The 243,793-nt window shown below is 40.9% G+C and overlaps 4 protein-coding genes and 2 long non-coding RNA genes across 9 annotated transcripts in view; 3 read left to right on the top strand and 3 right to left on the bottom strand.

The window, feature by feature from the left end:
* LOC117271253 (uncharacterized) overlaps positions 1–3,236 on the bottom strand; it is a 10,596-nt gene extending 7,360 nt beyond the window's left edge. The window contains exons 1-2 of the long non-coding RNA XR_013493096.1: positions 3,111–3,236; positions 2,729–2,976 (exon numbers count right to left, since the gene is read on the bottom strand). This is a non-coding gene — a long non-coding RNA (uncharacterized LOC117271253). The remainder of the gene's footprint in view (positions 1–2,728; positions 2,977–3,110) is intronic.
* A 27,963-nt stretch (positions 3,237–31,199) lies between these two features.
* On the top strand, positions 31,200–34,886 carry LOC117270315 (thrombomodulin-like). Its single transcript, XM_033647839.2, has one exon. The coding sequence runs from the start codon at positions 31,406–31,408 to the stop codon at positions 32,855–32,857; it is 1,452 nt and encodes a 483-aa protein (XP_033503730.1). The 5' UTR covers positions 31,200–31,405; the 3' UTR covers positions 32,858–34,886.
* Positions 34,887–37,506: 2,620 nt separating this feature from the next.
* thbd (thrombomodulin) lies at positions 37,507–39,769 on the top strand. The gene has a single exon (XM_033648073.2). It carries the CDS (start codon positions 37,773–37,775, stop codon positions 39,429–39,431), a length of 1,659 nt encoding a protein of 552 aa, XP_033503964.1. The 5' UTR covers positions 37,507–37,772; the 3' UTR covers positions 39,432–39,769.
* Positions 39,770–48,917: 9,148 nt separating this feature from the next.
* Positions 48,918–67,469, top strand: tlr5b (toll-like receptor 5b). Its single transcript, XM_033647947.2, has 5 exons — positions 48,918–49,231; positions 60,453–60,512; positions 61,225–63,484; positions 63,781–63,869; positions 65,560–67,469. Exons 2-5 carry the CDS (start codon positions 60,465–60,467, stop codon positions 65,803–65,805), a joined length of 2,643 nt encoding a protein of 880 aa, XP_033503838.2. The 5' UTR covers positions 48,918–49,231; positions 60,453–60,464; the 3' UTR covers positions 65,806–67,469.
* Positions 67,470–80,369: 12,900 nt separating this feature from the next.
* LOC144466504 (uncharacterized) lies at positions 80,370–81,851 on the bottom strand. The gene is made up of 2 exons (XR_013493097.1): positions 81,001–81,851; positions 80,370–80,910 (listed from the first exon to the last, which is right to left on the bottom strand). It is a non-coding gene; the product is annotated as an uncharacterized LOC144466504 (long non-coding RNA).
* A 7,190-nt stretch (positions 81,852–89,041) lies between these two features.
* Positions 89,042–243,313, bottom strand: disp1 (dispatched homolog 1 (Drosophila)). Of its 4 annotated transcripts, XM_078174106.1 has the most exons (13): positions 243,147–243,313; positions 235,045–235,110; positions 194,826–194,902; positions 192,515–192,577; positions 133,907–134,609; positions 106,443–106,472; positions 104,654–104,777; positions 101,835–101,962; positions 99,104–99,198; positions 96,067–96,164; positions 94,338–95,927; positions 91,906–92,169; positions 89,042–91,482 (listed from the first exon to the last, which is right to left on the bottom strand). In XM_078174106.1, the coding sequence occupies exons 5-13, from the start codon at positions 134,566–134,568 to the stop codon at positions 89,665–89,667; spliced, it is 4,809 nt and encodes a 1,602-aa protein (XP_078030232.1). In that variant the 5' UTR covers positions 134,569–134,609; positions 192,515–192,577; positions 194,826–194,902; positions 235,045–235,110; positions 243,147–243,313; the 3' UTR covers positions 89,042–89,664. The 4 variants fall into 4 exon arrangements, with proteins under 4 accessions (XP_078030232.1, XP_033504358.1, XP_078030233.1 ...); XM_033648467.2 differs by lacking the exon at positions 192,515–192,577; XM_078174107.1 differs by lacking the exons at positions 192,515–192,577; positions 194,826–194,902.
* Positions 243,314–243,793: the final 480 nt, after the last annotated feature.

Genomic DNA, 243,793 nt, shown 5'->3' on the forward strand with positions numbered 1-243,793 from the left:
CAGAGAGTATAGTCACCTTCACATTTCCCTGTTACAACCCATCTACATCCATTTTTTTGTAAAATATTTAGCACTTATTATATGGAACAATCAGTTCACAGGTCAGTCCCTGTCAATTTTTAGATAATCCAAGGACTGGCAATTAGGTTATGTTTAGTCCTAGCTAATTTTCTTGTGATTTACATAATTTGTTCTGTTAATTATTTGGGGTCATATTACTTTTCTTATCGGTATATGACTAAACATATTCAAAGGGTGGTCTGTGATAAGTCTTCAAGGCTTTTGACGTCCCTTTCATATTCTGTAATTATTTATATTGTTTTTGGTTAATGTTCTCTTATGAGCTATTAAAGAAAACAATCAATATCTCAAATCATCGAACTAACCAGGCCTATATTTGGGACAGCCATCTATATGGGACAGGCCTTTATTCCTTTTACACAAAACTGTTGCTCAGCAAAGATGGAAAATATGATCAGATTGTTTATTTGAACCAGTATGAATAATATTTGTATAAAAATTAGTCTTCGAATAACATCAGTTTCAACTCATTCATTTGATTTAGCCCAGGCATACCGACACACAACTGTATCCTCTTAAAACAATACTCACAATATGGATCTAAGAGTACAATCTAAACATATCTAAACAGCGCAAACTAATGTTTGCTTAAGTGGGTAGTCAACAACCTGGTTTTATACACTGCCTGGCCAAAAAAAAAGTCGCCACCTGGATTTAACTAAGCAAATAGGTACGAGCCTCCTATTGGATAATTACTGCATGGGCGATTATCTTTCAGCTGGCAACAAGTTATTTAACCCCAACTGGTGCAATGAGTTGCTTCTCATTTCCTAAACAACCATGTCGAAAGACACATCCCGTGGTCGTGGAAAAGTTGTTAGTCTGTTTGAGAAGGGTCAAATCATTGGCATGCATCAAGCAGAGAAAACATCTAAGGAGATTGCAGAAACTACTAAAATTGGGTTAAGAACTGTCATACGCATTATTAAAAACTGGAAAGATAGTGGGGACCCATCGTCTTCGAGGAAGAAATGTGGCCGGAAAAAAATCCTCAATGATCGTGATCGGCGATCACTTAAACGTTTGGTGAGATCAAATCGAAGAAAAACAACAGTAGAACTCAGGGCTATGTTTAATAGTGAAAGTAAGAGCATTTCCACACACACAATGCAAAGGGAACTCAAGGGATTGGGACTGAACAGCTGTATAGCCTTAAGAAAACCACTAATCAGTGAGGCTAACCGGAAAAAAAGGCTTCAATTTGCTAGGGAGCATAAAGATTGGACTCTGGAGCAATGGAAGAAGGTCATGTGGTCTGATGAGTCCAGATTTACCCTGTTCCAGAGTGATGGGCGCATCAGGGTAAGAAGAGAGGCAGATGAAGTGATGCACCCATCATGCCTAGTGCCTACTGTACAAGCCTGTGGGGGAAATGTTATGATCTGGGGTTGCTGCAGTTGGTCAGGTCTAGGTTCAGCAACAGTATGTGCTCAAAGAATGAGGTCAGCTGACTACCTGAATATACTGAATGACCAGGTTATTCCATCAATGGATTTTTTCTTCCCTGATGGCACGGGCATATTCCAAGATGACAATGCCAGGATTCATTGGGCTCAAATTGTGAAAGACAGGTTCAGGGAGCATGAGACATCATTTTCACACATGGAGTGGCCACCACAGAGTCCAGATCTTAACCCCATTGAGAATCTTTGGGATGTGCTGGAGAAGGCTTTGCGCAGCGGTCAGACTCTACTGTCATCAGTGCAAGATCTTGGTGAAAAATTAATGCAACACTGGATGGAAATAAATCTTGTGACATTGCAGAAGCTTATCGAAACAATGCCACAGCGAATGCGTGCCGTAATCAAAGCTAAAGGCGGTCCAACGAAATATTAGAGTGTATGACCTTTTTTTTGGTGGTGACTTTTTTTTTGGCCAGGCAGTGTACATCCAAAGAACTTCTATAAAAATGAACTGCTTGGCAACAAGACTAGGCATCCCATTGAGACAGGAATTTATTTGTCCGAATGTGTAGCCATACTGAGCTAGTAAAAGGGACTGGGCATTTAAGTGAAGTTTTACGGTTTATTATAATGGCACATTTGCTAGAATTCTCTTGAGTCGTTTGTTAGAAAGTTGTATCACATAATTTTACGGGACAGCAGAAAATGCTGAAAAAGCACAACATTTATATTATATCCCTTTTCAAAGTTATTACGGTGAACGTAGCAAACAGTTGCCTACATACAACTGGGACAAGCTGGGCCTGAAAAAATTAAGCCAATATAAAAGTCCCCAAAACTGCAGTTTTTGAACAGCCACTTGAGGCTGGTTCCAGAAGCACTCAATCCCCATCGACCTCCATGTTGAAGCTGCTACAAGGAACTTTTAACTGGATATGCAAAAGTCTCTCATTTCTGCTGATGTCTGTGCATGGCCTACAACAGCAAATGAGACCATCGGTGAAGATAAGCTATTTCTATATAGTGTATATCCATACCTTTAGGTAACAGTCTCTGGTCCGCCCCAGGTCGCTTCCAGGACAAAATGATTTACGGCACTCAGACGGCACACGTCATCTTACCTAGCTGCTTACATTTATAGTGACTCTTATAAATAGTCGCTATTCCTCCTCGACCCGACGTCCGCGGGGAGTTAAAATAGCAGCAATCATCGGGTAAAAGTTCTGTGATAGCACTGGACTCACCAACAGTCAGCCACGTCTCAGTCACACGGAGAAAATCCAATCCTCGGGAAGTCAGGAAATCCTTCAGGATAAACGTTTTGTTCGCTAGCGATCTAGCATTTACCAGCCCAATCCTGGCAGGAGCCAGCGGGTCCACGGCGTTAGCTGTCCGGGGAGCCACACAGAGAGGCCGCAGGTTGTGCAGATTCACCCTGCACCAGCAGGGACGAGGAGAGCAGGGGCCGTGGGGCTGGAACACCTCATCCGGGCTGACGACAGGTACCAGCCAGGCGTCGACAGGGTCCAGCGAGTGCCGAGAAATAAAGAGAAACAAACATTAGTTCGCTCCACACTCAGTCTAAGAAGCCGTGGAAGTGCTCACCAAACAGGCCTTCAGCCTTACCAGCCGACCGCTGCGTTTACCCCGGCGGCGGTGGCACTTACGCCGGAGAGGTGGAGCTGGGGCGCGGCAGAGGTGAGCTGGGATCCCCGATAGGAGCGGGGGCAAAGGTTTCCCGTCTTGTTGTTTCATTCATCCCCTAAACAGAGCCAGGTAAGCATCTTTACGACAATAGGCGCTAGAGCTCATGGGAAATGTAGGCTTCATTCTGGCAAAACACTACCACTTTTGTCCACAGGGTCGCCAAAATCAACTCAAAATGAAAGTTCCTGGCTTTAAAATGTCCAATTTTACAGTGGAAATAAACATGTTTACAACCTGGTCAAAAAAATGGTATGACTTTGTTCTGGGGAGAGAGCTCACCTCTGCTGCTGCCCCCCCCCACGCACCTATGTGGAAAGCCTAAGGTGGAGAGAGCACACATCTCCCCCGTTCCATGCATCTACAGTCAGGTCCATAATTATTTGGACAATGATACAGTTGTCATCATTTTGGCTCTGTACACCACCACAATGGGTTTTAAATGAAACAATGAATACCTGCTTAAAGTGCAGACTCTCAGCTTTCATTTAAGGCTTTTTCAAAAATGTAGTATGAACCGTGTAGGAATGACAACCATTTCTTCACACAGTCCCCCGACTTTAAGGGCTCATAAGTATTTGGACAAACTAACATAATCATCAATTAAACAGTCAGTTTTAATACTTGGTTGCAAATCCTTTACAGTCAATGACTGCCTGAAGTGTTGGACACATAGGCATCATCAGATGCTGGGCTTCTTCCCTGGTGATGCTCTGCCAGCCCTTTACTGCAGCCGTCTGCACTTCCTGCTTGTGTTTTGGGTGTTTTGCCCTCAGTTTTGGCTTCAGCAAGAGAAACGCATGCTCAATTGGATTCAGGTCAGATGATATGACTTGGCCATTGCAGAACATTCCACTTCTTTGCCTTAAAAATGTCTTTGGTTGCTTTTGCAGTATACTACAGGTCAATGTCCATCTGCACTGTGAAGCATCGTCCAATGAGTTTTGAAGCATTTGGTTGAATCTGAGCAGATAATGTAGCCCCAAACACTTCAGAATTCATCCTGCATTCTAAAATTGGTTCAGTATTGAGGGAGGTGGATGCAGCTGGGAGCCGCGAAACAAACTAAAACGGTAATGGGGGCAAATGCATCCCGTATAAGTTTGCGCATTAAAAGTGCTTTTTTTGCCACTGACCAGTTCAGATCGCCAGTGCTATGAGTGCTATGAGTGGAGTCAGTTGTCAGTCAGTGTTGGAGCAGAGAGGGGGAGGGCTGCCCCGCTGGGTACTGTAAGTGAGTATGTGTGTATGAAGTGTGTGTTTTGTCGCCACTGACCGGTTCAGATCGCCAGTGCTATCTCTGTAAATACAACCCCTGGCAAAAATTATGGAATCACCAGTCTTGGAGGATGTTCATTCAGTTGTTTAATTTTGTAGAAAAAAAGCAGATCACAGACATGACACAAAACTAAAGTCATTTCAAATGGCAACTTTCTGGCTTTAAGAAACACTAAAAGAAATCAAGAAAAAAAATTGTGGTAGTCAGTAACAGTTACTTTCTTAGACCAAGCAGAGGGAAAAAATTATGGAATCACTCAGTTCCGAGGAAAAAAATTATGGAATCATGAAAAACAAACAAACAAAAGAACACTTCAACACTCCACTAGTACTTTGTTGCACCAGCTCTGGCTTTTATAACAGCTTGCAGTCTCTGAGGCATGGACTTAATGAGTGACAAACAGTACTTTTCATCAATCTGGCTCCAACTTTCTCTGATTGCTGTTGCCAGATCAGCTTTGCAGGTTGGAGCCTTGTCATGGACCATTTTCTTCAACTTCCACCACAGATTTTCAATTGGATTGAGATCCGGACTATTTGCAGGCCATGACATTGACCTTATGTGTCTTTCTTCAAGAAATGTTTTCACAGTTTTTGCTCTATGGCAAGATGCATTATCATCTTGAAAAATGATTTCATCATCCCCAAACATCATTTCAATTGATGGGCTAAGAAAAGTGTCCAAAATGTCAACGTAAACTTGTGCATTTATTGAAGATGTAATGACAGCCATCTCCCCAGTGCCTTTACCTGACATGCAGCCCCATATCATCAATGACTGTGGAAATTTGCATGTTTTCTTCAGGCAGTCATCTTCATAAATCTCATTGGAACGGCACCAAACAAAAGTTCCAGCATCATCACCTTGCCCAATGCAGATTCGCGATTCATCACTGAATATGACTTTCATCCAGTCATCCGCAGTCCACGATTGCTTTTCCTTAGCCCATTGTAACCTTGTTTTTTTCTGTTTAGGTGTTAATGATGGCTTTCGTTTAGCTTTTCTGTATGTAAATCCCATTTTCTTTAGCTGATTTCTTATAGTTCGGTCACAGACGTTGACTCCAGTTTCCTCCCATTTGTTCCTCATTTGTTTTGCTGTGCATTTTCTGTTTTCAAGACATATTGCTTTAAGTTTTCTGTCTTGACCCTTTGATGTCTTCCTTGGTCTACCAGTATGCTTGCCTTTAACAACCTTCCCATGTTGTTTGTACTTGGTCCAGATTTTAGACACAGCTGACTGTGAACAACCAACATCTTTTGCAACATTGCGTGATGATTTACCCTCTTTAAGGAGTTTGATAATCCTCTCCTTTGTTTCAATTGACATCTCTCGTGTTGGAGCCATGATTCATGTCAATCCACTTGGTGCAACAGCTCTCCAAGGTGTGATCACTCCTTTTTAACTGCAGACTAACGAGCAGATCTAATCTGATGCAGGTGTTAGTTTTGGGAAAGAAAATTTACAGGGTGATTCCATAATTTTTTCCTCAGAATTAAGTGATTCCATATTTTTTTCCCTCTGCTTGGTCTAAGAAAGTAAATGTTACTGACTACCACAATTTTTTTTCTTGATTTCTTTTAGTGTTTCTTAAAGCCAGAAAGTTGCCATTTGAAATGACTTTAGTTTTGTGTCATGTCTGTGATCTGTTTTTTTTCTACAAAATTAAACAACTGAATGAACATCCTCCAAGACTGGTGATTCCATAATTTTTGCCAGGGGTTGTAGCATACTAACTTAGCCTTTCCCTTACCTCTGGGCTGTGTGATGTCACGAGCTTTGCTCCACTGTGTCTCTAGCTCTCTCTACTCATGGGACAGCCGTTTTCTTGAGGAAGAGGTGTTTCGGGATTGGATGTCTTCTCTTCTTCGGCTGGCAGTAGTCATCTTGGGAGAAGTGAGCACTGCAGACCTGATGGTCTGCAAGGCGCAGTGTCTGGACAGGAGTGTTAGCATCCATTTGTAGCACAACTAGCCACAACTTCAGCATCTCGCCGTCCGACAAAGGCAGCCTATGAAAGCTGTACGGGGTGTTGCGCGACATCCTGTTCTTGCGTTCGGGAAAAAGGCCCGTTTATTTGAGCACTCCAAAAACTCCAGCACACTCCAGGGGGTAGCACGTAAAAGACTCCATCCCAAACTCTGACTCTTCTAGCATAACACACACACTTCATACACACATACTCACTTACAGTACTCAGCGGGGCAGCCCTTCCCCTCTCTGCTCCAACACTGACTGACAGCTGACTCCACCCATTCACACTCACCACTGCCCCAGGGCCGCTACAATATGCTATCTACAGAGATAGCACTGGCAATCTGAACCGGTCAGTGGCAAAAAAAAGCACTTTTATATGGGACTCATTTGCCCCTGTTACCGTTTTAGCTCATTTCGCGCCTCATATGCACACATACACATGGGGAAATAGGGCCCAGGTTGAAAAATACCGAAGTTATCCTTTAAGTTTACATCATAAAATTTGTCATATTGTAGCAAGGCAGTAACCTATAAAAGGAACATTTAATTGAAGCCGTTTTTCAACCACACTCATGCCATAGTACCACAGCAAAACACACCTCAAAGATTTTCAGATGTGTTTGTGTACTGTACAAACGGTGGAAAATGAGCTAAATCGCTTATGGAAATAAGGAACTCCGGACAGCACTCTGTCAGAAGACTCCACTCGCAAATATTCGCATGATATGAGCTCAAAATGTGACGATGCTGGTGTGTATTTCCAAAGCGCTGTCAATCACAAAGGGGTTCAGCCTTTCAGACAATTCCTCCAATCATCATGCATACACCGAGCGTCCTCTCCTGTCTACCCTCCATTAGGTCCCAGGGAAGCTCAGCCTCCCTGGAAGTGACAATTTTGTCACATTTATCCAATGACCGTCTCGCTTTGCTGCATAAAAAAAACCTGCTCAGTGCTGTCTCATAGGAATGCTTGGAGGCTTCTCGTCCACTGTGCTGACACGAGAATGTAGTACAGGGAGGTCGTGTTTGAAAACTGGTGATAAACAGCTGACGTTTGAACATCATAGTCATGATGTTAAACGCATCCTAGCACATGTTTAATGCAATGTAATGTTTTATTTTAATGAAAATTCAATAGTGCATATTTGACCATTTCTTCTATGAAATTTTAGGGGAAGTTCAGCCTCCCCTGACACTCCACTCTCTCACAGGTTAAGTCATATCGCAGCTGTGCCTGGATAGTGTGACGTGTGTGGTTGTGCTGCTGCCGTGGTCCTGCCAGATGCCTCCTGCTGCTGCTGTTATCATTAGTGATACTTCTACTGTTATTATACACATATGATTATTGTCACATACATATACTATCATATATTCATATATACCTACAACATGTTGTACCACAATAGCCGTAATTATTATTGTAATATTATTACTTAGATTAATGTTGTTGTAAGCTATTATCATTACTGTCTGTCCTGCATCTCTCTCTGTCTCTCTTTATGTATCATTCTTTCATACAGATTACTGTTAATTTATCATGTTGATCTGTTCTGTACGACATCTATTGCACGTCTGTCCGTCCTGGAAGAGGGATCCCTCCTCAGTTGCTCTTCCTCTTCCTACAGTGTTTTTCCCCCGTTAAAGGGTTTTTTTGGGGGAGTTTTTCCTTATCTGCTGTGAGGGTCCAAAGGACAGAGGGAAGTCGTATGCTGTAAAGCCCTGTGAGGCAAATTGTTATTTGTGATATTGGGCTTTATAAATAAAGTTGATTGATTGATTGATTGATTGATAATTAAGGGTGTGGCTGCTTTGAGTGACATGCTGTCTGCTGATAATGTCTGCTTCTAAGTCGGATCCACCCCTCCCTCCTCCACAGCTCCACCCTCTCGCCCAAATATGATCACTTCTGGCTCCAAAAATGATGGCGAAAGCCAAGATGCCAAACTTGAGGCTTCAAAACTGGTCTCCACAAACCAATGGGTGATGTCATATTAGCAACATCCATTATGTTTACAGTCCATGCATACACATCCAGCAGCCGGAGCAACATTAGCATTCATTTGGAGTCTTTGTTTTGATTTTCACCAACACCTGAGCAAAATGCCTGTCTATTTAGCCACTAAATGTTCCACTGTGTTTAACAGGTAGTCACTAACTTTGTCCATCTGTAGTCATCATATGTTTTTGGGTATTTTTTGCCACTGGAAATTAATCTGTGAGTCAGAAAACCAAGACAATAAGCTGAAATGTGATAAAATGCTTCACAGAGCTTAAAGGTCAGTTCAAAATTCTCTTAGTTTGTCACCATGATTGACCCTGTTCACAATACACAAAGTTATTTGATTCATTGTTGATAGGAATCCCCCCGCCCCCCCAAAGAAAAACTCAACTTAGGACTCTCGTCTTGGCTCGCCATCACGCCATGACCTTGACGCACGCGCACTAGTGTCATCTATACTCTGAGTACGTCCTGGCTGTAGATGACACTGGATATAACGTTACTGGGACTAAAAATCTACAGAAGCGCTACCGCTTAATGTAACGTTACAGCACTGTGGTGAGCCCAGCAGGTCCACAGTAACTTCAGAGATGGTGAGAGATGTGTTTCATTAAGATGCCCTGGTAAGAATTGTTCATATACCTCTATCTGACTTGACTATCTTTTATTGTTTAGGGCTAAAATGTTTGAGTGAAAGGGAACTTAAGTTTGTCAAGGAATACTGCATGCTGCATGCCGTTTTAAAACCTGGCCAAAAATAATGGAGTCACGCACAGTTTGGTAACGGTAACTGAGTTACTGAATTTATAAACTAACGCCTTAGAACATCAGTTACTGCCAAAACTAACTGTGTTACTGTAATGCATTACTAATAACGCATTACTGCCCAACACTGGCTGTACCTCAGATATAGCTTCATCTTAAGCACTGGTGTGCATCTGTCATCACAAATGAATGGTCATCATTTACACTGTGTGTAACTTGTCTCTGTATGTTGCACAGAACATGTTCGACAGTGTCTTCAATCACCTACTTACTTTGCTCCCTTTTGACAAGAAACACAATAGCAGGAAATGAAATGACATGTGCCAATAAATCTACACCGAGTCTGAACGCACCCACTGTTTTTAAAGCCATAATTTCCTGATGATGATGAATGATTTCCTGTTGGAAGGAGGTGATGGTGGGACTGGTTTAGGAGCATTGAAGATTTTACATTCCTCCATTTGGTTCATCCTCTGCTTCTCTCCAAAAGAACAAAAACTGACAATAATCTGGCTTCATGTCAGATGAGGCCTATTCAGTTCAGTAGATTCCAGTGACTGACTGTGGCATAAAGAGAGAGCGGCTGCAACACTCCACGCACCGGAGGACAGCAGAGCTCTGCACCGTGTGCAGTGTTGTGTATGGTAACACTAAAATCTAAAATCTAATCAAATCAATTATTTATTTTTCACATGGAATTATACAAAGTACAACTCCAGTTAAATGTTGTCTCATCATCTCCTTTAACTTGTGCACTGTAATATAGTCCCTTTTTCTGTCTTCTTACATTGTTGACTGCTGCTTTATAACTGTCCATGTTTCTGAATGGTTCTGGTAATCCATTGTTTCTGGTTGTGGAATAATCTAACTGTCCACACATCCTGACCCCAGCAAGATGGCCATATGGTTGCTCCTCCCAAACACCAGCAGTGCTGCTCTGCCGCCGCCTCTCAATTCAATCAATCAATCAATTTTATTTATAAAGCCCAATATCACAAATCACAATTTGCCTCAGAGGGCTTTACAGCATATGCCTCTCAGCGGATAAGGAAAAACTCCCCAAAAACCTCTTTAACGGGGAAAAAAAATGGTAGAAAGAGCAACTGAGGAGGGATCCCTGTTCCAGGACGGACAGACGTGCAGTAGATGTCATACAGAACAGATCAACATGATAAATTAACACATCCGTATGACAAAATGATAATAAAGAGAGACAGAGACAGAGTTTTATTACATTTTCAAAATGTGGGTTCCATGCACTTCAAGTGTAAGGAAAAATCCGGCTGGCTGTTATCCTCCAATACCCAGAACAAGTTTTGTGGTTTAAAAAACTACACTGGACTTCTTGTCGGCATGAGGGTAAGTAAGTACTGTCTGTATTTTCATTCTAAAGTGTCCATTTCCTTTAAGAACTAAACTGGATAAAAACTCTGAGAATTCAGATAAAAATTCAGAGTACGGGCCAGGAGCACGGTACACTATAACAAATAAAAGTGGTTGTGAGGTTTTCCAGATCAGATGTAAAAGACTAAAAACAAGTCTTTCAAAGGATTTATAATCTAGTTTAGGTTTAGGGCTGATTAACAGACTTGAGTTAAAAATGGCTGCAACTCCCCCTCCTCGGCCACTGCTTTGAGGAATGTGGGTATTATTATGACTGGGAGGAGTGGACTCATTTAGACTGACATATTCATCGTGACACAGCCAGGTTTCAGTGAGGCTGAGTAAATCAATATGATTATCTGATATTAAGTTGTTTACTAACACTGCTTTAGATGATAGAGACCTAATATTTAATAGTCCACATTTAATTCTCCTGTTTTGTCTTTCTGTCAAAGAAGAGGTTTTAATTTTTTATTAGGTTGTTATGCACAACTCCTCTTTGTTTAACTTTAGATTTACATTATGTAGGTGGTCCGGGGATAGACACCGTTTGTATAACTCTATGAGTGGGTAACCGCACTAGAAGCTCAGAGAAGCGTGTAAGACTGCGACTCTGGCTCCTGGTCTCAACTCTGGGTTGTCAGGGTTTTGAATTACTAATAAACTTGGCTAGGTTTCTAGATATGAGAGCAGCTCCATCCAAAGTGGGATGAATGCCATCTATCCTAATCAGACCAGGTTTTCCCCAGAAAGTTTGCCAATTACCTATTAAGCCCACATCATTTGCTGGACACCACCTGGACAGCCAGCGATTGAATGATGACATGCGGCTAAACATCTCATCAGTGGTCAGATTTGGAAGGGGTCCAGAGAAAACTACAGAGTCCAACATAGTTTAGCATAGTCACACACCAAGGCAACATTAATTTTAGTGACCTCCGATTGGCGTAACCGGGTGTCATTACCGCCGACGTGAATAACAATCTTACTGAATCTACGTTTAGTCTTAGACAGCAGTTTTAAATTAGACTCAGTGTTGCTCACTCTGGCCCACACATTCACATTTCTCAAAATAGAGCTGCCAGTGACCAGAGTTTTGTCCTTAGCAGGTGTGTCGCTGAGTGGGGAAAAATGGTTGGAGACATGAACAGGCTGGTGGTGAATCATGGGCTTCGGTTTAGTGCTACGCTTCTCCCAGACAATTACCCAACCTCCCAGCTGCACGGGGGTTACCGGAGGACTAGCAGAGGCTAGGCTATGTGGTTCCATGCTGGCTACAGAGGGCTGGCTAACTACCGCAGCTACAGAGTGATTTTCCATGGTGCAGAGCCACGCTTCCAATTCACTAAGCCTCGCCTCCAACGCAGCAAATAAACTACACTTGTTACATTTACCACTGTTGCTAAAGGAGGCAGAGGAATGACTAAACATCTGGCACACCGAGCAAGAGAGAGCAGGAGAGGGAGAAGCCATCGCTAACTGTTAAGCTAATGTAGCTAACAAGGCTAATAACGTGCAAACAACAGCTAAGATTAGCAAGAAAGCCATTAATAAGAGGAGAGCTATAAGTGCATAAACAGAACTAGTGTGGGTTAAGACGTGAAGTAGATGTTAAGCAACGAAAGTGAGGAAAAACAGAAAACTTTCAGAACAGAAAAAGTTCGCTAGAGCAGCGCAGAGACGCTATCACAGAAACACTGGAAATGACACAACACGCTTACCGCAGTATGTCAGCACGCCATCCATCCATCCAGCCTGAACAACATATTGCAGTGATCCACAGCAGAAACAGGACAGCACCTCACATTCCCACCAACACACCAATTTCGATGAATCAAATAATATTAGTTACTGATATCCTGTTGAAAACTAATGCAGCTGAGAGGTTGTACAGTTTATTTTCCAATGCCTGTACAGTGACAAGCAGGATGCCAGTTTAGCTCTTGCCCATTTTACTCCATCTTGCATCGATGTTTAATGATGTTTATACTTGAAAACCTTGGCCTGGCTAGCTAACAGCTAGCTAGCCAGAAGTCAGCAGATGGAGAGTTTACAGACTGGTGGGTTGATTTTCACATCTGGATAAGTGACTCGCATCCACACGCCACCACCATCCAAGCCCACCACAAATAGAGCCAGCAACACTTGCAAAATAGACATAGGAGCCTATGTCATATGTAGTTTTTCCAAGCTCAAAGTTTAGCCCCACAGATTAAAATGAACTAGTTTACATCCATAGATAGCAATTTGAATCTTGAACTAAGTTCACAATCCCAAAATAGAATATACTTCCCATTTTTTCCTTGATGTGCTGTTTTAAATTTGTTGCCAATGTGGCTGACGTTCAGAATTGTTCTTCAGTGTGTACTACTTGTATATAATGTGAGATTTTTTTCCCACTGGAATTGGTACTGATTGTTGATAAAACTCATTCATGTATTTATATGAACTGGCTTCAGCACTGTTGGTAGATGCCTTGTCTGAATTGCACTGGCCATGCTGGTATCAAATAATATTTCCCTCCTGTTAAAATTCATGGCGCAATGTATTCACATTTTAGTATCAGCCACTGCAGTTCTCCTCAATGTATTTTTATAGAATGGTTTGTATGATATCATACAAAAACTGTATGTGCAACAGTTTGTATGATATCCTCAAAAATGAGTGCCCTTCAAATGACGTTACGTCCTTAAGGTACAGTTACGTGATTAGCATAAAGGTACGGGAATTAGGTTTAGGCAATTAATGAAATAGGTAAATTGAGGGCCACTGTGGCTCAGCAGGTAAGCAGGTCATCTATAATCATAAGATCGGTGATTCGATCCCTGGCTCCTCCAGTTCGCATGTCGCAGTATAACTGAGCAAGATACTCAACCCCAAATTTCTCCTGAAGGCTGTTCCATTGGTTTGTGAGTGTGTGTGAATGGTTACTGAGTAGCGGGTGGCACCATGTATGGTAGCCTCGGCCACTTATGTGTGAATGTGTGTGTGAATGTGACATGTAGTATAAAAGCACTTTGAGTAGTATGAAGACTAGAAAAGCACTATACAAGTGCAGTGCATTTACCATTTACTAACTGAAGATTTACTGAATTTACTGTGATGATAATAATAATAATAATAATAATAATAATAATAACTTTAGCCCCTTTCAAGAAACCCAAGGTCACTTTACAATACATAGTAATGAAACAATAACACCCGCAGAACAGTACAATACAACACAAGCAGTACAGAAAAGCAACAAAACTATAACAAACATCAGTAGAAAGCAGAGAAACTGTGTGATGGTACACTGAGCATGAGATGGATAATGTCAAGGAAAAGAAACATGACGAGGACATACCGTAAATGGCTCAATGTTCACTTCAAGTTCACATGGTTCCGAACACGCGACTCCAGGGGAAAGCCCGGGGGGAGAATCACCAACCTCCCCAACCTGCATTCTTACAAGACCAGTCAGGACCACTTCCTTGTTCACTCCTCTCAGTGCATTGGTGACATGATTGCAGCCTTTCAAATACGTGGGATATGTAGGAATTTGAGTGCATTACTTTTTGTAGGAAATCATGCAAACAGTTTGTGAGAGCACCCTGTTCTCCTACATGCTTGGCACATGGAAGAAGTTTCAGTATAAGTTGGAAACATTGCAGGTTAGGTAATAGGTGAAAGTTGCAACTGAAACAGGATTTTTTTTTCCTCCTTCGTTCCCCCACAAAAAATCCTGTACACACAAACATTGCTTTGAAAAAATCTCCATCCAAATGAAAATGCAAAAAACAGCTGAAGCCCTGTCAACAGCATGCCAAACCAACAGGCAGCGATATCACCATAACCCAAAGCCACGTAAAGAAGAAGACATTGGCCAATCAGAAGCTTAAAAAAAAAGCTGCAACCAGAAGGCTACCTGGGGCTGTGACCTGCGTAGCGCATACTAATGCCTCTGTTCTTCAATATAGTGGAAGAGTAATTGTACATTAATGTTTAAACATGTAAAAGGTTCTGTTAGCAAAGTTAGAACCAGCACTTTATTTGTTACATCTGCCATGGCAAGAAATGTTGCCTTGTTTTTGATGATTAGCAAAGGAGAAAATGGTACACACTCTGACATCTCAAGCCAGAAACTCAATTTGCCCTGTCAACACTGTAAAGGAAGTTTCTGAAAATGAAATGTTCTTCTCACAAGTTGGTGGAGACCAACATGAGCTAAAAGAGAGTAAACACTGAACACTCAAAAGAGATGCTATGGTTGCTCTCTGTCTACTTGATGTGCAGAGATCTATCTGCCAATAGCTTTGCTAAATCTACTTTAAAAGATGACAATCTATCAATCACAAGTAATCAAGTGATACAGCTTTAAGTTAAGGTGTTTAAAGTGAATAGGCTGATGTTAGGGAAATATTGCAGATGACAGAAAGTCAATAAAAATCAGAACTGAAATTGCTTACTCACAGTCACACTGACAAACATATTTTGGGGTCGCAATCACACAACTGATTATGAATCAAGTGGGTTACAAAATCTTCAACTTCATTATACTGGAAAAGCCAAATCAGATATTTTTATGCAATAATTTCCTGTGTTCAGCTCAAAATGTCTTTCATAACCTCCGGCAGAGCTTCTGTTCCAGGGACAATGCAGTCTATCCATATTAGTCACACAACAACCAACAACTTTATCCTGACTGATGTGCTTTGTTTTATCATTTTGAATGTTACTAAAATTTTCTTGCCAAACTGGAATAAAGTTTGGTTTTATCAATTCTGTCCTTGTTTTGTCTTTTGTTTCACTGTGGTTCATGTTCCAAACAGAGTCAGGCAGGAATGAAAACAAAGATGACAGAGTTGGAATATAATTTGCTTGTTTAACCTGAAGGCTTGTGATATCACACTGGAGTCCCAAGGGGGCACTTCCTGCCATTGAGGCAGTGGATCTACCTCCTACCGCCCCCCCCCCGTGCCCCAACACAGGACATGATTTACACAGCCAGTATTTATCTGTGTGTCTCAGATGGTGAAATACAATATCCTCACAGAAAGTTCCTCACAGGTCAACGAGGGTCTTGGAGGGAAAGCAAGACACATCCCTGCCAGAATCACAGAACCATGATGAGCTAAGATAGGATGGTTTGAAGAACAGCCATTCTGAACATATTACTTTATGAACGTCACAGTGCTTCACCATGTAGTGGGTGTTGTAAAGATGACATCAGTTGCTTAGAAGGGAGAACATTTTGTGATTTCAAGGTTTAAGTGATGTACAGAGGAACATCTTCAAGCTATTTTTCCTAATGCAGCCCTCCCAAATAGGTATGTTTTATAGTTTATTGCGAAGTATTTGCATGCATTACATTTCTGAATTACCAGTATGGGTAAGTTGTATGTTCTATTACACAACAGTACTTATCATAAACCACTGACTGTGACAGCAGCAGACAGAAGAAATCAGTTTTCCTCCATTTTAATGAAAGAATTTCCTGTGAGGTCAACAGTGATGTAAAAGATATTTATCTTATAATGATACTATCTTTTAAACTAACACTCAGACTATCCAAAACCTAAACTTAAAATGTGGTTGCTTAAAGGAGCATAAACACATGTCTGTGTTTTATGCTGTTTTAACTGTCCTCTGTATCTGTCCTGTGTTTTAAATGTCTGGGTGTTATGTTAGATGCCCTCTCCTGCTACTGCAGAACAAATCTACCTATGGGTACCAATAAAGTCACCTTGACCCTGACCTTGTTTGAACTCAGTGTTATTCAAAACACACTGTGTAAAACTGTGCATCAATCTGGTGGTAATGCCTTGGCGCTCCAGTAGAGGGGATTGCGCTCTCCTTCCTCACTGAAAACAGACAGGTAAGGGTGACAGCAGGGTGTTGGTGTCTTTATCCCTCTCTCTTACTATTCCCCTTATTAAAGATAATTACCATCCACAAAGAACTAATTATAACGTTGATCATTTGTAATATCTCATTGTTGTTCACTCTGAGAAAAAGGTCTGTCTTTTGTTTGTGTAAACTGTTTGAATGATTCTGGCTAACTCTGTTGGTATCTAAGCTAGCTGCTGGAGATCTTATGGTCCCACTATCGAGTCCGACTGTTTACCCTGTCCGTGTTGTAATTTAAGCTTGGCGCTGTTACATTCATATGTGCATATAGGCAGTGTTGGGCAAGCTACTTGGAAAATGTAATGAGCTGAGCTACCAATTACTCAGCGTCAAAATAAAGTTTAACTACACTGAAGCTATCCCCAAAGAAATGTAGCATGCTAAGCTACGAGAAAATGGCAAAAGTAGCTTGCAACTTGTTACTTTTTTTTTTTTTTTTTTTTTTTGCTTTATGTCAAATCAGCGTTTTCTCAGTGATCACAAAAACTGTCAGTCAAACAAATAGGAAAGTAGGCAAAAAATGTTCAGTTGAACTGTTTATTATAAAAAAATCAGACTTAAATTAAAACATTCTTCTTTTTATTTTGAAGACTTTGTGACATTTGAACATGTCCTCCAATAACATGACATCATCAGTCGGCCTTTTGCTCTCTCTCTTTCTCTCTCTCCTCTTCCGACTTAATGCATTTCTCTGTCTTGGCCCCTTTCAGTAGGCTATCTGGCTCTGTCAGTAATTCAAAAACAGAATTCCAAAATATATATTTTCAGTCAATAATACCATAGTAGATAAAAGGCAGTAATATAAACAACTAAAAATAACAGACCTAAATGAAAACTTTTCTGAACATGTCCTGCAAAAAAACACAACATCAATATGTCCCTCTCTTTCTCCTCTCTTCCCTATTAATACTGTGCTCTGTCTCTCAGCCCTTTTCTTGGCCCTCGTGTCCATTTCTCTACTGACCACTGCATACCCACTAAATATTTACAGTCTATGGGCAAGACACATGAGATAGTGTAGTTTAGCCAATCAGAGGCAGAGCAGGGCGGTTTATGCCAGGAAAAGCCCACAGCGAAAGCAACAAGCAGAATAAACTGAAGGATTAAGATAAGACAAGATACACATTTACTGATCCCACAATTGAGAAGTTAGTATGTGATGTTATGAGGAAGTGCTTCCCTCGTCTACATGCCTCGGTGTGCCGCTGGAGTCAGTCACATTACTTATTCTCAGTTTTATTATCCTTTACTTTATCCACACCTCCGCAGAAAAAAAGTAAGCTGCACTTCAGAGCTTTTCCTAAGAAAAAGAGCTTGTAATGTTTGTGGATGCTCCCATGCTACTCGGTCAATTAATCAACTTCACCACGGAATAGTTATTTGACTGTGACAGTGATGCTACTGCCCAACACTGCATATAGGCGTTCATTTTATCACTGTCTGAGGTCTGCTAATGTGTTGAGTGTTATGTCTTAACTGTTAAGATGACTTACAATAAACATATGACTCAGACTATGACGTCAAGTTAACTTTTTATTCTGCAACTGCGGAACAGGCTCATCGTGAATAGCAACAGTAACCACCAACAAAAGTCCCAGCAGGTTACCCACAACCCCTTTCGGGTTCCTTCTATGGAGACCATGTAAGATCAAAATACATAACACTGAGTGAGTCAAAAAGTTAAATATATTTCATGAGTAACACTTAATGTTATTGTGAATGTAGTCATTTAGAAAATAGTACAAATAGATCATTGAAACAATTTAAAGAAATTTAAAAAGATTATTTAGTCCTGATAACTGGTCTTGAAATTGAGTGCATTGATATTGTACGTTGAAATGTATGGATTTTGTTTGCATTGTTTAAAATGTAACCCAATACAGACAACTGAAGACGAGAGAAGGGCTGGGCGATAAAGATAATTATCTCGATATCTTGATATAATTTTCCTCGATAGAGATAAAATAAATGTTTAATAAATCCTCCATTAAATTAAAGCACCCATATGCTCGTAGAGGGGGGCAGTAATGAATGTAAATGCCAGTTGCCACTGGCCACTAACCAGAGGAAGAAGAAGTGCAGTAGTTGATGAAGAGGACATGACCGACCACTAATATGCACGGTACCATTAAAATGTTACAACATACAACAAGCTCATATAGTTATTGTCAGTATGTTTTAACACAGATAATAGTGCAGTGAGACCCAACAATTGAATTCCCCACATAACATTAGCTACAGTAGCTGTATGTGTTGACTCATCTGAAGCTATTGGTAAGTTTGCAAGTTAATATGACAACTAACCAGCTGTTTTATTACAATGATATGATATAACATGACAAAAGTAATGATAATAAAACTTTGATACATGTCCTCATTCATAATCATGATTTCTGCCTCCTAATGTTGGGTTTTCATCTGCAGTAAATGACCCCATGCAAAGTATTCTCATAGAACAGCTCGTATGATATCCTACGAATTTGAGCCCCACAAATGATGTTACGTCCTTATTGTACAGTTACATAATTGTAGAAAAGTTATGGAGGTTAGGTTTAGGCAATAAAAGTTACTGAGGTTAGGTTGAAGACAACAAACATGGTGAGGACATGCCCTAAAATGATTCAAAGTTCACTAAAGTTCACACGGATCACGTCAACATGGAAGACTTGACTCCAGGGGAAAGTCCCAGGTAAAAGTCCTTTTTGTGATGCATCCACCACTCCAACCTGCCTCCTTACAAGCTCTGGGGACTGATTACTTGTTTACTGCTGTCATCGCATTGGTCACATGATTGCAAGGACAAATTAAACGGGGAGCCACTCATAAATAAACAGCTCCACGGGGCTACGAGAGGTCCAAAATTCTCACCAAACATAATAATGTAAAATCCTGTCAATTAAATGTTTTCACCTATAACCTAACCTGTAGGCTAACAAACCCACAGCATAAGAAGGAGAGGAGAGGAGGAGGGTTAATCCAAGTAAAGACAAAAACAATATCAATTCCACACACTGATTTTGCAGTTTAAAATGAACTAGTAAAATCACATTTCTTTTAATTTGTTGGGTTAACTTTTTTCTGCATGTTCTTAAAAGCTTGACTATTATTAATAATCATCAGTTCATTCATGAGGTTGATTTACTTAGTGCTCCCCCTAATTATATGACACCACATTTGCAAACACTATTTTAAAGAGTTTTCCTGCAGTCACATACTTTTGAGTGCACTACTGCCAACTAAAATCACAGACTGTACAAAAATAATGAACTTTGCCACCGTGACATCACCCATTGGTCTGTACACTCCTGTTTTATAGCCTGGAGCCAGGAGTGACCATAAATCGACATCAGGGTGGAGCTAACCCTAACATTAGCTGCTAGCTTGGTTAGCATTGTGCTTATACAATCTAGGGTTAAATGTAATAATGATAATGTTTATGCTAATTTTTGTTAAATCAGGCTTAAAACCATTTAAAACAAAATGTGGCCTACTTACCAGAGAAAGTGGACATTGGATTCCTTACAGTGTCTTTTAGTACAACCAAACACTGAACAAGACTTTTGTAAATAACCAAAATGTTATAATTAACTTTCATAACTGAAAATACACTAAAATAGCAAAACCTAAGGCTAGACCTATACTCTGAATCTTGGTTAACACCATGGTTACAATATCTAACCAATGTTGTTGCTGTGGTAGTGACGACCCACCCACCTTACTAAAAGCAACCACAATCATGCATATCTTTAAACCTTAATGAAATGTAAACAGGTGAGTTATAAAGTATAAAAACTAACCCTCTGTACAGTTTTCATGAATGGGGGATTAGCTATAGAAACCAAAATCTTTTATTGTACCAGGCTGTAAGCATGTTTATTTTTGCTGTAAAGTTGGAAAATTTAACATGTGGGTCAGCGGGGATTGACTCACTCTTGAAGCCAGCCTCTAGTGGACGATAAAAGAACTGCAGTTTTTGGCCCTGGAGGTCACCACTTGATTAAGATCTGATGTTGTTAATGGGAAGTCCTACAACTATCTTAATAATTTCTTATTAGCAGGATTAAGTGGTTTAAATCTATTTAAAATAAAATCCAATCATTATCTTTGTCATACATAATGTGTATATATATATATATATATATATATATATATATATATACAGTACAGGCCAAAAGTTTGGACACACCTTCTCATTCAATGCGTTTTCTTTATTTTCATGACTATTTACATTGTAGATTCTTACCGAAGGCATCAAAACTATGAATGAACACATGTGGAGTTATGTACTTAACAAAAAAAGGTGAAATAACTGAAAACATGTTTTATATTCTAGTTTCTTCAAAATAGCCACCCTTTGCTCTGATTACTGCTTTGCACACTCTTGGCATTCTCTCCATGAGCTTCAAGAGGTAGTCACCTGAAATGGTTTTCCAACAGTCTTGAAGGAGTTCCCAGAGGTGTTTAGCACTTGTTGGCCCCTTTGCCTTCACTCTGCGGTCCAGCTCACCCCAAACCATCTCGATTGGATTCAGGTCCGGTGACTGTGGAGGCCAGGTCATCTGCCGCAGCACTCCATCACTCTCCTTCTTGGTCAAATAGCCCTTACACAGCCTGGAGGTGTGTTTGGGGTCATTGTCCTGTTGAAAAATAAATGATCGTCCAACTAAACGCAAACCGGATGGGATGGCATGTCGCTGCAGGATGCTGTGGTAGCCATGCTGGTTCAGTGTGCCTTCAATTTTGAATAAATCCCCAACAGTGTCACCAGCAAAACACCCCCACACCATCACACCTCCTCCTCCATGCTTCACAGTGGGAACCAGGCATGTGGAATCCATCCGTTCACCTTTTCTGCATCTCACAAAGACACGGCGGTTGGAACCAAAGATCTCAAATTTGGACTCATCAGACCAAAGCACAGATTTCCACTGGTCTAATGTCCATTCCTCGTGTTTCTTGGCCCAAACAAATCTCTTCTGCTTGTTGCCTCTCCTTAGCAGTGGTTTCCTAGCAGCTATTTGACCATGAAGGCCTGATTCGCGCAGTCTCCTCTTAACAGTTGTTCTAGAGATGGGTCTGCTGCTAGAACTCTGTGTGGCATTCATCTGGTCTCTGATCTGAGCTGCTGTTAACTTGTGATTTCTGAGGCTGGTGACTCGGATGAACTTATCCTCAGAAGCAGAGGTGACTCTTGGTCTTCCTTTCCTGGGTCGGTCCTCATGTGTGCCAGTTTCGTTGTAGCGCTTGATGGTTTTTGCGACTCCACTTGGGGACACATTTAAAGTTTTTGCAATTTTCCGGACTGACTGACCTTCATTTCTTAAAGTAATGATGGCCACTCGTTTTTCTTTAGTTAGCTGATTGGTTCTTGCCATAATATGAATTTTAACAGTTGTCCAATAGGGCTGTCGGCTGTGTATTAACCTGACTTCTGCACAACACAACTGATGGTCCCAAACACATTGATAAAGCAAGAAATTCCACTAATTAACCCTGATAAGGCACACCTGTGAAGTGGAAACCATTTCAGGTGACTACCTCTTGAAGCTCATGGAGAGAATGCCAAGAGTGTGCAAAGCAGTAATCAGAGCAAAGGGTGGCTATTTAGAAGAAACTAGAATATAAAACATGTTTTCAGTTATTTCACCTTTTTTTGTTAAGTACATAACTCCACATGTGTTCATTCATAGTTTTGATGCCTTCAGTGAGAATCTACAATGTAAATAGTCATGAAAATAAAGAAAACGCATTGAATGAGAAGGTGTGTCCAAACTTTTGGCCTGTACTGTATATATATATACATATGACCTTCAAAAATCACTGACCACTTCCTGAGTTTAGTAAACCAGAAATATGGCATGCAGCTGATAGAGAGTGCTGCTGTGCCTGATACCACTTGAAAATGTCACAGAGCTATTAACAGATCAGAGACATGATCTGCTGTGTGACAACATGAAGATGTTGCCTTGGTGTACAGGTTTTTTATAGAGTGAAAATGTGGCATACAGCTTTGTTGATATAGACACACAACCTGAAACTAACATTTACACAATGATTATAACCTCAAATAAGCTATGACAGAAGCAAAAGCCTGCCTGATGTAGAAATTATTTTTGGACAGTTAATGGAAAGTTGTCAAGTTTTAATGGCAAGTTGTACTTACTTACAAGTCTCAGAATATCCTTTCATTGCGTGTGTGTATGTGTGTGTGTGTGTGTGTGTGTGTTTACATGAAGACTAACCACTCCTTGGAGGGTGTTTGTGGCATAGGGAAGGTCATCTGGGTGGGCATGTGCTTCATGTCTGTCCACTGGTGCTACCCATGCCGTAACAACAACACTTAGTCAATTCCTCAGGGTGTGGGTGGCACAGGGGGAATGTAAAACTGTGTCAAGTGCCACCCTTGTGTCCATTTGTGTGTGTGAGTTTAACCACATGCGCACACATATGTTCTTTCTGCATCTGTTTGTACAGATAGGAATATGTGTATGTGCAGTGTGTGTGTGTGTGTGTGTGTGTGTGTGTGTGTGTGTGTGTGGTTGTGTGTGAGGCCACGGGTAAATTAACCTCAGCTCTCCTTCCTTTTATCCTCATGCAGGACATGGAAACCCTCCCTTTTCCTCTTTGGCTGGTAACAGCTCTCTCACTCTCTCTGTAGTCCTTGGCCATACCTTAACATTGTTGGCGCCTGCCATAAGCTGACAATGAAACTTTGCTTTCGGTTAAAGGTTAGGTTAGTTTCTCTTTAGTCTTTGGTCTTTAGTGGAGCGATGTTAACACTAAAAGTGGGCGCAATGCTTCATTGTGGAAAGACTTCAAGATCAGTGATGCTGAAACCCCACTCTTGTAGGTAATGACAACAACATTTCATCGGTTTACGGAACATCAGTGTCCCGCACAAATCCACCACTGACATCTCTTCATCAGGCTTCCCATTGGTCGTGTTGGATTTAAAGGAGCTATATGTAAGAAATCTAAAGCAAATAGTCGTAAAATCCTCCTAATATGTCACAGAGACTAAGGAATTATGTTCATATAACATACTGATCTTACCGACAACAACAGTACAGCCAGAATATTCGCATTTAAAAAACATTTTTACAGTCCGCAAATCATGTTTATGTTTTGAATTTGTGTTTTGGCCTGTTGCGCCACCCACCGCCGTCTACCAGTCACGCAGTCAGTAGAGTCTCAGCATCAGTTTCTGTGCATTCACACCAAAAGCGTCATGAGCGTCATAAGCGGCCGGCAGCCGCTCATTTTCAATTTACGCTTGCTACGAAGGGCGTCAGGGGCGTCGGCTGCAGCGAGCAGCGCGATGCCAGCGACCAGAGCGTCAAGTAGAAGTTGAGAGAAGCTGAACTTTATGCAAACAAGCAGCGTCGCTGCCGAAGCAGCAGCCAATTGCAGACCGGGATTCGGGTACGGAGGTCTAGCTTCTCCCAGAGCTGTACGAGCCGGTGAAATTCACCGTGGAGTTGCCGGGTTTGCAGGATTCTGTGGACCCAGACGGCCCGACGGCTCCGGGCCCTGTGTTTAGCATTAGCAGTACATAGCATTAGCAGCTGGCTCCTCCTCAGCTGTATCCCAGCAGCAGCGTTAGCAGTGTCCCAGTACATAGCATTAGCAGCCGGCTCCTCCTCAGCTGTATCCCAGCAGCAGCGTTAGCAGCAGAGAAGCCAGACTTGCTCAAACGGTCCACTGGAAAACCGAAGATCAAGGACGCGGCAATGCGGCCCTGCCATGACAGCTGCCCGTGGGCAAATAAATCAGTCTCCAGCGTGCCGCTGTCCAGCAACCTCGAATCTGTAGGGGAGGGGGGGTGGACACAACTCACTGCAGTTTTTTAGTTTGAGTGCAGTAACCGTTTTGGCCGCATTCTTACATACAGCGCCTTTAAGGTGTTACCTTTGCAGCAGGTTGTGTGATGTCTGCCCACAGTAGTCTCCCCTTTTATGTTTGACTGGGACCCACACTCCCCAAAAAGAATAGGGATGATCTCTGATCTCTGATGGTTCTAGCCTAAATGGCGCCCTGGACACCTGGTTAGGTTTAGGCATGAGGAATGAGATTGGTTAGGGTTAGTGTAAGAATGTCAGGGTAAGTCAAGTGGAGGCAGAGTAAGGCAGGGTAGGGCGGGTCTTGCCTTCGCCATCCTAGGAAAAAAAAAAACATGCTTCCTTTACCATTATATTAGGGGGGCGCCCCACCCCCCCCAACGGCACCCCCCAGCCCCCCTTGAAGGTCAAGTTAATTTTATTTAATTGTATTTTCTATATAGCACCAGATCACAACAGAAGTCATTTAAGGTTACCAAATACCACCACTTGAATAGGTCATAGCACAACACAGCAGCATGTCAAGTGGGCCGAACCCAAGCAAAATTCTGCCGCCCCCCCACACATTGTGACAAAGTGCTGCCCTGGGCAAACGCCCGTTCGGCCCATATCAGGATCCGCTACTGTCTGGCTGCCCCCATTTCCAAAGCTGCCTCATTCAAGATAACCCAAAATCAGACCCCTCATAGCCTAGGTGCACAGCTGCAATGTTAAAGTTAGTGCTGATGTTCATATGGTAATGTTCAATTCAATTCAGTTTTATTCAGACCAATATCACAAATCACAATTTACCTCAGAGGGCTTTACAGCATACCACATCTCTCTGTCCTGTGGACCCTCACGGCGCTTAAGGAAAAACTCCCCCAAACAACACTTTAACTGGAAAAAGAATGTGAAATGTGTTTTGATTAAAACAAATTACATTCCTCAAGTGCATATGACGCTCTCTTCCCCACCTCTCTGGACACCTCTCTGAATTCAGCTTACCATTTTCATATAGCGTTTCATGTCCTTCCCCAGTGCCAAGTGCACACACACACCTGCCACCCCCACCCCATCTCCAGTAAAGGAGGAAGTGGGTGAGAAGCTCTCGCTAATGTAAGCCATCTTAGAGAATAGAATAGAATAGAATAGAATAGAATAGAATAGAATAGAATAGAAAGTACTTTATTTATCCCAGAAGGAAATTCAGCGGTTCAGCATAAAAACCAAAAAACAACAACCACCCTTCCCCTCATCAACAAAATGTAGACATAAAATAAAATAAGTTAAAATAAGAAATTAAAATTAAAAATCTAATTAAAATTATATTAAAATAGGATTGCCCTTTCCACAGTCCTGGATTCAGGAGGTGTTAAACAGTCTTATTGCCGTGGGTACAAAAGATTCCCTGAAATGCTCTGTTCTGCAACGCAGTGAGAAGAGCCGACTGCTGCAGCTGCTCCTCTGTGGAGAGGGTGTCTGCTATTGTCCATTATAGCTCTCAGTTTGTTCAGTGTGCCAACATTGTATTTGATGTGCTCAGAAAACAAAGATCACCCAATATAGCAGCTCTAATTAAGATATAAAAAGAATACACGTCTATTTCTCCATCCCCAATCTCCAGAAGAGACAAGAGGGACTTAACACAGTGGCATGCTCTCAGCTGCTGCATTTTTTGCTGGTCAGCAATGCACTCATAGACCTCACCACTGGTATGGGACTCTCCCTGTTGGTCTTCCATGGGCAGCCTCCTGTGGAGGATCTAACGGTGGAGAGGGTAAGAGTGCGATATCACAGCTTCTTAGCTGCCACCCTGCAGCTGGTCAAAGCACGTGTCTGTATCTTCCTAAATGATCTCCATACAGGAGATGAGAGAAGATAAACGCACTGTGTCCACTTAAGAACACTGCACTCAGATCGATGTTGTCAGAAGACACACATCACCCTACATAGCAGCTCTGATTAACATATACAAAGAATATACGTCTATTTTACCCTCACTGATTTCCATGGAATATGAGAGGGATTGAATACAGTGACATACTGTCAGCTGATGCATCTTTTTTGGTCAGCCGGTGATGCTGGCACCTGGTGGGTGGTGATACACACACTAAATGCACAGCCCCCATCAGGCACACTGAACAGCTGTTTGTGTGCTCCAGGGATGGTGTAGCCGGTAAGGCCCTATCCAAGAAACACCTGGCAAGACGGCTTTGTTTGTACACAGCTCATGGGCAGGCGGAGAGAGGCCCTCCCACTGCGGTCCGCATACACTCTGCACACAGCATATTACTGTTGGTGGCCCTGTTGAGGTATAAGTATCAAGGACATATTTACGGCAGCATTGTGGTCTATGCCCTGTCTGTTCATATGGTTCTTTTGCTTGGGCATGTTAGGGTCCTTTTCAGGGTCCGTGCTTGCTGGATACAACACAGGACTGATGAAAATTGTTGGGTGTGTGTCAGGTGTGTTGCACCTGACTGCACTCTGAGCACACATGTCCCCATGCTGATGACTGGTTTTGTGGGCCAGGCAGAACTCTCTGTCGAATATGCATTTACTATGACAGAGCGTCACAGAGAAACTGACATTTTATTTCGCAAGAAGTATCAAAACTCAAAGGTTCAACAGGTTCAATACATTTACATGTATCAACTCAAAGGAATAAAAATTAAAAATAATCCATCCATCCATCATTCTTCTACACTGTGGTGGCAGGTTATAAAGAAGTAGGCAGGCTGCAGCAAGAAACCTTTGGCAGGTCGGGATCTCTGTGGCTGGGTCAATGTTTTGTCATTACAGGGCATTTATTCATCCTGCTCTCCTCAGTTTACCCATAGAGTCTAGTAGAGGGTGGAGCCTGTGTGAGAAAGAACAAAGGTTATGATATTCTAACCCTAGTTCTATTAGCACAGATAGAGCCCTTTACTTTTTTAGGGGCCCTGTTGCTCTGACGCCACTTGCTGAGGAGGGTTTAGGATAGCTGACAGCAGTGTGTGCTGCCTTATACTGTGGGGTCTGCATATATTCAGACAGACACATCCTGACTGGTTATGTTTGTGCAAATTACAGAGGGCAAATGAATGTTCATGATTGGAGGAGAGTTTTCCCCATAGAGTCCAATAGTCAGTGGAGGCCTTGGCATAGGCAGTACAGGCGAATGATAGGGGCACCATCATGCAAAGGGGGGGACCACAAATGGGGAAGAAAAAAAGATCAAAATGTTTATCTTATACTATTTTTTACTAATACCGTTACAGCTATTATTTTGAAATATTAAGGCCACAACAACATAACTACATATTAAAGCCTACTGAATACTAGAGGCCTATTTTTCTGGGTTCCTGCCGCCCCCGGCCTCCCTCCCCAGCTTGTTACACTTTACCTGCTCTCTGAGGGAGATGGGCGAGTTATCCAACATCACATGAACCCTGATACACATGCATCATTATCATGTCTAAATGACAAAAGCCCTTTGGTACCACTACACTACTGAGAGGAATGGATGTGGAGAGAAGGAACATGAAAGAAAGGAGGAGAGAGCTACTTATCGTTTCCTCTAAACAGCCAGTGGCCACAGCTCATAGAGGTTGCATTGATTTACAATGTGAAGCGTTCAAGCTCTATTCAGAAAAAATGAGAATTGGCCAAAGGTAAATTGTAACATTCTCATGATGTGTTCAGTGTAATCTTGTCAAATGTAGCCTAGCTTTTGGTGGGAAACTTGAATAAGGCCTAGGCCTAGGCCCCCAAATGAGCAAGTGTCGCCACTGCCAATAGTGGGCTATGCCAGTGCTACTAGAACTAGGGTTACACTATGGTAACCTTTATTATTGGTCAACAGCACAAATTTGCAGGTCAAAGTATAGTTAATTTAATAAAGCCCAGAGGTTTTGTACACAAACTGCTGGTCTATTAATTATTATGCTATTATGACTTAGTTCTAGAAAGGATGTAGAGGTGAGGCCCAGTATATTTTTTACTGTAGCATGTGCAGTTGCATTTAATAGAAAAAGTAATATGTAATATTAATATTCAGCCGTCAGTTGGGCGTATGTGGTCTTTCACAGGCAGTAGGAAACTAGCAAGGCCTTCACCGGTCAGTCAAGGCTGCTCTAACAAGTTTAAACAGAATTATGGCACAATGACACAAATGTCAAATTAAAAACAAAGACCGTACTGAGGATGTTGTTGGTGGCACCAACACCAAACCTCGTCATCACATGGTTTTATCGGGAAAACAGTGAAAAGGATCACTGGAAAGAGTTGGCTTCAATTTAGAGGAAACAAAACAGCTTTAGGCCAGCATGACTGCTCTCCTGGGTAAACTCAGTGTGGGCATAGCTATCAGAGAAAATATTTACAAAGACCAACCGGCCTGGTTTTTTGCCGCCAAGCTGACTCCTTGGTCACAGAAGTGTGTGTAAGTGTTTTGGATTGCTGCCTGCTGCTAGGCGTCCAAGTGAAGATCAGAATCTTAAAGTTGAACATTCACTATTTAAATAAAAACACTGAACTGATTATTTTGTTTCTACAGCATGAACAAAGGATTCCCTTCATTGTACGTGTCTGTCACATCCCCTCCACCCTGTTCCATTGCACCACACCCCGGTTATAAAGAGGCACTGAAATAGCATTGAGCCTACTCTGTGAATTGTGAGTTGTTCTAAACTGTCATATATGTCTGTAATCACAGTAATAAGTTAGTCAGATCTCCAAATACAAATTTGTTTAGAACTGATGGTAATTTACAATACATTTTCCTTGTGATTCTATACTCAACTGCACTGAAACATATGGTTCATCTCTTATTACATCCACTAAGTCGACTCCCTCCCAAAGTGAGTCCAACGGACGTGATCACATTCCCTCAGATCTACTCAACCAAATCTCCACCTGGAAAACAAGCTGCTCAAGGAATGAGCATGAAGGTTTACGTAATGTATTCCTCGTCACGTTTTGTTTCTGCGTCCTTTGGCTGTAAGAAGTATGTCCACCTCCCTTGTTCCTACTTCCTCTTCCAGTCTAGTCACTTTCCCCCTGAGGAAAGTGGAAGGCAGTTCTCTTCCTCCTCTGCCAGCTCCACTAATTTGAGCGAAAATGTTGAATAGTTTAAGAATGATGATTGATTTAGATCGACCATAAGTAAGACAATCGTGTCTCTACCTCAGCAGTTATTATTGTACTTCGAGGAAGTCCGATTCCATGAGTCAGTGTCTCTCCTGGTAGGAGACCTTTTTATTGTTAATGTTTCTATTACTGAATACAATTGAAATTGTACCATAATAAGGTGATTTGTTCAGGGTATTCAAGAGGGATGACAGTTTGGGGATATCCACATTCTTTACTTATAGCGGGTAAGGCAATTTGTACAAGATATTCTTTTCAGCTAAATTCATTTATCCTTTTTTGGGGGTGGCACTCTGGGGAGACAGTACAAACTGAAAACACAACAGTGACAAATTATCACCTAATAAAGTTCATATGTCCTGACAAACTGCTGCTTATTACACTTCTAGCAGACACAGCATTCATTTGAAGTCATGTTTATATCCACCTGGTTCATTTAAGTCAAATTTTCAGTCTCTTTTAACTCTGTTTTGTCCACTACCAACACTTGAGGGAAATATCTGGCTCTATAGCTGCTAAATGCTCCAATATGTTCACCAGCTGACAAATTTAAGCCGTTTTTACAAAGAGATAGTGCTATAGGGCCACTGCGAACACTCTGCATTATGCTGCTTTTGCACTTTTACACAGAACCATGTGTGATTTTTGACAGCATTCTGGCATCCCAAAGCAAAAGAGGCATGATGGGCATGACATGAAACACAGCAGTGTCAGCCCCTACTGTGACGTATGTGTCCTCAGCACACATACAATAACAATAATAATTTTCCATCCCCGTTAAATGGCATCATCTTCTGCTTGGAGGCTAAGGCGCTCAGACATTATTGATTTTCCATTTTCTGAACATTTTCAGCCGACGTTCTTCTTTGAGTTACCTGCTAACTGCTTCTAGCTGATTTTTGAAAGGAGAAATGTATTTTGAAAAGACACAATGCATGTAACAAGTGAAACTGACAGGTGTCTCGGAATATCAATAACAGACATAAGAGGTTAACCTGTGCGACGTATATAAACCAAAGAGTCCACAGACAAAGCTGCGATATTTGACAAGTTGGGATGAGTTTCACCAGAGGCTCCATGATACAACATTATCACTATACTCAAGTGATTTTACAATATTATTGTGATTTTAAATATGCTGAGTGCAACTGCTATTACAATAAAATATATTACAATTTGTTACTTTTTTCAACTGTAAATTATTTCCCCAAAGGACAACTTTGTCAACATCTATATTATTCTAATAAGGGAACGTTTTCAGTCTGTTCATCTGACTTAGGCCCAAATCATTTTATTTGCAGAAAAACGTATGTATTGGACTGAAAAGGTAACTGATTTTATTATTTAAGTAAGCAAAAATATTGTAATACTATGCTGTATCAGTTCCCACTCCTAATCTATAACGGGAGTTTCTATTTATTTATTTATTTTCACTTTTAGATATGAAATATGTCAAATTTTGATATTATAGGCCTACAACATTTTACCATTATTCATTTTTTGCTTAACATGGTTTAATAAATGTGTAGGATTTGTGAGGGTGGTTTTTAGGGCAGCAGTCTCTTTTCCCATGAGACTTTAATGGTAATATCTAAAAAGGGAAAGGGAAGAGCCACTCATGGGAGAGGATTAAGGGGATATTGTTCATCCCTCTCTTATTAAAAGTTCACGTACCCGCGTGCGTGTGTGCGTAAGTGCGTGCGTGCGTGTGTGTGTGTGTGTTTTGATGGGCCCGTCTCTTTGAGATAAGGCATTTGGACAGCCTGGGGGTTGAGCAATCAGACCGGGGCTTTTCACGCTCTGCCAGAAGGGAACTTCCTTCCTCGACTGGGTCCCAGAAAAAAAAATACAGTTGGAGGCTTTTATAAATTGGGACTATGGTCAGCTTTCAGTCGCTGTGTCAGCTTCAGATCGTCGAACACAGAGGTTTTAACCACAACAGGTCACCGCCGGCAGCTTTTCTAAGATCGACAGCATGATTCCTCCAACACAGGCGCTGCTTATCGGCGCGGTTTTCCTCTGCGCGCTGGAGGAAACGGTCCAGTCTCACTTAGGACACTGCGCCGAGAATCAATGTTTTGCGCTTTTCCAGGATCCCGAGGATCATGCAGGCGCTCAGAAACACTGCAAAGACTCGGGCGGACAGTTATTAAAGTACAGCTTTGGAGACTTTGTGAAGATACTTAAGAGTCCGGTCAGCGGTCATTTCTGGTTGGACGCATCAGCAGAGGAAGCAGCGGCGGGTCTCCGAGACTGCCCCTCCATCTTCGTGTCGATGGGACAGGACCCGACGGTGCTGTGGAAGCCATGCCGCGACACCATGGATGGATTTCTGTGCCAGTATACATTCGATGAGCCGTGCAGTGGTTTGCTGACAAGTGAAGGCGCACAGGTAAACTACACCAGCCATTGGGACTTCGATCTGTACGGTTCGGAAGCGTTTCCACCAGGAACTATCGCTGTAGAGAAAAAGGTTGACGGTAAATATCCGGACTCAAAGCATATGTGTTTCTCCAGCGTTTGGTTGCAAGCTCCCTGGAATTGTGAGGTGTTTAGGGGCGGCTGTGAGCATATCTGCGCTTCTCCATCACCACAAACACACACCTGCCTCTGTCCCGCAGGGACAACTCTCCATCCCAACAACTTCGCCTGCACCAGAGGTCCGTGCGAGGAGAACCCGTGCACAGGTGAAGATGAGGAGTGTCAGATTACCGAGGGAGGGTTTAGCTGCAGGTGCAAAGATGGCTTCGTTAAGGAGGATGGAGTGTGTGTAAACGTTTCAATCTGTGTGAAGTGTGAGCACATGAAGTGTAACAAATCCAACGGGGTTTATGAGTGTGGGTGCCGAGAAGGGTTTAGGGTGTCACCCCACAACCCCACCAAGTGTGAGGTGATCTGCACTGAGAGAGACTGTCCAGGCCTGTGCATCCAGAGTCACCCGGACAACTATCAGTGTTTCTGTCCTGATGGCTACATTCAAGACATTGTAGGCACGAAACCCTTGTGCACAGACATAAATGAATGTGAGAGTGACTCATGTGATTTCAAGTGTGAAAACATATTCGGTAGTTACAGATGTTTGTGTGATGAGGGTTTCAAGCTGGACCATGATGGGCACAAGTGCATACCCATGGAAGAAGAGGAGGAGGATGGATCAGGCTTCACTCACTCAGACCCAACACCCGCAAGTGCCTACCCAGCCGTTGTGCCCTCTTACATCAAGACCGGCAGCGTCCTGGGTATCACCGTGTTCATGGCACTGTGTGCAGCACTGCTGTTTTTCCTGATCCGAAACACTGTCAAACGTTGTGGCAAATTTGAGCTGACCTCTTTCAAACATCCAGATATCGATATTTACTATCTGCAGCAGGTGACCACAGAGACGTACAAGAGGTTATCGTTTGACAAGTCTAAAAATGACCCATAGATACTTAAATCACACCTGTAAAGAAGTATGCTGCTTTTGGACCTTATTCTTATGGCACATTGCACTGTTTTCCTTTCTCGGAGATGTACAATAAACAGTATAGGACTGTTTCACAGTTTTCCATAGGCAGTGTTAATGGGAAACTGGTTATCCATAAAGCTGCAATCATAACCTTTTAAAGAAAACCTATTAAAGGTTATAACCTTTCACATGAAAAATGTCTTCTTTTAAAGAATAACTGCTTCGAAAGCCTTTTGCACTGTATAATATATGATAATTCCCTCTCTAAAGTTTCTCACCCAAAAATATATTTTACCAGATTACAGAATACCACGAGAGCGTTAAAAATTTACCTTGATATAACACACATTTTTACTGAATAGAGCTTGAACGCATCATAATGTAACTCAGTGTAACCACTGTCAGCTGTTAGTTGCAACCACCAGCTATTAACAGCAAACCGCTAATGATAACTGGCTCTCTTCCTGCTGATTTTAACACAGATTTGTTGTTCACAGTGTTGCACGGTCAGGGGAACAACAAGGTGCGTCCTCTGATGCAACAATGGTGAGTTTACTGTGTCTGTTTGTCATAGTGATGTCCTAGAGAAGATTTCTGTTAGTCCCAAATATTTTTTATCATCTGCGGGACACCAGCTGCTAATACTCATATTATCACACAACAGTGAGATCACGGAGCCCATTTGTCAGTCACTGTGTTCTTCTTGTACCTGCTGATTAATTGAATTTTGTGGCCGTTACTCTCAAACCCTGCTTTTATCCTGCACAAAAGTGATGTGACACAACAGAAAACATCGACCGCTGCCATCAGTGAATGTCATCTTATCGGCCAATACCAATGCTGAGCCGATAAATCGGTGCATCCCTAGTTATCAACCCTTTTGTTTAAGAAATTTAAAAAAATGAGTTTCCCTTCACAATTGGGCTAGTTTATGGAGTTACATATAAAAAGGGATGCTGTTATACAAGAAAAGACTAATAGTAATGGTACTAAAAAATTAGTATGATCACTTTTTTATAATAATTATAGAGCAGTTTCCTCAAACGGTTAAAAAAAATCCAGCAATTTAATACAAACCACTCATAGAGTGTCTGTAAAGACAAGATTGTCTCCTAACAGAACCAGTTTAATGTTTGATTTTACTTGTTGCTGTCTAATAACACTGGACTGCACTGTAGTTCAACTCTTTGTCGTAAAAAGGAAAACTAAATGTGCCTTTGCCTGACATCCTCATGTTGCGTATCGCAAGTAATGTAACTTCACGCCGGTTGTAATATAAACTGTATTTGTGAACTTATTTAGTTAAATCTTAATGGTTTTTATGTTTTGGTAAAATAACATTTAAACTTTTATTATCAATACAAGGAGCCAGAAAGTTGTCTGTAGTCAAATGCACATGATGTGTTTGTGTTGGTGTGTGATACATGGGAACAGTGAGTCGCTATGACTGATGAAATATGTGACATGGTTTGGGATTTTTGATATTTCAGACAGACTTACACTATGTCTAGTTTTGAAGTGAACCCCGGTTTGTTTCAGGATGTATTGGTTGCTATAGGAACTGTTTCTGTTGCATATTAACTCACAGCAGCACGTATTCCAGCTTTATAGACCATTTTCAAATGTAAATACCTGAGGGCTATCATTCCAAAATAACAAATCCATATTCTGCAATGTCTGATGTTTAGTGACTTTGTGAACTTCGACATCGATATGTCTCTATGCATACTTGGAAAAAAATAAGTCCACATACTATTCCACCTGCAGAATGAATTGTGACTCTGCAGGTGTTGATTTGGAAACACAAATCATTTTAAGACATAGCACCACATTATACTGCAGATAGTAGGGAAGAGTGGGGTCATTTGGGACACTTGTATCGACACAAAGTAATCTTCCATTACTCACAGACTACTTGAACAGTAATAACAGTCATTTGATACCTAAAGAGATACAGGTGTCTGTTAACAGCTTATCAAGTTTTTAGAGCCCAATTCAAATGCCAAAAGGAGAAATTCTGTAAAATATAAGGAGTGCATTTTATCCAAAATATTTCTCCCCAGGATGGTTGGGACAGGAGGTAGGGTAAGTTGAGACTTAAGTCACTTAAATTTGAGAACAAAAGTATAAATTTGAATGTCTTATATTTACAATGTACACACATTTCTTTGTTAAAAAGATAACATTTGTAAAATTACATTTTCATAAATTACTGAGATGGAATTTGGCTGTCCTTAATAGGCTACATGTAGCCTATAGGTTTATGTAAGCTATTGAGTGTGTTTTATTTGGGGAAAAAAAAAAAAGTCAATAACAACAACTTGAGAGTTCAGAAAAAGTTAAATAGTCGACTCTGCACATTGAAAATATGGTCAGGATTATTTATGTAGACCTATATTAAGTTCATGCATTTCTATTTTACACTCAATGACCTCACATTGGTTCTTATTCAATAACAAAAAGCCTTTGTCCTGTTTTTGTCTACTTTTTTGTTGATTAGTAACAGTGAAAGACCTATAAGCAATACTGTCCCAACCATGCCAAGAGCAGGAATCCTGTGATAGCTACCAAAACAAAATGCAGACGCTAACATTAGCATCAACTGATAAGCCAAAAAACATCATCTGTCCCACACGTTTTGTGTTTTTTGTATGTAGCACAACTAAAACAGTATGGCAGAAGAAAAATGACGAGACAATTTACTGTCCTAACTGACCCCGCTCTCCCCTACTAAATGAAACAGTTATAGTTCAGTCACGTTTTGTGCATCAGAATATTACAAATGTCAGACTGACATTCCAGTATTCACTGTTAATCCTGAGGTGCTGTACTGGCTGTATATTGTTACCACTGACATTCCCATGAAGTTGGATGCTGTTCACCTTACTGTATAACAGACTGCTCTCAGAGCCACAGATGCTGTGCTGCAGGCTTTGAGAGATCAACTTAACATGAATGTAAAACTGTGCTGCTACGGTCTACATATATGATAACACATTTGCACCTCATTCTGATATTCTCAGCCACTATACTGTATGTCTGTTTAACAGGCACAATGCAAGCTTTTACTCAATGCAGTGTTTGATTTTTTGGTCGATGAATATGTCACTATTGAATGATAAATAAAGTGATAAAGACTAAAAGGTGGTGTGAGACCCACAGAAGGCTCATATATTACATTTACAATACATGTAGATGTACAGTGCCATGTAAAAGTTTGGCACCCCCGGTCAAAATTTTGTTTGCTGTGAATAGTTAATTAAGTAGAAGAACTGATCTAAAAAAGACAAAAATTTAAAGATGACACATTTCATTAATATTTTAAGCAAGATTACTTTTTAATTTCAATCTTTTACAGTTTTAAAATAACAAAAAAGGAAAGGGTCTGCTTGGGCACCGTGCGTGGTCAGTGCTTATTAGCGCCCCCCCCTGGCAAGTATCACAGCTTCTAAACACTTTTTATATCCAGCTAAGAGTCTTTCAATTCTTGTTTGGGGGATTTTCACCCATTCTCCCTGCAAAAGGCTTCTAGCTCTGTGAGATTCTTGGGGAATCTCCCTTTTTTCTCCAAAGATACCTTTGCATTATCGTCATCAGTCCACAGGACTTGATTCTAAAAGGCATCAGGCTTGTTACGATGTTCCTTTGCAAACTTCTTACATTGAATTCTGTGGTGAGAACACAGGAAAGGTTTTTTTCTGATGATCCATGAAGGTCATATTTGTACAGGTGTCTCTGCACAGTAGAACAGTGCGCCACCACTCCAGAGTCTGCTAAATCTTTTTGCAGGTCTTTTTTGCAGTCAAATAAGGGTTTTGATTTGCCTTTCTGGCAATCCTATTAGCAGCTCTCTTAGAAAGTTTTCTTGGTCTGCCAGACCTCAACTTGACCTCCACAGTTCCTGTTAACTGCCATTTCTTAATTACATTATGAACTGAGGAAACAGCTACCTGAAAACACTTTGCTATCTTCTTATAGCCTTCTCCTGCTTTGTGGGCATCAGTTATTTTAGTTTTCAGAGTGCTACGCAGCTGTTTAGAGGAGCCTGTGGCTGCTGATTGTTGGTACAAGGTTTCAGGAGTCAGAGCATTTGTAAAGTTTTGAATTTTGCATCACCTGGTCTTTCTTAACAATGACTGTGAACAAGTCATAGCCCTGTGTATGTATAAACAAAAATATCAGGAGATAAGAGGAAGAGAAACTGAACAATTACAAAGAAATAACCTTCCTTTCCTTTACCTTGTCCTTATAACACATACTGTGCATTACAGAAATAGAGATGGCTGAAGTCTATAGACCTCACAATAAGGATGTGAAGGAAATGTGATGTTATATTACACTTATTTTATAATTTTTTTGCTCAAAACAAGCAAAACCAATCCATTTCTGCATTTTTTTAGGTGACCTCTTGTGACCACACGGTCTTACCCTCTTCTTTATTCTGCCTTGTTTTGAGACATGATAGAGTTCATATTCAGAAAAATGTATAATACAAGAGAAAATGTGTTGGAAAATCATCACATGTCTGTCTGTCAGAACACGAGACTGCAAACTACTTGTACACTCAGTGCAGAGTGGAGTTGGGAGGGACTACTGCAAATGAGGGGCGTTTGGTAGAGCCCAACGCCCCCCTCCCCCCCTTGCGTGCGCGCGGCGTCGCTACGTACATGCGTAAAAGCCGTGCGTAATTGGGGATGTGGTCCGCCGTGCAGATGAAAAAGTTTTTGAAGGGACAGTGAGCTGCATGCTGATTAGGAGCGACTTCCTTCCTCAGCCGGGGCGCTAACATGGAGTTGGGGGGTTATAAATGCGAGCAAAACATTTTGTCAAACAAACAAGCCTATAGACTGCTGGAAAGTGCGAGAACTTAGACGGACACAACCGAGGTTCAAACATGATGGATGTTACGAGACTCTTTGTTGTTGTGTTGACTCTCCTGCTGGGAAGAGCCGTCGGGATAGAGCCAAGTAGTGGATACTGCATCGGGACTCACTGTTTCACTGTGCTCCAAGATCCCAGCGATTTCACAACCGCGCAGAACCAATGTAGAGATCAAGGCGGCCACTTAATGACAGTGCGGTCGACTGTATCCCATGATATTATTTCTGGCTTGTTGGGAAACTTCGCGGGGCGGTTCTGGATCGGTTTGCATCTAACGAGCGGCTGTCCAGACGCTGCTGCTGAGATGAGAGGTTTCCAGTGGGACACCGGAGACAACGTAACTGACTTCTCAAACTGGGCGCCGAGTTTTGACAGCAGCTGCTCTTCTCCTCGCTGCATCTCCGTTTCTCAAGAGGACAAGTTCAGATGGATCCAGGCACCATGCGACGAACTAGCGGATGGGTTTTATTGTGAGTACAGCTTCACTAACCCGTGCAAAAATCTAGCGGTTGCAGATAGTGAGACTGTCACCTACAGGACTCCCATGGGGCTTGAGAGCGAGGACTTGTTGTCTTTGCCACCTGGAAGCACCGCTATCCGGATGCCAGCTGAGACTAAATACGTCTGCTTCTCCCAGCAGTGGTTGCAGGCGCCTTGGAGCTGCGAGATAGAAGAAGGTGGGTGTGAGTACAAATGCGCAGCAGACCCCAATAATGTGCCCTCCTGCTACTGCCCATTCGGACATAGTGTCAACCCTGCAAATAAAATCACCTGCGAAGTGGCCGCAGGCGACCCGTGCCTGGCACTGCGCTGTGAGCACGCCTGCTACGAGACTGGAGGCTCGTACGCGTGCATGTGTGACCACGGATTTAAGCTGGCTGAGGATGGCAGGTCTTGTGTGGACTTTAATGACTGCAGGGACGAGCGGCAGTGTCCCGGGGAGAACTTCATGTGCGTCAACAACGTCGGCGGCTTTCAGTGCGTCTGCAAGGATGGATACAAGCTGAGCGGCGGTCTGTGCGTCGACGTGGACGAGTGTGTGTCCGCTCCATGTGAGCACTTGTGCGACAACACTCCTGGTAGCTACAGGTGCTCATGTTATGATGGCTATAAAGAGGACCCAAAGGCACCGAATAAGTGTAAACTTCACTGTGGGAAGAAGGAGTGCGCCGCCGAGTGCGACCCGAATGACAGATTCCAGTGCTACTGCCCTGATGGTTATGTGGCGGAGGAAAGGGAAGACCATACGGTTTGTATTGACATAGACGAGTGCTTTTTCTTGTATTGCGATCAAGATTGTACGAACACGTTCGGCGGCTATGTGTGCGCATGCTCTCCAGGATATACACTAGTTGAACAATATAAGTGCGTTAAAAACAGAGACGATACAGACACAGATGGAGGGCTGGAGGGCTCCGGTGCGAGTCCGACTCCGAACATCCCCACCCCCACAGCATCCCCCGTGCCACATCCAGAACCAACAAGGCAACCGTCAGCGGTGACAGTGGGGGCTTTTGTGGGGATAATAGTGTGCACTGTCTTTTTTATCGTCTTGGTGGTGTTTCTGGTTCATTACATGCTCTGCAACAGAGGGAAGATGGAGAGCGCCGGCACGCTCAAAGCTCCGGAGGGCGAAGCTCACGGTTTACATCATGTGACGAGTGACGCGTAAATGATAAAGACAGCTAAAGCGCGACATGTGAATGTACAGGCCGAGCCTAGGACACAACTGCAGAAACTGTTGGGACAGGTTTTGAGTGATGTTCGTTTCACAGCCAAACAATCCGAGGTAGGAGTGTGGTGATGCCACAAGAGAGATAAAGCCACCATAAACTTACAGGACAACAGAAATATAACACAAATATTCTCATTTTGTTCCCTGTCTGAAAGGACAGGTTTTATCTACCATTCAACTCTCATACACCAGATGCAATGTAATAAATCATGACAAAGAACTTTGTTTTTTAAAAAAGTTTGTGCTGGAACATTATTAAATTATGAAAATGCGAATGGAGGATACGTGTGTTTTTTTTCTTTTAAATGCTCTCAGCAAATCCTGCCTCAGACAGGCTGACTGCCCCACCCTGTGGACAAAGCAGAGAATTGCAGATCATGCTACCTCATGAAGCAACATTCTCTTAAATTTCTAATGTTTTCTTTCTAACAGAAAAAAATAAAAGACACAAACTTCAGATGCACCAAATCTGCCCCTAACCAGGTGATGATGAATCCCACTTGATCAGAAGTCACTAGGTAACGCCCCCTAAACACTATATAAGGGCAGTTGTGATGCTGTGTGCGCATAACCAAGAATTAGAGAGATGTCATTAAAAAAGACAGAATATTTTAAGCAGTGGTGAAACTGATGTACTGAGTCATACCAATTGGTGCCGTTTCAGACTGGTTTTGATCTATCAAAAAATGTAAAAGATTTTATTTCATCTAAATGAGGGCTTTTTTTTAACTAACAAAAATACGCCTGTCCAGTTCAGAATATTATGATCTAATGCAGGGGTGTCAAACTCATTTTAGCTCATGGGCCACATACAGCCCAATTTGATCTCAAGTGGGCCGGACCAGTAAAACCACTGCATATTAATCTATAAATGACAATCCCTTCACATTTTTTCCATTTTTAGTGTAAAGAAGTACGTTCTAAAAACATCTAAAGTGGAAGCTGTTGAAGAAGCAGGTTGAGTCATCCCCCGCCTTACAAACCATTTACAGTCTTAAGTTTTGTCAGTGCCTCAGCATCAGGGTTCCATTAATATAGTTTTAACATAGAAGTCTGGTACTGAAGCTGCTGGTTGACAATATGTTGCACATTTTTCAATATCTTTAAACATGACCACAGAAAGTATTCATTTTTATTTCAAATAACTGTATTCTGGTCAGGGTGGAAAAGCCTCTGACTCAGTATTTTTCATGAAGTATCTATTCACTGTTTAAATTTCTCCTGAAACCTCTCAGCCTTCACAAGGGCATCAACAGTAGGTGTACAAAGTCATCTTTTTTTTAACTTTATTTTTATTGGTGTTTTCAAGTTGTAGGGAAGAGAAGAAGAGAAAAAAAGGAGAGCAAAAAAACGGGGTGGGGAATAAAGGTTGGTAGGAGCCACACAATGGTACAGAGTTTTTCAACTAAATAGTCAATAGGTTGCATCCCTTTATGTATATGGACCATTTTTTCCAGTATTTTATATATTGGTCAAATCGCAGTCCTAAAAAAAGGTAGGTTTCTCCATCCAGTGAATTTCTTTAATGATTGCAATCCAGTCATCCTTTGAAGGAGGGCTTATGTAGCCATCTCTGGCTTTCTTGCTTGCGGCCAAAAGTACTTTGTAAAGGTATTTGTCCTGGGTCATGAGATTGTCTGGAGTTTTGCCTAAGTACAATATGACAAAAGAACAGTCAAATTCTATTCTAAAGATGTTCCTCATAGCATTCATCCCACCCCTGGGACCCCTGTTGTAGAAATTTCAATGTTGGAGTCACAAAATATCATAAGTTTTTCCATCAGAACTCCTGCCAGCATCTTGAATTGGTGGTCCTAGTTTGCCCCTCCCAAATATCATTCTCAGATATCTCCAGGCCTGATTCCCTCTCCCATTTCTGTTTGATCTGGGTAGTGGAATAATTTTTGGAATTTTGTAATCTATCATATAGTCGTGATATAAAATGTCTGTTGTCTTTTGTCTTATATACATCAGTGAATATATTAGTCAAATTGGGTTCACTGCCCTCTGTTTGTTTAATTTCTTTATTGAAGTAATCTCTGACCTGGAATGATAGGAAAAAAAATTTATAAGTTTATAGACATTTGAAATCTGGTCAAAAAACTGTAAGTCATTACCATTAGTTATAGTGCAGAAACAAAATCCTCTTGTGGGCCAGTTTGGACCCTTTGACACCCCTGATCTAATAATTCTGACCAAAGTATTTGCTTGTGAAAGAGACCAAATGTCCACCCTGTTGCAGGACATTCTCATCTCTATCAATATGTAGTTTTAAAGCAGTTGTTATAAATTGTATATTTTTAAGTTAAAAGTTAAAATGTCCCTTACTTCATCCTTAAAATATTTTTAACAAGTATTCACAAACAACCATTATTTTGAAAAAAGTTGTTTTATTTTGTGGAGCACTCTAATTTCAACACATTCCTTTTTGAATAAAGGGGCGATTCAAGGGAATTTGGCCCTATTTTTTTAGTGATTTCATTTTTTATAGCATGCAAAAACCACAAAGACATGCTTACTATTTGTTAATTTTATTCCATTATTATCAAAAATAACACACAGGTAACAGGGTGGACGGAAGAGTAACGGTGGACTTTACACCATTGAACAACAACACATGTCATTTCAATGAAAAACAGAGTAATATAGAGGAATAATATAAATAAGGCTGTACAACAGTAATTAGAAATTTATAATTTGTTTTATTTCAATTACTCACAGTAAAATTTAAATTAAAAGCCTGGTCCCAATTACACGGCCAGTCCCTTTTACCAGGCCGGTGTGGATACACATTTTTACAAATAAGGCCTGTCTCAATTAGATGCCTGGGTTGCTGACATTAGTTTCCTGTATAGATCCTGCACACAAATATACTTTTTTTACTACTGTCAATATAGATATGCTACTCATTGTTAGCTTGGTTAGAGTCTCCACAATTCAATCGTTAAGTTCATTTTATTGAAACCATGAGCACCAGAGAAAATTGTAATTCATTCAGATTTACTAGCATATCGGGGAAAAAAACCAGGGGTGACTCCCTTCCTCTGAAGCTGTCATAAAGTCAGAATATGTGTCCATTCCTTGATTACCCAGTAAACTATTCCAATTCCTTTGGTCCGTAAGGGTCCACTGATCAAAAGAATCAACAAGTTTTTTTCATAAAAATTCATCCAAGTTGTGAATATTGTTTTAACAGGATAAAGTGAGGTTGTGTCGGTATGCCGGGTGCTGGAATCTTTACATATCGCAAAACGAGTGTCATAATGCTCTCTCGCTCTGATGCCTTGTCTTTTGGAGCTAACTCAAATGAATGATCTGTAATTAATTATTTGAAGCCTCATTTTTATACAAGTTATATTAATACTGGTTCAAATAAACAATTTGATCAAGGCAAGGCAAGGCAAGTTTATTTGTAGAGCACAATTCGTACACAAAGTAATTCAAAGTGCTTTACAGAACAAGAAAATGCATTAAAATCACAATAAAAAATAAAAACATAAATAATCATTATAAAATGAACTTTAAAAGAGAAGAGTGCAGATAAGATCCTTTCAGTCATATGCACAGTGAAATAGAGCTATTTTGAGCCTAGATTTGAACATTGTCAGAGTAGAGGCCTGTCTCACATCTTCAGAAAGACTGTTCCAGATTTTAGCTGCGTAAAACTGGAATCCTGATTCCCCATGTTTAGTCCTGACTCTGGGCACCAGCACGAGGCCGGTCCCTGAGGTCCTCAGAGTCCGAGATGGTTCATATGGCACTAACATGTCAGAGATGTACTTTGGTGCTAGGCCGCGGAGAGACTTGTACACAAGCAGAGCTGCTTTAAAGTCTATTCTCTGAGCCACAGGAAGCCAGTGTAGAGACCTGAGCACAGGACTAATGTGCTCGTACTTCCTGGTTCTGGTCAGGACCCGAGCAGCAGCATTCTGGATGTACTGCAGCTGTCTTACGGCCCGTTTGGAGAGGCCAGTGAGCAGGCCGTTACAGTAGTCTAACCTACTAGAGACACATGCATGGATCAGTCTCTCCAAGTCAGGTTTAGACACTATACCTTTGATTTTGGCAATGTTTTTTAGATGGTAAAAAGCTGCTGATGTTATTGATTTGATGTGGCTGTTAAAGTTCAAGTCTGAGTCCATTATTACCCCGAGATTTCTAACCTGATTTGTAGGTTTTAGAGAGAGAGACTGGAGGTGACTGCTGACACTTTCTCTTTGTTTCTGTGGACCAAATACGATGACTTCAGTCTTGTCTGAATTTAGCTGGAGAAAGTTGCTTTGCATCCACACACTGAGCTGTTGGATGCAGTGACAGAGTGAATCCGCTGGTCCATATTCACCTGCTGTCAGTGAGACATAGATCTGAGTGTCATCTGCATAATTGTGGTAGGACACATTATTACTTTGTATTAACTGGCCTAAAGGCAGCATGTAGAGATCATTGCTGAGCAACAGTTTTGTGTGAAAGGAATTAAAGGCCTGTCCCAAATAAGCCTGCTGAGTTCAGTAATTTAAGGAAAATAATAGCCCAGGCTACTAACTCAAGTTTTACGGTATATTTGTAATTTAAGTTGAGCTAACATGATTGGGGACATGGCAGTTTCACCTACTTGTGCTAAATTAGGGTAATTGTTTTGAATTTAATTAATCTTGCATACATATCATTCTGTTCTATGGTAGAAGTGGGTTCATTGTGTAAGACAAGCTTTTAAAAAGAAGCATTAGCCCATTTTTACACAAAATATACAATTTTATGTCATGGGGACTCAAATGGCACAGAATTCCAGGAATGACCCTACCAGTAGATAAACTTGAATAAAGTAAACCGCATTTTTCCTGAGTGTTATCCTGTTGTTACAGGTGAAGTAAAAGTACTAATACCACACTGTACAAACACTCTGTTACTAGTAAAAGCCCTGCATTGAAAATGTTATTTCAGATAAAGTATGGAAATGTACTTAAGTGTTAAGAGTAAAAGTACCCATGCAGAATAGTTTAAATACATTTAACAAATCAAAAATAGGGGGTTAGGAGTTTATTAGCATGCCACATCTTGATTTCACAGTATTTGCCCACTCTTCCTGGCAAAAGCGCTCCAATCAGATTGCAAGTGCATCTCCTGTGCATACTCCTCTTCAGATCACCCCACAGGTTTTCAGTTGGATTTAGGTCTTGGCTCTGGCTGGGCCGCTCCAAAACTTTATTTTCCTCTGATGAAGCCATTCTTTTGTTGATTTGGATGTGTGTTTGGGCCTTGTGCTGAAAGGTAAAATTCCTCTACATCTTCAGTTTTCTAGCAGACACCTGAAGGTTTTGGGCCAAAACTGACTGGTATTTCGAACTGTTCCTACATGTAGTTCCCTCCACTTTGACTAAAGCCCCAGTTCCAGCTGAAGAACAACAACCCCACAGCATGATGCTGCCACCACCATGCTTCACAGTGGGTATGGTGTTCTTTTGGTGATGTGCAGTGTTGTTTTTGCACTAGACATACCTTTTGAAATTATGGCCAGAAAGTTCAACCTTTATTTCATCAGACCATAACACATTTTCCACATGCTTTTGGGAGATTTGGTGTATTTTTTTTAGCAAAATTTCGCCAGGCTTGGGTGTTTTCCTTTGTAAGAAAAGGCTTCCATATCGTGACCTTAACCCCATAGTCCAGACAAATGTAAATAAACAAATATGTAAGATTGTTGCCAGAAATTCCGGCAGCTCCTTCAGTGATGCTGTAGGCCTCTTTGCAGCCCCCCTGACCAGTTTTCCTCGTCTCTTCATCAATTTTGGAGGGACATCCAGTTCTTGGTGACGTCACTGTTCTGTATTTTATTCCACTTGTCAATGACTGTCTTCACTGTGTTCCATTCACTACTTGAATCGTTTGCAGCAATGGTGTAGTGGAGGGTATATGCAGCTGTACGGGGTATACCCACCTCTTTTTCTGGCTGTTTACAGTACGCCCACCTATCAGTCCATGGAGTTAGATTTGTCTCATTAATACCTGTAAATGCACAGAGGGTGATCTATAAATATTTCTTGATCTGCACACGTGTTTTGCTATCCACAAATACAATTTCTATTTTGTAACTTATATTTTGGTTTTTGCAAATAGATGTGTATTTGTAAATATATCATTTTTTCATTTGTAAAAAAAAAAAACAAAACGCATTTGTAAAACTGAAAATTCTGTTTGTGAAGCACAAACACAAATTTCGTATTTTTAACTTGTGTGTTGGTTTTTACAAATAAATGTGTATTTGTAAATATCTGTTTTTTATTCGTTAAAAAAAAGCCATTTGTAAAACTGAAAATTCTGTTTGTGAAGTGTGATTCAGCATTTGTGGATCACCGATCACACACATGCATTTCTTTCCTCAGTGACATAATTTTGAGACGTTCCTGTCGAAATCCACACAGATCCACAAACAAATAGCTCGTGATTCACACAAAGCAACACCGTCATCCAGTAGATGGCAGTGTTGTTCTATGCATTGATGTAGCTATGGTTTGCACTCTGCTTAAGTGGACTTTCACTGCAACTTTCTGTCAGCAGCCGGGAAGGAAAGGTATAAAATGAATTAGGAAGTATAGAGCAATTGTGACCCATACACAGCACCGGCTGCTGTATACACCGTTAAAAAAACCGCCAGGTCCCTGCAGAAGCTCGACTTCGGCGATGTTTACATTTTACCTGGTGGAGAATTCATCACCCTACACTCCTGCCAGAATAAAGGCGTAGCTACAAGAGCACAGACAGTTACCAATATTTCCGATCAGGATGGGTAAACAATGCTGCCGTTTTAAGAGGTGGTAATTTAACTAACAGTAGCTATCAAACGTTAATTCATGAGTCGTTAAGAGTTTTCACAGAAAAGTCTCATAGGACTTTTAAACCTTTTTTTCTTTTACTTTTGGTTTTTCTAATAATTAGTCAGTGTGTAGGGCAGAGGGCTATTCCAGAAAGCGGCTTATGTGAAAACTAGAGTAAGTGAACCCAGTGATGAGGGAAACTCTGGGATTTCCATTCCAGAATGAGAGGTAACTTAAACTCTCTGTCAGTCACCATGGTAACTGACTCTTGTGTCAGTCACCATGGTAACTGACTCTGTGAACCCAACCTGCTCGCTGGCAGGTTTACTTGAAGAAACCCAGAGTCTGACGGAGCTGTCCTTTCCTTCTCAATCCCATCATGTTGAAGCAGAAATAATTCATATAGGTCTAGTTTTACACCTTGGAAGAGAATCCGCTGACCGCTGACGTGCTCTCAGATCTGAACAATCCTCTGCGTTCTTATCACTTTGCAGGTTTCTCCTCTCTGGGTTGTCTTTACCTGACGGAATACGATGAAAACACAACCCCGGCTTTTCTCTGTGTCGATTTGTGCACCCAACCACACAACAACTCTCTGGCATTTTGGAGCGGCAGTGTGTTTCTGTAGCTTGTCCTAAACTAGCAGGCAGCAGGCAAAATGTGTTGTTTTGCCCTTTCAACTACTTGCAAACACTGCCACCTACTGACGAGGGGGGTGTGGTGCAGTGCGGTGTGCTGGGGATGGGGCGTGCTTTTGTGAATCACGAGCTATTTGTTTGTGAATCTGTGTGGATTTCAACAGGAACGTCTCAAAATTACGTCACTGAGGAAAGCGATGCATGTGTGTGATCGGTGATCCACAAATGCTGAATCACACTTCACAAACAGAATTTTCAGTTTTACAAATGAAAAAATGATATATTTACAAATACACATCTATTTGCAAAAACCAAAATACAAGTTACAAATTAGAAATTTGTATTTGTGAATAGCAAAACACGTGTGCAGATCAAGAAATATTTGTAGATCACCCTCTGTGCATTTACAGGTATTAATGAGACAAATCTAACTCCATATCAGCCAAACAGCCACTGAGGAGAGTACACCCACTTCCTCCTCGGAAAGGGGCTGTACATTATTTTTGAGGAGGGAAGGGATGGTGCAAAAAAGGGGGAGGCATGTCAAATAATTTTGAAGCACTGTAGAGGAAACAAAGGAATAGTTGGCACATCTATTTCCAAACAGGTGTGTAGGAGAGAGACCAGAACAATGACACTTGTAGAAAAGATTCCGGCACACTGTCTAACTTGCAAAACATAGACTGTTTGATTGATGAAGGCCAAGTCACTGAAACGTTGCAGCAATAAATTCTTTTTTTTTTTTTTGCAAGTGTGATAAAGTGTGTGGGAGTCTTTTCTGCAAGTACTGGAGAGGAACTTGTGTTTTTTTTTTACTGTGGCTTAGGAGAGGGCTTAACAAATGTAAATGGTTGCATTTTGCATTTATTCATTTTTAAAGAAAACAAGCCTTTCAAACCCCTCATTTGGAGGGCATGTTTTCTGTAAAAATCCCCACAATTACACCAATTATCATAGCCAGGAACTGTAAACATAGAAATTATTGTTAGATTTTTAAGATTCCTGCGGTCCTTGGACACAAAATGTGTGACAAACACTTCTGTCAGGAAAAAAAAACAGAACCAAATCTGAGCATATAATAGTGTATTTGATCCAAATCATTTTTTTTTACATCTCACTGGCCAGAAATAAACCATTTGCACAAACTAACCAGCTTGCACAACAACAGTGGAAAACCAAGGCTTTTTTCAACTCTATGGATTTCTTCTTAAACCTTCAGCTTTTAACTTTCAAACATCAAAGAGTCAGTCTGAAAAACCTAATAACTGTAAGTTCAGTTCAGGACCAGATGTTACAATCCGTTGATGCATATATTTGAGACTATGAGTGGGAGTGATTTACCATCTGGGGGTAGGGAGGGTAAAGCCTCCTTCACTGGTGTTTCAATGATAAATCCACAACACCTCCAGGGGGCACATCAGCAGCACCTGGCATCCCAGGTGCACCCCCCCTTGCTTTTACTCCCTTAAACCCTGCTGTTGTTAGTGGTAGGCTATTTCAGGGCCCAAATGGTGTCTCTCCTCTTGTTCCATAGCCACCGGCTTGCCTGTTCAGCTGCGCCAGAGAGGGCTCTGATGGCCCGACTGGGCTTGGCCTTGAGTTCCCATTTCTAATTTAATTTATTTTTTATTAATACAAGAAGTCACAACACTGGCACCCTCCTCCTCTGGCTGGTAAAGAGCAGTCCCTAACCTACCCTAGACTTCCTTCCTTTTATTAGATTGGCTTTGTTGTGGAAATTTATTTGGCCCAGCTGATTGTACAAGAACAGGCTCTTCCCTGGACCCCGAACTTTTAGCAGCTGGTGTGCTGGTAAACTGGACTTTAAGAGACTTTAATCTTAGACTATTTTAGCAAATCTTATTGAGGCTAGTTCTTAAAATAAATTCTTTGTAAAGACTTTACTCTGTGTGCTGATTGACAGACTCCTCCCCAGTGGAACTGTAGATAGAAAAAATCGGGGTTTCACTCCCCCGTGACAGTAACTATCAGTAGTGGTCAAGAGTTAGACAGACAAATGTCGCCACAGATCACGCAGCCCACTGCAACGCCCAGAGCGGAAGATGGGGAAAGCGGTCTTCGAAAGAGGAAGAGGATATTTGGCCATTCGGAAAATTCCATTTGTCTGTTTTGTCAGGCTAAGCGTACTGGATAGCACGCATGTTGACTGATCTCAGATCAGATATTAGCAGCAGTGCGGTAGGAAGGTCTGCAGGGAGGAGATACAACTAATCTGGCCGCAGGACAGACACCGTGAAGGCTTTTCTCAGTTTGAACAACAGCGCAGGTAAGATTTTCACTACATTACTGTATCACTGTAAACTAGTTATAAATGATCAGTTGGTTCTCAAACACGTTCTGCAGAGTCGGTAAAACTTTGAGGTTGTTTGAACATGTCTGTGTTTGCCTCCTTCTTTTTTGCTGTTAAACAGAGTGTGCAATAATCGGTAAATTTCACATGTCACTCTGCCTGTTTAAACTCAAAGCATAAAAGTTAAGTAGGCCTACAGCTCTATGATTTAAAAGCTTTTAAAAGCTGTGAACTGTAAATTCTGTCTCTAAAGGAAAACTTTGTCAACATCTGTTTTATCTAATAAGATAACATTTTCAGTCTGTTCATCTCACGTCAGCCAGTTTTTTTTGTAGCCATATTTATCTAGTGGACAGAAAATTAAGTGATTATATTATTGAAGTAGGCTACCTTAAGTTTATTTTGTATTTGTCACATTAATAATTTCTATAATTGAAAAAATCGATGTTGCTACTCAAAAATATTGCAATTCTAAGCTGTATCGATTTCCCCCACCCTAGATAGATAGATAGATAGATAGATAGATAGACAGACATATTCAATTAGATGAATAATTTCTAATATATACAAATATGCAATGGTGATTGTTGGGCAACATGTATTTTGATGTTGCCTACCCTAATGTCAAGTCTCTTTTTGATCATGTGACAACACAAATATGATACGGTAGCTAGTTTAGGCACAAAATATGTGAAGCCTGACAAGGTGAGCACATCTGCAAGTCCAGTGAGCAGTCATGGCTTTTAAACAGAAAAGCAGCAGTAAGGGAGGACAAGAGAGAAACCAATAGGAGGAAAAATAGCACATCAAATCAAGTTTATATAGCCTATAGCACATTTAAAAACAACTGCAGTTGACCAAAGTGGTGTACAAATTAAAATAATGGCACACAAATATATTGCAATGTAATTATGCACAAATATAAAACTGAATGAGAGTGGAAGGCTATTCCGGAGCTTTGGAGCAGCTACCACTGCTGTAGCTGTTCCAAAGAGAGAGCAAAGCTCCCTGAATTAAATTCCTCTGGCTTTAAACAGTTGCCGGTGGCGTGTGTGCGCCTTATAACTAGTAATTACTACTACTAACTAACTACAAACTAACTACAAACTAACTACTACTTGCACTTGTGTACACTACTACTGTAGCGTACACAAGTGCCTATCACAATAACGTGCACTGGGGCCAGTCGTAACTACCTTACGCCACTGACTGGCACGTTGCAGAAGGATAGGCTAGACAAAGCTGCCAGCTGATTCATGTGATGTACTGTGGTTAATAAGGTGTCAGAAATGAACTCAACACATTTTCCCTGGCAGTGAAAGCAGAGATGTTTCGGTGAAACAGCAGAGGCACTTTAGCAACCTGATGAGTACTGCCATTAGCATCAAGCTAGCAAACAATGTTATGTCTTCATAATGGAAAAGGATATAAAGGAATACAATTCACAAATACTGGCAGAGTTTTACTCACCACAACTGCAGATGTTACCAGCTTAATTTGAAACAGACTACATTAGAAACAGGCCTTTATTTCTCATTCCCTCTGTATTTTTCTATTTTTACTTTTAATCTGCTGGGGTAGGTACCAAAACCCAGTATTAAATGAGCCCTGGGGCTAAATTGTCAAAGACCGTAGTATTGATAAGCTCCGACATTATCGGTTCTTTTACCGGCACATATAAACATTTTGCTTATCATTCTGCAAGTTTTTCTCAAGTTCATGGCAACTACAGTGCCCTCCAAAAGTATTGGAACAGTGAGTCCAATTCGTTTACTTTTGTTGTAGACTGAAAATATTTGGGTTTGACATCAAAAGATGAATATGAGACAAGAGATCAACATTTCAGCTTTTATTTCCAGGTATTTACATCTGGATCTGATACACAACTTAGAAGATAGCATTATTTGTAATGGAACACAAAATTTTTAGGTGAGCAAAAGTATTGGAACATATAAACTTAAAATAGATTAAAGTGAATGAGACTTAATATTTAGTTGCAAATCCTTTGCTTTCAATAACTGCATCAAGCCTGTGACCCATTGACATCACCAAACTTTTGCATTCTTCTTTTGTGATGCTTTTCCAGGCTTTCACCGCAGCCTCTTTCAGTTGTTGTTTGTTTTGGGGGGTTACTCCCTTCAGTCTCCTCTTCAGCAGGTAAAATGCATGCTCTATTGGGTTTAAGTCTGGAGACTGACTTGGCCAGTCTAAAACCTTCCACTTCTTGCCCCTGATGAACTCCTTTGTTGTTTTGGCAGTGTGTTTTGGGTCGTTATCTTGCTGCATGATGAAGGATCTCCCAATCAGTTTGGTTGCATCTTTCTTTAAATTAGCAGACAAAATGTTTCTGTAGACTTCTGAGTTCATTTTGCTGCTGCCATCATGTGTTACATCATCAATGAAGATGAAAGAGCCCATCCCAGAAGAAGCCATGCAAGCCCAAGCCATGACATTACCTCCACCGTGTTTCACAGATGAGCTTGTATGTTTGGGATCATGAGCAGATCCTTTCTTTCTCCAAACTTTCGCCTTTCCATCACTTTGGAAAAAGTTAATCTTTGTCTCATCAGTCCATAAAACTTTTTCCCAGAATTTTTGAGGCTCATCTCTGTACCTTTTGGCAAATTCCAGCTTGGCCTTCCTATTCTTCTTGCTAATAAGTGGTTTGCATCTTCTGGTGTAGCCTCTGTACTTTTGTTCATGAAGTCTTCTGCAAACAGTAGATTGTGATACCTTCACTCCTGCCCTCTGGAGGTTGTTGCTGATGTCACTAACAGTTGTTTTAGGGTCTTTCTTTACAGCTCTCACAATGTTTCTGTCATCAACTGCTGATGTTTTCCTTGGTCTACCTGTTCGACATCTGTTGCTTAGTACACCAGTGGTTTCTTTCTTCTTCAGGACATTCCAAATGGTTGTACTGGCTATGGCCAATGTTTGTGCAATGGCTCTGATTGATTGTCCATCTTCTCTCAGATTCACAATTGCTTCTTTTTCACCCATAGACAGCTCTCTGGTTTTCATGTTGGTTCCACCTCTAAATGCAGTCTGCACAGGCAAAACCTATCGTACCCAATCTGAAACTGAGCTCAGACATTCAGTGCTATTTATTGTTTGAATAATCAATGTAATTGGGAGACACCTGGGCAACAAAACACACCTGTCAGTCACATGTTCCAATACTTTTGCTCTCATGAAAAATGGGTGGGTTCAAACAAAAGGTGCTATCTTCTAAGTTGTGTATCAGATCCAGATGTAAATACCTGGAAATGAAAGCTGAAATGTTGATCTCTTGTCCCATATTCATCTTTTGATGTCAAACCCAAATATTTTCAGTCTACAACAAAAATAAAGGAATTGGCCTCACTGTTCCAATACTTTTGGAGGGCACTGTACGCTCTTTACTGTGAGTGCAATTAAACCTTCGCGAGTAAAAAGCCAATACTTTATCAGTAGGTTGCATGTGTTCAATAAGCATAAACATGTACGGTAAACGTGAAGACAGCGATATTTTAGTAGTTACATTAATATATTGATGTGATCTGTCCACAGTCTGTAATCCACCGTGTCTACCATTATGTTTTACACACGCAAGTACAGAACGCTAGTTTGGCTAATAGGGAATTGTTGCAAATAAGCAAAAATGACAGCTGTCTGTATGTAGTCTAAGTATTTAGCTTAGTTTGCCACTTATCTTAAAACTGGATGAATTTGTTTAAACTAAGCTGCTGGTACACACAAACAGCCCCTCCTCTCTCCACCAGCAATAATGTTACCTGCACACAGTGAATCACATAAGCAGAGATAGAGCAGGACAGAGGACAAGAGGAATGACTTACAGTGACTGATAAATACTAAAGTGCACTCAGTATTGTGATGTCAAGAGTATTATTTATATGATGACTTTGCGGTTGTAAAAATGACTGTTGCTGCTCTAAAAACAACATTTAGTTATATTTAAAATATTCAGTAATCTAAACCTGCTCTTATTTTTTTTTTAATTAATACATTTTTTAAAAAGCAATTATTTAGAAATGATAAATAAGATAGGGATTATTGGGAAGGAGTATTGATAAACGTAATAAAATCTTGATGATACCCATCCCTATCATGGACCATCGTCGAGTCGGTCATGTCTGTTTGCCAAGTCACGGTAAGATTTTATAACTCCACAATAGCCTAATCTGACACAGTGACTCTCAGAACACACAAAAATGTTGTGTAGTGTGAACCTGGCATAAAAAATCTGTATTTTTTGATTCTTCTAGTCACTTCAATTACATCTACATTTCCCATAGTACAACAGCATGTATCTGATTTTCAAGTTAATATTTTCAGACTTTTCACTGGCTGTGTAGCACTGCTGTGTACACTTAATGTGTAAAGTCAGTACCTTAAATGTATTTCATGGAAAATAAATAATGTCCATTGAATCAGTTGTGTAGGAGGATGTAAAGTAATCTATTGTGGTAACCCACAATAGACACTGAGAGAGACATTCACCATAAACACTGAGAGAGACATTCACCAAGGGACTGTACCTTTAAGGGAGAGATTGACGGGGTACTAGGGCTGTCAGAATTGCTCAAAAATGACGTTCGAATATTCCTTCTAAAAATAACTCATAGGTTCGAACCATTCAAATTTTTTTTTTTTTTCACATTATGTCCACAAGAGGGCAAACTAATACAAGGAAACATACTTGTATATGTATTAATACAAGGAAACATAACTACTTGTAGGTATTTTTATTTCCACATAAACATTTTTGAAAACATTTACATACCTACACATTAAAACACATAAAACAATTATCTATAACATTACGTTATAAACGACCGCGGAGCTCTCGCTCGCCCCCCCTCTCTGACCCGTGGCCACACCGCCCACGGAAGCGCTGCGAATAGCCTCGAAGCACCGGACCGTGACCGGCTTGCGCCCTGCAGCGATCGTTTCGGCATCTGGTCTATTTTCTGCGCGAGCCGCGAGCGAATGTGTCAAGCCGGGTGATGGAGACAACAGCTGGGAGCAGAACCGCTTGTCGACCAGCGTGGAGAAATGCGCGTCTGATGCCAACGCCCACTCGCAAAGAGGACAGCTGCGGTGGTGTTTTTTTTTTTTTTCTCCACAATCGAATATCAATTTTCACATTCGAAGGTCCATTTTTTTTTCAAATTCGAATTTAAATTCGAATTTAGAATATTCGTTGACAGCCCTACAGGGTACTAGTGGTTCCGGGTTTATGTTGTGTTTACGTTTTCACCTCGCTCGCTGTACTGTGCAGTTATATATATTAAGTGGAGAGTAAAGCTGACTCGACGCGTCTCCGTGTCCTGTCTCCTCATTTTACACACTCCACATTGGTGACCCCTACGCGAGTTGGATACTGCTGAGTTATGTCAAACAACGACGGTAGTGACAATGCTGCTGCAGCGCCGGCGGTTGCTAACGGCGTGGCTAATGTCGGTGCTATTTACGCTGCGACCATCAAGTTACCGGACTTTTGGCAGCACAACCCGCGGCCGTGGTTTCAACACATCGAGGCCCAGTTCCAGCTGAGAGGAATAACACAGGACGTTACAAAGTATTTCCACGTCGTAGCAGCCTTAGATGCCTCGATGACAGTCAGGGCTATGGTACTGTTAGAGGCTCCTCCGGCCAACGGCAAGTACGACACACTCAAAGCATTCCTGTTACAACTCTTTGAACTGTCTGAGCTTGAGAAAGCAGACCGCCTGCTGTCCCTAAACGGCCTCGGTGACAGCAAGCCGTCCGAGTTAATGGAGAGAATGCTGGCTGTGCTGGGGGCGGCTGATCCCTCGTTTCTTTTCACCCACATTTTCCTGCACCAGCTTCCAGCACCCGTGCGCACCGCACTAGCCAGCTCTCCCCTCTCCTCCTCTAGAGGCTATCGGGCACTGGCTGTGGAAGCAGACAGGATTTTCCTCGCCAACCAGCAGCAGTTTGTCCATGTGGTGCTGCCCCCTCAGCACATGTCAGCCCCACCCCCACCTCCGGAGGACAACCCGGACACCGCAGCTGCAGTGACAGCCCACCGACAGCGTCAGGACGGGTGGTGTAATTATCATTCCAGGTTTGGGGCCAAGGCCAAGCAGTGTCGCAAGCCATGCAGTTTTGGAGCCCAGGGAAAAGCCAGGGCCGGCGCTCATTAGCAGCTATGGGCGCTGACCACGATTGCAAGCTGTTATTCATCACCAACACCTTGTCCGACCGGCGGCTGCTGGTCGATTGTGGTGCTCAGCACAGCATCCTGCCGGCGAAACCGGCAGACACCATGGCTGGCAGGCACAGCCCCCCGATGGATGCCGCCAACGGCACGCCCATACGTACCTATGGCACAAGGTATGTGGAGGTGTGTTTCAGCGGGTGGCGTTTGGGCTAGGACTTCGTCATGGCCGCCGCTCCTGGGAGCCGATTTCCTCTGTGCTTACAGACTTTTGGTGGATGTTACAAACTGCCGCCTGATCGACACCCTCTCTTTTGCATCGGCGGTGGCTAATCATGGCATGGAGCACCACATCACCACAGTCGGCCCCCCAGTCTATGCACAAGCCCGGTGCCTCGACTCTGCCAAGCTCGCAATCGCCAGGGAGGAGTTCACCACCATGGAGCACCTCGGCATTGTGCGCCGCTCCAACAGTTCATGGGCCTCCCCCTGCACATGGTAACCAAGGCTGATGGCGGTTGGCGCCCCTGTGGTGATTTTCATCGCCTAAATAACGCCACCACCCCCGACTGGTACCCAGCGCCGCACATACAGGACTTTTCTGCCCACCTTGCCGGTGCCACCATCTTTTCGAAGGTGGACCTGGTGCGCGGTTACCACCAGGTGCCCGTCCACCTGCAGGATGTCCCCAAGACAGCGGTCATCACACCCTTTGGCCTTTTTGAATTCCTGCGGATGCCTTTTGGCCTCAAGGGTGCAGCGCAGACGTTTCAGCGCCGTACTCTGTACTGCGAGACATGCCGTTCTTGTTTGTTTAGTTGGACGACATTCTCATGGCCAGCGCGTCCGCGGAGGACCATCTCACGCATCTCCGGCAGCTTCCCACGCCCCCGCACCGAGTTGGACGAGTTGGATTGGTCCCCATGGATGAGTTGGATTGGTCCCCATGGATGACTGATGCTTTTGGCGCTGCCAAAACCGCGCTGGCCAACGCTGCTCTGCTGGCGCACCCGTCTCTGACTGCCCCAGTTGCTCTCACTACAGATGCCTCTGATTACGCGGTGGGGGCTGTGTGTGAGCAGTGGGTGGGCGGAGCCTGGCAGCCGCTGGCCTTTTTCAGCAGGAAGCTCCGTGACAGCGAGAGGAAATACAGCGCCTTCGACAGAGAGCTCCTGGGTCTTTTCCTCTCGTCATTTCCGGCTCCTGCTGGAGGGCCGGCGGTTCACACCTTTCGTTGACCACAAGCCACTGACATTCACCATGGCCAAGTCTTCAAAGCCATGGTCTGGTCGACAACAGCTCTCTGCCATCTCCGAGTACACCACCGTCATTCAGCACGTGGCCGGCAAGGACAATTTCGTCCCCGACTTTCCCGGGCGGTCGCTGGGTCCGTCCACTTAAGCCTCGACTACGCAGCCATGGCGGCGGACCAGACTGCGGACTCTGAGGTTCAAGCCTACCGGACAGCCCCCGCGGCGCTGCTCATGGAAGATGTGGTGTTTGACACGGCCAACGCAACGCTCCTCTGCGACGTCTCCACTGGCCTGCCGCGCCCTATGGTACCTGCTGGCTGGAGGCGCCAGGTCTTTGACGCCATCCACGGCCTTTCCCACCCGGGGGTGAGGGCCTTTACCAAGCTGGTGGAGGCCAAGTTCGTCTAGCCGGGCCTGTGGAGGGATGTCAGGGCCTGGGCTGCTGCCTGCGTGGCGTGCCAGCGCGCAAAGGTGACGCATCATACTAAGGCCCCTTTGGCGCCCTTCAGGGTGCCAGAGAGATGTTTTGACCATGTGAATGTAGACCTGGTGGGGCCCCTTCCCCCCTCCCGTGGCTACACCTACCTCCTCACCATGGTGGACAGGACCACCAGGTGGCCAGAAGTTGTCCCCCTGTCCTCTACTACATCAGCTGACATGGCCCGGGCGTTCATTATAGCTTGGGTGGCCCATTTCGGCACACCGTCTGACCTCTCCTCAGACCAAGGTCTGCAGTTCACATCGGAGCTTTGGACTGCGGTCGCCGAGGGCCTGGGGGTAAAGGTCCACCGTACCACAGCGTATAACCCACAGAGCAACGGACTTTGCGAGCGGTTTCATCGTGACATGAAGGCCGCGCTCAGGGCCAGCCTCACAGGCAGCGACTGGGCTGACTGTCTCCCATGGGTTATGCTTTGCTCCGCCCCTAAGGAAGATCTTCAGGCTTCATACCCTCGATCTAGTTCTGACGTATGGAATTGAAATTGATAACCTAAAAGTCTTTCCACAGAATCCCTCGCTATCGGATCATTATCTGATTACTTTTGATTTCTTTTTACTCGATTACACGCCACTCAGCAACAGTTACTATACTAGATGTTTATCAGATAGTGCTGTCGCAAAATTTAAGGAAAAGATTACTCCGTCGTTAAATTCAATACCAAGTCCCTCAGTAACAGAGGTTTCCTGTACCGACTTTGATCATTTTGTCGATAGCGCCATAGGCTCGCTGCGAACAACACTTGACTCTGTAGCTCCTCTTAAAATGAAGTTAAAAAAGCAAAGAAAGTTCGCTCCTTGGTATAACTCTCAAACCCGTAAGTTAAAACAAATATCGCGAAAATTTGAAAGGAATTGGTGATTAACCAAACTGGAAGAATTTTGTTTAATCTGGACAGACAGTCTCAAAACTTATAAGAGGGGCCTCCGCAATGCCAGAGCAAACTATTACTCAGCATTAATAGAAGACAATAAGAACAACCCCAGGTTTCTTTTCAGCACTGTAGCCAGGCTGACTGAGAGTCAAAGCTCTATTGAGCCTTGTATTCCTTTAGCCCTTAGCAGTAATGATTTTATGAGCTTTTTTAATGACAAAATTCTAACTATTAGAGGCAAAATTCATGACCTCCTGTCCTCAGATAGTACCTATCTAACCTCAAACACAGCTGTAAGACCTAATATATATTTAGATTGCTTCTCCCCAATTTCTCTTCAAGAATTGATCGCAGTGATTTCTTCATCTAAATCATCAACATGTCTCTTAGACCCCATCCCAACTAGGCTACTTAAGGAGGTCTTTCCTTTAGTTAACACTCATATATTAGATATGATCAATCTATCCTTATTAATAGGCTATGTACCACAGTCTTTTAAGGTAGCTGTAATTAAACCTCTACTAAAAAAGCCCACCCTGGATCCAGAGGTGTTAGCCAACTATAGACCAATATCTAATCTTCCCTTTATGTCAAAGATCCTTGAGAAAGTAGTTGCAGACCAGCTGTGTGATTTTCTCCATGATAATAATTTATTTGAGGAATTTCAGTCAGGATTTAGAGTGCATCATTGCACTGAGACAGCACTAGTTAAAATTACAAATGACCTCCTGATTGCTTCAGACAAAGGACTTGTCTCTGTACTTGTTTTATTAGATCTTAGTGCGGTGTTTGACACAATTGACCATCAAATTCTACTGCAGAGACTGGATCACTTAATTGGCCTAAAAGGTTCTGCACTGAGCTGGTTTAAATCTTATTTATCTGATTGTTTTCAGTTTGTTGACGTTCATAATGAATCATCCTTACGTACCAAAGTTTGTTTTGGAGTTCCGCAAGGTTCTGTGCTCGGACCAATCCTATTTACTCTATATATGCTTCCTTTAGGTAACATCATTAGAAATCACTGTATAAATTTCCATTGTTATGCAGATGATACTCAGTTGTATTTATCGATGAAGCCAGAAGAAAGTAATCAATTAACTAAACTCCATAACTGCCTTAAAGACATAAAAACTTGGATGAGCACCAATTTCCTGATGTTAAATTCAGACAAAACTTAAGTTATTGTTCTTGGCCCCAAATAACTCAGAGACTCTTTATCTGATGACATAGTTTCTCTAGATGGCATTGCTCTGGCCTCTAGCACTACCGTAAGAAACCTCAGAGTAATATTTGATCAAGATTTGTCTCTTAATTCTCATTTAAAACAAACCTCACGGACTGCATTTTTTCATCTGCGTAATATTGCAAAAATTAGGCCTATCCTGACCCAAAAAGATGCAGAAAAATTGGTCCACACTTTTGTTACCTCAAGGCTGGATATGGGGGAAAGCCTGAGCGGGTGGCTATAGACCGTCTCAAGCCTGCTCATATGGATGTTGGGGAACCGCTTCAGCTGGCCCAGCCTCCACGGCGGGGGCACCCCCGTGCAACAGCCGCGTCCCCTGCCCCTGGCTCTTCCCCTGTCCCTGCTGAGGTTTTGGCCCAAGCCCCAGCCCTACCCCTTGCCTTTGACCCCCCTCCTGTTAAGCGCAGCCGTTATGGCCCCCTGATCCGCCCCCCTACAGCCTGTTGACTTTTCTAGGGACTGTTATAAGCGGGATTGTTCTGTTTTGCACTAGTGGGTGGGTGTCTGTTCTAATTGGGGTGCCTGTTCTTTCTGGTCCTGTTATTATGGGTGAATTTTGGGGGGGCCTGTGTGGTGACCCACAATAGACATTGAGAGAGACATTCACCAAGGGACTTAGGACTTGCCTTAGGACTTTAAGGGAGAGGTTGACGGGGTACTAGTGGTTCCGGGTTTATGTTGTGTTTACGTTTTCACCTCGCTCGCTGTACTGTGCAGTTATATATATGTTAAGTGGAGAGTAAAGCTGACTCGACGCATCTCCGTCTCCTGTCTCCTCATTTTACACACTCCACACTATAGCCTTAAACATGTTACTGTCACAAAGGCTAATTACAGTAGTATAGCAGAGTGGAGGTGCAGCAGAAGAAACTACATTCACGTGAACTATTTGAATGGAACTTTATTGAAAAAAACTCATAGCAGGCATGACTGGTTGACAGCATTGAACTGTCAACCATTAACCTACCAAAGCAAATAACCTGACACAGTTTACCCTTTTTTTTCTACATACTTTGCTACATGCCCACATACCCAGCTTACCTGTCCACACTAATATTTGCACTGCTGAGCCAATGCAACAGCATCACTTCCTTTAAGCTTTGCTAAAGTTTGACTTTCTCTTTGGACATCTTGTCAGGACGAAGACAGTATGTGGACACTGGCCTTTCACATGGTTTTCATCGGTTCATACCTACAGGTATGTGAATAGCACAAAACCAATCAGGTCTACTTTTTTCGCCACTTCATTTTAGTGATCATCAAGTCTCATCATATTATACATACATACTCATATCGTGAGGCCCAGCAGCAGATGGAGACATGAAATACAATATTTTTCTATGTATGTAATATTCATTGTGCAAATTAAGAAAAAGTATGTCGACCCATTCCAGTATTTTATTTCAAAGCCGATCATGTGCCAATATTATCGTGCATCCCTACCAGAAATCCCGGCCTCACTATGAATAAAGAAAAGGTTCAGTATTTTGGGAAATTAGATTAGAAGAAGCACTCTCATATCTGAATGGTAAATATTAAGTTACAACCTGCAGTCGGGTAGCTGAGTATAAAGGCTTCCAACGGCCTAGCTACAGCTGGCCTGGCTCCATCCGACAGTAAAAACATCTGCCATCAATTAAAGCTCACAAATTAACATGTTTTGTACTGATTTAAAAAATGCTTAAATGTTGCTGTTTCCCCATTTTGACTCTTTATGCTAAGCTAAGCTAACTGGCTGCTGGTTCCAGCTGCATACTTACCATATAGACATAAGAGTGGTATCAATCTTTGCAATTAATTCTCAGCTTCAAAGCAAATAAGCATATTTCTTAAAATGTTGAACAAATCCTTTAACCATAGAGTTCAGTCATTTCTAAATTTACAAAAAAGTTTAACCTTCCCACCTGCAGGGAATCGCATGCTACCCATCATGCACTTTATACGGCATTGTGGCTAATTGCGCCATGCAGCACCACTACTGGGTTCCTGCTCTGCCTCCCAACATCACAGACCTCTACCTGGAGATGAACTACATCGGTGAGATCAACAGCAGCTCGCTCAGAAGCTATGACCAGCTGCAACGAGTAGATCTTGGAAGTCAGAAAGTGCTGCTTGTCATAAGGAACAACGCTTTCCTCAGGCAGAGAAAACTGATAAAGTTGGTCCTTGGCAACACCCAGCTTCAGCTGGAGCCAAGGGCTTTTGCAGGACTGTTTAACTTACAAAATTTGTTTTTGGATCATTGCAATTTGTCAGACTCTATACTGGCAGAAAGCTATCTGCAGCCACTTTTATCCCTAGAAAAGCTTGATCTCTCTGGTAATAAAATAGTGAGACTCCGACCAGGACTGTTCTTTTCAAAACTTACAAAGTTCACACAACTAAACCTCAAATTGAATCGTATTGAAAGTTTATGTGAAGAGGATCTTGTCGGTTTCCAGGGGAAATACTTCACACTCCTGAACTTGCAATCCAATTACGTTAGGTATAGTGATGATTTTGACTGGGAAAGATGTGGGAACCCTTTCAGAGGGATGGCCTTTAATACCCTTGACTTATCCAGCAATGGGTTCAGCGTGACCATAGCAAGAATTTTTTTTAAAGCAATACAGGGTACCCCAATTGCTCATGTTATATTATCTGGACACATGGGTAAAGGCTTTTCATTTAACAACCTTCCAGATCCAGATAAAAACACATTTGAAGGCCTCATGAATAGTTCAGTTACCATTTTAGATCTGTCTAAAAACTATATATTTACTTTGCAGAAGGCTTTTTTAAGTCCTCTAAAGGATGCAAAAATCGTTGACATTTCCATGAACAAAATCAATCAGATAAACAGAAATGCCTTTGATGGTCTTCAAGGACATTTACGATTGCTCAACCTGTCATCTAACCTCTTAGGAGAAATATATTCTCACACATTTACCAATCTGACAGACCTTCGGGTGTTAGATTTGTCATACAACTACATTGGGGCCTTGGGACATGAAGCATTCAGTGGTCTTCCTAAATTACGAGCGTTATATCTGACGGGAAATTCACTGCGAGTCCTAGGTTCTCCTGCACCATTACCAAACTTAGATTTTCTTCTCTTGGGCGACAATAGGTTGACATCTATATACAACATAAATAAATTGGGTAATAACAGTATTTATGTGGATGTTGCAGACAATAAACTAACAAATTTGGATGATATTTTTGTAATTTTAACCCAATTCAGGCATCTCCAAACTTTCTTCTATGGTGGCAACTTGATCAAGTGGTGCAGTCAGAATGTTACAGTACCTCACAATAATAGTTTGCGAGTGCTGGATCTTCATGACAGCTCCCTGCATATAATCTGGGGGCGGGGGGAGTGCCTCAACCTTTTTGATCATCTAGAAAATTTGCAGGGTCTAAATTTAAGCTTAAACTCACTTGCGGCTCTCCCACGAGGGATTTTTAATGGTCTAGGCTCAATCACAGAGATCGACCTCTCATCTAACGCCTTAACTTTTTTGCAGCCAGATATTTTCCCGGTCAGCCTGAAAAGACTCGACCTCTCTAACAACTTTTTAGCCGCTCCAGACCCAAGGACTTTTCAGTCCATCAGCTTCCTTAGCCTGGCTGCAAATCGGTTCCACTGTGATTGCAATCTGGAGAGCTTCCTGAAGTGGCTGAAAGTGACACATGTAAACTTCTTCAGCCCGATTGATGAGTTCAGATGTGAGTTTCCAGCTGCTCTCCATAAACATTCTCTACTGGAATACTCCACAAACGTCAAACCATGTGAGGACGTCCAAGACCTTAAGATTGCGCTTTTCATCCTCTCTGCTCTCCTCATCATTGCTTTCATCCTCAGTGGGATTGTTTACGCCCGTCTCCGAGGGCACATATTCATTATCTACAAAAAGATCATCAGTAGGGTTGTCAATGGCCCAAAACCGACAACTTATGTTGACGAAGTGCAGTATGACGCCTTCCTCTGCTTTAGCAACAATGACTATGGGTGGGTAGAGGCTGCATTGCTTAAGAAGCTGGATAACCAGTTTTCAAAGGGGAACATCCTCCACTGCTGTTTCGAGGCCAGAGACTTCCTGCCAGGTGAGGATCACCTTTCCAACATCAGAGATTCCATCTGGGGCAGCAGGAAGACTGTGTGCATCGTCTCCAAAGAGTTCCTCAAAGGTACAGTTTTTCTGAGTTATTAACAGTTGCAAGTCTACATTTGTCTCCTTAAGTCTTAGCTTTGAAATATTTTCTCCTTTTTTTCTAAGGCATAGTTTGACATTTTGAGAGACGTGTGTGTCCTGTGTGTGCATTTTGAGTAACTTAACACCCCCTGAAAATCTTGTTTTTGCTGACCTGCAGTGGCTTAACTTTCCTCTCGTCTTTCCTTTCCCTCCTTTGTGAGTCATAAAATTAGTTACAAAATGAAATAATAAATAGGTTAGAAAAACTAACTGAGTCGTGCCTCTTTCTAGATGGTTGGTGCTTGGAGGCGTTCTCATTGGCCCAGGGCCGGATGCTGGAGGAGCCAACGAGCATCCTGATTATGTTGGTGGTAGGGAAGGTGTGTATAAGGCTGCTGAGATACTTAATTTGCACCCATTCTCTAGGGGTCAGCAAAAGCCATATTTAGAATTTTTAAATATCTGTCTGTGGGTGTTTTTACTAAAAAAAAATTGGGGACTTTGGGGGCAGGGGAAACTAGCAGCCAACAAGTAGTTCCCTATAAACTTCAAGGAGACACAGAGCAATCTTGGCATTATTGTTATTGTTGTGTTTTTTGCTGGCCATGTGACAAATTAAAGTCCAATATTTGCTCTCCTTTTAGCTCTGGTCTCTAAATCCTCCTTAGCTGCTAAATGCTACACTATATTCAGCTTTGTTTGTTTGTTTGATGCTGGGCAGATAGTGCAGTGCACACACATGAGACAACTTAAACATGCAAGTAGTGTTGTAGTGGAGGGTATACCTACTTCTTTTTCAGGCTGTGTACAGTATACCCACCTATCAACCAAAAAGCCATTGGGATATATAGGAGGGTGTGCCCACTTCCTCCTTGGCAATCTATCCATCTACCTAGTAATACACCCAGCTCATCAATTACCACTACGCCACTGCATACTGGTAGTCATGTGACCCACTGTTAATACAAAACTATTGATAAGAGCTGCTTTAAAGAGTAACCAAACTCAAACGAACAAATCTCATTTTTTCTTAAAGGCCCAGTGTGTAGGATTTAGGGGCATCCACTGACAGAAATTGTATATAATATCCATATCTATTTTCTTTAGTGTATTATCACCTGAAAATAAGAGTTGTTGTGTTTTTTGCTACCCTAGAATGAGCAGTTATATCTACATACAGAGTGGGTCCTTTCCATGGATCTATTAAAAGACCTGGATACAGCATTGGAGGCAGGACCTTGTTTATTCCTTTTAAAAGTTGCTCAGTGGCACATGAAGCCAAAAAGCTCTATTGCAGCAGTATCAAATTACCCAGACAATCGGAGCGGCTTCTGTATCACTGCCCATAGAGCAGGCGGAGAGACCAGCCGATCTGGCTACTTCTAGTTTGGCACTTTGCTAACTTACATGGGTACGAAATTATTTAATCTTGCAGCTCTTCTAGACTTTCTAAATGTTGTCAGATGGAATTAATTAAATCCTGATTGTGAAATGAGTCATTTGGAGGGGGTAGTGATGCTCAAAAATGTATCCACTGATTTACAGATGTCTCTTTCCCAGTATAAGTGAACGGAAAAAGTATTGTTGGGCCCATTGGCATTATGTGACAGATCCCTGAAATTGCAGTACTACTGTTTGGCTACTATGAAAATTGGCTTCAAAGCTTGGCTAACTTCGTGGGCGCCTGGTCCTCTCCCAAGAAGTCCGCCAACCAACCAACTCTGCAATGTCACTACTAGATGCCACTACTGGGACAACTGCATAGTAAAATAGTTACCTATCTTTTTATCTGTCACTGACACATCTTTGTTGCCAGGTGAGCAACTCTCTAGACATCACTGGATGATGGGCAATTCAGTACATACTTTTCACAAGCAGATGTCAGGCTTCATACAGATTTAAGTAATATTACTTAACAAAGAGGGAAGGAACTGGTGCTTTGCAATTTTTAGAAAATATTTTTTTTTATCTTGTTAGTATTATTATTTTTAAGAATTATAATAAAAAAAAATTAAGTTCCTGACCTTCACTACTGATCAACATCTCCATTCTAACACAATACAACTCAAGGTGGCTCACTACCAGCTGATGAAGCACCATGCAATCCGAGCTTTCATCCAAAGGAGAAAGTACCTAATTTGGCCGGAGGACCCTCAGGACCTAGAGTGGTTTTTTGAGAAGCTCGTCTCACAGATACTCAAGGACACAAAGGTGAAAAAATTTGCAGAGGACAAACCTGACGCTGCACAGTCTGACATCCAATCTCAGAACGAGGACAGTATCCAGCTTGAGGCCATCGCTGCTATTGCCATGTGAACTCTAACTGTGTGATAACGTGTTGATACCAAAATCATTCCAGCTGAAGTGTCACCAGTGATCTTGCACTCCAGGCTCCTCAGCAGGATGAGGATGATGTTCTCCTCTAAAAAGACCTTTCTGAAAAGGACTATGGGTATTATTAATCTTCCAAGGGAGTAATAGCAAAGTCTCTTCAAAAAGTCCTTCATGTTTAAGTTTTAGAACCAGACTTAGAAGCTGTCTGGTCCTGAACACTTTCATTTCCGTGTATGGAGGTGATCTGTTGCACAATATCAAATCAATTTATAATTCCTTTCTCTATATTTTCAGTATTTTATCTTTTGTCATTGTCAGCATTTACTGTACTCCATGACTCACTGACATGTGATCATAAAGAAATTAGTATGTCATTTGTTAATGCTGTGTTGTTGAAATTAACAATATGTAACACTGAGTAAGTGAAATATGTTTGATTCATCAAGCGTAATAACAATATGTTGGGATTCACAGGACCACAGATGATTTATCATTTGGTAAAATCATCACTGGGCATTTAAGGCTTTTTCCTCTGCATGCTCTTTGTTCTCCAAACAAAGACAGCTAGGTGACACCCATCTCCACAGGAGGTCTCACCTCACACCTCAGTGAGACACAAGTCTCACAACTTGATTGGACAGCACTGTTACAGTGACATGCCCCTCTGTGATGTCACCAAACTCTAAGCTAAGTCCTGCTCCTTTCAAGCTCTCTCTCTTGCTCTCCAGCTGTTAAACAGGTAACACCTCTTTCCAGCTGGGCCTGGAACAGCAGAGGCCCAGACCCTTGCTCCATAGCCCCAAACCACTAAAGGGAGGGCAATGGATCATAGAAACACAAGGTTTGCAACTAGCTTTCCAGCAACAAGGAACTAAGTGAGTTAGCACCCAGCGTCTAACTCTGCTAAACCCTGAGCGACCAGCTTCCTCAGAGTTTCACCTTTGGAACAAAGGACCCAACAAAGACTGCGCCTGGAACCATCTTCCCAGCCTTCTTCTGCCGGCTAACAAAGCAGTACACCACCAAGTGACTCTTTCTCCCATCCATTTAAGGATCGGTAATGTAACAACTGGGCATAGCTTATCACAGCTTTACAGGCTAAGCAAGACTGTTTAACTTGTATGTGATTTGATGCTGTTCATTGAGTTATTGTTGTGATTAGATTGCAGTTAGGTCATTGATTAGTTGGCTTTGCCAAAGCTAAGTATTTAGTTTGCTAATACTGTTCACAAACAGATTCTTGCACACAACTAAACAATATTTGCACTAATCCAGACTGTTTGCAACACATGTCACATTGACATAGACTCATTAACAAATAGGCTTTCAACAGAGCTACACCCAAACAGGCATCTCAAAGTTCCCGCTTCTTTTCCTTTGTCTTTGTCCTGACCACACGGTCAGACAAACACCTCCCCTGACCTGGAGCCAGCCTTGATTCGGCCATTTTGGTAGTTCTCTGTTGTCAGCCATTTTGTTTTGTAGGCCAAACAGCTCTTTGATCACCACACCCACCTTTGTCTTTCTCTTTTTCTCTCTTGCACACACACACATATACACACCAAGCTTGTATATAGTTAGTTAGAATTTGTGTGTTTTGGTTTGCTTTGCTAGTTTGTGAATAAATATAATTCTTTGGAATCATACCTGCTGTCTGTTTAATGTTGCACAAGAGTGAATGAATAGTCAACCTCTGCTGCGTCAAGAACTCCGAAATTCTTCAGGCGTTACTGTTAATTTTGGTTGTTGTCATTAATTTAATTATTAATCAAAACTCCAAATTAATAGTTTAGCCTATTTTCTGAGACTGATATCTTTAACTGGCTATCATTTTCCCTTTACGGGAATGGTGCCCCACGAGGTGATTTAATGTTAATTAAGTCACATTATTTAACATAATTATTAATTATTAATAATAATAATTAATTATTTCCGATAGCCAATTAAATCCCAACATATTTGGTGCCGCCGTGTGAAGCCCGAATTTATGTTCCCAACATTTTTGGTGCCTCCGTGTGAAGCCTAATGTGTTGACCCCAACAAATTTGTGATGTATTTTCTTGTCAGCTGCTCTCACTAAATGTGGTACAAGTACAAGACCGTTCAGTTTAATACAGGGGTGTCCAAACATTTTTGAGTGGAGGCCAGATTATATAATGTGAAAAAATCCAAAGGCCAGCTGCTTCTCGCATCAAATGGGTTATTAAAAAAAGAAAATCACAACCAAACAAGTCACACAAAACTGTGTCATGTTTCAGTATTCAGCTCCTAAAAGCAGCAGCCCTCACTGTCGATTTAATGCTTATTTGCCGTGGCCATGTCTGCCACCTGGCAGGAAATGTCTGATGTTAGGTAACTGTTCCCTGTGCTTGCTTATCATCTGTTTATGAAAACACATTAGTTTCGCCTGTATATTTCCTATTCAGTGCATGTCTACAAACTATTTGTCATTCTGCCATTGTGATGTAAAATACAAAGTGCAAATGCTTGATCAACCAATATTGTATGGCAGGACACATATAGTATCTTTTGAAAGTCAGGCCAAGGGCCATTTAAAATCAGTCTGAAGGCCACAGTTGGCTCCCTGGATGGAATTTTGGACATGTCTCCCCTAATAACCTGCAGGAAGAAGCAATGAAGCACATTAGAGGAGAGAGAGTCAGTTTTTTAATCACTGTAGGTGTTGCCGCCAGAGGTGTGGATATGAGTCACATGACTTGGACTCGAGGTCAGAAACACAAAATGGATGATTTTGGACTTGACAATATCAAAAAAAAAAACTTGCAACTCAACTTTGACTTTAAGATCATGACTTGTGACTTCACTTGAGCCTTTTGATATAGGGTTCCTACGCAAGTATGGAAATAAATTTGATCAATTTCCAGGTATTAAAGTATGGAAAATGAAAAATAAAGTATGGAAAGATATTTATGTTTCCAGACTATTACCACTGTTCTAAAATACTGTTTTCTAAAACAGAAAATTAGGTATTTCCAAAAATAATTTAATCAATCCGGATCGTGTTTTATGCCGGGCCAAGCACAGTTTGTGTGAGAGCAAACGTCTCAGAAAACATACTGCCCCTTTTACCTGATTGACAAGTGGTATGTCCAGTCCGCTGCCCCATGACCCAGGTATCAAGTTTCACTCCAACACTGCACCTTTGACAAGAAGACGAGTTTCATGTGGTTCACAATGGGTAGATGCAAGTTTTTGGATGGATGGCTTGACAACACCATATATAAATACTGGTTGGCTAAGGATTCCCAATTCACACACAGAGCTAGATGCAACCTTTGTGTGAAACCATTTGACATCGCCAACATGGGGGAGAAGGTGATTCTGAGCCACATGAAAGGAAAAAATACCGACGTCTCGTTACTGCATCGCTTGCACCCAGAGTCCCACCCTTTTTGCCTCAGCCCAGACATTGCCTTACCTGAGTTTTTATTTGCATGCCATTATGGTACTTGGCTACAATTGCCTATTAAGAATAATTAAATATGATGTGAAATATAATACACTGATATATTTACTCAGATGTTGCATATTCTCTGAAAAAAAAACAAAAAACAAAACGCCAAGAACTCTGGAAATTAGGGTATGGAAAAGTATGGAATTTTGAAATTCCAAATGTGTAGGAACCCTGTTATTTGCATTACTATTTGTTTTTTTCTTCAGATAAATCTGATAATTGTTGCTCAGTCTCTTTACTCATTTATTTAGTAAAGTGTCCACACACCTTCTCATTCTACATATACAGAGAGGTATACTGGTGGCTTTACAGCCTACATTTTATTTAATTTAGAGTGTCTGATAGAGTGATATTATTGATTATCTCTGATCCCTGCGGTCAATTTGTTCGTTGCGACAGTGCGATGCAACACCACTGACGCTAGGTGGCGCCAAGCTTAAAAAAAAAAAAAAAGAATCCTATCAGTTGTGTGTTGAAACTGTGATTGTCAGTATTACCCCTGTTCAACCAAATCAGCTCTAGTTCTTGAACCAGTTTCATTCAGGATTCTTGGAACCTTGATCCTATCTAGTGAACCAGCCCAGGTTTCCACCAGTTTCTCACAATACCATTGTAATCAAGGATGTGTCGTCAGTGGAGGACGATGCAATATGCACAACGGAAGTAAACAGAAGTAGCAAAATTGCGGGTTAAACTGATTACCTGTGAACTTTTGTTCTGTTATTGCACAAAAAAATAAGAACAAACTATGAATTAGATCACTACACGCTAAGTTTTGTACTTGACTTCTCCATCATTGCCTTCTTCACCCTCACTTTCCAACCTGTAGAATATGACATGCCCACTGATGTCGTTGCAGTTCGCACCTCAGGTCAAGGAAAACATGCTAATTTTTGGTTCCAGCTGAGAACGAACTTTTCAGGTTCCAAACCAATCTATTTTTAGTTGAAATACTCTGAGTGGTTCGAAATTAGGTGCAAGAATCAGAACTGAACCAGTTCCATGTTGGTGGAAAATGGGTATATGTGAAGAGCTGCTGTTGAGTGCATGAGAGCAAAATGTTTGTTTGCAGAATCATTCAGTTTTTCCCAAGTACATAACTTTGTATGTAAAGTAACTGAAGAAACCTTTAAAGCATCATCTTCCAGCTGGTCCATCCTTGTCTTGATTCCTGAGTGAAATTATCCAATAAAATAAAGGGTTTTTTTTTCAGTTTTTTATTAGTGTAAAGAATTTCTCTATGTATAATATATAATTTTATGATTAATGATTTTTGCATCCCAACCTGTGCTTTGGGTTTTGAACATCTAACCTAAACATCAGATTGAATGATTTTATACATCACAGTTATAGTTGTCTCATGTTTAAAAGTCACATCCTTTTAATTTGATTTTTTTTTTAATCACAGTAATATAAGCAACAACAAAAAAAGGAGATAAGCATGGGGTGACTGTTGAGGTGCCTGACTGGGGAAAATTATGAGGGATCCCTTTGGACTTCTATTTACTGTTTTCACCACTAGATGGTGAGGGTTAGCTGTCTGTACTGGCTCTTAATGTCAGTCTTGAGTGATCAGTGCAAACCCAGTGTGAATTTGTATAAGTAAGTGACCACCACATTGAGACTTTATTATTGTACTGGGTGTCATGTTCAACAAGGACTATTTCATTATAACAGCAAATGAAACCATCTCTGTAAGCACGTGGGTTTGTTGGACTAAGCTGAGAGTGGATCTGGGGTCAGCAGGTTTCCTTTCATTTGAGCTGTGTCTGAAAACAGGAAGCTACTGGGCAGAGGAAAGCTTCCGTCCTGTTGGCCCCGGCCGCCTGCATCCTCCCAACCTTTATGGGCCAGCTGTTCTGAACATTACAGCCCGTCTGCAGGCTCCTGCTGCTTATACACTGTGGACAGTCCATTAATATGAACACAGTGCAACATTAACATCTGTCTGGCCTGCTTTTATTATGCACTTGTTTATGTTTTCTGGGATTTTTAGCAGTGTTGGACTGCTGAAAATACTGTTAGTAACCCCAAAATTTGGTGGGTATCATTTAGATGTATACATAGGCATCTGATATAAAAACGCCCAGAAAGCCTTTTGGTAAATGTTAACTGTATAGTTCCAAATATTTAAGGTCTTTATTTTAGACTTTCTGTTTTTGACTTACAGGTACAGAGCCCAAAAAGAGACAAAAGGCAGTAGATAATCAGATGATTCATAAAACACAGCTGAATGTATCATCAATAACTAATACCATTGGAAATAATCAAGTCTTTGTTTCGATTAAAAAGTGAAAGAAAAGTACCAAGCATTAGCTAGAGTTCCATAACATCTTGTAGCCGGGGGCGCCCCCAGAAATTTGTCACAGAGGAGGCCAGATGGAGCCACTGAAAATCTTGGAGTGGCCCACCAAAAGTCATAACTGAATTTTAGGAATTCTGTTACGCTGTTAAAGTATACAGGTAAGTTGCAAACTATGTCAATATCAGAGTTAGAAAATCGTGTTCCGATATACTTTGTATCTTACTTTACTTTTACTTATTTAACAGTTAGAGTTCCATAACAGTCATTTCTTAATGTGTATCTAGGTATGTTAGGTCTTCAAACATTGGGAACAAGCCCTCTCAAGTTAAGGAAAGACTCGTTGATCCCCGTAGATCCCATTTTGATTCAGATATCTTTAGGTGAGAGGTCAAGGGACTCTTTTGAAAAAGGCAGTGCTGTTTGTATGTTCACAGAAATTTAGCCCAAATTTTTAGTGTTTTTCTAGCCCCCTCCCCAACAAGCTATGGTTAAAATAGATGCCTTAGATTTTCAAGTTTAACAAGATTCCACTGCCATTGGGCTATCTTAAAAAAAAAATAGCACATCACAGCCTCTTAAAGCGGTTAATATAGGCCTCCAATTATTTGCACGGGTGGGTTTTGGGGCAGCAGTTGTATCAGGAGGGCCATGGTCCCCTCAAGTCCCCCCCTGGGGATGTCACTGTAGGTAGCTGAGGAGAACTGCAGAGTTGGATAATAATTCTCTATGGGTTTATTCCAGGCCCCCAGCAAGTGGGGCAGGCTTTAAAGCAAATTTCCATAGTGGCCAAACTGTGGGATTGCAACTTCCGAGTCCGTCATGTGATGCCCTTTTCCATAGGCTAACATGGTGAAAAAGACATCTGTACATTACTGGATACATTTTTTGAGCATTACAACCCCCTTGAAATAACTGATTTCACTATCTGGATTCGATCTATTCGTTGTGATGACATTAGGAAAGTCTAGAGGAGCTGCAAGATTAAATCATTTTATCCCCATTCAAGTTAGCGGAGCAGGAAACTGGAAGTAGCCAGCTTGGCGGGTGGAAGTCTTTAGTATAAAAATAAATATTAATCTTGAAGCTTTTCCCTAACCTCTGCAATCACTTGATTAAAAAGAAAACCTTTTTCATTTTTTCCCCCTTTGCTACCAGTAAGTTCTTTTTATCATACACAAGCTCATATTATTTTCTGGTTGTCCTATTTTTGTTCTTGGCATGTGTTAATCAGTTTTTATGTTTTCTGTTTGCACTTTCCAGTTTGGGTATCTCTGAGACAGGTGAAATCATGGGGACTGAGTGGCTAGCTAGCTTAACTGGAAATGCTGCCAGCTAAATACAATAAGTGCTAGCATTTACTGGCTGCTGTAGTTTTATGATGAAGGTTAGCTTTAGGTTGGTAGCTAGCTGAAAGGACTAGCACTCAGTGTGTTTAGCTACCAGTGCTTTCCTATGAGGGGCCATACAAGCCATAATTCATTCTGGCCCTCTCACACACATACATTCTCCTTTCACATACATATATTTTCACTCTCACACACATACATTCTCCTTTCACATACATATATTTTCACTCTTCTTTCAAATACATATATTTTCACTTTTCTTTTACATACATATATTTTCACTCTCACATATATATACACCTTACTTTTCAACACATACACATAGGCTGCGGTCAGAAAGTCTTTTTTGCTTAGGAAGGTTCCTAGCTGAGTGAAATGACCCAGAAGTATTTTAGTGGCCGCCATGATAAGAGCTGTTCGAATTCTCTAAACACTCAAGGCTATTCAAGAGAAGGCTGAGACACGGGGTCAAACATGGGGGGACTGCACATGCGCAGTGTAACTTGAGCTGTGATGCTGGAGGGTGACAGCAGGGGCGCTGGATAAAAAGCACAGGATCCGCTCAGGCGATCAAGGAGTGCGCTTGGTGCGGTCTGCTTGGACTTTTGGACGGCGGCTGCCTGAAGTTGTCGGAATTGCATCTCTGTCATTCTCACCCACAATGCAGGCCACCAGTGACAGTCCAGTAATAAGCTGTGAAAATGACATGCATGCACATCCCCTTTATTCCGCGGTCTCATGCCATCTACTGAGCCTTTGAGGAAGTGCAGACCAGATTTTACTGCCTATGTGCAATCCCCCCATGTTTGACCCCGTGTCTCAGCCTTCTCTTGAATAGCCTTGTAAACACTAAGGAAAGGAGGTTCAATGCTTCCTTTCAGATCTCCTTTAGCATAGGATACATCGGACCTTCCTAGGCAATAGGAAAGGAGATAATTCCATCGCACAAGTCATTGCTGCGGCAATATTTACGCACCATTCACAAACTCAAATGATTAGAAGAGAAAAAGATCAACATGACCGAGAAAGGAAGAAGATCACCATCTAAGTTACCGCTGTTTATGAAGCATTATACATCTCATGCCATAACTTGTTCATATATATTTTTTCAACTTTCAACATTATGTTAAACTTAGATGCGAACTATGAACGTTTCGCTACTATTGGTGTACCCTCCGTCCACAGCTTTAACTTGTTTTATAACAGGATAAACAAATATACAAGTATGCAGTGCATCTTTTTAATTTTCCGATTTTCGTGTGAATGAAAAAAAAAGGAAATCCAAGTGTTTTTCCCATTTCCGTCTTCTAATGGCTAATTGAAATTAAACCAAAACCAGAAACCTACTTGTTTTTCGCCTTTATTGTTATATCTATATTATCTGCCCCAACTGCATCTCAAAACTTTGGCATCGGCTATGCTTATGGCCTAGATAGATAGATAGATAGATAGATAGATAGATAGATTCAAGAGTATTATCTAGACCTGCTCTATGTGTAAAGTGCCCTGAGATGACTTTTGTTGTGATTTGGCACTATATAAATAAAACTGAATCTAAAAAAATAGATAAATAATCAATGAAGTAACGTTGCTGTGCCTCGTGCGTAGATGCACATATACTTGGCGTATCTGGAGATTTAAATAATTAATGAAGTTACTGCTTCCCACTTTTTATTACCCTGTACAGTGTTTCCTTGCAGAGCTACAGTGGAAGGATCATAACAAAAAATACAAAAGACTGTAACGTTAAAAGATATCTGCCTGAGGTTATTAAATACCTGCAGCGAGCACCCCACCCCGCTGCAGAAACAATAAGCGCATTTCCCCATAAAGAGAGACGCTGTGCGCATTTACGCACGAGGCACAGCAGCATCCCTTTTATTATTAATATTATTATTATTTATTATTTATCTGTCTATCTATGCAGTAGGGGCACATAATATTGATTTAACAATAAAGGCCAAACACAAGTTAATTACTGGTTGTGGTCTAATTACTCTAATTGCCCATTTGAAGAAGAAAATGGAAAAAGCACGTGGATTTCCATTATTTTTTTTATTCACACAGAAAAACAAAATAATGCATTTTGGAGGGGACACGCACCGTAACATATGCTCAGTTTGCATCAGTCATTTATTCATTTGAGCCAGCCTTTAGTAATATCATTAATTCATTTTACTACTTGGGATTCAGATGGGTGAGTGTGAGCAAACATTCTCAATGTGACTGTAGGAGCCATTTCATAGTTTAATTGTTTATGTGTGTGTGTTTAGTTTGTTTTTTACCACTAGAGGAGGGAGGTCTCACTCTGATGCTATTTTTAGTTAATCACACAGGTAATTGGCAGCTGCACATTCACAGGTGTTAAAGGGTTTGTTGATTATCAGCAGTCGGAGCAGAGCGGTGGTGGAAGCACACGGTTCTTACCGTATGCCAGCATTTTGTTTTCAACCCAGCAACATAATTTGGTATGTAGCCTAACCCTTTTCTTTTTGATTTATATTTTTTTGCAATAAATAGGAACGTCACCCAAAAAAGAAACTTCTTCTGGACAGTTTAATTTAATGGACTGGAGTACGTGTTAAGAACATTCCTGAGCCACCGCATTAATTAATTAAATGTTTGGTTTATGATAGTCACCACAGTGACAATGTTGTTTCAGTTTGTGGCTGGTAGCCTATATTCCTTTTTTTAATTCAGTTCCGACCTTAGTAATTAAACAATATCTTTCACCGTGTTGTCCACGTTTATATATCCTGCATGAAACAACACGATGAGAATGTATGCCCCATCGTGTGCATTTTGTAGTCCATCTTCAGAACATTGTAGTTTCACCACAGCAGACCCACATCAATAACATCCTTCTCAGCTAATCACAGCGCGATAAATTCTTCTTCTTCTTCGTTTGGTTTTATGGCACATTGTAACCATTGCTCATTAGGTGTATACCGTCACCTACTGTACCGGAGTATGTAGACGATAAATGGACTGCCTTCCGTTTCCACTATACTCCTTCCGTTTCCACTATGCTCTCACTCACACATGCATACATTCTTCTCTTACATACATATATTTTCTTTCAACATACATACATTTTCCTTTTACATACTACTTATAGTATTAAATGTATACATGACTGCATGTGCATGAGAGCAAAGTGTATGAATGTGTGCATAAAATATATGAATATGAGAGAAAAATGTATCAGTGTGTGTGTTCAAATATATAAATATGAGAGTGAAAATATATGAATGTGTGAGTGAAAATGTATAAACGTGTGAGTAAAAATATATGAATGTGTGAGTGAATATGTATAAATATGAGAGTGAAAATATATGAATGTGTAAGGAGAATGTATGTGTGTGAGAGGGCCAGAATGAATTATGTCTTATACGGCCCCTCATACTTTCCGGTATATTTGCTAGCAACTCAATCCTCTCATTTCTTGATTTTATGTCAAAACAACATGTATGGACATACACATGCCATTATCACATAAGCATAGAGTGGTATAAGAATAGGTCCTAAAACCTGGAAATGTGTTAGTGTTTTACCACTCATGGTTCCCTTGTCCCTTTTTGGTTAGATGACTGAAATAGGGTCTGTGGTTAGACAAGCTTGAGAGACTTTTATGTTTTGTTCTACAACATAAAATTCATCAGTAAATACACCACTGTGAATATTTATGTCTTTAAAAGGGTGGTTGCTAACAAGTGGCTAAATAGGACTACAGAACGTCATCACGCCAAATGGCTTTACTGCCTCGTTAAATCATGCAATCATAGTGCAGTTTGTTTATAGCCTAATGTTGGCTTTTTAATTCTGGTGATTGCATTTAGGCTTCAAAAATCATTAATGTGGTGTTCATGTGTGAAGATTATCTTGTTGAACAAAATGTGTAAGTATCATAAATGTTTGTTTGTCACAGTTTATTTTCTGCTATTTCCAAAATCCAGTGGAAAAATCCAATAGGCTTTTTGGTGAGGGAACCAAGGCGACGCTAACTTCTGTATGTGAAGAAAAAAACGAAATAGATCAAGGCAGTAATTGTAATATATACTGGGGAGGGGACACATCCCCACTCTAAATGCCACTCCTTCCCAATACGTAAATTAATAAAAATAAAAAATAAAATTCTTTTTTTTTTTTTTGCTATGCTACAAAATGCATCCCGCTCACCACCATCCAAAATAACCACTATTATCACTACTGGCTCTGGTATTACGTTATACTGCCGTTATGTGTGTAGATTTTCCAACTGCTGTTGCTGTACCCCAGCTTGACTGCTTCATGGCTACAGCTTTGAAGTAGAAAAATGAGTCTAATGTGTGCCAGGATCAAAACATTGCGGAAATGACAGTTAAAACACAAAGCAAGTATATATTCATATGTCTTTAGTCAGAGCAAAAGCTCCATAGATAAAAGAATCAATGAAAAATAATTGCTCCTCCACTGAAAAACAAGAAAGAAGGAAAAAGTATTTCACCTCCATAAATCTGGAGCAGTCCAGCAGCTCAACCAAAATCTAATTTGAAAAGTGGAAGCAAATGTTTACCTTGTAAACAAGCTCTCCAGCTCTGCGGCCTCTTCGCAGTTATTTCAGACCTGCAGAATATACTTAGAACAGACACACATGCTTCTAAGATTCTCCCTCGCAGGGAAATGTAATAAACTCTGCCCCATAGCCAGAGCTAATATTTGACCTCTGTTTAAGCAAATATAATTACAGGGATGCTCACGCAAGCCGGAGGAGGGATCCTCGGAGGGGAGTGAACTCATCTTCACTGCAGGGATTGAGAGGAGGAGCAGGATAAAAGCAGCCATGGGGGATCTGAGGCTGAGGGGAACACAAGCTCATCTCTATGAGCCAAAATAAGATTTTTACTTCAACATGGGAGCATCAAGTGAGCCCAGTGTGGGACGTGTTCTTACGTAATGTGTTTTATAGGGCTTGTTTGTTTGTGGAGGTTTGTTCTGGGGTTAAGGGGCGTGACAGGGATGAGAGCAAAGAACCAGCAAAAGCATAGCGGTACTTTTCCTCCCTTCTCTGTGACACCATCAGTCCGCCTGGGGTAAAATGTTTTCAGGCTAGAGCAGCCTTTGTACATCATCTGTCCTTCTTCCAGCTGCTTTTCTGATCCAAGGTTGTGGTGGAAAGTAGCATTTCACATTGAAACTAATGCCTTGAGATGAGTTCATCATATTTCCACAGAAGCGCCCCTCTGCGACCACAATGTTGAAAGTGTCTGGGGCGCGAAATAATAAAACACTAAATTTGAGATGTCAAAGCAACCTTTGAAGATAGATAGAGAGATTGGCTCTGAAACGCCACATCAAAAGAACCAGAGTGACGTGTGGATCTGTGGAATGACTGCTCCACTGGATATTGGACCAAAGTGTGAATAAGACTATTGTTGAGCCAGAAAAAGATGACAAGCTTTAGTTTGGTGCTTCAGTATGAATTCCCCCTCTAACCCACTGTGGAGCTTGACGTTAACATACAGAGAGCATATCAGGGTCCGCATTCCACACTGCAGGCAAGACACAGAGCAGAAAGGTGATCAGAGACGATGACTGCTTCTTTTCCCAGCTGTCCTCTGAGGAAACAGGTGTTTTCTGCACTTGGTTGGAATGGATTTAGTAGCAGAGAGAGAGAGGGAGGTTGGAGAGGTCATAGAAGGAAAGAGGGATGTAAAATGAAAGATGGTAAGTCTCCATCTGTCACCTGTTTAGATAGACAGCTCAGTATGGGACAGTTTTGACTTCTAGCTTTGAAATGTGTGCTTCTGTTAGCCATGCTCCTCAGATGTTTAAGTGAAAAAGCCAGACAGACAAAAATTCACAGCCGCTGTCAAGTGACTGCTGAGCAAATTTATCTCCAACTGAACCAGTGGAGCTCCATAGTTAAGGACTGGTCACACTGGACTGCTGCCAAATTAAACTGAACCTGGATTAACTGATTTTTGGCCACTTGTTGGAAGTGGAAACAAGCTATCTTCTTGTTAGCATACAGTTATCTAGAGGAGGGACCAAGTCATTGTTTTGAAGGCCACAAATAAGGACAAATTAAGTCATTGCACAGTCCCAAGTCCAAAGTCAAATCCTGAACATTGGTTTTTGAATCCTAAACAAGTCATAAGCACTTTTCACCAAATGTTATACCATTTTAACAACAGAGCAATAGTATATTAAACTTGTAAAGACCATGAATGCTTTTTAAATTTTGTTTTTATTTGTTAAAACAAGTTTGTTGGAAGTTGTTGTGTCTCAGTTTGTAATTTTCAATCAGCATGTTCTGGATATCGCAAGTTGTTTTTTGTTGACCACCGCATAGTTTAAGTACAAGAATGGATTATCTTTGTATCATTTTTTACAACTGGCAATCAGTAATGTAACATCAGTTCTTTTTGGTTCTTTCCAGCAAATTGGATGCTGACAGAGCAGCTGAAACAAAGTGGATCATCTAGGTAATTTAGTATCAACTTGCTGGGAATGAAGTTGATTCAGGAAATAAAAGGAAATGAATTGGTTTGTGGCACACTTTCTAAATAATTCATTTTAATCTTTGGACTTTGGACAAAGCATCAAGTACTTTCAAGTCAAAAGGTTTAAGTCCAAGTGAAGCATGGGCCATTGGTGTTGAAGACCACGCTGAGTTGGAAGTATTTTCTGATTTTGTGAAGTCATCAGAATCATCTGAATTGTGATTCAAGTCTGATTCAAGTCCAACAGTGTGTCTCAAATCTCATACTTCTGTGCTAAACACTTAATATTTTGAGTGCACAAGTAGCCTATGCAAGTGTGCTCACACTGCATAGTACGGAAAAATGCAGTGTACCATTGGCGCACTCAAAACGGTCCCAAGGTTGAGTGTAGACTTGTGGACACTTCTCACCCTCAGTAGTCGCCATGTTTGTGATGTAGCAGTAGCTACATCACAAGCTTCTCAACTTTTGACATGGCAGCTGGGGACAACAAGGAGTCAGAGTCGGTTACAGTAAACACTGCCACATTATACAGATGTAGGGGAGAACCGGTACGAAAGTAACACTTTTCACATAGACGTCATTTTAAAAGATAATGTTACGGACTGAAAAAAATCTTTCGGTGTGATAAACTACTTACTACTCGTGTGTGCTCTGTCAATATCAGGTGCTAAATCATCCCAATATATATACTGACTTAGGCATAGTTTGACGTCAAACGGAAGTTGTGCATTGTTACTTTCGACACCGCCAGTCGGGATGAAAGTAACACACGGATGGGACAAAAGTATCATGATCAAATTAACTGGAATCTTTTAAATTACTGTCGTTTTTAGTAAAAAAATCTGATAATGTCCTTGCTAATAAGCAATTGTAAATACACAATGCACTTTATCTAAAAAAAAAATCTAATTTCATTTTGAATGAATGAATGAATGAATGAATTCATTTATTTTGAATACAAAAATGAAATTAAAAACATATACAAAAACAAACACATTTGTTTTCAACATTTTCATTTGCTTCAAATGTTTCAAAAGTAAGTGTGAACTCATTTAAAGTGCAAGTGGTCTATTTACAAAAATCACAAAATCATTTTTATATTCATCTTAAATTGCTGAACAGTGTGAACTCATTTAAAGTGCAATTAGTCTATTTACAAAAATCACAAAATTACCCTACTCATTATCACAATTGTGACAAATATAATGGGCTGCACACTCAGTGCATGCCTCACGTGACCACATCATACAAAAGATGCACTGCACCCACACTTCCCCAGGCAAAGATGAGCTAAATGTCTCCCCACAAACAAGACATTCCTCATCCTTGCTCTGAGAAACTGTGGTTGCAGTGTGTCCACTAAACAGCCTTTTCTTTGGACATTTTGATGAGGACTGCGTTTTCTGGCCACTCTGCCAACTCTCCTCCTCCAAGGCAGCTTTTACAGGGGTGTCAGTCAGTATTGCTGTTGACCTGCAACATTCAATGAGATGATAGTCAGAATCAACTTGTTTTTAGACAAGCAAGAAAATAAAGACAAGTTAAAAACCAAACTCTGCTCACCTCTTTCTGCCTCTTCTTTTAGTTTCTTTCCCTGGGCCAGCCTTTGGATATGGGCGAACCTTTTCTGGGCGGAACCTCTGTACTGGGTTGCCTCTAGAGGTTCCTAGAACCACGAGCATACCTGGATAGATAAAATTAAAAAATAAATAAATTGCTTGATGGTGATGGAGAGGGTGCTAGTGATGGAGAGGGCGCTAGTGATGGAGCAGGCACTGGGGATGGAGCTGGTGCTGGTGCTGGAGCGAAGTCTGTCTCAGTGAAAATATACTGAATAAAAAGCCAGATACTGGTACACTCAAACCCGGATGAAATGTTGCTTACTGTTGCTGCTTGAGGCAGAGCTTTGGCCACAAGGCTTGGGATGTTGTAGATGGTCAGAGTTTTTCCAGGGTTCATTCGCATCCAATTGTCTGCTGCACTGTTAACGTAGTGCTTCAGAGGACCAAAAATGCTTCGGTCTAGCGGCTGAAGATGGAGGGTGCAGTGGGGTGGAAAAGACAGCAGTACAGTGCCATGTGACTTGCAAAAGTCAGTTGCTGCCACAGAGAGGTGTGATGGATGATTGTCTAAAAGTAGCAGCAACTTTGACTCCGGTGTGTGTGTGTGTGTATAGTAAGATTTAGGGAGTTTTTCCTTATCCGCTGTGAGGGTCCAAAGGACAGAAGGATGTTGTATGCTGTAAAGCCCTGTGAGGCAAATTGTGATTTGTGATATTGGGCTTTATAAATAAAATTGATTGATTGATTGATATTTGTTTATATGGATGTATATAGTTCTATATTGATGTGTAGTAGTTTTAAATTGTGTACAGTACAGGCCAAAAGTTTGGACACACCTTCTCATTCAATGCGTTTTCTTTATTTTCATGACTATTTACATTGTAGATTCTCACTGAAGGCATCAAAACTATGAATGAACACATGTGGAGTTATGTACTTAACAAAAAAAGGTGAAATAACTGAAAACATGTTTTATATTCTGGTTTCTTCAAAATAGCCACCCTTTGCTCTGATTACTGCTTTGCACACTCTTGGCATTCTCTCCATGAGCTTCAAGAGGTAGTCACCTGAAATGGTTTCCACTTCACAGGTGTGCCTTATCAGGGTTAATTAGTGGAATTTCTTGCTCTATCAATGGGGTTGGGACCATCAGTTGTGTTGTGCAGAAGTCAGGTTAATACACAGCCGACAGCCCTGTTGGACAACTGTTAAAATTCATATTATGGCAAGAACCAATCAGCTAACTAAAGAAAAACCAGTGGCCATCATTACTTTAAGAAACGAAGGTCAGTCAGTCCGGAAAATTGCAAAAACTTTAAATGTGTCCCCAAGTGGAGTCGCAAAAACCATCAAGCGCTACAACGAAACTGGCACACATGAGGACCGACCCAGGAAAGGAAGACCAAGAGTCACCTCTGCTTCTGAGGATAAGTTCATCCGAGTCACCAGCCTCAGAAATGGCAAGTTAACAGCAGCTCAGATCAGAGACCAGATGAATGCCACACAGAGTTCTAGCAGCAGACCCATCTCTAGAACAACTGTTAAGAGGAGACTGCGCCAATCAGGCCTTCATGGTCAAATAGCTGCTAGGAAACCACTGCTAAGGAGAGGCAACAAGCAGAAGAGATTTGTTTGGGCCAAGAAACACAAGGAATGGACATTAGACCAGTGGAAATCTGTGCTTTGGTCTGATGAGTCCAAATTTGAGATCTTTGGTTCCAACCGCCGTGTCTTTGTGAGACGCAGAAAAGGTGAACGGATGGATTCCACATGCCTGGTTCCCACTGTGAAGCATGGAGGAGGAGGTGTGATGGTGTGGGGGTGTTTTGCGGGTGACACTGTTGGGGATTTATTCAAAATTGAAGGCACACTGAACCAGCATGGCTACCACAGCATCCTGCAGCGACATGCCATCCCATCCGCTTTGCGTTTAGTTGGACGATCATTTATTTTTCAACAGGACAATGACCCCAAACACACCTCCAGGCTGTGTAAGGGCTATTTGACCAAGAAGGAGAGTGATGGAGTGCTGCGGCAGATGACCTGGCCTCCACAGTCACCGGACCTGAACCCAATCGAGATGGTTTGGGGTGAGCTGGACCGCAGAGTGAAGGCAAAGGGGCCAACAAGTGCTAAACACCTCTGGGAACTCCTTCAAGACTGTTGGAAAACCATTTCAGGTGACTACCTCTTGAAGCTCATGGAGAGAATGCCAAGAGTGTGCAAAGCAGTAATCAGAGCAAAGGGTGGCTATTTTGAAGAAACTAGAATATAAAACATGTTTTCAGTTATTTCACCTTTTTTTGTTAAGTACATAACTCCACATGTGTTCATTCATAGTTTTGATGCCTTCAGTGAGAATCTACAATGTAAATAGTCATGAAAATAAAGAAAACGCATTGAATGAGAAGGTGTGTCCAAACTTTTGGCCTGTACTGTATACTGATGAATTTGCATTATGTAGGGCTACTTTTCAAACCACAGAATCACTGATGCTTTTTAATTTAACTAAATATAAATTTTACCTGTTTTCATCCATGTTCCAAATGTCCTTCAAAATGATAGCGGGTAAGGACTTTAAGTTGTTAAAAAAATGTCACGTTGGTCTTATTGAAGCTGGTGGAACGGGACATGCTGATGGCTTGAGGTCGACGGATGGACAGGCTTTTGTTTTGCTTGAGGAAGATAGTGAGCCAGTCCTTCCCTGCACTCTGTTTTTCCTGACGAACGTAACAGTTGTTACATTCGTCCCAACAGTGACTGCTAACAGTTGAACCAGGATTGCGTCTAAAGTGAAAAAGTCTGACATTTCAAACTTATGTGTTACAAAACTAAATGACCTATCGTTTAATCATAAATATGACACATGGAACAATCAAGACAATCTTTAAATCAAAAAAGTTTACCCTTTGTCTGAATTTACTCACTGCTGTGGAAAACAGTCTTCCTAGTCTAGCTTCATGGGTAAATGATGTCACCACAAGATTTTTCCCGGTTCCGCAGAGTGTTGCAGGCAAAGATGGCGGTGGCGTAGGACGCCAGGTGTAAAGTTTCTCCATCAAACAATTTGAGGCTTTGTGAATAGACAGACAGAATATGTGGTAATATTAATGTTTTAATGATAAAAAAGTGACATCAATATGTTAACATTTTGGTGCCAGGACAAATATTCCGTGGAAAAGAGAAAAAGTTTGGGAAAACCTAGACGGTAAAAGTTTGAATGCAAGCTAGCTAACATACCAACGGACGTTAATGTTACTAAAAGAAAGGAGAAGACACTACTCCCGGAGATACAGTGGACACCCTTTTGGCCCAAACCCGCTGCACCCCAGCGAAACATGTCAACAAACGGAAGAAACGGGACACTAATGGTAACGGTGACAGTTCAAATGTTAGCGCTGACATTTTGGCAGCTATCCAGGAGCTCTCCAATTAACAGAACGAGACGTTCCATAAGATTTCAGTGATTGAATTCACGACAGAAACAACGTCTCAACATATTGAAAAACTCTCTTCCACAATTGAGCAGCTTGTGGTGGATATTAATCACCACAAAGACATTTTAAAACAGACAAAGTTCTACTGTACAAGAGCTACTGTAGTCATGGTACCAACCGTTCTGCTGGAATCTCAATTTTTCTGCACAAATTTAAAGCGGAAATCTTAGACGTGGTGTCTTCACATGATGGTAGATGGATTCTCATAATTTTCAAGCATGATAATTCAATTTTTATAGTGTGTAATATTTATGGTCATAACCCTCACTCATCCAATAAGGTGCTTTTTAGTCAGATAACCTTAAAAATAAATGAGCTATTGCAGAAATATCTTAATTCTAATATAATTTTAGGTGCCAACTTTAATGAGTGTGCTGATGATGCAATAGATAGATTCCCCCCAAAACTGTGTCAAGCTTTTCTGAACAATATGGTTTTAAAACTATGCTCAGATCTCTCCCTGACCAATACATGGCGTTTTTTTAACCCTGATATACAGGATTTTACATGGTCTAATAGTAACCTTTCATCTAGATCCAGGATTGATCTCCTTTTAATTTCTTGATCTGCACTTCAGTATGTGAAAGAGGTCTCTAATTCTTTTGCTCCATTGTCAGATTATAAGAAAATCACTCTGAAATTAGGGGGCTCACAGAATGCGACAAAATTACGAGGATACTGAAAATTTAATAATGCCCTTCTTAAAGACAGTTGCTTTAATGATAGTAAAAAGAAACCTTTTCAGTGAAATTGCAGACAATGAATATAAAAAAAATGGGAATACTTCAAGTTTAAGACAAGAAGTATTGCTGTAAAGAGAAATAAAGAGTTAAAAGCCATTAAAAATAAAACAGAATCTGAATTACTGAGCAGAATTGGTTTCCTCTTGTCTAAACCCAACTTATCTTCTGAAGAGGCGCTAGAAGTAAAGGAAATACAATAACAAATAGATCAGATTTATACTGAGTTAGCCAAAGGTGCGTTTGTGAGATCTGAAGCCAAGTGGCTGGAAGAGGGGCAAACAAACTCCAGCTATTTTTTTGCTTTGGAGAAAAGAAATGGTCAAAGAAAGTCACCAAGTATGCTTAATATTAATGATAGTAAATGTACGGACCACAAATTAATATCTGATTTTGTGTTTTCCTTTAATTAGCAACTTGTACAAATCAGAATTCAACAGCTCTTCTTGTGAAATGTTTATTAGTAAGTAATTAGTACTAAAAAACACATAGCTAGTCACAATTGATGAGGACCTGAAAAAAAGAGGTAATTAAGACTGCTCTTTTCTCAGTGAAAAAGGGTAAATCCCCAGGTATAGATGGGCTTTCAGTTGAATTTTACATTCATTGTTGGGAACGTTTATTTTGCATGTACTGTGAGTGTGTTGGTCAGGGAGAGATGAAACTATGAAACAAGGCGTTATATCGCTAATCCCGAAACCAGAAGACAATTTACAGATAGAAAACTGGCAACCTATTACTCTCCTTACCATTGATTACAAGATTCTGGCATCAGTTTATGCAAATAGATTAAAGATGGGTCTAACTCATACTGTTGCTGAAACACAATAAGGTTTCATTAAAGATAGACACATAAGTAATAACACCAGACTTATTTTGGATTTATTAGACTATGCAGATTTAGTACACTCAAAGGTGTTTATTCTCTTTTTAGACTTTTACAAAGCCTTCGACACCACTGAACACAAGTTTCTTACAGAATGTGTTAAATTGTTTGGTTTTGGAAGTCAATTTATAGATACTATTGAAATGTTTTATAAAGGAATTAACAGCTCAGTCTTATTTTTGTACCGTGTTTCTTTCGTACCAGCTCTATCCTATAACAGAATACTAATAATAGAAGCCATTACTAATGTTTGTTGGGTCTTTAATGATTTAGTACGGCGAACAACAATGTGAGACAATGCTAACGTTAGCTTGCTAGCTAAGGTAAGCATTCACTAGCTAGCTAACTTGCTCCTAGCTACAGCGGCACATATTAATCAGCACTGACATTGTGGCCTAAGCTTGGTTTATGTGTGGGCGGAGATGATGATTTTAGTAGAAAACAGCTTGGTGTGTCACAAAATATTGCTGTGACAGTTATAAGACCCAAACATTTAAGCAGCAACCCAAAAACCAAACACGCTGAAAGATGCCATAAAGCTCCATATAGCAGGGGGCACCCCCAGAAATTTGTCACTGGGGAGGCCAGATGGGGCCACTGAAAATCTTACACCAAAACCAAAAGTCATAACTGAATTTCAGGAATTCTATTATGCTTTTAAAGTATACTGGTTAGTTGCAAACTATGTCAGTGAGACTTCAGAAATCACAAACTGATAAACTTTGTTTCTTATTTTACAGTTACAGTTCCACAACAGTTAATGTGTATCTTTGTTAGGCCAATAATTGTTCTTCAAGCAGGCTGGCAGGCCTTTTACTATAAAAGTAAGAAATACAGCTTTAAAACTAAGGGGTACATTGATTGTAGGAAACAAAACATTGGGAACAAGCCTTCTCAAGTTTAGTGCAGACTCGTGGGTCCCCATGGAACCCATTCTCGTTCAGATATGTTGAGGTGAGAGTTAAAGAAACCCTTTTGAAAAAGGACAAGCTGGTTGTTTGTTCACCTAAATTTAGCTCAAATTTAGAGAATAATTTAGCCCCATTCCCTACAAGCTATGGCGACAATGGATGGCATCTATTTTCTAGTTTAAAAAGGTACCCCTATCTTGTGCTAGCTTAAAAAAATAAGCACATCACAACAATTGTGTCAGGAGTTCCTCTCACTGTACAAAAATAAAGCCAAAATATCCGAGATACGGCCACTGCATCTCACTCTGATGATCATTTGGAACCAGAGTCTGCATTAGCAATTTCTGTGGCCTTGAGTTCCTGCCCAAACACCCATTCAACGAATTACGAGCATCGCCATTGAATGCAAGCACACCGACTGGCACACAGCTTTCACTCATGATGTCAAATCCCCTTTTTATAGCATCAAATAACTAATCATAAACAAACTTATCAGAAAAACAAACACTTGAACATACAGGGTGATTAAAAACTACCTTAAATGGCAGAAACATTATTCGGGAAAAATTTGTTTGAGAGTTGTACTTTCAATTTTTAGTTTGGCCAATGTACCATCTCTGTAGATGGAGCGGGTGGGGTTTATTATCTATACTGCAGCACTCCACCAGGGGGCAATCCAGGTGTTTTGGCTTCACTTCTCAGGAGCTGTGATGTCATCCATCTTTATATACAGTCTATGGGCCAAACAGTGGAATTCCAACTTCCGGGCCTGTCACATGATACCATTGGGCAAAAAAAAAAACTTTTTCCCATAGACTTACATAATGAAAGAGACCTCTGTACATCAGTGGATACATTTTTTGAGTGTCACAACCCTCGTAAAATGACTCGTTTCTGTATCAGAATTTGAGCCATTCAGTCCGATAATATTCGAAAACTCTAGGAGAGCCTCACAATTTCATTATTTTATTCCCGTTCAAGTAAGTGATAACTGAAGTAGCTAATTCAGGTGGCAGAAGTACACCTGCTCTATGGGCCGCACAGTTCACCGATCATCCAGGTAATTTTATACGCCGCAATTGAACTTTTTGGGTTTCACGCACCACTTAGCAACTTTCAAAAGAATAGACGGGGCCCCACCTACACTGTCCAGACTCTTTATCCATTCATAGTTCTTTCCTACAAGGCTCATTTTTCATGCTTTCTCATTTAGCCAATTGTTATTGTAAACATATTGATTAAAGATGCTCTAACGCTGAATGTGAAAAGCATCTGCGCTCCTTTAATATCCTCCCAATAGTTTATAGAAGGCTGATGTATACAACAGCAGTCATAAACAGGTCCTGTTTTAAAGAGAAACCAGGCCCAACAGTCAGCAGATTTTGCTCCAGTGTTGCCCTGGAAATATTACAAAAGAATAACTCATTCAAAATATATATTTGTTAGACAACTAAAACCACTGCCGATGGCAGCTGAGTTGTTTGCCGAGTGCCAGAGAGTCATCTCCCTGTAATTAAAGCAGTCTGCCTCGGCAGGCCTAACAGTGAAGAGCACTTCTTCCAGTTGATGCGTGTAATGCAGCACACAACACAAAGCTGTTTATCTTTCTATTAACCCGGCTCCTCAAATGAGTTTATAATTACAGTTTCATCTTTTTATGCAGTTGCCAAACCCATTTCTAAACACTTAGAAATGCCGTAGGTGGACTCTGAGAAGATGAGATCTGTATCACAACCACTAATAAAATGTGTTATTCTGGTGTAAATCAAGTGTACACGAACGTAAAGAGCAGGCGGGCCAGCCCAGTTTAAATCCACTCAATGACCTCAGGCCAGATGGAACAGATAGCAGTAAAGGCGCCAGCAGTTATGAGACAATCAAACAGGTGTACACTGTTATGATTAAAGATATACCCTCTGCTTTGAACAGAGCCTTGTCTCATTTTATGGTCTGCGTACAATATACTGAAAACAGGAAGAGCAGACAATAGGAGACAGCGGGACAAAAGTGATAAAAAAAAAAGACACTTTAATCATACAGTACATCTTTTATCTGAGGCAGCGTGTGGTGACTTGAACACAAGAACACACTGAATTTACCACTGCCTCCCACAAATACAAGAAGTGTCAAGCAACAACTTTTTATCACCTTGTAAAATGTGGCACGTTTGTTATGGTTGATGTGATCATATCTGACGACATATATTGATAATTACACACAATATCACATTATATACTATACCATTTCATGTTGGTGCAAATGGCTGCAGTATGAGTATATTTAACACTGCTGTTAGTTAGATTTCATGGAGGTGTTTTTGTGAAATAAAATGAATTTCCCATAATGATATTGCTTTAACAATAGTGAGTGTTCCCTGTAAAATCTAACACAGAATATGGCACATGGAGACCTGGTAAGTCCAAAAAGAAACATGTAAACAGATGAGATTGCGTGGGTCCGTGCTGTTTTATAAATTAAATATATTTAAACACACTGAGGCACTTGGTCAGCAAACACATCGCAAACATTGATTGCAGAGATGTGTCATTCCTTTTTTTTTGAACATTTATGAACATTTATTTGTTGTGAATTTCTATTTGTTGTGAATTTTGTTAAAATATCAATGTATCATCAACATAAGCTTTCAGAAGAGGGATTGGTGTTTATTGCAATAGGAGGCACGCTGGTTTCAGTTTTTGGCATGTTAAACTCTGAAGCTGAACTGCACTTCACCTTCAATGCCCTGTTAAAACAGTAGAGTTTCTTTGGAGAGGCAGAGGACGCCCGCTGTCTTTTTGAGTTCTGCTTGCACTTTTTGACACTTTCCTCCCGTTTGACGGGAATACTTTTCAGCTTCTCCTGGTTGCCAGGGATTTTACAACAAGGTTCCATCTGTGTTGTAACTGTGGTTGTGGTGGACATGTGGTTGTCACCACAACAATGGTCACTGTCCCTTCCCTTGTGTCTTTCCTGACTGGTTGTGTGTGGTGAGCCCAGTAAGGGGGAGGGGCATTGTGTCTGAGCTTGTGTCAGGGTTGGGGTGCTGACATCTTGGCCACTGTCAGGGCTTGAGGGCCTTGTTTCATGTCTGTGGTCATCCTCCTGCCCCACAGGCTCTGAGCCGGGAGCAGGGCCGGTGTCCTGGCTCAGAGCTGTAGATCTCTGTTCTTTGGCTGAAGCAGCCTGCAGGCTTGCTGTGTGGACACAATACTTCCTGAGATGGCAGCTGTGGGCACGTCCGTGCCTGGGGGCCACTATTCTCCCTTGGGAGCAATGGTGGAAATGGGCAGGGGGACAGTGTACGTAGTGCATACGGCACTCCATGTGTGTGTAGACTGGTTCCAGGTTTGTAGGTAACAGGGCTGCATTTTGTTGGCTTCCTGAGAGTGGGAAGAGCTGAGGGGTGGGAGCGCAGGAGGGAGAGTCCTGGGGAGGCTGAACACAGGGGTGGGGGTTCCACTGCTGAGACAGGTGGTGAGGAGAAGAAGAGTCCCCACATGTGCAGTTAGTGTTTTGAGAGTACTGGCACCTGGACGGTGTGCTCAGTGCAGCTACGAGGCCATTCTCAGGGCCACTCCTGCCTGTCTCAGTTTTGCTCTTGTAATGGATGTGTGAATAAGGAGCAGTGTGGTGGTGAGGGGGGATGCCATTGTAAAGCTGAGCACACACCTCCTGCCCCTCTCTGGGCTTCTCTTCAGTTTTCTGACTGGAGGCCAAAGGCTCCAATTCATAATGCTCCACCTCCCCTCCCCTGCTGTCCAGCTGATACTTCCCCAGGCCAGAGCCTTTCCCTTGAGGTGAGGGGCCCGTGGCTGTGACCTCAGAAAACACCTGACACTGCAGCTTTTTGGGCAGGGGTATCTGGCCGCAGGTCCCCTGGGGTCCAAGGCAGCGACACATGCACTGAAAGAAGAAGGTAGCAAAGGCCCAGCTGATGCACATGATCAGCATCATGAATGTGCCCAACTGGGTGTAGGCTAATACAGTTGAGGGCATCATCATTGCCCCGGCAACAAAGGTGGTTAGTGCTGCCATGGCGATGGCAGAGCCCATGCGGCTGAGGGAGAAAATCACCTTCCCCTCGCGGTCAGGCTCAGGGGCGAGCCGATAGGCCACGCCATAGTGGACTGCGAAGTCCACAGAGAGCCCCACTGCAACTGAAATAGTGACGGACTCAAGGACATTGAGCTCCCAGCCAAGCAGCACCAGGGAGCCCACTGTGACAAAGATGGTACCGGCTATTGACAGGATGGCGTACAGACTGATGATGACATTCCAGGTAGTCAGCAACATAACGCTGAAAGCTACAGCCACTGACAGTGCCATGGCAACCAGAGTGCCATCTGACAGACTGTCCTGGAGGTCGTAGAACTCCAGGTTGCTGATGAACCAGCCGTGGCTGAGGCCTGCTGGAGCGTACCGTAACTCCTCAGTGATCCAGGCATCCACCTGTAACAGAACCACAGTCATTAATGTCAATAGCGTCAAAGCAGATACTGAACTGACCTTATACATGAATTTAGGGATGCACAATATTGGATTTTTTGCTGATATGTAACAACTCAATTGGCTGATAACTGATATCGATATATATCCTCTTTTTTCCTCACCTAATTGTAAGCATCATCAAGTCTCTTCTGTAGTGGAATTAAATTCATATTATGCATGCTCTTGTTGTGATGGCCCACTAGCAGATGGAGTCATGAAATACAATACTTTTTGCTGTATGCAATATTCATTCATTGTGCAAAATCAGAAAAAGCATGTTGGGTTGGTTCATTTTGAAACCAATATCGTCGTACCATTGATGTGCTGATATTATCATGCATCCCCACATTAAGTGACAGCAAATAAAGACTAAGTTGGTCCAACCTCACGATAGAACTGGTACATCTTCTCATAGGCCAGGGTGAAGAGGTAAGTACTCTGGAACTCTAACACTATGGCTCTGATGGTGTCATTGATGTCGAATCGAGGTCCAGGGGTCTTGCTGTCTAGATGGTAGTTTGTACTGCGATCCAGCTCCATAATGGCTCGCTTGATGCACAGCTCAAAGACTTCCTGCTTGTAGGGGAAGGTGGACTGGCTGCAGCAGGGGTAAACTGAAGCCTCCTCGCAGTCCTGGTTCTCCATCCACTGTTCAAATAAGAAAGAGATTACAGTTGAGTATATCCAGTGACACTTATAGTTTTAACTTTGTGCTGTTCAGTGACACTTTTCAAAGTGTTGTCACAATGCCAAAATATGGACTGTAATACCAGTACCAGGTTTAGTATCATGATTCTCCATACTGAAACTATACTCGAAATTGAGACAATTGAGGTGATTTGATACTCATTATGTTTAAAGGCAGTTGCTTATCAGAGTGTACACAATACATCTACAATGAAATCTTACATATTTGATTATAATTTCATATATATCAGGGAAAATAGGTAATAAATAGTTAACATATCATGTATTGTAGACGTCCTTTTACAATGTTCAGGTATTATTCTATGAATAGTTCCAAAACAAACTAGAATTACCAATTTGTGGTTGTATGCATCTGCAAACCAGTCATGTTTGTCTTACAATTCACATCCATGTCTGTGAAAACATGGATGCTTCACACCCATTGTCCTCCCGACAGCACAGAAGATCTATACAATCAGCACAGTTTCAAAGTGGACACCCAAGATTAGAGTCACTAATTCAGTATCTGACCAAATGTCTCCCCTTCTGTTGCTGAGTTATGATGTCAAATAACTGCCAGAGATGTTTTTGCAGAACATTATGATGTCACAGTGAAGTTGACCTTTGACCTTTTGGATATGAAATATCATCACTTTATCATCCTATTAGACTGTGATGGCTGTGCTCACATAAAAAAAGGTTGCATGGTTTCTACCACACCATTACCACATGTTCAGTTACCTTTAATTTGCAGTGACCTACAATACTTCCAACATCAGTTTGTTTAGTTTAAAATGATTATTAATTATTTCTACATGAAGCATGCACATTTAGTTTACATAGGTTTGTCATTTTGCTATTTGCTTTTGTTTTGTTGCTATTTGTTTTTGTAAGTTATTAATTCATTCCTCTTTGTCTTTGAGTTACCTGAGGTCACTTCCTGGTTGGAGTTGGGCAAAAGATGGGGCTAAGGGCGGAGCCTGGTTTTATGCAGAGGGCCATCCCATGCACCAAACCAAGAGCTGTGACATCATGGGGGGATTAGGGGTTTCTTAGTGTTAGTTTTAGTTATTGTCTATGTAAGTTCTCCTGTTTGTGTTTAATTTGGTCTAATCAGCCAGCGTATATGTTGCCCTAGTGTTTCCTTCTGTTAGGTCTGTTTGTTGAGATAACGTCTAGTTTTGTTGACCTCTTTTAAGGGCCCTATAATTCTAATTCTGTTATCTTCAGTAATTTCGGGGGGGGGGGGGGGGGGGGAGTATTATATTATTTTGTGGTTTCAATTATGTGTTTTTGGATGTTTGAATCTGGGGCGCCATAAACCTCCATTAAGTAGAGTTGTCTTGCTACCCCCTCTCCCCTTGGATCTTCGCAAGTGTTGTGAGGACTCTAAAACTTCACCTGATCCTCCATCGGCATGAGGGTGAGTAGATAATGGCTGAATTTTCATGTTTGGGTGCACTATCCCTTTAATGCAGTGTAAACATGATAAAGCTAATGATGGATGATCAGCAAAAAACAATTGTTTTGTCCATGGACCTTGGCAGTTATTACTCAGCTGAATTTTGTACTTTTGTTGAATGATCTTGTTGTTAATCTGTGTTTTATGGCTGTTTGGAGGAGTTTTCCTTCAGGGCTTTAAGCCAGATATTCCTGAAGTTTTATGAAAAAGATGATGGTTTGGGTTAAAATGAGATTTCTTCCAGAAAGGTCTCTCTGAAAGAAAGCCCTGATGGTTAACTTATCCCATTTGCTTTTTATTTGTGTCACTGGAGTCAGTTTAAAGTGAACTTTACTGCACTTATTAACTGCACTTATTATTTATGTGTTGTTTTTATCTTTTATGGCCAAAAGTAAAAAAGAGAGGGGTGGCAGCGTCTTTTGCAACAGACTGTGTTTATTGGGCATTTAATATCACCTAATATCGATCGCAGACCCCTGAACCATATCGAATCCTATTGTAGTAGAATTTGTAATATCGGAAAATATTGTATCATTGTCCAAAGAATCAATATACTACCGTGTCGTGATGAAACTGGTGATTTACACCCCTAATAAAAATACACCTAAAGTTTGGTAAACAGTGCAACACTACCGTATATTACACACATGTAATACACAGTACTGACCTGTTTGAATGTCTCGATGAAGCAGCTGGTGAAGTCCTGCTCCTCAGACTGAAAGACAAAGCTCTGATTTCTCAGTTTCTGGCAGAAGCTGAGGATCCACAGCTGAGATGCTGGACTGGCGATATTGAAGCTGTTATCCAGCATTAGTTTTCCCTTGTTCTTGGGGTTCAGGGGGTCCCCATTATCCACAGGTGTCACGCCCCAGATAATGGTGATAGGCATGTGCAGGTCCTCGCCATGATGAACCCTCTCAAACATGAACAGTTTCTTGTACTCTGCGTCGTAGCGCTCAAATGGGTGCGAGGATCGGAACACCTGAAACTCCGCCAGCTCCAGAGACGGGAGCTTCATCTTAGGATTGACACAAACCACATAGGCCCCGCCCACAGTGATGGCGAGGAACCAGAAGAGCCAGAGGTAGCGCAGTTTAATGACGATGCAAGGCAGGACCTTCTCAAAGAAGATCCTGGATGCCTCAGACACAGTAAACAGGCATTTGTTGGCCTTCTGACAAAGACCTGCCCAGAACATGCGGGTACAATAACCTCTCTGCTGGTGTGGAGGCTTGGTGCAGGGAAACATATTAGGCAGGTAGCGTTCGTGTAGCACCACCACAGCTGGAAGCCATGTCACCATGAGAATATAGTTTACCAGTATGGCAGTACCCGCGTAGACACCAAAACAGCGTATGGCAGTGATGTTGCTGACGTAATTGGCGTAAAAAGCTGCAGCAGTTGTGAAGCTGGTGACGAACATAGACAGGGCGGCATGCTGTAAGGTCACACCAACCGTCTCTGCCAGCTCAGCATGTGGCTTGTCAAACTTGGTGTAGTTCCACACATCACAAAGCACGAAGGCATCGTCCGCACCAATGCCGACTAGGATGATGAGGGCCGTGAGGTTCATGAAGGGGAAGAACTCAAAGTTGAAGACCATTCGGTAAAGAAAGTAAGACACAATGAGTGAGCTGATGATGGCTATTATTGTCATCAGAGTGATGAAAACTGAGCGTGTGTACACACACATGACCAGCAGGACGATCACTATGGCTATTGCTGGATACACCGTGTCTGTGAGGAGGTAGTCCTGAAAGAGGTCATGTTTGATGCCAAACTCGATCCCTGTGACTGTGGTGATGCCGTCTGAAGAGTTCCAGTTCTCAAAATTGTCCAAGTAAATGTTCATCATAGACTCTCCTTTCTCTGTGGGGGAGAAGAGCATGCTGTATTTGAGCACAGGTGGAGGAAACTCCAGGCTCTTGGGACTGAGGAAGTCCTTGTCTACCAGGAAGTGAAGGATCTGGTAGACAGCATTGTACTTGGTGCACTTCCGGGGCACACTGGCGCACTTCAGCTGGTCTTTCCGTCGCAAGGCCATGTCCCAGCAGTCGGGTCCCAGTGTGCCATTGTGGTAGTACTTTGCACATGAGCGCAGGATCTTGAGCGTGTGCGATACATCACGCTCTGTGATCTTCTGGCAGGACGACCTGTTAGTGAGGACAGCAATGTAGTTACCAAGTGTCCAGCTGGGGCAGCAGGAGGCGTCATTGGTGCGCTGACAAAGACTCCAGTAGTCACGATGGGAACGGACCTGTAAACACAGACAAATGTACAGATTAAGAAAACATAACCAAAAAAAGCATGAGAGCCAAAAACCTTCTGACTAAATTAAAAGATGCAACAACTGTATCATTACCAGTCTCAAGAATTGCCCTGTTGTATATACGCACCCTTGTGTTGTCCAGATTGCACATGGATTTGATGGCCTGAATACTCCACAGGCTCTTCCCCTCAGCTGATGTGAACACCAGTCTAGAGTAACTGTCACCTGCAGAAAGAAAAGAAGTTTATCACTTAGATGAGAACACCATCGTTCCTGAATTAATAAAAGTTGGAAAATATGAGACAAAGACAGTTCTACCATCCCACTGACAAAGATCCTGCAGCTGAAAGACTTTTCTTTTCTAAAGACTTTTTCTTTTAATTCCACTCAAAATACATCATAATGAAAAGAATAAATCCTGAAATTTTTCACCAGTCTGGCAGGACCCTTGGACCCAAGACCAGAGCCAGGACCCATACAGATTTGGGTCCACTTTAAATAATGTTCAGCTAAGTCCAGGTTAGGTCCCCTTCTATTATTGCGGGTCCTGAGTCTTTTCATCATTATGTGTAATACCCATGTGCATCCGAGAAGACTTGTGATCAGTAGTTATCATGAGAGAAATGCATGAGAGCTGTGTGTGTAACTTGCATGATATTTAGGCAGACTTAGGATCAGATTACAAGAACCAAAGTGTGGTGAAAACTGGAATTACTGCCTTGAGGTTGTATGCCTCACCGAACCCATCAAGTTGCAGCTACAGTTTACATCCATGTCTGTGATAACATGGCTGCTTCACACACATCTTTGCCCCGGCAGCACAGAAGATCTATACAATCAGCTCAGTTCCAAGGAGGACACTAAGGGTGGATGATATGGCCCTAAAATAATACCACGATATTTCAGGGTATTTTTGCAATAACGATATTCTTGAAGATATGACAAATTAGTAATTGCGCATTTAAACAGCTCCCAAATACAAAAAAAGTACCCTAGCATCTATATATATAATCATCAGGTGATTTCCGTCTCTTTTTGCAAAATCCTAAGTAGAAGAAGAGGGGAAATTGGACACCATTACCATGTGCCATGTTGTAACAGAAAATACTGGGAATTAATGTTGTTGGTACGCACTGATGATGTTGGGGACTTATATAGCAATTTTACCCATGATGTGAATTTTGGACCAAATCCAAATCTCTGGACACTGAAACAGGTAGCCCCACTCAACCCTATCAAATGCTTTTTCAGTATCCAAAGAGATTATTACTTCAGGTAATGGTTGATTGGGGTGTACGGAATACATATTTAAAAGGCGACAAATATTAAGGAGAGAGGTGATCTTGTATGAAATCAGATTGGTCCGGAGAAATTATAGAAGGAAGGGTGGGCCCCAAGCAATGGGCTAAGATTTAAGCCAATAGTTCACAATATTACAGTAATTAGCAATATAGGACAAAATGACCAACAGCTAAGGGGATCCTTGTCCTTTTTCAGTAGGACAAAAATAGAGGCTGGAGGAGGGTGGACTTTGACAAAGGATTCATTAAAAACAGAGCGCAAAATTGGAGCTTGTCCCCAAACCTCTTGAAAAATTCAACTGTGAATCCATCAGGTCATTTTGCATTTTGCATATTTTAAAGGGCTGCTCTGGTTTATTCTATAGACTGAGGTTTTTCAAATTGCTCCATGAATGATTCACTTACTTGAGGTAAATTTATGCTCTGATAAAATCTTTTAAACTCATCATTTATTTACTGCTTATTGTTAGAGATGTGACCATCATGTTTACAAATGCTTGTAATCACAGTAGAGGCCATGGGCTGTCTAATCTGTTGGGCCAGAGCGAGACTGTAGGAGTTTCTGTTGCGTATGGCGGGTGGTCATCAAGTCAAACTCTGTCGGAAGAGTCGACCTCTCCTTGAAAAGTTCAGGAGTGGGAGCATATCAGTATTTATTGACCAATTGCTTAATTAAGTCAGCGAGATCCTTGAGACATGTTTCCCTAGTCCTGCCCTTCCAGGAGGTGTATGAAATTATCTCTCCTCTTTAAAAAACCTTTAAGCGATTCCCAGAGAGTGGATTTGCTAACATCTGGAGTATCATTTATGGACAAAAAAAATATCAATTTGTGTATTGACACAATTAACAAATGCCTCATCAGCATGAGAGGCATTATTAAAATGCCATGGGGGCTGAGTACCTTTCTTTGGGAAGTCTATTTGCAATTCCACAGGCCCATGGTGAGAAATAACAATGCCTTCATACCTGCAATCTTTAACTAAGGTCAGCAACTGGCTATCTATTAGAAAACAATCAATACAAACAATATGGGTTATTTTTAATGAAAAACCATTAGGATTCTTTTGATTGGTGCACCCTTTCAGAGTAAAGGAATATGAATAATTGCAGAATGGATATATGGCCTATTAGGACTGACCTACTTCCAAGGTAGGGACTCTTCACCATTTTTTTTTCACCATCTGTCTGGTTTACCATGCTGGTACATCTGAATGAATTATACTTTGGTACTCATGGTTTCTGCATAATAAAGTAATGATTGACCATCTAATAATGTGTAGCATGGCCATATTGACAAAAACTTAAACATTAACATTTGTGTTGCAATCTAACCCACAATCAACAGCGGGTGTTACATCTGAAACATTATTAAACATATACCTATAAGACTGGTAAGAACAGTATGTTGTATCTGACATGAAAAAAAGTTTTTAGCAAAAGAAGACAAGCAGCATTTGTTATTACAGCGCTTGTTGGGTCCATAAAATGGACGACAGACCCAAAACCCAACCCATCTGGGTCTCAGGTTTCTCTCCTCTCGGACATGCATCAGGTCAGGTCTCTTATATCTTGGGCAAAACTGGTTGGGTAAATATGTTTTAAAAATGATCAAGTTCAATCAGTTCTTAGATCAAATTTATCAGGTCCATTAGTATTCTGGTACATCACTTTGGACCAGTGAAGAGTTCAGTACATACTATGATTTACGTGTTTCCTCATCAAACCAGTGTTTATAACTTATAATGTGTAGTGTAGTGGGGTTCATCTGAGTTGCCTGGGATCTTTTTGATTTATTTTTTCAGAGCTTTCTGATATTCTCCACCATCTGGTCAAAATTGTCATTTCTGTATTCAGAATCTTACCTGGCACATCACAGAAGAACTCTTTACTGAAGTCCCACTCTGCTTGCCGTTTGTCTCTGTCAAAGTGGTCCTCGGGCCACCGGGGCTCCTGGTGACTACAAAACAATAATAACATTAGCACCAGCTACATCACTTAGATGTATCATTATTCAGTCAGCCAATGACCATTCATTTTATGCTTGAAAAAATAACCATACTCTGAAGGTGACTGGCAGATTCAAATCATTGAGCAGACATTTTTTACAGAGTCCGGTACTGCTTCTTAATCACTCTTTAATGAGCTGACTATTAGAGCATTTGGCAGCAAATCTTAGTTTTATACTGTATTTATTTTATTCATTGAGTTTTACAGCACTTCTGTCGAAATATAGCTGGAAAAATGTACACAAATCATTATCATCATTTTGTTAAACTGCTGGAGATAAAAAACCCGTATTTGGAGAGGAAGACCGTACCATTGCTAATCAGTTCAAACCGCAGACTGTATATAATAAAGATAGACAAAAATGTCTTTATATACATGTACATGTATACATGATTTTTTAGTTTGGCCCATGTCCCATCTGCTAACAAGGAGGGAGTGGGGTTTACGACCTATACTGCAGCAAGCCAGCAGGCGGGCGATCAAGATGTTTTGGCTTCATTGATTTTAAGATTTTGGAAATACACAGCAAAAGTGAAAAAATATTCTTTCAAAGTAAACACATTGATGTCAGTTCAAAATAACCAGTAAGCTTACATGACACTGATGATACTCTGTGTTTACCGCTCTGCAGAAAAAATAAACTAATAATGCCTTGCTAGCAGGCTGGCTAGCAATCAGTTCTGGCTGGCTAGCAATCAGTCCATCATTGATTCTAATAAGATATTCATGCAAAGAAATTTCCCTGGGGTGTTCCTGAGATATTATGTTCACAAGTATGAGACAGACAAGGTCACAGTGACCTTAACCTTTGACCACCAAATCTAAGTTCATCCTTGGGTCTAAGCAGACGGACAGATGATGTACGGACAACCTGAAGACATATTGACTGATTGAGGCATAAAAACTAATAATTAAAAACCTTTTTTTAACTCTTTTGTATTAACTAAGTTGGATGTGTTTTTTGTTGGGGACAGGGTGGGTATTCTATTGTATAATCTGCGATGCACTTTGTAACCCTGTTTTGAAAGGTGCTATATACAAGTTAATATTATTACTTTTGGGGAGCTGTCCATCTTTATATACAGTGACTGGTTCAATCTGAGCAGGAACAAAGCAGACAGTCTGTTTGCGTGATGTTATAAATGGTGGACAGATGTGGCTGTGTCCAAGGCTGCAAAGTCAGTGTGATCCAAAATGAAGGAAGCGGATCTGATGCTTAGTAATAAATAAGCAGCAGTAATTTCTGTTCCCCCCCAAATCAGATGAATGACGCACTGCAGTACCAGGATACTGACCTCATTATTATAATAATCATAATAGAGGGTCTGATTGAACAGGAGGCCTGAGGGGGCGACGTGCAGACAAGTCTTTGGTCTGTATGTATGTACTGTGTGTTTATGTGTTGTTTTGCAGGAATGATGCTGCAGCCATGTTTTCTGAGTAGTGTAATGCCTACATGCCAGTGAGGATGAGGATTATGGTTCAGACAGGCTTCCTGTGTGTATGTGGGGTTTTTTATGGGCCACGTCCTCTGCTAGAAACAGGAAGGCAGAGTAATCGGGTGTCTGTCAGAGAGAGACTGAGGGGTTGACAGACTGAGGGGATGAGGCAGGGAAGCTTGCTGACAGCAGCAGAGGCCTCTCATACACACACCGTACGCACATAAGTACACAATTACATCTGCAGACAGATGCATGGAGCGAGACAGAAGGGGAGACAAAGACAGCCACAGACCAGCAGGAGACAGAGACACAGAGACACAGACTGTAGCTGAAAGAATCCATTTTCTAATCAGCAGAGTGGAGCCGCAACTCATCTGAACCACATGAACACAGAACACAAAAGTCTGGTTCAGAGGGGTGTGATGTAACTGCAGTGTCAACATCATGATTCAGGCATCAGTGTCATAGGACAAACCAACCATTAAATGCCAAAAAGGTGAGTTTATTTGTTGTTTAGGAGATGCTTAAAATGAGGCTAAATTAATGCAAATAAAGGCATCAATACTGGTTCTGCCTCTATCAATATAGCAGAAAAACTGATCTGATATGAACAGTGATCTGAACTGAAGAGTGCACAGTCAAAGAGACAGAAACAGACAGCAGACAGAGAGACAGACACAAACATGCAAAGACCTGCTCCTGATTAGTGGACAGCCTCCCACTGACAGAGCACAGTAGATGACCTTGTGGATGGACAGATCTCTATTTTGCTCCCCTTTTCTTTCAAAAGGGGATTCAGACTTTTCAGCACGTCTGTCAACAGTATCTTTCAACTCTTGTAGCCCCCCATCACCACCCTCAGTCTCCAACCCTGGTTCCCCATTGACCTCTCACTGACACATATGAAATAGTGGGCTGGTGTTGTGAGGCTGCATCTAGCTGCCATATGTAACAATATTTTGCTTTTGTTCATAATGCTGTTTATGTGTAACCCTGTTAATGTGAAAAAAAAACCCAAACATTTTGTGAAATGAGAAGCTACATCAATCATAGCCACTTTAAGTTATTTCGTACTTTCCTAAACTCTCAGACAGTTCCTTGATTGAAAAAAAAAAAGTGTGCATAACTGCGTGTGTCAAGTTACTTTTTGGCCTGCTCATCAGCGTATTTAAAGGGGTAGTTGGCCAGTGTAGCTTTGTAGCCCGTGTTCTTCACCATGTTGTTCCAGGTCACCAGTCGCTGCCCAATGGCTGTTCCTCGTGGCTCAAAACCCTTTTGGGAACAAAGAAAGAAAGCGAACAAGTCTTGATAATTGGAATATCATTATTGTATTCACAGTGCTAACACTACAACCCCAATACAAAAAAAGTTGGGACACAGAGTAAAACACATAAAAACAGAATGCAATGATTTGAAAATCTTTTTGACCTATGTTCAATTGAATACACTACAAAAGATATTTTGCATTGATGATGTTTCCATCATTTAAATCATGTGACACTGGAAGAAAACAGACATTCAAGGGTGAAGGACATTTACACAAAGACTGCAATGAAAATGTCTAACTGGAGAGATGACGAGATTCAGGAACTTCTGTCGCTAAGGGCAAAAGCTGAAATTGTCAGACGAATTAAAAAAACAGACAAGAGACTCAGTTGTTTCTAACTAAATCATGAACCGGCTAGGTGACTGGCGTAATTAGCGTCATGTCCTGCCTCAAACACGTTCTATCCTGGCACCACCACTCGCATAAACCAAACAATGAATTTCCAATAGGTGAGAACTCTTCTGACAATCTCCTGTTGTGTTATACATGTGTGAAAGAGAAACTCAAGAAAATGTCTGGACCTGATTCTCCAGATATTGCCTGGAGTTCATAAGTGAAAACCATAATTCTTTAAAAATTATGCGCATCATGTCCTCTGGGCTAAAAAAGGAAAAGAACCATTCAGATTGTTACCAGCCCAAAGTTCAAAGCCAGCATCTGTGATTGCATGGGGGTGTGTTAGAGCCCATGGCAACATGGGTAACTCTCACATCAGTAGGGATGGGTATTATTAAGATTTAATGATACTATTACTCTTATCAATACTCCTTATTGGTTAGGTACTTTGTTAATACAACATACTTTGTTGCTTTTTAGAAAATTAATTAATTTAAAAAGAATAAATTCAGAACAGGATCATTGAATATTTCAAATATATCTAAATGATTCCTCCTGTCCTCTGCTGATGTGATTCACTGTGTGCAGGTATCATTAGTGCTGGTAGAGAGAGGAGGGGCTCTTTGTGTCAGCCAGCAGCTAAGTTTAAAAGTATCTGCCCATTTTAAGATAAGTGGCAAACTAAACTAAATGCTTAGTTTACATACAGACAGCTGTCATTTTAGCCTATCTGTAACAATTCCTTATTAGCCAAGCTAGCGTACTGTCCTTGTGTAAAACATAATGTCAGCGGCAGCGGATGAGAGACTGTGGACAGAGCAGTATGTAATATTGCTGTCTACATGCTTACATGTTTATGCTTGCTGAACACATGTACTGATAAATCATTGGCTTTTTACTCGCGAAGGTTTAACTGCACTTACAGCAACTCGAGTTATTAATTTTTGAGTGATCGTCATTTTGTTTCCGCCCTCTCTGCTGTTCACTGACTACTCCGTGTCATGTGGGGATTTGTGTGTGTTTGTGTTTGTGTGTGTATGTGCAGGAGGTCAGCCCCTGCATAGAGCAGAGGCGAGAGGCTGCAGGATGATAATGAATTAAATCAAATTACTAAAAAGTACCAATAAAAGAACTGATAACATTGAAGCTTATCAATGCTATGATCTTTGATAACTTAGCCCTGAGGCTCATTTAGTATCGGGTTTTGATACTCTATCCATCTGTGAATGCACCATAAATGCTGAAAGGCACATACAGGCTTTGGAGCAACATATGCTGACATCCAGACAATGTTTTTTTTTTTCCAGGGACGTCCCTGTTTATTCCAGCAAGACAATATGACAAATTCTGCACATGTTCCAACAGTGTGGCTTTATAGTAAAAGAGTGCAGGTACTAGACTGACCTGCCTGCAGTCCAGACATGACTCCCATTGAACATGTGTGGCACATTATGAAGTGCAAAATGTGTTGTATCAAGGAAGAATGGGAAAGAATTTCACTTTCAGAACTTCAACAGTTAGTGTTCTCAGTTCCCAAACACTGACTTAGTGTTGTTAAAAGAAAAGGTGAGGTCACACAGTGGTAAACATGATCCTGTCCCAACTTTTTTTGAAACATGTTGCAGGCATCAAATTCAGAATGAGTGTATATTTACAAAAACAATTATCAGTTTGAAAATTAAATATCTTGTCTTTGAGCTGTTTTTATTTGAATATATGTCAATGTATTCTGATTTTAATTCATGTTTTACACAGCATCCCAAATGTTTTGGAATTGGGGTTGTATGTTATGGTATACTGATGCCAACTGACTATCGTACAGTAGCTTACCATTCTACTTGAAACTTCCATCCTTACTTATGGAAGACACTCTAAATATCCCTCTGCAACATTGCACTTTTCAAGTTAGCTTGTTCCACCCAGTACGAGCTAATAAAGGCGTACCAGGAAGGCAGTCACATATATCTGCAACTGGATTACTTTCAAAGTGAGCAGGGTTCTTAACATTACTCCTAACACATAAACAAAACCACTCAGTATTCAAGAGAAACCAAATGCAACTGATAAAGTCTTTAATACATAATAATGTCAAAGTGTTGGCACTGTTTATATGTGTAGTGGAAAATGTCTGTCTCATAAAATGTGTTCTGTTTGCATAAGGACTCTTAATATTTCAAACAGCTTCTGGCCTGAAGCCATGCTGATCTCCTTGTTCCCTCCACAGACCACACATCCTCAGTTTTCAGGTCTAGGTGAGGCTGCATGTTTGGAAGCAGAGAGTATCACGGGTCTGTACTCACCAGCAGTGGGTCAGAGAAATCCGGCAGGTCAGGCACCAGGATGCCCACAAGGGCACACACCACGATGAGCACTGTGCACACCCCCAGCACCACCACTGGCCAGTCAGCTATCAGCTCGGCATAGCTGGAAACAAGGAGACTTTATGTCAGTGAACAGAGTGGTGACATATACAGGACCTGTGACAACAGCTTACTCACTGATAATTTGAGATTGAGACACCTGGTAACTTCATACTCAATTATGTATTTAGAGAAACAGAAGACAAAAACTCTTGACAAACTGCTCACTAAATGACAAAAAGAATAAAAGTTAGGTTAAATATAGCCTGTTCCATCCTGGCTTTGCTTAAAGGGATAGTCTGGATCTTCAGAAGTGGGGTTCTATGAGGTACTCTCCATAGTCAGTGTATTACCTATATTAGATAGCAGGCTGCCTGCCCACAGTTTGGAGAAGCAGTCTGGAGTACTGCCACAGAAGCTAACCATCTACTGCTGTGGACGTGAGCAACGACAAAATGTATTTTAGCCATCTAAAAAAAATCAATATCAGCTTAAGCATAAGCGTATTTTTCCCCGTTAAAGGTTTTTTTGGGGGGGAGGTTTTCCTTATCAGCTGCAAGGGTCCTAGGGACAGAGGGATCATATGCTGTAAAGCCCTCTGAGGCATATTGTGATTTGTGATACTGGGCTTTATAAATAAAATTGATTGATATATTTTGAATATTTTCACAATTTTTCCTTGCCACCAAAAAATATGAATTTAACATTGCTGAACACATGAGCTGCTGGTCTACCACTGCTTCGATCAGTTAGTTTGTTTGTGTTATTTTGTGACTTTGGCATATAAAAAGTGTTAGTTCTGATTTACTTAAGTCACCCAATAATACATGCAAAACACTGTTTGAGGCAGCGGCAAACCAGGAGTCTGGTGGCTCTGACGAGAGTATAGATGGGGAACTAAAGCAATTAACAGCTTTCATTTAATTGCTAGAAGCAGGGCTGAATGATTGCACTGAGGACACTGGCCACTTCCTTTCAGCTTCTTCCACCAGTTAACTGGAAAAAAACTGAACAAAATACAAAGCAAAGCACTGAGATGTCAATTACCATGGAAAAGATTGCAGCTTCAAAGCATTGAGGTCAACACTAATACACTTAAACTGATACTGATTTTTTTTGGTGGTTAAAATAAGTTTTATTGCTGTTCCCCTCTTCAGCAGTAAATTACTTGGCAGTACTCCTGCCTGCTTCTCCAAACTAAGGGAGTGCTGACAGACATCTACTGTAGGTAACACACTTACTATGGACAAACAACCCCACTCAAAAAAATCTGAACTATCCCTTTAAGACATTTGCTTGATTACAAGTACTGTTAGTAGCTGTCTCTGTGTTTTTTTTCTGTGCATACTTTGAGTCTCCATCCCTATGCAGAACTCAAAACACTTGTGATATTGCCCCTGAACCTTTATGAAAGCCCTGAAGAAGCTGTAATCCTCTATTAAACAGTCTGCTGGATTAGGTTTGAGACAGCAGAGTTTACCGCAGCGCAACGGAGAGATGAGGAGATCCAAGCTGCTGCTTAACAGAGGCCAGGTACAGAAAGAGATACACAACTCCCATCGATAACTCTCATGACTCACTGCTGAGGAATGACGGCTCCACAGGAGCAGTGATGGATGGATGACACAAATAAAGGGAGGAATAGGAGGAAGAAGACGAGGAGGAGGAGGAGGAGAGTTTTGCAATCCAGAACATCAACACAGGAGGAACAGTTTTTGGCAGGTCTCACCTTTTGGGGAATCGAAAGGGCCTTGCAGGGCTGAAAAACAAAAAGAGGGAGATAAATCAGACTTGCATTTTGAAGTCAAAGCAACAGACGATAAAAAACAGATTTGCAGAGACTTTTGAGCAGGAGTGGACATCTTGTCTTCATAATCCCCTGTCTTTTCTTTTTCCACCAGCAGCACGCACCTTGGGTACTGGACCTCTGAAAACATTCAAACTGACGTGGCTGTCAAAACCACTTTGCGGTGAACTTATCATAATACCCTTTGCTCCTTTTTCAAATCCCTTTCAGATGTGACAGACAAGCTTACAGTGCTGGTGTTTCTAAAACACACGTGCCACACACAGACAGTTTAGGACAGACACAAGAAATCTAGATGTATGCTACAGATTGACACAGACATGAAAATTCCTGCGACTCTATTTTCTTGTGTAGTGTATCCTGTAACGTGGCCTCCTGATACTGGCAGGTTAGACCAACATACAGTGAGAGGCGTATGAAGCTTTCAGCTGCTCAGGATCTATCTGGACTTCTCGTCAGCTCCTCCTGGGAGCGGTGGGGAAGCGTCCGGTATGCTGGGAGCAGCAAACGCCCCGGGCAGAGGGGAAGAGGAGGGAATAAGAGGAAGGGGGAGAATCAGATACGGCCACCTGATCACAGCGGGGCTGCAGGAGATAAATGATATGGGCTAAAGGGGCCAGGGGCATATGAGAACGAGTGTGTGTGGAGAGATTAGAAAGGGTGGAGAGTGACAAAAAGCCAGTAGATCCTGTGATGTCCTCACATCCGCAAATGCTCAATATATAAATGCATTAAGGGGGCTGGTAAACTTTTCAACAAACGTGGAAGTACCCTGGTTCAACGGGACATATTACGCTTTTACAAATTTTCTGTCACATATATAATGTTACAATGTTCATATCAAACAGGGCCAAAGTTTCAAATAATGAGACCAAGCTATGTAAAAGTAGGCATTGGACTGTTCTGAATACTGTTTCCAATCTTTTTTTCTACTTTTCTGCAAGCTGACGTCAGCTCATCATGGATGTCTTTATATGGTCATCTGCTCAAGCCATGCCACTGTGAGTGTTTAGATTGGTACTGAAACAATTCCTCAAGAAACTCAAGTGACTCAATTACTGAAAATCATCGATGCAAACTGTCTGCATTGAAGCTTCGTTTTATCCATGTAACTACATACAGTGCACTGTGTTTCACATGGGTGATTACTACTGTGGCACAATGCACTTACACTGTGGACACTAGACATCTGTGCTCAAAATAGGAGATATGATTTGATAGTGCTGATTTCAAAATGACAAAGACAATAGTGAGGGATGAAGAGGTGAGACAGGCCAGAGAAAATGTCAGAAATTATCTAAAGTTTGGGATCATTTCAAGCTGAAACAAAAATACTGTACAGTAAGTCTGAGGTAAAACCAAACTAGTAGGAATGCAGTGATTTATTGGCCGCACATCGATATTAATTGATATCCACCTTGTTGACTGCCATCAGCCTATTGTCAAATAAAATGACATCCCCAGATGGCAGTGACCCATGATTTTCTGTTGTGTCACATCACTTTCATGCAGGCTAAAAAGCAGGGCTAAAGACTAACAGTGTCTTGTTGTCCCAGGGACAACAGAAAATGTGTTTGGACAAAAACAAAAGTCTCCCCAGGATGCTGTAGGGACGAAAGGACGCAGTAAACTCACTAGTATCAACAAGTCAGGAGACACAACCTATTGTTTCCCTGATAATGCTACATTGTAAACTGCACATGTATGTTGAAATCAGCAGGAGGAGAGCTAGGTAACATTGTGGTGGAACTTAATGCTGGAAGCTGCATTGAGTTATATTAGTATGTGTTCAAGCTCTATTTAGTAAAAGTGAATATTGGTCGAAGACTGAATTAGAACGTTCTCATGATGTGTTCAAATGCAATCTTGTTCAATGAAGCTTTTAGTGAGAAAGTTAAATGAATCCAGTTATTTGAAGGAGATATTTGTTGATGTTTTCACAGCAATATCAAACAGATATTAGAGAGGATATTATGATATGCTATTTATATATTAAAAAGGCTTTTGAAGCAGGTATTACTTTTCAAAAATGTTTTTCATGTGAAAGTAGTTTATTTTAAAGGTTTTTTCATAAATGTGTATGACTGAATTTGTGCTCATTTAAAGGTAGTGTAATGAAGGACTGAAAGACTGTAGAACTGTTCGTTATGTTTTTATAATTAAGATTTCTATGTCTCACACAAAAGGGGGAATACATAACAATGAAAACAAAATAAACAAAAATAACAACAACAACAACAACAACATTATTTTAAACCTTGATATTGGCCCAGAATTTCACAATTGGCACATCCTTACAATCTAGGTTACCACAATAACACCACATCAATACTTCAGCATCTCATAAGGTAACCTAAACGTTAACCTCCCTCTGGGCAGCCAGAACCTGGAGCTACCCACTCATCTGCCAGCAAAAGTCCTTTTTCTCTTTTGTTTATTTACTAAGAAAAATTATTTCATATCTAGGGTTGCAGTGATATACAGGTTTCAAGGTGTACAGTGATATAAAAGGTGATTGTTATCATACTGTGGACATTCGCTTATCTACGATATTGAAAAAAAAAAAAAAAAAGCAACTGGACGCTGAATCTTCCCTTTATTTTAGTTATTTTCTAAGGTGAGGCATTTTACACATACTTCCATTAACAAAATGCTTTTAGCTTTCAATTAAAGTAATAACACATTTGTTCAACCAACAATAACCCTTCAGTTTTCATTCCCTTAAGAGTCAATCTGACTGATAATAATAATAATTCTGTAATACCATGATAATACAATATTTTCTGAGACGATTATCATACCGTACAAATCTCATACTGTTGTAACCCAATTCATATCCAATAACTTGATTAACAGATGGATTTATTGGTAGAATACTTGATTACTAAGATCATCCATAGCTGCAGCCCTAGTTTACATTATGTAGCCTACACTGCTATGTAAAACATGTAATCTCCGTTGCTGATGTTGTTAATTTCTCCCAAATTTCATATCAGATTCCTGCTGGAACATGTCTGGTTGTGTTTAGAAGCTATAATTGGTCATTTTTCACAGTAGACAGTGCCACAGTTCTTTGCTACAGTCCCAGCTGCAATGAGGGTGCAGAGAGGCGGAGATATAGAAGACCCTAAAATGCTGACTAATCAGAGAACGCTGATCTTATTTGGGTAGGGGTCCTGGGGAGACAGGTGCTAAAACAGTGTTTTAGACACAAGGTGAATACGGGTTGTTCCAGGACAGACAGCTTGAGGAAAATAAAATGTTTTTGAACATTCATGTGGAAACCCAAAACACAAGTACGAACCTATAAATGAGCAGAGTAGGTCCTCTTTAAGGGAAGGGTTAGTGGTGCTGTAGTAGTAGTTGCAGTACTTTGATTCTCAATATAGGTATTTTCAGTGGAAAAGGTTTTAAAGTTGACAAGGTGGAGGAGTGAGCAGAACAGAGTCTTCACTTCACTGTGATGGCATTAAAAACCACCCTGGCCCACCCATCATTGGATTAGAATAGACAAACTCTGCCAGAGAAGTTATCTGTACAGATAAATGTTGTGCTTTAATAGCCCCGACTAAAAGCTACAAAGATTTAAAATACATTTATCAGTTTATTACAGATTCACATCTCACTGTACAGAGAGTGGCTTTAATTTAGCCCCAAATGGCCCAGAGTGAGCTCTGAGGTCTGCCTCTGTTGCAGCCATTCAGGTCATTAGCACTCAAGACATCAGTGCTGTGATTTAGGCAAACTGGCCAGAGGGCCAAATGAGGTTGTTGTCGTATTTTTGCCCATTTTGCCGTCAAAGTAAAATCCACGGAATGTTATAATTAGTGGTAACGGGAGGCACAAATGAACTGGAGCCATTGGTGAGGACTTTGACTCCACAGGGGTGGGCTGCAGGAAGGCTGTAAACCCCTTTTAAAGTTTCAGTGGACACATTAATATGACAGCCAGATGTAAAGTGGTATAGCCTCCAAATACAAGTGAACAAACAAAGAAACAAACACTGCTGTTCTGAAGATACATATGAGATAAACATATTTGAAAATGTTACTTGTTACATTTATAGATTAGAATGCTTCTTTTATATTCTTATTCTTCTTTCATATTATTCCAAATATTTAATCATTCTTGAATGTAATAAAATGACTGACTTCTTCTGTAATGTGGACTTTTCCTTCAACTTCCAAAATGACCTATAACCTGGTTTAAGTCAACAAAGCCTAATGAAAAGCAGATTTTCCCTGCCCTTCTTTGAACTAGTAGCCGAGGGAAAAATCTGTATTGCTAATGTAATTCTTTTCTCTGTGCTCTGTCTCTTGGCTCTCCATGTATGGCCTTGAACTGCAGACCTCAGTGCACAGATATGGCCCAAAATGGAGGAGACGAGTTATTGGAAATAGTTGGAATGGATTCATAAAAGCGCTTTCAGGCATATCTATTTGTCTACTGAAGGTCTGTTTTGAATTTTGGTCTGCAGTGCTCCAATCGGAATTCATTTCAGCCAATTGGAAAGATGCGTAGCATACCTGAGCTGGCCATTTGGCCCCAGAATTTTACACACAAGTCAAAAGCAATAATTTATTCCATACTTGTAAAACTCAGGTGACCTTTTGGATTGTAGGAGATGAGTTCATGAGATCTGGCAAGCTGACATCAGTCCCTGAGACTTTTGGGGGGCTCAATCTGCCTTAAAGGGATAGTTCGACATTCGCCTATTGCCGTAATCGGTATAGTCATATGAGTAGGTACATTACCTTTAATTGTCAGTGCCTGCTGTTCTGAAATCGGTGGGGCAGAGCTGCCTGCTGCTCAGCGCACAAAATGGAGGTGAACTGTATGGCCCCCTCTCTCCCTCAAAACTAATCAAATACACCATCAAATGACTCCAAAACGCTCTAGTGGACAACACATGGCTTGCGCATTCCCCACGCTATGAAATAATAATGTATAATTAAGTAACATTACAACACATGAAGCAAATACCCGGAACTACTAAATCCACTAAACAGTGCGCTGTTTGAAATCACTCGGCCCAGCAAGTACTGTATGTCTGGGATGTAGTTCCGGCTCTGCATTTGGCTTCAAAACAACTCTGTCTCATAATATTACATTATTATTTCATAGCGTGGTGAATGTGTAAGTTACAAGTTGTCCACAAGAGTGTTTTGGAGTCATTTGATGGTGTATTTGATTAGTTTTGAGGGACAGAGGGACCTGTACCATTCACCTCCATTTTGTGCGCTGAGCAGCGGGCAGCTCTGCTCCACTGATCTCAGAACAACAGGCACTGATAATTAAAGGTAATGTACCTACTCATATGACTATAGGGATTATGGCAATAGGCAAATTTGCCAAAATGTCGAACTATCCCTTTAAGTCCAGAAAAATACAGAAACACAAAGGACACAACACTATTGAAGCTTCTGCACATGGAAATGGTAAAGATATAAAACAAAAAAAGGCCAGAGAGAGGTGGTGAGGTGATGAGGTGGTTGGGGGTTAGCAACAGAGAGAGGTAGTGTTGACTGATGATCACAGAGGCTCTAAATTCAGCAAGACGACATCCTGCCGCGTCAGGTTTCCTCCCAAACTCTATCACTTCAACTCTAAAACAAACCTGAAATTCAGACACTTGCTCTCTATGTCCCTCTCTCTCTCTCCTTTTCTCTTATTTTCCTTCTCTCCCCCTCAGCCCCAACTAACCTTTCAGTGTTATTCTATTTACCGGAGGGAGAGTGTTTCAGGATCACTGGGCTAATTAATAAGGTAAACACACACCGCCAGCCGCTCACTCAGCACTGTGCTGACAGAGCTGAGAAACAGAGAGGCAGTTGGGGACTGAGTGTGTGTGAGAGTAAGCTGTGTGTTTGTACTTGTGTGTGCTTAGGAGCCCTGAGTGAAAGTTAACAATTGGGATAGAAATGTGGAGAAATGTTTGGTCTGAGATTTCACTATGAGATGTACAGCAATGGCTGATTAACAGCTTTAAGGCCAGAGTATGCTGGAAATGACCTTATGTATACTAAGCGTGTTCTGAATAGGGCTCGCCAACATATTGATATTATACTGATGTCGTGATATGAGTCTAGATATCATGTTAGATTTTGGATATTGTAATATCAGAAGTGTTGACTTTTCCTGATTTTAAAGGGTGCATCTCAGTAAGGTAATGTCATTTTCTGAACTAACCAGACTGTTTTATTTGTCCTCACCCACGTAGTCACTACATTCACATTACTGATGATTATTTATCAAAAATCTCACTGTGTCATTTTTTTGTGAAAGCACCAATGGTCAACCCTACCATTGCAATATTGATATTGAGATATTTGGTCAAAAATACTGTGATATTTGATTTTCTTCATATCACCCAGCCCTATGTCTGACCATAACAAAAGAAGTGTTTCGAACCTTTGGGAATCACTACAGCCTGTTGTCATAAAGAGCAGCGAGATGTGCTTAGTGATAGAAATGGGAATAACAGTGAACACTTTTGGACAGCCTCTCCTCAAAAGGTTTCCATAGTGGGCTTAAATTGTAATGTATGCTCTTAAAGAGAGGCGCCTGGTGATTTCCTTTACAAATGAACCCCAAGGACAATAACCACTAGAACTGAAAATCCTATTTCAACACATTTCATTAAAGTATGGTATGAGGTCTGCAAATGTCTTCGATTAGAAATTACACTCTCACCCAAAACACCATTGAGACAGAATGAACTTATACTCATGACTCTGGATAACAGGACTCTTGAAGTGTGGCATCAGAAAAGGATTCACTGTTTGGAGGACTGTTTTGACAATGGATCTCCGTTATCTTTTGAGGATCTGAGGAGGAAGTATGACTTGTCTAACAAAACTTTTTTGTTATATTCAACAAAGATCCTTTCTTAGAGCAACTTTGGGACCTAAAATGACTTTACCTGTGCTCAGTGATGTAGAAAAGCTGGTTCATGAATGAAATGCACCTGGGTTCATTTCAAAAGTGTATGTTCTGTTGATGGAAGGAGCTTCAAAAGTGGGGTTGCAAAAATCCAGAGAGATGAGAATCTGACTTGGATATAACAATAGATGCAGAGCTATATCAAAACAGTTTGTCTGCTACTATTAATGCTAGATACAGACTGATCCATCATAACTTTCCTCACCAACTCTATATCACGCCACAGAGATTGCATAAATATAAACCTGAGTTACCAGACTGAAGTTTTAGATGTGGCATAGAGGAGGGCTCATTTCTGCATTGCACCTGGTCATGTACAAAGCTCAATACATTTTGGAACAACTTAAGAGAAGTCATGACAAAACTTGTACGATTTGCTTTTCCATTGGACCCATACATTTGCCTACTGGGCAATTTTACAACCATTAGTGCTTCTTTCCAGAACTTCCAAAAGAAGTTTTTGGAAATAGCTTTGAGCATTACTAGGAGGTACATAAAAAAATTTCCACCTTCATTCATTCTGTCTCATTTATCTTTTTAAATTTTAGATTTTTCTTTAAAAGTATACCATTCTGCCTGCTCCCTTCAAACAAGAAAAATTTAAACCACACTAAATGTGATATTGCGAAATGTTCTTGAAAATGAGCAGTGAACAGAAGATAGTGAGCTGGATATTTTGGTGATGCGAGTAAAAAATTATGTGCGTGTTATTGTCCAGGAGTGTATGAGTGCCGGCGAGGTTCAGGGTGAGGGTTCAGAGGCGGGAAAGGTGGGGGTGGTTGGGGGGTTAACTGTCAACAGACGGGCGGGTAAATACTTCATGAACAAGGCATTCAAGTCGGAGCAAGAGCAATTAGTGTCAACCGTCAGGCTGCTGGGCCCACCTCGCCCTGATTAGTGCCTCACTGGAACACTGCACACAATTAGAGGCTCGACCTAGCCATGAAATGGGTCCAGACTACCAGCACTCCCATTCAAATGACATCATGAGACTAGTTAGGCAAAAAGACACCGCACTGTGCCCGTTAAGTAAGCCTGTGTGTATATTTATACAAAGACTCTTATGGCTAAAGCAGCACACCGAGAGGATATTAACAATCCTCCGCAGAGAGCCAAAGTGTATGCTAGGATGACATTAATAGGACCGTAAATATCAAATAAGCCCATAGAGTGGAGGGGATAAAACTACATCAGTGTTAATGTTTTGTGAAGTAGAGATAGTTCAATAAACAATGCTAATGTTTGAACGTGAACTCTAAAAGGTTTCCTATATTCATTTGCAGACAATGAAGTCTAAAGAGGGGCTTTTAGGTGGCATGTGACAGGTTTGTTCAACAAAAAGGCCTAAAAATGAATTAAGATGAAATCAGCAGAGCATTTCTGTAAACAAGCAATAAGATCTAACAGTGTAAACTCATTTATACCTATAACTCAAAACATTGGAGAAATACCTGACAACAGAGTCAGAAAAAGTGTACACTTTGTATATCCAAATGTTTTCAGTATGTTCTTCAATACACTTCTGTGGATGTGCTAACTTATAAACTGTGACAGACCAGGAATAAGTTAAGAAATCTTAAAACTGAATTTCTCAGAGGAAACCAAATGTAAAGGATCTAAAGACCGGTGTTGCATTAAAAAGCAGAGATAACCTCAGTGGTGATAATAAGTAAGAGGACAGCTCCAGTAGATGTGAGCCACATTAACTTCAGCAGTAACACAGTGTGATTCACAGGGCATCACGTTTCTAACAGGCCTCCAATAAACACTGGAACAGGCCTGCGCTATTTAAACACAAAGTTTAAATGGAGGTCAGCTGGGGACACTCTCCTCTCATTATCACCACAGCCATGGGACATTTCACTGCAACACAAGTGTACCAACTGCCATGTAGAGGAAGTTCTATCGTGCATTTCCTTATTTTTTGTGCACCTATGCATATGTATGGATGGATGTGGGTATAATTTATATTTCAGCCATGTAAATGTCACTATGGAGACCACCCAAAAACCTCTACATGCATGCATATAGTGATATGTTTTGTGAGTTGTATCATCTGTGAAAACATAATTTGCCATGGGAATCAAAGTAGAAAACTAACTTTTTTTTGTCCAGCTGCCACATCACAATTACCACACTCTTTAAACTAGGGATGCACAATAATATCGGCACATCATTGATAAAGGCTGATATTGGCTCTAAAATGAATTATCAGAATCGGTCAACATGCTTTTTCTTATATTGCACAATGAATATGAATATTACATACATTGAAAGTTTTGTGTTGCCATCTGCTGGTGGGCCATCATGATAAAAGTATGCAAAATATCAGCAAAAAATGCCGTATCGTGCAAACCTACTTTGAACTATTTAACTACAATTTTGGCTATCTAAAACTAAAGAGGATCTTCCTCTGCTGGTGGAGTGAACAAACCTGCCAGTGTCATCATACCCCTTATCAGTAGCTGTTTATCATTTATCCATATCTTTATTTTTTTGCCAACTTTTAAAAAATCTGTAATAGTGATGAATCTGTAATTATTTAGTATTGTTTTCAGCCTCATATCCATCTATAGCTCTTTCACACATGCAGTTTATTGAAATGAAATGAAATGAACGGAACATTTTCTGTGTGGGGTCAAATTCGGGGAAGTCTACACCAGAAATTTCCCACCTTGCGACTGAGTAACATTTTAGGCAAAATGCTGGTACTGCTTTGTCAATTAAATTGTGGATACCCGCAAGCTGAGCCCAACGAGACCTGACAGGTCACAGCAGGTTCAGACTAATATTTACAAATGATGTTTGAGTTCAGCCCAAAAATGACCAACTGTCTGTGTTGGGCTACTTCTTGTTCAGTGCTGGGGTTTGTTAGTCATGTGACAACACTTCAAGTCCACACAAAGGCTATTTCAGCTGGTAAATATTCATGTAAGTTATCGTTAGTTAGCTAGTGATGGAGAACATCAACCAAAACATGTCATCACCCAACGCCACCCAAAGCTCAGTGTACTCACTCAGGGAATTCTGGCCATTACAACCAGCTGCAGTAGCAGTGAACACAACTTTAGCTGGAAGAGCCATTGTCTGACAAAAGAAGCTATCACGTGGAGCGAGCACACCAATCACAAGATTCCTCTGATGATGTATTTGAATCCATATTTGAATTCACCACTTGTCTCGCAAACTTGTTGATTATCAAATTTATTATACAAAACACTGGCAGCAGATAAAACAGCTCCTTGCCTGCCACATTCCTGAAAAAAACAAGAGGCCTCTTTGACCCAGTAGAGGTACAGCCGATGAATGTATATAGAGAACTGGACACAGTATTGAACACTGAGCCCCATTCATTCCTATGAGAGTTGTTCAGTGGCACACAAAGCCAAAATGGTTCAACTGCCAGGTATACAATTATCTGGATGATCAGCACTACTTATGCCACCCATAGAACAAGTGCACTAGGAAGTGCGGCTGAGCAGCTAACTTCTACCGATCAAATGGCTAACCTTCGGTTTGGCGCTCCTCTTACTTGAACGGGTATAAAATTATTTAATAGTGCAGCTTTCCTAGACTTTCCAAATGTTATTGGACCAAATTGATCAAACCTTGAGAGTGAAACAAATCATTTTGCGGAGGCTGTGAAGCTCAAAAAAATGCACCCACTTATTTGCAGATGTCTCTTTCGCCATGTAAGTCAAAAGGTATAAGTCTTTTCAGGCTGCAGGGAATCACATGACAGTGTGATGACACCATTTGGCCACTACCAAAAAATGTCGTCAAGGCCTAGCACACTACCTGGGAGCCTGATACATCCATACTCGAGTTTTATGGTGGTTGGCATTGATTAGTGTTACTACCATCCACTGGACTGTTCCTCGCCCCGTGTATTCCAGCATTGCCACAGCATGTGTGAAAAGGTGCAACACAGAAATGTTCCTGAATGTTAGTGCATGTGTAACCAGTAAAAATCACTAGCAGTGCCTGAAAGGTTAGCCCAGTAATTTACTGGGAACCGTGTATGAAAGAGGCTTATAAGTCAATATGTTTTCCCATCTGCATTTGTGTGTATCCACTGGTGAGCATGGCCTTTTCTGGCTGCACCTGCCATTCCCTTGAATTCTTGGAGGTGAAATATGGGCATGCACAAATTCCAGGCATACAAGATTTCAGTACTGTAGCCAGTAGTTACAAGCTGTCAGTCAGCGTGACGTCTTTATCAAGGCTGCTCCTTCTCATCTTTATGACTTCAAGCTCACAAACCCAGAGCTGTGCACAGGCATGGGTGTGGAGCAGCTAGTGCAGAAATGTCCAGAAAGATTTTCACATAACAAGATCCTCTTTTATGTGGTCCAGGGTAAAAAAAACATTCAGGATCCCATGCCATTAAAGCTCTAGCTTTTTATGTGATTAGTACAACTTTCTACTACGAGGCAAAATATAGTGTATGACCGGTAGGGAGTGCCAGCAGGAATCTCCGTTCCACATGAATGAATGTGCCTGGCCAGAAAATCTGAATCCAGAAATCCTTCTTAACCTGCCAACCTCACACTGCATGGCTGAGTGCTACTGTAAGCAAGCCAACTTTAAGTGGATATGTGTGGCCAGTGAGAGCAGCAGGGTTTCCTAGAAGAACTCTAGAGGTGGAAAGGTTTTCACCTGCTGCGGCACCATAAGAATCTGTTCATAGTGCTTGCTGAAAAAAACAGTAGTCTGACAGACATGAAGATGACAGCCATGGAGCAGGAATCCTGATCAAACATGGTCATTGAAACTTGGAAGTTCCCCTTTAAAAGCAAAGACGCCTTATTAAAATAAGATGAGTCACTTAGGTATCATTTAACAAATGGCTTTGTGTAAACTCAGTGTGTCACCATGCATTAAAAGAGAAGGATGCATGTTTAGGCAAAGGCAACATTTCTCATTTGAGAGACAGTGTAGCTCCTGATCATGCTGCTGGGGAACGAATTCAAAGACAAACTGTGATGAACCACGAAGAGTCCTACACTGTACAGCTAATACAAACTACAGGGTTCCCATGCATTTTCATACAAAAAATTTAAAATCTTTTCCATGACTTTTGTATGTTGACTGTTGAATGCCTTTGTGCACCAGTCAATTTTTTCTTACAGTTTACATCCGCGTCTGTGAAAACATGAATGCTTCACACACATTTTGCCCCCGGCAGCACAGAAGATCTATACAATCAGCACAGTTTCAAGATTAGTGTCACCAAATCAGTGTTTGACGAAATATTTCCCCCTCTGTTCCTGAGTTATGATGCTGGGTAATGGCCAGAAAAGTGTTTTTGCAGAACATGATGATGTCGCAGTTAAATTGACCTTTTGGACATAAAATGTCATCACTTAATTATTTTAATCTCTTAGACATTTGTGTGTCTAGTTTTGTCATTATCACATGAATCCTTGAGTTATAACCAAAAAAGTGTGTATTATGAGGTCACACTGATGTTAACCTTTGACCGCAAAATTCTAATCAGTTTATTCTTCAGTCCGAGTGGATGTTGGTGCCAAATTTTAAGAAATTCCCTTAAGGCATTCTTGAGATACCATGTTCACAAGAATGAGAAAGATGAGGTCAAATAGACCTTGATTGTTGACCTCCAAAAACTAATCAGTTCATCCTTGAGTCCAAGTGAACGTTTGTGCCAAATTTTAAGGAATTCTCTCAAGTTGCTCTTAAGATATTGCGTTCACAAGAATGAGATGGACGCAAGGTCACAGCAACCCTGACCTTTGACATATGACCATCAAAAACAAATTACTTCATTGTCGAGTCCAAGTGAACATTTGTGTAAAATTTAAAGCAATTACCTTGAGGCGTTCTTGGGATACCATGTTCACAACCATGGGACAGACAACCTGAAAACATAATGCCTCAAGCCACGGCTGTCGCCTGTGCGGAGGCATAAAAAAAACTGCCCTATTTGCCAGCTGTTTTTCAAACATTATCTCAGACATACATGAGGGGAGAGACAGAACATGAGGAGAAAATGAAGAAATGTACGTGATGGCAAAGGGAACCTTGTCACACATGGATGAATATTTGAGCTATGTTATGTCAAAAAAAAAAATGCTGCAATATTTCATTATTTGGAAGGTTTTTCATGGAAGATTACTGTAACATTTTCATCACACACAACAAAATTCCATGACTTTTTCCCAAAACTTTCAATGATTTTTACTAACTGCATGACTTTTCCAGGCCTGGAAAATGTGATTTTGAAGTTTCATGATTTTTCTAGTTTTTCCATGACTGTGGGAACCCTGAAACTAGTTTAAATAATAATTGCAGTGTCATTAAAATCCCACCTATACCTAATTCCTAGATTCCACTGTTGACTCTGGCCTGTAGCTTCACTCTGATTGTTGTTAAACTCATTCATGGTAGAAAACGTAGAAAAAGAAAATGCGAGGTTGAGATTTTTTAAGTTAAATTTTTCAGTCTGCAGCACTTTGTAACTCCGTTCTTACCTCTTTGTACCACAAGAGTAATCTACTTTCCTCTCTGCTTTTGTTGTCCCTTAGTGTCTGACTCTGGGCTATCTAAGGACATGGCAGCTGCAAGATCACCAACTTGCTCCCTTTCCTTTTCTTAGAAAGAGTGCTTTCCATACATCTATCTGTTGTACTTTCATCCTTTGCTAACCTTCCCCTGGCAGATCTTTTTTCACTGATTTCTTAAGATGTGAAGCAGCACCGTAACATCTCAGATTTGTCAGGTGATATAAAGACACCTTGTAACTGACAGTTGCAGGAGCCTCATTTATCAATGAGGGGGGGGTCTGGAAAATTCCAAGTGGAGGTTCACAAAGTGCAGGAGAGGAAACAGAAAAACGTGGTTCATAAGAAACTTGTTGTTTACCTTTAAAGGCTGTTGCCTGGTTCTGTTTCAAACAAACATTAATGTAAATGTAAAGAGAAGTAAAACCCAGTGCATGTTGTTATATAATTTTTATATAACTAACTCTTTTACATTTTATTAAGGTTATAGTTATGCAGAATTAAGAGCGTTGCTGTTTTGAGTGACATGTGGGTGCCATTTGATGACAAGTCGCTAACATACTGACAACGTTGACTAGGTAACGTAACTATAGATGTTCCAATTTCGATACTTGCACATCAGTCAGCGCCAAGTTTTGATTCTATACCATTCTGTTAAAAAAAAGGAAAAACATTAACAGGTGTATTATTGTGGCTTCTACATAAGTTCAAAATAGCCACCCACAGACACCACAACAGGAGTTATTATCAACTCGCTGTCTTTGTTTTTTTTTTACTCGCTGTTTGATAATCCAGGGTGCTTTGGGTGGTTTAAGAGTTGATTGATTTGCAGGATGTATGGAGAGTTGCAGTATAGTTGACGCTATAAACGGATTGTCTGGACTGTCATGTCAAAAAGAAATCAAAAAACGCTGAACAAACAGTCCCCAAAATTAACAGTCCTCTACAAAACACAAAGTTTAAATCGAAGGGGTAATTAATGAATTCATCAAACAATAAACTAACCAAGACTAACCAATCACATGGCGGTTAAAGACTGTAATCCTGTGGCGTCTTCCACACTGCACACTCACTTTAGCACACCTTTAATTAAAAGTTCCCAAGATGCCAAGTCAGTTGATGCATTAAAGTGCCTCAAAAAAACAAGGGCTTGCTAGAAATTGCTATAACATGTATACTTCTAACCCTAAAACTAAAGCCTTGCATACTCTACATTTTGCCTTTTTACTGGTGGAACTTTCCATTGTAAAATACTGCCAATACTGATGTTATTTTGCTTACGGCTAACGTTTAACTACTGACTGCAAATCAATTTGTTTGCACAAATCTAAACAATACTTGCCAGTGCCTAGCACAACTTGCTGTGTAGTCTACTGTTTTGAACCAGCACAGAAAAACTGATTTCTGGGAAAACCGTCGTTTTAAGGTGTTCAACTACGTTTACGTTACTAATAAATTACATGGTACTGGATTGGTGCTAAGACCAGCGTAGTCGGGCATTTTTAGGCATTATCAGAGGCACATCCCATACTGTTTTCAGTATCGAAACAACTCTAAGGGTAACCATGGTGTAACTCAAACTTTCACAGCGTATAGGCATCTATAGCTGTCTCTATTTCAGTGTTTTTTTTTTTCAGTTCATTAAAGTTAACTGTAACATTTTATCACTGAAAAAAAGTCTTGTTCAGCATTTTGTACTACTATAGACCATGTAAGGAGTCGGTCATTCAATTTTTCCACTAAGTAGATTTTGTTTTTATGGTTTTAAGCCTGTTTTTCAACTAGCAGAAACTAGCATTAGCATGATCACAATCAACCATAACTGTCAATACACCACAATAACCAAGCTAGCAGTAGCATTACAATTATTTCCACCCTCTCATCCAAATATGGTCACTTTTGGCTCCAAAAATCCAAGATGGCGGTGGGCAAAATGCTAAACTCAAGGCTTCAAAATGGGGGTCCACAAATCAGTGGCTGATGTCACAGTGGCTACGTTTATTATTTTGTACAGTCTATGGTTATGCAGGGGAATAATTAACTCCCCTCTCTTTGTTTGAAAGGCCAATCAAATTATAGTCTAATATGGGAACAAACATGCAGTAAACATAGGTAAAGTAGAGCTTACACAATTATCCAATTTAGTGGTTAGTCAGTTGAGAGGAAATGTAGTGACTTTTTTTTTTTTTTTTTTCTTACAGTCCATAAATTATTTTTGTTTTTGACAAATTGGCATTGGTATCAGCTTCTCAAATATAAGATTTTGCTCTTTTCATAAGCCCTCTATGGCAATAAACACAACATCTTTGAGTTTTAGACCATTGTTCACATAATCTAATTGAGTTTGTCTGAGATATTTGTGATGGTCATTTTTTACTTCTCTTTACTTACATTTTATGGACTAAATAAATTTACTGAGAATGTAATCAATACATTTATTAGCAATAAAAATAAACTGAGTTGCACTACTATTTATTTTGCATCCAAGAAACTAATAACTCTTACAACCAGGGAGAGAAAGTAATTTCAGTGTTGACAGTACATATCCAACATTAAGCATACCTTTGGTAACTGAATTTGATCAAATTCCATTCATTGTTTTGTTTAAGTAGAATCTTAAAATGTTGAGAGCACTCTTTTCCGTTTTCAGACTTTTATCTATGAGCACAACAACTAAGTATGCATCATATGTTTCTCGTCAGCACAGTTTATACTGATTGTACTCAGACCAAAGCAAAATAAACACATAGATAAATCTTTTTTACACCCACCAAGACTCTCAAAAACATCTGGGGATTCCCACACCAACATTTCGATAACTGCTAATTCACTGACAGACTGCATATGGAGCTACATTAGGGTCAAAAGTTTTGCACTTGAAAAAATAAAATTTGAAACTGAAAATTCATGTGTTGATTTTGAAATTATATTTAACCTGAAAAAACGTTTCATACACTCATTTTTATTTTGAATACATTGTTGTATTTTTTCAAAATTCAAGATCAACACATGAATTTTCAGTTTCAAATTTTATTTTTTCACGTACAAAACTTTTGACCCTAATGTGCTCCATAACTGCACTGCTGTTGCACTCCCTAACTGATTTACATGTGGTGGAGGTGGTTAAGTTATTATAGTCTGGTGACGCTGTCTTTGGTCAGTTCATTTGAAAGAAGAGTAAATGCTTGTTTGCATCCGTACACGTTTTTTTTTTTTTTTAAATTACCACTACAGATTTGATCTGTATCTGCTGCAACCACGATGACAAACAGTTCCCACTTGTGACAAATGCACTGAGCCTCACCTCTCCTTGAGGCAGAGCAGGGGTTTTTTTTAGAGTGGCAAAGTTATTTCGTGCATCAACTAAAACACTTTGGTTGTGTGACTGCTACAGTTTCAGCCAGTGTCTTGAGGCTCCTTTTATGCATACAGCCTGAAAACTTAATGGTTGTGTTAGAAACTGACTGTTGTTGATGATGATGTCCACTAATTATAACTCAGTACAGCCAGTCTGTAAAGCACTCATTTAGCTGGTCTATAAAGTACAGCCCAAACAGATCAAAGAAAATAAAGCTCCACAGCTCTACAAATACATTTTGCCACAGTCTGGACACATGTAGTAGTTTATCCCCTTCAAAGTGTTATGATAATCTTAACCAGCCAGCAGCAGCAAGCCATCTTTATCCAGCTGAGGCCTGGCTAGCTGCTCAGCCAGCTTATGAGAAGTTATGACAATGTCGTGCTCACATCAGGCTTTGATCCTGCTTTATGGGACAGCATGGGCCTTTGATCTGGGATGGCTATCTTTATGGGTTTTGCTTCATACTCAGAAACTATACTGTAAGACTGCGAGGGGGGCTACAGAGAGAAATGAAACTGGCTGCAAGTAAGACAGAAAGCAGGGAAACAGAGTAAGGTGGAGATGAAGAGAGCAGAAGGCTTCAGGAAAAGCAGTTGGGTAAAGAGAGACAACCTTAAAGAGAAAAAAGGCAGAAACGTGTGTTAAATATCTAAACACTGAGAAGTGTCACACTCTGAAGCATCTGGTTCACTCTCCCTCCCTCAGTGTTCTGATTATCTCTCTTGACCTGCCTCAGGTAACACTCACAGCAGCCGGCTACTTCACCTGACATCACATCACCACCTACAACCAGCCCCTTTTCTCCCACCAGACAAAACCTGGCAGTTCAAGCTACCCTGGTTTGGACTTTTTGACCACTAGTAGTGCTATGGAGTAATCTTTTGTCCACTATATTGTAAATAAAATCTGTTTTTGCCATGGTACCACAGACCACAGAACTCAGAATGTGAGCTGAGCTGATGTTACTCAGTGACAGTCCTCTGTGCACACAAACTCAAAGATGGATCATGAAATAAAAGCTGTCTCTCCACATGGGACTTTAAGTATGGAGTAAGGGAAAGACATGCCAGTAACAAACACAAATCACTAACCACTGCATGACACATTATAGCCAAGTGGCAACCTACAGGGCTGAAAACTGAAGCTAACGTGGAAGCGTCAACCTGCAGTTCCTCTAATGTCCACTTGAGGCTGGCCCCAAGAACGAGGCAATCCCCACAGACTTCCATGTAGTACAAAAAATACTTTTGATTTCTATAGATGTTTTCAACATTCAACACAACTGTACAGGGAATTAATTTTTTTTTTTTTTTTGTAAAGATTATTTTTGTGGGCTTTTTGCCTTTAATGACAGGACAGGACAGAGCATGAAATGGGGAGACAGAGAGAGAGTGGGGACTGACATGCAGCAAAGGGCTGCGAGCCGGATTCGAACCCGCAGCCGCTGCAGCGAGGCAATGCCTCTGTACATGGGGCGTCGGCACTATGACTCACCTGTTTTCATTTTATTAGGCTTAAAGCTCTGCATAAATAAGAGTGGGCCGCTTTGAGTGACAGGGTGTCTGCCGACAGCATCCTTGGCTTCTCAGTCAGATCAACCCCTCACTCCTCCACTGCTCCACTATCTCACCCAAATATGGTCACATCTGTTCCAAAAAGCCAAGATGGCAAAAGCCAAAATGCCAAACTTGAGGTTTCACAATGGGAGTTCACAAACCAATGGGTCGAATCATGGTAGCTACGTCCATTATTTTGCAGTCTGTGGTTATAACAATGATATGTAAGAATTGGTATTTTTGCGATTTTGCCTCCTTGTAGGCCCTGTCTCACAAAGTCTTATTGACAGCAGTAAACATGCATTTCCTGACAACATATTGGAACCAACAAAAATACAGTGTCAGAAGCCAAAGAACCATGCAGACTGTCAGGGAAGAGTAATATACCAAGGGCTGTATTCAAAAACATTCTGAGATAATTTTCCGAAAGCTTCTAACTTAACCTAAAAACTTAGAGCAAGGAGTCCTAGCTTAGGAGTGATTTAGGAAAGTTCTAAGAGCAGCTCAGAGCAAGGAAGGGACATAAACTTTTACCTTAGTGAGGAGATGTGGTTGACCCTGTTGCTAGGTGTGATTCTTTTAACAGATGTGATTGGTTGTCACAGACACACCCTTCTGTGAGCCTGCAAGGTGTGGACCCCCAGTGGAAATTAAATGAACTGCTGACTGTGAAAGTGTTGTCACTGTTGGTGTAATCACTGTGTTGATAGAAGATTGAGACTGACCCAAGTCATCACTGCTGCACTGTTGCATTTTTCTAGTTTTCCAAATACCTTAGTATAGTGATCATTTTATTTTTGGTATTATAGCGTTAGGTGGGAAATGTGTGCGTATCCCTAATGACATCAACCATGCATATTATTGCTGCACGATCTAATCTACAGCATTTCATTTACTCACCGTCATCCAGAGGTTGGAGAATAATTGGAGAATTATAATTCATTGGATGCTAACTACCTCTCCTCCTGCTGATTTCAATATGTTGTGTTCACAGCGTAGCATTATCAGGGACAAAAGGGTGCATCCTCTGACGCATTGATAGTGAGTTTACTGCATCATTTTGTCCTGAACGCGTCTCAGGAAGGATCTCTGTTTGTCCAACAGACATTTTCTATTGTCCCAGGGACACTGTTAGTCTGGAGCCCTGCTTTTTAACCTCGGCCACTGCTCTCAGTGAATGTCATCTGCTGATAGACCAATGGCAGTCAAGAAGGAGAATATTGGTTGATACCCAAGTGAGGCCGATAAATTGGTGCATCCCTACCTGCATGTTATGTTAACAATGAATGTGTCATTGTCAGAAAAACAGTTTGTAGGAGCTACTGAGGTAAAATTGAAACAAGGATCTGGGATAAGTTATCATATTTTAAATATGTTATTCAAAGTGGACCTTGTGGCATTAGTGTGGTACATTCCAAAAAAACATGGCAGTGGTATCACAATTGGTACCATGTGGCCTTTAACATAGGAATTACTAGACCGAAAGCTTAACAAATAAAGTGAAACACTGCATAGACGCCAGTGTGTGGAAATCTTTTTTTATCAACATAGGAATTAGAAAATGTACATGACAGCTGTCAGGACATAAACCAATGTGTTTATCTTTACAAATCAAGACTTGACAGTCTACCAATAGCACAGCCTTCAGTGCTGGAAGAAAAAGTTTAAATTGAAAATTGAATCGAATCGTGACCTTGAAATCAAACAGTTATTCAGTCTTAAGATCTTTAAAAATGACTGTCATTCCCATTCTTCCAAATATAGTTCCTTTGTTATGGAGATTTTCTACAAATTACTAATATGTTGAGACCATACAGCTTTCACAGCAGGTCTTCATCCAGGAGGAAATGTTCTGAGACACAGCACAGATCATAAAAGCATCAACCAGCCATCTTTGGTTCAGACGACTGAGAAACCTTCCAGCATGCCCGACCCAAAGGCCTCGCAAACAGTTGTTATTCCTGATAATGTGTAAAGCCTTGTCAAGCTGACACCCTGAAATACAGAGCACACAGATCACTTTCAGACAAACCCTCACTGGTTGAGGCTTGCAGCTGTCTGACAGAGAGCATGAGACAGACGGAGACAAAAGAAAGGAGTTAAGGCAAAAAATAAGAATGAAAGACAAAGAAAAATCTGGCATTTTATATTTCAGCAATCAAATGACAACAAAGGCAGTGCACTGCTAATGAAGCTCAGACAACTGAACACTGTGCAGACACACATTATCCTCCAAAAAATGTTCGGACCCGTCCAACTGATAAGAAGTTGCAAAATAATACATGGTGAACTGCTCCGCACTTTGGAGTTGTCATGTTTTTGTACAGTTTTTCCCATGCGTCATAGCAACCAAACCACCTGGCGCCTACAAATACTACAAAATTCAAACTTGCTCAAGATAATAAAAGCTGACCTTTCCTGAGACAGCGTCAGAGGGAGTGAGAGACAGGAATTCTTGCTATCTGACACGGCATGAATCTAAACCAAACTGGTGGTTGCCATAAACAACGAGAGCTGTTGCAAGAGGCATTGGTGAAGAAGGCAGAAACATTTAGCTGGTGGAGAGCAGAGCAGGAGCGGGGAAAGGTTAAATACTCAATGTGACCCCAGATGGTTGAGTGTCAGTAAGCTGTTTTGTGGCTGTTGCAGGGTCACCGGTGCAGGTAGAAGCAGGTTAGTTGAACCTCAGGTGCCCCAAAGCTACACATAATCTGTGTTGGGCTTATTCTCTCTCTGACATACTTCTCGCGTAGAATCACTTAACATCAGAGCTTTCTGTCCACATTAAATGCATTAAATATGGACTTCTGTCACATCATGTTATTGAAAAACCACGTAGGCCTATCAGCTGTCTGCTCCAGATCAGTCTGGAGACATAACCACTTAAAGGATGGGTGAGTAGCCTACTTGCTATCTTCCTACATTTGTAACTTTACATTTTAAAAACAGTAAACACACATTTTATATTGTGATATTTACTGGAAATAACAAACAATATGGCACACAGCAAGTAGCCTAGCTTGTTATTCACAATGGTGATTAAGCTCACCGGAAATTTTCAGGACCTTGGCAATCTCCCTACTGGCTGTAATCGCAGAATGAGCAGCGCCCCTAGCTTACTAATGTTAGCTCCTTCCCGACCCAGGTGGTGCGCAGTGCAGAGCGGCCAAGAGAGTTGAGACCGGAGGCTGGGCAGTGGGCATGTTTCCATATGTTGACGGTTAACTGTCTGTCAGCAAAGCCAACAGAAATTAAAATAAAAGGCAAGACAATGACCCAAAATGTTAAAATTTCATCACCTCTAATTCAATAGCGCTTTGAAATGCAGCGCTAAGGCTCACTGAGTCTCTGGAGCACCGGACCAAAAGGAAAGGCCTCTTGTATTTTAGTTCTTTTTTTCTTTTTCTTTTTAAATGCAGCTGCTAGTTTGTGATTAATGGGTGTCGGCCTACTGAAAGCAAAATTAAACAAAACTGACATCCCCAATAATATACAAATGGTCATTTTGTGTGTGTGGTGAGTTAAGTATTCCTCTAGCATACTCAAGTGTAAAACAGAAAGACAAAAGAAGACAAACAATAAAACCTAGCACACATTAGTTGATACAGCTTCTCATAGCACCAGCCACAGCACAGGGGATATGGGGTCCAATGTCTCCCCAGCGCTGTGGCTTAAAGGCTTTCACCTGAAGCCTTTAAACCTGCTGGCACACACTGAGCTGACCCAGGCCAAACAGCTGACATCCCAAGGACACACTGTTTCCGTCCCATCTTAAATAATACACATGAAATGGCAGTGAGAGATAATCTTACAGCGGAGACACAGACATGGTCTTAATACTTCTAACAGACCCAGAGTGAAGAAAGACACAGATAAACCATGGATGGCTGGAGCTGTTTTTTTCCCGCTTACAGAAACTGCTGAGTTGTGCCTCACCTCATCCAAAGATTTGGTTTATGTCATATATGGAGAAAGCCCCAAAGGCTTTTGATCATTCTCAAAATAGAAACATTAGGAAACTAAGCAGGGGCTAATCTTGGTAAATGGATTAATGTTTTGCGAAGCTGAGAACAGGGGCATAAAAATCCCCTGTTGTGAAACGCACATAAAAAAGGTCTCCCCAAAGAGCTAAAGTTACGACTTATCAGTGTGTGTGTGTGTGTGTGTGTGTGAGAGAGAGGGTGTGTGTGAGATGTAAGTGTGCTGTGATCACAGATGTAATCCCTCGGCTAATCTGGCAGATCACAGCCCTGAGGCAGATCAAACTGATATCTGACACCATCTTGTCTGACTCCAGACCCTTAAGATTATCAGGGATATTAGGAATATATAGTATTTTTGGTTTATGTCTATGCATGTGTGTGTGTGTGTGTGTGTGTGTGTGTGTGTAAGTTATATTTAACTACCAGCAAACTCCAGCAGCCCACAGGACAGGGGTGAAAGACTGACGGTTTTTGTTAATGTCTGGGTTCAAGGCAAAACTACACAACTGAGACAGTTATATCGCTTCCTATGTCTAATCTCACCATCTCACACACACACACACACACACACACACACACACAAAACACAACTTTACAGGAAAGAAAGGGGGGAGTTGGGGATGCAGTCTTGGAGCAAACCCAGGCCCTGTAATTCAAACCTGTCATCGCTGAACAAGAGGGACCTGTTTGGTAAATAAGAGAGTGGTTCAACATTAGGGACGCAAACGTCCCACACCACATCTGCTCCCCATTCTGCAGTGGAACAAGAGATGGAGGAGGGAGGGACAGAGAGAGGGAAATTAAGAACTAAACAGAGTGTTAATAGAGTGGGAGAAAATCTGAGAAAAAAAAAAAAACCAAAACAAAACAAAAATAAAAGGTAATGGAGAGCAGGGGGGGGGGGGGGGGTGTGTGTGTCGTTGAACCCATCTAAATGCCTGCAACACAATCCTGTTTTGCCTCTCTGTGCCCACCCAGGGTTTAATTTGAGCACACCAGGTTTGGTGTACATTCCCACCGTGGCTACACAAACCTCAGCTTTCAACACCACCCACAACGTCCCTCTTTCTAATGAAAATTATGAGGGGAGATCCAACTTCATTTCACTTAGGAAAATTCCATGTTGAGAAGTAAGAAGAAATTAAGTCTCATGCAAATTAGATTCCCCACAACGAGCTGCAACCAGAAAAAGGAGCTGACATGAGTAAATAATTACTTGTGCAAAGTTTTCACCTCCTGCCTCCCCTTCTCTGTGGAGATGGTAAATATAGGATTATGCAAATGATTATGCAAGGCATTAAATGGCTCCAGTTTCAAATGTGGTGGAAGGGCCTGTGGTTTGGTGTAAAAGGGAAAGAACCAACTCACTAAATATGGATCACTGGAGGAAAGAAAAAGGAGTCTGCCAACAAATGAGTTCAATGCTAACATTCTGCTTTAACTGGCAAAGGCATGGGCACCATGAGTATGCATGCAGGTTTCATTAATTAAAAAAGAAAAAAAAAAAAAGAAAAAAAAAGTTTCCTCTCTCAAGTTGTGGATAAACTTTGCTTTGGTTGTTTGTATCCCAACAGCCAGGAGGGTCTAGCAAACACGAGCCATGTAAGACTAAAAAACTACTGAAAGCAGGACACAAATAAGCACTAATATTTCTATGAAGTGACTTTTAAACACCAGCGTCCTGCAGAGGATGTTAACTATGGGCCAAAGGCTGAGCTACTATCAGCCATGGCCATAACGATATGATTGCTGGCCCTCCCGTATGAAAAATTGGAGGGCAACATTACTGGCGCTCATTTTTCAAGCTCGTGGGGTGTGGTATGTTGTGAAACCTTGGGCATCCATTGGTACACACAGTATCATGCTAACTTGTTGGGAATCGGGCTAAATAAGGTTTGGTTAAGTTTTGGGGAGGCAAGTATCTTGAGCTCTCACCTCAAGATATCTGAATGAAAATGGGTGCGATGGGTACCCCTGAGTCTCCCCTCTTTGTGTTGTGCGTTTTGTTTCTTAACAGAGATGTCAGTTTTGGTTAGTCTACTGCTCACCCTGCGGTCTCCACTGGTTAGCTAACCTTAGCCTTGGCCGCCCTGCACAGTGCACGACCTGGTGGGAGCTGGCTTGCGGTGCTGCTCCTACTGTGATAACCGCTGGTAAGGTTACCCGCCACCACTAGCCATGCTGACACTGCTATGAGAGCTAACAGTGAAGTTAACAATGCTTAAAGAGGTTTGTGACATGTGGGGAGACCAGAGGGTTCCATAGCAACACGGTTCGGTCAGGACCAGAGTTGGGTATAACGTGTTACAAAGTAACGCATTAGAGTACTTTAATTACTTTTTGCAGTAACGAGTAACCTTACACGTTAGTTTGCTGTTTGAGTAATCGAATACTTAAGTACATTTTCAAACAAGACATCAGTTACTTCCATTACTTTTAGAACGCTGGTCCCTCAGCTCCGAAACAGCAACGGCTGTCGTTTGGTTCTAATAACGGAGATAACGTTAAACCTATCAGTCTGAAAGAAGCCACGGAGCTTGTGGCTCGCTACGTGGTCGGAGAAATGCTGCCGTTGTCTATGGTGGAGTAGGACTCGCTGACAGACATATTTCAGACTCAGGACTTGCATTATGCCTGGCACACGCTACACGCTGGTACTCACCAGTTATCCCCGGTCGTCTTTCACGGCGTGTGTGATGTCATCGGGTTATTCTTGTCCTATTTTTATTACTTTCACTATTATTTGAGTCACTGCCAGAACTATGTCTGTTGTCATGTGCCAGCCGACATGTTGTTGTATAAGAAAAAAACATCTTGGCCTATTCTAACAGTTCATTTTAAAGCCAATATCTGCCGACACCGATGATCCCTCTGAGACAATTAAGTCTTGATAGCCAAACGATTCATTTTGCGAGGGTTTTGATGCTTAAAAAAATGTATCCACTGATTTACAGACCTCTCTTAAGCCAATGTAAGCCAACAGAAAAAATACCTTTTGGGCGTTACCACAATGTTTGGCCGCGACAAGGACTGGCTTCAAAGCCCGGCGCACTTCCTGGGGGCCCAAAGGTAATTGCCAAATGAGAGGCGCAGCTAGCTAGCTCCCACCATACCTTATTGGTGTGCAGTGCAATAAAGTTAAGAGCAGAAAAATTAACTAGGGCTGTCCCAAACGATTATTTTTCTAGTGATTAATCTAGCGATTATTTTTTCGATTAACTGACAAATCTAACAATTAATTTTTTTCAATTATCGATTATTTTCCATTATTTGATTAATGAGGCAATTTAAACATTATGAATACCAAAACATTACTTATTAACATTAACATTTATTGAAACATCAGTGTTTCCCCTACCAACAGTACCCCCTGCCCCCCCTTGAAGGTCAAGTTAATTTTATTTAATTTTATTTTGTATATAGCACCAGATCACAACAGAGGTCATGTAAGGTTACCTTTCCTATAGAACAGGTCTATACCTTGTCCTTTTATTAAACAAACTAAATAGCCTTATGTTTATCATCTTATGTCATTTCTGTCTCTACATGGTCACATGTTTACAATTCTCCTCTGCTCTCTGTAACACACACTGTGGAGTTCAGCCCCAATGCGTCCACAAACACGTGCGTGTGCGCGCGCGCACACACACACACACACAGGTGAGCACACTAGGGCGCGGTTCGGGCTGCATTTTCCTGACCGAATCCGACCTAAGTGAGACAATTATAACCGAGCCTGGTCCGAATCCACAGCACGGCACTGTGCACACAGTCAATGGAGCAGAGCCTGTGTTGCGTTCAAGCGACGTATTTACGACGTCGACGCAAATTAACCTATAGACCGACATGCGTAGCTCATGAAAAACTTTTCACGGCTATCATTTACATCCCTATTCCTTACAATCAATATACTTATTCAAATTAAAGCTGTTTATTTGTCTTTTAAGGAAAAGGACAACCAGCCTGTTGGAAGACCAATGAATTGCCTAATAGAGATACATAGCACATTAAAACAGGATTGTTGCCAAACTCAAAACTCATGCTAACTGTACCGATATTAGTCTATGCACATCAGATAATTAGTCACATTAACTGTTAAATAAGAAAAGTATACCAGTATGCCATTCCTAACTCTCATACTGACATAGTTTCAACTAGCCTATTTATTACAACAACATAGTAGAAATCCCGAAATTCAGTTAGGACTTTTGGTTTTGATGCCACCCCAAGATTTTCAGTGGCTCCACCTCATCACCCCTATGAATTTTTTCTTGGGGCATGAAGGGGTGCTGTTTGTCACAGATCTTAGAAGTTTTCTACAGATAAAAGGCTCATTAGCGAGTGAGTGACAGCGGCAAACTTTCATTCACTGTCCTGTCTGTCTTCCAACATGGTGGTGTAATCCAAGTAACCATTATTTGCAGCATCATCATGACAGGCCTCTATTTGGAGAAAACTGTTGGTAAAATAACCTTCCTGCATTTCTCCAAAGTACTGTCCATATGTATCATGGTCCCTAACAGCCTTAACCACCTCCTCCTGCATTCCAGGCCTAACATGATCCCTTCACATGGATGTGACATGTTATTAAGCATGGGGGCACAGGGAGGGAGTTATGGGGGCCTGGAGGGCTCTGAGAGTCCCTCTGTCACCCAAACTAGGGATATGTTTGGGGTCAGTGAATACACAATCATCCACACACATGCAAGCAAACACAGTCAAGCAACAGATCTGTAGGCTTGGTGCAACCGAATATATTCTCTAGGAGGGGTATGTAAAGATGGAAGAACTGAAATGCTCGCAAAATAACCCCCAAAAAACATACTGACAAGACTGAACACACACTGATGTTGAGTCAGACTACTACTCAGCTGAATTACTTCAGATGAGGGAAATACCAGAATGTAAGCCAAGGCGCACTATGTCTGACAAACATACTGAGTAATGCTTTAGAAGAAACTGAGATCGAAACTATTAGGAAAAAGAAAATCATCATCACAAAGTTCTCTCTCCCCCTTACCTGATCCCAGGTGTCTGGTTCTGGAGGTGCTCCTGCCAGCGCTGGTGATGGTGGTGTTGGAGACAGAGAGGGGAGGATGGGTGAGGAGGATGGGGATGAGGGTGAGAGTATGTGCAGGCAGAGAGGCAGCACGGGCAGGATGAAGTGGTCCCAGGGTGGGGAATGGAGCCAGGCCCTGTGCCTGGATTCTGGAAGAGCGGACACTCCTGCTGTCCACAGGGACAGCACAGGGTGGAGTGGAAGTGACAGTGCGGACAGCAGAGTGGCGGGGGCTGGAGAGAAGGGGAGGACGAGGACGGGGAAAGAGTAGAGGAAAGGTGGCGTTTGGCCAGCCTCTGGGAGTCTATGACAGCCGGGGAGGAAGAGGCAGGGGAGGATGGGGGAAGGTTCCTCAGGGAGCCATTCTGTTTGACAATGCCGCCATTTTGGCTTGGTCTGTTTGTTCTCAGGAGCACATGCGATCTCTGCTGAACTTTGGACGCCTCATCCTTCACTGTCACATCTTCATCTCCATCTGCTGTGAAGCAGTCACCACTAGAAGCGGCTCTGAGAGGGTCCTGGCCGTTGCTAACTGGTGAGCTGGTGTTTCCGTTGGCACTGAGAGGATGGTGCCCTCCGTTGCTGAGGGCTAGAGGGTCACCACTTGCATCGCTCAGGGCCATGGTCCTCTCCCAGTAAGCCTGGCAAAGACACTGTCACTCCTCTAAGAGAGAAGAGAAAAACAGAAAAAGAGAGCTGTGTTTAACAGCACAACCTGTAGGTTACAGAGGTTTGTGAGCTGTGAGGTCGTTATTTTTCATCATAGATCAATATGAGCTGTGTGTCTAAATCAATGAATACATACAGATTCCTCAATCAGATCAAATCAGTAACAGACATTTTGACTTGTTGCACACTTGTTGGACTAAAAGCAAAAGTCATGTAAGCTGTAAAAGTGTTGTATCCCTCTGTGAACCAGTCAAGTTGCAGCTACACATTAAATCTATGTATCTGGGTGAGAACGCCAGGTTTAGACAAGAAGCAGAAGTGCCACCAAATCACCCAGATGCCTGGAAGCCTGGAGGCCTGGAAGCCAGTCACAGAGCTCAAAGGTCAGCAACAGGGCTTGCAGAGTCGACATGCTCAACTTTAGACAGGAAACTACAGCTGTACCTGCAATCTGCTGCAATAGTTTATGCATCTCTTATATTTTCTTTTTTATATTATTTATTGATATCCTGCTAGATCACTGCTAGATGGAGCAGACACACAAACACATACACAAGCAGACAGACATAGTCTACTATGCCAACCCTGCAGCTCATTCAAGAATTACATTTTTGTATTACAAAAAAAGTAAAATATTGAACAAAGGTACCGTTGAACACGAGTACTGAATTCCAGGTACCAGAACCAGCACTAGTATCCGCTCAAATGTAAACAGTGCCAAACCCTACTTTCAGTACTAATCTCGTGTCTGTCCATTCAAAATGAAGCTACAGAAGACTGTTAGCTTAGCTTAGCATAGCACAGCATCGCATAGCATAGCATAGCATAGCATAGCATAGCATAAAGACTGGAGGCGAGGGGAAACAGCTAGCCTAGCTCTGTCTGAAGGTGAAACAATCCTTGTTTGTTCGATCCATACGAAACCACAACCACAGTGTAAAAATGAGAAGTTATGTGGAGTTATGGGCTGGATTATTTTATAAAAGAAATTAGCTGTGTCTTAATTCCAAGGCTGCAGCCTTCCAAGGCTGCATTTGAAGACCAGTTGCATCACAGCAGCATGACCAAGGCTGTCCCATGTCAAAGGCTCCTTGAAATGCTGCCAAGAAATGAGGCCTTCTTTCCCTGAATTTGGAGGTTGCAACAGAGGAAACCTTGGCGGACCAACCTATCCCAAGTGCCAATGACAGTAGGGTTATTTTTGAAGGACATGCCATCCCTAAACACAACCACTGTTTTTCTATTCACTAAATGTAGAAGCAGTAATAGTAACATGAACAATCTTAATTCAACATGTCTACATCTACTTTACCTAAAAATGGTCCTCTCAGCCGAAATACATCACACGCCACTATTTCTGGCGGTGAAGCATCTCTTCAACTCTGTCATAAAATATAAAAATAAAACAACAATTTCTGGATTCATTAACTAACTTATGACTTACTAACTTCTCTTATGAAGTGCAACTGGTTGCTAGGTACAAGAGCATCAATGGGTGGGGGCAGGAACAGCTGGTGACGCAAAGTGGAAATCCTCCGCAGACCAGACCGTCCCATTTCATAGATCACTCAGTTCGGCCGTTATGGTCTTTAAAGGACGACACCTTCACAGGCTGCAGCCCCTGAATTGAGACACAGCTACAGTCCACAAATAAAACCACAAATGGTCGTCTTTACTAGGGATGGGTCACGATTGTCGAATTTTCGAATAGTCGTTTTATTTTGAAAAATCAATTTTTTAATGCGACTATTACTATTCACCGTCTTATTTCCCCCCTTTATTTGACATGCAATTCAGCTCCTAACTGCACGAGGGCAGTATACGATTGCTACAGCGGTGTGAGATGGGCTACCAGCTAGTTTAATGCAGGAAACAGGAGAAACTTCGGACCGTTTCCTGTGTTTATGCTGAGCTGAGACATGTCTTTTGGCTCCACCTTCATATTTTTGATGACATGATATTGATCTCATCTAACTGTCACTAAGAGAGCAGCAATGCATATTCCCAAACTGCTGCAATATTCCATTAAACACATGAATACAAATTTGATAATACATTATCCTTTTTTTCTGCTGTGTATCTGTTAGTTATCAGGGACAGAACTGTTTGAAACATACTGACTACTGATTAACAAAAATCTCATATGAGAGGATCTACACATTTGTTCCTCAAAATGGTGGTAGGAAATCTGTGACAGCAAGCAGAGAAAGAAAGAAAGATGAACAAAGTTTGGAAAAGGTCTCAACTGACCAGCAATCAGATTCCCAGAGAGCCCAGCTGGACAGGGACAGATGATGACTTGTAAAATGCTGGTAAGATGCTGTGAGCATGTGTGATCTGTTCATCTGGTATCTAAATAAAATAAACAACTGAAATTCAATCCACAACAGGAATCTCTCTTCTTTCAGACTGGACAATCTCATAAAAACCCCAAACAACAAGACCTCAGAAAGTGAGCAGGAGAGCTGTTTCCATTCAGAATGAGCGGCGCCAAGCGAGTGAGGAGACGGACAGAGACTGGAGGAGGAAAATGAGAGGGCTAAAAACTGTGTTCCAGTATAAGCATACAGTCAGCAAAAAATGTAATGAAGTTGTTCTGCAAACTGAGGAAACACACTAATTGCATTACAGATGCAAAAACATTTATACAAAAAGTGGCCTTCTTACCTTCTCAAAAGTGGCATTTTAAACTGCCATTTGCGACTGTTTAATATTTGATGTGCAGTGTCCACTTTGGCACCAAATTGAGTTTAACACGTAATGAAAAGCCTGTTCTCACAAGTCTAACTTATGCACATTACCGACCAAGCTTAACAAAGATCAGAGTAACGTTCAGCAGCTGCTAGGTGATGATAAAATATTTTTGACCCCTTTTCTCATCTGCTTTTCATCCTATTTTTTTTAAAACATATTTTACTGGCATCTGAGAGTTTAGACGCTTCCAAAATAAGAGGTCAGGTAAATGATTAATGTGTAAATGAAAGCCATGCCAAGGCTGTCCAGGAAAACAAGGAAAAACAAAACAGCCGCCTGCCTTATAAAGTTAGATAGGGAGGCGTCTTTTGATGATTTACTCAATCACCGCTAAAATATTTGGCAAACTGCACTAATTTTCTGTCTTCTTACTGGAGTCACAACAGTCACATCAAATAGAGGCCGTTTCAGATCAATCTGATTTACAGAGCATGAAAACAGCAGGAATAAATCTTGGGTTTTTGTATAGATTACAAAGCATGAGACACTCCTACTTTGGGAGGCTAAAAAATGGTTCCAACAGAGTGAGAAAAAACAGAAGGTTCGCGTTATGCTACAGTTTCAGCCCCTATATGTGCTTCAGCTCAAATTACAAAATACTCACAGGAGACCACGATGTGAAAATGTGATTCTGTGGGCTGTTTCAGCGAAGCAGGGGTAAAGAGAGAGGAGGGAAAAAAAGTGTGTCTGTGGCTTTGTGCCATGATATGCTTGACACACTTCAAAAGCTGTTGAGTTATGTTTCACAGGTAATGCAGGGTCGAGGTGGGCTGTGTTGTTGGAACAGAGCCCAAACTACAGCAGCCCCACGGTGGAAAGACACCTAACATGAGCCAGGATGAAATAATCATACTGTGACGATTTAGAGAGAAAGAGGGTGAGAGTGAGAAGACGCTATAAGAAGGGTCCATTTCTTTAAAGGGGACCTATTCTGCTCATTTTTAGGTTTATACTTGTATTTCTGGTTTCCTCTAGAACATGTTTTCATGCTTTAATGCTCAAAAACCACTTGCTAATTTTACTTATTTTTCCTGCCTATGTGTCCTTGTGTATCAGTCTGTGTCCCCTCTCTAAATTTCAAGTTTTTTTCAGGTCCATGAACACGGCAGTGGAGCTCTGCTTTTTTTCCTCAGCAGCAGTTTATAGAGTTTTGAGTTGCAGGGTGGATAACTGATCAGTCTATCTGATCAGAGCTGATTGGATTAGATCGATGGATGAGAATGTGAGTGACAGAAAACATGTACATTTCATTTTCACTGCACCTGCCATTCTGCTGCTCCGTTTGTGCCCAGAGTACACCCTGCAGGCATGTGGAGCAATGCATAATCAAATGGCTTATATATTCCAACAGTGCTCCTAATGAGCAGTCCAGCTCTAAAAATAAAAAAATCAATATGTGGTGACAGATGCTTTAATTGCTGCAGGCCGTTACAAATATCTGAATGTGTGGAAAACCCTGTAGTCTATGTTATATAAACTCTTGCAGTAGCAACGTCACTCAGTACTTTTACATGCACAGTTAATTGGAGCTACGGTTATAGCTCGATTAGGCTATTTAATTGGACTACTGTCCTTGTCTCTGTGTATAAGCATGAAGGGGGAATCAATTTATTGACCAAAGTCTGTCTGACTCCACTACAATAGGTGGCGACATGCCCTTCTTAGCTTGTTAGTATTGGACCTTTTTCCAGGTGACCTTTTACGTCACAGACCAAACAATCACCATTCCATGTTTTCCTCCCATCCATGTGTTTTAAAATATTTAACTCTTTCAGCTGTCACAGCATGAACTGTGTCTCCTCATCCATCCAAAAATGCACAGCTCTGGATGTAGATTTGCCATGTTGTTATCAGCTTCTTCTTCTGTTATGCATTTAATGTTTTCGACTTCTGGGTCAAAGCCGGGGGTGGAAACTGTGGAGCATGCTCAGAGCGCCTAGGCCAGTTTGGGTCTGATTGACTGTATACATGCAGGAGTAATTCAACACCCAATCGCATTAGTGTGTTTTGTGTTAGCTTGACTTTGAGAAATTCTATTTCGTACCATTTCAGTCAGACCAACATGTTTACATGTATTTTAAAAGTCCGGTTTTAGTTGGACTTACACAATAAATCTTCTCTCATGTCATGTAAAAGTAATGACTGTATTGTGGTATACCAGGGAAGTAAGAAATACCAAAATGACTTTTAGTATTGTCAAAAATACAGATGCTCCTCTCTATTAAACAGATATGGAGATGGTGTATTGAGGTGATATAGTACACTGCACATACCACCAGAGGTCAGTCTCTACTGGTGGACCAGGCAGCTAAGCAGAGAAAGATGGTGACTGAGAGTGGTGGGGATAACGTTACAGGACTTAAGACATCCATCAATGGCACAGAGAGAATCTAGAGGAAAACATATTTGCACACCTAACTCTGTAAATTAAGGGCTTATTCTGACTAAACCAGAATTGATGATTGTTGGGATAGTGAACTAACCAAGATGGCTTTGGCGAGTTTTATTGTGAGTGTTATTTAGTCTGTGGCATGTTCAAATGAAATGTGTTTTAGTTGACAAGGCCATTAAGCTGGTCTTAGTTCGGTGAAAGAGAGAAATTTTAATTTATAAGCTGCATGGTTGTATTTTTTTGTTCAGTTGGGAAATAGATAGGTATGAAGATATCAAAAAATAGATACCGCCTAAGCCTTGTCACATGCCTAGAGGAAATGATCATATAAAGAAATTCTTCACATGCTGTTGTTGGCTTGTCTCGTAGAAGATAACACTGGAAAGAGAGCATTCAGAACAGTCTAAAGCTTGAAGTTTTGATGGCCAGAATCAGTTTTACGTGTTTATCTCGTTATTTGAATCTTTAGCCACATTCAATGAGAACATCCAAAATTGTAATATGAAGTAGGGGTGGGAGTCACCAGAGGATACCAATACGATATCATGACTATACTTTTTTTTTTTTTTTTTTTTCTTAAAGATTTTTTTTGGACATTTTGCCTTTAATGGACAGGACAGCTAAGAGTGAAAGGGGGAGAGAGAGAGGGGATGACATGCAGCAAAGGGCCACAGGCTGGATTTGAACCCGGGCCGCTGCGGCAACAGCCTTGTACATGGGGCGCCTGCTCCGTCCACCAAGCCACCGACGCCCCGATCATCACAATACTTAAGTCATGATACAATACTATTTAGATTTTTAGTATGTTGCAATAATCTGAGTATTACGATAAAATAAATTGCGATGTATTACCCTTTTTCAACTGTAAATTATGTCCCCAAAGGAAAACTTTTTCAACATCTGTTATGTCTAATAACATAAAGTTTTCAGTCTATTCATCTCACTTAAGCTGCTTTTTTTTCCAGCAGCACAATGTATAGTACCATTCAAAAGTTTGGAGACACTTTCCCATTTACTTGAATGAGAAAGTGTATCCAAACTTCTGACTGGTGCTGTATCTAGGGGGATTGAAAAAGCTATTTATTATATTATTCTAGTGGGCTACCTAAAGTTTAATTTGCATTTGTAATATTAATCATTTATGTAATAAAAAAATCAATACTTGGCACTGTGTGATGATACAATATTGCCACAAAAAAATATCACAATACTATGCTGTATCAATTTTTTTCTCCACCCCTAATATATAGTAAAAACTTTTGAAGCAGTTATTTAAAAAACAGGTTTTCGTGTGAAAGAAGGTTATACTAAAAATTGTTTCACAAATGTGTATGACTGAAGTAGGTGCTCATTCAAAGGTCATGTGATAGAGGGCTTAATTACTTTCAAACTGTTTTTATAGTGTAGTTCTCTTTGGTTCCCTGGAACAAAAAAAATGGAAAACATAAGAACAAAAGAAACAACAACTAAAAAAAAAAAACATCAAGATTGGCTATGTGCCATTTTATACATAGCTATCAGACCAGAATGTCACAGTCAGTGCTTCCCTAATATTAAGGAAGAGAGGGAATTATGACAGAAAATAAGGAAGAGCATAAAAGGTCCAATTTGGCCAACCTCCTGAAAGCTGAATAGGTAGTTAAAAAAGGACCTTTGTTTAATGTCATTCTCCTCTCTTTCTCCCCATGTTTTCCCAGCATCTTCTCCAGATTTGGAGAAATTGTCAATAAAAGCTCTTTCCATGGTTAAAAGAAGCGTGTACCACTAGTTTTCAGTCAGTTTCTGCTTTGTACAAAAATGTCAAAGTGTCAAAAAAGTGGTGTGGTGAACAAGAGCTAACAGTGTTGTATGTCTTAAATATACATTCAACTCTGGCCAGGACAATTAAATATTACAAAACTAAGTATTCAAATCTCCCAAAGGCCAAATACCTGCCTCGACATCACCAAATGACATGTGGACAGAAGTGCAACATGCCTCAGAGTTTAAGGCCACAGAGAGCCAAGCCGCAGCAGAAGCAGAATGTATTTACAGTTCAGAAACAGTTCTGTTTTGTTTTTTTTTATACATTTGCAAACCTGTCTGAAAGCATGTTTTCACTTTGTCATTATTAGTAAGTGTAGGTTGATGGGTGAAATGGCAATTTTATTCATTAAAAATCAAACCTACAACACAATAAATTGCAAAAAGTGAAGAGGTCTGAACACTTTCTGAAACCACTGTAGGTAAACCTGAATCACTACACAAAAGCCATGGAACATTATTACAGCATATTGAGTTGCACATAGGGCTGGGCGGTATGACCTAAAATTTATATCACAGTATAAATTGAATCCCTTCACGGTAACAGTATATATCGCGGTATAAATTTAAGTGTAAAAGTTATAATAGAAGTGTTTCTGAATGGGTTTTGTAGTCCCTTAGCAAAGCTAAATTGATAAAAAAAAACAACAACAAAAGCAAAGATATGATGTATTTTTTAGAGCATTTATTGTGGAGAATGCAGATCTCAAAACTCAAAATTAAAACCCAGCACTCTATGGTGCAAAATGTCCCCTGGGATCTATATCAAAAGGTAATTTCCTCCTTTTAGCAAAATCCTAAATGACTGAGTTGTGTTTTTTCCACCTGGACCTTTATGCTCTGCCATTTCTCCTCTAATCATCAGGCTGTAATGATACCACAACTATCACACATTCACATATGGAGTTTTTTGTGGAGCCCCTAGCGTCACATAGGTTTACATTACCAAAGGTTTATGACAAAATCTCTTGCCGAAAACCAACTCCCGTGTGCGCACGGCGAGAGAGGAGAGGGAGAGACGCTGTGCTGCTGCCAGAGGAGACGCTGAATGAGTTCACTCTGAGTGGTAAGTCGCTAAAAGAGTCTGAGAAGTCCAGGGCTGTCCATAAAACATTAACTCACTCACTCACAAGTTCTCCAGCAACACATGTTGCACGTGCTACGCTAAATCACGGACGTGAACCAGCTCCTCTTGCTCCGCTGTCTCTGTGCTCGCAGCCATTTTCACACTGAGGCAGGTGCGATGACGTCATCGACGATAGGACGGTAGAGCGCAAATCTCTACCGTGGGCCAAATTTATATCATTTCTACCGTCTACCGCATATACCGTGCAGCCCTAGTTGCACAATTTTTATAATGACTACAATCTCTCAGTCTGACAATTACATTCTGATCACAGCTACAACAGCTGGTGTCTGACATTTTAAATATGTTACAATACTCACTGCATTTCTATTCCCCCTATGTGGAAGTTTTAAAAGTCACGTATCTGAGTTTGCATCAGCACGTACTGGGAATATCTCTATCTTGATGCATGAAGACAGAGCAGGGACTCTGCTATCTGCGATGCCATCAAGAGATAAACCCTAACCTGGAGGCTGATGACGTGAAAAAATGTTTCAGATGCTGCAGACCTAAACTGATTACTGTAGTGCTGTAATAATGCACTTGTAACCTGTAAAAACAATTACTTTGTACTGTGACAATAGCCACTCAAAGTCATTGTGACTGAAGCCCCTTCAAAATGACTTTGATGTCACGTCTCTTATTTGTAAAACTGACAGACAATGAATATTATCTATATTTTTAAAGAACTTCAATAGTTTTCAAGAGTTTTACTTTAACTATTTACTTAACCCTTCCAAGAAATGTGTGCACACACACAGATTTTCATTTCAACCAAGCCATGACCTCAGAAAAACTATTTCACCAAAAAATGGATGTGCTTGCATTTGAATGCCAAGCAATACATCAAACTAGCCTGTTTTTCCCATCCGACACTGAGCGAAAGACATGCGGCGTATGTGACCAATGCGCTCTGTGACACCTCAACATGAGTGAGCGGTGAAACATGAGCATGACAGCCCCATCGGGTCAGGGGTGGCTGGAAGGACGGGGTTGAGAAAGGGGGAGGAGAGGAAGAATACTCTGGAGAAGAAACTCTGGAGCCTGAGGAGCTCAGAATAGCAGAGCAGTGAGGGGAACCCAGATGAAGTCATTAGTCTGGCTCCCACAGCTGTCAAGAGCCTGTCAGGACTTAAAGAGGCTGGATGGAAACACCAAGGCTTAATAAGAGATCAAGTGTGGAAAAGAATGGGAAGTAAATAGAGAATAGAGTTTAATGCTATATTGTAGTTTAAGTGTAAACCCAAGTGTGCTTTCTGCTGTTCCTGTCTGAAGGAATTTAGCCTAGGCTCCGTGTGTGTGCACATGAGAGTGTGTGTGTGTACCAATGCAGAGCGCTGACAGGCAGGTGAGACATCTAGGGCAGACTGTGCGGACACAAGCAGGGTCTTGTGTCTCACTTCAAAATAAAAGCTGACAGCTGGACCAAGCTGCACCATGAGCCAGTGGAACTAAGTCACAAAAATGCTTCTGCCGTTCCATGAAAATGTAGCTGCTGTTCTTAATCAAAGAGACGCCAGAATAACTGAATTAAAGCACATTAGCAATGCAGCAGTGCAGCCTGGTAGGAATTAACTGGAAGAGAGGAGTAAAAGGTAATGCTCACAACCAAGTAAGGGATAAAGGAGCAGTGTATTAAGTAGTAGGAACCCTCCTAATTACTCATCTTTACCTCATCCTCTCGTCTGTCTAAAATAGGGATGCAAGGATTTTGAAATTCTGGGCTGATACCGATACTCATGTTTAAAATAACAGTCTGGCCAATACTGATGATTAAAATAACACTTTGGTCGATACTGATGTTTAAAATAACATATTGGCCAATGGCAGATATGTTTAAAAATAACAATTTGGCCGATAGCTGACATCGATGGGCTGATGGCCGATACTAATGTCGGGCCCATAGCCCATACCAGTGTTTAAAATACAATTTGGCCTATAGCCAATACTGATGTTTAAAATAACAATTTGGCCGATAGAAAATCCAAATGTTAAAATTACTGTGTGTGTGTGTGTGTGTGTGTGTGTGTGTGGGTGCGTGCACACGCGCACACGCACATCTGCGTGAAACTCCGCCGTGCGCGATACAGAGAGCAGAGGAGAATTGTAAACGGCGATGCGCTGCTGCTAGTTGCATATAGGAGAAACACTGCTCTTTGATTTGAGTTCTTCTGGGTCATCGTGTTCTTCTTCAGCAACGTGTACAGTTGCTTCGCTTTCAGGACTCTCTCCGGCAGCCATTCTCGCCTCTAAACTTTTCTCTATGCTCTCACTCTCGCTGGCTCTAGCACGTCTGTGGTGTGCAGCGGTGAAATGGGTCCCCACTGAAACGCTTTCTCGCCGCGCACGTTCCGGACGTTGTTTGGGCTATTCACCGGTATTGCAGTATATGAAAAATTTATATCATAACGAAAATAAATACCGGTTTTCGGAACAAACTGGTATACCGCACAGCCCTAGCCGTGTTTAAAAATGTATATAAATAACAATTTGGCCGATAGCCGTAACCCATGTTTAAAATAACAATTTGGCCAATAGCCAATACAAAGGTTTAAAATAACAATTTGGCCTATAGCCAATACAGATGTTTACAATAACAATTTGGCCGATAGCCGATACGTATGTTTATTACTCATCTGTTTATGTGTCTACATGTTACTGTATGTTATAGTATGTGTGCAAGGCAAGCTGTTCAAAGAGATTGTCCCTGGTGAGATTAATAAAGTTGTCTAAATCTAAATATGAAAAACAAATTGGCCGATAGCCAATACTGATGTTAAAAATAACAATTTGGCTGATAGCCGATACTGATGTTAAATATAATAATTTTGGCAGGTAGTCGATATCGATATTTAAAATGACAATTGGACCAATAGCTGATACCGATGTTTAAAATAACAATTTGGCAGATAGTTGATACCTTTGTTTTTATATTGTTATTTTGTTTTTGATGTTATTCATTCTCCATTTTGTGCCAGGGAAGTTAAGAAATCTGCACTATAAAAATTAATTGAATTATTTTAAAGTAATTAGGTCCTTCATTACACTACCTTTGAATGAGCATGAATTCAAACAAATTTATGTAACAACCTTTAATATAAGCTTTTACATAAAAAAAAACATTTAAGAAAGAAAAATAACTGCTTGAAAAGTCTTTTTACTATACTATGTCATTATTTCCTCTCTAAAAAATCATGAACAGATTTCTCCTTCAAACAGTTACATTTATTCAAATTTCTTGCCAAAATCAACATTTTACAATTGATCACATCATGAATACATTATAGTTTACTTCTGCACAATGCTATTTTTTACTGAATAGAGCTTGAACGCAAACATGTCCCAAACAAAGGACCACAGGCTGGATTCGAATCCGGGCCGCTGCAGCAACAGCCTTGTACATGGGGTGCCTGCTCTACCAACTAAGCCACCGACGCCGCCAGACATGTTTTCTACTGCCCCTGCAATGACGGGACAGTGTTAGCTTTGAGCTCTGCTTTTTAGCCTACCCAAAACTGATGTGACATAACAGAAAAACATCGGCCACTGCCACTGATGAATGTCATTATTTTTGCTGTCAACAAGGAGAATATGAGCAGATGCAATCCATGCAACCTCCTTTCTCATTTCTTTACCTCATCCTCTGATTAGTCTAAAATGTATTACATCTTCATTGCTGTGCTTTAATCATGCAGAAATGAACTTTCAGAAAAACTTTTAGGAAAAGGAAAAGGAAAGCCAATGACATTTTTCATCAACATTTTGAATCTGCTAAAGCAAGAAGTAAAGATGTCAAAATTGAACCATAGAATTTACGAGTATAAACGGTCTTTGGCTGACTAAAAGCTCACTTTTTCTGACTGGCCCTGAACTTTAAATCAAGAGGATGCTTGAAATCAGGTGACCCTGAATCCTAAATAATCACTGCCACTTCATCTGACAGGTCAAACTGTCTAGACCTCCAGATTTGATGAAGTGACATATCCCTCTTATATTAACAAAGAACCTGCAGCTTTGAGGGATTATTTGTGTCAGTAAGGATAGCTACACCCCACAGGTCCTCACGAAGAAGAATTATTTAGTGCATTTAACCTTTAAATAACCAAAAGAGTCGACCAAAAACCAACAACTGTACTAATTCCCAGGGCAAGCGGTTTGGAATAGCGCAGGTGATGACAAAGCGCTTCTTCTGCCTTCTTTCATGTTAGGTTTATGATTATGGAGTGTGAGAGACGAAGAGACCTTGGGCGACAGGCGGCTACGCAGCACAAGGCAAGGCATCCTGCATCCCTTTAATTAAAGCTAATAGGCAGTAATTACCAGGCATCAGTCAAGAGATGCTTAATAATCACATTACCCCTAATAATAATAATAATAATAATAATAATGATAACATCAACAACAACAGGCAGAGCTGTCCCTGCTGGGTACTCACGTGTTAGACATGGCTTTAGGACACATACTCTTTGACGTGTTTGTGGTTGTCAGGAGAGATTTTGGACAGATCTGACCCGCTCTGGGTGCTTTTTCACAGCTGGGCTGTTAAATATACCAATTTGACGGTGCTGGCTTAAGGCTACAGCAGCAAGGCTCATGGTAAATTAGGTGAATGCAGCAAGTCGACCTGACATTTTATCATTCCATCAGCCCAGGTGTCCAACATAATCATCAGATTGACAACTAAGTAAGAAAAGTTAGAATCAAGGAAATTCATTCCTTCTATTAAGTAACTTCAAAATAGCACAAGATGCTCCAATGTGTTTATACATATTAAAAGGTGTATGATCTGCTTTAGACTGTCACCGCAGTTAATGGAGACAGTCTTTCCAGGAAGAGTAAAGCAACTGACTTCTTCACCTAAAATTTACATCAGTGACATTGTGTCTGTACACAAAACAATAAAAAAAAAACACAAGACAACAGATAATCTATTTATGGCGGTAAACTCACTACAATATAGTTTGGATACTTTTTAATGGCTGACATAAATCATTTAATAGCAAAACCTACACATCATGATAACTGGCTTATTGTAACAGGCAGGTGAGATATTAATATTCTAATAAGGACAAAAAGTTGTATGAGGCAGACTTAGATTTTACTAGAGGCTGATTGCCTTGGGACAATACATATCATCCACTACTTTACCATTCCAATCTGAAACATTATTGCACCCTTTCAGTGTAACTATATCCATTAAGGGCTGAAGGAAAAACATATTAAGCAATTTTGACATCCGGCTTCTCTGCTTCCAACCAGAGCACTTGGACAGACACACTGACGATCATCGACGGAGACGCATGGACCCAAACCGCACACAACTCCAAAACCTTTATGTTCTCACTACTTCTGAACACATTAACGCACACTGCCACTCGAACTCACCGAGCTCTTTGTCTAAGGGAGTCACCGAAGTCCGAAGAAAATGTACCAACAGAGCAACAGACAACCCCCGTGTGAAGAGCAGCCAGTGTTCGTAGTAACCTACCGTGTTTTGTGTCTCCCGGTGCTTTGCGCTCGTTATCGCCGGTGGGATCTGCAGCACGCGGCGCTTCGTCACCACCAAGACGAATAAAACAATCCTTCGCTTTCAGTCAAAATATCCGCAAGCGCTGTTAAACAAACTCTACACCCCGAGAAGGAAACAACAAGTCTTGGGGAGAGCGCGCTGTTTCTCTTGGGAGTGTGTCCTGCCAGAATTACAAACTGCCACACGCGCACACACACACACACACACACACACACACACACACACACACACACACACACACACACACACGGCTCCCTGCTCTCTCCGGAGGGACGGAGGCAGGAGGCGGTGGGCTGGGACTGCACCGTAGAGCACCGATAGGACAGTCTCACCGTCTGCGTTAACCCGCTCACTGCCGCACCGCCGGCACGCGCACTCATGCGCGTTATCACAACATTTTGGAAAACTTAGCAAATGGTGCCCGAGGCAACAGGCAGCACGAAACAAAGCTATAGCTAGACACTGGACTCTTAACAATTCAATGAACAATATAGTAGGGGAGAGTGGGGGCGGTTGGGACATTTTTGAATTAACCATCTACTTTGACAATAGTAAAAATAATATGAAAAATAATATGATTGCTGAACGGATAGGCCTACAAGACCAACATGTTCTCTTCCCAGCTCTTCAAATATTGCAGTTCGGTCTGTGGACTTTCTACATATGATGGGCTAGGTATCCTCCCATTCTGGGATGCATGTCCACCTGTTATATGCATTGTGTCTTTGAAATACAGTTCATAGGAAATGTAGCATACAGTTTCTTCATGTTAGATGCAAACAGTGTTTTTCAAAATAAAAATAAAACATGGGCAAAACACTGATTTTCTTGTGCAACAAAAGCAAGTGGTTTGGTTTGGGCAATAAAAGCCAGAACGGACCCACCCTCCCACCCTATGGGGACTTTCAAACTGACCCACTGGCACTATCATACTGCTGCAAAAGGTGTCAGTGTTTGATACCGAAATCAGGTGCACAAATACGCACACAAACACATAACCATATTCATCTGCTGCAGAGCTGTGTATACAGCTCTGGTCCACTGGCAATGAGAAAGCAGTCTATAGCCAATTTTGGGGGGTATCCCCGTGTTTAAAAGAACCATTTACACACGCTAATTCTGGTGAAAAGGGGTATCACTTGCTAAAAAGGCACTGTCCTGACTGTCCACCTGTCCCAACCCACCCCGCTCTGCATTCGACTGCAAAGAATAGCTAAAACATAAAGGTCAATACAACAACTTTTCTTCTTTATTTATTTTGAATAAGTCTGACCCTTTAATCAATGCTCTCTTGGTTCAACATCATTGCCTAGATGAAACAAAGTGACGAAGTTAGCTAGTCTCAAGATAACATCATTTTACCAGCCAGTTATCACACACTAAAGAGAGTTTAGGTGGCCTACAGCATTAATCATATGACATTTATTTTATAAATGAAACAACCAAAGTTGGCTTCAACAACCCTGATCACAGAGATAGTAAACAGCCTTTAATTATCTGAAATTCTACCACATAATTCCTTAATAAGGCCACACCCGTTCTTGACACATCAGTATCCTTAAATTACAGATTACTGTTCGGGCGTCTTGGCTGCTCTTCTAGGTTTACTTTAATAACTGCTTTAAAAGTCTCTCTTTACTCTCTACCTCCCCACCCAAGGAAACAACAGCCCTGAGGTTTCATTCAGACCTCAGGGGGGGTGCAACTGTACAAATCAACACATCCTTAACTTATTATTTTTATTTTAGAATATACAGCTAACTCCCTTTTCCAGGTTAAGGACACAGCTCATGTCAAATGGCAGTTTTTAAGAAAATCAGTTCAACCTACTAACAAAACCTAGGCATATAACTAAAAGCATTACTTAATGCAATTAATGCAGGGCATGTGAATCGTGATAAATGTGATCAGATAAGTTTGTATTCATTTCATGTTCTATTGCCCACTGTATCATAAACTGTAGTTTAGAGTCAAGTGACTTCTGTTTTGTCTTTGATTACACAGGATTGTGAAAGGGATCATTTATGTAACAGAGTCTACATGACACATACAGTGTCTGCAAAGCCAGGGAACAATGCCTGTTTTTATATAGGACTGTGTGTCAAACACAAATTGTAAGCTCATGCTGGGCACAATGCAGAAATCATATTTAACTTAATCAGAGTATGCCATCTCAATCTTTTAGTTTCAGCTGTGGTCCCTGATTTGCGAAAACAAAGACCTCATCTTTACAGACTGAGAACTCTCCTGGAGATGCATGTCCTCACAAACAACTGATTCTTCTCAGCAGGGGAGGAGGTTTATCACAGGGAATGCTGGGAAAGCTGAGGGTCGTACCTGGCTTTAATTTCAGCTGTCCACCAGGATTAGGACACAGTTCATATAGCAAGCTGTAATCATCTGCAGTAGTGAGGCGCTCTCTCACAGCTGGCCCCGGGGCCAGGCAAAGCCTCAGCCATTTAGTTCTTTGTAGTTGTCTCTAATAATAATAACCTGGTACTAATAAGTTGTATGGAGTTCATCGTATTATATTGTGCTTTGCTTTTGTCTGACAAGAAATTAAAGGGACGGTTCACCCCAAAATCAAAAATAAATATTTTTCCTTCTACCTGTAGTGCTGTTTATGAGTATAGATTGTTTTGGAGTGAGCTACTGAGTGTTAAAGATATCGGCCATAGAGATGTCTGCCTTCCCTCCAATATAATGGAACTAGATGGTCTTGGCTTGTGGTGTTTAAAGCGCCAAAAAATACATCTGGAAAACTCAACAGCAATGTGTCTTTCCAGAAATCATGACACGGATACTCAAGATAATCCACAGACCTTGTTGTGAGCAGTTTCATGTAGGAACTATTTTCTGTCTACTGAAGTACACCCACCAACCCTATCATCGCGCCAGACAAGCCCCCTGGAATAGCACCAAGCCAATCTTATTGATACCCCTTTTCCACCAAATTAACTCTGGTTCTTGAACTGGTTCCGCTCATGATATCTGGAACCTAGGTGCTATCTAGTGAACCAGCCAGAGTTTCCACTAGTTTTGAGTGGAAACATTGTGATCAAGGATTTGTCATCAGTGGAAGCGTTGCACAGTGCACAAGTAATCAATAGTAGCAAAATCTTGGATCACACTAATAAACTGTGAACTTCTGCAGTTATATTGCAATTACAGTTGTTTGTTTTTACCCCAAAAAAAATAAGCATGGACCAACTATTAAAATGAGACCACCGTGCGCTCTTTGACAATTTCTTGCTTGACTTGACATTGCTGACTTCTCCATTCACTCTTTCCAACCTGTAGAATTAGACATGCTCACTGATGACATCATGGTTCGCACTTCAGGTCAAGGAAAAACTGCTCCTTTTCGGTTCCAGCTTAAAACCAACTTTTCGGGCTCTGGAACATTGTAGTTTTGTACGAAATGCTCTCAGTGGTTCAAATTTAGGTGCAGGAACTGGAACAGAGCCGGATCCATATTGGTAGAAAAAGGGTAATAGTGGCCAAAAGTGGAATTACACCATCTGGGTCCCTCACATGATGCCATGGGGCACATAAGACTTTTTCCCACAGACTTACATTGTGGGAGAAATGTCTATAAATCAGTTGATACATTTTTTGAGCATCACAATCCCTGCGAAAACACTAGTTTCACTATTAGGATTTGATCCATTCGGTCCAGTAACATTTCGAAAATCTAGAAGCCATACAATTAAATAATTTTGCCCCAAGTCAATCTAGCTTGATTTGGGGGTGAACATTAAATTCAGTTCTCAATATGTCAGTTACAATGTAATCTATGGTGTTTCCACAGTATTCATGCAAAACTGATTGGCATTTATTGCAGTTGGTGTTATTGTAATTCTGGATTTATATTACTACCATTATCCAAGAATCTACAACACACCAAAGTAGCCTGCCTTCAGACCGCAGCCTCTGAGAAACATCTTAGTATGATTATTTTCAGAACCCAAACATACTTCAGAACATGCTGCTGAAGCTCAGGGCCCTGTGGGTGCTGCCTGTGAATTATTACACAGTCCATCACCGGCCCACTGATGGTGGTCATGTGGCCGGTCAGCTCAGGACAATGATGCCTTCCTCTGAAACAACACAAAGGAATTTTGACACTACTGTCCAGCGTCCTACCTCCACCAAGATGAACACTAAGCTGATATGTGTTGGTAAAAAACATTATAGAAGCCGAGTTTGGGTTCAGCTAGCCAGAGCCAAGGCCTGCCCGCATGGAGCTAAAGAAGGAACCACATCAAAGCCTGCACTGTACCAGGAAGGACGGAGGCCCTGGTGAAAGCCCAGCGCCCCCTGGGATGATTGCACACAACTCATCAAAGTGACAGGTTTAGCAGACAACAAAAAAACGAGGGAGGAACAGTTAAAGAGGGAGGGAGAGAAGGATAGAGGACGACGAGATGTTTTGAAACCATTTAAGGTTTTGGCATGACATGTCAAAAATAATCTTTAATGTGTCTTTAAACTTGCTTTGGAATCATTTTTCCAAAGCTAATTCCAAATTTGGGGGTTAGAATAACTTTCATTCCCTTTCATTGTGGATTTGTTAACTGAAGCAAATGTGGCACACAAGGCAGACATGCAACCCAAACAGCAAATTGTTGTTTTCTCTTTATGCCCAAGATCAAGAGAGAGGCATAAAACCTCAAACAGCTGCAGAAAAGGAGAAAACAGGGAAGGAAAAAAAATCTCTCCACAAAAGGCGTCCTTCGTCCCGAAGTTCAAACATGATCCAACTGTGTGATTTGAAAGCACATTAACAATGATCTAACAGCAGACCGGTCAGATGCTGGATTGTAACATGCTCCGACGTACATGCGCAGGAAGGCAGCAGGTAATCCTAGATGCCCTCAGAGCATTGTAGCTACCCCTGCATATGATAATGTCTGGTAAACCAGACAGAGAAGGCAGGCAATAAAAGAAAAAGTGAAGAAGTTATAGGGGGCATTAAAAAGGTGGAATTAAGTGAGTGTCTGTGGATAACTGAATGAACAAAGACAAAGAGAAAAAGGTGTGACTGTAATTGACTGCGTGAATGAAAGAGTGAGGAAGAAAGCACAACAGGCGCTCTCAGGCAGCGCTGCTCACATTGCTCCCTGGCTTCTGTACGTCTGAGATGCGGAAACCAGGGAAACTTTATCCCTTCGACACCTTGGCGGTGAGGACGGACATCTCCCACCCGATTAGCACTGAGCCCCCTGACGTCTTCCCACAAGGGGGGGTGCAGAATGGCTGAAACCCCAATGAGAACCAAGATACCCTTGTTCAAATTTAGGAATAGGAGGCCCTGTAGGTTCAACTTCTTTTCTGCCATTTTGCTGTATACTGTAAATCCCATGAAAAAACACATAAAGTGTATGAGGAAAGCTTGAGTTAGCACTTACGAGGAACCATATGTCTCACACATGTTTTAGTTTGTTGTTGTTTTCTTTGTAATGCTTCCAAGTAAAGCAGCCACTGAGGGCCTATTTGTAGCTGTGTCTGTATGTGTACATACTGTATGATGTGAGATGCTTTAGATAAAGATGTTACACAGAGTGAGACTTCTCATTGATAACTGTCTTTAAGTTATGACTTCAACATTAGGAGGGCCTGTGGTTGGTTTGGGGTCTATCGTCACAATACATGGTTGAGTTTCGGCAACCATCACTATCACTATGTTAATTCATGTCCTGATACTTGTCAAGGAAAATGCTGCATTTCCTTGAAACAAAGAGTCAACCCAGTCACCTGAAAAAAACAGTGACATTGTATATTTTTGCATACCACAAATATGTCACACGTGCGTGTTTCATATGTATCATTTCAGTGTTTCTAAAGTCATGTATGTATGAGCTGACTTTGCGGCTGTACACGTGCCACGTTTTTTTGTGCCCCCAGATTAATTGGTTTTAATGTACAGTACAGGCCAAAAGTTTGGACACACTTTCTCATTCAATGCATTTTCTTTATTTTCATGACTATTTACATTGTAGATTCTCACTGAAGGCTTCAAAACTATGAATGAACACATGTGGAGTTATGTACTTAACAAAAAAAGGTGAAATAACTGAAAACATGTTTTATATTCTAGTTTCTTCAAAATAGCCACCCTTTGCTCTGATTACTGCTTTCTTGGCATTCTCTCGATGAGCTTCAAGAGGTAGTCACCTGAAATGGTTTCCACTTCACAGGTGTGCCTTATCAGGGTTAATTAGTGGAATTTCTTGTTTTATCAATGGGGTTGGGACCATCAGTTGTGTTGTGCAGAAGTCAGGTTAATACACAGCCGACAGCCCTATTGGACAACTGTTAAAATTCATATTATGGCAAGAACCAATCAGCTAACTAAAGAAAAACGAGTGACCATCATTACTTTAAGAAATGAAGGTCAGTCAGTCCGGAAAATTGCAAAAACTTTAAATGTGTCCCCAAGTGGAGTCGCAAAAACCATCAAGCGCTACAACCAAACTGGCACACATGAGGACCGACCCAGGAAAGGAAGACCAAGAGTCACCTCTGCTTCTGAGAATAAGTTCATCCGAGTCACCAGCCTCAGAAATGGCAAGTTAACAGCAGCTCAGATCAGAGACCAGATGAATGCCACACAGAGTTCTAGCAGCAGACCCATCTCTAGAACAACTGTTAAGAGGAGACTGCGCCAATCAGGCCTTCATGGTCAAATAGCTGCTAGGAAACCACTGCTAAGGAGAGGCAACAAGCAGAAGAGATTTGTTTGGGCCAAGAAACACAAGGAATGGACATTAGACCAGTGGAAATCTGTGCTTTGGTCTGATGAGTCCAAATTTGAGATCTTTGGTTCCAACCGCCGTGTCTTTGTGAGACGCAGAAAAGGTGAACGGATGGATTCCACATGCCTGGTTCCCACTGTGAAGCATGGAGGAGGAGGTGTGATGGTGTGGGGGTGTTTTGCGGGTGACACTGTTGGGGATTTATTCAAAATTGAAGGCACACTGAACCAGCATGGCTACCACAGCATCCTGCAGCGACATGCCATCCCATCCGCTTTGCGTTTAGTTGGACGATCATTTATTTTTCAACAGGACAATGACCCCAAACACACCTCCAGGCTGTGTAAGGGCTATTTGACCAAGAAGGAGAGTGATGGAGTGCTGCGGCAGATGACCTGGCCTCCACAGTCACCGGACCTGAACCCAATCGAGATGGTTTGGGGTGAGCTGGACCGCAGAGTGAAGGCAAAGGGGCCAACAAGTGCTAAACACCTCTGGGAACTCCTTCAAGACTGTTGGAAAACCATTTCAGGTGACTACCTCTTGAAGCTCATGGAGAGAATGCCAAGAGTGTGCAAAGCAGTAATCAGAGCAAAGGGTGGCTATTTTGAAGAAACTAGAATATAAAACATGTTTTCAGTTATTTCACCTTTTTTTGTTAAGTACATAACTTCACATGTGTTCATTCATAGTTTTGATGCCTTCAGTGAGAATCTACAATGTAAATAGTCATGAAAATAAAGAAAACGCATTGAATGAGAAGGTGTGTCCAAACTTTTGGCCTGTACTGTAAATGCACGGCAGGCATGCTCAAATGCCAGAGCGTCACTTGTGTTCCCAAGCACCTATTTTTCAGGGCGCAATGGCTGCGCCCTGAGATAAACAGAGTTCAACTTCTGGAAGACAGCAGCGCGCACTACATGTCATGAGATGATGACCAACCAATCACAGCCAGCAGGCTTTCCCTTCTTCTGTAAATATTACTCTGTGATAAATATGGAGAAGAAGTTATGCATTTTAGTTCAGGGCTGCCAGAGCATTACATCTGTCCAATGGACAACAGGCCTACACACAAACAGCGCCTGGAAGACGATCAGCTCTGCCCTCAGGATTTCAGGTAAATAGGCTATGAGATGCTTGTTAAGGAGATAAGTGGCAACCTCAGATGCAATCTGCCACAGGGCTCTTGAAAGGTGGCAAAGGAAAGGCAAAGGAATAGCACCCAGCACCTGACCTCGCATTTTCCTGGTGGTTGAAGATGCTGCTTGTGTATGGCTCCTTAGTCATCAGGAGGTGGAGGGGATAGTGGATGGTGTGTCACCAAGGCTATAACCTGCCAAGGTGCAGACCACTGTTTGACACCAACAAAACACAAAACCACAATCTGTTGCTGTGTTTCCAGCAATGTTTTAGCTATAACAAACTTGGGTGTTTTTTATCAACCCGTCATTGTTTTCCACTGGGGATAGTGCCAAAAAAGCAACTGTTTTTACCGCAACATCCTTGTGTTTCCTATCAAAAAAAGAAATGGTTTTTGTGCCTCGACCTTACCATGTTAACCACAATGTTGTTGAAAGTTTAGTTTTAACGTATCTGCTACATATTAACGTACAAATGTAACGTATCCTTGGTTTGCAGAAACATAAAATACCAAATTTTTTTTCTATTAGTTGTGATCTATAAAAACAGAACTGATGAGAAAAGCTTTGACCCATGCTTAAAACATTTTGGAGATGGGAAATTGGTGACAGAGATGGGAAATTGGTGACGCAGATGGTGAGGTGGAATCCTGATTGTAGAAACTGTGGAATATTTTTTGGCGCACACCATTTTTGGCTTTTGTCTGTACTTACATTCTAAGTATGGATTCTACGCATTGTTTTATAGACCCCTGGTCAGATGAGCATGTAATCTTTGCAACACTCAGTTCATTCCAATGGAAATATATGATATCAGTGGATCAGCTCACCTGGGTGAGGTCAATCTGTGCACAGTTTTTAGTGATGTGAATTTGCATTGTTGACCAAGAGAATGCCATCTTGACAACACTGTTCAGAGAGCAGAGCACAAGAAATGGAGGAGGCTACCATAGCTCTGTTACACCATTCACTTTTATGTAACCCTCCTGTTGAGTAGGACCGAAGTCAATGTACAAATACATCTTTTGAACGACTTGTTAGAAACTGGGCTAACAATGCATGGGGGGCTTTTTCTCCCTCTTCAATAACTATAGTTCAATGAAATCATGTACAGTCCTGATAAGAAAATTCCAGGGAGAGTAAACAGCCCAGTACAGACAAAAGAAAGAAGAAGGTAAGGAGCTGTTATGAATGACTAGCACTAACATATTCCTGGCAAAATTAGCCTTTTAGCAGTTAGCTCGCCAGCTATAGTAGTGTGCCAACTAGTCCTATGAGTAGTTACTATGTCACAAAGCTTTTGGAGCCACATATTTCATACAAGTGGATACATTTGACTGTGCCACTTTAAGATGCCTCCCCAAGCAAATCCAGTGATTGCACTGACTCCACTGTAATGAACTGATTTCAGTTCTAACTTTTGCTTCTAAAAAAGCTTCTTCTGCTGATAGGCTTTCATAATATAGCTGTCATTACAGTAAAGGTCTGTGATAAAAACAATGAAAAAAAAAAAAGAGTTACAGTACGACAAACAGTGGACCTACGCTCTGAATTATCCTTTGCAGATATGGAGGACAGGAGCAGAACAAATAAGTGGAGCAGCCATGCTGCGGTTGTTTCTTATCATTTCTTTTCATACACAACACAGAGATACAAGAAAATGACAGACACAAGGGTGAGGGGAAAAAAAGTGAAAGCAGTTGGCTGGAACTATAAGTGATTGGCCGAGCGGTTTAGTTGCACTTCTAGTCAACATTCTTCTCTGAGGTGTTGACTGGCAGCTCAAAGGTGTGAATGACATCACATGCACGTCTTTGATTCACAATGGTTGGCAGGTGCAAAACCCAAAGGCAAGGATACTTGCTGATTTGAGGATGATGAAATGATTTTAATGTGCTATGATTTGAAAATTAGAGAGAATAAACCAAAGTGGAGCCAAAATGCTGTCCCTTACGTCACTTTGCCAGTTAACACAGAACAGACAGAGCTGAAATAGTTGGATTAAAAATAAAACAACCAAAACATTTCTCCTACCTTTGGTGTGGAGCCCTTATTATCAGAATCATTCGATTGCACTGAGAGAAAACCCCCACTTATCCTCTCTTTCACCAAAATATTGTAATCACAGCTAACCCAAAATACAAACTGTTCTGCAAGTGACACGTTGACTGAAATGCTAAAACACTGACTGCGTAAGACATTCACATACACAATTCTTGTCTCTAGTAAAAAAGTGTGTAACTCTGTGCTCAAGTCTTCTTATTTTCAATTATCAAAGAGTCATAATATAAATCTGAGGGATCATTAAAGACAATTAAAAGGATGTGTTACAGGACTAGCAGCTCTGTTAAGCTGTACTGTGAGCTAAATGCTAATGCTAGCATGCTAACAGGCTCACAATAACAATGCCAACATGCTGATGTTTAGCAGGTATAATGCTTACCCATTAACAATAGCTGCTCTGTTTTAACAGTGTTTGGCTGTCAGAAGATGCGGTGACTTAAACCAACGGTGAGTAGCCGCTAGGCTAATTTATGCAGTGTAAACATGCTCAAGCTAATAAAGGGTGACTAGCAAAAACATTTTACATGTCTGTGAACCTTGACAGTTATTACTGAGCGGAATTTTATACTTTTGTTAAATGACCTTGCCATTAATCAATGCTTTATGGCTGTTGGGAGAAGTTTGCCTTCAGGGCTTTAAGCCACATAGCCCTGGAATTTTCTGAAAAAGATAATGGTTTGGGTTAAAATGAAAACATTTCTTCCAGAAAGGACTTTTTGGCAGAAAGCCCTGATGGTTAACGTGTTCCCTGTGCAGTGTAATGTGCGTTAGTGGAGACAGCATAAAGTAAACTTTACTGCAGTTAAGTGGTTACAATTACATTATTTATGTGTTGTTTTTATCTTCTATGGTCAAAGCCAAGAATAAAGGGGCTGGCAGCCTCTTATGTAATTAATTATGTTAAATGGGCAGATGATATCGTCTCATATAGATTTCAGGCTCCTGAATCACATCATATTGACATCACATCATCTGAGTCTTTGTAATATCGGCAAATATAGTATCATTGTCCAAATAATGAATATAATATCATATCATGATGAAACACCAGTTGTAGCTGAGGTTGATGGGGATATCATCACTTTGTCAAAAACCAAAGCACTGGACAAATTAAAATTTTGACCTGATGATGACACTAGATGAAAAGTTCAGGGATTACTGTGTTTTTACAATTTATCCTGAAGTTGACATGAATGTGAGGACCAAATTTCATGATAATCCATCCAATAATTGTTTGGAAATTTCACTTTAAGTCACAAAAGTGAACCTCGGAGCACTACAAAATAGCAGGGTTTCCCAAACATTCGTTGTGTGTCCCACCACGATATTAACACCTGCCATAATGTTTCAATTTTCTGTCTTTGGAGTTGGAACATTCTTGAGTTTCTGTCAGAATAAATTGTTCGGGTATTTATTGCTCCACACTCTCGGAGTACAGAGGGTACTGTGGGCACAGAAAGAGCAGCAGAACGTCAGGCTCATTATTGGTTATTTGCACTAGGGCAAAAAGTTTGCTTTCACTTGCCTCTGCAGCCGCTGCTCCTCTCATCCATCGATCTGATCTGATCAGCTCTGATCGTATCGGGTCAACTGATCAGCTATCCACACCACCACTCAAAACTCTACAAACTGCTACAGAGGAAGAAATGAACTCATGAAGAGTTCTGCCTGCACTGTGCTCAAAGACTCAAAAAAACCCTCTGAATTTAGAGAGGAGGCACAGACTGATACACAAGCAAACATAGGCAAGAACACACACACACACACACACACACACACACATTTCAGATAAAAATATCTATGGTTGTTAATGGTGACAGATGTGACTTGTGTAGTTTTTGTTACATATTTTTATACTTTTTTTTATACTTTTACTTCAACAGTTTAAATAAGATCCTATAGTGGTCCACTGGAACAGAAGGGCCTTTGCCTTTCTATTAGGCTGGCTTTGCTTTATATCACTGAACCAAACAACCCTGGCATAATGCTGCCCCTGTGTGTGATTTCAGATTTTATCATGCCCGTGTTCAAGTAGAAAAGAGCTGTGACGTGAAACACATCAGTGTTTGCAGCTAGTGTCATTTAACACAGATATCAATTTGGCTTTGTTTCTATCTTCACTGCCAGCTTAATAGCATTCCCAGTTCATACGTTTTAGATAGAACAGCCGGGCAGAAAAGTTGGAAAATGTTTTAGTTCTGCAAAGTGGATTACCACCTCTCACAGAGTGGTACTTGATTAGATTTAAAGATAGATGAAAACAGATTCCCTATAAATTTTTCCCTCAGCATTATTATTTGTTGTACCATGAGCCAAAGACCAAACAGTACCATCAGGTTTGTGAACTGCATGCAGGATCAGTACTGGCCAGCTGCAATTATCTGGCAGAGGAACAAGACAATGTTTAAAAATGAGAAACAGAGGCCTGTTGTTTCACTGCTGTTGCTTTATCACATTCAAATATGCACACTTTTGGCACAAAACGAGGCTCAGCCTTCTAATTAGGACAGTTTTTATTGAGGATTTCTCATGGTGTTAGGGGCTTTAGAACAGCCTTTGTCATTCTTCCACAAAGATCACCCCTGTCTTTCTTCTCCCTCCTCTCCACCTCTCCCTCTTCAATTTTTTCAAATGCCTGAGCAACTTCCTAATCTGGGAAAAGACACAGTTCTATCAAAAACTTTTCTTTTTGTTGTCTTTCAGAGGGAGAGGAGTGGAGAGGGGAGGGATGGACCAGGAGAGGAGAAAGTAAAGAAGGGAGAGTGGTGGTATGCAAACGCAGGGTTCTTATCAAGTAAAAGAGAGGAGGCAGCAAAAGAAGAGTCCAGCTAACAAGGAGTGTCTGTAAACCGCAGAGCAGAGAGGGAGAAAAGAGATCTTAATTTGTTTGAACAGTCCTGGTTTGATCTCAGGCACAATCAGGGTGACAGGGAAGTTATGCAGGAACAGAAAGAGGGATAGTCTGGAGGAGGGAAGGATAAGAGGCAGATGGACAGACATGCAGACAAGAGAGACAGACAACTCACACAAAGGGCTGTTTAGGAGGAATTTGGTGGACAGATGTTTGTGTGTGTAAATTAATAGAAGAGAGTTCCTCTTTGAGGGAGCCAGAGTTAGCGTTTGCTCATAAGGAGGGGAACAGCCTTTGAGGAACAGCACAAACATTCACAAAGCCAGAGGCATCCCCCCTGCCCCTACTCAACAAACAGTATGTGTGTGTGTGTGTGTGTGTGTGTGTGTGTGCCCAACCTCTGGGAAGGAAGCAGAGTATTTCTGTCTAATAGTGTCTTTCTTTATCGTAACGCATGTGTATTCACTGCAAAAAAACCCTCTTTTTGTCAGTATATGCAAAGTCATATTTTCCTCTTTGAGTGAAAAAGTGTTCCTAATAAGATGGAAACATGCTAATAGGGCTATCTGGAAACCAATATGACGACAGAAAGAAAAGCCATTATAAGAGCAAGAGCTCACAGAAGCTCATCAAATGAGCTATCGTAATTAGCGTTGGGCATGAGTAACATATAGGGTAATCACCGCCCAACCTCCCACGTATCAACATGACTTTAATATATTTTTTACTATTTTAAATTGGTAAAATCTTACTTCATTGTCCCACTGTGGCTTTCCCTGGTTATCATGAGACACAGGAGATTACTGTTGGACAATGAAAACAATCAATCAACCACTTATCAAATTTACTATTCCTAACTATTCCTTTTTCAATCATTGTTTCATCAGTAATTAAAATGTTGTTTGCCAGTTAATATAAATTCATAGTGTGTACAAAGCTCTGTTGAACATGATGATAGGAAACCTATTTTAAAATCATCAAAATAAGTGTAATTTAGAAATATTAAAAGGACTTAAATGAAGATACCATTTGAGGCATTTTGAGGGAGCAAACAAAGGCCTGGGGCACATAATGTCTGAAGCTAAGAATCTGGAGCAGAAATGGGCTGATAGGGCTCTGAAGAAAAACTGTGATAAAACTTGAAAGATCGCATCTGTGTGTCAAATTTCTCCCAGGGGCCTCTAAGGGTGGAGGGCTAGATGGCCCTGGGAAGGAAAAAGGGGAAAAAAAAAAATCATTACTATTTTTTTTGTGTGGCTGAAAATATGGGATGAGGTGTGAGATCACATCCTGCTGTCATAAACCTTTTGGCATACTGAGATAGAGGTGGAGATGTGGGGAAGGACCAAATGAAGGAGAGTTTAAGGGAACAAGCTGTGAGAAAGAAGGATGGAAAGGGCGTTAGGGTGAGAGGAACGGATGAGGGTGGGAAGGGTGGTGGGAGGAGAGATAAAATTCTCTCCTCTTCTTTCTCCAAGTGTAAACTCCAGACATAAAAGAAATATTGGAGCTGAAGTGTCGCTGAAGTGTCACCACAGTCAGCAGCTGGAATGCAGACAAGGCCAGTAGAGAAACTTCTCCTTGACTTCCAGGCCACTTCAAAGCATTTTCTCCAGCTCCATCATCATCTGCTCTTCCAGGATCCGCACGTTGCCAACCTTATCGCGGACAGATGAGCTGAATATACGCGCTAGACTTCACTTCACAGGATGTTCATCACACGCTCTTTTCTGCTGTCTTTTATGGGACTGTTTTCTATCAAGTGTTTAGATCTTATCCATTGTAAAGCTTTTCAAACAGTACACAGTGTTATTTGTGTCTGACCACAACAATATCACACAGGGTTGCCACAAAACACATTCATAATGCTGACTGTCTGTTTTCTTGCTATTGGTATCTTATTCAGCCCAGCTGCAACCACCACAATGACTGAAGGACCTGCGGGTGAGTTATAACTACACTTCAGAAAAGTGTCATAGCAAGAGCTCACACTGTCTGACAAGTCTGTCTTTGAAAGTCCTTAACAGCACAAAAGGATCTATTTTTGCTTGCTCTGTATTATACTGTTTGTACCAAAAGAATTTCACTTACAATGTCAGGGCCACTGTTAGCATCTTTTATTAAAACAAACATCAGAAAATCACAAGCATGCAATGCTGAATGCTGACTCAGGGAATGCTGTGCTATATTTTAGGGACTGTCTGCATTCCAACACTCTAGATCAAGGTATACGCACAACATGCCACTTACCTAATGTCCCAGTTTAACAGCATACTATAGCATCTGAATCAGATCTGAAGTGTTTTGAATACCTTACTTAATCTATCTCAAAATCTCTGACATTCAATTATATTCTAATATGTGTATGAAGGGTAGGGTTGAGTACTGTTCACATTTAATACCTGAACCCTGAATTTAGAACCAGTACCATATGTTAGCATTGTTTTCATCCATTTTATCCATTCTCATCAGCTTAGCCAGGGCTAGGTCGCAGGGACAGCAGGCCAAGAAAAGCACCCCTAATGTCCCTCTCCCCAGTGACGTTTACCAGCCCCTCATGGGGAACCCCAAGACATCCCAAGGCAAGATTTGATCTATAATCCCTCCTATGTGTTCTGACCTGGGGCCTCCTACCAGTGGTACGTGCCCGAAACACCTCTAATGGGAAGCGCCCAGGAGGCTTCCTGATCAGATGGCCAAACCACCTCAATTGGCCCCTTTTGACATGAAGGAGCAGCAGCACTACTCCAAGCTCCCTCCGAATGTCTGAGCTCCTTATCCTATGTCTAAGGCTGAGCTCAGCCACCCTACGGAGAAAACTGATTTCAGCCACTTGTATCCACGATCTCATTCTTTTGGTCACTACCCAAAGCTCATGACCATAGGTGAGGGTTGAGACACAGATGGACCAGGAAATCGAAAGCTTCGCCTTGAGGCTCAGCTCCCTCTTCACCATGACGGTCCAGCTCAGCACCAGCATCACTGCAGATGCCACACCAAACCACCGATCCGTCTCATGCTCTATTTTACCCTCACACACATAACAAAATAATAGAATTTCAGATGTAAAACAAAACTTCTAAATTTCAACATTGTTATTTATTTAGAGGATTTTACACATAACACAGAAAAAAATCCCTCTCCTCTCTCAAAGTTGTCCTTGCAACCTCAAGCGTATATTGCTGAAAACAGACTTGTGGTTACATCACTGAGATGCACCTGAGATGTGGATCTACACCAACCCGGTGCAGACAGCTTCATAGTTTGAAGTGAGATCGAGCATGCAGTCTAGACACAAGATGTGTTCCCCTGGCCAGCTTTGCATTTGTTGACTACGTCAAGATTTGAAAAGCATCACCACTAGAGGTCGTGGACTTTAGGCCGATACAATGAAAATAGTTTGGAACAGGAAAAAGCCAATAGCCAGTTGATCAGTCAATATTTAAAACAGGAAGTGGCCACATTCACTTGGACACAGACTGTCAGAATTTCGCTCTAGTGCTGTAGCACTGGACCTGCTGTCCAGCTCAAAATAGAGAACTAGAACACTTAGGCACACACACAGCCGAAAGGACCTGCAGCTGCGATTGGTGATCTACATTTCTGTTTTACTGTTGGAAGCTGCACCGATAACAATAGTTTCTCAAACATGCTGTCAGCGCTGATTACTCCCTCTGGTAACTACAACCATTGCCCTGACTCCGTGACTTGAACAACCTGCAGAGGTGATATCGTCTAACTCTCTCTCTTTCTCTCTTAATACCATTAAAAGTAGGGATGCACAGTATTGGATGTTTTGCCGATATCCAATATGCCGATGTGTAACAACTTATTTGGCCAATAACTGATACCGATATCGATATATCCACTTTTAGCCCTACTTTATTTTAGTTATCATCAAGACTCTTACTGGAATTAACATCATATTATACATGCATACTTTTATCGTGATGGCCCAACAGCAGATGGACACATGAGATACAATGCTTTTTAATGTATGTAATATACATTCACTGTGCACAAAAAGAAAGAGCATGTTAGCCAATTCTCATTTTAAAGCCAATATTGGCCAATACCGATGACGTGCCGATATTATCAGCATGTTGGCCAATTCCAATAGTTCATTCTAAGGACAATATCGGCTGATACCAGTGACGTGCAGATATTATTGTGCATCACTACATAAAAGTACAGAGTTAGGTACCCAACCCTAATGGAGGGCTCTATTTCATACATGTTCCGCTGAAGCGAACATACAAGTACACTACTGGCCCGATTTTAATGAACCTTGGTGAAAGGCTGCAGCATGGGCCAAAGAAGAATTCATTAAATACTTGATTGGGTCAGAATCACTGGGGGATACACAAATTATTTCTCAATTTTGTTAACATTGCAGTGCCATTTGGCCTTGGTGGAGGTCTGCTCTCTCCAAGTGCCATTCTTGTTATCAGTGTTTTCGCCTGATGGTGGTTAAAACAATCTCTTCACTCATAAATACAAGGCCTTTGTGCTGTGGTGTAGCAATACTTGAGCTTAATAAGCCTAATACATTCCATAAAACCAAAAGTTTTCGAGTCACTCCTCATTTCATTCTTCATTTCAGGCGAGGCACGGCATGTCCACTCTAAACTACTATATATTTCCTGTAAAGGTAAATGGCTATCTGAATGTTTTGTGCAGCATTTGTTGTTGATACAACAAGAAATTTGTCAGAGTGAATCTCAGTAACTGACCAGTGAAAATGTATCTCGCTGGTGAAATAGCAATATAGTTGAATTGTGCAATGTACTGGCCTCTGCTCTGTGGATGACAAACTAAAAACATGTTTCCAGCTCTGTTGGAGTCCGGCACACTCCGTCCTACAATGCAATTTGTTGTGCTACACAAAGGATACTTTAGTTTTTATGGCCTTGTCCCTCTCATAGAGCACTGGGCACAACGCTCTGCTGTGAGAACATAGCCCTTGGCACATCACCACAGTGCCTAAAACAAAGATGCCGGTGCCAAGGCAAATGGAGTGACTTCATCCTGTGTCATCTCACTGAAGGACAAGTGGGCTCTTGGAGGCTCCTGTGGGATTTGGGGTGGGGAGGTGGGGGGTATTGGTACTAAGCTGAGTTGGAGGGAGCTGAACAGGCTTTCTGGCTCCAGATAGTAGCTGGTCTCTCTGTGTTAGATAGAGAGACATATTTATACAGCATCTAGTTACGTCATTGTTCCCCTTTAGCCTATTCTTCCTGAATGCTAAAGTAAAACTGTCCATGAAAATTAAGGTTGTTGAATTGAACTGAAATGATAGAGTTGGTCAGAAACGCTCAAGTTAAGAGAGAGTAAAGCAAAAAACAAGCAGACAAAAGGGAGTGTATGAGGAATCTATGCATGTAATGTAGGGTATGTATGTGTGTGTGTGTGTGTGTGTGTGTGTCGTCTGGTTCTGGGGGCGGTTAGAGCGGAGCTAAGGGCACTTGGAGCCCGTCCCGCTCCCTGCGGAGAGGTGTGCGCCAGCGAGACGGGAACCAGGGCCTCTGCAGCTGCTCTCCTCTCCTCTCCACAAACACAAACACACACACACACACACACACACACACAATCTGACAATGTTCATTTCACATATCTCTCAGTGCCTCGTCTCTCCAGCGCTCCCTCTAGCTTACACTTTGTGCCTCCAGTTATCTTTCTCTCTCTCTCTCTTTTGATTCGTGATAACGACATGAAACAAAACAGACTGTGCTGCACGTTGCTTTCATTAGAAGAAAAAAGGAAACACTGAACAAACACAAGCACGACTGAATGGCATCAAACTGCATCAAAATAAAATACACATAGACTGAGCACAGAATGCATATGCACTTTATAACATTAAAGTGTCTTTCTTCTTCTCTCTTTTCTTTCCTTACCTACTATAACCCAGCGTGGTGGGCAGTCTAAAATGTGTAGCACGCAAACACTTAACTGATTAATCAATAAGTCGATAAAAGCTGAAGTCACATTGTCAAAACTCTTCATACAGTCCACAAACCACAAGTCTAGGTGGACCAAACTGTGAATCATTTTTCACAACTATCACACAAATGCGTTCAATGACCACATTTTCCAAAATCCATTTACTCTTTTCTCATTCATACTCCACCACCTGCAGCACCTTTTTACAAATGCTGACACATTTTTCAAAACTGTTAGAAACACATTTAAAACATAAAGATAACAGTTTTTGTGCGAGTCTGCAGCAACTAAACTGAAGTTTGTCACTTTTTGTTTGATGATAAAAACTTTTGGATAGAAAGCGTCAAAAAAAAAAAAAAAATCATTCTTCATGCTTCTGATTGCAATTTCAGCTGAAAGCCTTAACAGGTGTCCTGTTTTCACAGTAATCTCGTTACCAAGCAGACACAAAGAATGGCTTCCAATTTTCATTTTATTTTAATTTATGTGTGTGTAATTATTATTGCAGTCCTGGAATTTCAGGATTGTTTTTTTGTTTCAACTTTTTGTTTTTCACCGGTAAACTCCTGGATGCAGAGAAAAATATAAAGGATACCAAAGCAAACTGCTGCATATACTTCACAAAGTCAATCAGAAATCAGACTCAGAATCAGAATTTCTTTCTTGATCCGCGAGAGGAAATTCTGATTTGTTACAGCTGCTTCGTTGTGAAGAATAGAGAATTATAATTAGTAAGAATAAGAGTATGAAGAAGAGGTATGTAAATATAAACTAATAAAATACAAATACAAATACAACAAAGAAACAGAAATGTGCATTCTGGTGTGCCCAGTAGCTCAAAAGGAGGAGCAGGGGTCCCATGTGTAGGAGCAGTGTCCTTGCTACAGCGGCAGCGGGTTTGATTCCTGCCTGCAGCCCCTTGCTGCATCTTATTCTATAATGAAATACTGATTTATGACAAATCACTTTAACTTCAAAGATAAAGGTTAATCATTTATGCAATGCTAATTTAACGTTGTTCAGGGCAGTCTGTTATGCGAGACAATGTCTGCTTTCTGAATGAGAGTTGTTGCCAGTGTCATGGAAGTGTTTTGGTGGTTTGACTGAGTTTTGGACAGTTTGGCCAAGATGCATGTTGGTAATGCAGACTGTATGAGGAGTTTTGATGCTTGTTATCAATTTAAAAACTGTAATCAACTAGAGTACAGAAAATTAGTTGAAACTATTTTGATGATCAAATACTACTCATTTATTAAATTATTAAGCAGAAAAAAAACAAATATTCTGTGATTCCAGCTTCTTAAATGAGAGGGCTTTTTTTTCCTTTGTTATGTCAATGTAAATTACATAAATGTAGGGTTTTAACTGTTTGTTCGACAAACCAATCAATCTGAAAAATTATATGGGTCAAGTGACAGGGATTTTTCACTATTTTCTCACATTTTATAGACCACATTAAAATATAGTTGTCGGTTGGGTTATATATCAATATCATATAGACATTGCGAGATATTGTCTTAGATTTAGGATATTGTAATATGTATATATATAGTGTCTTTTACTGGTTTAAAAGGCTGTGTTACAGTAAAGGGATGTCATTTTCGTAACTTACCAGATTGTTCTAGCTGATCTATTATTTACCTTTACCCACTTCATCATTATATTCACAATACTGATGATTATTTCTCAAAAAACCTGACTGTGTATCGTCGCAATATCGATAGAGGCATTTGTTCAAAAATATCTTGATATTTGATTTTCTCCATATCACTCAGTCCTAGCTGCAGGCCTCATCTAATGACTTTTCTACAGCTACTGGAAGACAAATTCCCACTTTACTTAAAGCGACACTTACCTTTCTGGAAATTTTACACTTTTCTTTGTTTAGGTTAAAATGCTATTAATAAGCTGATGGCACACTAAGATGTAAGTGAATTCCACCAGAGATAGAAACTCATAATTGTACCATTCTCATATGGTTCTAAGAATATTCTGACCAATCATTACATCTGGAGACAAAAATACAGGAGAATATTTTCACAGGCAGGTTAGAGAGGTAATGTTTCTACAGTTCTGCAGGGATGTTGCTCAAGGACACTTAAGCAGAGCAGATGCTTGCTGACTGTCCAGCCAGTTGAGGAGCCGCTGAAGGATGCTCTCTGAGTTCATGGTTCTGATTCATGTCATTTAAGTACACTGTAAAAAAAATAAGCAGGGTGGAATCTAGTCTCATTACTGAAACACACTGCAGGGACTGAATACAAAACAAGCCTGCAGTGCATTTAGAGCCCAGGCACACTTCACTGAAGCAGCCCAGAGTGAAGCATGGGAAAGAAGAAAAGGAGAAAATGACTTCAAACCAGAATGTAGAGGATTCATCTTAACTTTCAGGGTAGGACTGTGAACTGTCTCTCACTGAGCTCTGTGTCTCACATACTGGACAGCTAGTTATTGTGTGCAAATGTGTGCGTGCATGCCTTCCCTCTGCATGTGTGTGACTGAATGTGTGCGTCGGGTCAGGTGTTGAGTGTCAAAGGGAGTACCAGCAGAGCGTAATAGAGACGTGGTGGGAAAGCAGCAGGTCTGACACCACTGGGCTCAATGATAAATGTGCACTTTGACAAATGGACCCATAGAAATAATCCCATATAAGTACTCCTGTCTCTCTCACACACACATGCACATACAGTACACACACAGTTGGCTCTTACACTGTGGATAGAGTGCAGTAAATGTGTGTGTATGCATGTGTGTGATGGGGAAAAAGAAGAGACTGGCAATATGAGCCTATAGTGAGGGCTGGCTCAGGCTTGCCTTGGACCTGCCCCTAGTTAGGCTGATATGGGTCTAGTCTGCCGGGGGACTATGATACACTGAGCCCCTTATCTCTCTAGCCCCTTATCTCTCTTATTCTCTCCATTTGCAAACATTCATGTCCCATTAATTGGGTTGCACTGATATATTGGTTTCAATGTATACTGTAATAAAAAAGCTGGTTATACCATGTACATTTGGACAACTGGACAGAGAATCTCCCCTTAATTTTAGTTTTTTCAAAGGGGAGACTTTTTACATGTATTTCCATTAACACAATGGTTTCAAGTTTCAATTACAGTAATAAAGTGTTGTTCAACCAAAAAGAACCCTTTCATTTTCATGCCATTAAGGGTCATTCTGACTGATAATATATAAAATCTGTAATACCGTGATACTGTGAAACTGTGATATTTTCTGAGATGGTTATCGTACTGTGAAAATCTCATACTGTTGCAACCCTACCCCTTACCCCTTGTCATTAACTTGGCTTCTACTCCGGAGCCTTTGTGCTCCCCTGTGTCACAGGTTCCCTCAGATTGTGGTTGCACCTGGATTGTGAGTTGTGGTTGCACTGCTGCTGTGTTCCTGCCCGGCCCCTTCTCATTCCTAAGCCTTAAAATGCCGCTGCTTTGTCAGTGATTTCTGCACCAGACACCTGACACTGACGGCCACCTTTTGTGGGGGCATCATATGCCGCAAGACAGCTGGACAGCACCTCTCAGTATGATCGGCAGACAGGCAGCATCCATTCATGAAACAAGCAGAAGGCATCTCTCACAGTGCTATAATACGTCGCTGGATGGCCTTAGGTTGAAACGTTGCCGTTAATGATGTAATATCAGGAGCTTGAAAGTCCCTAGGGGGAGTGGAGGAGGGGGGGTGGATTTGTGGATTTGTCCAATGAACCCCAGACTGTCACCCGGGAGCCTGCTATTCACTTCCCGCAAGAATGTAGAGCCAAACCATAACTATTTCTAAACCTAATCATGTGATTTTGTTGCCAAAACCTAACCACTAGCTTTTGTTGATGTTCTGGTGTTGTTTGCAGCATCCCAGTATGTCAACAGCAGATGTAGGAGGATGACGCGTAATATGTACATGTTCAGTACCAGTCAAAAGTTTGGATACACTTCCCATTAACTTGAATGAAAAGGTGTGTCCAAACTTTTGAATGGTACTGTAAATGTATATGTATATGTACACATAAAGCACGTACTATTGTTATACACATATGACTATTGTCCCATACATATACTATCAGTTATGATTATACATACATATACATATATGCTATCATATACAGAAATTATTATTCAGAATTCTATCGCTATTGTTAATAGTTATTGTTTCTACCATTTTTTCCTTGTTTAAGGGTTTTTTGGAGAGTTTTTCCTTATCCGCCGTGAGGGTCCAAGGACAGAGGGATGTGGTATGTAAGTCCTTTGACGCGAATTGTGATTTACAATATTGGGCTTAACTAAAAAAAATTGAATTGAACTGATCTAACTGAATACGAGAGAATATGAGAGTGTCTCATTCCAAACCTGTAGGGTATGAAATCTTTCGGGTCATCAAAGATGCCATCTTTTAGAATAAACACAGTGAAACAATATCCATGCCCCTTTCTCCTCCTGACAGCTCGTCCACTTCACACAACATCCGACTCCTCCGCAGCCACTGAGCCTCAACAACCAAAAACAAACTCTACATCAAAAAGAAAACCGATACAGTACCACGAGGGAAGACAGGGCCTACAGGTGTCTGTGTGTGTACAGGTGTGTGTGACGAAGCGCGCATGGGTGAGGCTGTGCGGGCATGTACAGATATCTGTCTGCGTGATATTCCCCAGCCCTTTTTGTCCCTGCCATCACTTGCAGAGCAGACATGAATGTGGACACATGAGGGTATGTTTGTCCCTGCAGGGCATGTACATGCATACTTATTGGACCCAGGGCCTGTTTGCAATTTCTCTTCTCTCTCTCATGTGAGAAAACAACTTGTTATTATTATGACTCAAATGGTGGGTACAGCTTTTTGGCAGCAGGAAGCGGGGCGGCACAGAGAAAGAGTAATGCTCAAAAAATGAAAATAAGTGGAAAGTTGTCCAGTTTTCCTTTCGCCAATGCTGACTTTATTAGCTGTCTGTATATGTCCATAAATATTTATAAACAGTGTAAAATTGCTATAAAAGCAGACGATTGGGGAAAAAAACTCCACACCCTGAAAATGACGGGGCCCCAGTCTTGGTCTGGCATTCATCTCAGAGTCATTAAAAAAGAGGGGGAAATTATTAGTGACAGGCTTATGGAATTACATCATGCTTTGGGTCAGTGGGCCTCCTCCATAAGGAATAATAACGGCAGGACCAGAGAGGTACACAGTGATATCTGTAGCTTTTGGGATTGGTGCCGATCCTCCAAGTCTTGAGTCGGCTGTGTGGAACTAAAATTGAAATTTGTGTTTTTTATGGCAAGTTTGCAGCAAAAACAAGTCCTGCACTGGGCTGGACAGAACAATGCACTTATTGCAGCACTGCCAGCAACTGGATAACAACATCACATGACTATTTCTGTTTTTATACCTCCATGCCAGCAATATCCATAGCGAGAAGCGTTATGTTTTCGGCTTGTCTGTCCGTCCATCTGTCTCATTCTCGTGAATGCGATATCTCGAGAATGCGGCCTTGAGGAAAAATCTTCAAATTTGGAAGCTACATTCACTTGGACTCTACAATGAACTGACTAGAATTTTGATAGAGTCCTGTGACCTCACAAAAACTCAAGAATTTCAATCACAAATTATGACAAAATTTTACAAAAATGTGTAGCAGAATAAAATAATGAAGTGATGACATTATTTATTCAACACATTGAGGAAATCCCTCAAATTTGACACAAACATCCATCTGGACTTAGCGTTGACCGGTTTGATTTTTTGTGGTCAAAGGTTGAGATCACTGTGACCTCATCTGTCTCATTGTTGCTAATACGATATCTCAATAGCACCTTAAGAGAGCTTTTTTTTTTTTTTTTTTCCCTTGAAATTTAACACAAATGTTCACTTGGACTCAGCAACGAACTGATTTGGTAGTCAAAGGTCAAGGTCACTGTGACCAGGCATCCATCTCATTCTTGTGAACATGACATCTCAAGAACACCTTGAGAGAATTTCCTTAAATTTTACACAAACGTCTACTTGGACACAGCAATGAACTGATTAAGATTTGCTGGTCAAAGGTCAAGGTCCCTGTGATCTCACAAAACATCTTTTTGGCCATAACTCAAGAATTCATACACTAATTATGGCAAATTTTCAAAACTACCTAATGGGATATAATGATGAAGTGATGGCATTTTATATTCACAAGATCAAAGGTCAACTTCAGTGTGACATCATAATATTCTGCACTTTTCCGACCATCACTCAACATTAGATTGGTGACTCTAATCTTGTGTGTCCACCTTGAAACTGTGTGAATAGATCTTCTGTGCTGCTATGGGGAAAATGTGTGGATGTGAACTGTAACTGCAACTTAACAGGTTTGTGGAAGCATACAATGAAGCTGTAATTTCATTTTTTATACATCAACGCTGTGGGAGCATATTTTTGCTTTACGTGTTGTATAAATTATTTCCACATTAGGTCGGCAGATACACCAACTGACTATGACACCAAGAGGAATCAACTCCAGAAGACTTGGAAAGCAACACATCCTCTTAATGTGATCTCTAAATGCTCAACTACCTGCCAACATTGTTGTTCTTGATGTTTTCCACAATGTTCAGCTTCAACTTCATTCACAATGTGCCAACAACATTATACAGATGCACATGGTAACTGCGGTTTTCCATTCATGCTAAATTGCAGTGAATGGGAAAGAATGATTCTCATGTGTTTGGCTTGATTTATCAGATACTAACTCAATAAAGAAAAACTAGAGACAGCACCTGGTCAGCAGTATTGGGTAGCACGTTACTTTCTGACAGTAACACGTTACTGTAATCAAAATTACACTTGTCTGTAACGCAGTAATGTCACACATCGCTGTCCCTTTCAGTATTCACATTACAATTACTAATCGCACAGTATGTTGTTGTGTTACGTAAGTTCTTCAATTATCTGCATAATGAGCATAATAGGTCGAAAACAGTGCGCCCATGGAGAGGCTCTTTAGCCTGGAGAGTCTGTGCAGACTCCAGTGAGGACAATCGATTTCAGGATCTCCTCCTTAAGAGGTATAACCGATTCAACTATTCTGCTATTGAGTCATGGGTTGCTGAGCAAACAACTTGAGTGGGTTTGTTTGAGTATGTTCAGCCTGTTAAATGCTAAACTTATGCCATGTCTTATGTTATTTTATTTAGACCTATTGATATATTATGTTGAGGGAAATAATATTTGTACCAAGTGGTGTTAAGAAGGCCACCCTCTTTTATATTGATTCATATTCTGTTATGGTTTTATTTTAAGGCAGTTATGGCCCACTACAGCCCTGTCTTGATTCTCATGATCCTTCTTAACATGCAGTTACATGACAGTGCAACTCAGGTGATGCTGCAGAGTAATGCAAACGTAATCCACTGTGCAATGTAACAAATTTACTTTGAGTAAAGTGATGCATTACATTTTTAATAAGTATAAAGTAATGTATAAAACATTATTTTTTTGTGTAATGACCCCAACGCTGTTGGTCAGTATCTGTTTGTACAAAACAGGAATCATGGTGTGGCTGAAATGAGCTCATGAAGGTCTAGGTAAAGCAAAATCAGTGATTTCTTTCGAAACACGTTATAAATGTAAGAAAATACTTGTTGAAAACATTTAAAAAGGATAAGAACTGTGTAGGCAAGTACTGCATGTGGAGTTAGACCTTTAATGTCAGTAGTAACGTAGTCTTTATACAGCTTGGAGAGGTGTTACATTAAGGATGGCTCAATTGCATACTCAAGCAGGCTTTTAGGCTCACCCGAAAAATCCTGGACTCAGAAATGGTGAAAAACAGTTTAGAGAGCATAGTCTAGGTGTCGCTTCTTTCACCCACTGTGTGTCAGCTGCAAATATGCGACATCCCACGAGCTCTCTATGCTCTTTCAGTCTAGTAAATACATGAATAAACATCTCTGTTAAATGCCAATGTCATACAAACACAAGCTAAACAGCTGCCACTATGCCACTAACAGCTTTCAGTCTGTCTGGCCAAATCTGCAACTCGGCCCGCCGGCATTTACTGCTCACTGCTATGGGTGTGTGCTTTGTGCTAACATTAGCTGCTGGATGAGAAGCTATAGCCGCTAAGGGAGCACAGCGGCACAGCAGCTCTTGTTCCCGGTTCACTGTACGTGTGTGCCGGGACTGTGCGTACTGCTGGCTTAGCTGCTAAAGGGAGCCTGTGGCTGTGCAGCAGCACGTCCTTCAGCTCAGGGGTCGTGTATGTTACTGCGCTACTGGGTTAGCTGCTGAGGAGAGTCTGTCGCTGTGCGGCAGCTCGTCCTTTGGCTCAGTGTGTTTTTATTTACAGTCTCTCTCACCATTGCCCTAATAATTCACAGAGAAAGCAAAGTGACTCTGAACACCAGCTCTGTAGGTTATCATAGGATCTTCTATTTCTGGTCTGGTGATGGCTTTACTAATCATCTTGCAGCAAGCTAGCTTAGCATAGCTGCCTCCAAGTGTGTCTCACTGCAGTAGAATGTTCTGGTTTAGGGGTGGGGGGGCAGACAGTATGTTGCCTGTTCCGTCCTGAGGGCTGCCTTGTTGAGCGCAGTGGCACTGAGAACATTAGATTAAACACTGTTTAAGCTGTATATTTTTTCCAAATGTAATAGCATAGTTCAACATACCGTTTGGTTTGTAATGCATAGCGAACTGAAAGCCTCAAACCGAATGGATCAATATGAATATGTGTATTGTTACCCCCCTCATGGCTAGCAAAGTATAATCTCTTTGCACATCTTTTGATTAAGAGCACATCTTTTTGTTGTTGTTTTAATATGCTTTAAATTTTCCAGGAGTCAGATTGTGTGTTGGTTCTTCTTCATTGTCTATAAATTTCTGGTGTCACCTTATTAATCAAACTGACAGCCTTTTGTGAAATTTGCCAAACTTGATATCAAAACAAAAAATATCCCCATAGCCCTTATTTGATTTTTCAATGTGGCTTTTTCTGAGTTATTTCTGCAGATTCACATGCTCTATTACCCCTAATGCAAAAGCAAATCCTTTAAGGGCTGAGCCTCAGTTTTGCAGGATAAATGTTAAGCTGCACTTACCACAGTGTCCATTAAATCTGAGGTTATTATCTTAAAATTCCATTAAGAAAGTGTTGCTGCCAGTTTTCATTTCATTATCACCATCCCTTACTGTCAAAACCAGAGTACTCACCACTCCTGTAGACATCAAAGTATCAGTTACAGTTATAGGTTTTCCATGAATGCATTTGCATGTGTCAGAATGAGTCCACCTATACCTGAAATGTATCGGGAAATATAAAACATATAAAAACACTGAATGACTCGTTTCCAAAAAAGACTTGAAATCGCAGAGTTTAAGCCAAGTGTGTCACATAGATGCAGCTCCCTGGCAGGAGCCAGCCGGATCCCAACCAGCCCTTCACCCCCTGCCATTTCACACCACATCTAACATATTACTGTGTCATTATGGATCTCTGCCTAAACTCATCTTATCATGCCAGTTAACCAACAGAGAGTCAGAGCATGCTAATACATTGTTGTCCTTGATTTGATTTGTTTCCACTGTAAATGCTATTGATTTACAAGCTGTGTTCTCATTAGCTAATAAAATAAGAAGATGTGTGTATCACATTGCCTTAACCTTTGTCTCCACTGCAGCATCAGATGGTTTGGCAAAGTCTTTGAGTCACAATAGCCAAAATTATTTATTAACTGAGCCAACCCAGCATTTCTCTCCATGACCATAAGGAATGTTTAGCTGCCTAATTATCACTCAGACTCAACATGTGTGGAAGCACCTGGTTCTAATATGCTCTGTGTTCATCATTTAAACAGGTGTTTCCTTCATCATATATTACATGACATTCTGTGCCATTATATGCAGCATATTTCTGCTTCATCTCCCTACAGCTGCAGCAATAATACTTAACCACTGCTACCTACAGTAAAGATGTGTATAGAGATACAATCTGCTTTCCCCCTGACTAACTGGTGTCTGTTGGAGACCAAATCCTGCCAATCAACATCACTCTCAGCTTTAATATATTTATCTCTACCTTTACCCTTGTCTTCACAAAAGTAATCTCTACCCTAAAAATCTGGTCTCAGTTCCAGCTGCACTATAAATTCAAAGCCCCATTCTTACTAGCTCTGCTATCAATCATTTGTTCCCACCCCCTCTGTAATACACGGTGCCTTCCTCATATGGGAACAAAAGGGACTCAAGTCTATTAAAGACCTCTATGAATCTGATAATTTTTCTAGCTTTCAGAACCTAAAAGACAAGCACACTGTACCTGGACATGACCTTTTACCATAGTTTCAAATCCGACACTTTGTTCAAGGTCAGTTCCCATATTTTCCGCATGCACCCCTAAATTACCTTGGGAAAATTGTCTGGAGATTCTACCCAACCAAAATGCTATTATTTCATAAATATATAATCATCTTTTATCATTTGACACATACTCTTTATAAAACAAAACTATCTTGGGAAACTGAATTGGAATCAAAACATAGAGAGGATTTCTTGGATACAGTATTAAGAGGATATATTCTTCATCATCCCGTGCATGCCTCAGGCTTAAAAAATTCAAGGTCTTGCACGACAAGACTTGCAGAAATCTACCCAAGTGTTGACAATAGATGTGACCGCTGCAATACCACTCCTGCAGACCTTGCTCTTTCTTTGTCCCAAACTTAAGGGCTTCTGGGCCTACGTTTTTGGATCCTTGACTGAAATTAAATATATATATATATATATATATATATATATATATATATATATATATATATATATATATTTGCAACCCTGCATTCTGATAGCACTGTTCTAGTTCTAGAGGACCTTACTACTCTGACTGCCAGACAGGCTGATAAAGTGGCATATGTGTCTCTATAAGCTTGTCACAGAATTTTGTATCCTCTGTCTGGCTTAAAGACCTGGGGCCATATTCACAAACATTCTGAGAGTACTCTCAGAGAGCACCTTACTTCACCTAAAAAGTTTTAGTGAGGAGTCCTAGCTTAGGAGTGATTTAGGAAAGTTCTCAGAGCAACTCTGTGCAAGAAGACAGAAACTTTTAATTTAGTAAGGAGGTGTGGTTGAAACTGTTGCTAGGTGTAGTGCATTCTTTTAACAGATGTGATTGGTTGTCACAAACACATCCTTCTGTGAGCCTTCAAGGTATGGACACCCAGTGGAAATGAACTGCATCACATTTTTTCTGTCATCACTCTGGATTGTTTGGACAGACCCAAATCATCACTGCTGCTCTGTTGCATTTTTCCAGTTTTCCAAATATTTTAGTGCTATGATCATTTTATTTCTGGCGTTACAGCTATATTTCTTTGGATGGGCAATATGTGTGTGTATTCCTAATAATATCGACCACAAACATTATTCCTGCCCGATATACTATAGCATTTCATTTTATTTAATCTACCGTCTCCCCTTTTTTCCCTCCCTTTCTTTTATTTACGTATACTCCTTTTGTCTTTTTTTTTTTATATGGAATCAATGTCATTGTGTATTGAACCTGTATCTTCATGGACTTTCAAGTGGGAACAAAGACCCTTTTCATGCTGTTTCCATACAGCTAAAGCCAGGCCCAACACATGGCTGTTAATTGTGATGTACTGTGGTGGGGTTTAATAGACATTTAACCTACTCAGTAGAGGAGAGGGGAGGAGGGGAGAGAGAGAAACTGAATTTGTCTCCAGGGTAGAGTCCATAACACTATTCTTTTCAACCCCTGATGGGATTTTACTGCTTGTCTGTCATCTTTATGTGTTACATAGCTACTGTAACTTTGGTAGCAGGGTGTTAATTCTTCTTCTTGTGTCCCCCAACAATTTGTGAATAGAACTCATTTCTTTTGTTGTGGTTGCAAATATGCAGGATGGCGAAGCCTGATTCACATCTGAACTGAATAACAGTATTTACCCTTTGCATCTGACGTCACGCTCTGCGTGCGTCAATGACGAGCGCCATGACGGACAGCAGAAGTACGAAAACTGGAACTTTCAAAAACTGGATGGCAAGCCGGCAAATCTCAAACTAGACGTCGTAGTTCGTTATTTTTTCTTCTCTCGTGGTGGTAAATATGGTGATTTCTTGCTGTGCGGTGCTGTGCAAACAGGCAAGGTTATAAAGCTAATTTAGCTTTTTATCGTAACCTCTTGATGCCGAGAGAAGACAACGATGGCTGTAATCAATCGAAAGGACTGGCAGCCCTCAAAATACTCCCGGATTTGCAGCGAGCATTTTTTACAAGGTAAGATTCACATATTTCCCAGTTATGTTTCCTGTTTATATATTATATATAATGTCAGAGTAGGATTGTCAGTAGCCTTGGACCAAGACGTTCAATGCATGAACGTCTTGAAAACGAACCCCCTTTTGCATGTGGGGGTTACGGGTCTAGAGAGATTTACGTCTCCATAAACGTTCAAATCAAACATGTAATGTACTCACCTCATAGCCACAGATGTTAGGAAACTTTCCGGGGGGTTGCCGTGTGTTTGTATATTCGTTATTGTTCAATAAACATGCATTTTATCCCAGATGTCGGAAATTTTCTCCTCAATTCCTATGGGTTTCTACAGCGCTACTAGCGGCTGGGAGGTGTATTGCACACTGAAACCCATATGAATTGAGGAGAAAATTTCAGACATCTGGGATAAAATGCACGTTTATTGAACAATAACGAATATACAAACACCCGGAAAGTTTCCTAACATCTGTGGCTATGAGGTGAGTATATTTCATGTTTGATTTGAACGTTTATGGAGACGTAAATCTCTTTAGACCCGTAGGCCCAACCGGAAAATGGGGGTTCCTTTTCAAGACGTTCAGGCAATGAACGTCTTGGTCCAAGGCTAGGATGCATGTACGCATTCATAGGCCTTTAAAAACATATGTGTTATGAAATGTAGATAACATGATGACCGATGAAAGCCTAGCTTTGCCATTATGAGGTACTCCCCCTGCCGTGAGCTTAGCACCACGTACCGGTAACCCAACCAGCAACAAAAAACTGGTAAGCATCCAGACTTTTGTACACTTTTAGATCTGCATCTGTGTATGGGGATACTCCATTTACAACATAGTGGTACAGATCGTGTGGATTGAAGTCGGGCAGACTCGACCACTTGGTTAGATCCGTGAATACATGGGGAGGAAGAAGGTACGGGTCGGTATGTAACTCTGCTAACGCTAGTTTCTCCAAATACTGCTCTTTGTGAGTACCTACAAGGTGACCCACCTCAACCGACAACTGCACAACATCTTTTTGACTTGTAGTAGCCATTTATAAAGTCAAAATGGTGTTAAATATTACAAAAAAATGCTTATTTCAATCGAAATTGCTTCGCTCTTCTGAATTTTCCCACTCGTCTGTTACGGTCTGTTTACGTCCATCATTACTTCCGCCGTCCGTCATGGCGCCGTCACGTGATCATGTGACGTATGTGCAAAGGGTGAATAAACCCAATCACTGAAACATCACACTAACACTTCCAGGTAGACAACGGACAATTGATTTCAATTGCAGATATATGTGGAATCAACAAACTTGTTTATTCCTGTTGTCATCTTTAGCTGCGACTACAATGTTTAAAGATATAAAGTTACTTACAGTGGTCCGACCCATCTGACATTTCTGCTGTGCTTATTTTATGTATTGTGTTGCTTTGCTTAAGTCTTTGATAAACCAAATCTACCAGCACAAAAGCTAAACAATGCACTGCTGTATTTTAGCCTCTTAGAAAATTCAAAATCAGTTTGAGTGTACACTATATTTGAAATATTTTTGACCATTTACCTCACACGCTAACTATTGGAGGCATAGTAGACCAACAACTCCTAAGTTCTAAAAAAACCCTTTTTTTTAGGGGGCTACAAACTAACCAATTGGGGCAGCATTTGCCTAGCACTGCTTCATTTAACGTATGTAACACATGGGCCTTCTACCCACAATTTATTGCAAACAAGCATTGTTAAAAACATTGTTGGATATTTCTTTGGCAACGTGCATTTTTCCAAATTTGAGTTCATTTTTAGTAACTTGTACTTATCTTACTTTTACTGTTAACTTGAACTGGTTTTTGCTTTTTGCTCCTTAAACACTTTGTATCTTGTATATTTTCAATATTTTCAATACTTTATACTGTATTGTTTTAAAAACTGGGACCAGTGTGTGACCCTGACTCGGGGAACCCACTGGTTGTTCTGGTTGCTACTGGTCAGTGAATGTTAATTGTTGTTACTGTAAATTGTGTTACTGTCCGGCACAAGAGTTTCCTTCAGTTAAATTAAGTTCTATTGTATTAAATTAAATTGAACTAAATTGCATTGAGTTGAATTGAATTAAACGGAATGAATCCAGTCTATGTATATTCAATAATGTCCTTTATGGCAAAGAGTAAACAAGACTAAGAGTCTACAGCCATGCTAGCAGCTCTGTGTGTCTGTACATAAGTACAGCAGTGCTTTCAGCTAAATGCCAACATTCAGCGTACTCACAATTCCAATGCTATTGATGATTATTAAGTATAATGTATTCCATGTTCACCATCACTGTGTGGCACATTAGCTTGCTAAAATTGACCAATTAGCACTAAAAACTACTTATGAATGGGTACAAAGGATGATGGGACTGTCATTAGTTTTGCAGCTATTTGGGAATACACCAAAGTAAAACACGAATAAAAATACTGACTTCATAATAGCCCTTGGGGGCCTCAGATCTGCATCTCTGCTTTTTGCAGATGATGTGGTTCTGTTAGCTTCATCACACTGTGACCTCCAGCAGGCACTGGGGCTGTTTGCAGCCAAGTGTGAAGCGGTTGGGACAAGAGTCAGCACCTCCAAATCTGAGGCCGTGGTTCTCTCCCAAAATACAGTGGATTGCCCCCTCTGGGTTAGGAGAGATTTACTTCCTCAAGTGAAGGAGTTTAAGTACCTCGAAGTCTTGTTCAGGAGTGAGGGTAAAGTAGACTGTGAGATGGACAGGCGTCTTGGTGCAGAATCAGCAGTGATGCGGGCGCTGTGTCATGGTGAAGACGGAACTGAGCTGGAAGGCAAAGCTTTCGATTTACTGGTCCATCTACATCCCAACCCTCACCTATGGTCATGAACTTTCAGTAGTGACTGAAAGAATGAGATAGCGGACACAAGCAGCTGAAATGAGTTTCCTCTGTAGGGTGGCTGGGCTCAGCCTCAGAGATAGGGTGAGGAGCTCGGACATCCAGAGGGAGCTCAGAGTAGAGCCACTGCTTCTTCGTGTCAAAAGGGGCCAGTTGAGGTGGTTCAGGCATCTGATCAGAATAACTCCTATGCGCCTCTTGTTAGAGGTGTTCCGAGCATGTCCAACTGATAGGAGGCCCTAGGGCAGACCCAGAACACACTGGAGGGACTATAAATCTCATCTGGCCTCAGGTCGCCCAGGAGGAGGTGGAAAGCATTACTGCGAAGAGGGACGTCTGGAGTACTTTGCTCAGCCTGCTGCCCCTGTGACCCGGCCCTAGATAAGCGGATAAGAATGGATGTATGGTGCTAAATAAAAACATTGGGGTGTTGGTGAGAGGTTCCCTGTGGTCTGCACTAAATTTCATGACAATCCATCCAAAAGTTGTTAAGAAATTTCACTCACACCACAAATTTTGCCCTCATTGTGGCACTAGAAGAAAAGTTAGGGGATCATCAAAGTCATAAGGACTCATCAACGGGAACGATGCATGATTGTACAAAATGTCATGGCAATCTATCCGAAAGCTGTGAAGATGTTTCAGTCTGAACCAAAGTGGTGGACTGACCAATCACAAACACTCCCATCCCTACAGCCACACCTGCAGTGTGGTTAAAATGAGGATGAGTGCAAATACTATGTTTAATTTGAGGTAATCACAAGCATAATGCAATGCTCCGTTCCAACAAACTGTTCTTTAAAATTCTGGTATGCACTGACTTTCAACCAAAAGAGAATTTGCAGTTTTATGTGTAAACAAACTTGTCTTGCTTTCATCAGCTCACCCAGTCATGGATTGAGCCTTACTTAAAGTGTCACAACATTGTTCTTTATGATGTGATATAACCACTAACTTAAGGAATGTATTGCTCCACAGTATCCAGAAGCTCCATCTTAATCTTCCTGCAACCCATCTTTGGGCCCCGGCTGACACCATCCTTGCCTCCAGGGCTTGCATGAGCTCTGGTCAAAGTCTCTTTCTCCTCTGAGCAGGCCATTGTTGTGGGGGATGATAAATATTTACTCTTCCCAGCTTGGCAGGGAAATGAGTGGGAGGGGAGAGGGACACATTGTGACAGAGGGGTCAGAGACGCTGACAAGCCAGCAGGGTTCTTCCTTCCCCACTGGCACCCAGAAACCCCAATACACTATATAGCTCTGCCCTGGGACAGACGCAATGCCAGTGATGGTTAGAGCTGGCACAATTGTGTGTGTTATGGAGAATCAGGAAGAGAGGGGATGGGGAAAGAGACAGGCAGACAGTCAAGGAGATGACCACAGAAAAAGACAAGAAAAGAGAGAGCGCTTTTGAAAAGAAGAGTGGAGAAGGTTCCCCTTTGAGAGCTGTTTACATGACAGACCACCAGCGGAACTCACAAGACAATAGAGCAACAACAACAGCAGACAATGCTGACTCAAAGAAAAGAGGCACTGGTGTTATGAATACACATGTCCCTCCAGGCTTCATCTCCCCACTTACCCACTTCTCCACAAAAGAAACCCAAAAGTCATTTTTCTGAGGCAGAACAAAACAGGGCTTTCCAGGGGCAGCCAATTTCAAATTGTCTATGTCAAAGCAACAACATTTGTTTAGTTACACGTCTTTACCAAATATAAAAAAGAATTGCTGCTGGTAGTGGTCTGTGGGAAATCCAGTGAGAAAGAACATGAGTAAGTCCTTATTAGCCTGAGCTTTAGGGTCAAACTTCTAGACCTCAATCGGACCTCCCAACCCCCCCCCCCCCCCGTGTGACCTCAGTGTCCGCAACAGAGCAAAGAAACTCCACTAGACTTCTCGGGTAAAAGGCAGTGAACAGAAACAGGAAGATTCAACCACAGCAGAAAAAAATCCATGTTTGGATATCAGTTACTGAGAAAATAATCTTTCATGTCCACACTAACACATACAGCGGGTCAGCCAGGTGTCATGCATCGATGTATAGGTTGGACTTCCTACTACTGTGATCAAGGCCAGACGAGCTTTAAACGAAAACTCAGCAACTACAACAATAAACAGAGCTCACATCTGCATTGATCCAAAGCCCTGCATCCCTGCCGTTCCTTCATTTATCACTTCCTCTCCTGTCTGCAAAAGGCTGGGAAATGAACAGAGAGTTGGTGAATTCAAAGTAAAGTCTCTGGGACTATGGGCTGAATTATACATGAGACTGGAAAAAATAAATTCTGTGGATATATACATGTGTATATATATATATATATATATATATATATATACACACACACACACACACATATATACATATACAGTACAGGCCAAAAGTTTGGACACACCTTCTCATTCAATGCGCTTTCTTTATTTTCATGACTATTTACATTGTAGATTCTCACTGAAGGCATCAAAACTATGAATGAACACATGTGGAGCTATGTACTTAACAAAAAAAGGTGAAATAACTGAAAACATGTTTTATATTCTAGTTTCTTCAAAATAGCCACCCTTTGCTCTGATTACTGCTTTGCACACTCTTGGCATTCTCTCCATGAGCTTCAAGAGGTAGTCACCTGAAATGGTTTTCCAACAGTCTTGAAGGAGTTCCCAGAGGTGTTTAGCACTTGTTGGCCCCTTTGCCTTCACTCTGCGGTCCAGCTCACCCCAAACCATCTCGATTGGGTTCAGGTCCGGTGACTGTGGAGGCCAGGTCATCTGCCGCAGCACTCCATCACTCTCCTTCTTGGTCAAATAGCCCTTACACAGCCTGGAGGTGTGTTTGGGGTCATTGTCCTGTTGAAAAATAAATGATCGTCCAACTAAACGCAAACCGGATGGGATGGCATGTCGCTGCAGGATGCTGTGGTAGCCATGCTGGTTCAGTGTGCCTTCAATTTTGAATAAATCCCCAACAGTGTCACCAGCAAAACACCCCCACACCATCACACCTCCTCCTCCATGCTTCACAGTGGGAACCAGGCATGTGGAATCCATCCGTTCACCTTTTCTGCGTCTCACAAAGACACGGCGGTTGGAACCAAAGATCTCAAATTTGGACTCATCAGACCAAAGCACAGATTTCCACTGGTCTAATGTCCATTCCTTGTGTTTCTTGGCCCAAACAAATCTCTTCTGCTTGTTGCCTCTCCTTAGCAGTGGTTTCCTAGCAGCTATTTGACCATGAAGGCCTGATTGGCGCAGTCTCCTCTTAACAGTTGTTCTAGAGATGGGTCTGCTGCTAGAACTCTGTGTGGCATTCATCTGGTCTCTGATCTGAGCTGCTGTTAACTTGCGATTTCTGAGGCTGGTGACTCGGATGAACTTATCCTCAGAAGCAGAGGTGACTCTTGGTCTTCCTTTCCTGGGTCGGTCCTCATGTGTGCCAGTTTGGTTGTAGCGCTTGATGGTTTTTGCGACTCCACTTGGGGACACATTTAAAGTTTTTGCAATTTTCCGGACTGACTGACCTTCATTTCTTAAAGTAATGATGGTCACTCGTTTTTCTTTAGTTAGCTGATTGGTTCTTGCCATAATATGAATTTTAACAGTTGTCCAATAGGGCTGTCGGCTGTGTATTAACCTGACTTCTGCACAACACAACTGATGGTCCCAACCCCATTGATAAAGCAAGAAATTCCACTAATTAACCCTGATAAGGCACACCTGTGAAGTGGAAACCATTTCAGGTGACTACCTCTTGAAGCTCATGGAGAGAATGCCAAGAGTGTGCAAAGCAGTAATCAGAGCAAAGGGTGGCTATTTTATAGAAACTAGAATATAAAACATGTTTTCAGTTATTTCACCTTTTTTTGTTAAGTACATAACTCCACATGTGTTCATTCATAGTTTTGATGCCTTCAGTGAGAATCTACAATGTAAATAGTCATGAAAATAAAGAAAACGCATTGAATGAGAAGGTGTGTCCAAACTTTTGGCCTGTACTGTATGTTTGTGTCTAATTCGGGCATTGAACAGTTTAGCATACTCTGTCAAAGGAAAAGAAAAGGTCTCTGTGAAGTTGCACAGCAGTGTTTGTGAGCTAAATGCTAACATCAGCATTGTGTAATGCTCACAATGACAACACTGCAGTCAGAAGATCAACAACCTCCTCTGGGGACCACGACTGACAACATTTCATCGGAGTCCATGTAATAGCTTTTGAGATATTAGATAAGCAATAAAGAAAGTCTGCATTAATGTGTGTTATATAACCATTGCCGTGCATAATAGCTCTCTCTAACAACTTGGCTGGATACTATGTCTGGTATGACTCCAATATCCAACAGAATGAGTATGTGAGCATCACGGATGATTCCATGCACCTCATAAAACTTCCTTTCAATGAGCATACTGTATACATTTCCTCTGCTAACCTCTTCAGAGTCAAACCACATGAATTAGGTTATTAAATAACATTCAGGTGATGCTCTGATATGCCTAAACAGTAATTTGGTGGGGAAACATTTAGCCATGGTCAACCCTCCAATGCATCTGCTGACCACCATCAATCCAGCCTAGTCACCAGAAGAAAATGTTGGCATTGTACCTTTCTGCAAACCACAGTACATTACATTTGTACATTTCATATGTGCCATATCAACATTTCTTAAGTGACGTAGTATATGAGCTGACTTTGTCATCGGGAGGTGGACATGATGGGGAATGGTGTGACACCTGGCTGAAATGCTAAGTAGGGGTGTAAATCACTACTTTCATAATGATACGATATTATATTGGTTCAGCCATAAAACGCTGATTAACAACAAGATCATTTAACAAAAGTATAAAATTCGGCTCAGTTGTTACTGTCAAGGTTTACAGACAAAACAATTGCTTTTGGCTCGTCATCCATCATTAACATAAGCACTTGATCATTGCATAAATTAGCATAGTGGCTAGCAGAGGTTTCCTCTACTCTACTCTACTCTACTACTAGTTTAACAAATAAGGCCTATATGTATTATTTATATTTTTTTCTTATTCATTCATTATTGGTTAAGTCACTGTATCTCCTGACAGAATAACACAGCTGAATTTCAGCCTACATGCATGCATGTTTTTTTTTTTCAGCTGAATATTGTTGAAACAGAGCAGCTAATGTTGCTGCAAGAAATTAATGGAGTGAGGTGCCTGCCCACGTCGTGTTTTATCTCGTAACAGCGTTGTTTGAATTTGGCATGCGCTTTGTATACTGACCCATATTTTCAGAAATCGATATTTCCACAACGCTGATTTATTCCTGAGTAAATAATGTTATCCTCATTGTCATTCTCTCGGCTTATTGCCATCATCTGCCTGCTGCTGTTTGACTGTGACACAGACTTTCAAAAAACAGGCGTAATCTAAAGATGATGACATAGATCAAAGTTTTCACTTTGCATTGATGATACTGGATCGTTGATCAGTGAATCACTATGTCAGTCCAGATCAATGGATTGTTACACCCCTAATGCCAAGACCAACAAAAACAAAAAGTGTTGTTTTTCCACTGAGATGTTGCTATGTTTCCTGCCAGAATAGTGCCATGAAAACCAATTGTTTTTTACTAAGACATTGCTGCATTTCCTGTCGGGATAGTGTTTTTTTACCGGATCATCGCTGTGTTTAAGCACAACATGATCTTTTCCTAACCATAACCAAGTGGTTTTTGTGCGTAAACCTGACCACATGTAACCACAGTGTTATTGAAACATAAAGTTTAAACGTATCTGCTACATTGCAACTGTAATGTATCCATGGTCTGCAGAAACGTACCATGCCAACATTTTTTCTGGTGGTTGGGTTGCCCAAACTTTGCTTTTAGAGTGTCATTATTTATGTCACATATGGAATCTTGAATGCTTAAGACTGGACAAGTCCAAACTATTTGGAAATTCAAGTCTGAGATTTTTAAAGGCATCTGTTATTGATAACTAAGCAAGAATATATATTCCAAAGTATTTCAACATTAGCAGTTTTTCATCACATTTACTGTCCCTTGATATTAATATGTAATTTCATTACATCAAGCAAGGTTAATCATAAATCAAACAGTGGACATATTTCCAGTAAAATCCCATTTTGGCTGGAGAGCTGCCTCCAACTGGGCTTATGCACTGATGTCATTTCACTACACCTGTGTCTTGTTACATTGAGGAATGGTGTTTTCTTAACGCCTCCCTATCACATCACATCAAAAAACACAACTGATTATTAAAATCAACAAATCATAAACTTTAATGAAGACAGCATCCCAAGCCATCACAGCTGACGCTTCTAATGAAGCAAAAAACATGTGACTGTCCGCCAACATGAGGTTATTGGACTTGAAACAGCTGCCAGAGGCGTCTTCAGACAGACATACTGTAGTATGGATAAACATCCCCGAACCATTCATTAGACTAATAAAGCCTGGTGGATAACCCGAGGCCTTGGATGATGGAGAAGCAGTCATTTACAGCTCTCCACGATCAAAGTCAAGAAGGCTGTGTTTTGTGTGTGTGTGTGTGTGTTGGAGAGGAAGGCACAATGAGCTGGCAGCCCAAATGTACAGTCAGCCTAGTAATCAAGGGTTCCCATGCACTAGACAGTCAACACAGCTGCTAGCAGAGAGAGGGGAGGATCAGTTGCTGCTTACTGGCAGACCTGTTTTCGTCAGCAAGCTCAGAAACATTAAGAACAATCACAAAATCCTTCATAAATGCATTTGACTTTCCCTCTAGCTGACTTATTTTGCTTTCTCAACTAGTCACTTGATATGTGTTGTGAATATTTACCAGTCCATTGCTGGAATACTGAGAATGGTTTGGTGATGGACTAGTTCTGTATGCAGTGGATTTTTTTTTTTTTTTTTTTTTTGTGGTGATTGAAGTTACCACGATTTTTGGAAATGTCTTGAGTTTCACACTGCCTATTACAGTGAAGGCAGGCTGCCTCGCCTGAAATAAGAACCACCCCGCTCACATAAGTCATATTCAGGAAAAATAACAAAAACTGCAGCAATGGCCTCACTTTTCATGCATATCTTTGGCATTTTTGTGCTACAATTTTTTTTTACTTATTAGCCAATATACACTGATACCAGTAGTATTGCAATAAGGTAATACTGGCCACTATATGATCACTAGGGGTGGTGAAAAAAAATGAATACAGCATAGTATCATAATATTTAATCTTTTTGGCAATATTGTATCGTCACACAGTGCCAAGTATTCATCCTTTTATTATATAAATTATTTATATTACAAATACAAATAAACCTTCAGTTGCCTAATAGAATAATAGACTTTTTCAGTCCATTAGATACATTTTGCTGAAAAAAATGGCTCTAAGTAAGTAAGTAAGATGAATAGACTGTAAATTATGTCCCCAAAGGAAAACATTTTATCTAATATCTAATAAGATAAAAGGTTTTCTTTGGGGACATAAATTACAGTTGAAAAAGGGTAATAAATTGCAATATATTGCAATATATTTTATCGCAATACTCAGCATATCACAACATATGTAAAATATTGCAAACGTCCCCGCTGTGGGAGTAATAAGGGATAATGTTATCTTATTTTATGTTAGATTATTTTATCTTAAATAGCAATAACATTGTATCGTGACTTAAGTATCATGTAAATATCATATCGGGGATCCTCTGGTGATTCCCACTATCAGTCAGGCTCTAGTTAAAATCAGCAGGCATTTAGACAAAAAAAATTCTGTGGAGGGCTGTGTTTGGTGGGGAACAGGTTGCTTCAAATACCAGAGATACATTATGTACTGGATCTGTAAATCCAAAGTAAGAGATCCCTCAGTTTTAAGGCCTATCAGATGCCAAAATACTGCACACTGTCTGAATGCCGCCTTAGTTAAAGATAATCTATAACCAGCAAGACTCAAAGTTTAATTCTAATACCGTAGGTCTGATTCAATAGCATGAAAGACTGGTTGAATAAGGGCCCCTTAAAACTTCTGAAGTTAAAATTAAACCTAATCCAAGACTTGACACCTTACAGCAATGTGCTGTAGCCAACGCATAGCACTGATATAAAAAACTACAACAATAGCAACAAGATAAGTCCAATCAGTAGAGTCTAAATCTCTGCCAGATGGCTACCCAAGCTTGTTGTGTCCACGATAGGAAATACATGCTGTGTGGCTACACCAAGTGGAATTGTCCCTCCAGGCTCCTTTACAGTCTAGATGGCAGCAAAGATGACATGTTTTTTTTTCTTTCGTATTTCGTATTGAGCCTAACTTTGGTAGATCATAATATATTGGGTATAGAATTTATCTGCGGATGCTCAAAATGAAAACAAACTTTTCTATGGATGTCACTTTTTGAACCATGACAAGAGCCAAAATGTAGCCTGCAACATACTAGCTAAGGCTTGTTGTTTAGCCAAGCAGATGGCCGGAAATGCCCTTTTCTCTATGTTTTTATTCTATGTGAGCTTGTTGATGACTTGCAGCCTCTACCGGGTAGTTAAGAGGAGTGAGGAGTCAGCAGTCATGAATTAAGAATACTGACTGTATAAAACAGTCAATAAAAAAGGTTTTTCAAAAATTATGAATCACCACAACCACAAGAGGTTCTTGAGCATATATTCATAAATGTGCACACAAAATATTAGGCAGATTGGTCCAGTAGTATGTGAGATTAGCTGCAGACTACAGACTGTATATAAAGATGGACGACACATGCTGCCGTGGTCCTGCCTTATGCCTTCTGCTGCTGTTATCATTAGTCATACTTCTACTGTTATTATACACATATAATTATTGTCACATATGTATACTATCATATATTAATATATACTTTCAACATATTGTACCACAATAGCCGTAATTAATAATCTCTCTGTCCCTCTCTTTCTGTGTCATTGTGTCATGCGGATTACTGTTAATTTATCATGTTGATCTGTTCTGTACGACATCTATTGCACGTCTGTCCGTCCTGGAGGAGGGATCCCTCCTCAGTTGCTCTTCCTGAGGTTTCTACCATTTTTTCCCCTGTTAAAGGGTTTTTTTGGGGCGTTTTTCCTTATCCGCTGTTAGGGTCCAAAGGACAGAGGGATGTCTTATGCTGTAAAGTCCAGTGAGGCAAATTGTGATTTGTGATACTGGGCTTTATAAATAAAATTGATTGAGTGATTGAATTGACATCTCCACTTCTTCCCACTATACAGAACTGAGGCCAAAATATCCAGGATATGGTTGGCGCTATCTTATGCTGGTGACGTCATTTGGTGCGCATACTGTAGGACCCAACCAGCTCACTGAGTCACTGCGACTCATGAGGGGCATTTTACATTCCATTGAGTTAAGTTAATGCCACTAATATTTACTAATATCCATATAATTTGTTGATCACATTTATTTTTAGTTCTTTAACCAACTGCCTCAAATTACTTCCCCTCATGGAGCTGCCACTACGTTATTCACTGTAATTTTGGTCTACTTGATTATGACCACAATTTCCTGTACGAAATGATGACACTAAAAAGAGAAAACAGATGTGGAGAAAAGTTATTTAAAATACACTGAGAGTCGAAACAGCCAAATTCTGCTGAGCACCTCAGCAGCAAAAAATTAAACAATTAACCATTATTATTTGCAGATTTCCACTTTATGACCTGGCTTATACAGCGTTAGCCCTGGACTAAGGTCAGTGTTTACTTCCTTTAGGGCTCTAAAAAGCTGTTCAAAGGCTGCGAAGTCTATTAAAGGGAGAGTCCGAGCAGCTGCAGGCAGGCAGGCAGGCAGGCTGGGCAGCGCTGAAGCCTCCAGTCCAGCAGAATCAATAACAGACGTTGTCCACGGTACAAAGCAGCCACAGCTGCTCCTTTAGTTGTTCTCCAAATTCACCCATGATTATACACACACACACACACACACACAATGATCACACACTATAATAAATGAATTCAGGCACGCACACATTACGCAGTCAGGCCTTTATACATATGCATGTATGAACGCACGACAAGGTATACGAACAGGAATAAACCCACAAACATATTCCAATACTCTGAATACATCTATTCTTTTCATAGCTGCAAACACACTGATGAGTGTTCCCTACATCTTAACATGACAAGGCAGCCAATGTGAAGGAATGAGGAGGGAGGACAGACTGGCGTCCTACTTGAACCTGCTGAGCCTCTGAGAGGAGAGAGTTGTTGGCTGACTGACATGACCCTGAAAGGCTTTCAGCAGGTCAGCACACAGCCAACCAGAAAGACAGATTGAGTGAGTGTGAGAGAGAAATGTTACTTTGTGTGTGTGTGTGTGTGCGTGTGTGTGTGTGTGTGTGTGTGTGTGTGTGTGTGTGTGCGTGCGTGCGTGTTTGTGCTGTTGATTACCTGTGCATGTAAGGCTGCACTGCTGTCTGAGTTTAGATTCATACTTCAACATGAAGTCATGTGCTGGAAGAGGTAGAGGGACACAGTTCAACCTGAACTGTTGATACTGTTTTTCTTGGTGGGAATAATTTGTTAACAGTCATACACCATCACACAACGCTATAACCACAAATAATCCAACAAGCATGTTTTGAGAGTAAAACAACCCTTAATTCACACATCTGAGCGGGTGTTAAAGCATTCAAAACACGTCATTATTAAATGTGGTTGAGAGATGTATGTTTTCCTGATAAAAGCTACTTCTTCCTGGAATAAGAATCCATGTTAAAGGTCTGTGAGGGCACTGTGAGCTGTGAGCCATGGGTAAACACCTTTAGATCGCTCACTGACCCAGTTGTACCAAGGTGAAGAACAAACATCCTCACCTTTTACCGGAGGCCTGTCTGGACTCGCCAGACAGAGGCACGAGGGAAAGGAAGAGGACCAGGAACAGCCGCTTTACTACTCGGTTCCTAACTCTCACATGTTTTCTTTATTAGGCTGCTTGTGATCAAGGGACACTGATTAAGGGACACTGACTTCTCTGTTAAGTTGATCCATACAGTACTGAGGCAAGGGGAGGGACAGTTTATGTTGGCTTTGCAATAAATGCTTTCTTTAGATGACAATACTAAAATAAGGATCTAATGAGCTTCCTGCTCTCGGGGAAAAAAATCTCATATACCCCTTTTCCACCAACATGTAACGGGTTCCATTCCAGTTCCCTCACCTAATTTTGAACTATTCATAGCATTTCCACTGACAAATAAATTGGTGAGAACCTGGAAAGTTGGTTCCCAGCTGGAACCAAAAAATAGCAGGTTTTGCTTGACCCAAAGTGTGAACCTGATGACATCAGTGGGTGTGCAGGTTGGAAAGAGAGCATGGAGTCTTGCACGTAATACTCATCCACATCTTGTTATCATTATTAGTTGGTCCATGTTTGGTTCTTGGATAAAAAACAAATGTAATCTGTAATAACAGGGCAAGAGCTCACAGGAGATTAATGCAACTTGCCACCTTGCCACTACTGTTTACTCACACTGTGCATTGTGTAACACCCTCTGTTGATGACGCATCCTTAATTACAATGGTCCTGATCAAAACTGGTGGAAACATAGCCTGATTAACAGCACCAAGGTTCCAAGAATTCTGAATGGAACTGGTTCAAGAACCAGATCTAATTTGGAGGAAAAGGGGTAACAGTAACTTTAAAAATTTAACAAATTAGAGGCACTGTTTACACCTTTTTTGTGTTATCTAATACTGAGGTCCAAGGATGGGTCACAAAAAGCAGTTCACTATAATGCCTTGTGTCATATTTTGAGTGGTGAGTTACACACTGCTCCAGCACAATCTGTCATTCATCAACAACACTTTCACATGTATAAAAAATTAACCGGCAAGTGCACTGAAATATTTTGTAGAAGAGGTAGAAGAGCTTAACATTATATCAACAGCCACTGTGGCTAGTGGTTTTCTAAAGTTACGAGCCACTCAGAATTTTTCACTACCTCAATTGTATTGTTGGGAAATTATGTTTTATTTGATTAAAGTTGACTATGGTGTGCTACAATCTATTTAAAGTAGATTTACAGTCCTGTTAAATGTAAATTACCAATGTAAACACGTAAATCAAGACTGCATCAAATGTATAATGTTGAAATATTCAGCTCTTATAAGGTTGTGTGTAAGAAACCGACGAAGACACAACTTGTGAAACTGGCACTTATGAATTTTAGTTCTGCATCACATGCATTAATCTACGTACCGTACAGCTGTGTGCATATAAATGACATCTACCAAACTGGCTAACAAGAGTGACTGTGTTACAGACACACCACTGCCAAATTCTACCTGCATTTGGCAGATGGACAGGTACTAATGTCAAGCCTTTAAGACCAAGCCCCCAGGAACAGTGCAGGGCTTTGAACCCAATTTCACATAGTGGCCCAAAGTGCCACTATGTGAAACTTTTTGAAATAAAGCTTTTTTAACTTCATGTGCCACTGAGCAACTTTAATAGGAGTGAACGGGGGCCCACCTCTAATGCTGTATCCAGGTCTCTTTATACATCCATGTTTGAGACCTGTACCATTCCCTTAACTGCACTCACAAAAAGAAGAAACACAGCTTAAACTGATCACAACAGGAAGTCGGAATTTCCTAACGACTTTTTGCCTGATGTGGTTTATATGAACAAAGGTATTGTTTAAAGAGGAAAAGATACAGTATGATGTGAAGAGACAAGACACAGTGTCACATGTTTTACCTGTTGGATGAAAAAGAACCATGCTCCAAATCTATTCATGCGTTCAGACTGTCAAACTCCTCACAGAGACAGTAAATCTGTAAGAGACACAAAGATAAAATTCATCTGTCACTGCTCTTTTTCTTTTCAGGATACACTTAAATCACAATTAGGACCAAGACTGGGCTTTCAAAAAAATGAATTCCACTGGAGTAAAAGATCAGCAGCACTCTAGCAAGAATAAAGAAAGCATGACTTCTACAATGGGCGCATTTGTACTTTAAATGGGAAAAAAAATATTGCTAATATTCCATGAAAATCCTTTGGAAACAGTTTGAAGCTCCAGCTACAGAGACTAGCCTCTGCAAAACAAGTGATGGAAGAGAAATCATTTTAATTGGCAGAGAAGGGAGGAGAATGACTGAGAATCACAAGGAGCTCCTAGGGACCGCAGAGCCCAGTGGCTGCACATACAAAAAAACCCAGACACAAACACACACGTACTAAACCTGCAAGCTTTATAAAGAAACCACATCAGAGGATGCACTTCCTGCGGCAGCTGAAGAACTTCAACCTGTCAAAGACAATGATGGTGCACTTCTACACTGCCATCATTGAGTCCATCCTCACCTCCTCCATCACCATCTGGTATGCTGCTGCCACTGCCAAGGACAAAAGCAGACTGCAGCATATCATTTGCTCTGCTGAGAAGGTGATTGGCTGCAATCTGCCCTCCCTCCAGGACCTGTATGCCTCTAGGAGAGTATATGCCCCTGCCATGACGCCAGTCCAGGAAGGTACAGGTAGCCTAATAACAAGGTTATGATATGTCCTTGAGTATGTCACACAGCTCTATTAAACGGAAGGCCATTCAAACCCAACATATGGTCCACATCACCAATTATCAAGGTGTGCGTTGATAGGGAGAAGATAAAGAGAGTGGCAGACGCAGAGGGAGTTTAAATATGGACAGATGAGGAGAGGAGGGACTTTTAGCCAACTTAGAGTTATGACCTCAGGTCAGAGGAACCAACTACAGACAACTAAATTATTTTAAGTAGAAGAATAAAATCATTTACAAATGCTACTAAGAGCCACGGGAGGAAGAACTGTGTGTGTGTGTGTGTGTGTGTGTGTGTGTGTTTACAGGAAAAATAGATTCTTATAGCAAAGAAAACACTCCCTCAGTGTTTGAGTAATACTCATTACTGTCATCCAAATTTCATCCTTTCTGGACTAGCCCGTGTCTCGTGCACTGGCCTCTGCTGGTCTGCAACAGATTGCCAGGTTTGCGTGCATTGCCCTAGAAATCACCCAATTATGTTAAAAAAAACAAACAAACAGAACTTCTCAGTTTCTAGAATAAAGCAAATAATTTGAAGAAATTCCCTCAAGCTGTTCCTGATATATTGCTTTCATGAGATTGAGATAAGTCACGCTGACCTTGACCTTTGACCCTTGACCACCAAAATCTAACTACGTCATCACTGAGTCAAAGTGAACGTTTGTGCCAAATTTGAAGAAAATCCTTCATGCCATTCTTGAGATATCGTGTTTACAAGAATGAGATAGACAAAGTCACAGTAACCTTGAACTTTGGCCTATGGCCACCAAAATCTAATCAGTTCATCCTTAAGTCCAAGTGAAAGTTTGTGCCAAATTTGAAGAAATGGCATATTGAGATATCACATTCACAAGAATGGGACGTATTGCGTGTGTATTGCGTGTGTACGGATGGATGGACAACCTGAAAACATAATGAATGTGGCCATGGCTATTGCTGGTGTGGAGGCATAAAAAACTTGCTTATACACTTCAGAAAAAAATATTAGAGCTAATATCTTCCCTTTGTCATTATACTTGCAACTTCTTTAGTGTTGCTCACTACTAACACGTGACAGCTGTGTATTGGAGTGGAAAGGCCCAGGCCTCCATACTGATTTAGTCCAAGGAAGACCCAGATTGACCCTAATTAATTCACATACAACTACCTCACAGACAATTCCCATCTACCCCAGGTTACTGGTAGGCCCAGGCCAAGCATGTGTGCACCAATTAATCCAATGGCTCGAGTCACAGTCTACTCTCATATCCAAAAGAGTCAATCAAACTCTGGGGATTCAATTCCAGAGTTCTGCCTCCCAATACAGAGCTCCCTTCAAAACCCAGAGACACTAAGCTTTGAAAGTAGCACTGTTCCAGGGAAGGGGGCTGATAAAAAAGGTTCAAGTCATTGGTTTCACAATAACAGGGTCAGGCTAAAAGGAACTTTTCCCCAAATTCCTACCTTTCTGCAATTCTAAAAAAGTTCCTTTGAGCCTGTGAAGACACAAACAATCTGTTGATTCAGTCACAGAATCCTTTCCCCTAAGCCGCTATTTGCTTTAGCGGCGATGACACAAGGGGAGGAATTTGAGCAATGCCTCTGTATCGTAGACTCATTTCCTCCAAGTGAGAGCCATCTCCAGACAGACAAGACAGCAGTGAAGTCTAGTTTATTCCTGTGCCTCTGGCTCCAGGTCAGTCAGCGTTGTGTTGTGCTTCTGTGTTACTGTCATTCATAGACAGGCTATTTCCTAACTATTTATTCATAACAAGTAGCAACAATGTAATGGCATGAAGCAGTCATACATGGACACACTTTCAGTCAGTCATGAAATTATATTTTCCAATGACCTCAGCAGACTCAACATGGATGAAAGCTTGTCACTCATCACTTGTTTGTTTAGTCTGAATAATGAGCAGCAGTAATAAATACATTCATGCAAAGACACTCACTGTCTCTAATCCCTGCTCTTTTATTATTTTCAAAGATTATTTTCTGTTGTACTTTTGAGAAATGACTGTCTATAGGATTCCAAAGGGCTTACAATCTCATTATGCACCAGTGGAAGTCTCTCCTAATTGTAAGGGATCAAAGTAGCCTCATAACTGAGCCGCTTTCAAGTAGAAAATGAAAAGCGTGAAAAGCCAGAGCACTCTCTCTCTCTGCGATGGGATCAACTCAAACTCAAGCAGCCTTGAGAAAAGTTTGCTTGTTCAATGGGGGATCAATGACAAGAGTTATTGTGGCGCTTTGCCATTTACACTCGTTCTCTCTCTGGCCCTCTGATATTTTCCACTGGTGGGTCAATGATATGTCATGAATTTACATGCTGTGTATAGTTTAAAGAGCACTGAAGAATGCTCTTTTTCTCGTGTGCTCTAAAGTCAGTGAAAAGAAAAAAGGAATGGGCTGTGCAAGCAGATTAGCAATCTTTGTTCCTCATGGATGCCAGCCAAGAAACATCTACCCACTCCACTCACCACTTGTCTTTTTTCAGCTGTTCGATTTAATGCCAGATATGTAAATTGCTTCTGAAAATCACACAGGAGCTCATATGGGAGCAGTCGTTTTTTTAAGAGCCAACGAAAAAAAAAAGGAGCCCATATCAGATGACATAGGGATATCAACATGGGAGATCGCCAGTGATGAAAGCAGCCGCATATCGAGAGCGGTAAAAGGCAACAGTAAGGTTAAAACAGGCTATGGTAATGTGGACTTAACAAATTAAATGATCAGAGAATGAGGTAGTTGGGGTTAAAAGGGATGAATGAACTTTAAAATTAAGTCAGCCCTCAGCTTTAATCCCATTACAGACTGTAAAAGCCACCTGACTGAACCTACCTTTGCAGGTTTTGGAATACTTTGACCAAAGTGTTAGGGCTGAAAAACACAGATGAATACCCACATTCACAGGCAAGTGCACATCCACCCACATACACACCTGTCAGCTCATTCTTTTGTGGGTAGATCACTCACCCCAGGAGTAAAACATCTTACCCAGAGAAAGAGACAAGCAAGCTGGTAGAAGCAGTGTTTCCAGGATCACAAAAGGGCTGGGTCTTTGGAAATTGGGCAGCAGATTGGCCTCAAAGATCGGACAACAAGGGAATGTGTCATCTGATGTTATCAATACATTAATTATTTGTAAAGCTGCCTTTAAGGCTCCTCACCTAAATCAATTTTCAGACAGCAGCATTTCTCAGAGATTACAGATTCTGTAAAGTTATAGTGCCCTGACACCTGAGGAGAATCAGTCAAGGAGATTTGTCTTATGTTTATATTTCTGGCTTTCCAGTGAAATGACAAATGGGCGTCAGGCGCAGGCAAGCAGGAGCACAGGCGGCAGCCTTGCAGCTGTTCCTGTGTGCCTTAGTACCATCACTGTTTGTGTTCCCAGGAGAGGCGGACAAAGCGCTTCCAGGTCGCCCACTAACCTGCCTTCTCATTACCAAAGGTCATCCTGCTGGAACACAATGCTGACCTCTTCTGCCAAAGGTTACTCCGTAAAGAGGAGGATGGGGAAGTGGGGAGAGGGATTAGGAGGAAGAAGAGTGGGGAAGGTGAGTGAGAGTTAAGACTAAGAACAACCCTCTTGTCTCCCTCCTCACTTTCATTTGACTCCATAATCCATTTTGGGACTAGGGCTGGGCAAGATGGCTCAAAAATAATACTGCTATTACTGTTAATATTGATTTTTTAGGCTTTATTCCGATTCATAATATATATCACGATATTATGAAAGCTCCTCTAAACTTCTGTAGACTCCTAAAAAACAAAACTATGTTTAACTTTATTATATATAATGAAGTTAAATAACATATGCTTATTAAAAAAAAGTTTAACACTGTAACAATAAAGTCACATAACATACTAATATACTAATAATATACTAAGTAAAGTTTCATAACAAAGTGTTGTAATTAAGTTAAATAAAATAGTGTTATAATGAAGTTAAATACAGTAGTGTTATAATAATGTTAAATAAAATACTGTTATAATAAGTTAAATAACGTACTGTTACAATAAAGTTGAAATACTGTTACAATAAGTTAAATAAAGTACTGTTAAAGTAAAGTTAAAATACTGTTATAATAAAATTAAAAAAGTACTTTTACAACAGAAATACTGTTATAATAAAGTTAAATAAAGTACTGTTACAATAAAGTTAAACAAAATGCTTATAATAATGTTAAATAAAATACTGTTATAATAAAGTTAAATAAAATACTGTTATAATAAAGTTAAATTAAGAACAGTTACAATAAAGTAAAAAAAATAGTGTTAAATAAAGTAAAAGAAAGTACTGTTACAATAAAGTAAAATAAAATACTGTTATAATACAGTAAATAAAGTACTGTTATAATAAAGTCGAATCAAGTACTGTTACAATTAAGTCAAATACAGTACTGTTTTAATGCAATAAATCAAAGGTGCTTTTATTTTGAAGAACCCAGCTCATCGTGGGCGGGTACTTGGGTGTTTATGTTTTTGCTGTAAACTTTCAGGCTTTCAGTCAATAGTTAGCAGTTAGCAGAAAGGTAAGTTGTTGCCGCTTCGCTTTTAAATGTAAGGATTTATTCACTGTAACTTACAGCTTTCTAGTTCATGAAATAAAGTCTGGTGCTCCATGGTCGCAAAATGGGAGTCGTGGTCCTGAGTCCTGCGGGTACAAAAACACTCTGTCTGCTTACACTATTGTTAATCTCATTAAGTTAAATTGTTGCCGCTGTGCCCTTAAATGAGGTATTTATTGACTGTGAACTGAAAACCAACTAACAGCCTTACAGTTCACATAATATTTGCAAGTCACACTGGTGCCCCATGGTCGCATAATACTACTAACTTAACTGTCTCACATTCCTAGGCCTTTTCACCACCACAATAGCAGTAGTCTTTAGCCCTGCAGATGAGAATCATGCTTCGCCTGCTCACACACTGTCGCTCGGAAGAAAGTGATCTGGATGGGTGAGGACTGAGTGTGACTTATCATGTTTGTGAGTCCTTCTTTTTGTGTGTGTGTCTGTGAGAGGGAGAGAGCAACAGGAGAGAGCGAGAGAACCGTAAAGCTGAAGCGAGTCTCATGCTGATGGCTTAAAGAAAAACAGAACAATTTACACTTGATGTTCTCAATATAGTCATTTTATACATCCATGTGGAACAAGCCGTGATACAGAGTATATTCGATATATTGTCCACCTCTACTTGGGACTATGTCTCTCTAGATTGATGCTGAATTGTCGCAAACAATCTTGACTTCCCTGAGGCACTTCTTGAGGCCAAAACCAGCAAACAATCAGGTTCAAGTTCTCCAAATAAGGCTGCTTTATGGTTCTACTGTGAAGGTTTTCTCCTATCTCCTATTTCTTGGTTAAGTGTTTGGCATCTGGCACATACTGGGGTGAATGCCTATAGATGGCATTGCTCTTAGATCCCAGCAAGCTCATTAGCTCTGGCCCGCTGTTGCGTTCACTCAAACCAGACCAAAGACGTGATCGGGTGGAAATTCAAAGAGGGTGGAAGGAGGGAGGGGTGCGAGGGAACAGATATGTTTCCTTGGATAAGGCAGAGCCTAATAATGACTTCCTGTATTTAGCCTAAAAAACAAAACAGAGAGGCACCGTAGACGCTGGTGCGAACACAAGTGCTATCCAAGAGCACTGTAATGCTTTCGATGCAATGTAATCCATCTCTGAGGTTATGTATGGCAGACATGAGTTTGATGGAGTTGGGTGTATGTTGGGGGGTTAAAACATCTGGATCTTGTAGTACATGTCTCTGGAGTTTCTGACAGCCTCTCAATTGAGCAGCAACCCCCTCTCGGTCCATCCACACTGCTCCAACCCTCTCTTGTTTGCTTCTTCTTCTATACTCCATTCTTTAGCTCTCTCCTTCAAGACCATGTGAAAACTCCCAATTACCAGAAACAGGAGAAGTGCTAACGGTTGGACATGAACTTCAGATATGCAAAACACAGGAGCCCTTAACAAGGTCCATGCTGAAATGTGATTGAATGCGTCAGCAGGTCGTAAAAGGCCCCCTTAAGATCAATGTAATTATGAAAGCTTTACGTGGAGGACTTTCCAGACTGGGGAGTGACCAGCGACAGAAGGAGGAGGGTGCTGCCAGCATTATGTTCTGCCAACAGAACCCCCTTTTAACCCAATGAGTGGAGAACAAGCCATGTCTTCCAGCTGCCTTCCATCAGCAGCTATAATAAGACGAGGGGAAAGAAAGACGGGACGAAAGAAAAGAGGTTTGTAACACCTGCAGCAGGGTGCCAGCAAACATTCCTTGGTACTCCGGCCCCTTGGTGATGCACTCTATAAATCCTTGTGATTAGCTACAGTAGCAAGCCTAAGTGCCACTTAAATCAAACCCCAAAGGGGAAGTTGTTGTGACCTCCGAGCTTTGGAAATGTGATTTAGGCCCAAGTGATTATTAGAAAAACAAAGCTAGTTCTGTTTCTCTAATAGGAGAGGATGGAAGGAGGAAGGGTGTGATGGAAGTGTATGAGAAGGAGAAGTGAGCGTGACAGCAGGTTTGCAATAGTGAGCCATTATTTGTAGAATTCATGAGAATCAGGAGAAATAACTCCCTGTTGTTAAGCTATTAAGTTCACTTCAACTACATAATATTACGTCCATTATGCTTCAGTGTTCTGGAAAGACTTCACACCAAAACAAGACACAGATGTGCATAGGAGTGAAGCCAGTGTTTACATATAGTGAATGCGAAAACCAAATAGTTTGTGGTGTCTGTGTTAGCTGCAAAAACCAAAATACATGCTGATCCATTTATCATGTTTTCGAAGCTTCTCCCACTGGACAGCATCTCCAAAAACTGACAGCAAAGATGGTAGAGGGGGTACAAGCTGTAAATCAGATTCAAAGCAATGTCACTGAAAAATCCAACGATCAGCGACAGGCTGGGGTAATCACAACATTAACCTGAAGCAGAGTTAGTCAATAAATGAGCATGTGACTGACCCTAGAGACAAAAAGTCCACAAATCACAGTTAAGTCTACCAAATGAAGCAGCAGGCCTGAATGCAACACAGAGTCTCAAGAGGTCTATAAAGCTGCTGTGCTTACAGGAACAGAAGGGATGGCACAGCTTAGGTCCGACCAGTACTGCTGACAGCTGATGGAGACCAGACCCAGCTGCTCTCTTTGACTAGTAAGAGGGCAAACAGTATTTCTACATACAATCTGTCAGTAGGATTACACTCCAACATCACTAATATAACACTGTTTCTTCTAGACTCTTACAAAGAATCTTATACTATAATTCTTGTTCTTTTCCTGTGATTACACATGAACCAGCTGACAATAAAGCAGTAGATTTCTTTGTTTTCTACAGTGCCATCTACCGTTACCAGTACCAGATTCTGTGCTGGCCCTACCTAATTTTACCACTCTGCTCTAGTCTACAGAGATGACATCCGGTGAACTGATTCCTGATTCCATGTGACTGCAGCGTAAGTAGGTAAAGGCAAGGTTCCCACACATTTTTATCAACAACTTTTCAAAACATTTTCATAACTTTTACCTATACTTCTACTGTTATTATACACTTATGATTATTGTCACATATGTGTGAGTGGATCTTGACTATGTTACGCGAGCGGTTACGTCAGTCGGAGGCCTCCATGTGGCGAAGACAGACAAAACTCCGACCAATCATTGCATTTGGTCTGAATGCAATGATTGGTAGGCTTAATTTCTTCTTGGCTGAGGGACTTTGGATGTTGGACAGATTTCTTGAAAAGCTTTCCTTGGTAAGGAAAAACAATAAGGCATTTAATGCAAGATTCTTACAGTGGTAAAAAAAAAAAATGTTTATTTGCTTGGATTTATTTGCTTTATTTGTGGTTGTGAGAGGAAACTGCAATGAAAATTAATTCAGTCAAATCTATAGTGTAAAATTACAAGCGTATCCCTTGGCTTCTCCCAGTTGCAAAAGACTTTTTTTCATTTATCACTATTAACTCAGCCATGTTGTGTTTAACACAGTCAAAAGTACCTTGAGTTTTTGTTTTTTTGTTTTGTTTTTTTCTTTGTACCTTATTTTAGTTGTTAAGGTCTTTGTGCAATGGTTTGGGTATTCCTTAAGTATAAGACCAAGACAAGGAAAAAACCTTGCATACATTAGTGAACATTTTAATAAAACCTAGAGCAGAAGACGTACGGGTGTTTTGTGTGACTGATTTTATTTTGAGGAAACCTTAACTCGGACTTCAAGGAAAATCTTAACATAAGGTGTTCTGTGCAACCAGCCCATGGGCTTTTTAACTAAATAGTGCACTGTCAACGTTAGAGATAGATAGGTTTATTGTCCTTTTCAGGAGAATTATTTTCACATTCCGTACAGCCACAAAAATAGACATACATTATACAGGCAACTTCACAAGTTACAAAGACAACATCAATACCACAGACGTATACCCGCCACCATACACATTCTTCCAAGCTAGTGACTTGTATCGTTGGCCAGATGGAAGGAGTGTGAAGTATGTGTTTATGATACACTGTACACCATTATGTACAACTCTCTTGTTGACAACCTTGATAGCCACTGATGCATGATCCGAATCTGTGATTTCTATTAATGTTCATAATCTGTAATCTGATTGAATCATCTACACTTGGTGAGTTTACGTTTTGCAAGCATATCTACAATGCTTTGTAGTTGCATACCTTGTCAGCCATGAATGAGCTGTTCAGAAACACATACTGTGAAAGTTCCAGGGAGAAACAGGACAATAGACCAAGTGTTGATGTTAAGTCATCGCAAAGAAAAAACAGGGAACAGCATGACATCATCAAACCTCAACCCACATCTTCACACAACTGAAAGAATAAAAAATGTGCAAACTGCACAGAGAGGAACATAAGTACAGCTACACAATTGTGCCTTCATTCTCACTCACTCACACACACACACACACACACACACACAAACACACACACCTGCAGTCAAACACTCTAAAGAGATAGGCTCTAGAGTTGTCCTTGACAATTGAGGACATCCTGTGAGACGGCACTCATGTCTGCGCTGGTAGCCAGGGACGATCAGGAGTAGAGTCCTACAGGCTGACGCAAGACTTGCCAAGAGTTGTGTGTATTCATCTGTACATGTTTGGACTCTATCTGGCTTCAAGCCCCTGTCCTAACAGGCCTTACTTTCTTAAGCTGACAGGAAACAACTAACTGCTCCTAAGTTAAGAAACACACAAAGGTCTCTTCATAAAAGAAGAGTGATTATTGGTTATATTTTTTATTCAAAGGCTTATCTCTAAATCCAACTAATACAAGAAAAATATTAATTCAACCTACACCTGAAGCTATTTGGTATTTGATGATCCAAAATATTATGTGTGGTAGGTCTTTGAGCATTTAAAAACTTATGCACAAAGAAAATTAAAAATGTTCCTTGTTTGAAATAAGTGATCTATGGGAGATGAAGTAAAAAGATGAAGTGCCAAACATTGTGATGTCTCAAAAAACTGTCTGTGTCTGTGTTGGTCACATAGATCATCTCCGTCTATCGAGACTTTCAGCTAAACACTAGTCACATATTTAGTAAAACTGTAGCTTCCAGACATTAAAACAGGTTTGGATTTAATCATCAGTTGCATCAAAGTGGCATCATTGCAAAGAGAACAGCTTTTTGTCTTGCTTCTTGTCAGGACATGTCGACTAAACTGGATTTAACGGCGATGCAGCTGGGCGTGCACGACGACGGAGACATTTTAAATGGGCAATGCTCGCTTATTTTCGGCACCCCCGACGCATGGATACTAATGACGTCAAATTCTGGGTGAGTCGTTGATTTCTACTGATTGGTTAGGGAAAAATCAAATTCCCTCCCCCTTGTAAATCGCCTTCAATGGAGGCGATGTCAGACTGAAGGTTCTGAGAGCTTCAGTCTGACACTCAGGCTAGATAAAAGTACTCAATGCAGAAAAATCCTCATATTTGAGAAGCTGGAACCATGAAATGTTGTTGCATGAAAAATAACTTAAACGATTATCAAAATTTACTAATTGTTTAAGCTGCACCTGTACATTTCCATTTGGTTTGTGCACAAAAAAATCTTAACATATAAAGTAACTAGTGACTAAAGTTATCAAATAATAGCAGTGGAGTAAATAAATACAGTATTTCCCTCTGAAGTGAAATTGGAGTTGGAGTAGGAGTAGAAAGTGGCAGAAGACTGAAATACTCAAAGTAAAAATACCTCAGATTTGTACTAGGGTACAGTGCTTAAGTAAATGTATTTAGTTACATTGCACCTGGTCAGCAGAGGGATGCACAGTCAGTGAAATGAAAAGAAAATGGTTGTAAAGCAGTGCTCTGGGCAGCCAAATATGTTATATATATTAAAACTTATGTTTCCTTGTGTTGGACAACAACTTGCGGATGATGATAACAAGATGGTTTATCTTATCGTGCTAAGAGTGCCCTTGACCACTCTTAAAATGTTCTCTCAATTAAGAGCAAAATTATAAAAACATATGTGAATTCAGAAATTAATGGGTACTCTTAAAATGAGAAAAATGGTACAAAAAATTGCTACGTAAGGCCCATTTAATGGTCATGTCTTCTCAAATGTGATTTATGTTTTCCACAAATCTGAATGAAAGAACTTTTGGGTTTGAAACGGCTGTCACACAAAATAAGATTATCAATTAATTGAGAAAAAATCTGTGAGATTAATCTGTGATTAAAAAAAATGTCAAATTGCATGGCAACTTTAAAACAAGGAATGGAAGGAAAAGAATAGGGAGAAGTGGAGTATGCAATAAAAGAAAGAAATTAATAATTAAAAAAACAGCAAAGAAGGGCCTGAATTCTCTGACAAGAGTTGCTCAGTTGTGGAGTTTAGGCCTGTGTTAAAAGCAGCTCCGTAGATCCTGCCTCGACCAAACACAATCATGCAGTGCGGACCACAGAGACCATATCGGGGACTGAGGAGTTGCCAACAGCCTAGAGAGTGCCATTAGTAAATATAGCCGAACACAGAAGCCAGGCAGGCAGCACTGCCAGAAGCCTCAGCCCCCACAACCTTGAGTGAGCCTGAGACTGGCCACTCAGATCCCTGCACTCTTCACAGAGCTGCTTGCATCCACATGGAATCCAAAGCAAAATGAGCATTAGTGAAACACTGTACTAAAAACAGGGAGCTTTGAAGTACAGCTCCTATTCAATCTACTCCAGAAGACGCTGCCAAGGAAATGCAAGCCAAATGTTGCTGTAGTTATGTTGTCATGGACGGACGTGCGTTTGTGTGTACATTCATGCTTGTGTGTGTATGCATATATGTGCCACATGGGATTGTTTGTATGCAGGTGTGTCCACATAACTTTATCAAACTGGCATGCAGTGAAGTGAACATGGTTTTTGTCAATTTGAACCCACATGGAAGAAGAAAGGTAACTCGCTGGCTGAGAAAAAAAAAAAAATTGGTTCTTCATGAGTAGGCTAAAAAAACATACAACAAAAACAGACACGAAACTATATAATAATAAGGGGAAAATAAGAAGGTGGACCAGAAAGGCAGAGTGTAATATAGAGGATACCTAGAAACTAGAATTATGGCCTCACATTTGTATGCATCTGTACACCAGTCAAGTTGCAGTTACAGTTTACATCCATGTCTGTGAAAACATGGACACTACACATGCATCTTCCCCTTGGCAGCACAGAAGATCTCTACAATCAGCACAGTTTCAAGGTGGACACCCAAGACTAGTGTCACCAATTCAGTATCTGACTAAATGTCTTCCCTTCTGTTCCTGAGTTATGAATAATGGCGAGTTTATCCTTGAGTCCTAGTAGACAGTTGTGCCAAATTTGAAAAAAAAATCCCTCAAAGTTTTCTTGAGATATCAAGATGAACGCAAGGTCACAGAGACCTTTGACCTTTGTGAAATTCTAATCAGTTCACTGTTGAGTCCATAAGGACAGTTGTGCCAAATTTGAAGAAAATTCAAAAAATGACATGCCGTCGTGTAAATAGGGTAAGGGGGGGCAACATAATGTCTCAGGCCATGGCTATACATGACTTCAACGCAACGTCACTCACTGCCGTCACAACGGCCATGCCCCCTTTTAGGTGAAAGTTTTGAACTCGACCCGGGAGAGACGCTAGTCGCGGAGGAGTTCATAAGGACTCAACTTCAAGTTGCTGCATTGTTCACTGCACAGCAAACAATTAAAAAAACAGAATTGCGATTTTCTTTGCTCTCAGATAGAGTGAAGAATGGGGAAAGAAGAAATCTGTGGCTCACAGCCATCAAAGGCAGGGTAAAGGCGGAGAGCTGTGGGATCCAGCCAGTCACTACACCTACGTCTGTGGCAGGCACTTCATCACAGGTTAGATGGCTAATGTTAGCTAGCTAGCTAAAGTCAGTTGATCTCAACAATAACATGAGATATTCAAAGCCATTCGTCCACACAGACGCTGGCAGCTGAAAAGGGCACACACCTCCTATCGTGTTCACTTTCTTGTCGTACCGAAGGCAATAAGGACCTCTTAAACTCTCTCTGTAGCATGTAGCCTGACTGGCCATTTCATCTGAAGGGGAAAGACTCAACTGATTTGTTTTTATTTACACTTTATGTGTGTGAAGAGCTCTGCTGCCAGTCAAAATCCCATGTTTCTATCACCTATGACGTCACCGGCTCCGTTGTAGTCGTTGAAGTCATCTATCACCGGTGCAGAGGCATGAAAAGAGGGACAAAAAAGAACGAGGCAGGGAGGGATGAAAAGACAAAGAGGAATGGAGGTATGTTAAATCACTCTGCTTGGCAGCAGCTCTACAGTTAGCCTTTAACTACAATTTATGGATGGGTTAAAGCTACACAAAGGTCTTCATCAAGTGAAACAAAAGAAATGGATTAGGCTGACCTTCTGCCACAGCACTCAATCTGTACATATCCATCCACCTCTGTATTGTGACCCAAACAAAAGCCTCTCTGGGGTCAGTGGCTTGGGCCGAGGCCAAGACTGCTCCCCCCCCCCAACTTCCTTGGCCCCTCCCTGAGAGCACCTTCCCACCCTGACTAACTCTCTGGTTTGTGTCAGTCTAATGAACAGTCTCTTAACTGTTCTACAGCAAGAAAGCAGATGGAACCCTGGGATGATTTACAGCACAGAGAGAGAAAATAAAGGAGGGAAGAGGGCAGTTAAGTTGAAAAGGGGAGTACGAAATGCACTCTCAAAATATTCGTCTGGCTGGCGAGCCCAAAATATGCCTTACATTTGCACATTTTTCCAATTTATCTCTTATTGAATTAAGGTTTCAGACTCCTGGACGCCTTTCAGGAGAATGTAGCAGAGGAGGAAGAGAAGGACAGAATGAGACAGAGACACACATGTCAAAGGAAGGACTTAATCAGTGTGATTTCTCCTGAGACGGCTTTGTTTGTGAGGATGATGGCTCATATATAATAATGATGATTGCTTTGGGAGCAGCCTACTCTGAAAATGCACTCACACTGAGACATCATTTAATTTCCATTCTTCATAATAAGCACCTAACAGAGCTGAACTCAAGCCAACAGTTTGTGATTTACTCACACTGTACATCAGCCACATTTTGACTCCATGAGGTAATTATCACACAAGGTTTAAATATAAAGATCTTTCCCCAATGTCGCAGCTAATACAGATATCAATATTCAAGTAAAGTACAGGTACCTTATAACTGTAATTAGGTATAATACTTCACTAAAATGATTTCATTTTCTGCTACATGAAGGTTTTTGATTAAAATAGTATCATATCATAAATAGTATATCAGCTGATAAAATATAATGCATCAATATAGATTAAACTCCTTGCAGTGCATGAGGTAGCTTAAACTGTACTGTAAAATTAACAATTATATTTTACATGTTGACGCATCAGTAGTAACAGCAATAATACAAGTTATAATAATATAACCAGGGTTGGAGATTAGCACCAACCACTAGCCAAATGCTGGTAAAATATGCAAGTGGCTGCTAGATTTGCTTCTCTCACCAGCCAGTTATTAAACAACGGCAATCTATTGAGTGGATGGTAGATTTTAGAATCCAACAGCCACTTGACAGGGGGACAAAAAAGTTCATTTTCAACTCTGAATATAAGACAGGTTTAATTTAGAATGCCTGTCTGTTGTCTGTTTTCATGAAGGTCAGGGGGAAAAGTAACCCAACACACCAGATGGTTTGTTGCACAGAACTGTCTCAGAAGTTGTCACTGGAAACTGTAGTCACTTTCAAGAAGTACTTGGCAAGTGGCTGGATGAGCCATCTGTCTATCACTGTCTATCACAGGCTAACTTTAAAAGGTCACATGCACGTAAACCCATAGCTGCTAGAAGAAGCTTAGAGGCCGTTTACACGTACACGGTGATTTTGATAAACGGAGACATCTTCCTTCGTTTGTGCCCTTCGTTTACACGCAAACGGAGATTTCTCCTCTGAAAACGAGTCTTTCTAAAAACTCCGGCCAGAGTGGAGATTTTGGAAAACTCCGGTTGCGCGTTTGCATGTAAACTGAGATAAACGCAGATAAACGGAGTTATAGGCAGCCCACGTCACAGTATGCGCCGGAACTTGCGCCTGTGTAAAAAGTGCGACCTATGTTGCTATGGTGACAATGGATACATGGAAGGCTTGAGCTTCTCGTTACACTGCCACCTACAGGTTTGGCATGCTCTTGTGTATATATACACGGGTAAGTGTAAGCGAAGATCTTTTTGAAAACGGAGACGGTGAAATGTCCGTTTATGAAAATAGCCGGCAATGTGTAAACAGCCTCTTAGTAGTAGTGGTTCATACACAACCACATCACTTGAAGCTAAACAAGACAAATTTTTGTGTTATCATGTGATCCTGCGATTCTCAAGCGATATCGTAAGAATCCAGCTGCTGTGCATGTTTAGGTGATAAATGTGTTGATACTTCTGTCGTCTAATGAGTGAGTTGATGTGGCAGGAAGATGAAGTAACTGTGGTCCTACTAGTTTATCAGGGGAGCGACAGAAAAAAAGATTATCTTCAGGAGTTTTACATTGAATGTATCGCTTTCCCTCTTGATGTTGAAATCACAGAGTAACTCATAGTGCGATACTATCATAATACATTGCACACATTGTTGATGGTGTAACATTTTCTGTGACACCTGATACACTGCAAGACAATTATCATTGATACATCATAATATCTGTGTAACTATAGAAGAAAAAGGTTACCTAGAAAGGCAAAAATATTCACTACATTGTGGTATCAGCTTCACAAAATTTGACCGCTGAAATGAAACAAAGTAGAATTACCACAGTTGTATTTCTTTTACAGTTTACATCCATGTCTGTGAAATATGGATGCTACATACCCAGAAAATCTATACAATCAGCACAGTTTCAAGGTGGGCACCCAAGATTAGTATAGACAATTCAGTAACTGACCAAATGTCTCCCCTTCTGTTCCTGAGTTTTATGTAAAACATTATGATGTCACAATGAAGGTGACCTTTGACAAATTAGATATAAAATATCATCCTTTTATTATTTTATCTTATTAGACATTTGTGTGAAGTATTTTCATAATTACCGTTTGAATTCTTGAGTTATGGCCAAAAGCAAATTTTGAGAGGTCACATAGACCTTGACCTTTGACCTATGACCACAAAAATCTAATCAGTTCTTCCTCATGTCCAATGAACGTTTGTGCCAAATTATAAGAAATTCCCTCGAGGCATTGTTGAGATATTGTGTTCAGGAGAATGAGACAGACAAGGTCGTCACAGTAACATTGACCTTAGACCTATGACCAACAAATACTATTGACTTCATCGTTGAGTCCAAGTGGATATTTGTGCCAAAGTCAGAGAAATTCCCTTGACGCATTCTTGAGATATCGCATTCACAAAGATGGGAGGACGGATGAACAACCTGTGAACATAATGCCTCCGGCCACAGCTATCGCCGGCGCAGAGGCAAAAATAGTGCATGGAGTCTTAGCTTAGTGTCCCTTAAAAGGGAACACCACCTGAATTAAGAAGTTGTATATGCTATTTCCATGGCCTGGAAAAGTTCAGTCAATATTTGTGAACATGAGCTACTGTATTTTAAAGCCAGAAACCAGAGAGGGAAGTCTTAAACATGTGATGCCATAAGGTTTAATGTCTGGAGCGGCTCCATAGACAATGAATAGGAGCCTGATTTTGTGGACCAACGTTTTTCTTTTTTTAATACCCAAATGAGTTTTATTCTATTGTAGTTTTCTTAGTTCTGAAACAGGAAATTTACCCATATACTCAGAACATTCCCTGGGTGCTCTCACTGTTATGTCATCTTTCACCTTTCATTGTCTGTGGAGCAGCTCCAGACTTTATAACCTATGACACAACAGGTTAGAGTTTTAGTACTCTGGTTTCTAGATTTGTTTACTGATATTTTTGGACTGTCTCAGACCGTAAGAATAATAGAATAAATTTGAAAATGGGTGTAGTTCCCCTTCAACACACATGTTCTAATAAAAATACTAATATTTGGCACCAGTGTATCAATGTATCACAAGAGGTAGTAATACAATATTTTCCCATTTCGAAATTTGGCCCAACCCTATTTACCTCCTTATTTTTTTCCCCCGGGAATGCCCGCTGTGATAATAACTCTGTTGTACATAACTCTCAATGTTCTACATCTAAATATAGTAAAAAAAAATCTATAGCTGCTTAGGGTCCCTTTTAGTTTGAGAATCTAGGCAGTTCGGTTGCCTACCTTGCCTAAGGATAAATTCCACCCCTGACAATGGCCGCGTTTCCCACTTAAGAACGCTCTTAAGACTTAAGAGCACAGTTAAGAACTTCGGATCGCTCTTAAGATCGCTCTTTAAGAAGCTCTTAACAGGAGCTGCCCACTACCGCGGTGCTGAAACTAAATCAATCGATGTCAGGCAAATCGATCACCCACCACTTCATCAGTGCGTAAGTCACACACAGTGCTGCTACCTAACACACTAATTCCCTGCTGCTCATGTCTATGTGTGTTCTAATAATTCTAATGAAAAACTGAGACGATAAATATATGTTAATGACCTATTTTCATGATGAAAACAAGACTACAACTAAATAAGAAGTAGTCGTGGTAAGAGAATCATGAGGAAATGTATTATATTTAAACAAAAATATGAAAGACGAACGAAAGGACAAATGAACTTAAGGACCTGCAGTGTATCCTGACCATATTGTATCCTACTTGCATTCATCAACATTGCGTCTCTTAAAGTGACCAGTTCACGGAAGGACAAAATTGACAGATTTATGGACTATATCAATCTACACTGAGAATCAGACAAAACGCAAAGGTATGAACTGGCAACACCTTTATATAGAGTAGCGGGTGGAGCGTCTCTTGATGAGGCTCCAGCTGAGCTCAAATGTCGCAGTTTTGGAGGGTGGATGTGTTTCTGTTGTGCCCTGACACATTTTTTTGGGTGCGGTAAACTATCTCCTATGTGCATGCAGATTTGGGATATGTGCGGACAAATTATGATAAACATACAGGAACACACTTGTTATCCCTCATACTTATTGTTATTATTTTTCTTCCGCCAGATTTCGGTGCGTAACTTGTGCCACAGCTCTGAGCGCACACAGGGTCTTCATAAAACATATGGATTCAAAACTCAATATGAACAGTAAGGACAGGCGTTTCCCTGCAGAATGAAATTTGTTCTTTTCAGTCACCAATTAATGCTAAACAATATAAATCTGAAGTACACAATAGATCAAAATATATACGGTGCGCACTGCTTTAATATCTCCTTGCTTACTGTAATATTAATTTGCTTGATGCGGCTGGATCTGTGAGCGTTTGGTCGCTAAGAAGACTGTTAAGAGTGGGTCAGCTCGATCTTACAACTCCTTCTTAGTGAAAGATCTTCTTAAGCTAAGTGCGAATCTGGGAAATGTGTTTTTTCTTTCATAGGAGGCTTAAGAGCGTTCTTAAGAAGCTCTTAGCGCTAAGATCTTCTTAACTGGATGTGGGAAACGCAGCCAATGATTGTTCCTGGAGAAGTAGCATAGGAAGCATGAGGTAAAGCAAAACTGAATGGCAAACCACTTGCTGAATGTACCAATGATGTGGCAGTGATGAAAAAAGCCAGAGGAGGAAAACGTTTTGCTCTGTAGGGGATTGGATAAGCCAGTTCTCCATCTGTGATCATTAAGGTCCAGTTTTCCATCCCCGCTGCCTCTCAGCTCTGTCGCAGGGCACTTTCTCAGGTATTATGGGTCTCTGCAGTGTTAGAAAACTTAAGGGACTCCGAGCAAAGGGTTCAGTCAAATAATGCAGACATTGTGTGAGGAGATTGAGCTATGACAAAAGTTTCAGGGAAAAGGTCAGTCAGGACGTGACATTTTCAGAACTGAAAGACTTTCACTAGAAAAAAATGTCAAAATATCAGTTGCAGTTTTCCAAAACACTATGTCATACTGCCTCTGGGCCCTACAGATTGAAAGGGCACAGGGGACTGTCAATGATCTTTTCAGTTCTTTCCTTCAGTACTTGCCAATATGGGTGGTAACACAGATACAGATTAGTCACACACACACTCTTTCTTTCCTTCACCTGCACTGTTTTAATACGTTGGTGACCTGCCATGAGGTGAACTGCATCTACTGAACGAGCAGGCAGGCACAGTTGGGCTTGTCAGGAATGATTAAGTGGTGTGATGCTATTTGGTGTAAACTATTAGGGGGATTTGGACTTGTCCTGTCCATCAGCTTAGAGGAGATAGATGATGCGAGGTTGCGACTTAAACAAAAAAGTCCCCTACTTTGAGGAAAGTGAAACTGAATCAAACCTCTGGACTTACTTTGGATTTTTTAACGTGGACGGAAAGGAGGACTTGGATATGACATATGCGATTTGCAAGCAGTGTCATACGAGAATAAAATACTCTGGGAATACTGCGAACATGGGGCTCACCTCACACTCCACCATCCAGTGATAGCATTAGCCGCTGACAGCCAAGCTAACGTTAAACCTGCTCCACCGAACAATCGACCAGCACTGGACACATCTGGCTTGACAAAAAAAACATCCAACTCTGAGAGAGCTAAGAAAATAACACAGTCCATCAGCTACCTGATGTACAAAGATCTGTGTCGATACAGCGTTGTTGAAAATGAAGGCTTTTGTTACATGCTAAAAACACTGGAACCCAGGTATGTGACCCCGTCGCAACATTTTTTCCACCAACACAGCTGTACCCAAGCTCTACAGAGAAGTAGTAGCAGGTAGCATCAAATTCTGATGCCTGGACTTCAAGGTCAGTTGATTCATATGTGACTATAAAAGCAAATTATCTTAAAAAAAGTCACACTGGAGCAAACATTGCAGACCTCCTGCAAAATGCTGCACAAGAATCCGGAATTGTCGCTGTAACAGGCAACACTTCTAAGATGGTTGTTGCCATTCAGTTAGCCAGATACCTGAATGTGAAGTGTTTCGCTCACATGCTTAATCTGACCTCACAGAGGGCGTTATCAGCTGTCTACCAACAGTTCAGTTTGTCAGGTATATACAGCACTTCTGACAGGTTTTATGATGGTGTTGGTCAGTCTGTCTGCTTTGCATCACATTTTACTGCAATAAAAATGATTAAAGGAGAAGTCTGGTATTTTGCACTTTGAGCCCCATTTCTGGGTTGTTTATGATGAAATAGCGTGGCTTAGACCAAAATAGTGACAATTGCTCATTTTCAGAGAATTTGGCTTTCCCCTGCCTGGCTTAAAACTGCTGCCTATGGCCATGTGTGAACCTGTCCTACAAAACACACTTAACGTTCATTTTCAAAGCCATGAAACTCAACAAGTGGTCAGTGGTGTTCGTTGATGTTCTGACATGAAAATCTTAGCAAACTGTGGTTTCCATCCGTGTTTTCGCTATTCATCTCGATTGTGGAACTATTTTTTCAGCTGCCTCACACCCGTGTGTAAACTTCCACTTGATCGTTTGTTTGACCCTGAAGCGTTAGACACTCACAACCCACTTGATGCTCCTTTATGTAGGTGTCGCCAACCGGCAGGAAACCATTGCAATGTAATGGGACACAGAGAAGAAGCAGAAGAAGAAGGTTGGCATTGTGTTCAAAGGCATCATACTGCGAAGGTTGTTTACAAGCAAGTAATCCATTGTGCAGTTGTTTAAACTTATTACAAAACTTTTTTGTTCGTTCTCATTCTTCTTCCAGGAGCGCACACAGCACTGTCGAGCCGGCACTTTCGCAGTGCTAAAAGACTACAATGACTACAACGTTGTGGTAAACAACCCCCTTTCCATTTCTGGTGGCGGATTACTACCAACGGACATAGAGGCTTCCTATAGAAAACCAATGGATTACACAAAATGTCAAATAAATCATCACGGAAACCACAGTTTGCCACAGTCAATGTGGCCTGCAACAGACTGTAAGGTTTGATGTTTTTCGCCACAGTGATCCCTGGAAAACTTGCAGCCCCTACTGACCGGTTAAGAGGAGTGAAGAGTCAACAGTCATTGACGGTATAAAACAGTAAGTAAAATAGGTTTTTCAACTACTGGAAATCACTGCAACCATGACTATTCAATCATAAATATACACTGATTGGTCCAGTGTGTGCGTGCGCGCACACACACACACACACACACACACACACACACACACACAATCCCCTCCAGGCTTATACACCTGGGGTAGATAATGACTGAGTGATAAATTTAAGACCAAAATCGACATTCCTTCCTCCCCAAAATGACTTGATCAGGGATTCCAAGAAGATTTTTGTCCACAAGCTACAGTGACTAAAGAAGGCAGTTCTGTTCCTTGAACAGTTGAGCACAAAGGACAGTCAGTCTCCTACAGAACGTTCCCAAGCAGAAGCAGAGGATTTCTGAGAGTATTTTCAAGAATTACCAAGGTTTGGCAAAGCAGCCTCCTTTTGTGAGAACCATTTTTACTTAGTGTGGTCAAACTTAACGGGCACAGTTAAAACCAAGACTGACCAGGAATTAGCTAGTGGGTTGTCACTACAGTCCAAAAGCAAACTGTACCCTGGATTTATTTTTGGGCCTGATGGCAAGATCCATATTCGTCCATCAATATAATCATAGTCTGACTGACAAGACATGAATCCAACTTTATTTCCTTACTTAACTCAATTCTCAATGCAACAAGTAATGCATGTCATCACTTCATTTTGTCAGAGTTCAGAGAAGCTGGAGTAAATTCTCTGACATTTTCTTTTTTGTTTGTTTTCCTCTTTTTCTCCTTTCCTTGCTGCTTGGCACCTTCTGAACTGTACCTACTGGATAAGAACACAGCTTTCAAGGTTATTGATTTGTGCATTTTGTTATATTCATCCACTGTTTTACATGTGATTTAAAACCGTATAAAAAAAAAAATCCATCAGGAAATTGGTTCCTTCTTCAACAAAATCAAAGAGACAACATGCAGTAATATGATCTGTTAAAATATCTAGTTTAATGTTTTAACTTGATTCTTTTTTGGATGAAAAAGGACCAACTAAGTGACTGAGGCAAAGTCTGCTGGAAATCCGAGGCTAGGTGTTGAGTGCCCCTGAGATCCAGTGGCAAGTTACATATTCCATATGTCCAGCATTACTCAACACTGGCTCACATCAGTTCCTGTGGGGGCGAGCCCTTGCAACCATTCAACACTAATGGGCTGACAGAGACAAAGACTTCAGAGCACCTCTACTATGTCCTCTCAGTATTCCTCAGGACTAATTATGCATGACACACTTATTTCTAATGCATAAGAACAGATTTTTTTCCATGATGTTGTTTTTGTTTTGGGCTATTTGCTAATTCAAGGTCAAGCTGACCTTGTACATCTGCACTGCCCAGAAGAAAAATAGTCTGCCAATTCATTAACTAGCCACCCCTTTTAATCAGGTCCATGACTGTCAATGCCAAACATGAATGACAATGATATTACATCAAGCTGAGATGGTTGAGAGAGGACGTGATAAACACAACGCCCTCTACAAAGTAGGTTGGGTGGCCGAGTAATTGAATGGCTTTCCCTCTGTCTTACAATGACACGCCATGACATGACTTACAAATTTGCAGTACCCTGGAAAAGCTGCAATGCAGAATGTAGCATCAAACTGGCTTTCCTAACCCTTTCCTTTGTTATCGAATAGTTAAATAAGCTCTTATGCACATGTAACTTACTAAAAAAATGACTGTTGCATATAGATAGAAACCAGTAGAACTTTGTGTTTTGAGTAGAACTCTTAAGATTTGCAGTGAAATAAGAGCAAGTCTACAGACACGCTAGCAGCTCTGTGACAATGCTACCATGCTGATGCTAAACAGGCATAATGTTTTCCATGTTCATCATCTTTATTTAGTGTATAAGCATACTTACTTTTGCTAATTTGCCGTCATTAGTCATTAGCTCTGCAGGTATTTTGTCATAAACCAAAGTTGTTAAATTTTGACCTAATATTGGCGCTAGATGAAAAGTCAAAAAATCACCAACGTTATTACAATTCTTCCAAAGGGGACATGAATGTCTGCTCTGAATCACATGGCAATCTATCAAACAGTTGTTGACACATTTAATTTAAAACCCGAAATGTCAACCTCAAGATGGCACTACAGATAGAGTGTATATGTACACATTCTAAGTGTATATGATGTAAGAGAAGTGTTGTAGGCAGGGTCCTTTGAGTTATTAGGGTACATCATCATGTTGTCACACTATATTCAGTTTCTAACTCTATGTTAAGTATATAATCTGACAATGGCCGACAAAACGACTTTTCCCCAGGAGACTGGTGTTCGTGTCCCATGTGAAACCAAGTGAACTTTGAGTTATTTTAAGGTACTTTGTCACATCGTCACATTACGTTTGGTACATATATATACGTTAGATACGTAATGTGATGATGACTAACAATGGTTTTTTCCTAAAATTTACCTACGTAGTTTACTCTTCTAAACCCAACTTAAGTAACTGTGTGTTAAGTACATTACTTAATGTTAGGTACCTAATGTGACAATGCCCAACCATTATTCTTTTCCTAAACCAAACCTAACTGGTGGAGAGCTGTAGGAAAAAACAGCCTTCTGAACTCTCCCAAAACCTAGGTTGTAAGTAAATGGAGAGAAATGTGATGGGCCACTCTGAGGGTCAAATGGTTATGGCTTTGCCCCACCTCAAAGTTGAGGAACTATTTCACCATCATCCTGACGCTGAGGGTGGTAAAGGTGTCAATTGGAAACACTCCGGATCCCAGTTTGCAGATTACCATCCTGGGAAAATCCAGCATTTTGACAACTCAACCAGATTAAATGCTAGACCCGGGGTCATTAACCATGCTTTTAAATTCACCACATCCTCTCTTCCTTCTGTCCCTCCATCTATTATACAACACATCGGACCGATCCTATTTACTCTATATATGCTTCCTTTAGGTAACATCATTAGAAATCACTCTATAAATTTTTATTGTTATGCGGATGATACACAGTTGTATTTATCGATGAAGCCAGAAGAAAGTAATCAATTAACTAAACTTCATAATTGCCTTAAAGACATAAAAACCTGGATGAGCACCAATTTCCTGATGTTAAATTCAGACAAAACTGAAGTCATTGTTGTTGGCCCCAAACAACTCAGAAACTCTTTGTCTGATGACAGAGTTTCTCTAGATGGCATTGCTCTGGCCTCTAGCACTACCGTAAGAAACCTTGGAGTAACATTTGATCAAGATTTGTCTTTTAATTCTCATTTAAAACAAACCTCACGGACTGCATTTTTTCATCTACGTAATATTGCGAAAATTAGGCCTATCCTGACCCGAAAAGATGCAGAAAAATTGGTCCACGCTTTTGTTACCTCAAGGCTGAATTACTGTAACTCTCTACTATCAGGTAGCTCTAGTAAGTCCTCCTAAACTCTCCAGCTAATTCAGAATGCAGCAGCACGTGTACTAACAGGAACTAAGAAACGAGATCATATTTCTCCTGTTTTAGCTTCTCTGCACTGGCTCCCTGTAAAATCCAGAATTGAATTTAAAATCCTACTGTTAACTTATAAAGCTCTAAATGGTCAGGCTCTGTCATATCTTAGAGAGCTCATAGTGCCTTATTATCCCACCAGAACACTGCGCTCTGAGAACGCAGAGTTACTCGTGGTCCCTAAAGTCTCCAAAAGTAGGTCAGGAGCCAGAGCCTTCAGCTATCAGGCTCCTCTCCTGTGGAATCATCTTCCTGTTACGGTCCAAGAGGCAGACACCGTCTCCATATTTAAGACTAGACTTAAGACTTTCCTCTTTGATAAAGCTTATAGTTAGGGCTGGCTCAGGCTTGCCCTGTACCAGCCCCTAGTTAGGCTGATTTAGGCCTAGTCTGCCGGAGGACCCCCTATAATACACCGGGCACCTTCTCTCCTTCTCTCTCTCTCTCTCTCTCTCTCTCGTATCCTATTACTGCATCTTGCTAACTCAGCCATTCTGGATGTCACTAACTTGGCTTCTTCTCCGGAGCCTTTGTGCTCCACTGTCTCTCAGATTAACTCATACCGCAGCGGTGTCTGGATAGCGTGACGTGTGTGGTTGTGCTGCTGCCATGGTCCTGCCAGATGCCTCCTGCTGCTGCTGCCATCATTAGTCATTAGTCATACTTCTACTGTTTTTATACACATATGATTATTGTCACATATGTATACTGCCAGATATTAATATATACTTTCAAAATATTGTACCACAATAGCCAGAACACACACTCACTCACTCTCACTCTCTCTCTCACTCTCTCTCTCACTGTGTCATACGGATTACTGTTAATTTATTATGCTGATCTGTTTTGTACGACATCTATTGCACGTCTGTCCGTCCTGGAAGAGGGATCCCTCCTCAGTTGCTCTTTCTGAGGTTTCTACCGTTTTTTTCCCCCGTTAAAGGGTTTTTTTTGGGGAGTTTTTCCTTATCCGCTGTGAGGGTCCAAAGGACAGAGGGATGTTGTATGCTGTAAAGCCCTGTGAGGCAAATTGTGATTTGTGATATTGGGCTTTATAAATAAAATTGATTGATTGATTGATTGATCTATGGGAGTCACCCCAGCTCTATCTTACTCTCACCCTGGTGAAGATGAGATATGTGAATCATAAATTCAGGATGAATTCCTGAGTAGAGATTAAGTTTCTCTTGTTGACTAACTTGGAATGTCTCTTGAAAGTAAACTATACATTTTATCAATGTTATGACATTGTAATGGTGCATAATCCTTGTTTGTTAGTTGAATGATTTTTTGTAGGTCATAGTATGAGTGAGTTATAATTTCACGTGTTTAATCCCTCATTTAACATGGAGTCATACTGCCATCTTGTGACGATAGTTAAGAAAGGCTCCCGTAAGGAATCCTATATTATATTTGGAGTTAAGATATGGGTTTTCTCATTTTGTATGTGATGCAACTGCAGACTAGTTTGTAGTGTGTGTGTGCACGGAATATTTTAAACTTTTGTTCCGCTGATATATGCGGTATAATAATCGTATTAAATCTAATTTGATGTTAAGAGTCGATTTTGACCATAATGGGAAGAGTATGTGTCTATCGCGTGTAACATGTTAAGGTATATAATCTCGCAAAATAGAGTACATTAAGTTTCCTGAGAAATAAGTAATATCTAAACTAAGAGATCCACCTTGTCTCACACACACCCACTCAACCTGGTCGGATTAAACTAGTTACCTCGGCACATCTTGGCACTTTTACTTTTCTTTCTTTCTTTTTCCTTTACTTTCCTTTTACTTTTACTTATTCCTCTTCTTTCTTTTGCCGTCCCTCCTTCTAGTTATACTCTTTATGCTTTAAGCTGTTACCCTCTTATACTCGGTTCCGGAGCAACCCTTTCTTTTCTTACGATCAAAATTATTCTAAACTTGTTAGTTTTGCTCAACACATCCAGGATTGTCTTGTCATAGTTTTCTTTCTTTTTGTCTGTGCCTTCAGTAACATTATACCTGAAGCGACAAAGGCAGCTGATTGCAACAATTTTTTATGCGTGTTAATATTAACTGTGATAATAACATCAAACGGCCGACGAGATTGTTTTCAACCTTATTGTAAGCAAGTAGCCACAGCTAAATAGATAAGCTACCACTCGACCTGCAACTCCATCAAAGATTCATTGGGTCCAGTGGCGTCAGCCACCTGCCAAAGTGTCTGCAAAGCAGTGGTTCCTTTGCCAAACCAAGAAACTTTCTGCAGCCTAAGATAACCGACGTTTGAGGACCACGTGAAGGAAGTCAGGCTCAGGCTCAACCGCCTCTCCACCACTGTGTTCCAGCCGGCTTCATTCTGCTGGGAAGCCCGGGAGCCGCAAAGTGACAGTCCAGGGTCCTCTGAGAAGTTTGGTTTGTTCACCGCTCCGCGACATACGCGAAGGCCCGAACATACTCGGGCGGAACATACGCGGAACGGATTCCGCGGAGGTCCGCGCGGACTCAAAGCGGACATCCGCAAGCCCTGTGCGCGCAAAGCTCAGATTTTACGACCGCGCGGACTCCGCTCCGCGCACCAGTGACTGCTCGGCATGTATTTTTCACATTGCGAGGATTTTTCACGGACATTTTCACAGGAAACTACAACGCGGAAGTGCGCTCGACTATGAAAGCCTGAATGACTGCGGACATTCCTCGCGGAGTCCGCTCCACTTATAGTACACCCGAGTATGCTTGTGTCGAGCGGGGGAGGCGTTGATCTCCCCCCCACCCTCCACTCTCTCACTAAGCAGCCTCCCTCTGTCTCCTCTCACTCAGCCTCGTTCAGCCTCGATCTCGTCAGCATGCTCCACACGCGCGCTGTCTCCCCCCCACACACCTCGCGATTGCATTGTCTTTTAAAAAAGACATCGTGAAACAACCCTTCCATCGCCCATCGGCACAACCCTAACGTCCGCCTCAGTCAACGCTGCTAAAAGTAGGCAAAACTCCTCTCACCTGATGTAGCTGCTGTGCTGTGATAAAAGTTGATGTCGAATAGGAGACTTAGTTATTCTGATCTTAATTTAGGTTTCGTTAGGTAAATGGTTTTGTGCATCCCTGCGTCCCCAATTTATCTATAGTCACATATTCTCCCACTATCGCCAAACTGAATAGCTGACAAAAGTGTTACCTCTTGCCTTAATCCATTTATACATATGGTTGATTTTGTGTACATTTCATATCATCCTCATTTACTATTCATTTACTCAGTTGTTAAACATTTAGGGGGCGACAGTAGCTCAGTTCATAGGGACTTGGGTTGGGAACCGGAGGGTCGTCTGTTCAAGTCTCCATCCGGACCAAAATATGGAGCGTGGACTGATAGCTGGAGAGGTGCCAGTTCACCTCCTGGGCACTGCCAACCCCCCAACCACTCGGAGCGCCTGTCATGGGCAGCCCACTCTGACATCTCTCCACTTAGTGCATGTATAGGTCCAGTTTGTGCATGTGTATGTTCGGACCTGTGTGTAATTGTAATTGTGTAATTATCCCTCGGGGATTAATAAAGTGTATATATATATATATATATATATATATATATATATATATATATATATATATATATATATATATATAAATATAAATAAAAGTTGTTGTCTGTGGATATTTCTTTTGATCAGGAACTAAGATCACTGTATAGAGAATTCATCACCCAGGTATTGAGATTGATTCATGATTCATGATTGATAAGTGTACTGACGAATTAATAATTGGTTCCCGGAGTTATTAATTTGATTAGTCACTTCCCTCCATCAGAGGGTGGTGCCCCTAAATTTATGACGAGTGCAAACATTTTCTAAAGGTATTGCTCCTACAAGGGCTTATTTGTTGGTCACTATTTGTTAAATATCATATGAACTGTTGTATGAGGACAGGCTGCTGGTTTACATACGTCTCTTCTGCCATGTACATTTAAAAAAATTATTTTTGAGCCACATGGCATAATGTGACGACTCTAATTCCACTGTTTGGCTACTACGAAAATTGGCTTTAAAGCCTGTTGCATTTCCGGGGGGAAGTCATCATGTTGTCATCTGGATTCATCGTCTGGAAGCCAATGTCTATACAAAGTTTTGTGCATGTCCATCCAGTAGATGTTGGGATGTTTGGATGGATAAATAGAAACCTTAATGTGGATAAAAACTATTTCAGTGTGGACAAAAGTGTTGGGCTGACCAGCACTATTGGAGCCATATCACTAGCAAGTTTAAAAAAAATAATAGACCATCAGCTAAACAAGAAACTACTTTTTCATTTGATTTTTATTTGCTGTACTAAATGCCTGCAAATGTTGCTGTTGTATGAATCATTGTGATTTCAAATTAAGTCATGCATCATTACAGCCAGAAACACTTAGATTAAGTCCATATGTCCACAAAAATAACACCAACTATGTTTTAAAACAGGATCACAGGAGTCAGTGTGACTGGTCATGATTACTATATCCACCTGGCATTCCTACTGATAATCTATGCCAAAAGGTTATTTACTAATCCTTCAAAGTTTTAATTTGCATCCCAGGTGCACAGTGTGACAACAGCCATGTAAAAACCCAGTGTGCCACTCGACTCTCTGCACACTATGCACTGTGCGCTTGAGTGGAGTTGCTCTCTGAGCCTTGATCACTAAATTAGCACCCATAGAGTAACAGTACAGTGTGCAACATTCACAGAACTCCATACCTCGTGATGGCAACTTCAGCCCTCTGTGTTGCCTCAACAAGCTGTCCATTTATTAAAACCTTGAGGTCCGTTTTGCATACAGGCCTCAGTGAGGAAGAATAAGGTTGATTCAGGGGTAACTGAGCCCCTGACTGGAAGCCACATGAGCCAAATATGATTCGACAAGGCCCAGAGCTTCAGGGTCAGGCCACAGCAACGAACATGTGTCCCTAGGAGGGAAGGCCTCATTGCTCCCTCAGCCGGTCAAAATTCTCCAGTTTGTGCAACAAATCCTAATGAGGCTGTTCTCTGTGGGGGGGAACCAGGGCCCTGTCTGTGGGGATTTGTCTGAAGAGCTATACAAACGAGGAAAGATTCAGTGAAGCAGCTCACTCGCTTACACTCTCACTCTCTGTCTCACACACACAAACCAAGACTGATGAGGTGAGGGAAGCCAAATGGTGTTCTGCAGGCTGAGGCATGGCAAGGGATTAAAAATGTGTCCACCCAGAAAATCAAGGCAGAAAATATCAACCAGAAAATACAGGCTGAATGATAGCCCATGACAAAATGTATATTTGGTTAAGCTACTGGCAGTAGGTTAGGAAAGCACAAGTCCACTCAAATAGTCAGGTAATCCACAATGTAAGCCTGCGGTTTGGGCAGTAATTCATGTGCAGATCAAATTACTTGAATTTTACTGCTGAAACAACAAATAGGCTGAGCCTTGCAATGTAGAAAAGAAGAAAATAACTCTAAGTGGAATAATATCATTTCTGACAAAAAACAATATTACTGCTTTGTGAATGTATGCCTCCACGAACCCATCAAGTTGCACTTACAGTTTACTGTGACTGTAAAAAACATGGATGCTTCACACACATCTTCACCACAGCAGCAAAGAAAATCTACACAATAAGCACAGTTTCAAGTTGGGCACCCAAGATCCGTGTCACTTTCAGTGCCTGACCAAACGTCTCCCCTTCTGTTCCTGTGATATGACGTTGAGCAATGGCCAGAAAAGAGTTATATGCAGAACTTTATGATGTCACAGTGAAGTTGACCTTTGACTCTGTGAATATTAAATGTCATCACTACATTATTATATCCCAATGGATATTTGTGTGAAATTTAGCCATAATTAGAGTATGAATTCTTGAGTTACAGTCAAAAACATGTTTTCTGAGGTCACAGTAACCTTGACCTCTGACCAGCATATCCTAATTAATTCATCCTTGAGTCCAAGTGGACGTTAGTGCCAGATTTGAGGAAATTCCATCTTGGTGTTGTTTGTCTGTTAACGAGAAAGGTCATGGTGACCTTGAGCTTTGACTACCAAATTGTAATCAATTTATTGTTGAGTCCAAGTGAACATTTGTGCTAAATTTGAAAAAAATATTCTCCAAAGGTGTTCTCGAGATATTGCATTTACAAGAATGAGACAGACGAGGTCATACTGATCACAAAAATCTAAACAGGTGGGGTGCCAAGTAGCTCACCTGGTAGAGCAGGTGCCCCATGTACAATGGCTGTGTCCAGGTTCAATTCCAACCTGCAGCCTTTCGTTGTATGTCATCCCCTCGCTCTTAACAGGTCATCATTCAATCCAAGTGGACACTGGTGCCAAATCTGAAGGAATTTCCTCAAGGTGTTCTTGAGATATTGCATTCAGGAGAATGGGATGGATGGACAGCAAACCCGAAAACATAATGCCTCTGACCACGGCTATCGTTGGCACAGAGGCATAAAAATTGGACATAAATGTCAAAATCAAATATGGAAGTTTCCATCTGGGGTTGATATTCCTACAAACTCAATACAGGCCAATATAACTTACTGAGAAGAGACGACAGGACAAAAAAAGGTCAATGTTCAAAGACATTCCCAGGTTTCTGATTTGTTTTTGGGGGTCAGTCCACCTGAACCACATTAATTCATTTTCCCTTTCTGTGCCTCCTCCTCAGGAAAACTGGGAAGGTAATGCTTTGTAACAAAGCTTAGTTTAAAAGTCAGATTGCCATATATTACAATGATAGACTCTGACAACTCTATTGACCACAGTCCACTTTTTTCCGAGGGTGGTGGTGGTGGGGGGAGTTGAATAAAAGAGTGGCACTAATATGCAACACCTGTTCCTTTTCGGCATCCGTCACTATATCAAATATACAAACAGTGACAGCTGTGGTGCAGGCAGTGATATGGTAAGGCTCTAGACCTGTGTGATGCAAAACACAGAGACAGGGCTTGTTTCTCAAGCCCCTCTTCCTACACAGGGCCCTCTCTAGGTCAAATAGCTGAAAGCAGAGTGTAGTGGCCAGAGCCTGTAATATTTCACATATGCTTTTTGAGGAGCACCAGGCACTATCAATGTCTTTAATCTAAAGCCCGGGAACCAAAGGCAAAGGGCCTATCAGGCAGCCTGCTTTCAATTAAGAGCTCCATAAAGACATTGAGATAGGAGTTGATGTGATGGATGGCATGCCATGATAGGATCCATGCCTCTGTCTGCTGAGGCTCAAGTTTGCCTGGTGGGATCAGCAACATGCCAGAGACGCACCCCAGACTTATGTCTAGCTACAATCAAAGATGGGCCGTAATCAAGGAGTTATTAGAGGGATCTGGCTTGAGCATTTACTATTTGCCTGTACACTTCTTCATACCTGGGTGGCATCATAACTGATTTAAAACTAGAACTGCCACCTCCCAGTAGTATGTTTCAGCAAACCAGTGAAGTTGCAGTTACTGTTTAAGTTCATGTCTCTGAAAACATCAGCAAAACATCAACAACATCATACACATCTTCCCCTGAGCGGTACAGAAGATCTATACAATCAGCGCAGTTTCAAGGTGGGAGCCCAAGATTAGTGTCACAGATTCAGTATCAGACCAAATGTCTCCGCTTCTGTTCCTGAGATATGATATGCCTATAGATATGAGAAATATGACCTTTTTTTTTAGGGAGAAACTTCTTGTATGAAGCTAACTTGTAGCTTCACAAGAGGGTTCACAAAAGGGTTCCTGGTTTAAACCCATGGTGGGGGGTTCGAGTTTGCATGCGAAGTTTGCATGTTCTCCTTGTGTCAGCGGGGGTTTTCTCCAGGTACTCCGGCTTCCTCCCACAATCCAAAGTAATACAAGTTAGGTTACTTGGTGACCTTAAATTGCCCGTCCATGTGAATGTGAGTGTGAATGGTTGCCTGTCTCTATATATTAGCCCTGTGATAGTCTGGCAGCCTGTCCAGGGTGTACCCCTCCTCTCCCCCAATGCCAGCTGGGATAGGCTCCATGTCCCCTGCGTCCCTTTATACCTGATTCACACTACGTGACACTCCTGTCTGTTCTGACAGTCAATATGTCAGATTACACAATTGTGTAATGATAAAATGGTGCCATGACTTGGCCGACAGGCATGACACACTACACAATGGTCCACACCAATTATCCCCCATCTTTCACGACATGTGTGATGTGATCGGGTTATTCTTGTCCTATTTTTATTATTATTACTATTATTTCAGTCACTGTGTCTGTTCATGTGCCAGCTGAAATGTTGTAGTAATGTAAAAAAGCAAACATGAAAGTCACCGAATCCTCCATAACAAGTTCCTGCAAATGTTTCACAATAAAAGCCTATTTAGAAAATGAAGGGGATTCTCTCAACCAAAGTTATGAGGGGCTTTTAATTTGACACAGAGACAGGAAGTGTTGAGTTTGAAATGACGGTGCAATGCATTAACTTTATCAAGGCAAACCGGAGTGGATCAAAAGTAAAAATATTAAATACAGAGGGAATGATAAATAATGGCCCGTTTACAATGTAGCCTTTTTCAAATGAAGCTGTAGCCTCTGCAGTTGTGGTGAGTAAAAGCCCCACCACTATTTTTTTATTTTCTTACTTTATGTCCTTCTCCATTATAAAGAAATAACATTCTTTGCTAGCTTGATGCTAATGGCAGTACTCACCGGGTTGCTTAAGTGGTTCTGCTGTTCCACACCATAATTTTTGTGTGGTAACGTCCTTAGAGGAAATATCTAAAACCTTGGGGTGTTATTGTCATACAGCTGTCCACGGCAGCAGATTGCTCTGTGCTTCTAATGATTAAAGTGACTGCTGTGACGGGAGCAGTCGTGAACGACAAAAAGAAAATCAAATATGCTAGACTTTCTGTTGGAATGTTGTGAGGCGTCCCTGACGTGCCGTCGGTTGCCGTCTACTATGACACACTACATGAGATCAAACGATGGATTATTGTGTATGACACTCTTTGTTGTTCACGATCCATGCCAACACTGTACGCCGCAGCGTTGGGCTAAAATCAGGCTGATATCGTGTAGCGTGTACCAGGCATTACGGGATAAGCGGTTACTGAAAATTAATGAATAGTAAAAAGGCCTAGAAACAGTTTTTATTTAAAACAAAAAAAAAGATGTTTTACATGTGAAAGGTTAAATTAAACTTTAATACATTTGTGACTGAATCTGTGCTCATTCAAACGCAGTGTAATGAAGGGCTGAATGACTTTAAAGCAGTATAACATTGGGATTGGTATTGGCCATCGGCCAAATTGTTATTTTAAAAAACTGGTATCAGTATCAGAATTTCACAATTGTTGCATCCCCAGAGATAATTCTTATGCTAGGGGCTAAAAAAATGGACTTTATGACAGCTAGATCTTGCACGCTGGATTTCCTCTAAATTTCCACTAAACTACACTCTGTGTGTGTGTGTGTGTGTGTGTGTGTGTGTGTGTGTGTCATGAAGGAAGTTAGTAGACAAATCTAGTATCAGCAGTCAGGAGTCAAAACAACATTCATCCGGTGATTCAGACACTTAGCTTTAGTTTTTCAGATTACAGACGATGTGAAACTCACTTACACACCATATTTTTTGCCTTAGTAATTGGTTTATTTGTCCTCTCCACCTCCTGGGTTTGAAGAAACGTGACATGCAAGGGCACACAAAGTACAGCTATTTAAGGTCAACCTTTCAACACTGCTCTTTTCCCCTTCTTTTTTGATTTACGGTTTTGGCATCTCCATCTGAACTCTGCTTGTTTGTTCTGCATTTCAGAAATGAAAGATATAATTCAAAACAGGACAGGCTGCACCAAATTTGAATTGCAGTAATGTAACATTTTGTGTTATAATATCCAATTTCTCAGTAAATTAAATTTAATTTCAGTAGCAATTACAATATCATAACTTCAATTATTTACAGGTAGCATTTTTATGTAAAGTGAACCGAATTTCAAGGTTAAGTGAGTATCTAAAACTACAGTCAAATACATCCCAAAGTCCACTGTATAAAACTTTAGGCTGAAGGTGAATTCAGCAAAAAAGTAGCATGTTACTTGGTTCTAGGCAAGGCTGAGACTAAAAGGACTCCAAATACAATCGAAAGCTCCAGAATTACCACTGAACGGACCTTATGGTGAAACGGTTTTTTGAACAAAGCAGGTGCTCTGTAAACCAAACAGCAGTAAAAAAACAAAAAACAAATAAAAAACAGAATAGCTGGTGAACACAGCGGAGCATTTTGCAGCTAAAGAGCCAGATATTTCCCCTCAGGAGTTGGTAGAGACAAAAAACAGTGCTAAAGAGAGTGAATATTGGAGGTATACTCATCACCTGCCCAGAAACACAACCACTGGTTTGCTAACATGCAACATATCAACTCAAATGCTGTGTTAATGTTGTGTTTACAACTTGTTTCCACTGCCCCCAAGTGACCATGTGGTTATTGTAGGGTTCAAATATGGACTTAAGGCTCAAACAGGGGGCAGGTGTGGCTCAGAAGGTAGAGCGGGTTGTCCACCAATCTGCAGATTAGCAGTTTAATCCCCAGCTCCCCCGTTTCGTCATGAAGTATCCTCAGGCAAGATACTGAACCTCAAATCAGTGTGGGAGTGCATGTGATTTATGTGATTTTTCAAAAACTGAGTAGGCATCTTGTGCAGCCTCGGCCACCAGTATATAAATGTGAGAGTGAACGGGTGTCCATTCATCAAACACACGACACATATTTTATTTCATTTCACTTGGAAAAGTCGTGTGCTAAGTACTACTCTTGTGCCAACTTTCAAGGGTTCGGAGGCAGGTTGCACCTGACGTTGCTAAGTGACCATACCCAGCAAAGTATCATAGCCTACTTACCAGAAATTCTGAGAGTGTAGCTGAGATTCTTCCAGGTGTTGTTTTTAAATGTATACCAAAATAAGCTTATAAACTCCGGGTAGCCCTGCACTAAAATATCAACTTCTCTATATTTACAATAGACTGATATTTACGAAAGTAAGGGAAGTTATATCCCACCTGCCATTGGTATTTCCTTATCACCTGACATGCACTGTTTGCTGTTGCGTTCCAAAAGTTGTACCTTATTTGGGCCATTCACATGCTGTGCTTTTTGTGCCATCAAATCCATTGTTTTCAATGTAGACATAGTTTTTGTATGTGACAACTGCACCCTGGGATGAACATAGTTTAACTTTTTAAAACGCAGTAACTCACACCGCATGTCATGTGACAGGGAACAGACTTACATAGCCTGTAGATTTGTTACCTTTTCTATCAGTTCCTGATAAAATGAAGAAGTTGATCATTTGATTTTTATTGCAAGATTACCTAAAGCTTAACATCTGTTGATATTTTAGGCTTAATGCACACTTCAAAAATAATGCCTGAAAGAATATCAGCTTTGGGGCATCAGTAGCTTAGTGGATAGTGCCGGCGCCCCATGTATAGAGGTGATGCCTCGCTGCAGCGGTCGCGAGTTTGACTCCGGCTTGCAACCCTTTGCTGCATGTCGTCCCCCCACTCTCTCTGTCTCCCCATTTCACACTGTCCTGTATATTAAAGGCATAAAGCCCAAAAAAATAATCTTTAAAAACTCACTTAGCTTATTTAAGACACATCCTGCCTCAACAGCCCTTCTTCAGTGATGCACACCTGGGCACTTGCTAACCTGTTTCAATGTGTGTTTACTGAATACAGGTAAGGAGTCTTGCCTAGCCTCTGTAGGACCCTACTTGGAAGAACCTGTCCTACCAAGGAAGTATCCTTGACTTTGAGAAGCACTAGCTGTGAGTAGGCACACAAGAAGCAGCCAGCGCTTGACCTCGTGTTTTCCAAGCGGTTAATTGTGCGGCATGTGTACCAGCCCTTTATATAAGGGCACAGCCGTCGCACTCCTAAAAAAAAGGCTTTGTAAACACAAAAACACACACGCGCTGTGATGCCGCTTTTGAGCACACTGTCCGTGTGTTAACATTGACAACAATGGATTTGAGGGCATAAAATAACACAGGCCCAACACCAAAGAGGTTGATAGCCTATTTTTAACGGATCTTCTCACAGAATAGTTGGACTGCTCTCCCATGAAAAGACAAAAACTTTGAAATTTGAGTCTCAGGTTGGATTTCATCCCCACTGAGAGCAAAATATTTATCTCAGACTAATCTTAATCCATGTCCCTGACAGGCCAGATAGTGACAGGCTCTGTCTCGTCAGAGCTGGGAGAACATCTCCTTCTCTCAGAGATCTATAGTGTACGAGCCAGCCAGCCTGTCAGCACCAGAAGTCACAAATCCATACTGTGTAGCAGCCTGAAGTCTCTACAAAGACAGACAGAGATTAGGCATGCTGGTGCCACAGGGTCCGCGAGATCCACCAGTGTCTCCATCCTTCAGCTCAACATCAAAGAATGCAGTGCAACAGTTTGAATTATAGACAGCAAGTGTGCAGTCAGGCCTCCGGTGGCAACAAGCTCCTGGCCCGATTAACCCCTGTGCCACCCCGAGGAGAGAAAGCACAGGATACAGCTCACTGCAAGGCGGTATAAATTACAGTTCCAACAACTGCACACCAGCAGCAGGACAAAAGGTCCATCAGGTCAACAGGTCATTGGAGTTTATTCAGTTTGTTTCACCTCTGCCCATCATTTGTGTTTCTATTATTAATTTAGATTGAAATGGATCTAAATGTCTTTCTTTTCAGCTCTATTCAATTCAATTTTATTCATAAAGCCCAATATTACAAATCACAATTTGCCTCAGAAGGCTTTACAGCATACAATATCCCTCTGTGCTTAGGACCCTCGCAGCGGATAAGGAAAAACTCCCCCCAAAAAAAACGGGAAAAATGGTAGAAACCTCAGAAAGAGCAATTGAGGAGGGATCCCTCTTTCAGGATGGACATACACGCAATAGATGTCGTGTGTAGAGAACAAATCAACATAATAGATGTAAAGTGATCCATATGACAAAATGATACTTTAAGAGAGAGGGAGACAGAGAGAGAAAGTGACTCATGTCTCTCTCTGTCTGTCTCATTAACAGGGTTTCCAACACAGTCATTTATTTGTGGCAGCATGCCACAATTAAAACATCTGCCACCACAAATAGATTTTCTGTTTTTGAAGCTGGACTGTTCCTTAAGGAGCACTACTGGAACACATATACATTTGGTTATTTATAGCACTACACTGTCAGTTCATTCTGCTGAGTCTAAAAGTTTTCGTTTCCTCGCAGCTGCTCCTCTCTGATCTGATCAGCTCTGAATGGCTTGACAGATCAATTATCCACCAAGTCTCAAACTGCTGATGAGGAAAAAAAAGAACTCATGGAGACCTCCACCTGTGCTGCATTCATGGGCCTACAAAATCTCCAAATTTAGAGAAGGGACACAGACTGATACATAGGGACAAACAGGCATTTCAAAGAAAAAAATGTGAACATGTGGCTACTGCCACACATTCACTCTAATTATGTGGGAAACACTGCTTATCATTTATAGTAAGATAAGACTTATTACTATGGGGTTGCGCCTTTTTCATTTTCATCTGTGAGGCTGATCAATGTTTGATAGTACAAATGCAGGTGCAAACAGGTTTAGCTTTTCAGACAGGTCTAACATTTTTTACCTCTTTGTGACTCGAACAAACAAACAAACAAAAAAAAAGACTTTTCGTGCGACACTTCACTTTCCTTTACTGCCATTGCTCAGGGAACAATTCCCTCAACTAAATGCCAATGGTTACAATGGGGAAACATTATGGCACATTATCAACAGATGGACAAAAGACGATTCAGACCAGGCTATTAGAGTGCAGATGACACATGGGATTCATTCTGAAATGAACAATGGTGTCGTCACCAGAAGGTAATGGTGGTAAATAGATCAAAGGAAAACAAAGAAACACTGATAACAGATGCGTATACGGAAAATAACATTTTTTGTTAATTGTTAATGGCAAAATCCAACACAAAAAAGGACAGCTTTTTCCAAAGGGGATGTATTCTAGCAGACAAATCAAGGCTACCAGTAAATGGTAAATAGAGGCATCATAAATGCTTCCTGCATCAATACTAAATAAAACTCTGGATTTTGTTTTCAACTTAGTTTTTGCTGAATGGCACAAAGACAGCATAAAGACCGATTTAGAAACAGAAAGGCTGGCTTGCAAAAAGAGCGCAATGGAAAAAGTTGCCCAGATGGAGATAGGCCAAAAAATGAGACGGCGAGCAGCTGTTAAAGCCAGCTGTCCAGGCCAGTTGTTCATGAGGTCTGGGAGGCCAGGATGGAGGGATTCAGAGACATTTCGTAAAGGGGTGTGCAGGGTTTTGAGTGTGTGTATGTTGGGGCGGGGGGTTATAACAAGCAGACAGAGATGGTGAGGGTTGACAGGGAGGGAGGAAAGTGAAAATAGTTTTCACTACAGCAATCTCAAGAAGTAGATTTTGGAGTGGGACACATTTATCTGTCAAAATCAGTAGGCCAGACTTGCAGTTTCTCTTTAAACTGCAGAAATTGTACTGTTCTAGGGCTGTGACTAACGATTATTTTCAAATTGATCAATTGGTTGTTTGGACTATAAAATGTCAGAAAATGGTGAAAAATGTCAATTGGTGTTTCCCACAGCTCAAGACGACTCTCTAAAATTTCTTCTTTTGTCCACAACCCAAACATATCCAGTCTACTGTCATAGAGGAGTAAAGAAAGAGTAAAATTTTCACATTTAAGAAACTAAAATCTGAGAATTTTATTTTTTTTCCTAAACAAAATCACTTAAACCAGTTAATAGATTAATTAATAGTTAATTTAATAGTTGACAACTAACCAATTATTCATCGCAGTTGTAAATTGCTCTAAAAACAAGTTCTAACACTTCCATAAAGGCTAAAAAACTAAAATTACTTTCGAAGGAGGCTTTGGCCACAAAATATCATCTGTTAATGCTAATTTCATTCAACAGACGATGGGCTTCTGTGCATTTTCTAAGGTAACAACAGAGCTGTTTTAGTCTTAATACAGATAGAGTGCACCTATCTTGTGTTGTTGAAGGCAATTATAAGTCTACACAGTTATTCCATACCAAACATGCAATCACACCAGGATGTCCCACAGAAGTGTCTGCTCAGTGTGGACTAGTGGGGCTGATGGTGGGAATAAAAAGCACAGGACTGCCCCCTAGTGGCTTTTTAAATACATGCAACTAATACATGCAACTAGAGGAGGATCACAAATAGTCCAGCTTCAATGTAAGTACAGATGGGTGGGAGTAATTTACTTGTGTTTAAACTGACAAATGCATACAGTATTTTGCTGATGTGTGATATTCTAATGCTCTCACTCATTTTGGAAAAAAAAGGAATTAAGTGTCATTGATGTGTAATTGTGTGTGTGAATTAACTTACTGTTAATTCTTTGGATGAACTCGGTTTGTGTTTGCTCGTTCCTGACCTGCCAGCCTCCAAGGAACTCTGATAAGAGAAAAAACATTAACAAAACACTGAAAAAGTTGCAATGTGTATGGAAGCCCTGAGAAGCAAGTGAGGGAAAAACCATTTCATGTACATGTACATGTACAGGAACAGGTTAAAAAAATAAAATAAGGTTTTGCCAGGATAATCTTTCAAAGTTCCTTAAAAAAATTCTCTGTGAATCCATGAAACAGTTAAGACAAAAAGTTTTTCCAGATTTTCTAAAATACTTTTTTAGTTTTTTAACTTAATTTTTTCATTAGCTTTTGTTTTTTCACTTGCTAGCTAGTGGGCTGACGGCTAATAGTAGTATACCTAATACCAACGGCAGATTAGCGCCAATTAAAACACATTTCCAGTCATAAGAAAGACATGAGCATAATGTTATATAACTTGCTATATGTTGTGTTTAGTGTGCATGGAGAAATTAAAAGTCACCTGGAAGACAACATAAATGCTTTTGGTCCTATTTAGAACTATTTTGAACACTTTTTTCTTTTTTCTTTTTTAAACCTGCTAAAACCTTTTTTCATCCCCCTTTTCACAGACTAAAAAAGAAAGTAACATAGAAATATGATTATGGAAAAAAAACCTCACCTGTTTCACAGGTGAAAAAAAATAAGAAACTTAATATCATTTCTTTCAGGTGTTCAAGTCATAAACAGAGGAAGGAAAACAATTATAAAATGGATCACTGGGAGGAAAAAAATCTCACTTGCCTCTCAGGGCTTCTGTACGTATATATATATATATATATATATATATATATATACACATACACATATATATACATATATATATACACATATACATATATATATATATATATAAATACATATATACAGTACAGGCCAAAAGTTTGGACACACCTTCTCATTCAATGCGTTTTCTTTATTTTCATGACTATTTACATTGTAGATTCTCACTGAAGGCATCAAAACTATGAATGAACACATGTGGAGTTATGTACTTAACAAAAAAAGGTGAAATAACTGAAAACATGTTTTATATTCTAGTTTCTTCAAAATAGCCACCCTTTGCTCTGATTACTGCTTTGCACACTCTTGGCATTCTCTCCATGAGCTTCAAGAGGTAGTCACCTGAAATGGTTTTCCAACAGTCTTGAAGGAGTTCCCAGAGGTGTTTAGCACTTGTTGGCCCCTTTGCCTTCACTCTGCGGTCCAGCTCACCCCAAACCATCTCGATTGGGTTCAGGTCCGGTGACTGTGGAGGCCAGGTCATCTGCCGCAGCACTCCATCACTCTCCTTCTTGGTCAAATAGCCCTTACACAGCCTGGAGGTGTGTTTGGGGTCATTGTCCTGTTGAAAAATAAATGATCGTCCAACTAAACGCAAACCGGATGGGATGGCATGTCGCTGCAGGATGCTGTGGTAGCCATGCTGGTTCAGTGTGCCTTCAATTTTGAATAAATCCCCAACAGTGTCACCAGCAAAACACCCCCACACCATCACACCTCCTCCTCCATGCTTCACAGTGGGAACCAGGCATGTGGAATCCATCCGTTCACCTTTTCTGCGTCTCACAAAGACACGGCGGTTGGAACCAAAGATCTCAGGTTTGGACTCATCAGACCAAAGCACAGATTTCCACTGGTCTAATGTCCATTCCTTGTGTTTCTTGGCCCAAACAAATCTCTTCTGCTTGTTGCCTCTCCTTAGCAGTGGTTTCCTAGCAGCTATTTGACCATGAAGGCCTGATTGGCGCAGTCTCCTCTTAACAGTTGTTCTAGAGATGGGTCTGCTGCTAGAACTCTGTGTGGCATTCATCTGGTCTCTGATCTGAGCTGCTGTTAACTTGCGATTTCTGAGGCTGGTGACTCGGATGAACTTATCCTCAGAAGCAGAGGTGACTCTTGGTCTTCCTTTCCTGGGTCGGTCCTCATGTGTGCCAGTTTGGTTGTAGCGCTTGATGGTTTTTGCGACTCCACTTGGGGACACATTTAAAGTTTTTGCAATTTTCCGGACTGACTGACCTTCATTTCTTAAAGTAATGATGGCCACTGGTTTTTCTTTAGTTAGCTGATTGGTTCTTGCCATAATATGAATTTTAACAGTTGTCCAATAGGGCTGTCGGCTGTGTATTAACCTGACTTCTGCACAACACAACTGATGGTCCCAACCCCATTGATAAAGCAAGAAATTCCACTAATTAACCCTGATAAGGCACACCTGTGAAGTGGAAACCATTTCAGGTGACTACCTCTTGAAGCTCATGGAGAGAATGCCAAGAGTGTGCAAAGCAGTAATCAGAGCGAAGGGTGGCTATTTTGAAGAAACTAGAATATAAAACATGTTTTCAGTTATTTCACTTTTTTGTTAAGTACATAACTCCACATGTGTTCATTCATAGTTTTGATGCCTTCAGTGAGAATCTACAATGTAAATAGTCATGAAAATAAAGAAAACGCATTGAATGAGAAGGTGTGTCCAAACTTTTGGCCTGTACTGTATATATACGTACAGAAGCCCTGAGAGGCAAGTGAGATATATATATATATATATACACGTACAGAAGCCCTGAGAGGCAAGTGAGATTTTTTTCCTCCCAGTGATATATATATATATATATATATATATATATATATCTGCAACAAAACTGTCGATTGACAGAAACTGACATTTATCACGTGTTGTTGTCTGTATAGAAACAAGGCAGAAACACCAGGGGCCTATTTCAGAAAGCAGGTTTAACAAACTCTGAGTCTAACCCTGAACTCTAAGTTGACTAATCCTCAGATGGAAAACTCACTCTAAGTTTGTGAGTGTTGAATGAAAAAAAGCAATTATCAATGGGACGACAATTCACCATGGCAACAGGTAAATAAAAGGCAGAACCTCCATTTCAATTGAGTGGATGTAGAGATATTAATGCATGAATATGCGGACTGTGCATGTTTATCAGGAAAAAAAAGAGCTCAAGTCAGAGTGGGGAAAAGCGCTGATTAATTAACACAATAAAGTTTTGTTCAGTGTTATCCATTAATTCATCATTAGGTCATAGCCTACATTACGTTTTAAATCTAGCTTTAAATACAGCTTTAACCTGGTGGGGACAAGTCACAGGGGCCAGCAACTGAAGATGAAAAACAGCCTACAATTGAAGATTTAAAATATAATCAATAATATAAAATATCAAAAACATAATCAATTAAATTTCAGACTTCTATTTGAATCTTTGGTCCAACGGTGTTCAATGGCGTTAGTTCAACAATATAAACAGATGTTGTACATTTAAACACAGCCACTGAAGCACTGCTAAAACACGTTCAGACTATATGCAGCCTATCAAAAAAAAAAACGCTTTCATTCTGTAGCTGCACCACGATCCTGCTTATCATAAATAATCTCCAATTTTATAGGAATTATGTTCCATTAATGCAACCAATCACATCATGGGTGATAGAGATAATTATTCCTGCAGAGGCCTACTGATTTCTACAATTTAAACCACAGATATTTTTTCTTTCAAATCATATTATTTCTATGATTAAAACTGAGATTACACATTATGTGCAACAAACATTTTAGTGGAGCTGCTCTAACAAACTGACAGCTGTCTTGTGTAAAGAGTCACAGTGTTCCATATAAAAAAAGGAAGTCAAAGCATGCATATGCAGATATCTGTGCATAGAGATTAGGGCTGGCTTGATGCTGTGTGATATTTTAATATGAGGGCGAAAACTGCTGTTCAAAGAAATGACTGACAGCACATAAAAGTGGTAACTACAGATCGTCCTGAGTAACAAATTAATATCCAACCAGGATTTTGATTCTGACACCCAATAAACCTCCACTACTTAATGCGCTTCGATACACACTTTGACACGGACTGACTCAATGAGGACATGAAACAGTATGTCAGGCTCTGTCAGAGGGAGGAGGCAGGGAGAACAGGATTTGTTGAAGAAAACCTGCCAGTAAACAGGTTAGATTCACAGAGTCAGTTTCCATGGTAACTGACCCAGAGTTTAGGGTACCTCTTTCTGAAACAGAAAACCCAGAGTTTCCCTCATCCGTTTACAGGCATATGCCAGGATGATTCGGGGGCAGTTTGACAACCTGCTGTCTTTCGTCGGGCCTGTTATAAAAAAAAAAAAAATGAATACAGGGAGTCCATTGGTCCTGCCGAGCAACTGAGCACCAGCAGTTTCTCCTTCATTGTTTACCAACTGTAAACTTGTTGTTGTGTCCACCACAGAAGGCCCGCCCTCAAATCATTCAATTGGACAATGGGAAAAATAAGGAGGTGATGTGGGGCAGTTTTTTCAACTCAAGGAGCTCAGAGCACTCCAGCAAAAACACCAGACGCCTAGAGCGCAGAAGCGCGAGGCGCGTAGCAACACAAAAACAGCAAGCAAAAAGCTTCATTCTCATTAAAAACAATTAGAAAAAGCCACCTCCAGCTGCTAAAACGCTTTGTGTGATCAGGGCTTAAACTCGCTTTCTTAAACAGGGCCCTGGGATAACAAAACATTTCACAATAAAACATTTTGAATAGGCCTGTATGAAATTCTACACTTTCAGGATACTGAATGCTAACAAGTATATCGAGTCACTTGCATTTATAGAATGTGTGTGGACATGGGCTAAACATCACGCTGCAGCTGCAACAGTATGAGATTTTCATGGTACGATATTCGCCTCAAAAATAATGCTGTTTCATGGTATAACAATATTTAAGAATTTATCTTTTCAGTCAGAATGACCCTTAAAGGAATGAAAAGGGAAGGGTTATTGTTGGTTGAACAAATGTTTAATTACTATAACGGAAACCTGAGACCATTTTTTTAATGAAAGTATGTGTAAAAAGTCTCCCCTTAGAAAATAACTAAAATAAAGGTGAGATTCAACATCTAGTTGCTTTTTTTTGCGATATTGTAGAGAAGCAAATGTACACGGTATGATAACCATCAACTTATATATCATAGTTATACCTTAAAATCAGTATATCACTGCACACCTACATCACATTGTCACATTAGCATCTTTATCAAGGAAATTGAGTGAGATACAGACACATTAGCCACAATGACATTTCGCTTTACTTTCATACTAATCGAACTGTCTGGAAAAGTAAAATGAGTTATTTTGCACCCAGTGCTTGTACAGATATCCTGTTAAAATGATAATGTTATCTGGCAAATATAAGTCCAAATAGGAGTGAGGTAAACTACAATGTGAGTTCGCTTTACTTGGTGAGTTGCTGAATTGTGGCTATAACTATTGATGTGTCCACTTATCTTTATATAATACAAATAAAAGCAATAACTATGGGTTAATCAAGACTATGTGGGCCAGCAGGATTCTTGGTGGGGTTCAGATGAGGCAAAGAAAAGCTGCAGCAAAACTCCTCACGCTCCTAAAGTTTCAGAGCTGAAGCTGTGTTGAGGCCAAATATTTTCCTACAGTTCAACCCACTGACCCAGTGCTCTTTGCCTTTCATTCTTCACTTCTGTTTCTAAACAGCTATGCAGATCAACAGCAGCTGGTCACGTTCATATGATGCTGAGAAGCTATAAGACGAGGATTAGCTTGCTAATGCTCGTGAGAGAAACTCTCACAACAAACTGACCCAGAGCTTAGGAATAAGTCCATATGCACATAGCATTAAACATCTTTTTGACTAAACTCTGAGGCTAACTTGACTGTTTATTACCATTAACTCAATGAGGTAGGCATTTGTTTAACGTTGATGTACATTATTGCGTTGTAAAATGAGAATAAAGGGTTTATTCAATTGCATAAAGGTCATGGGGCGTATTCAAAGAGATCACTGTTGGGATCACAAAAACTGACTTCAATGTTTGCAATATAACTCCCCTAGAAGCCTGGGAATATCTAAATGTTATAACACCGTATCTACTAGAAAGTTTGAAATTGTATTATTTAGAGACTTGTTTCAGGGATGTGACTACACAAAAGAAAAAAAAATAATGGAATAAAAACAAGAAAAGTTGAATTTGTGAAAAAATAATTTACACTGCCTTTAGGTATTAGACAAAAGAGAAGAAGTCAAGACAGCTATTTTCTGTTAAGAGACTGGAGAGACAGTAGGGAAGCTGAATAATATAAGAGCCTATGGGTTTAGGTAAGCTGTTATGCACTTAACAAAAATTATACTCAGCACTCTTCTTTTTGCTCCTTTTTTTACAGGTTTTAAGTTTAAAATCTACGACTGTTTTCAGGCACTCAATAGATACGTTTCTCTCAAATTTTGCTCAGAAATTTGTTGAAATCCGTGTATCCGATAATCCATCCAACTGAGATGTGTGGTACCATGCACCGTCTCCAATTTTGTTTCTGTTAATTTGGCAGTACATCCAGCCAGCCTCACAACTAAGTGGGTTATGATGAAAAACTCCTGTCAGGTTTCTGACAATTTGTGCAGAAATTCTTCAATTGTACAAATAAATGGTTGCATCAGCTGTTCCCGTGGCTGGTCCCAGACAATCTTACCGGTGAAGATGCTGGATGTGAAGGTCCTGAGCTGGTGTGGTTACATGTGGTCTGCAGTTGTGAGGCTGGTTGGATGTATTGCCAAATTAACAGAAACAACATTGGAGACGGCGCATGGTAGTGAAATGAACTTTCAGTTCACGTGCAACAGTTTTGTTGGACATTCCTGCAGTCAGCATGCCAATGGCACACTCCCTCAGAACTTGTGACATATGTGGCATTCTGTTGTGTGATCAAACTGCACATTTAAAGTGACCCAGCATCTTGATATGCCACACCAGTCAGATGGATGAATTATCTTAGGAAAGGATAAATGCTCACTTAAACCAATTTCAACAAATTTGAGACCAAAATTTTAGAGAAATACATCTATTGAGTGCATAATAAAAGTCTCAGATCACAACTTAAACTTGTGAAAAATGTGAGCAAGAACAAAAGTGCTGCGAGCCCATAGGGACTTGGCTTGGGAAGCGGAGGGCCACCAGCTCAAGACCCCATACAGATGAAGTATGGAGTGTAGACTGGTAGCTGGAGAGGTGTTAGTCCACACCCTGGGTACTACTGAGGTGCCACTGAACCCCCAACTGCTCGAGGTGCCTGTCCAAGGAAGCCCCCTCGTTCTGACATCTCTCCATTTAATGCATGTATAGGTCCTGTTTCTGTGTGTGTATTTTGGGCCTGTGTGTAGCCTATATGACAACAGAGTGAAAAAAAGATTTCTCCTCATGTAGTACCTATTAAAATATTTCTTTGTACTCTTCTAGATTATCCGAATTAGACAAGTAATTGTATAAGTCACATAGAGTTGATTGACACTGAAATTGGACTACCCTTCCCTGTGAACACATGCAGGTGTTCAAATAAAAGAGTTGAGCAACTCCTTTTCAAAAACAGTGAGCTGGACCAATCTCTGTTGACAGTGAGCTGAGATTTTCTCGAACAATACAACCAAACAGCAGGAGAGTAGAGCACAGGAATGTTCTGCACGATGGTAGTTTCTACATTTCCGACGAGAAATACAATTGCCCTAATACTGATATCCATAAGATGCTGTTTCAGACATGTCTAAGCAAACTAATAATGCGCAAATTGAAATGTTATAGTTTACATTAGCACTACTCAATGTAGTTGCAGCTCAAACTAGCCACACGTTCGCATACGAACTAAATTCAAAGTGTTGGGTTGGAGGTTTTAACATTAGTTTGAGGCAGGAGGCTGTGTCAGTACAGATGACGTTATCATTATAGCTTCGGCCTTAACGTTATGTCAAATCACAGCAGACTCTATCAGCCCTGCTAGCGTTACCTTTAATGCCAAAGCTTCAGTGTGAGAAGCCGAAACCTTAGGACACACTGTCTCATCATCACCGACCATACTTATCTTAATTTTACCACCAAAACAATCCAACACTGAGGTTTACCCTCGCCAAGCTAGCTAAGTTCATGTTAGCTGAGTAACGCTGCTAGCCTCTGCCAGCTAACGTTAACCTCGCTGACCAAAACAGCTGGCTAAACAGCGGCTTCTCTGGGGATTCTCTCACAACCAAGCTGCGCACTCACCTGGGCACCCACCCGTCTGAGAGTAAACCACACGCTGAGCACTAATGTGTGATAAGAAAAGTATTCCTGCTCCTCTACTTTAGTTTTTGCCGGATGCTGATGAATCCACTATCCAAGCATCAAACCATGTTGGCTGAGCAGCTGCGCACTGAGTTCTTGTTTGCACTTCAGAGCCATCAGGAGATGTCTTAAATGTAGGGAACTTCTAAGGGCACTAGGAGGAAGCAATGTGCCATAAACTCTTACCCCCTAGTAGTCTATTTGGTAGTAGTAGTAGTAGTAGTAGCAGTAGTAGTAGTGGTAAATATTGTAGCAGGGGCGTAAATATAGTGCAGGCAGTGCGGTTGCGCTGGGGCCCATGCAGAAAAGTTGAAAGAAGAACAGGCAGTTGCAAGTGTTTCGTACTGCCACCTAAGAAATACAGCTTTGATCAAATAAGAACTCACAATAAATTAATAGTAGTGACATTTGCTATTCATGCATTAAAAAGGCAAACTTTTTTTTCTTTTTCTTTCTTTTTTCCACAACAACTATATATGCTTATTCTACATAAACTATTTAAAAAAAAAACTATAAATAAACAAACAAACAAAAATAAATAAATGAAGCAAATAATATACTTCCTATGGTATTTTGTAGTGATGGCC

Source organism: Epinephelus lanceolatus, chromosome 13 (genome assembly GCF_041903045.1).
Source record: "Epinephelus lanceolatus isolate andai-2023 chromosome 13, ASM4190304v1, whole genome shotgun sequence".
In the NCBI taxonomy this organism is placed as follows: domain Eukaryota; kingdom Metazoa; phylum Chordata; class Actinopteri; order Perciformes; family Serranidae; genus Epinephelus; species Epinephelus lanceolatus.

What these genes read in the sequence shown, in the direction of transcription:
- thbd (XM_033648073.2), top strand. Translation starts at nt 37,773, where the DNA reads ATGATGGATGTTACGAGACTCTTTGTTGTTGTGTTGACTCTCCTGCTG.
- tlr5b (XM_033647947.2), top strand. Translation starts at nt 60,465, where the DNA reads ATGTGGACACTGGCCTTTCACATGGTTTTCATCGGTTCATACCTACAG. An exon ending in CTCCAAAGAGTTCCTCAAAG is followed by an intron (nt 63,485 to 63,780) that starts GTACAGTTTTTC and finishes GCCTCTTTCTAG; the next exon opens with ATGGTTGGTGCTTGGAGGCG. An exon ending in TTATGTTGGTGGTAGGGAAG is followed by an intron (nt 63,870 to 65,559) that starts GTGTGTATAAGG and finishes ATACAACTCAAG; the next exon opens with GTGGCTCACTACCAGCTGAT.
- disp1 (XM_078174107.1), bottom strand. Translation starts at nt 134,568, where the DNA reads ATGGCCCTGAGCGATGCAAGTGGTGACCCTCTAGCCCTCAGCAACGGA. An exon ending in AACCAGACACCTGGGATCAG is followed by an intron (nt 106,473 to 133,906) that starts GTAAGGGGGAGA and finishes TTTGTTTTTCAG; the next exon opens with CCCTGCAAGGCCCTTTCGAT. An exon ending in TGTACCAGTTCTATCGTGAG is followed by an intron (nt 91,483 to 91,905) that starts GTTGGACCAACT and finishes GTTCTGTTACAG; the next exon opens with GTGGATGCCTGGATCACTGA.
- LOC117270315 (XM_033647839.2), top strand. Translation starts at nt 31,406, where the DNA reads ATGATTCCTCCAACACAGGCGCTGCTTATCGGCGCGGTTTTCCTCTGC.